This window comes from Pinus tabuliformis, chromosome 9, assembly GCF_031772625.1.
Source record: "Pinus tabuliformis cultivar Carrire ecotype Pingquan chromosome 9, CPIR1, whole genome shotgun sequence".
Lineage (NCBI taxonomy): Eukaryota > Viridiplantae > Streptophyta > Pinopsida > Pinales > Pinaceae > Pinus > Pinus tabuliformis.
Genome location: NC_142307.1, coordinates 1,367,385,784 through 1,367,674,141, shown reverse-complemented (window position 1 = coordinate 1,367,674,141; position 288,358 = coordinate 1,367,385,784). Strand labels below are relative to the sequence as shown.

General features: G+C 38.4%; 1 protein-coding gene across 7 annotated transcripts; it reads left to right on the top strand.

Moving 5' to 3' along the window:
* The first annotated feature begins 77,754 nt into the window (after positions 1-77,754).
* On the top strand, positions 77,755-268,732 carry LOC149153580 (ribosome-recycling factor, chloroplastic-like). 7 transcript variants are annotated; one of them, XM_089438725.1, is made up of 11 exons: positions 77,755-77,993; positions 78,197-78,291; positions 124,330-124,417; positions 141,176-141,359; positions 141,489-141,558; positions 141,722-141,817; positions 158,706-158,803; positions 158,890-159,001; positions 268,250-268,291; positions 268,484-268,540; positions 268,640-268,732. In XM_089438725.1, exons 3-11 carry the CDS (start codon positions 124,336-124,338, stop codon positions 268,715-268,717), a joined length of 819 nt encoding a protein of 272 aa, XP_089294851.1. In that variant the 5' UTR covers positions 77,755-77,993; positions 78,197-78,291; positions 124,330-124,335; the 3' UTR covers positions 268,718-268,732. The 7 variants fall into 7 exon arrangements, with proteins under 7 accessions (XP_089294851.1, XP_089294850.1, XP_089294849.1 ...); XM_089438729.1 differs by having other exon boundaries at positions 77,759-77,993; positions 141,203-141,359; XM_089438726.1 differs by lacking the exon at positions 77,755-77,993 and adding an exon at positions 78,024-78,048.
* Positions 268,733-288,358: the final 19,626 nt, after the last annotated feature.

Genomic DNA, 288,358 nt, shown 5'->3' with positions numbered 1-288,358 from the left:
CCCAATCAATGCCAAGAAGTGTCAGGTATGGATTACTGGCATCCATTATTTCAATCACTTCAAAATCGGCTACGACGCATGGCTCTTCAACATCCACAGTTACTCCATATAGGCACCCCATAGGAATAATATTTTGCTGATTCGAAATTCGCAGCTGGATCAGAGACCATTGTAGTGTTGGTTTTCCCATTCTTTCCCAGGTTTCTTTCGGCAAAACATTTGCATCAAATCCCAAATCAAGGATCACTTGGTCCATTTCAAATTCTCCAATTTGGGCAGTCAATCTCATCTCCCGACTAGTCCTTTTCTTACCTTTGTCCACCTTATGCATTGCGCATTGTTCAGGCAGTGGCTTACCCTTTCCAACACAGTTATCTATCAACTCTTATAGTCCCTCTACTACTTTTTGATCCCTTAGGAGCTTCATGCAGGTCTGTAAGAAAGATGTTAACAATGATGGATCTGTTTCTTGCATAGTATGAACTTCCTCGAGCTTCTATGTGCGTGTACTCAAAGCCTTTGATGTAGAAACTCCAACGTCCACGAAGCTCCTCTTTGCCTCCATAAACATTTCCTTTGCCTTATTCAAATGAAATCCAACATCTTTTTCAGCAGCCTTACGTACCCATACATTTTCCTCTAGTTGTTTCCCTTTATCCTCCCTGGTAGCTATACCACTTTGCGTAAAACAATATTAACACTGGGCCCATCTTCGCACAGTTCTAATCTCATCATCTAGATGTTCTGAGTAGTCTATTGGGTTCGGTTCTTATTTTCTTGTATCTTCACGATGAGCACGGGATAATCTTCTATGACATGATCAAACTGTCGACAATATTGACAAGAGGGGTGCGTTGGATTCTGACAATCTCGCGCAAAGTGACCTAGTTCTCCACAATTGTAACAAATGATCTGGCCACAACCTCTTCCATATCCTCCCCCTCATCCTCTTCCTTGTCCCTAGAATCCTCTTCGTGCTGCAGTTGCGCCTTGATCCTATTGAGGACAGGCCTCTGCCTGTGCTCTATACATTGGTGTTTTGTCCATCATTAATTCATAACTTCAACAATTGTGTTCGTCATGGCCTACAGATTTATAGAAATTGTAAAACAGTTGTTGGGGAGTGTGCACAAACTTCTGTAACAAATAACAATTGTTCGTCGTATGTTTTCCTATGATCTGGAAGATAGCGCACTAGAGTACCACACCTGTACTCATCCTAGTGGTATTTTCTGGCTTCAGGGGGACAGGACCTCCCCTAACTAGATAATTCTGGTACATTGGGCAATGATCCTTGTCATGACCATGGCCTTTGCATTTTAAACACCATACTTCCATGCAGGTCTCATTTTGGACTTATTTTCCCTTTTTGAGGCTCTACAACTCCATATGTAGGCTAGCCAACTGTGACTAAATCTGTTGCACTCCCTTATTCCTATCTAGAATAATTGAGGCTTCCAACTGCATAGCAATCTCTAATGCCTTAGACTGTACTCCAATCTTCTGCTGCGACAATGGAAATCTCAAATGAGGTAATAGTGAAGCAATATACCAATCCCTGTGTTGTTCAGCTGTGATCTGTAGATTATCCTGTTGTAGTAGACATTTCAATATTTGATCAAAGTCCCACACAGACTCATTCACCTTTTGCTGGATCTCTTTGACCTTTGTTACTGACTGGGCTTGCGACTTAGGCTTCTTGAATTCATTATTTAGTGCATCCTTCGTATCCTTCAGCATCACAGCTAGATGAGTCGTATTATACTTAATATACCAGCTTACCGCCCTATCTTGCAATGTTGTGACTAGCTGCACTTTCTTCAGGTCATCATCCGTTATCTGTTGTGACTTCCACACAACATCTACTACAAACCAAAATTGTTCAGGGTATTTTGTCCCCAGACCCTTGAATATGGGCATCTTCATAGTGTTCGCCATATTGAATAGTCGGGGTGGAGGTGGAAGCAGAGGTGTAGGTGTAGATGTGTGAGGTGGAGGTGGAATGGATGGATGTGGTATTCCCGCAATACCCTGATTTACTGTCTGCGTCACAACTTGAGGCATATTCACTATTACTTTCTTCGTCACCATCAAATGCTCCCAAAAAAGGACTTACTCAGCACCTTGATCTAGATTTCTTAGGAATGGTTTTCCACTTCGCGTAGCTCTTGTCAAGTCTCAACTAAACATCAATTCAATGGCATAACCCGTTTCTCACACAATAACATTTTAATCAAAGTTTTTAGGGACTTCAGATACTTACCACTTGGTCCTTTAAAAAATTGGCATTCAACTTTGCTATAGTTGACAGATGTGTTAATCGTGAACTCAGTAATGAATCCACCCAAAATACTATCGATCCAATAATCGACAACCCTCGCAATCTTATTTTCTGAACCTTTCAGGTGCCTCACTGGTTCTAGAGTCCACACAATAGGGTTATCCAACTTCCACATAGCTTGACCATTCGCTAATTTATCCAATCATTCATACAACTCGCATGGAAAAAAAAAATGTGTTCTTATGTATACAGGTATCTATTCAACCACTCTTCCTTTGACAAGCGCGGATTCCTGTTTTCCTGGGCTGCAAACTCATGTAGCTTCTGATCGATCCACTTTTCGATCTCTTTCTTAGTTGGTATCCACTTATGGTTCATCACATATTCCTCATATAGATCCTGGTCCCAGCAATGGAACCATTTGTTGGCTTAAGGGGTCTTGGACCCAGGTTCAGAGTTAGTTGCGTTAACGAACAAAACCCTACACTACCGTCCCTTTTGGCAACAACCCGCGTAGTGTAGGTTGTATTGTCACCCGAGGCAGTATTAGGGGATTCCAGAACCAGGTTTATACATCCAAAGGACTATGTGATGTGTTTTTGTTACTCCTATGGCTTTATTCTGACCTTCGCGAACCCTAACCCTTAAAACCCAAAAATTACAGTAACTAACAGATAACAGATCCAAACTCTTTGCTACTTGTTCTAAACATTCATAACATCATGTAATTAACCAAATCTACCACTTTTGCTCATCCATTAAGTACTTTTCATGATAAATGCAGTAAACAGAGCAAATATACAGTAATTTCAGAAGTAAAGAATAATACAAAGATACACAAATAATGCTCCAAAACAACCTTTATTATGCTCAAATCTTCAATTACAGACTCTTCTACCCTGCACACATAGCTATAGGGGCCCGTGCACTTAGCTGCGGACTTACCAAGGTCTCTACGCACACAGCTGCAAGAGCCTTCCCCTTCGCCCAAGTACAAAATAGGCAATACAGACCCAAAACTTGCCTATCTATGTTCTTCGCTATCTGGACTGACTTTTCTATGACCCTCTATGACTCCTTTTATATCTTCTTCTATTACAATACCATGGTCCGCGAACCATGGGCGGGTCACAAAACAACTTATCAAACTAAGGGGCTTTGACCTTCCTAAAGCCCCTTTGACTCCTATTGACCTTTACACTCCACTCCTCAAAATGTGGAGACTTTACAATAATAACAAGGCCTTTTACAAAATTGACCCCAGGGGACCCTGTCCCAACAATGGTATAAACAAATTGTGCATTGCTTGTTGTTTCTTAGTTGTCCACCAAATTTTGATAGAGAAAAATTTAAATATTTGGGAATGAAAGCTCAAAAAATATGTCATTTCTAATGGTCAGTTCTATTAGAATGATCATTTCTATGTTTAATAGAAGATGGGATTCCTAAAGTTATAAATTAATTTCATGGTTATGCTTGTGGGGGGCATTATAGCTGGAAATTCATAACCCATATAATCTTGAAAGTTGTTTTTTACTAGCCCACTATGTTCTCTAATGTATACATAATGGTGAAGGTTTGTAAAGAGTGTCAAGTTTTTGTTGAAAAGAAGAAGCTAACACATTTACCATTAATTCCAGTGTTTGTAGAAGAACCATTCATATAGCGGGGATTTGATTTCATAGGTGAAATCCACCAACCATGCAGTGGACAACAAAAATGGATTTTGAAAACTACTAACTATTTTATAAAATGGGTGGAATTCATTCTTACCCAGACTGCAACTGATTCGGTGGTTATCAATTTTATTGAAGAAAATATTCTTGCAAGGTTTGGTTGTCCAAAGGAGTTTGTCACTGATAATGCCCAAGTATTTAAATCTACAAAGCTTATTGACTTATGCCATAACTACAATATAACACTCAGCCACTCCACCACCTATTATCCACAAGGAAATGGGCTGGTTCAATCTTCTAATAAGAGTTTGGTAAGAATTCTGAAGAAGATTATTGCATATAATAAGAAGAAATGGGATTCTCAACTAAATTTTTTTCTTTGGGAAAATAGGGTGACAACAAAAAGTTCCATTTGAAAGTATCCTTTTGAATTGGTGTATGGTGTTGCAGCTTTGTTTCCTAATCAATTAGCTATGTCTGTAGCCAAATTAATTCAAGATGTAGAGGAAGAATTGAATCCTTTGACTATGAGGATTAATCAATTGGTGGAATTAAATGAAAACAGAGAAAAAGTAGCTCAAAATTTGATCAAGTATCAGAAGAAAACGAAATTTGAGTTTGCAAAAAGGACGAAGACAAATTATTCTAGCTAGGAGACCTTGTACTCAAATGGGATGTCAGGCAAGAGGAAAAGGGAAAGCATGGAAAATTTGATGCTCTATTTTTTGGACCTTTCAAGATAACTAAAGTCCGAGACAAAAATAATTTCCTTTTGGAAAATTTTGATGGTGAACTACTACAACTGCCTGTAAATGGGCAATATCTCAAACATTATTTCTAGCATTGAAGTCGTCTACACCTTTCACTGTAATTACCAGCAATTCCACTGTAAGTATCTAGTGTGTTTATTTTTCTGCATTGTCTGATCTCAAATACGACTCCATGCCCGAGGTGAAGGCACTAATATGTAGTTCTTAGTGCTTTGTTTTCAAACGATATCCCTAGGTGGAGCCAGTGTTGTATCCATTTTTCATTTTGTCCATCAGAAAAGAATATATATATATATATATATAATATAACATATATGGACTCATATGACTGGTCTAATGTGAAGTCCTTGTATTTGATTGTTTTATCAAATACCTATGTTTGAGCCTAACATGTCAGCACAAAGTTCTATAAAGTCAAACATATTTATTAAACTCTGAAAGGTGGGGCATCCCACACATGTACGTAGTGGAAAAATGATTAAAAAGTGTGCATGTCGGTGAAACATCATCGTATACTTGGACCAAGTTGTGCCCATGTTAAAACTCGACGACAACAATAACTCGACAATTATGTGAGGGGGAGCCACCGAGGATATTTTTTTCGAAACGACCATTGGGGAGATCTACGGCCCAGATCTTCCTCGCCATCACTCAAGACAAAACCACTTACCAACATGGGGGCCCCAGAGGGCAGAAAACAGTTTTGACTAGAACCACTCACAACGTCAAGTGAGCAAGTAATAGGCAAGCCAGCTCACTCCCCTTCCACATCACCCTCCACTTTCATGTCATCATCCACCTCATCCCTTCTGTACTTTTTCACCCATATTCTCATCACTTCATTTTCCCACGTCATTGTCAAATTAAACTTGTATCTGTCTTATTACATATTTATCATTTCATATGCATTTACGCTCACTTTCAGCTTAGAACTGCAATGTCTTCCACCTCAAAGCATCCAGGTAACAATGTCACTCAATCCCCTCTACTTTCAATTAAATAAAAAAGCTAAGATGGCCAAGAGAACCACTTTATCTGTGTCGACCACACATATTCCACTAATGGATATGGAAAGGGATTTTTTTACCCTATCTGCTCCATAAACCTCATGGAAGTCCGACATAACATATTTGCCAGGCAAATCGAGTCAGAGCTCTCCCTTCGAGCAGTTAAATTTGGTCTTAGAGCTGCTATTATTCCCTATACTTATCATTTTCTAGAATTCGTTATTTGGATTACTTCTTCTCTGTATCCTCAATGAAATTTCATGATGAACTTTGTTGGGGGGGGGGGCAATTTATAGGTGCCTTCTTAGTTAATCCACCAAGCTCTAAACTTCCCAGAGTCCACTAACTACACAACATTCACTGATGATTCAATTTTGTCTATCTATCAAACCTTTCTAAGGAAGATAAAAGAGAAACTGTTTTGACTCGTTTTACCTCCCAAATTTTCTCTCCCTCCAGCTCCCACTAAGTTTCCCATAACCTTATTTTCAAAAGTGGTTAAACCAACCCTTTCAGTTATTAAGAGCATATTGGGGAAAGATGATACTAAAACCATCAAATGCTAGGATCTACTGTTTTTCCATTTGATAATACAACCATACATTGTATTAGACATTCCATCTTAGTGGGAGCATTAAATTGACCTCCAATTTCAAAATTTAGCATCACTGATTGTTTTAGATATCCATCTCTACTTGTTTACCCATTCCTATACAATCATGTTGATAAGTTTTTTGATTTGGGGTTAAATATTGTTGATCCTACTAAACAGAATTTGTATGTCATTAATCGGATCGATATTGTTAGAAGGAAGGAAAAAAATGAAAAAAATATTATTGCAGCTAAGTAAAGACATCAAAGTTGGTGGTTGGTTTGTTTTTTAGGATTGTTTAGAAATAAGGCTATATGGTGCAGAAATTCCACCTTACAAGTTGCATGTATTTGCACCTATGAGACTATTTTCTTTAGAATTTATTAGACATAACTTAAATGTAGACCAGATCCATTTTGTTTCAGCTCATAAGGGTTTCTTGTTTAAGCTACCAAGAATAGTGGGTCCATTTATTGTAAATAATTGGCAAGTTGCAAAATAAATTGAAAAAACGATGCAAGAATTGAGTTTTGAACAAGGAGAAAATGGAGCTATGACCCACATCAAGTAATTTACAAAAGAAGGATGGAAATATCTTGTGCTCCATACACCCATGGGGTAAGACCAAAGCTATAAAAATTAACAAATTTTGGTATGGAGGAATCACATCAAAGTATAATGTGGAAACTCCTCTTCCAAAACAAAAGAGTCTGAAAAGAAATGTTGTAGAATTTATGGACATTGATATTGAAAGTTCACAATCCAGTAAGAAAGCCAAAACTCAAGGAGGAGAGGTAGGAGCTTCACAATTGATAGAAATGCCTTCAACTAAAAAGGATTTCAAGTGCAATTGGGAGATATAAGATGTTCATCCTCATCTCCAAATCCTACTAAAGAGGGGTTTTCTTCCCTCAATGCTTTGCAAAAGGACCTTCAGCAAATTGAGGAAAGAGATGTAAAAGTGAAATATAATGTTATAGCATAATTAGACGCCCAGTCAGCCTCTATTTATCAGGCCAGGCTCCTCTCAACAATGGATCTTGAGAAGAATCGATTAAAGTTATCACTTACTCATCTAGTGTCTCAATCCATCTCCTTGGGCATAGATTTCAAAACTATAAATTTATCTGTAAATATTAAAGACATTCCTTTACCTGACAAAATCAATATGCAGAGGCAAATAGGAGAATTAATCTACAATGATCTTAGAAATACTTATTTGGTAGAAAATAAAGAAGAGGAACTATTGGAGAAGGTGACATATCAACTTAAACAAGAGAAGGAAAATTCTAGAGCTCTCCACACCCAAAATGAGGAATCCAAGAAGTCCATCATCAAACTTTGAGTGAATCCTGAAGACAGAGAAACCATTCAAGATTTGATACAGAGCACAAAATCATAGGTTCAAATTTTGATGAAGATATTAAAAACTCTTGCGGCAGAACACGTGCAGACACCTAAACTCGCTCAGGTGGAGAAAGAAAAGGAAATTTTGACGAAGAAACTACTAGATAGAAATCAAGAGATTGAAACTCTCAAGCAAAAAAAAACAGATTTGGAGTAGAAAATAGAGAAGCATGTGTGCATTGTGATAGTGTCAGTTGACTCTAAGGATCCAATAGAAAAGCTAACCAAGGTCATGACTGAATTAAAGATCTAAGAGGATGGGTTGAAGAAGCTACAAAAGGACCTAAGTGATACTAAAGAACAACTGAAACATAAAGAAAGGAAGCTTAATATGTCAAGGGAGAATGAAAATCAATCTAATGCTAAATACCAATCAACATGTGAAGAAATAAAGGAGTTGAAGGAGAAACTCAAAGGGAACATGTCTTTGGTCCAAGCAAGGAAAATTATATGGGACGATATAATTCAACAAAATCGAGAAGTTTGGGAGCATATGAAAGTTATTGTAGAAGAAAATTCTATGATTAGGCCATCTGAGATGATTATTCATACAAATAAAAATCAAGCACAGAAAAGCGCACAGTTATCAAAGAAAATTATTGATCATTTGAATGCTAGATCCTCCTAGCGTTGAGAGTTGTGGATATTTCAGATAGGATAATTGTGGTGGTGGAAATAAGTAAAATGGTTTAGAAAAATATGTACAGAAAATAAGCAGAGAGAAGATTGGAGGAGGTTAAAGAATCAGTTGCATCTTTCAATTCCAATTTTGATAAAAGGATTAGGGCAAGACTCTAACCTGTTGGGATCAATAGGGAAATCTAGTTGCAGGGGAGAAGTATGAAACACTGTTAATAGAGGACAAAATCAAAATAAGTTCAGCACATGAGAAAATTGTAGTTTTGAAGGGCTCAACAATAGTAAATTATCTGTAGGAATATTTCTAGTTGCTTTGGAAAATCAAAACTTTATTTACAGATAAGCCAAACTATACAAAACTAACAAATTTGAGGATGGCTCATGTTAAATTTTCTTAGGGAGACATTGTTCTTTGCTATGATAGTTGCATTTCATCATTAATACATTAAGTTCACCCCATATCATCATTGAACTATTCATATCTACACCATTATACATCAGCATATGCAATTACATAGAAAGAAACAACATCACCAACATCATTAATGCACCAGAACATAAAATGAACAGTAGAAGAAAAACATGCACACATATAGAGACACCAGGATTGGTCCAAGACCAGGGAAAAACCCTTGCAAATCTTCTTCTTCTTAGATCATCATCAAATGATGCATCAAAAGAGAGTAAAATGATCCATAACTTTGTCTATGCAGCAAAACAATAATGATATCTATGAAACAGATATAATCATGTTAGGAATCATAACCCTCATACTAATGGTTGTAATGTACTGTCACAAATTGATGTCAAATGTTGTATACTGTTGTCACTATGTCGAGCACTGTTGAGAATTGTTTTCACTGTCAATGAGCCCAATACATATGTTTGTAGCGGAAACTAACAAGTCAGATCTAAAGATCTACAGATCTGTATAACATAAGAGAGAAACCCAAACCTACCAGATCATCGAATTTGATTGAAGCCAATATGTCAAAACCATATATATTAATTGGGTCGCCCTCAACAACATTGTATGTGAGCGACTAAAACTCCTGGGTCGCTCTCACGAATACAATATGCAAGCGACTGTGATAGCATAGCCACTCCCAGGAGGTCTTTATGCATGCGACTTTGGCACTGAACTACAAAGACCCAATTTTCTCCCTTTTCGAGTTGTGCGAGTGACCGAAAAACCAAAGTTGCACCCTTGCCAAGCTATGTGAGCGACTAAGATGACAAGGTCACTCCCAAGGCTACCTTGTACGAGAAACCAGGGAATGGAACCTTCTGATCTGCCTCTGAACCCAGATTTTCTCCCACTAAATTGTCTTTGAGTGACCAAGGAACCAGAGTCGCTCTCTTGCCTATTTTGTGCCTGTGACCAAGGACAAAAAACGTATGTTCTGTGCCAGCAACCATGATCCGGAAAACCCTAACCTAGAGCGAACCTTTCACTTGTGATTTTGTACCCTTGAGCGAACTCCTTCCGTCGAACCTGTGTGAACCAAGAAAAAAGAGAAGAGGAGATGTGTTCAAATGATCTTGAGGTCTCTTATATTTATAGGATTTCTTGAGAGATCACTTGGGGTTAATACTGGCCCAAGTAGTTACTCATGTGGTTAGGGCCAACCCATTTCATTTTACATGTATAAATAAAATAATTCATAATTCAACTTCTCCTTAACCAAATTGGGTGATCTTTAGGTCAATTTTGGTCCTCGCGAAAAGAGGAATCTAATAAAATAATTATCTTGGTCATTTGAGCTATACAAGGTGGAATTTTACCTCAGTTACAAAAATTAACACTCCCTCTCAACTAGGGAGAATTCCACTTGCCAATATCTATCCATCGAACAATATGTTATTAAGGAATCTTCGAGTGTCATCTTGAATCATCACGGATCATCTCTATCATCTAGTAATCGTGCCATTTCCACTGCAAGTGTCTCATCATCACAAATCATCATTGTACATCTTGATATATCCTTTGCTTATTCCTGCTTATCACTTGATTGTACCTATTTGTATGTTGAACATTCTCGGATCTAGAAGAAGAAGAATTTGTTACCGGAGGGGAGCTTAAGCTACCACCCTTTATCCAATCAGGATGTTATCTGCAACTACCTTGTATGTCATCATCAATCGTCATCAGAGAGCATATCATCAAGGAGCACGTCTCAACCTGGAACCACGTCGGGGATCAATATCTTCTACCCATACCGAGCAATAGGATAACTCATCACACAGGGGAGTACACCCTCGACCCTGGAATTTCATCGGGGATCTTACCCTCAACTTGGAATCATATCGGGTTATCTCAAACCATCCTAGTGCCTATTGATTTTCCCATGGATGACCTAGAATACTCATGTGGTAGAACACCTGCATCATAATCAAATTGGGTTGCACACCCCAAGTACACTCTCAACTCGTTAGCCAAAACGAGGAGTGGTATTTCCTTCAAGCTGGCCTACTTGAGGGTATACTCTGCAAAGACCAAGAGGGGAGCAACATTCTTCGACCCTGTAAAGATAGGGAGCATTATTCTTCAACCCTGGTTAACAGATAAGGTAACGCCCTATTTTCCAGAGTTCCCTCAACCCCAAGAGCCCTCTATCTCAATTCCTCACCCCAGGAGCTCAAACAGGGAGGAAGAGTTGGCTCAGTGTTCTCGATCAATGTTGCTCTCATCATCAACTTGTCTCAATAGCAGTTGTTTCCTATTCATATAGAACATCAAATAAAATATCATGTCAGATCATATATAATCATATGAATCACAAAAGGATACCATAATCATCCTCCCTCTCAAGTAGGTTCCAACCACAAGCTTGAGCTTGTTTTAAATAGCTACATTGTCTCAATATATGAGAGTATCTCGGTCCCAACTATAAATATGGGACTTACTGCCAATTGGATCATCACAATGTATCCATGTCATATCCAGATCATGCTCAAACAGCTCTCTAAGGAGCTTTTGTATCCTGCCTCACAGCTAGCCATGCTAGCAACATCATGATCAACCTCAGTCATGCTATGGACCTCTCATCCAAGATATCATGGCATATCACATACTAAAGCAGCATCAAATGTGAATATCAACAAAAATCTCAAATATTAACAATACATCTATGCAGATACATATCATAGGAGAAATATCTCATTCTCAAAATAGAATACCTCATGCAGATATTTCAAAGCATGCTCGATGGCAACTCTATGTAAGTGAAGCAACTCACTCATGAATTTATTTATATTATATGCACATCATACATATACAGATGAATGTTCAAAAAGGAACACCAATGCTTCAATTGTCGGATGCCATGTCAAGTTCAAAAACATCTTGAACTTCAAATCAGAGTATCAAAGGATTTGAAATTTTCATTATTCAAAAACATTTTCCAATAGCTTTGCAATATGGAATTTCTTTCCCAAATTCTAGAAATCGATTCATCATGCCATGATACATCATTTCAGGCTTCATAAGCCATATCCCTCTAATTTAGATCATCAGAGGATCATCATCTGTCACAAGTAGATCATCATGATATAAAACCAAAACCATAATCAATATCAAAGCCATACCTTGGAACTCATCATCCTGACTTCACTAGATAACTGTCAAATCTAGACATATCTGGATTGTAATGCTCTAATCATAATGCCTTGCTAAACCAACATAATCATCCTTACATAACTCAATGTTGTGCCATCAACAACAAAATCAAATCATCATATTTTAGAAGCCAGATCATGACCATTATCAAAGTCATCATTATCATAGTATTAATACTTTCAACCAGGAGCCAAGTGGAGCTCATATTAAATCATGACTTCATCATGCCAAAAAGTCATGCATTATAAATCCGAACTTGATTAATTCATTCTCATAATCATAATACAAGTCATCATGTCATTGGGTGCAAATGCACACATCAAGGATGATTCATGCAAGTTCCATTTTTCATGCCAAATCACAACTATCATTACTTCAACCATTGTGCTAAGAACAAGGAGGCCAATCTCCAAATACCCACATAAGTCATCATGCCCTCATAGTATTGATATCAGGGAAAATCAACAGTCGTCAAATCAAATCACTAGACATCAGGTCAAGTCCAAATGCTATTATAGTCCAAGCACATCTCAATCATCAATTCAAAGTTATTAACAAGCATCGTGACAAAACATTAGTAATGCTAAATCATGCCAACATAGTGACATATCTATATGTATGCCCCGGTCACCTACAAACACAAGTTCAGTCTGTGTTTTCATGTTATGGCAAGTATTCAACCTTTTTCTGCTCGCATATCTTTCTATTATATGCAATACATCTGTGGTACTGATATATTCTAGGTGACCATCTGATTTCATGCATAATACTTCATTATATGATCAATAATTTAAATCAACAACTTCATAAATCAATTAACAGTGGCAGAGTATGTCAAGTACATCATGATTCAGAGTTTAGACAGCTTTAGAAAGCTTCAAATGATGGTCAACAATAGTCAAACCCATGGTCACTCTCTTCAGGTTAGCATGAGAGCAACTTTAGCTTCCTGGATGTTGTCTAGGCCTTAGCATTCATGCGTCGAGGGCGAAATCTCCTAGATCTGTGACTGCGTCCAGAGTAAAAACCCTAATTTATATACGAGATTTAGATCTGAGACCCTCATGTAGATCAATACTGTCAAATGCACATAAATCATACTTCGGCGGCATATAATACAAATAGTAAAAAGGGTAACAATCTTGAGAAGAGATTCTCCCTCTGACTGGGGATCTGCATCATTAATCTTCATTCATGTAAGAAACGTGTCTCTACTAGGGTCATGCAACAACAGATCTATTAGATCATAATCATATGGCTATAAGCATCATAACATCAATCTTGATCAAAGGTTAGACTCAAAGCAACAGGTATATCTCAAAGATTATGAATACAATAGCACTTTCTATCAAGTCACTTGATCAAGTTAGGACATTCATTTTAACCATATGTCATCAAGACAAGACCACAGTTAGTAAGAGATTTGGAATATCAATCTTACACTTATACCTCTCACGTCAAGGTTACCATTCACTTCATGACCAATGAAATCAGATTAGGTCGTTCAATAAAGCTTTAGCAAAACAACAAGAGTGTTAATTGCTCTTTCCATATGTTTTCATCACGCTTATCGCAATCATTACCAGCAAACTCATGTATAGGAGTCAATGAACTATCCTTCTATATGAAATCCATCATGACAAGTATCAAGAGTATCATTTTCTAGAACCAAAGTGCTAGCCTTATTTATAGGATCAAGACTTCCAACATAGAGATTATAGATGTTAGCCAAACATCAAGTGTATCAATGTATCAACATTAGATAGCCTCATAGTATTCAAGAAAGTCAAAATTTTCAACATAAGTGCATAATTTCATCATAGGAGACATATATCCACGTCACTTTCATATTAATGTATGATCCATTAAAGAAAGATGCATTCTCATCACACCTTAGGGCTTACCGAGCCAAGAGCTGGAACACAACATACCATGCATACCTTGAGGTATTCATATACCTGAGCACCTACTCATTAGACATAAGCCACTTGAAGCACTTTATCGTCTTTTCATTAAGTACCTCTTTGTCTCTCCCCAGATGTGCATCTCAAAATGATCCTCAAGAAAGATCTACACATCACATCTCATCAAGGAGGTTAGCAACAACCATATACTCAAATACATATGCAGGAGGTACAAGCAATAAACGTAATCATCAGATCCATAATTATAATAAGTAATAAGCATCATAACTAAAGAAATACTTATGTTCAATGAGAGGTGATCCTCTCCCTCTTGAACCAATATTCAAGAGACATCAATTTCCATAGTCCATATACTGATGTCACCTTAAAGTATCCAAACATATATGCTAGGGATTATCCCATCTAGGGCTTCATCAAATTTCCCACAAGTGCTTGAGCATATTCTCATTGACGATACTATATCTCATATAGTTTCCATAAACCAAGGCTTTCTCTTCAACCCTAACCTCATAGAATCCATCAAACCCTAATAATCAAGTTGCCTAGGGTTTTCTTCAAACCCAAGAATTCGTTTAGGTCTCCACCATCCTCTTCTTGCTTCCATCAATGGTGTCATCATCGGGATGATCTACATGGCTTTTCTTCAACCCAGCTCCGATACCATGTTAAAATTCCTTAGGGAGACATTGTTCTTTGTTATGATAATTACATTTAATCATTAATACATTAAGTTCACCCCATATCATCATTGCATTATTCATATCTACACCATTATACATCAACATATGCAATTACATAGAAAGAAACAACATCACCAACATCATCAATGCAGCGGAACATAAAAGGAATAATAGAAGAAAAGCATGCACACATATAGAGACACCAGGATTAGTCCAAGACCAGGGTAAAACCCAATATGGGGAAACCCTTACAAATATTATTCTTCTTAGATCATCATCAAATGATGCAACAAAAGAGAGTACAATGATCCATAACTTTGTCTATGCAGCAAAACAATAATGATATCTATGAAACATATATAATCATGCTAGGAATCAGAACCCTCATACTAATGGTTGTAATGTACTGTCAAAAACTGATGTCAACTATTGTATATTGTTATCACTATGTCGAACACTGTTGAGAACTATTCTCACTATCAATGATCCCAATACATATGTTTGCAGCGGAAACTAACAAGTCATATCTACAGATCTATATAACATAAGAGAGAAACCCATATCTACCAAATCACTAAAGTTGACTGAAGCCAAGATGTCAAAACACTAGATCTGAACTAGGTCACCCTCATCAACATTGTTTGCGAGCGACTGAAACTCCTGGGTCGCTCTCACGAATATAGTATGCCAGCGACTGTGATTACAGAGTCACTCCTAGAAGGTCTTTATGCATGTGACTCTAGCATTAAACTGCAAAGACCCAAATCGCTCCTTGCCGAGTTGTGTTAGCAACCGAAAAAACACAAATTTTCATCCTTGCCAAGTTGTGTGAGCAACCGAGATGACAGGGTCACTCCTATGGCTACCATGTGCGAGCGACCGAAACCTCGTAATCTGTCTCTAAACCCAGAGTCGCTCTCACTGAACTATCTCTAAGTGACCAGAGAGCCAGAGTCTCTCTCTTGCCTACTCTATGCCTGCGACTGAGGATGAAAAACTTATGTTCTATGCCACTGACCAAGATCCAAAAAACCATAACCCAGAGTAAAGCGAACTCATTCCATCAAACCTATGCGAACTGAGACAAAAGAGAAGAGAATATGTGTCCAAATGATCTTGAAATCTCTTCTATTTATAGGATTTCTTAAGGGATCACTTGGGGTTAAGACTGGCCCAAGCAATTACTCATGTGGTTAGGGCTGACCCATTCCATAATACATGTATGAATAAATTAATTCATAATTCAACTTCCTCTTAACCAAATTGGGTGATCTTTAGGTTGATTTTGATCCTTATGAAGAGGAATCTAATGAAATCATTATCTCAGTCATTTGAGTTGTCCAAGGTGGAACTTCACCGCAGTTGCAAAAATTAACAACTCATAGCAGAATGCTCTAATGCCCATTTCCGGATTTAGTACTTTGGAAGAAGTGCCAAAGTCTTGTCATTCCATTAAATGTTCAAGTTTTAGAACCAGGGGCTACATCAAGAGAAACAGAAAAATCAAAAGAACAAGAGTCCCGAAAGTCCAAATGACTTTTACTTTGAGAAATGGAAATAATTTCATTTTGTAATTATTGTAATAGTTCTTAGTGTTTTAAAAGAACTCAAATAGTTAAGATTAGTTAAGAAGTAGTTAAAGTAGTTGAAAGTTACTCATAATTGTCTCAGACATAAATTTTATTTAAAAGAAGACATAGGGACTAGAAAAACAGTTCCGAATTTTTCCTTAGAGATCATATGTTTTGTTGTGTAATGTGCTAAAGTTTTTCTTGGAGAATTAATAAAAGTTTTCAAGTGATTCCACATGTGTGTTGGCTATAGCATGTGTTTTCTATCTTTGTAAGTCATTCATTGTGTTTAATTATTCTATTGAAATATGTGTAATGAAGTTGTTGGTCTCTTTTGATAAAGAAATTTATTAATGGTATGATAATAACAAAGAGAATTTGTAAAATTTTATTTATGGAAACCTTAAAAAGTGCTCCACATTTTCATTAAATCAATCTCTTTCATTCCATAGTTTCTGGTAAGATTTTGTGTAAAGGATTATATCTTAACCCTCTACACTGAATCTTTATTCTCGTAATTCTTTCTTGCCATACTACAACCTTTGTAAACTATAGTCATAGACATATTGGCTAGTTGAAGGGTTTGTAATCCTTTCCAAGAGTTGAAATCACATTACACCTCAAGGAAATATCTCTGGGCAATGATGTTTACAGTTTTAAAAGAAAATGTTTTCATTTATTTTGAATAGATGCCCTAGGCACTACCCCCTCTCAACTAGAGGTTGCCCCTAGGATTACAAAAACACCAACCCAATAACTAAAAAAAATATATGTAACCATATTTCTTTCGTGCTTGCATGAGTGGTTGTTATGTATTCAACTTTTGTAGTTGGGATTGTCACTACAGACTATCTTTTGCTCATCCAATTGAATGCCCCTCAAAATAGGTTAAACACATACCCACTTGTAGTTCTTAACTAATCTAGATCTCTAGCCTAGTTTGCATCAACAAAGGCATGTATATCCAACATTTTCCAATCTTATTCTTATTGGGTGGCACAATCCATAGCCAATAGTGCCATGCAAATACCAGAAACCCCTTTTTATTACTGTCCAATGCTCCTTATTTGGTTTTGACATATACTTGTGCAATACTCCCACTGCATGTGCAATGTCTAATATAGTACAAACCATTGCATACATAAAGCTTCCAATCACACTAACATATGGAGCGCAAGACATGTCCTCTTTCTCTTCACATGTCTTAGGACACTGATTTGTATATAACTTTACACCTACATGAATATGCACCTTTACATTCCTGCATATTAAACCTATGTAATATGTCTCAACATACGTCCTCTGACTTAACCAAAGTTTCTTATTTTATTGATCCCTTTTAATTTCCATGCCCAAGATAAAATTTGCAGCACTAAGGTCCTTCATGTTAGATTTAGAGGACAATTGAGTTTTCACTTCCTAGGTTATTTCCCTATCATTTCCAATCAACAATGTACCATCCACATATAAGAACTAATCGCTTTTAATTTCCATGCCCAAGATAAAATTTGCAGCACCAAGGTCCTTCATGTTATATTTAGAGGATAAATGAGTTTTCACTTCCTGAGTGATTTCCGTGACATTTCCAATCAGCAATGTATAATCCACATACAAGACCAAATCCCTTTTAGTTTCCAAGCCCAAGATAAAATTTGCAACACCAAGGTCCTTCATGTTAGATTTAGAGGACAATTGAGTTTTCACTTCCTCGGTGATTTCCCTACCATTTCTAATCAGCAATGTATCATCCACATACAAGACCAAATAAATAACATGATCACCAAATAATTTGAAATATATGCAGTGATCCACTTTTCTCCTAGTGAAGCCAAGTCCCAAAATGTAAGTATCAATTTTTTCATACAACATCCTTAGTGATCAGTTTAACCCATATAGGGATTTTTTTAGCATGCATACCAACTCTTTCTTTACTTTCACAACAAATTATTGTGGTTGCTTCATGTAGATTTCTTCTTCCAAATCCCCATTTAGGAATGTTTTCTTCACTTCCATTTATTATACTTCAACATCAAAATTAGTAGCAATACATAAAATAAATTTAATAGAAGTTAACTTTGCAATGGGAGAAAAAATATCACCAAAGTCAATTCCCTCTACTTGGGAATAACATTTTGCTACTAACCAAGCTTTGTATTTCTCCACTCTTCCTTCTGCATTCAAATTCTTCATAAACACCTATTTTTTTCCAATGGGCTTTCTTCCAGCCAACAACTCCACTAGATCCCAAGCCTAATTCTTGCCCATCTGCCATTTCTTCAACCATGGCCTTTTCCCAGAGTTTTTCACCCTCTAAATCCACTACCTCTGTAGTAGTTCTAGAAACACCATTAGTAATAAACAAGCAAAATTTGAATGCAAATCAAGTGGGGTATACCTTTCTAGCTGCCTTCTTTCCCAAACTGGTCCCCTTAGTTTTGGAGTCTATGGTTCTTCTTCTTTTGATTCATGTTATTCTATAGAGTCTGATCCATCATCCTCCAAATCAAACTCTATCTTTTATGGTTATTTCTCCCTATATGGGACTTCTTGTTTGACAACATCTTTGAATTCTATAAACAACACATATTAACTATAACACTACCTTCTTAGTTTCCAGGTTCCAAAGATTATAACCTTTCAGAGCATATTTATATCTAATAAATACATGCCTTTTAGTTGTCTTGTCTAACTTACTCATATTCTCCTTTGGAACATGTACATAAACATCACAACCAAATACCTTGAGCTGTTTAGGATGAGGTTTCTTACCAGTCCATGCCTCATGTGGAGCCTTATCATCAAACGTTGATGAGGGTGATCTATTTACCAGGTAACACACAATATCCATTACCTTTGCCCATAATTCTTGTCCTAACCCTGCACCACTGAGCATGCTACTTGCTTTCTCCATCAACATTTGTACATCCTTTCTACAACTCTATTTTTTTTTATTTGCGTGAGGAGTAGTATTATGCCTTGCTATACTGCAGTTTTTACAGAATTTTTTGAATTCATTCCTATAGAATTATCCACTAGTATCTATCCTCAACACCTTAATTTTATTCACTGTCTAATTTTCCACGAGAGCCTTAAACTCTTTGAATTTCTCAAAAACTTCATATTTATTCCCAAGGAAATAAATCCATCTATTCCTCTAGAAGTCATCTATAAATGAGACACAGTACACATTTACCCAATGATGGAACCAAAATAGGTCCAACCACATAACTATGCATCAGCTAATATTCCAACTGACCTTGTAGAACCATAGGAGAATCTTACTCAATTTGTTTCCCATATAAACAATATTCACAGAAATAAAAATACAAAGAGTAATTAGACATAATTTCTACCATATAATTACTATGTAATACTCGAATTCCCTTCTCTCCAATATGTCCTAGTTTTTTATGCCATGTCATAGTATTTTCTTCAAAGATTGAGATTTTTTTCCTTCTTTTTCCCCATTCTCACGAACAACAAAACTATTTCAACCATCACCAATATTACTTCTTAACATATTATACAAAGTCCCAATGCAAACTCCTCTTCGCAATACCATTGCTCCTCAAACCATCCTGCAAGTATCCTTTTCAAACATTGTTTTTACACCTACATCGCTAATATTGCTTACTAAAATCAAATTTCTAACCAATCCTAGGATGTGGAGAACACCAGAGAGTGTTCTAATCCTTCCACCCATGGTCTTCAACTTGAATTTTCCTCCTCTTATAATTCTAGCTATCAATTCATCTCCTAAGAAAACATCACAACCATCAAATCATTCGCACTCTCAAAACCACTCCTTGTGACGAGTCATACGAAAGGATGTGCTTGATTCAACTAGCCATGACTCATGGTCTACATGTCTACTTGAATAAGATAATTACACATCTCCTCCTTCATTTTAGGAGGTTCTTGCTTCAGTAGAAGGGGCATCTTTGGATCACTTCACTTTTTCTACAATTTTTTTTATCTATGATCTTTCTTATAATGCCCTTCTTTTCCACATCTACAACATACCTTTACAAACCTTCTTCGAGATTTAAATCTTCCTCTAGATTTAGATCTCCCACTCAAGGACTTATTTTTATTTCTATTCTCAAAGTGTGCTCTTATAAACAAGGCATTTTTTATCTGCCTTTCCATGTTTTTCCGTCTCATCTCCTTCGATAATAAGGATGAGGTTATTTCATTAAACTTTAAATTAGTTGTGTTACTACCTATGGCAACAACTAGACTATCCCACGAGTTTGGTATAGAATATAACAGACTTGATGCACTTATCTTCATCTAGAATCTTGATATCAACAGATAATAGTTGACTTACCATAGTATTGAATGTGTTCAAGTGCTTTGTGACTGATTCTCCATCCTTCATCCTTAAGTTTTACAACTCCTTCTATATGAAAAATTTTGTTCACTCGGGACATATATTGATACAAAGTCCCTAACTTGTCCCATAAAGCCTTTGTTGTAGCTTCCCTAAAACATTGAACAATACTAAATCTAAGGGACATAATTGTATTTCTCTTTACTTTTCGATCCAACTTGGTGCAGCCTTTTGTTGACAACCTTGATGGGGTAGTACCCAGGTCTACAATGATCCAATGATCTTTGTTCACCAACAAATCTTCCATTTTGAGCTTACATAGCTCAAAACACTGCCCATTAAATTTCTCGATGTCTATCTTTGAATTTCTCACCATTTCCTTTTCACCACAAGAATAACTTTATTAGATCTCCCACTATAATACAGTCTTCCACAAGCTTGAGCCAAACCCCTTAGCCACAAAGGTGTTCCCTTGAAGCCAAGAATGCTCTGATACCAAGTGTAGGTTTTTAATGTTATATGGTTAATTTTCCTGCAAACATATTATAAATAAAATAGAAAATAGGCAACGGTAAACACACACATTAGCATATAGATTTTATCTTGGAAACCAAAACCTGGAAAACCAACAAGAGTTTTAGAATATATTTTTTCCTATATAGTATTACAATACAATATATATCTTGCGGCATCCATAAATTGCCAATTCATTTACCTTATATTAGAATACAACAGTAGTTACTTAATCAAAATTACAAAACAATAAGAAATACCACCATGCACTACAAAACCGCGTACTGAAAACCACCAAAACCATATGCAAAAAATTACCCAAAACATAAATATGGAGCATTACCCTCAAACCCATTGAATAAGCAAGGACCCCACTAAGCATTGTTCATTGTATAACATGTGGGGATAGTATTACAAAGAATATAACACATACCCAATAAAAATGGCTTAATAAAGTTCCATATCCCAAATTTCCAAACTAGGAATTGCCACAAAAATGGCCCCTATAAGCCAATTCCTTCATTTTTTCCACCCAGAAAGTACCAAGATAGATGAAAAATTATATAATGATCCATTATGAATCATCCTACAAGAAATATAAACTGCCATTGCTACAAATCCTTCTCAATTTTCATCTTAAGAGCTAGCTAATGTATGATGGTGAATGGAATGGTCATCACTCATACCCTCGATCAATGATTTCATGCATATATCACATCCTTTTTCATCCCATCTAGGGGTGGTTCAATTGCATCACAATTTTTTGTGTGGTATTCTTTACATAAGCAATTGCATGTCGATCGACATTGGTTGAACTATTTTTAATGTTGATCTTAAGGAAATTATCTTAAAGTCTACTTAATTATAAGTTCAACCACTCGATGAATATATCCCCTTAGTTTATTTAAGCTCCCTCATTACTCATTCTATTTTCTAAGGAATTGGCTTTCTTGTCACTTGGGAGGGGAGGATTTGGGAGTCATCTTCTATAATTAGATTGTTCCAACCTTTGAGACTGAAGAAGCACAACCCTTATTCCATAAATATGAGTTTGGCTCAATTGTTTGAGTTATGACCTATATTGTAGCCATATATGTTAAGAACCCTTCTTTCTTTCTAAAAGCTCATCATGTGCCTACATGTCTTGGTTTCCTTTTAAGGCCCCGTCAAAATTTAGTTGTATTATGCCAAGAGGTGGTAAGGACCAACTTTTAAAACTTTGATATGTGGGTCAGGCTTAGATGAGAGGAAATGGTAGGCTCAATAGATCTATCCCCTAGCATGTTATAATATTTTGTTCTCTAGGATCATGTATCTTATCTTATACATTCTAATGAGAGGCTTGAATAGATTATCTGATGTTCTTACTAGGCATCACCATAAGTTTTTGTTAGGCCCCTATACTACTAGTGTAACCCGTTATTGTTTTTTTTTCCTAAGTAAAAGTAATCTATTAATATGTACAGAAAGATACAAAGAGGACAAGGCCTCGACCAAGGTATCATGGAGTATCAACAAAATCTGGACTGCCCCAACATTGGGGAAACTAGCCTAGTGAGAGCAGAAACCTCAAAAATGGTATCACTTCTCAAATCCAGACCCCACAAAAGAAACAGTAAGATGGTTCGTTGACGATTAGTCCAGATAGGAAACCAGAATCCAAGCAACACTAGCAAAAAATAAAAAGACCAGATAGTGAACACCTGGGCAGCCACAGCCGGCCTCGAACTATCATCAAGCAGCCCCTGCCTATCCTCCGTCCCTTGGTTTCCGCCGATGCGATATTGCGATGCGATCTAATCGCAATTGCATATCGCTATATGTAAAGGCCTTGCCCTTTGCTCTCCCCATTTTGTGATCCGCCGTCGGGTCCGCATCATTGCATCGACATATGAAGGTGTAAAGGTTCCGCCCCTTGGTTTCCGTCGATGCAATATTGTGATGTGATCTGATTGTAATCGCATATCGCTATATGTAAAGGCCTTGCCCTTTGGTCTCCCCATTCTGCGATCCACCGTCGGGTCTGCATCATCACATCGCACATTTGAAGGTGTAAAGGCTCCGCCCCTTGGTTTCTGCTGATGCGATAATGCGATGCGATCGAATCGCAATCGCATATCGCTATATGTAAAAGGCCTTGCCCTTGGTCTCCCCATTCTGCGATCCGTCGATCCTCGTTTAATCGCCGATCACCATTGCCATCACAACCTACACCGTCGCCCCGTATCATAGTATTAATTGCATTAATTACCACCCGCATCCGGGGGTGTAACCCGTTATTGTTATTAGTACAACCCCCTTATTATATTGTTGTGCCCATGTATGTAGTCCCCATATTGTTATTATTGTGCCCCATAGAATCCCACTATTGTTATTATTGTGCCCTTACATTATTATTGTTATGTCGGCTTTGATTATATTATGACCCCTTAGACTCCTATATATAGAAAGGAGGTCTTGTCATTTGTATCATCCAAGAATTGTCCATTTGTGTAATGTAAAGGAGGTTGCCCCCTCGAAGAGGCTGAATTATAAGGCGTTTATCTATCTTTTCTATATTTTTGTGAGCTGGTTTCATAACATTTGGTACCAGAGCTTTGGATTCTAGAATTTCGCTGTTCCAAATAGGTCATCGTGGAATTTTCGCTATAATTTTTTTTTCTGTGACGTTTCATAAGCGAAAAAAAACCCGTTTGAGACGAAATCGTACTGAACTTTGCGACCGAATTTCATATCTTGTCTCGCTATATTTTCGGATATATGATATGAGGAATTTATGGTTTTTGCAAGCTCCATAATTTCATCTAAAACAGGTCATTGTGGAATGTTCGCTATAACGCTTTTGCTACGAAGTTGCAGAACCTAAACAAAAGACCCATTTGAGAAGAAATCAGTCTGAACCTCGGGTCTGAATTTCAAATCTTGTTTCTCTATATTTTCAGAGGTACAGTCCAAAACATTTATGTTTTCTGCAAACTCCTGAATTACATCCCAAACAGGTGACCTGGGGAAAATCGTCGTAACTATCTCTCTGAGCATCAGATTGAAATTTCGTAAGATGTTACAGAAATAGGACGGACTGTAGTTTCCTGTGTATATTTTTCAGATCTGAAGGTCAAAACAGGGACACGTGGCACTTCATACAAGTTTGTTCTTTTGAAAAGTTATATAATTAGGTCATCTTGGGAGATTTTGCATAACTCTTTCTTGGAGAATCCAATTTAGGTCAGACTAGTGGCATTGGAAAGAGGACACAGAGGGCTACTACAGGTCACGATTCAGAACTGGAAGATCTAAAATTACAGATTTACAGTCGTTCAAGATCGAGCTCCTAAAATCAAGAAAATGCGATATGAAGAAGTTTGATGGCAAGGATCCAGTAAATTGGATACTACAGATGAAGCAATATTTTGATCTACATGAGGTGCAACTATGAAAAAAGGTACATATTGCATCTTCATATTTAGAACCACATCAATTTTTATGGTATAAATGGCTTTGTTCTCGTAAACCACTTGTTACGTGGTCAATTTTCACAGAGGAAATGATAACACATTATGAGGATACAAAGAGAAACACCTTCTTTAGCCAATTGATAAATCTCAAACAAAAGTGTTCAATTGCAGAGCACATTGAGGACTTTAAAAAATTGAATATAACGGTAAATGATATTCCAGAGAAGCAAAGGATTGATGTCTTCATAGGTACTTTAAAGGATAACATTCAACATGAGGTTCGTCTTTGGGAACCTGATTTATTGGAGAAGGCATTCAAGTGGGCAAGAAAAATTGAAAGCGAAATTATGGAAACAAGGAATCCCACCACTCACGACTATAATTATGGAAGTTTTTTTTCTCCTAGCCTTCTACAACCTACAAGATTTAGACCACAACAATTGGAAGAAAAAAGAGAAAAAGGGCTTTGTTACAATTGTGATAGCAAATGAACTAAAGGTCATAAGTTTGTTGAGAAGAAATTATTTTACATAGATTATGAAGAGAAGGAAGAAAAGGATAAGAAACATCAAAAGAAGAGGGTATACACCAGGAACCAACCCCAGAGAAAGAAGAAATGAATCTAACCATATCTTGTAAAGCATTGGCAAGAATTACCACTCCTCAAACTCTCAAGATAGAAGGACATATCAAGAAGAAAAAGGTTCAAGAAGTGAAAGATCACATCGAGAAAGAAGAAATGAATCCAACCATATCTTGTAATGCATTGGTCAGAATTAACACTCCTCAAACTATAAAGATATAAGGACATATCAAGAATAAAAATGTTCAAGAAGTGAAAGACCACATCGAGTATCAAGAAATGAATCTAACCATATCTTGTAAAGCATTGGAAGAAATTACCATTCCTCAAACTCTCAAGATAAAAGGACATATCAAGAAGATAAAGGTTCAAGCAGTGAAAGATCACATTGAACATCAACAACAAGTTCTCCAACTTTTAAAGGATAACGCCACTTTGGTGCAGAATTGAATGAAACAACAGGTAGATCAACATCGCAGTGAAAGAAGTTTTGATGTAGGTGATTAGGTATTTTCATGGCTACATATCAAGCAAGCTATTTATGAGAAGGAAATGTTGGCAATACTACATGCACTTAAGAAATGGCAACCTTACCTAATGGGAAGACACTTCAAGGTAAAAAGGGATCATGATAGTCTTAAATACTTTTTAGAACAAATATTATCTTTAGAAGAATAGAAAAAATGGGTCACAAATATGTTGGGTTATGACTTTGACATCATCTACAAAAAAGGGAAGAAAACTTTTGTTGCAGATGCACTCTCAAAAAAGGATGAGGATGTGGAAACATTGTTTTGTGCTATTTCTATTATCTAACCAGATTGGATAAACGAAGCAAGGGATGAATGGAAGAAGGACAAAGAAGTGTGGCCACTCATTCAAAAGTTGCAGAAGATCCCAATTGAAACAATATTGCCAGAACTTGAAGAGGAAGGAAAAATCATATCGGAACCTGGAGCAATAACAGGAACAAGAACCCGACAGCTACGAAATCGATCAATTTCAAAGTATCTCATCAAGTGGAAGAACTTACCCGCTGAAGATTCCACATGGGAGGACAAGAATTTTATACAGAAGCATCAAGAACTACTCAAGCGTTGAGGACAACGCTTTTTGAAGGAGAGGGGCATGTTAGGCCCCTATACTACTAGTGTAACCTGTTATTGTTATTAGTACAACCCCCTTATTATATTGTTGTGCCCATGTAGTCCCCATATTGTTATTATTGTGACCCATAGAAGCCCACTATTGTTATTATTGTGCCCTTACATTATTATTGTTATGTCGGCTCTGATTATATTATGACCCCTTAGACTCCTATATATAGGAAGGAGGTCTTGTCATTTGTATCATCCAAGAATTGTTCATTTGTGTAATGTAAAGGAGGTTTCCCCCTCGAAGAGGCTGGATTCTAAGGCGTTGATCTATCTTTTCTATCTTTTTGTGAGTTGGTTTCATAACAGTTTGCCATTTTCTTGTATCTATTTTTGATTATTTTCTATCATGTTCCTTCCATGTGTCCACATTAGAAAGATAATGAATGTCTACCATTTTTGGTTGAGGATTAGGCACATAAAAGGAGTAGGCCTCCAATCTTCTACGATTTCTAGAAGTCATTTCTATTGCAATCTAACTAACTAAAGTTTACTACTCCTTTATAGCACAAACATTTAATGTTTCCACGTGAATTGAATAAGTGTTCTTCCATTTCTTCCTCATACTTGCACATGAGAATATAAAGGGCCCTTCAAAGCCTTACATATTTATTGTAAATGAGAGCCTTCATTTTTCCTACTTTCCAAAGAAAGGAAAAAATATTTATCCATATTGCAAGGTTTTAGATCTTGTTCAATATTATTGATTTTTCCAGCTCATGATGTTTAGCTTATATCTAGTATGCTTCCTTGATTAAGAAGTTTTCCCCCTCTTGGTATCCCCGTTGATGGATGTATCAGCCCTCCTTAATTTTTAGTCGCTTTTTAGTCTTCTCATGTCCAACTCTACCTCTAGGTATTTATTGACTCTTTCATGGGTCCTACTGGCTAGTATGGCTTTGGTTTCCATTTTCTTTAGTCTAGTTGCACTTTGATGGGCTCTTCCACCTAGTATTATGAGATGAACCTCCATTCTATAGTTTGAAAGAGAATTTTGACTTCTCACACATAGTTGAATAAAGAGGATTTGCGCTTTTGTTTCCACGAATCCTCCTAGAAGAGAGCTATCTTCCTCGATCTAGCCTTCCATAAATAATATCTTTACACTAGGTCCCCATGCTTCCATGCATTGTTCCAATTTGTAGACCATATTCTATCAACATCCTCACGATATTTGTAACCCCTGGTTGATTTTCCATGTAAATAAAATAAGACCAAGGTCACATGACTCGTATTCCAAGTTGAATGTTGGGAAAACAATATAGTGGGCATCACTTGTGGTTTATTAATGGATATGGAAATTGGCAAAGGAGTTGACAAAGACAAAGAGGCAATAATTGGCATTTAATTGTGGGAAATAAAGGAAAATAAGATAAAAGGTTGATGAAGAGACACAAATATGCATGCAAGGGAAATGAGAGGAAAAATTAAGGAAAATGAAGGAAAAGAAGACATTGATGATAAAAAGGCATCAAAGAAACAGTTCACAGTGTTTTCCAGTTTATTTTTGGCTCTCTTCTTCCATACTCTTATACTCTTGCACACTTAGAGCATTATTGGAGCATTCTAACTTTCACTTGGATTGGAGAAAGCAAGCAAAGAACAAGGAATTGGAGGACAACGGAAAATAAGGTTGGATCAGTAGGAATACTTTGCAGGTAATAGGTTGTAGGTGTGATTTATTTGTTGGCTTTTGGATGCATGGTACTTTCATGTTTGGTTATTTTGCTATCATTGGCATGATATTTTCCTGGATTGATAGTGGTTTCATCCTTCCCTTGCCATTTATTGGATAACCATGGTGTTGTGGGTGCCTTATGTTGGTTTAAGCTTTGGATTGTCAGTAGACTTTGGATCATGGTGAGGTGGTATCAAAAAATTCCTAAGGGTCAAGGGTGGATATGGGATTCTCCAGGAACTCTAAATGGATGGGTGGAGACAGGAAAATTCCTCTAGATATGGTGAAAAAAGTTGGAGGCATCCAAGTTTGTTTTGGTGTTAGTGATTTCTAGATTAGTTAGGTGAAATCACTATGGTTGAGGGTTGAGGTGGTTTGGCCTCTAGAAGCCCTAGTTGGTTTAATTTTGGTTTAATCCATATGATCCCACATTCATGCTTGGAATATGAAATGGGGGTGATTGGTTGAAAGAGAGATTTGGTTCATCCCAATATATGGTCGGGTGGTACGTGGAAGTCCCTAACTTGTTTGGCTTTTTCATATGTTAATATGAGTTATTTTCATATTGTGATCTATAAGCACTTGCACTGATTATTATGGTGATCTTATGGCTAATTTTTCATAGTTTCTATTCTGGCTTTATGTTGGTTATATGCATGGTTTTAGGATGTGCTCTAGTTATGACTCTTGTTCATGATTTGATAAGTTATTGGATGGTTGATGAATGCATGTGCTAACAAGTGTTATTACATCTAGCTAGAGAAGCCATAGAGCCTTCTTGGTGATTCTTTGATGTAGTTCAAAAGTTTATAATCAAACATGGATTCATGACCTCTAGCTTCTATGTTTATCATATGTTTGATAAAATGTCTATCATGTATTAAGCATGTCTAGGTTAAGATATTGCTCGAGGTTTGATTGTTTTGCATTGTTATTATCATTGTCATGATTTTGGAAAGTTAGAAGCAATTATGGGTAGTGGTCTAGAGGCTAGCCTAAAAAAGTGGCATAGAATAAAGGATTTTGTGTCATAGCCGCATGGAGATAGGCTTATGGGTGTGGGCCGGTTATAGCCTCCCAACTGCATGCATGAAGTGGTATGGGTGCAGTTGGGGAGTAAACCTAGTAAAAAATGTTCCATCTCAGGGATTGATCACCTAGGGTGGTTGGTAGGCCCCTGAGTGATTTGTAGTCTCTAAGGGTTGTCAGTTTATTTTTGATTTGTAGGCTCAACTCTAATAACTTGAACTTGGAGGTTAGGTCACATCCATATCATAGTGACACTCAGCTCGTGTTTACCCTAGAGAGCTTGTCAAAGCAGGTAAATGTGGGAGGAGGCGTTACTGAGTGGTACCAAAGCTGCCGGTTCAAACACTTGGGCTTGATGGGATAAATGTTATTGTTATGCATGCATGTTAGTTGTAAATGTGTTTTTTATGCATGCATTGCTATGGTTATGGTTATGATATTTATGTAAGCATTGATATGCTTGTGATGTTGTATCATGCTAATATTAATTGACTTGCCCAGATGCAATAACCTCCCTTAAGATCCACTAAGGTATGATTTGATTATGTCTTCTATTTGGTTTATCTAACATGGTATGTTTGCGAGAAATAGAAGATCAAAGATGAAGAGTAGAGTGGTAGAATACAATTCACATGACCCCCCTTATAAGCCCGATGTGAAATCAATGGAATAGGAAAGGTCGGTTGCACAACAAGGAGAAGAGTATTCTCCTGATCTAGAAAATACACTAAGAAGTCTAAGGGCAAAGATCAAAAGTTGCAAGGCAGATAATGACAGGTTGATTGAGGCATGGGAAAGTCTTGCATGAGCTCAAGAAAAGCAAGTAGAAGTTAATACAATCATCCTTCAAAGTATTTTGGATTTTCAGAATTAGGGATAGTTATGGAAAAATCATGGAGATAGATAAGAGGAGAAGACAAATGGGGCATATGGTAGTAGGTCTCAAAGGAGATGCATAATGGACAGAGATGATATAATAAGAGGTGGTAGATCTTTGGATACACCTGACAGGTGAGCTATCGCTCATGGACTTTATTCTAGATTCGGTTATGAAAGACATCGTCGTCATTTCTGCCATCATCCTTACAGGAGGAGTGAGAAGGGGTACCTTCCAGATGAGTTCAAGGAAGTTAGGCCTCCTGCTTTTGATGGGGAAGTGAAGAAATAAGAAGATGCAAAAGCATGGTTGCTTGAGATGAAGAAGTTCTTCAGATTGCATGACTATTCAAAGAACATGAAGGCCGAGATAACAATCTTCATTTTCAAGGGAAAAACAAATATCTGGTGGGAAGATGTTAAGTGGGTTAGAGGCATCAGGGAAGAGGAGTTGAGTTGGCATGAGTTTAAAAAACTTTTTAGGAAGAAGTACTTGTTTAAAAGACATTATGACAGGAAAGCCAAGGAGTTGTATGAGTTGAAGATGGGTTCCATGGTAGATGACGAGTATACGACCAAGTTTATGGAGTTGTTGAGGTATGTGCCTTACCTCAAGGATGAAAAGACAAAGGTCCAAAGGTTCATTAGTGGACTGCCATTAGCATTCAAGGATCAGTTTAAGTATGACGAGCCTCGATCATTAGAGGAACTCATTGGGAAGCTGAAGCATTGTTATGAGCAGTCTAAGAACAAGTCTAAGCCTAAGCAGGATTTGAAAGGTAATGAAAAGACTGAAGGGAAGTGGCCTCAGAAGTGAGGAAGACCTTAGGATGTAGATGACGAGGAGAATGTGGGACCCCATAAGAAGTTTAATGCAATTGAGAAAGGACGTGGGTCTCAACCTGAGGAGTAGAACAAGGGTGATGATAGAAATACTTTGTGGTGTTGGACTTGTGGTAGAGAGCATTGCAGGAGAGCTTGTCCATCACATCAGGTTGGCAAGCCTTATATTTACAGTGCTCAGGAGGCACAGACAATTGGATATGTTGGTCAGATTATTCCTCAAATTTATGTAGTGATGGACAACAGGTAGGTAGATCATCGAACAACCATTATTGGGATGGAAGGTATGCTCCATGATCAAGTTGTTTCCACTTTAATTGATCATGGATCTAGTTATAGTTATATCGATCCTGACTAGGTCGATAAGTGTTGCTTGAATAAATAAGTACATGTAGAATCTTGGTTGGTGCAGCTGGCTATAAGGACCAAGAGAAGAGTTCATCATTGGGTGAGATCTTATGCATTTGAGTTGAATGGTATGCATACATCATCGCATTTAAATGTGCTTCCCTTGGGTTCATATAGTATGATTTTGGGCATGGACTAACTATCCATTCACATGACTAAAGTGGATTGTTATGACAAAGCTATTGAGTGCCTAGATGATGGGGAAAGGAGAATTTGCAGGAAAGAAGAAGCATATATCGGTGAGAGTGGTTACATTTATGCAAGCAAAGCGTTGTTGCAAGAAGGGATGTGTCTTGTTTGCAGTTCATAATTCTAGTGACAAAGGTAAGGATGTTGAGGATGATGAAGTCCTGAAGAAGTATCATGCTTTGTAGCAGTTTCAAGATGTGTTTCCTGCGGAGATTCCAAAGTTGTCTCCTCATAGGGAAGTGGATTTTTCTATTGATTTGATACCAGGATCAGCGCCAGCATCTAAGGCGTTGTATAGGATGAGCACTCTGGAGTTGGTGGAGTTGAAGTTGCAGCTTAAGGAGATGCTTGATAAGGGATACATAAGACCAAGTGTGTTGCCTTGGGGTGCACCAATACTATTTGTGAGGAAGAAGGATGGTACTCTCATATTATGCATTAATTACAGGTAGTTAAATAAGGTGACTATCAAGAATAGGTATACATTTTCGTGGATTGGTGACTTGTTTGATCAATTGAAGGGAGCAACAATGTTTTCAAAACTTGTTTTTAGATCATGATATCATCAGGTGCACATTAAAGAAGAAGATATTTACAATACTACATTCCATACAAGGTATGGGCATTATGAGTTTGTGGTGGTTCCTTTTGGTCTTACTAATGTTCCAGCCACCTTCATGTGTTTTATGAATAACGTGTTGCATCCTTATCTGACAAGTTTGTGATAGTCTTTTTTGATGATATATTAGTATATTCAAATAATCATGAAGAGCATGTAGATCACCTGGCAATAGTGTTGAGATTGTTGAGAGAGCATCAATTGTATGCCAATATCCACAAGTGCAGTTTCTTTTAGTCTCATATTCATTAATTGGGACATGTTGTTTCCGAGGAAGGGATATTAGTGGACCAGGAAAGGTTAAAGCTATCATGGAGTGTCCAACTCCTAGGAATGTGGATGTGATGTGGATGAGGTTAGATCATTAATGGGATTAACAAGTTACTACGAGAGGTTCATCGGGAACTTCTTAAGGAATGGATATCTTATTACATCTTTGCATAAAAAAGGGAAGAAGTTTGAATGGACTAAGGAGTGTGCAACTAGTTTTGATCAGCTGAATAATTTGCTTACAAATGCTCCAGTTTTGAAGATTGCAGATCCTAATAAGGAGTTTGTGGTTTGTACATATGCTTGCAAGGAAGGACTAGGTGGGGTCCTAATGCAGGAAGGGAAAGTGGTATGTTATGAATCAAGGAAGATGAATGATTATGAGAAGAACTATGTGACTCGTGATCTTGAGTTGGTAGCTATCATTCATGCATTGAAGATGTGAAGGCATTATCTCCTTGAAAGAAGGTTTGTTTTGATGAGTGATCATAGTGGGCTGAGGTACTTGTTTGACCAACCCAATTTGAATGTCAGGCAAGCTAGATGGTTGGCTACCCTCAGTGAGTTTGACTTTGATATATGGTACATCAAAGGAAAGGAGAACAAGGTTGCAGATTCTCCCAATAAGAGAGTGAAGGTGAACCATAGTTCAGTTGTGAATTCTTATGGGACAGATTTGCAAGAGTAAATTTTGCATGATGAGAGATAACAATAGCTGAAGCAGAGGTTGCAATAAAGTGAAGGTGATAGGGATGAGGAGTATCACCTCACAACAAATGGCATGGTGAAATTCAAGAACAAGATTTATGTGTTAGATGGTAGTGAGCTCAAGAAGCTTATCTTGAGGGAGTTTCATGTCAAGTCTTATTCAAGCCACCCAGGATATCATAAGACTTTGACAATTGTTAAGAAGTTTTACTATTGGCTGAACTTGAAGAAATACATGGCTGAGTTTGTTGTAAGATGCTTGGACTATCAGCAGATGAAAGCTTAATACAAGCATACAACTGGTTTGTTACAGCCTATTCCGATTCTACAATGGAAATGGGAGGTCATTTACATGGACTTCATTACAGGTTTGTCGAGGACATCAAAGCATCATGATTCCATTATGGTTGTGTTTGAAAGGATGAGCAAGGTAGCTCACTTCATTGTAGTGAAGTTTACTAATTTTAATAGTGAGGTAGCTCAGATATTCATCATGGAAATAGTGAGGTTGCATGGTTTTCCCAAGAAGATCATATCAAATAGAGATGCCAAGTTCTCTTCCAAGTTTTGGAAGGAGTTGTTCGTAGGCTTTGGGACAAAGTTAGCCTTTAGCACAACTTATCATCCATGGACAGATGGACAAATAGAGAGGGTCAATAGGATTCTTAAGGACATGTTTAGGATGTATGTCATGCATCAACAAAGGAAGTGGGAGCGGTATCCACTAGTGAAGTTTTCTTATATAATGTGTATCAGGAGTCCCTAGAGATGAGTCCATTTGAGGCTCTCTATGGGTGGAGTTGTAATACTCTTATCAACTAGAGTCATCCAGTGAACATGGTATTAATTGGACAGAATATGTTGGCAGAGATGGAGCGGGAGATACAGGCTATTAAGAGGAATCTAAAGGCAACACATGATAGTTAGAAGAGTTATGCAGATCAAAATAGAGAATTCAAGGAGTTTCAGGTTGGGGAGCATGTATAGGTGTGCATCAAGCCCTAGAGGAGCTCCTTAAGGATTGGGTCATGTGCTAAGCTAGCACCTTGGTATTGTGGGCCTTTTGAGATCCTGGAGAGGATTAGACTAGTGGCCTACCGACTTGCACTACCGCCAACAGTGAAAGTCCATGATGTTTTCCACATTTCATTTCTTAAGAGATATGTGCAGGATTTTGATCATGTGATTGATTGGTTTGTATTGCAGGTGGAACTACAGGGAGTGTTCAAACTAGAGCCACAATGCATATTGTAGTGAAAACAACACATGCTCTACATCTGAGAAACAAAGAAAGTTAAAGTGCAATGGAAACACTTTGGGCCCAATGAAGTTACATGGGAAATGGCTGATCATATGTGAACATTATATCCTTTTTTATTTGTTGATTGAAGAAAATAAGTTTTTGATGTGTGTGTCTCACTGTAAATATTGCATCGAGCTATACTATAAAGCTCCAATAAGCAGTATGTTTGTCATGTTGGTCATGGTTTGCAACACTTGTTTATTGTAAATATTGCATCGAGTTGTGTTATAAATCTCCATAGGCAATATGTTTTGCTAGTCATAAGCATCATCGACCATCGAGGATGATGTTCCCCCAAGGGGGAGGGTTTTGTAACAATCCCTGGTTGATTTTCCTTGTAAATAAAATAAGACCAAGGTCATGGGACACATATTCCAAACTCAATGTTGAGAAACCATTATAGTGGGCACCACTTGTGGTTTATTAATGGCTATAGAAATTGGCAAAGGAAAAGAGGCAATAATTGGAATTTAATTAAGGCAAATAAAGGAAAATAGGAGAAAAGGGAGATGCTGAGACACAAATATGCATGCAAGGGAAATTAGAGGAAAAATGAAGGAAAAGGAGACATCAATGATAAAAAAGCATCAAAGAAACAATTCACAACTTTTGTCAGTTTAATTTTGGCTCTCTTCTTCCATACTCTTACAATCTTGCACACTTACAGCATTCCATAATTCATTTGGATTGGAGAAAGCAAGAAAAGAACAAGCAAGGAATTGGAGGACAACAGAAAAGAAGGTTGGATCAACAACTACAATAAGAATACTTTGCAGGTAACATGTTGCATGTGTGATTTCCTTGCTGGTTTTTGGATGCATGATACTTGCATGTGGTTCTTTGGTTATTTTGTTGTCATTAGCATGATATTTTCCTGGATTGACAATGGTTTCAACCTTGCCTTGCCATTTCCTGGATAGCCATGGTGTTGTGGGTGCCTTATGTTGGTTTAAGCTTTGGATGGCCGATAGAATTTAGATTCTAGTGAGGCGGTCTCAGGAAATTCCCAAGGGTCAAGGTTGGAGATGGGCTTCTCCTATAACTGTTGGCAGATGGGTGGAGATAGGAAAATTCCTCTGGATATGGTAAAGAAAGTTGTTGGCATCCAAGCTTGTTTTGATGTTAGATTTTCTAGATTAGTTGGGTGAAATCATGTGAGGCAGTTTGGCCTCTGGAAGCCCTGGCTGGTTTAGTTTTGGCTTAACCCATATGATCCCACATTCATGCTTGGAATATGGCACAAGGGTGATTGGATGAAAGAGAGATTTGGTTCAGCCCAATTTGTGGTCGGGTGGTACGTGTAATTCCCTGACTTGGTTGGATTTTTCATATGTTAATATGAACTATTTTCCTATTGTGATCTATGAGCACTTAAACTAATTATATGGTGATTTATGGATGATTTGTCATAGTTTATATTATGGTTATATGCATGGTTTTATGATGTGCTATAGTTATGACTCTTGTTCATGGTTTCATAAATTACTGGATGGTTGGTGAATGCATGGGCTAACAAGTGTTGTGTTATATTCTTTCCATGTAGTTAACAGGGGATTTGAAGGGCACCCGTAACCCCACTTTATGGGGTCTGGGGCAGCACCCTGGAAAATTTTGGTTTTGGACCCTATGTTAGGATGGGCAGACCCACCTATGGTTTTGTGCATGATTTTTGCACATGTTTTTTGGACACGATGGTTTTTGGTCCATGGTATTGGATGCTTCGGCATGTATAAATATGTATTGTAACATTGAAAGGAACATAATGAAAAATCAAGCTGGTAGTCCCTGTTTTGGGATCCAGGAGAAAATCTCTGTGTATATGTGTTTTATGTGTTATGATCTCGCATTGTTTATTTTTTGTGTTTTAGAATTCGTATGTAGGTAATTTCTGTACGGGCTTAAAACCTACATTTGGTATCAGAGCCAGGTTTTGGCTTCAAGGGGACGCCTTTGTTACTAAGGGGTTTCACTCGGACTTGTGGTAGACCCCGTTCAGTGGGAGATCTGCGAGATCGATTCTGGTGGTGAAAGAAGATGGCAAGCAGTAGAAAGATAGAGATCGAGAAATTTAATGGTCAAAGTTTTGAGTTGTGGAAACTCAAGATGGAGGATCTGTTGGTGGATAAAGATCAGTGGATCGCGGTAGATCTGGGTACTAAATCAACGGGAGTGTCCGATGAAGAATGGAAGAAGTTGGATCGGAAGGAAAAGAGCACAATACGATTGTGTGTCTCAGATTCAGTATTGTTGAATGTATCAGGGGAAGCTACGATGAAGGCTTTGTGGGACAAGTTAGGCACTTTGTACCAATCCAAGTCTCTGGTGAATAAACTGTTCCTGTGGAAAAAGTTGTATAACCTAAGGATGAAAGATGGAGACTCAGCGACAGAACATCTGAATGTGTTTAATACTGTGGTAAGTCAGTTAGCATCTGTTGATATTGAAATTTCAGATAAAGATAAGTGCATCGGCTTGTTGTGTTCTCTACCATATTCGTGGGATATTCTGGTTATTGCAATAGGTAGCAATGCAACTGCCTTGCATTTTGATGAAATAGTCTCATCCTTGCTGACGGAGGAGATGAGATGGAAAAATATGGAGAGCCAAAATGGTGATGCCTTGTCTGTACGAGGGCGGACCCAGAACAGAAACAAAAATAAGTCATCGAGTGGGAGATCTAAATCTCCAGGAAAACCTGTAAAGGTGATGTGTTGGAAATGTGGAAAGGAAGGGCACTACAAAAGGGACTGTAAATCTAAAGCTCCTAAGAAAGGAAAGGGATCTAATGAGGCTCCTTCTGCAGAGGTGAAAACCACCTCAGATGAAGGTGGGGATGTGTACTTGGCTTCTTCAAGTACACATGTAGATCATGAGGCATGGTTGATTGACTCAAGTGCATCCTTTCACTTCACTCCCCATAGAGAGTGGTTCTACGAGTATGAGAAATATGATGGTGGTAATGTCTTCTTGGGGGATGACAGGAAGGCTAGAATCGTTGGTCGCGGAAAAGTAAAGTTGAAGTTGCAAGGTGGAAGGGTTAGAACGCTTCCAGGTGTTCTACATATTCCTGCATTAGCCAGAAAATTGATTTCTATTAGCAAGCTGGATGATACAGGTGTAAAAACAGTGTTCGAGAAGGATACCTGCAAGATGGTTCAAAGAGCACTGGTATTGATGCGGGGAGTTCGGATTGGAACTCTGTACAAGCTACAAGGTAGCACTGTTATTGATGGGTGCAATAGTTCTGTGGTTCTTCAAAGTGGAGCAGAAAATCTAGTGGTCTCTAGAGAGAAGACCATGCTGTGGCATCAAAGGCTTGGACGTATTAGAGAAAAGGGCCTTCGGATACTTCATGGTAAAGGTATGGTAGAAGGTATGAGTAATAGCTCTCTGGATTTTGATTTCTGTGAAAATTGTGTATATGGGAAGCAGAATCGGGTGAGTTTCCCCTGTGGTAGTAAGAGGGCGAAACAGATACTAAAACTTGTGCACAGTGATGTGTTTGGATCTGTGAAGGTTCCATCACTGGGTAAGTCTGTGTACTATGTATCATTTATAAATGACTTCTCAAGGAATACATGGATATATTTCCTTAAGAAGAAATCTGAAGTCTTTGACAGGTTTAAAGAATTTAAGGCTCTAGTGGAAAACCAAATAGAGAAGAAGATAAAGGTGCCGAGGACAGATAACGGTGGAGAGTTTTGCAGTAAGGAATTTGAAGAATTCTGAAAGAAGTGTGGTATAGCACGGCAAAAGACTACTCTATATACACCTCAGCAAAATGGAGTTGCAAAAAGAATGAATAAGATGTTGATGGAAAGGGCAAGAAGCATGCTTAGTGGTGTCGAGTTAGGATAGGAATTATGGGCAGAGGCGGTGGATACTGCATGTTACCTGGTCAATAGGTCACCTTCATCAGCATTGGAGGATAAGACTCCACAAGAGGTATGTACTGGTAAGAAACCCTCTCTTTCACATCTGAGGGTATTTGGATGTGATGCATATGTACATGTTCTAAAGGAGAAACGAACCAAGTTGGATAGTAAATTTGAAAAGTGCATCTTTATTGGGTATAAGGATGGTTTAAAGGGTTATAGGCTTTGGAACCCAGTCACACGGAAGGTTGTGTACAGCTCAGATGTGGTGTTCAGAGAGGTGAAATATGTTATTAAACATGAAGTCCATCGAAAGGAACCTGAGAAGACAGAGTTTGAACTAAAGGAGAAAGAATCATACTCTACAACAGAGGAGGAATCAGAAGATGAAGAGCCACAAACTCCGACTGTCAGAAGATCAGTTCGAGAAAGAAGGTAGCCTAAAAGGTATAGTCCATCTGCTTTCTGTTGAAATTTTGCTTTATCTATTATTGACAATGATCCCAGAACTGTGAAGGAAGCAGTAGATTCAGAGGATGGAAAACGCTGGAAAGAGGCCATGGTTGATGAAATGGCATCTTTGCACAAAAATGAGGCTTGGGATCTGGTGGAGTTGTCGGCTGGAAGGAAACCCATTGGCAGCAAATGGGTGTTCAAAAAGAAGACAAATGCAGAAGGAAAAGTGGAGAAATACAAAGCTCAGTTGGTAGCAAAAGGTTATTCCCAAGTGTCGGGAATTGATTTTGGTGATATTTTTTCTCTTGTTGCCAAGGTAACTTCTATGAGATTACTTTTATCTGTTGCTACTACTTTTGATTTTGAGGTAGAACAGATGGATGTGAAGACAACATTTCTTCACGGGGTTCTAGAAGAGGAAATCTACATGAAGCAACCTGAAGGCTTTGCAGCGAAGGGTAAGAAAAAACTGGTATGCAAGTTAAAGAAGACTCTGTATGGGTTAAAACAGTCACCAAGGATGTGGTATCAGAAATTTGATACATTTATACAAGGACTTGGCTTCACCAGAAGCAAAGCAGATCACTGTGTGTATTTTAAATTAATTGGTGACCGTGTTATTTATCTGGTCTTATATGTGGATGATATGTTGCTGGTTCGAAATGACAAAGAAATTATCAAGGATTTGAAGACCCAATTGTCCTCCGAATTCGACATGAAAGATCTTGGTGCTGCAAACTATATTTTGGGCAAGGAAATTAAAATAGATCGGGCAAAGAGGAAGCACTGGTTAAACCAGAGGAAGTATGTCGAGACAATACTGTAGAGGTTTAATATGCAGGATAGTAAACTAGTGAAGGTTCCTATCCCTGTAGGTGTGAGGTTATCTGCTGAACAATGTCCCAAGACACAAGAAGAAGAAGAGGGCAAGTCCCATGTTCCATATGTAAGTGCAGTCGGTAGCCTAATGTATGCAATGGTTTGTACTAGACCAGACATTGCACATGCAGTGGGAGTATTGAGCAGGTTTATCTCAAAACCAGGAAAGGAGCATTGCACAGCAATGAAGCGGGTTTTCAGGTATTTGCGTGGCACTAGTGATTATGGTCTGTGCTACCAAGGAAGACCAGGATTGGACAAAGTGATGGATATTTGTGGCTTTGTTGATGCAGACTAGGCTGGAGATCTGGATCAGAGAAGATCTACAAGTGGGTATGTGTTTAACCTATTTGGAGGTGCAGTTAGTTGGATGAGTAAGAAACAATCTATAGTGGCACTATCAACTACAGAGGCAGAATACATGGCAGCCACTCATGCAAGCAAGGAAGTAGTTTGGTTGCAGAGATTGTGTTCAAGTATGGGGTTAGTATAGGAAGCTATAAGCATAGACTGTGACAACCAAAGTGCAATTTTCTCGGCAAAGAACCCTGCATATCATTCCAAGACAAAGCACATTGATGTTCAGTATCACTTTGTGAGGGATATGATAGAAGACAAAAAGTCGTTACTAGTAAAGGTGGACACTTTGAAGAAAACTACAGATGCATTGACAAAATCTGTGAGCTCTGATAAGTTCTCTTGGTGTAGAGAAACAATGGGCATTTCAGGGTTGGGAAAATGACTAAGCTCTCTTGTGGCCCCTTGTGGAAAGAAAACAACAAGTGGGAGAATGTTGGGTTGTGTTATATTCTTTCCACGTAGTTAACAAGGGGTTTGAAGGGCACCCGTAACCCCACTTTATGGGCAGACCCACCTATGGTTTTGTGCATGATTTTTGCACATGTTTTTTGGACGCGATGGTTTTCGGTCCATGGTATTGGATGCTTCGACATGTACAAATATGTATTGTAACATTGAAAGGAACATAATGGAAAATCAAGCTAGTAGGTGTTTTATGTGTTATGATCTTGCATTGTTTATTTTCTGTGTTTTAGAACTCGCATGTAAGTAATTTCTGTACGGGGTTAAAACCTACATGTTGTTGCAACTAGCTAGAGAGGGCATAAGCCTTCTTGGTGATTCTCTGATGTAGTTCAGAAGTTTATAATTAGATATGCATTAATGACCTATAGATTCTATGTTTATCATATGTTTGACTAAATGCCTATCATGTATCAAGCATGTCTAGGTCAAGATCTTGCTCAAGCTTTTATTTTTTTGCATTCTTATCATCGTAGTCATGATTCTGGAAAGTTGCCGACAATTTTGGGTAGTGGTATGGAGACTAGCCTAGAAAAGTGGCATAGATCTTGCGATCTCATGCACAGAATAAGGGATTTTGGGTCATAATTGCATGGAGATAGGATTGTGTGTGTGATTATAGCCTCCCAACAACATGCATGAAGTGTTATGGGTGTGGTTTGGGAGTAAACCTAGTAAAAAAGAGTTCCAACTCAGGGATTGATCACCTGGAGTGGTTGGTAGTCTCCTGAGTGATTTGTAGTCTCTAAGAGATGCCAATTTACTTCCAGTTTGTAGTCCCCACTCCTATAATTGGAACTTGGAGGTTGAGTCATATCATAGTGACACTCAGCTCATGTTTACCCTAGAGAGCTTGTCAAAGGGGGTAAATGTGGGAGGTGGTGTAACAATACTCTCCTCTTCTAAGCTTGTTGTGCACTTATGCCTCCAAAATTCCCCCCAATAGTTTATCATTTCTTTTTATCCATATCCACCATAATTGTCTTGCCAAAGCTTGGCCCATGGCTAGGAGGTCCCTGATGCCCAATTCACTTACTTCTTTAGGTTTGCAATTTTTCTTTTTAGCTAATCTAGTTTAATATTAATATGATATAAAAATTAGTACAATCTTGGTTGCCTGAGGCCTACCAAAATGGAAACCAAAACCTAGCCAATCATGCACACAATTTCCGAAAATAACTTAGTATCTACATATAGTAGGTCGTGGTAGTTCCAACTATAATATATAAAAGCTTAAAATGACAATTGAACTAGTAACTAGAAAACTACTAAGGAATGTGGCTAAAGAGACACAAACGAAAAAATAAAAATAAAAATAGAGACATGAATTACCAAGGAGGGAGATGAGATGGGCATGATTAAGAGGAGACATTTTATTCCTTTCATTTGCTAGACAAGGTCATCCTTGATGATAATTGGATTATAGTCGGTTCCTCTAGGAGTGTGAGTGGTTAGAAGCTCCCCTATGTCGTACTCCTTATGTGAACCTTCATCATAAGCTTTACAGCTAAGACCAAAAGCTACTCTATAGAGAATGGTGAATTTGGCTTCCAACCTTCAAAGCCTGTAGATGAATTCAAGCTCATACACTTTTTGGTTTCAAGGGAAATGTCTACCATAGTTTTAACAAGCCAATAAAATTACACTGCCCTAAAAACCTTAGTATCTCGTCACTAATAAAACCTAGAGTCTTGTACCCACCCTGAATTTGGTGTGCTAAGGTCATTGCTTCACATATTTTACCAAAGTTTTTACTCCAACCGTGTTTATAGGGTAGCACTTTACTGAAATTGCTATTGATGTTTCCTAGTAGACCTCTCACCACCTATGCCCTGTGAACATATAGAGGCATGCCTCCAGCGATGATCACCCTTTGTTTTTTGGAATGGCTCCCATGTTGTTGGATTTAGGTGCATTTGAATTAATCATCATGAACATAAATAAGGTTGTAGGTCGGAAAAAAAGCACACCAATAAAGAGGCCTATATAACCTAACATCACTCCAAATAATCCTTGGTGTCATGAAGACAAGATCACAATATAGGTGCCACAAAGAGTCAAGAATTAGAAGGCAATAACCAACTAGAAGACAATATTTAATAGAGTGAACCCAGTGGAAACTGTATCCACCCAAGTGGAGGAAAATGAGTAGACTAGCCTTTATTTACACACTAACCAACAAATAGAAAATCTAGGATACCTAGAGGGTGAAAAACATTAGTTAACTACAAGCCAGTGGAAGGGGCAAGACCACAGGAATTATGTTGAGGTTGAAATTGCTTAATGTAGTCCCAAGGAAAATGAACCTCCCCACACATATTCATTATCGCCTTAGTACAATCCATTACACTTCTATATGTTCCTACAAACTAATGCGTATTATAATAACCATGGTTAAGGTTGGTTGGTTCTCTAGTACTAGCCTTCTCCCATTCCTGCACTTAGAACATATGTGTAGTCCCTCTCCCACTCAAAGTCATGAGTGTGAATGTCCCATCTTAGATTCAAACAAGCATGTAAAGCCACCATGCATCCTACATTAGCCTATACTTGTCACATGGCTAGCTCAGTTCCCAAAACCCTCACTAACAGTAAATTCAAGGGTAGGTTTTTAGACTTTGTCCCATGAACGAAGGCCCATTTTTTTGTTTCCCTTATTTGAACCTCCCCATGGAAAGGCCCTATGTAACCTATTGACGGCCTTAATAATTTTTGGAGGGGCTGCCAACAATGAGAATAGATACAAGAGAATCAATTGTAGCACCAATTTGATGAGAAGGATCTTCCTTGGTGGGGAGAGATGTATGGAGGTCCAACTATTGAGTTTTTGTTCTATCATGAATAATAGTTCTTTCCGAGAGATGTTTCTATTTAGATTGTCAACTAGTGGACAATCAAGATATTTTGAGGGCATAGAGACTCTTATAAAACCTAGAATAAAAGTTATTTTTCTTTGAATATTTATGGGGATTTTGAAAAAGAAAATAGTGGATTTACCTTGATTGATAAGAGTTCTTGAACCCTTAGGAAAAATATCCAGGACTTATTTGATATTTTTTGTGGAGACCCCAAGAGAATTTTTTCATCCACAAATTAGAGGTGAGATAAAGGACCTACTCCCTAATGGAGACATAAGCTTTTTAGATACCCTTTCGTCACTACCTTGTGAAGGCTTCTTCCAAGGTCCTTTGCTATGAGTATGAATAAGAAGGAAGAAAAAATATCCCTCTAGAATGGATGAAGGGTGGAGACTAGGAACCATCCATTGGGATTGAAGAAAGGCCAAGGAGAGTAGATTAATTACCCAATGGGTCTAATCATTTAAAAAACCAAAGGATCTCAATGTTTCTTCTGTAAGTCTCCAATTTAGGAAATCAAAATATTTATACATATCCAATTTAATCACCATGCCTTGTTTTTCGCTAGATTTTAGTGAGTGAATAATCTCATGGGATACTATGATACCATCTAGGATTTTATACCCTTCCACATAGCCTTCTTGTTCCTACAATGTGATATTGTCTTAGCGTATTAGCTATGTTTTTTATTTTGTCTATTGTGATTTATCATTCTTCTTTTGGGATGAGGGTAAGAAAAGTGGAGTTAAGAGCTCAAAGGATACTTATGGATTGTTTGGAGCCTTCTATAATTTCCCAAACATATCTTACCAAAATTACCTAGCAGGTTTGTAAGAAACCAGTGGTGAATCCATCCAAACTAGAGCCTTTCTGGTTGGAATGTCAAGCAATGTTCATTTAACTTCCTCAAAGGTTAAATTCATCATTAGATTAATATTTTGCTCCCATCCAACTATTGATGGTATGTAGTGGATGGTGATTTTGATAGCTTTTGACATCCACCAATGATTCAAATAAAATGGGCTATAGTGTTTCACATCTCTTCTTTTATTTTTGAATGTTTTTCTAATTTAATACCTTAGGATGAATGTAGGCAGACTATCATGTTGTGATGCCTTCTATTTATCATTGAATAATGGAAGAAGTTTGAGTTCTTGTCCTTGTCTTCAAGCCAATCTATTTTGGAATTTTGACACCACAATATTTCTTGTTGTTGCATTTATGCCTCTCATTGGAGTTGAAGATCTTCCTCCTATTGATTCCTGTTTAGAATCCTCCTTTGTCAAATTATTAATGATTAAATTTCTTCCAACTCCCTTTCTAGTTATATTTTTGCTTGGAATATTTTGCCAAAGACTTTTTTATTCCAAGTATTTATTTTGGTTTTTACCCTTTCAAGTCTTTGTTAAAAAATGTACATTTTCAAGCCTTTAGGTTAACGCTCCTCTTCCCACCAGGCTTTGATATTCGACTGGAAGTTCAGGTGAGATATCTACAATTTTTTGAAATAAAGGTACCTGGGTTTTGAACAACATGCATTAGCCCAAGAAAGACTAATAAGCCAATTATTTGACCCTACATGTGGAAGGATCTCAAAATTCGTGGTTCCTCCATGCTTTAACAACAATATGTCACCAAGAATTTTTCCATCCAAACTAATATTTAATGGTATCGTCATTGTTTATTAGACTAGATGTAGCATCCATTGTTCATTCTCATTCCCACCAACTTGAGCTTTATAATGGCATTTCAGAAGTATTTGTTTATTTATTCCATGTGACAGGACCCTCCATTCTTTTTTCGGAGGAAGGTGAATATGATGAAGCCCCTCTTGCCATGATTGAATGCTTGCCTTCATAAGTTGGACCTAAAGCTTGTAGTAAGTCTGTGGATCTTTCCTTGACTATGAAATTGTTCAGGGAATAAACATTTGTGATGAAGCCTATGTTCAAGGAATTAAATTCTTTATGGTTGGATAATATGAATCTCATAGCCTCCATGATGTCATCTAGAATCACATGGCTTGATTCCCATAGTGTGGCTAAGCCTCTTGAGAAACCTTCTGAGCTTGTTGCTACTAATTCACATCCCCTTTATATCTTTTTTCTTATTAGAATCGTGGCATCCCTATTGCGTTCTAATTCTTGAATCGTCAAATGGTCATATTGTCATCAACAATTTTATTCTTAAGTTTCCTTTGTTTTCTTGAGGTATTGACAACGTTAACAATCCATGAGATGACATTCACATCAACCTTTTAGGTTAGGTGATAAAATACTCATTTGATAACCCTATGGATTGACCTAAGTTGAGTAATTAACCTCTACCCTCTTGAGTTTTTGCTCGCTCCTTTTTCTACCTATTTTTTTTCTTCTCTAAGCCTTTTCAATGCTTTGAATATGGTCATCCTAATTCATAGGTTGATTCTACTTGGCTTTGAGAGGAAGGGATTAACTTCATCTTTCTTTGACCAATTCCTTATGTAGTTTCTGGAGTTTCTCTTTTGATATATATGTTAGTTTCTTCTCTCTGAGATCCGTATGAGGGTCGAGATATTGACTTCTATCATCTTGATATCCACCATGGGTTTTGCTTCATCCTCTATTGATTCTTGGTCTTGCTCTCCCTCCATTTCCATGTTGAGATCCTCCCGATGTTCTTCCTCCTTTTCCATAACGATATTGTTCCTTTGTATTTTTCTCCTATTGATTTCAAATTTGGGGGTTCTATAATTATTGAGGGCCCACCTTATCTGATTTGGAGGCATCATTTGATGCTGCCTCCTCTGCTAATAATTGGAAGTTGATGTTGATGTCTGGAGTAGGTTTTTGAGATTTATTGTTGGGTTTTGTCTTAGTTAGGATTTTGATAAATCTTTCATTGTCCTCAATTTCTTCTTGATTTTCCAATATGGTTATTTTGATTAATGGTTAGTCCCTGAAAAGGTAGTGGGCCATGCTCATGCCATTTGCACATCTAAAGGGGATGTGTTCATAGTCAAAAGTTTGAACCCATTTAGAGTAGAAAAAATAAAGAGATGTGTGCCTGCACAAACAAATGATTTCTATTACATTGAATCACTCAATTACATGGTGTATTTATGGTGTTGTTGAGATCCAACTGTTTCTAAAATGAGGGATTGCAGTTGAGAAAATATCTCAACTATCCAATCCACTCAACAAACCAATCTTACCCAATTTCTAAAGTAAGCGTTATTCCAAGTTCCCCCCTTAATGCTTACATTATTACATAAGTCACAAATTACATATAAATCATATCAAGTCTAATATGGTCTTCATCAACAATTATGTTCATTTTGGGATCTTGTAAACATTTCTCTTTTTCACCACCACACGAGCGACCACTTGATCTTCATTTGAAGCATACCCACCTCTGACCATCATTGAGAAGCTTTGTAGAATTGACATTTCTTAACTACCCGAAGAATAGCTGAGATATTGAATATCTCTATGGACAAGTTTCCATCCTAGTAGTATGCACCAAAATACACACTTCCAGTTATATAGGTAACCTGTCTAAATACAGAGCTTATCCAACAGTCAATTATGCAACTGACCTTTCTTCACACACACATACACACATTAATAAATAATATAATTGATAGCTATTTAGAAAAGCATGAGAGGCTTTGTATTAAATTCATTATCGTTGTCACAATCTGAGAAGTCCTGAAGGTTGGCCTCTTGCAAGTCTTCAATAGTAGCTATGTTGGTTGATTCCTTTAATTTTCCATTTAAAAGATCTCTAGCATGACTTTTGCAATTGAACGTTGTGTGTCCATGTCTTTGACAATAAAAACATTCTACTGAGTTCCTATTTTTATTGACTCTGCCCTTTGAGAATAATGCCATCTCATCATGTGAGTTGTCCTCTGTATTACCTGATTTCATCCTCTTCTCTTCTGCTAAGAGTGCTGCAATCATTTCATCTAATGATCTAGAGAAAAATTAACTTAAGGTAAAAATAGAATTATCATAATTTGAAGGTAAGCTATTTAACAAAATAACCTTAACAACTTCTTCTTCTATTTTCACCTCAATGTCCTTCGGTTGCCTTATGAGTGATTTTAGATAATTTATGTGTGTAGACAATGATACCCCATTATGCATTTTGAATTTGAATACAATTTCAAAGATACGACCTTTTCCCCAAATATCTTGCTTAAGTGTTCCCATATTTGTGAAGAGGACTTTCCTAAGTGTTTCCCATATTTGTGAAGAGGGCTTTCCTAAGTCTATAAGGTGAAGTTGAAGTTGTGAATCTCGCAAAGATAATCCTAAAAAAAAAATATGTGCCCGCACACAAACAAATGATTTCTATTACATTGAATCACTCAATTATATGGTGTACTTATTATGTTAATGAGATCCAACTGCTTCTAAAATGAGGGATTGCAGTTGAAAAAAAAAATATGTGCGCACACACAAAAAAATTATTTCTATTACATCAAATCACTCAATTATATGGTGTCTTTATTATGTTTTTTTTTTTGGACAGTAACGGTTAGATTTAAATGGGCGGTAAACCAGCTACCGCATGCTATTACAATTCTGGAGTTTCCAAGACAGAGAACAGGGGAATTCTTATAGGGCAGAGAATGATCGCTTCTAATCCGGAGATTTGCTGATCAAATCGATGTTCTGAATTAGAGAAGTAATCTACTTCGGCATAGTGTTGACTGTAGATGCAACGACGTACAATGCATAGGACTTCAAGCGGAGCTTGAGCTTACTGTGCCCCAGAACTTCGCTGCAAATGAACTGCCTGCGGATCTTTAAAATGCTGTTCCAAAAGACATCATTGGCATAGGAATCTGAATGACCGCAGAATGAGGAGGAAGCTTCATCAACTAGAATCACCAACGCAAGATTTGGGAGGAGCCGCAAATGCTGCTTTCCGGAGGAGATCGGCTCTGGATTTTCTGAACCAAACCTTTAGAATAGAAAGATTGGAGAAGATCGAAACTGAACTGGGAAGCGCCCTTGATGATCCTTTAAAGTCGCTTGGGAATCAGGAACAAGTCATTAAACAGAGATCAAAAGCGGAGTCTGAAATCAGACATGAATTGTCGAATTACATAAATAGATTTGAACAGAGGTCCCGGGGAGCAGGAGAGAGTGGGGAATAGGAAGCCCTTACTTCAGGGAGGAAAGGAGGATCTAGCTGGAGTTTTAAGGAATGGAACAAGAAGATTCTGTTGTGTTAACCACCAGGGATCTCCGAGAACAGAGGACACCAAGGTTGGCCTCAGTATCAGCTAGGGAATTGAGATTCCTTAAGATGTGGAAGAAGGATATTTTATTGAATTTGGGCAGCAATAGTCTGATTTTCCTGATGATGGTGGCTAACTGAACCTGGTGGGAGGTTTTAGGACGAAGCATGGCCTGGATGATAAGTCTTGAGTCTCCAAAGACTGAGAGAGAAAGGATATTTCTTTTAATCGCCAGTGTCAGCCCTTGCCACAAAGCTAGAGCCTCCGCTCTGTTGTTTGTTTCAGTTCCCAGACCCCAATGAAATCTCAGTTCCGGAAAACCTCCAGGGCTCAATAGAACTCCCCCACTGCCAGCAACCCCAGGGTTTCCTTTAGAGGCCCCATCGAAGAATAAACAGTGATCTTCCAAGGCCGATCTCCACTTGATGAACTCTTGTTCTTCCAGCCTAATCTCCCAATTGGCATGAACGGGAACAGGAAGAAAGGGCCTATCCTTCAGATTTGGAACCAATGCTTTGAACCAATTCTCCTCTTCTATGAGCAGACTCGTTTCGTTCCTTGATGAAGTATTGGCTTCCAGTGCCTCGCCCAGCAAAGCTTTTATTTTAGAGATAACTCTTATTGTAGTGCAACTTTCTTCTCGAAAAATTCTGTTGTTCCTTTCCAACCATAGTTTCCAGCAAATAAATTTAGGGATCCACATCCAGCTGGTTTTAAGAAGACTTTTATTTTTAAGGCAGAAGGGAGATAAGTTGGCCCAAGTTCTGAACAGGGCAGGAATGTTGTCTGGAAGAACAAGGTTAGAAGGCTCTAACAGCAGCACTCCCCTCCAGACTTCTTGAGCAAAGGGGCATAGCAGCAACAGGTGATTGGTAGTTTCTTCATCAGACCTACAGAGTGGACATCTGGAAGGTCCTTCCATCCCTCTTCTTCTCAAGTTATCTCTGGTGAGGATGCTTTGGTGGGCAACGGTCCAACAGAAGAAGTCAATTTTTGGAAGAGCTGGGAAATCCCATATGAATTTCCATTGGTCTGGGTTTGGAGGAGCATAAGGAACAACCATAGTTCTTTTATAACCTTCGGAAACAGTATAATGGCCAGAGATAAACCCCCAGCCTCTTTTGTCTTTGGCAGTGGCCTTTGAAGGAGATTTACCTTGGAGCATATCTAGAAGTAAAGAGGCTTCCCCCTGCAACATTATGGGGACCTCCCCCAGATTCCACCCATCCCAGGTTCTATCAGGAGCTTCCTTCCAGTTCGAGATGTCCCACAATGTATGCAGATTGCAAGACTGAAGCCAATCTTTGATGTTTGCAAGACCATCCACATGCTTCATTGGCTGGTCACCCAAGATCGAATCATCCCAGATTTTGATTTTCCTTCCATTACCAGGGATCCAATATAGGTGTTGGCTGAATTGCTCCCTTGCAGCATTGCAAAGATTGAATATTGGTGAACCTTTTAGTATTCTTGGAGGCTTATCCAGGCATCTCAAACGCTGCCCTTGGAAGTATTTCTTCCAAATGACTCTTTTACTCCAGCTAGTGTTTCCAGAGACTAAATTCCATAGAATCTTGGATCCCAAAGCAAGATTTTGGGCAGCCAAATTGCGCAGATGGAGGCCTCCTTCCAGAAAAGGTCTCTTGAGGGTTTCCCAGCTCACTAACTGAATTCTTTTATCATTGTTATTCCCACCTTCCCACAGAAATCTTCTCAACAGGCTATCTAACTTACTGAGAAAGGTTTTTGGGGCAAGGAGGATTGAATTTTGGAATAGAGGCATACTTATTAGGACCGATTTCATAAGGATGACTTTCCCTGCATTGTTCAGCCATGAGGCACCCCAAGCTTGGATTCTGTTCTTTATTTTATCAAGCAGAGGCAGCCAGTGAGCAACTTTAGGCTTAGATTTGAAGATTGGGATCCCGAGGTATTTAAATGACTCCCAATTTCGGATTCCATCCATTTCTAAAAGTCTTGCTATGTCGGACAGCTCTTTAGTCGAGCAATTCCAGCCATAGATAGAGCATTTTCGATAATTGATTTTGCTGCCTGAGATCAACCTGTTAATGTCCAGTTCCCTCTTGAAGTGTCTGGCAGAGATCATGCTGGCTCCTCCAAGCAGCAGAGTGTCGTCGGCAAATTGGGCATGATTAATGTCTTTCACCTTGTGAGTAGTTCTGAGGCCAGGCAGAGTTTGATTTTGCTGGTTATGATCAAGTTGGAAGCTTAGCACCGAGGCCTGGACAGCATATAGAAGCGGAGACAATGGGCATCCCTGTCTCAGGCCCCTAGAAGCTTGGAAGAAATCAGTGGAACGGCCGTTAACCAAAGGCGCAATCCAAGGCGAGGCAATACAGGCTTTCACCCAGTTGATGAAGTTTGTTGAGAAGCCTAGCTTCTTCATCACAGCAAACAAAAAATCATGTCTCACCCTGTCAAAAGCGTTAGCCAAGTCGAGCTTAATCACCATACCTTTCTCCTTTCTTTGGCAACTAGAGTGAACTGCTTCTTGGACCAGCACAATGTTATCCAAAATCTTTCTGCCTTTTATGAAACCGCCTTGGTTTTCAGGGATGATGTCTGGCAAAATGTTTTTCAGCCTGTTGGCTATTATTTTGGAGACCAACTTATAACTGGAATTGCACAAAGATATTGGCCTAAATCTACTGAAGTCAGAGGCGCCTTTCTCTTTTGGGATCAGAGCTAGAAAGGCTGAGTTGATGCCACCGCCTATCTTTACACAATTCTGGGATTTTCTGACCATCCTCAGTAGATCTTTTTTGATTATAGACCAGCAAGTCAAAAGGAACCTGACAGAGAACCCATCTGGCCCTGGGGCTTTATCAGGCTCCATGTTGTTCAGTACCTCCTCAAGCTCTTCCATACTAATCGGAGCTGTCAGCATGTCGTTGTCCGAATCCTTGACACATTTGGGTATTAAATTGATCGGATAGGAGTGGGGATCAATAGCTGGTTCTTCAGGAGCCGAATAAAGATCTTGGTAGAAGGAGTATGCAGCTCTCTTGATGCCTTCGAAATCCTTAATCACCGTATTTTGGTATTGAATCTCTAAGACAGATTTGAAATTCTTTCAGGCTTCCGCTTGCTTATGAAAGAAGCTGGTGTTCTTATCTCCGGATTTCAGCCAGAGGTTCCTAGACTTCTGTCGCCAAAATTCTTCCTCCTCCCTGCTAGATCTATGAACCTCTTTTTGGAGCTCGACTTCTTTTAGTAGCATACTTTGAGAAACAGGATTATGCTCCATATCTAGTTGATGAGCAGCAAGCCTATTTATATTTTCTTTTCTTTTGGCTGTGGGGGATTCCAGTCTTTTAGCCCAATCTTTAAGATTTCTTTTTAGAACCCTAATTTTCTCTTCCCACACATAGAATGGAGAACCATAGACGGGCCTATTCCAAGAGTCGGAGACCACTTCTTGAAAGCCTTCTTGCTGGATCCACAGAGGGCTGAACCGAAAAGGGATGGGGCCAAGATTGCAATCTAGGGAAAGCTCGAGAAGAATGGGCTTATGATCAGAGGTAAGATTTGGGAGAATTTTAGAGGATGCCATAAGACCGCAGGTTAGGAAAGAAGAGTGGACAAGGAATCTATCCAACCGGGCAGCAATGTGATTGGGGGCTGATCTTTTATTGGACCAAGTGAATTTTCCTGAAGAAGGTTTAATATCCTCCAGATCCCAGCCCAGCATTATGTCTTCAACCAATTCTCTGGCAGGATCCCTGACAATGGAACCTCCCTTTTTCTCATCAATATCAAGGGTGACATTCAGGTCACCTGCAATTATGATGTTCTCGGGGTTTTGCTCTAAAAGAAATGAATGAAGCGAATTCCAGCAGATTTTTTTTTCACTCGGCAAAACAGGAGCATAAACGTTAAACATACTTACTTGCTGACCAGAATCCTTGTGGAGTAGCTGAGTAAAGAGCCAGTGAGGGCTGCTTTTTTCTTGAATAAAGTCATCTATGGCGCTGTTCCAAAAGGTGGCTATTCCACCAGAGGCGCCTCTTGCACTAACCGCTCTTCCATGGCCTTTGTTCCAAAAAACTTTACTAGATTGGAGGAGAGAAAGATCCTCCAGCTTTGTCTCCTGGATGAGGAGGATTTCAGGCGAGTATATTCTCACTATATCTTTCAGGGCTTCCTCTTTCGACCTGCTGCCTAAACCTCTGCAGTTCCAGGAGACGTATTTCATTATTTACTTTTTTGGGGAGATGAGGCTCCTATTGGAGCCTTGTTGCTCTTGCGCCCAGATCTGGTATTCATCATTGATTTGAGAGTTTTTTGGGAACCTTGGAGGACATCTTTGTAAGTTTCTTCCTCTCTCTGTTTCTTCTTGGATTTCCGCCCTCTAGTCGTCTTGATTGGGGTGGCTAACGAGTTGTCAGTTTCAGAGTCTCTCTCTTCTGAATCTCCTTCAGAATCTGAGGCTAGACTAATGTGTTCTTCATTGCCTTCATTTCCCCTCTGACACTCCTCGGGTGTTGGAACTATTGATTCTACTTCATTTAGTTTCCCTTGTTTCTCCGTATTTCCGGTTTCCTCTTGGTTCTCCTTATCATCCATCTTTTCTCCAGAGGGAGATCCGTCTTTAGAAGCAACAACGGCTTTTGGGTTGAAGTGAGGCTTCCCCGTTGGGACGGAGGTGTTCTGTCCGGGAGGCTTTGGAATAGCCTTTCCCTTTCTGATTTCTTTCCATCCTTCTTCTTCAACTGTGTTCCCTGTTGGGGCTTTTGGGCAGTTTCTCTGGAAGTGTCCATGCTCATGACAGGTTCGACATTTGAAAGGCAGCTGCTCGTAGTCCAACTTCTGGTAGTGCTGCCATTCTCCAACTTTGAGTTTAATCGCTTCTGGTAGCCCGGCTTCCAGGTCGACTTCCACGCAGATTCTAGCACATGTATATTGGCCCTTGTGATCAGCTTTGTCAATGAATCGACCCAACCCATTACCAATCTTCTGCAGAGATTGATAGCTCCAACAGTGAAGAGGGAGATTGGGTAAACGAACCCAGACCGGCGCCTCCTTGGGGACATCAACGGATGGGTCAAAATCAGGACTCCATTTATTGAGATACAGTCCCTGATTTCCCATAAAATACGGCCCGTTTCTGAAAACCAGATCGCGGTCTTCCTTGGTGGTAAATTCAAAGATGAAATAGCCTCGCCCTACAGCATAACAAATCACATTATTTTCCAGCTGCGGTCTCCAGTTTCGTTGAATCCAATCGTCCGTGGTTTTAGTGGACGGCCAACGGCCCATAAACTGCCCTACCAGGCCTCTGTCAGACAACGCAAGAGCAATTTTAATCGATTGCTCCTCTGGAAGTGCTATCTCTGGTATTTCATCGAGCTTTTTTATGAATTTCGGCACTTCAACGTGCTGATGCTTCTTCCCTTTCTGCGTTAACAGTCTTCTGAAGGCATCTGCGGTGGATAAAGGAGGGGTGGGAGCGAACTCCCCACCCCCGGGGCTGCTCATGGCAGCGTCCAAGAGCTTTGGCGGCGGCAAACCTACAGTCGGCTCTGCGGTTCAGAACAGCAGTGTTATCACTTAGAACTGCAGTCACATGTATATAAGTCGAGTCCAAAGTTTCATTGTTAAAAATGGATGTCAAATGGTTGTTATCCTATGTTTACCACTTAGGGGTCATGTTTTTCAATGATATTGATGAGAATCATTTTCAAAACCGTTAGTCATCCTCCATCATGATTGATTAAGACATGTCTTATCTCGTATATGTCATTTGTCCTTTTCGCAGTTTCGCAGCGCAGTTTGATTGGTTGATTTTGAAGCGCAATAATGTTTTAGCCTTTTCGTAGCGCCAGCCATTTCGCAGCACATGTCGCTAAGTTATAACTGTCTGCGCTACGAAATCGCGGATTCGGGGATTTTGCAGCGCAGATCCTTAAAATGTCATGTCCGGGGATGAGTCATTGTGTCCGGTCGGTTGTTGTCAGTTAGTGTACCTTCCAAGCACTTACGAGCCATCATTCCACCAATAGGTTCATAGTCATGTGCATTAAGTCCATTCAAATGTTTTTGTCATGCATAGTTGTGTCATGATGTTCTGTTAACATTACATGAAGTGGCCAGCTTATATGTTAAGATATTTGAATTGAAATGAACCCGAGTTTCTTCTTCAAGGGAGCTGCATTTCAAGCGAGCCTGCGTTCTAAAATTTGAACTTGCTTTTTGAGTTGAGGGTGCCGGTGTTTCTCTGTGCAAAAGATTTCAAAGCGTAATGGAGAAGAAGGAGCATCGGTCTGGAAGGTGTCAGAGGGCAGAGCCCGAAGGATTGGACCTGGCATTGAGGGATGAAGGTGTTAAAAAGGCCTTTAAAGACGCTGGTTGCTGGAGTTTCTGTGAAAAGCTGAAGGGAGGTCACACTCAGGTAACAAAAGAGTTTGCCTTGAATTTTACAGGCTTAAGTTCCAAGGTATCTATGTTAGAATTCCCAGTATCTCCAGAGGCTATTGCTAGTGTAACTGAGATTCCCAGAGGGGGGCAGGAGTGGTTTAAAAATTTCAAATTTGATATGAGCCCCTGTAAAGAATTCTTGAAAGAAGTCTATGTGAATGAAGATTTAACCAAGGCTGTGCCTAGAAGTTATGTTAAGGAGAGTTATGCTATGCTTCTTACTTGTATTCAAAAGTATTTAACTTGTGAGGGTAGATATAACAAAGTTTATTCCTATCATTTCAAGTTGTTGCTGCATTTTACGGGTAAAGCATCTATAGACCTCCCATTTTACTTGTTTCGTAGCCTCAGCAAGATGTGTGATAAAATCCAATTGAGGAAGGATGATTGTGAGACATCATTGTTTCACCATGGCCTAGTTAAACTGTTAGTGCTGGATGGTTTGCAGAAGATTGGTAGGGATTGGAATTCTTTCATCTATATGGCCGGTTTCCAGAGTAAGACAGGCCTCACCCCACAGCCACTTAGAGAAAGAGAAGAATCAGTGGAGGAACCTACTATTGCTGAGCTTAGAAAGGAGGCTAGGGAGAAAAAGAAGGTTAAATCTCAGTTGAACAAACCAGTCAAGCCCTTGGTTATTAAAGAGCCACCTCAGCCACCTCAGTCATCATCAAAGGAAAAGGTCAAGCACAAGAAAGAGGTACCTGGATCAGCTGGGTCTGAAAGTGTATCAAGAGTTAAAACAAGAGGTCAATTAAGCAAAGAGAAGGGCAAATCAGTAGCTGTGGAGGAAGGTCCAATTTCAAAGGCCAGCCTAAGTGATTTACTTGAGGCTATTGAATTTGAGCAGGAAGAACCAGTGCATCTTGAACCCATGCATATTGATTTGACCCAATCTTCTCCTGAGAGCACTAAGAAATCAAAAGCTTCAAAGAGATTAAGGTTTGATGAGCCTAGTGAGGAGTTTATGTTCAAGCCAAGAAGGCCAGTTACAAGGAAACAAATTAGAGAAGCTGAGAAAGTGCATAAAGGAGAAGAAGCTGTAAAGGAGAAAGTGCATAAAGGAGAAGAAGCTGTAAAGGAGAAAGTGCATAAAGGAGAGAAAGCTGTAAAGTCACCCAGAACAGAGGTAATTGAAGTATTGACCAAAACAGTGGAGGCAGTCAAACATAAAGACAAGAACAGAAAGGTTATCATCACCCAAGGAGGAAATGTGATTGCCATAAAGAATCAAGTGGGAGCAGCCAAAGAGGAAATTGTCAAAGCAAAGAATGTGATTAAGGAGCGTGCAGTTAGGTATGCCAACTATAGAAAAGCTGTGTTAAAGGGTAGCAGAAGCCTAGTGAGTCATGTAGATTCAGTGGCTGATGTATATACCTGGACGGTTCCAGCCCTCAAACAAGCTAAACATATCAGGAAAATGAACATGACCCTGAGAGCTAAAAACAAAGCTTTGAAGAAGGAGATTGCAAATTTGAAGACACAGCTAGGTCAACTAGCTCACTGATTTGAGGAAAAGGTGATATTCTTAGTTTTGGTCAATTTTGTTTAAGTTCCACTATTTTGAGATTACCTAAGTCTTTGACACCTGTAGAAGAAGTTTGAAAAGTCATAAGTTCAAACAAAAGACGCTTTAGTGCAAATGTACTCTGTTTTAGCAAAAACAGCAGTTTCGTAGCGCGCTACGAAACTGCTGTAGGTGCTGTTTTATAAGAAAAACAAAGAGTTTAATGATGAGGTCAGCAAATTTTTGAAGGAAATGCCTCAAGAACATAAGGGAGACCATAAAAGACTCTCCTAGCTATTCAGAGAATGACAAATGTACATTTTGGGAAAGGTGAAATATTTTGTTTTTAGCTAAAGCTTCGTTAAAGGTACTTTATGACCGAATTGTTAGGGTTCTGGTTAAGGTTACCGGAGATTTTGGTTTGTACACCTGTTCAGTCCACAAGGCTTCCAGCTCATTGGGGAGTATGGTGATATGCGTTGTTTTTGAAGAATTAAAGAGAGGGGAACATGTTCTTTAAGTAGTGAAGAATGATGGGAGACAAGGACCGTGAAAACAGGGCACTTATCTTGATTGATTAATGAGCCATCTACGCAGCCAGTATCCAAAGCCAGCTTGTTCAGTGTATTCTCCTCCAAGATATCTTGACCAAAACAGAAAGAAGACATGTGTCAAAGAGTCAGGAAGGAAGCATGATACGAGGAGGACAGATTTTGAGTTTTGAATAAATTAGGACCCTTTGTAGTTACAGTTCAGCAATTATGTAATTAATGAATTAGTTACACAGTAGATAGGGATAGTTAATAGCAGCCTTTGATGCTCCCCTCATGCTGGAGGAGGAAGCTCGAGGTGGTTAAGCATGTATTCCTATATATGGATCAGACTTGGATGTAATTGGGGTTGGATGTTTTGATAGAGAACTAGTCTATTTTGGTTTATGTAAAGCAGATTTCAGTAATGCAAATGACTGTTGTTTTATTCTCAGGATTCTCAATAGATCTTATTGTTCAAATGTATGGTGGTTTATTCTCTTAGTGTTCTTTTACAGTCTTGTCATTGCATAATCACTCAGAACTCATGTATCATGCTCTGACTTTCTGTATGTTTTGGCAAACTGTGTTTTATGTAAGTTGTGTTTAAACATTAGATGTAAAGAGCCCTGGTTTCTATGAAAAGATGGTGTTTTTGTTTGCTGAGATGTGTGAGACTCCATAAGCCCAATGGGAATTAATTTGATATTTGTCCAGCCAGCATATTTTCTTCATGTGTCTTATAAGAGTTAGTCATCTTTCCTTGTCATTAGTCAATATTCATAGTCTGTGAGAGAGCCCTCTCTGACTAAGGAGGCTAAGCCTTAGTCTAAAGCCTGGTTAGAAACAGTTACACAGAGTCTTGCTGATTGGCAGCCTTCAGTACCTGATTTTGTGATAACAAGCAGCGCGCGCGTTTTTTTAAGTGTTTTTTCTTTATTATGTTACTGAGTTCCAACTGTTTCTAAAATGAGGGAGTGCACTTGAAAAATCTACTCAGCAAACCAATCTTACCCTATTTCTAAAGTAAGCGTTATTCCAAGTTTTAGAGTTTTAAAATCTTATGTAGATCGATTTTGGAATCAATCAAGTAAACATTGATTCTTGTGTAGGAGGTGTACTTATCCACTTTGGTGAATAGAAACCCCCTTCTTTGTTGGGCGAGAGGCTCTCTACAACCTAGTATAGGGTAGATGTGTAGGTGTAATGTAAACAATTTTAAATGTCGGCTCAATTAAAAACTTAAAAAATAGTAAAAAGTTAAAATTATTATAGAGCCCAGTTTTGGGGACGAGTGTAAACATTTAAATGTTGGCTCACTTAATAATAAAAAGTTAAAAGTAATAAAAATAATGAAACTCAAATATGTTATGTTTTGATTTTTTTTCTTAATAAAATTAAAAGAATAGGAAAAAGTTAAAATTATTATAGAGCCTAGTATTGGGGATGAGTCTAAACATTTTTTATTCTTTTTAACTGAAACGGTTATGTTTTATTTATGAGAAAAATCAGGTTGGGCCAAGCCAATCAACCATTTACAGAGAGCATAAAATTCATTACATCATCCTCAAGGGATTAATGCCTTAATCGGGGTCTCAACATTTATGCTTAGCATTCCAGTATCTAGAGTACATCCTATGTTTTCCAAGCTGTTCGATACCTTGTTTGAGCTCCGGAGAATATGGAAAATTTGTGTCGAGGGAATTTCTTGCAAGATTCTCTTCAATCTTATTAGCTGCTTGTTTAGCCTTGGATCCTTTAGATCTTTCTCAGTGTTGAGAGCTTTTATCAGAACTTCCGAATCTCCAAATACTAGGATTTCTCTTATGTCTTTCTCTCTAACCAATTAGCGGACTTTCAATAAGCCAAGGATTTCAGCTTGGTTTTTGGTTTTCTGTCCGAGCCCCTAGCTGAATCTATCTTCTTTGATCCCATTCGGAAAATAGATCACTCCTCCAGCACCTGCTTTTCCTGGGTTACCTTTAGAAGCACCATCGAAGAAAATTATGCACTTACCCATGGTTCTCCACCATTGTTGGAAGCTATCATCTGGATCCCGAATTTGCCATCTTTCCTTTTGAGTTGGACGGGAGAGAATTTGGTTTCTGTCTCTGCAGGAAAAAGCTTCAAGCCACGACCTTTCTTCATTTAGGAGAGTTTTATCCTCTTTAAAGGGGAATTGATTTAAGGTTTTGATTGGGAGGCTCTTTGCTCTTGCAGCCACCTTATCTGGGGTCCACTCAGTGTTGCTAAAAATGAGATCATTCTTGGCGAGCCACAACTTCCAACAAACATACTTTGGAATTGCTATCCACACTCGATACCAGAGATTCTTGCTACTGATTCTATAATGATAGCTGTCCTTCCACGAAGAGAACAAAGAGACTATCGAGGTCTATGGAGGAAAGGGAGGATTTAGGCCTTGAAGAAAGAAAAACCATGCCTTCTTCACGAACTCACACTTGAAAAACAAGAGATCTGTGGTTTCCAAAGCACATTTACATTGAATGCAACGATGGGGACCTGCGATGTTCCTTTTGTTCAAGTTCTCACCAGTCAGAATTTTCATGTGCATTATTGTCCAGAAGAAAAAGTTAATTTTTGGGATGTTGAAGCTATCCCAAACCTGTTTCCAAAAGGAAGTCGGGTGTATTGAATCCTTCCTAGATTTCATTTGGAAGTATCCTTGGGCAGCTGAATAAGCCCCAAGTTTGCCCCATCCCCAGGAGTCATTCTCATCTTTGTGAACCGAAGCAAAATCAGTTATAGCTTCAATAAGAGTTTCAAATTGCAATTTCAAGCAATATGGCATTCTTGGGAACTTCCGGCTCTGCCAATTCCCATTGTTATCCCAGTCCGAGATATCTTCTAACTTCCGAATTCCTTTCTCGATAAACTAGGCTCTTATCTTATCCATTTCTTTAACTTCTGCTAAAGGAGGGTGACCCATTATTCTATCACTCCATAGCTTAGTGTTTCTACCATTTCTAGGTACGTGATAAAGGAAGGTCCTGAAAAAATCAATTCCTCGACTACACAAGGTCCAAGCCAAGGAACCTTTTGGCATTTTCTCTGTGTTGAAATGCTTCAATGATTGGTTATTAAGATATTTAAGTTTAATAATTTGACTAACCGGATGGTTGGGTTCTGTATGAAGCTGCCACAAAATTTTACAACCCATCGCTATGTTTACATGTGTGGGTTCTCTGACTTGCAACCCTCCTTCCACAAGGGGTCTTTTCATCATTTCCCAATTGACGAGGTGAAACCTTTTGTTATTTCCTCTTCCTCCTCCGTTCCACAAAAATTCCCACATTAACCTTTTTATCTGATCTGTAATTGCTTTAGGTGCCAGCATGTGAGAGGCCTGGAATGTGGGCAGCACCGATAGCATTGATTTAATTAGAACTAATTTGCCTAATGTTGTGAGCCAATATCTTCCCCAGACTGGGATATTTTTTTGAATTTGGCTATGATTTCCTCCCACAGGTTATTCCTGTTAGAGACTAGCATTAATGGGAGTCCTAAGTATTTTATTTTCTCCCAGGATGCAAACCCAGCAAAGCCAAGAAGTTTTGCAATTCTGTCTATAGTTTCTTGCTCTGTATTCCAACAATATACAACGCTTTTCCTTTCATTTATCAGAGCACCAGAGATACTGCAAAATTTATTGAGAATGACTTTGAAATAATTTGCCATTCGAAGAGATGCTCCTCCGAGCATTAAGGAATCATCTACGAACAGAGAATGATTCACAGGTTCCACTCCTTTTATTATTCGAATCCCAAGAATGCTGCCAACATATTTTTCGTAAGATAACCTTCTGCTCAGAGTATCTGCCATCAGAATGTAGAGGAAAGGGGACAGTGGGCATCCTTGCTTCAGACCCCTGGTTGCTTGAAAGTAATTGGCTGGCCTTCCATTTACTAGTGGCGCGATCCATACCTTCCCTACGCAAGATTTGATAAGATTATGAACTCCTAGCTGAAACCAAAGGAGTGAAGAACCCTGCACAAGAAAAAACGATTAGCTCTTTCAAAAGCATTAGACGGGTTCAATTTAATCAAAATACCTTGTTCTTTTCGAGAATGGCTGGAGTGCAGAGCCTCTTGGACTTGAATTACATTGTCCAAGATGTGCCTTCCTTTCACAAACCCTCCTCGAGCAGGAGAAATAAGTTTTTGCAGCAGTGGTTTGATTCGATTAGCCAACAGCTTAGCCAGAATCTTATAGGAGGCATTGCAGAGTGAAATCGGTCTATACCTTTCAAAGGACCCAAGATTCACTTCCTTGGGGATCATAGCGAGAAATGTGGAGTTGATTCCTCCTCCAACCTTAGATTTTCTCATAAAGCCTTCAATCATTCTCAGAAGGTCTGTTTTTATTATATCCCAACAAAGTCTGTAGAAATGAATTGAAAAACCATCTGGCCCTGGTGCTTTATCTGGCTCCATGGACCACACTATTTTTGATATTTCCTCTTCCGAGAAAGGTTTCAATAGGGTGTTGTTATCTTTTGTATTAACCAGAATCGGGATGTGTGCGAGAAAATCATTTATATCCTCATCACACTCGTCCCCTTCTGCGCTAAGTAATTTCTGAAAATGACTACTTGCTTCTTCTTTAATCTGCTCAGTCCCTTTACACATTTGCCCGCTAGAAGCAGCAATTTCTGCAATATGATTGCACGAGAGACGGGCTCTGTATTGTCTATGAAAATAGGTTGTGTTTCTATCTCCAGCTTTTAACCACAAGCTGCGAGATTTGATTCGCCAGTATTCTTCTTCTCTCCGAAAGAAGCTATATGATCTCCTTTGAGCAATTTTTTCTTTGTCTAACTCCGAAGAGGAGACTTCTATCTTTTCCATATCAAACTGAAAATCTGCCAGTCGTTGGACAGCTTCCTTTCTCTGGCTGGTTGGAGTTTTTATCGCCTTTTTTATCCAATCTTTCAAGGCATACTTCACATTTTTTAGCTTTTGCTCCCATACAAAGCTTGGGGATCTTGTAACTTCTTTGTACCAGGTTGTTTGGACTATTTCAAGAAACCCATCTCTTTCAGCCTAGAGAGGGCTGAATCTGAAAAGAAGAGGTCCTAAGTCTTCTTCCTCTTTCAAAGCGAGGAGGATTGGCTTATGGTCCGAGGTTAACTTCGGTAGAATTTTGGAAAAGACTATTCTTTTGTCCAAAAAGATTGAGCTGTGAATGAAAAATCTATCTAACCTGGCTGAAATGTGATTCTCCCCTGTTCTATTGTTAGTCCAAGTGAATTCTCCTCTCACGGGTTTAAAATCAACCAGATCCCATTGTTGGGCAAGATTTTCCACAAAAGAGAGCATGGAGTCTCTAGTATAAATTCCACCTCTTTTTTCTTTTGGGTCCATTATGATATTCAGATCTCCTCCTATGACAATATTCTTTGGGTTGTGGAGATCTAAAAACTCCGACAGGGACTTCCAACACTCTCTCTTTTCAGCATAGTTTACTGGGACATACATATTGAATAATGCTAGACTGAGATTACTTGTGGTGTGTCGAAGTTCAGTGAAGATCCAATGTTGTGTTTCATGGGATCTTTCTAGAGAGAAGGTTTTTCCAGACCAAAGGGTTCCTATTCCTCCAACCGTGCCCTTGGCACCAACTGCCTTCCCATTATCAAATTTCCATTTTGAACTGCTTGAATGAAGAAGGGAATCCCCTTATATTTTGGTCTCTTGGAGCATGAGAATATCTGTGGATTCTATTTTCAAAAGATCTTTTATTGCTTCTGCCTTTCCAGGATTCCCCAAACCCCTACAGTTCTAAGAGACTAGTTGCATTATTTACTACTCGTTGGAGCGGGACCACCTCCCTTGGCCAACTTGGTTCTAGTATTCCTCCCCAAAGACATCTCAATGGTGGCTTGACTCCCTAGGGTTTTTAGCCTTTTTGCTTCTTCTTCTCTAGTTTCCTTGAGGGTTTTCCTTCCGGTTCTTTTCGAAGGCCTCTCAAAGGTCTCATCCTCCAATGAGCCTGAATTTTCTGTGGTCTTATTTCTTTTTTTTATGATTTATGCATAAGAAGGAGAGGGATTATTTCCTAGGACCGAACTTGAGGGGATTGTTTCAACATTACCTGATTCCTAAGAGGTGGTGTCATTTGACTGGAGGAACCCTTCCCGATCTTCTTCTGGTGATTCTAGAGGAGTTTTGAGAGGATCAAAGGAATTTTTGCCCGCCTCAGTGTTGTTAGGTTCCTTGCTCCCTGAATCTACAGCATTTCCATTGCTTTGTCCTGATTTTTTCCCAGTCTCTTTGCCTTTTGATTTGTTGTTCTGCCTATTGTTTGTTGGTTTCTTGACTTGATTCCATTGTTCTCCTTTCTCTTTCTTTGTTACTTCCTCGTTATTTTGCTTGCAATACCTTGCAAAGTGCCCGTACTTGTGGCAATGTCAGCATTTGAAGGGAAGCTGCTCGTAGTCAATCTCTTAGATGTGAGTCCAATCAGCAACAGTAAGTTTGATGGCCTCAGGTAAACCAACTTCTAGATCGACTTCTACACATATTCTGGCACAGGAGTATTGATTTTTTCTCGCCGCTTGATCTATGTATTTACCAAGGGTGTTGCCTATGTATTGCAATGACCTCTGATTCCAACAATGGAGGGGGAGATGAGGTAGTCGCACCCACACTGGAACAGCTGTGGGTACATCTTGAGCCGGATCGAAATCTGGAGACCATTTGTTCAAATAGAGGCCCTAAGGGCCCATAAAATATGGCCCATTCATGAAGATCAAACTTCTGTCCCTGACATTTTCAAATATAAACACAAAGAAACCTTTCCCAACAAAATGACTTTTTATTCCTTCCGAAACCAGCAGGATCCAGTTCTGATTTACCCAATCTTCTATCGCTTTCGAGGATGGCCAAAGCCCTGTGAACTGACCAATGAGTCCCCTCTCTGCTAGATTCAGAGCCAATCTGCATGTTTCTTCCGCCGGTAGAACCACCATAGGTATACTGTCCAATTTTTTAACAAATTTCTGTTGGGCTCTAGTAATCGGCCCTTTTCCAGCTGCTGCAACAAGTTTCTTGAAAGCTTCTACTTCAGGAGGCGAGGGAGGAGGGATCTCAGAGCCGCTTCCTGGATCCATTGCGGTTGAGCTCCACTCTTGGCTATATGCTTACGTGGGCTAGGGAAAACCATGCGCTCTCAGACCTATGCTCTCAAGCAAGCGAAAAAAAATGCAGTAAATGGATATTGATTTTTCTACTTTTGAAGGAGAATGTTGATTTAAGGATAAGTCTAAACATTTAAATTTGGCTCAGTTAAAATAAAAAGTTAAAAGTAATAAAAATAATGAAACTCAATTTGTTTTGTTTTGATTTTGTTTTTCTTAATAAAATTAAAATAATAGTAAAAGTTAAAATTATTATAGAGCCCAGTATTGGGGATGAGGGTAAACATTTAAATGTTGGATCAATTAATAATAAAAAGTTAAAAGTAATAAAAATAATGAAACTCAATTTGTTATGTTTTGATTTTGTTTTTATTAATAAAATTAAACATTTTTTAGATAAAAGAAAATCATAATATACATGTCACATTAAAAAATATAACATGTAAGTAGTAGCTATAAATTAAAATCCATTTTACTTTATAAATTAAAATAATGATTCAATAACCATATTTAAATTTAATTAATAAGCACATAAAAGCATAATACTTACAATAAACTTACAATATGAAAAGATTCTTAACCATGGATATTCACCCCACTTTACCATGATATTATTAACTTGTGAATATGTCGTGTTGCAATACCATGGCTTATCAATACCACATGCCCAAAAACCATAACTTATTTTACAATCAAAATATGTTATAATAATATGACAAGATTCTTAACCATGGATACTCACCCCCATTTTACCATAGATATTATTAACTTGTAAATAGACTTTGTTACAATACCATGGGCCAATACCATGACTTAACAATACCACGTGCCTATAAACCATAGCTTATTTCACAAACCAAATATTTTATCAATATTTTATTTTAATTTACTTTTATAACATTTTTAAAATTAAATCTAAAATAAAAAAGGTTATAATTACTTTTGACATTCTTCATCAAGTGGATCAAAATCATGGTTAAGAATCCGCTTTTGACATTCTTTATTACTTTTTAATTAAATGTAAGAGCAAAAAGGTTTTATGACATTCTTCTTTGAAATTAATTAATACTTTCACAAACCATCACAAGAGTTTTGACATAAAACCAATCTAGATTTGTCTTAGCCCAGGAAGTTCAAAACTTGAGGAAAGATTTGCACCTCTAGAGATTTGATGCCCCTAGGTGCTTGATAGATCCAGGGTTAAGATGGATCTAGGCCCTATATAAAATATATATTTGTATATATGTGTCTCATTCTTATTCCCTCTATATCACACCACCATCTATATATATATATCTACCAGTATCTCTTCTTCTTTATCTCTCTATCTCACCTCCCCAAACACACACTCCCTCTATCTATCTTCCCCTCTCCCTCCCTCTATCTATCTTTGTCTTCTTCTCTCTCTCCCCCCTCCAACTATATAACTATATCTCTCCTTCATAGTCTATTTATCTCACCCCCAAAACATACACTCTTTGTCTCCATATCTATCTATCTCTTTCTCCCTCCCTCTTCCTCTCCCTCTCTCCTCTCTCCCTCAGTTATCTCTCCCTTTTCACTCCCCCTCTCTCTCCAACTTTCACCCTCTATTTATTTCTTCTTTCCTCCCTTTCTCCCCTCCTCCAACTCCATCTCTCTCCCTCTCCTTCTTGAATCCTCTGTCTCTTCCTTCATCTCTTTCACTTTCTCTCCCACCTCCCTTTATCTCTCCCCCTCCCATCACTCTCTCTCTCTCTACCCTCCAACTCTGTCACTATCTCCCTCCCTCTCTCCTTCTCTACCCCCATCCATCTTCGTGTCTCCCTCTCTTTCTCTCCCCCTTCTCTCCCTATCTCCCTCCTCTCCTCTTCTCTCTCTTCCCATCTCCTCTCCTCTCTCTCCCTTTTCACTCCCTCTCTCTCTCCACCTCCGTCTCTCTATCTTTGTTCTTTCCTCCCTCTCTCTCCCCCTCCAACTCTCTCTCTCTGCCTTCCACCTCTGTCACTATCTCCCTCCCTCTCCTTGCTCCCTCTCTCCCTCTTAAATTTGATCCCATTGCATTTTGTTTAAGAAAGTATCTAAATTAAAAATACTCAATTGGTTGTAAAATATTAAACCTATATTTTGGATCAATCATGTTGAGGAAAATACAATAATGAAAAACTTAAATAATCTTGCACTATCTTTCCTCAATTATAGTTATTGGCTTTGCTTGTTCTCATCGCTTGGATCCTTAGTTAAGATGGATCTATGCTAGTTCTTAATGATATTATTTATATTATATAAATTCCACATTTTTATATATAAAACTATTCTCATTTTTAATTTGTTTAAACCTTGATTTAATTTCTATGGGAATATTTTTAGTAATTGTGAGGATAGAGGGTTTATATATATTCCAAAAGTAATTATAACATTTTTGCTTTTAGATTTAATTAAAAAAATGTTATAAAATTAAATTAAAATAAAATATTTATTTGTGAAATAAGTTATGGTTTTTAGGCATGTGGTATTGATAAGCCATGGTATTGTAACAAAGTCTGTTTACAAGTTAATAATATACATGGGAAAATGGGGGTGAGTGTAACAACCCTGCTGAAAATTCCATGTAATAAAAGTCAAAAACAATAACCACAGATGAATGGGACACTTATTCCAAGCTGAATGTTGAGCAAGGCACCCTAGGGGGTGTTCATTTGGTTGTTTATGACTAAGGAAATTGGTAAAGGAAATGACTAAGGCTTTGGAAAGGCAAAATGGCATTTTGGCACAATTATTTATTAAAATAATGGAAATTAGGAGAAAAGGGATGTGAAAGGTAACAGGTTGCATGTGAAGAAGAAAATGAAGGAAAATAATGGAAAATGAAAAATAGAGGCCTCATTCATAAAAATGCTTCTCAGGATTAGTTGGTAACCTTTTGTTAGTTTAGCTTTGGAGCTCTTTCACTATTCTCTCTCTCATACTCTTGGATACTTAGAGTTTTCTTGGATCACTTTGGCATTGGAACAAGAAAGGAAAAGAAGGCAAGAGGAAGCAAAGATCAAGTAGGGAAAGGCAGGCCCAAGCAACTACAACGGGCTTCATTGTAGATATCGACTTGCATGTGTATTTTCCTTGCTAGATTTGGCATGCATCATACTGCCTGTGGTTCTTTTATATCATGCCATGGGTTTTGCTAGGTGTAACAATGTTTTTCAGCCTAGCCTTGCCATTTCTGGATAGCCATGGTGTGATGGGGTTCTCATGTTTGGTTGAGCTGGATTGCCGGATGGATTCGAAGCTGAGTGAGGTGGATCTCCGAAATGATAGAACACATGGCCTAGTAACCCCTGAACCGGACTGTGGGTTGCGGTAAAGCCATATTTTGTGTTGCCTCGGATGGCCTAGGAATCCTTGTTGGTGAATGACGTGATATACGGTAAAGCCTAGAGGTGGTTTTCTCTCCGTTGGGCCTAGTAATCTCGGGTTTGGGATATGTAGTAAAGCTTGAAGAGTGGGTCTTAGTTTAGGGCCTAGTGATCCAGGTTTGGATTGCAGTAAAGCCTGAGAGACTAGGAGACAGGAAAATTCCTCATGGTGTAGGTGGAGAAATCTGGTGGCATCCATGCTTGTTTTGCCTAGTGATCGGGTGGAGATCACGGCAAAGATGGTTGTGATGTGTTCATTGTGTTCGCCTAGTGATCCAAGATGGATAACGGTAAAGCCTTGTTTCTATTGATGAGGGTGAGGTGGTTTAGCCTCGGTACCCTGGTTGAGTTCTTTTGGTTTGAGTCCCACATTCATGCTTGGAATATGGCAACGGGTTGAATGGCTGAAGAGAGATTTGGCTCAGCCATTCTATCGTCGAGTGGAGCATGGTAGTCCCATCTCTAGTCGATTCATTGCATTGATTAATGAGAAATTCATTCCCTTGATTTTCATGTGAAAATGTACTAATTTATAAATGGATTTTGATGGCTGATATGTTTATGGTATTTCTTTTCCTATTATGTTGGTTATATGTTCATTTTGTGACAACAACTATGTATGGCTCTCAGTATGTTTTTACTTGTAATTGAATGGATATGGTATTTATGACCTAATAAATGATAAGGCAACAAATGGCATGAGGGAAAAATGGTTCATAGCGATTCTCAAATAAGTATGAGATCCCTACACTTAATTATGTTGTTTACACCTGTACGTTACATGTTGACAATATGTTTGATGGAATGCATGTCATGGCTAGTAGGGGTTTGGTTAAGGTCTTGATCAACTATTTACTTTTGCATCATTGTTTCTATGTACTTTACTTGATTCTAAGCTTTCATTCCATTCTAGGCAGTGGACTGGGCTCTACGCCTCAAAAAGTGGCTTAAATCCCAGGGTCGCTGGCACAAAACTCACAACTTTAGTCCATAGTCGCTGGCAAGCAGGCCTATGAGAGCGACTTTAGGTCTCTGGCTGCTCCCTTGCCCATAGCATGAGAGCGACTATGGCCTAAGAGGTCTAGAACACAGTGGGACCCAGGGATAGGTTGTCTGAGTGGCTGACTTATCTTTTAAGGGTTTTGTTGATGATGTTGGATGATTGTGTGTGATGTTTCGTCAATTCCACTTCCTTAAGGTCACCTAGGAGGTCGAATCTGATCATAGTAGCCTCTCGTCTCATGTTTACCCCGATTGGCATGGTTACTTGGGTGGATGTGGGAGGAGGGTGTTACAGAGTGGTATCAAAGCATGGTTCAACTCTCAGACTGGATGGGTTGAATGTGTTAGCCATGCATGCATGTCAGTTGCATGTGTGTCTCTTACACTTATATACTTGTTGCAATTGCTTGATGTTGGATTAGGGTTGTAGTATGGTTATCATGGAGAATTTGATGTTGATTTTGTGAAGAGTATTTGACATGAGTATGTGACTAACTGTATATGGTTATTTTTCGCTTACATGTTGATTTTATGTCACCTACTTACATCCTTGTATGTTAGGTTACATTTTGAATATTTTGATTACATGTATCAATCTTGTAGGTTGATTGTAAGAACTGTTCAATTATGATCGACTATGTGTGTTTATGTGTATCTGTAGTTGGCTAGGCATTGCTTATGCATATTGTCGGTTACATGTAGCAATGCGTATAATGGAGTAATGATTGTTGCCATGCATGAGGTCATAGCATGCATTGTTGATATGGAATTGCATTGATGACTGGATCCTAGTTAGAGTGATGTTTATGAGTTGATACATTTACTTGTGTATGTCGATATGTTGTTATGATTATGTTATACATGTATCATGCTGATTTGGTGATATTGTAGACAAGGTATCCTCCCTGAGCTATACTAAGGTACATTGGTTTATTGTGATTTGGTTTATCTGACATATTATGCATTGCAGGAAGAGAAAGATCAAATGGATAGCAAGGTGGTAGACTACATAGAATCTCCCTATGTGTCAGATGAGCAGTGTGGTGTGGGGCATACTTCTGATTTGGTCGATACATTGAGAAGCTTGAAGGAAGAGATAAGGAGTTGTAAAGTAGATAATGATCGGATCATATAGGCACAAGAGAAGTAGGCAAAGGTGAATGCTATACTTATTCATATTTTTTCAAACTTGCAGCAACAAGCGCCACTTCGAATCATCCATGCACATGAGGATGGGACTAATGGAGCATATGGCAATAGATTTCCTGGTAGACAAAGGTCGGATACTAGATCTGATATAGTGAGAGATGGTAGGTTGTTGGACACTCCGAACAGGAGGGGTGGTGAACATAGGTATTATTCTAGTTCTGGATCTGATAGACATCATGATCGTCATTAATATCATCCTTATAGGAGGAATGATATGGGAGACTTACCGGATGAATTCAAGAAAGGAAAACCACCTACTTTTGACGAAGACATGAAGAAGGCAGAAGATGCAGAGGCTTGGATACTTGGAATGAATAAATTATTTGAGTTGCATGATTACATGGATAACATGAAGGCCAAAATAAATATATTCAGCTTGAAAGGTAAAGCAGACATCTGGTGGGAAGATGTTAAGCGGGTTAGAGACATTAGGATATATGACTTGAGCTGGCGGGAATTCAAGAGGCTTTTCAGGAAGAAGTACTTGTTAGAAAGGTACAATGACAGTAAGGCAAAAGAATTCTATAAGATAAAGATGGGATCAATGATGGATGGAGAGTATATGACCAAGTTTCAGGAGCTATTGAGGTATGCACCATATATTACTGATGAGAAGGCTAAAGTTTAGAGATTTGTCGGTGGTTTTCCATTAGCATTTAGAGATCGGATTGAGTATGATGAGCCTCGATCAATTGAGGAAGTTATTGGCAAACTCAAGCATTGTTATGAACAATCAAAGTGTAAGAATGAATCTCAACATGGATGGAAAGGAAAGGACAAAGGTAAATGGCAAACTATGCAGAAAAGGCCTCAACATGCGGATGAGAAAGAGAATGTGGCACCGCAAAAGAGATTTAATGCATCTAGATAGGGACATGAGTTGCAAAAACAACATAGAGGTGTTGGTACTGGTCAGTTGGAGTGTTGGAAATGTGGCAAGGAACACCTTCAGAGAGATTGTCCATAGAATTAGGGTGGTCAACCTCAGATATACAGTGCACAGGAGGAGCACTCTGTTGTGTACCTTGGTTAGAGTATTCCATGTATCTATGCAACAATGGACAATGGGAAAGTAGAACACCAGACATCTATCATTGAGATGGACAGTAAGCTTTGTGATCAAGTTATTTCTATTTTGATTGACCCTGGATCTAATTATAGCTATGTTAGTCCTGACTTGGTGGATAAGTGTGGTTTGAATAAGGAGTTTCATGCAAAGTCTTAGTTAGTGCAGTTGGCTACAAGTACAAAGAAGCGAGTTCATCATTGGGTAAGAGCTTTCACATTTTATTTAAATGGTATGCCTACAACAACACATTTGAATGTGTTACTGTTGGGATCATACAATATGTTGTTGGGCATGGATTGGTTGTATCTACATAGAACCAAGGTTGACTGCTATGACAAAGTTATTGAGTGTGTTGATGACAATGGAGAACCAAGAGTCTTGCAAGGTAAGAAGAAAGCCACATCAGTTAGGATGGTGATAACTATGCAAGCAAAGCGTAGCCACAGGAAGGGGTGCAAGATATTTTCAATACACATTTCTAGTGATAAGGGTAAGGAGGTTGAGGATGCAGATGTGTTGAACAGGTACCCAGTGTTGCAGCAGTTTCAGGATGTATTCCCTAAGGACATTACAGAGTTGCCACCTCATAAGGAGGTAGAATTTTCGATTGAGTTAGTGCCAGGGGCAACTCCAACATCGAAAGCACCTTACAGGATGAGCACACTTGAGTTGGTTGAGTTAAAATTGCAATTAAAGGAAATGTTGGACAACGGATACATTAGGCCAAGTGTATCACCTTGGGGTGCACCGGTCTTGTTTATGAGAAAGAAAGATGGTACTCTCAGATTATGCATTGACTACAGGAAGTCGAGCAAAGTTACTATCAAGAACATGTACCCTTTGGCGGGGATTGATGACTTCTTTGATCAGTTGAAGGGAGCAACAATGTTATTGAAGATTGACTTAAGATCTGGATACCATCAGGTACGCATCAAAGAGGAGGACATTTACAAGACTGCATTCAAGACCAGGTATGGGCATTATGAGTTTGTTGTTGTTCCATTTGGCTTAACTAATGCTCCAGCTACATTCATGTGTTTGATGAATAATGTGTTGCGTCCATATTTGGATAAGTTTGTTATTATTTTCATTGATGATATACTGGTATATTCTAAAAATGAGGAAGAGCATGCTGAGCATTTAGTAGTAGTATTGAGATTGTTGAGGGATCATCAGTTGTATGCTGAGCTCAACAAGTGTAGTTTCTTTTAGACTGAGGTGCACTACTTGGGACATGTGGTCTCCAAGGAGGGCATTGCAGTATATCTAGAGAAAATAAGGGCCATCATGGAGTGGGTAGCTCCTAAGAGTGTGGATGAGGTGAGATCTTTCATGGGTTTGGCAGACTATTATAGGAGGTTCATCAAGAACTTCTCGCAGATTGCTTATCCCATTACATCATTGCAGAGGAAAGGTAAGAAGTTTGAATAGATTGAGGAGTATGAGGCTAGATTTGAGAAACTTAAGCAGTTGTTGACACATGCACCAGTACTATAGATTGCAGATCCGGACAAAGAGTTTGTGGTATGCACAAATGCTTGCAAGAGAGGGCTTGATGGAGTCCTTATGCAGGATGGAAAGGTGGTATGTTATGAGTCACAAAAACTAAACGAGCACAAGCATAAATACCCGACACATGATCTTGAGCTAGCAACGATTATACATGCATTGAATATGTGGAGGCACTATCTTCTTGGCAGGAAGTTTATGCTTATGAGTGATCACATTGGGTTGAGGTATTTGTTTGACCAACCAAATCTGAACGCCAAACAAGCTAGATGGTTGGCCATGATCAACAAGTTTGATTTCAAGATTAGGTACATCAAAGGTAAAGAGAACATGGTGGCAGATGCTCTCAGTAGACAAATACAAGTACAAGTACATGTAGTGGTACAAGTGGCAGTACAGGTATAGGTATAGGTGCACGTTCACAGGGCATGGACTATCATCTTACGATAGATGGATTGGTCAAGTTCCAAGATAGGATATATGTACCAGATAACGTGAGCTCAAGAAGGTGATCTTGAGGGAGTTTCATGCGAAACTATATTCATGTCACCCAAGTTATTAGAAGACATTGACAACAGTGAAGAGATATTACTATTGACCAAATTCGAAGAGGGATGTAGCAGAATTTGTGGCGAGATGCTTTGATTGTCAGCAAGTGAAGGCAGAGTATAAACATTCAGGTGGTCTGCTACAACCGATTACGATTCTAGAATGGAAATGGGAGGTCATTTCCATGGATTTCATTATAGGGTTGCCAAAGACAGAGAAGTAGCATGATTCCATCATGGTCATTGTGGACCGGTCAACAAAGGTTGCACACTTCATTCTAGTGAAGTCTATGTTATTAGCTAGTGATGTGGCATAGGTGTTCATCGAAGATGTGGTTAGATTACATGGTGTTCCGAAGAAGATTTTGTTAGACAGGGATGTGAAGTTCACTTCCAAGTTTTGGAAGGAGTTATTTGCAGGTTTGGGCACAGAGTTGGCCTTCAACACAAATTATCATTCGCAGACAAATGAACAGACAGAGAGGGTCAACAGGATATTAGAGGACATGTTGAGGATGTATGTGATGCATCGACAGAGGAAGTGGGAAGAGTATTACCCTTTGGTTGAGTTTGCATACAACAATAGTTATCAAGAGTCATTGAGGATGAGTAATTTTGAGGCATTGTATGGGCGGAGTTGTAACACTCACATTAGTTGCAGTGATTCGGTTAGAAGAGTATAGATTGGACCAGATATGTTGGCAAACATGGAACATGAAATGCAGGTGACCAAGAAAAATCTTAAGGTAACACAAGATAAGCAGAAGAGTTATGAAGATAAGAACAGGTTGTTCAAGGAGTTCCAGGTCAGGGAACATGTGTACTTGCGCATCAAACCGAAGAAGAGCTCCTTGCGGATTGGATCATGTGGCAAGTTGGCCCCACGGTTTTGTGGACCCTTAAGTATCATTGAGAGGATTAGGTGAGTAGCATATTGACTTGCACTGCCTCCGATAGTGAAAGTCCATGATGTTTTCCATGTATCTTTGCTTAAGAAGTATGTTAAGGATGTTGATCATGTGATTGACTAGTTTGTATTGCAAGTGGAACCAGATGGAGAATTCCAGTCGGAGCCTTAGTGTATATTGTAGAAAAAGGTGCTCATGCTCCAGAACCAAGCAATCGAGCAAGTTAAAGTGCAATGGAATCACTTTGGGCTTGATGAAGCTACATTGGAGACGTCGGATCAGATGCGGGCCATGTATCCTTCCTTGTTTGCCGGTCAAGGAAAATCAACTTGATATGGTGGTTTGGTACTTGCTTATGGTGGTTTGGTATTTTCTTATGGTGGTTTGGTATTTTCTTTATGATGGTTTGGTATTTGCTTTATGATGGTTTGATATATGCTATATGATGTTTTGATATATGCTTAGACATGGTGTTTAGTATATGTTATGATATACGTTTTGGTATATGATTCAACATATGTTTTGGTATATGATTTGGATTTGGTATCTATATTTTTGATGATGTTGCTATATGTACACTTGGGTATGGATGTAAATACCGTAACGAGATATGTTATAAAGCTCCATTATGTGGTATGGGTGTGATGCTATTATGCTATCATGTGGTTATGTTATCATGATGTTATATGAGTTGGTACTCAGTAGGATTATCATTGTAAATACCATAATGAGTTGTGTTATAAAGCTTCACTATGCGGTATGTTATCATGTTGTCATGATGTTTTTCTCTTGAGCATAACTTTCATTGTAAATACTGCATCGAGCTGTGTTATAAATCTCCATGAGCAGTATGTCTTCTTTCAGTAGGTTGTTGAGGTATATGTGTGATTGAACACCGAGGACGGTGTCCCCCAAGGGGGAGGGTTCTGTAACAACCCTGGTGAAAATTCCATGTAATAAAAGTTAAAAACAATAACCACGGATGAATGAGACACTTATTCCAAGCTGAATGTTGGGCATGACATCCTAGGGGGTGTTCATTTGGTTGTTTATGGCTAAGGAAATTGGCAAAGGCAATGGCTAAGGGTTTGGAAAGGCAAAATGGCCTTTTTGGCACAATTATTTATTAAAATAATGGAAATTAGGAGAAAAGGAAGGTGAAAGGTCACAAGTTGCATGTGAGGAGGAAAATGAAGGAAAATAATGAAAACTAAAGAAAATAGAGGCCTCATTCATAAAAAGGCTTCCGAGGATCAGTTGGTAACCTTTTGTTAGTGTAGCTTTGGTGTTCTTTCATTATTCTCTCTCTCATACTTTTGGATACTTAGAGTTTTCTTGGAACACTTTGGCATTGGAGCAAGAAAGGCAAAGGAGGCAAGAGGAAGAACAGATCAAGTAGGGAAAGGCAGGATCAAGTAACTACAACAGGTTTCATTGCAGGTATCGACTTGCATGTATATTTTCCTTGCCATATTTGGGGTGCATCGTATTGTAGGTGGTTCTTTTCTATCATGGCAAGGGTTTTGCCATGCATAACCGTGTTTTTCAGCCTAGCCTTGACATTTTCGGATAGCCATGGTGTGATGGGGTTCTCATGTTTGGTTGAGTTGGACTGTCGAATGGATTCGAAGCTGAGTGAGGTGGATCTTCGAAACGATAGAACACATGACCTAGTAACCCCTAAACCGGACTATGGGTTGTGGTAAAGCTAGATTTTGTGTTTCCTCATATGGCCTAGGAATCCTTGCCGGTGAATGGCAGGATATACGGTAAAGCCTAGAGGTGGTTTGCCCTCCATTGGGTCTAGTAATCCCGGGTTTGGGATATGCGGTAAAGCCTGGAGAGTTGGTCTCGGTTTAGAGCCTAGTGATCCCGGTTTGGATTGCAGTAAAGCTTGAGAGATTAGGAGACAAGCAAATTCCTCATGGTGTAAGTGGAGAAATCCAATGACATCCATGCTTGTTTGGCCTAGTGATCGGGTGGAGATCATGGTAAAGTCAGTTATGATGTGTTCATTGTGTTGGCCTAGTGATCCGAGATGGATTATGGTAAAACCTTGTTTCTATTGATGAGGGTGTGGTGGTTTAGCCTCAGTGTGCCTTGGTTAAGTTCTTTTGATTTGAGTCCCACATTCATGCTTGTAATATGGAACGGGGATGAATGGTTGAAGAGAGGTTTGGCTCAACCATTCTATGGTCGGGTGGAACGTGGTAGTTCCATCTCGGGTCGGTTCATTGCATTGATTAATGAGAAATTCATTCCCTTGATTTTCATGTGAAAATTTACTGATGTATATATGGATTTTGATGGCTGATATGTTTATGGTATTTCTGTTCCTATTATGCTAGTTATATGTACATTTTGTGACAGTAGCTATGTATGGCTCTCAACATGTTTTTACTTGTAATTCAATGGATATGGTATCTATGACCTAATAAGTGATTAGGCGACAAATGGCATGAGGGAACAATGGTTCATAGCGATTCTCAGATAAGTATGATATTCCTACACTTAATTATGTTGTTTATACCTATAAGTTACATGTTGACAATATGTTTGATGAAATTCCTGTCATGGGTAGTAGGGGTCTGGTTAAGGTCTTGATCAACTATTTACTTTTGCATCATTGTTTCCTTATACTTTACTTGATTATGAGCTTTCATTCCATTCTAGGCAGTGGCTCGGGCTTTGGGCCTGAAAAAGTGGCTTAAATCCCGGGGTCGCTGGCACAAAACTGACAACTTTAGTCCACAGTAGCTAGAAGACAGGTCTATGAGAGTGACTTTAGGTCTTTGGCCGCTCCCTTGCCCATATCATGAGAGCGACTATAGCCTAAGAGGTCTAGAACAACAGTAGGACCCAGGGACATGCTGTTTGAGTGGCTGACTTGTCTTCTAAGGGTTATGTTGATGATGTTGGATGATTGCGTATGATGTTCCATCATTCCATGTCCTTAGGGTCACCTAGGAGGTCGAATATGATCATAGTAGCCTCTCGGCTCGTGCTTACCCTGGTTGACATGATTACTTGGGTAGATGTGGGAGGAGGGTGTCACACTGAGTATCTATGGTTAAGAATCTTATCGTATTATTATAACATATTTTAATTGTAAAATAAGTTAGGGTTTTTGGGCATGTGGTATTGATAAGCCATGGTATTGGCCCATGGTATTGCAACAACGCCTAGTCACAAGTTAATAATATCCATGGTAAAGTGGGAGTGAATATCCATGATTAAGAATCTTTTCATATTGTAAGTTTATTGTAAGTATTATGTTTTTTGAGTTTATTAATTAAATTTAAATATGGTTATTGAATCATTATTTTAATTTATAAAGTGAAATGGATCTTAATTTATAGCTACTACTTACATGTTATATTTTTTTAATGTGACATGTATATTATGATTTTCTTTTATCTAAAAAAATGTTTAATTTTATCAAGAAAAATAAAATCAAAACATAACAATTTGAATTTCATTCTTTTTATTACGTTTAACTTTTTTTATTATTAACTGAGCCAACATTTAAATGTTTTCTCTCATCCCATACTGGGCTCTATAATAATTTTAACTTTTTACTATTCTTTTAAGTTTTTAATTGAGTCGACATTTAAAATTGTTTACATACTTGTATTACACCTACACATCTAACTATAGAGGGCCTTTGTAATGTGGATTATCGTTTGATTAATTTGATAGTCATGATCAAAATGAATGATGTCTAGAAATAAATATAATTTTTTTTTTTTTTTGAATAGTTTGTTCTACTAAAACTTGGATTCAATTCCCACAAATAACATGTTAACTCATTTTAATAAAGCTAAAAAACTAAATCCTCCCTCATAAATGAGAACTCCACCATAATTATATGGTCAAATATTTTAACTTTTACTAAATCATATGCTTTCTCCTAAACGCTAACTTGCAAGATATTAACACTAACCTAAAAATTATCTTACTAGCTTTGAATCTAAACTTCACCTAAATAATGGCATGACCAAATTACCAATTCTTCAAAAATAAAACAAGACAAAACACTTTAAAATTATCATGATAGGTTTTAATCCAAACTTGACCCAACTAATGCCACGGCCAAATTACCATTTAATAAAAAATAAAAAAATAAAAACTTTGGTTTGGAAGGCTAATATAATAGGTGACAAATTGGAGGAAGGGCCTTTAGATATGGGCTTTGAAATCAAACCCAAAAAAACAACACATCGCATCTAAGACTCCCATTTCTTGTTTGATATTTACCTTCATTTGGTAATATCGAATATGTTCGCAGTATTTAAACATGATTAAATATGCTCATAAAATTTGAATAACTGTTTAAAGCTGATCTGCGGATATATCCGTGCGAGAGTAGTAGCCATAAACTTTAAGGATCAGATAAACCCAACATCATCAGCGGCGGCGGAAAGAGGGAGAGCGCAGCGACCATCCAAACCCAAATTTTCTTTTATTGGAGGTAGAACTCTTTTATACACATATCTGCTTCAACATTGTTATTTCCCGCCCACATGGTATGCTTGCTCTTCTGCTTCCAGTTAATTTGTCAAGGAGGGGATAATCACTCCAATAATTACATGCACAGTAATAAATTTGACAATAATTTCAATGCCTAAAGCAAATATTGAGCGGTGTAAACCCCTCACTATTGTCCTTTTACAGAATTGAACTGACGACCTCCGTAGGTTGGAGACGAACTTCTTCCTGGTCGCAGGGTCATTTCCCTTCTTCAGTAGGTTCCCCAGGAAAAGGAAATTGTAAGCCGATGCTTGCATTCATCTTCGAGCTCATGCTTATTCCATTGTTTTGACGTACACAATCTTCTTAAGGGGTCTTTAAAGTATTTCATCTTCCACCTTTGTATTGTATTGTAGGTTGTGCAAGCTAGTGTTTGCAGTTTCAATTTCCTAATCTATTTCACAAATGTTCATTTTAATTCTCCAGCCGACTGACTACTCTATCCAAGTGAAATTCGAGTGATTGTGTCAAGCATAAGTGATTCGCTCATCATAATACAAGAAGCTGACTTGAACATTTAAGATAAACAAAATATGTACCTAGAGGGCCCCTTTTTAAATTAAAAAATGTGGGTTCCAACTTCCAGATGCTGCCACCGCCAGCTAGTATCCCCGGAGCCTAGACAGGTTGAATAGCTTTGTCATTTAGATAATATGGTTTGGTCTTAGTGGGATGTTGGAAATTCGGAATCCCCTATCTGGTCAGTCATCTCTTGTAAATCATTACCTATCATTCTTGTAGCCTAGTACCACAAAGACTTCTCTCATTTATGTAAAAGTGTCGGTGTCATTTCCTTTCCTATCTGATTTCTGGCCATGCTAAATGATAGGTATTCGTACGATACTTTTGTTTTTGATTCATGTGCAGTTCTTTTTAAAAAAAACTCAAATTTCATTGTTATTTACTTTTCCTTTTTGATATGCTATCATTCTTTAATTGGTTGGTAGTCTTGTAGAAAATTTCAAATCATTCTCTTTATACAAACCTAAATGTTACACATTTACTTTGATTATCAATACTCTGAAATTATGGTTTTGTATACAATCATTCCAGTCTTTTTTGGCTATGAAATCAATTCTAAGATGTTTGAACTTTGTATCAATGTTATCAGAACTAGACCAGAATTGGCAAAACCGCCTGGTTCCTATGCTGTGTAAGTCCAGTTCAGCGAATCAGCCAGTTTTTTATGACATCATATGATGTAATTAGGGACAACCAAAACTCGTAAAAAAAATAAAAATAAAAATAATTAAAGGGAAGGACAAAACCCAGCCTTTATAATTAATCGTAAGATGACATTCTCCTTTATATTTCCTCTTTTACTTATATTTTTAACGTTACCATTAATTGTTTCAAGATGTTTGAGAGTGGTTCCAATGCCTTTGAACTTCATAGGGAGAAAGTAGAATTTTAGGTCCCATTCAAAATTCAGTAATTTAACAGTTTTCAGGATTGGTAGGAGTGCAATGTTTCCATTGGATTCTATCATGTATGAGGGTATGGGATTGGCATTCAATCAAGAGAACCGAGCCCTCTATGTAACTTGATGTTGGTGGCATTGATTATTGAACTCCTCATGACTCTTTCATGACCCTAGTGAAAATGTACCCTTCAATCAAGCAAAATCATTGAATAGGCATGTTAAGCTTTTTTATATCTGATTTTAATGCTTAGAGGGTGATACTAATGATGAGGATCCCTATATAGGTGATGATTTTGATGATATGTAGTTATTTGTTGTAGCATGTCTTTCTTTTTTGGAATCCAGAGGCCATTTAGAGCTTCTTGGTTGATGTATTTTGGTTTATAGATGGATAGCAATTGGTTCTATTTTGGTTTTATGCACCCTTAATTGCTCTATATGTGGGAAACTTTGCACATTTGTGTATAAGGGCTCGAATTCATATGTGTTAGAAATACTGGGGGGGAGGGGGTGAATCAATATTTCTTAGCAATTAGTAACTTATTAATCTTTTCATAGCATTAATTAATCTTCGCCATCAATTCAAAACATAAATAAGCAGTAGATAGTAGACACACAAATTTTTAGGTGGAAACCCCTTCAGGACAAAAACCACCTAACACTTCCCTAATAATTTATGAGTACATTAATGCTTCAACTTTAATTGAAAAAGGGAAGCCCCAACTCTCTAGTACTCTAGAAAAGCGTTCAATTTTCTAGCTCCAACTGGAAAGACGCATCTGCGCCTTGGTTTTATCAGCCAATGCTGAAAGGATGCTCCAACACCCTAGCAAGATCAAACTTGCCCTAGCACCACCCTGCCACCCTGAAGTGTTTTCAGGTTCCAACCTGAAGGTGACTTCAACCACCTGCCTAACACTACCCAACCACCCCAAGAATGATAAAGAATTTGACAACTATTTGTAGGCTCCCGTACTAGGGACAATGGCCCACTTACAATGAATAGACTTCTTCAACTATTGTGGGCTCTTGTACTAGGGAAAATGGCCTACTTATAGTGAGTAACAATGACAACCCTTGTGAAGCATAAACAAATGGTGATATCGAGGGGAGCGCTGCGCTGAGCCGACCCTGCATCGAGCTGAGACTCTCGGCCCTGCGGCCGCCTGAGGGTTCCCGAGTGGTGCAGCCAGAACCTCTGCATTCTCGTTGATCTGGCAGGCTAGATCGATCACCATCTGCAGGCTGATCCAAGCGACTATGCCCGGTGAGATCTGGAGGAGCTCGATCCGTCTGAGCTGAGATCTCCTTCATGGAGTCTTCTTCACCCTCTCCCGCCGAAGCAGAGGCCTTCTCAAATCTGCTGAAATCACTGCCAAAAAAGAAAACTTCAGAGGTTTCGAAATTTGTGAAACGTCTTGATGATATCCCGGAGATCTCACTCCCGCCTGAGAAACCGATCCAGGTTGCCCTTTCTTTGTCTGAACGTGCCTTGGTGGGACAGTTCACTGGTCTCTGGCCCTCGCCCAGATCCACTGAAAGCTGGGTCTCAAGGAACTGGGCGCCTCTGATATCGGGCAAAGTCACTTCTTACTTTCTGGGGAAGGGTTTCTTCCTATTCGAATTCTCAGAAAAGGAAGATAAGGATCTAATCTTCCGAAATGGACCCTATTTCATGGGCCCCCAAGCACTGTATCTCAATAAGTGGACGCCAGACTTTGATCCAGCAGTCGACGTGCCCACTGCCGTGCCTGTGTGGGTTAGATTGCCTAATCTGCCAATGCATTGTTGGAACTGGGAATCCCTCAAGCACATCGGAAATACCTTGGGTAAATTCATTGATCGAGCTAACAACAAAGATCAATATGACTGTGCGAGAATTTGTGTTGAAGTTGATCTTGAGGTGGGTCTGCCTGAGGCAATAAAGATCAGAGTTGGCAGTTGGACGCATCTCCAAAAGCTGAACTATGAACAGTTGCCGTTCAAATGCAGGAAGTGCCAGGTCTATGGTCACTTCGCCAGAGGATGTCCAAAAAACGCTAAAGCAGAGAAAGGCAAAGAGGACGGGTGGATGCAGGTCAAAAGGACAAAAAGCAAAGCCCCAAAAACAGGAAATGCCAATGGGAAAGCTCCTCAAATGGGGTCTCAAAACCCACATAGGGAAGACCAAGGAAACAAATTTATACAACTCAGTTCAGCATCAGAGGAAGTCCATGATCTAGAGACACAAAAGAAGGAATCGGCTCAAAAAGAGCCCCCCCAGGAACCAAAGCAAACAGATAGCAAAACAGACAGAATGGAAGATACACCCTCAGAAGAGGCTGAGGAAGTACAAGGCTCAGAGGATTCAGAAGAAGAAGGTGAGATAGGAGAAACACAAACCTCGGCCAGAAGATCTTTGAGGGGCCGAAATCAGCCCGTGAGAAAAGAGAGCAGGAGACATACAAAGACAAACTGCAAGGAAGCCAACCCACTCTCGAGAAGCTCCTGGCTAAGACTCCGAAGATGAATAGAAACCCGCCCCAGAGCTCTAAAGGAGCTCTCCACTCCAAAAATAAGTAATGAGAATCGTCTCCTGGAATTGTAGGGGTATGGGGAGCAAAATCAAGGAAGAAGCAGTAAAAAGTTTGATAAGATCGGAATATCCTGACATCCTCCTCATCCAGGAGACTAAAATGGAGGACAAGGCCTTCCTCCACATAGGCAAAAATCTCTGGAAAAAAAGTGAAGGGCAAGCAGTCTCAGCTAGAGGTGCCTCAGGAGGCCTGGGTACCCTCTGGAATCCAAGCAAGCTCACAAGGGTGAAAGAGATCGCCAACACCCACTGGCTATTCTCAAAACTAAAGCACGTTGATTCAGATGAGACCCTTTGTCTCTTTAATGTGTATATCCCAGTTAGTGCAGGAGAAAAAAAGAATTGCTGGGAATCTATCAGAGAGCTGGCAGACTCTGAAGATCTAGCAAATATTATCATCCCTGGAGATCTCAATCTCACACTATCTACGGCTGAAAAACGTGGTGGGAGCATAGTAAGGGATCCAGTGCGAGAGTGGGTTGAAGACCTACTCCAGGATTGGGACATGATCGACATCAAACCCTCGTCGGGCAAATATACCTGGTCCAATAAAAGGCTTGGTCCAGGCCACATCGCTGCAAGGTTAGATCGATTCCTTGTTCAAAGCTCTTTTTTACTTCTTGGTCTAGATACTAGAATGCATATTCTTCCATGCAGTGTTTCTGATCATAGGCCCATTAAGCTAGAACTCTCGGCTCACTGGGATAAAGGCCCCACTCCTTTTAAATTCAATCCTCTCTGGACCAAGGAGCAATCCTTCTTGCAATTAGTAAAGGATATGTGGAAGCAACCAGTGAATGGCTCTCCGTTCTTTGTGTGGGAGGAAAAACTCAGGAGAGTGAAGGCAGCTCTTAAAGTTTGGGCAAAATCTCTCCCAAATCCTGCAGTGGAAAGAAAGAAGTTACAAGAGCAGCTAGAGACCCACCAGCTTAACTCAGAAAATGAGGAGATCACAAAAGAAATTCTCGAAAAAGAAGCAGATCTCCAACAAAAGCTGCTTAAAGCAAGCCTGGCCGAGGAAGAATATTGGAGGATCAAATCTCGCAGGCTCTGGCTCAAGGCAGGTGACAGAAATACATCCTTCTTTCATAAACAAGCCCAAGCTCGAAAAAACTCCAACAGCATCATCGAAATCAGGGAAGAGAACACTATTCATAGAGACACTCAAAGCATAAAAAATGTGGCCTTTCAGCATTTTAAAAAGCTGTATAGCGAAAAAGAGGGACAGGCTCAAATTCCATTGACTGTAAATGAGGTTCCCAAGCGGATATCTAACAGAAAGAATCAGTCCTTGGAAGCAGAAGTCACAAATAATGAAATCAAAGCCGCCCTCTTCTCTATGGAGCCGGACAAGGCTCCAGGGCCTGATGGCTTTACAGCCAGATTCTTACAGCACTGTTGGCAGATTATCGAAAAAGATTTGTGTAGGATGGTCCGGAAGTCTCAAAACTGTCAGAAGATAGGGGGAAGCACTAACTCGGCTTTCTTGGCCCTTATCCCCAAGGAAAGAGGTGCAAACTCCTTCTCCAGATTCCGCCCTATCTCACTTTGTAATATAGGCTATAAGCTGATAACAAAAGTGATAGCGAACAGGTTGAAAACAATACTCCCGGACATTATCCCAGAGAATCAGGGGGGCTTCATTCAGGGAAGACAGATAGCAGACAACTATATTCTGGTTCAAGAAGCAATCCACTCAAGTTTGGCCCGGAAGGAGAAAGGAATGGTTATCAAACTTGATCTTGAAAGTGCCTTTGATAGGGTTAGACACAGATTCTTGCTGGAGGTCCTTCATAAATTCGGGTTTGGGCATAAGTTCATCAATTGGATCAAGGCTTGCATTAGTGAGCCATGGATTGCCCCACTGGTGAACGGGAGAGCCACGGACTTCTTCAAAGCCTCAAGAGGGCTGAGGCAAGGGTGTCCCCTCTCCCCCTTGCTCTTTGTCCTCCAAGCATCAGTATTAAGCTTCCTCTTGAACAGAAAACAGTCAGAGCAAGAAATAATGGGAATAAACATTGCAAGAGGAGTAAAAAGTATAAATCATGCGCTGTTTGCAGATGACTCTCTGTTGCTGGGAGCTGCTTCAGTGGTCTTGGCAAACCGATTTAAAGAGGTAGTGGATGACTACTGTGCAGACTCAGGAAGCAAGCTTAACAAAGGCAAATGCCAAGTTTACTGTTGGAACACCTCTGCCAGATTGACCCAAGCCATTTCTATTTGTCTTGGTTTCACAACCTCCTTTACTTGGACTTCATTCAAATACCTGGGGCTCCCTGTCTTTCAAAAAAAGATCCTCAGCAGAGAATGGATGCCGCTGTTGGATAAATTCAAGCTCAAAATCCAGTCTTGGGGATATAATTGGCTCAACCTAGCGGGCAAGACAGTACTGATAAAGTCTGTATTGAATAGTCTGCCCATCTTTCAGGCAACAGTTATGATGGCGCCCATGGGTATAATGAGGAAGATGGAGGAGTATATAATTTTTTTTTTTGGAAAGGGGGCAAAGGCAACGAGAGAAAAATCCCATTACTAAGCTGGAAAACGATCTCTTTGTCCAGATTAGAAGGCGGCTTAAACTTTAAAAATCTCAGCATCCAAAACACAGCGATGGGTGCCAAATTGGTTTGGAGGATCATCGCTCCAAAACCGGGTTGGGCACAACGGGCTTTGTGGAAAAAATATTTCGGAGGGCAGAGAATGCGCTGCCTGAGTAATCCAAAGGGAATAGCAGGTACGTTGATCCACAAACTATGTGAAAATTCCGCAGCTTTGATCAGACAACACGCCCATTGGATCCCAGGGAACGGACAACGAATACGCATTTGGGATGATAACATTATGGGAAGTGATCCGTTGGCAGAAGATCATTCCTTAGCCGCTCCGAGAGAATGGATGAACACAGAAAACATTAAAACTCTATGGGATTTGTCCCTCTGGGATAATGATGATTGGTGGCGGTGGAAGCAACTAGAGGTGCCTGCGAATCTTGCTCATGATTATGCTGTCTTCCTTTCCCATTTGAAAGGCAAAGCTCCGCTGAACAGAAGGATAGCTGACAACAGAGGTTGGGGATTGATTCTTGGCAATTATACTGTGTCGAAGGGATATGCCCAGCTCACCCGAATTCCCAGCGCACCGCCTGATCCGAGGCCATGGCAGGGGGTATGGACTTCAGTAACGTTGCCCAAAGTGGATACCTTCTGCTGGCTTCTATGTCACCACAGAATTCTGACAGAAGACAGGCTCAAGAAAATAGGGTACTCAGGGCCATCCCGCTGCTCTCTGTGTGAGAATCATGAGGAAAACGTGTCTCACATGATGTTATCCTGCAATTTCGCTACAGAATTGTGGAAGGAGGCTTTAGATCCATGGAGCATGAAATTTGGCCCATTCAATCACTGCTCAGAGCTCTTTTCTAATTGGAAACGAATATATCCAGGTGGCGCCGCTCAGAACTCACAAATCAGAGATGCATGGCTCGCCCTGCCCAAGCTAATTTGCTGGCATATCTGGTTAGAAAGAAACCAAAGGATCTTCAAGAATAAGAAGAGCGTTCCTAAGCTAATCTGGGTTAAAATTAAAAGTCATCTTAAAGAATGTATGGGAGATCAGTTAAGCATAAAGGACCTCACTGAACAAGATATAGCCTGGGGTGCCTCCCTGGATCTTCACTTCTCAGATATTGTAAAGAACCCCCCTCCCCCCTTAAAGTCTTGGCAAATCCGTCTAAATGACGCAGAGTTTGCCGAATTCTGCAACAAAAAGGTGAGGAAAGCTCTCTTTTTTGACGGTGCAGCTAAAGGAAATCCTGGCAGTTCTGGAGCTGGTGGGGTTATTAAAAGTGCAGAAGGTATAACGGAAGCTAGATATGCTTGGGGAGTAGGCGTCAACACCAGTATTCAAGCTGAAGCACTAGCTCTCTTCCAGGGACTCAAGGTGATCAAGAATTTGGGAATCAGAGAGGCAGTAGTTTTTGGGGATTCTCAGATTATTATAAACGCCATGGTGGACAAATCCTCTCCCTCTGATTTAAGACTATCTAGATTGCTGAGCAGAATCAACACCCTTACATCCTCCTTCCAGAAGCTGGAATTTCTTCACATAAAGAGGGAAAACAACAAAGAAGCAGACGCTGAAGCCAATATAGCAGTTCTTCTCGCTCTCGGAAAGTATATAAGAGACGGAGAAGAAGGCTGGGATCCCATCCCCTAGCAGCCCAATAAGAATGTATTACTGTGTCCTTCTGAAGCAGTTTGTTTGTATTTTTAAATTAGGACAGATAGAAAACTCTGCTAGAATAACAGAATGTAAAATCAGCAAAATCTTTAAGAGGACAGCTATATGGAGACTGGATGAGGCAAAAGCTGAGCTTCTCCTCCCATTTTGTAATTTGAATTGAGGCATTTCAGTCAAGAAGGAATATATCAGTCTAGTCGTTTCTTCAAAAAAAAAAAAACAATGACAACCCTTGCAAAACCCTTACTACAAGACATGAACCAAGTTACCAATTCTGCTAGACGGCTGTAACAAAATAATGCCAATGAACAAGTGTACCTTTATTTGGAGCAATTCTGAGAATGATGAGACAAATGCAAGATAATGAAGATGATAAAGCTTAGATTGCTGATGATGATATTCTAACTCTTGTACAAAACCTCTGTCCTTATAAGCAACACTAAACAGTGTGAAACCATGAGAAATTCTTACTGTTATCTTGAGTGAAGATGGCAAAATGGAATTCCTTTTCCTGCACAAGATGCCACTGTAGAAACCCTAAGAAAACTTTCAATACTTGAGAAACTTCTTCAGTATATAGGATACATGTGTAACTTGTGAAGAGTTTGTTGCCAACTGTAGATATGGTATTGCAACTACAAAGTTACAAACTCGTTAGATGACATCAAATGCACCAGCTACCATGTGAAGTTCTTAATCATATTATCACTGTTGTGAGTCTAGGTTGGACTACTGCTTGAATGAGAATAAAGTCGGCTTTAGATTGGCTTCACTTCTTTGACAGGCACTGGAACAAGTATATATATCATGTCAAACTCCTCTTCAAATAACTTTGCATTTTTTAGAATTGTGTAATGATTGAGGTCTGCCAAACTTTAGTTTCTTGATGGTCTAGCAATACACTTCTTCATTGGTCTGTACAAGCTTTCAAGAGATGATCACAGAATAGGCCACAAACATAACATAAGGCTTCGGTCTTGCCACAAAAGCTTTGGATAACGGAGTCGTAAGGGAGGAGGGCTTCTTTGTTGATCAAATTGCCTTCACACATTCAAAACATTCATATGTGTCCACTGCAAGCAAGACTTTCCTTCTTCATTGGTATGTTTATGAGTTAGAGCTTGATTGTTTCATCCGACTTCAATTTGGTCCTTCAAATAGATAATGACCTAGCCACAAATGTAGCATTACCTTCTAGACTTCAGATCCCAGAAATGAGGGCTTCAAAATTTGGTTTTGTTTTGCACAGACCATATGTTAAATATCAACAAGGATCTGCAAAAGTCTTAGGTAACCAAGCTGCAGAGATGTAGTTTCTTTACAAAATTTTGATACCCTAATAAGGGTCGAATTTCAGTGAGCAAGCAACAAAACCTTTGGTCTTCTTTGGAGCCTCTTCAACAAAAAATTGCACCTAATATGTTTTGACTCTTGAGTTGGTCCCCCTTAAAGAGGGGCGAAGTCCTTTTCCTGCAGTAGACCACAACAAACCCATGCCAAACACCCAAAACAAGATCGAAATGCCTCAAGCCTCTTGTTTGATTTGATCAATGCTCCACAGGGCCGAATTTTAGATTAGAGCTAATCACAAAAAAATAATCATCAAATGCATACATTGGAGAATAGATTGTGTGCCTTTTATACACTATGGAGGGGCTTCAAGAAGGCACCCGAAATCCCATCTTTTTGGAGGGAGAGTTTTGAATTTAAATTTAAATTGAGAGGGAAAAACCTCTTTTGGGGTTTTTATTTTTTAATTAAATTTGCCAAAACCCTCATGTGCTCTTATTTTAGAAACAAATACTCACAATTAATCTTTGAGACCCTCCACGCAATATTTTAATCATAGACACTTGATAGAACTCTTATTTTCATGATTATAATGTATTGGCCAATGATAGAGTGCCACATCACCATCCTTTGGAGTTTTTACCCACAAATTGGGTCCTTCATCTTTAAATAGTCATAACTGACAAACCATGAAGCCTCTTGTGGCGTGTCACATATCACTGGAAACAACTCAACGAGGAGAATCCAACAAGGATGACCTTGACTTGAAACATCATGAATTGCCATGTCATTTTGGTCAACAAAAAGCGAGACATCGTCTGGAACTGCTTGGGTTGACATCAATGACAACCATATTCCAACAATATGGATACACATGAATATATATCTATATCTATATCTATATATGTGTGTGTGTGTGTGTGTATATATATATATGTATACATACATACATATACATATACATATATATGCTTGTGTTTTTTGTTTATTTTTTCAAAATTTGTTTTTTTTTGTATTTTTTGGTCAACAAGTTTTGTGGTGCGGTTTTTTCTAGTTCTAGTCAGGTCTAGGTTTTCGGGGTTGACCAGTTCGATGATCATTCAATTTTGATAACATTGATTTGTTTGCTTGTTCTTTTCAAGTTGCATCCATCACGTGGGAATCAACATATATATTTTAAGCATTTTTATTTGATGATTATATTGTAGGTTTTCTTAATGTTCACAAATAGCCACGATCATACTAAGATTATAGAGAATTTACTTGTTTGTTCATGACCTCTATATTACAAAGTAGTATGAAAGTATCATTCACATAAAAGAGAAGTATGATCATTGGGCTTGCCAATGAAATTATTTTCCTGTGGAATGCAAATCATCCCACATGTTATCACCAAAATAGGACCCTGATAGGCTGCTGATCAGACTATCTCAGTGTAACTATTTCAAACCAATATTTTAGCTAAGGCTTAGCCTCCTCAGCCTGAGAGGGCTCTCTCAAAGGATTAATGATATTGATTGATGATAATATAGATGGCTAACTCTATCTTGGTTTTGTGTGTTTGTAGGTTGAAAAGATGAAGGCTTGCTACCATTGGGCTATGGAGTCAACAAGTCAATAAATTCAGTGGCAAGGTTTCTTGACATGAAAGCTGAGGCAAATGGGGTTTTCAAACAAAGATAATTCACTCAAGGAAATAGGTCATCACAATAATTCCATTACTAAAGGAAGTCAGAGCATAGGGTTATGAATTCTGAGTAATAGTAACGAAACTTACTGCTTGTAGTTCAAAGATACTTTACTAACAAAATGTAGAAGATACAGTCATCTCATTTCTAAAGGAAGTTAGAGCACATGGTTGTGAATTCTGAGTTATAGGAATGAGATCTACTGCATAAACACAACAATTCCATTACTAAAGGAAGTCAGAGAATAGGGTTATGAAATCTGAGTAATGGTAATGAAACTTGCTGCTAGTAGTTCAAAGATTGTTTACTCACAAACTGCAAAAAGACACAGTCATCTCATTTCTAAAAGAAGTCAGAGCACATAGTTGTGAATTCTAAGTAATAGCAATGAGATCTACTGTAAATGATTCAAAGTAACGTATAAATCAAGACAACATTAACCCCATGAGAACTCAGGTCTGTTAAGAAAAACCTCTCTGCATTATTGATCATAGTTCATAGCATAAAGCAGCAGCTAGGCCAAAAAGTCTTCAACCCTTGTCTAATTCGACCTCTTGCTCTATATAAAGCATTTACAATTAGGATTCCATCATCCCTCATCAAGAGAATTCGAATTTGCCATCAGTGACACCTATTCTAACCATAAAAAAAACTATTAAATGCAAATGATAGCTAACTAGCAATCCTAGAGACCTAAAACAATTAGGAGTGTAACTCCTCATTATGATCAAAACAACGCTATCTAAGAATTAAACACTCCTTTTGACACATAAAACTCCATGAAGTCGAATTTGATGAAGCCCATAACCTTCCAGCTGGCCCTTGATGACTCATCCTTTTGTTGTTCCTAGAAACTAGGAAACTGTCCCTTGCTCTGTTCTGGCTGAAAAATAGGTCTTGGGACAGAGCTCATAACTTCTCATAAAAAATGTATTTGGAAAAACTGAAGGAGGCTTTTGTGAACCAATCCATGCTTAACAAAAACCTCTCTTGGTTTTTTGAAACACCTTTCCTATCGCCCAAAATATGTCTTTGAAAAACAGGTGTCAAACAGAGAAATAGGCTTGTGAAAAACTGCACTTACAACAGTTTCGTAGCGCAAGTTTGGTCCTTCATTTCTCCCAGATCATAATGGATTTGAAGAAAGTGGAAGAGGTTTTTGTATTTCAGTATCTTAGGAATAAAAACCTCTTTCACTTTTCAGAGATGAGTTTTCCATTGCTTGGTAATCCTCTTGGAAGTCGACTGCTCTTTTCGTAACATAAAACTTTGGAGTTCATAAATGTCTTTCCTTTCCTTGTTTTGCCTTTGTTAGACACTTATACTTAGTGAATGCTCCCTTTCAGACCTTCCTATTCAAAGAAGATTTCCCTTTGTCTCACAAAAAAGGTCCATCAAATCACAATATGCAGCTACAACAGTTTCGTAGCGCGCTACGAAACTGCTGTGTAATCACAAAACACAGTTTATAATGCCAAAATTTGATTGTCTTAAGCTTCATTATCTTGAAATGTCTCTTTTCACGTGCCCTCTCTTCAATTGCTCCCTCCTCATGTTTGTATATCAATAAAGAGATTGCTTTCATCAAATCACCAACTACAATAAAATCTCCACGAGATTGAACATATAGTGAAAGAATATGACCATGATGGCCACATTCAGACTGTAACTCTCTTGAACCATCATCACGGAGCCCCCATTTGTATAACTGAATCTTTTGATTGATGCCAGCAAGCAACTTTTCATTAAATGCATTTAGATTGTAAACAGAAACCTTTGTCTACTTCTCAATAACAAGTTGCAGTTTACCATCTTCTACTGAGAATACTAAAATTCGACCTTTGTTAGGTTTGTTCTCATCGGGCAATACATATGTTGTCCCAACACAATAATAAGCATTGTTGTTATCTGTAAATGAACAACTGAGGATGGAACATCCATTTTCATAAGTATCAAGTTGATATGATGAAAGAACTTCAAATGTCTGATTATCTATCAGGCGCACAAAGTGTGTTTCAATCTCCTCAATATTTGTCTGAGAATACTTCACATTGCAAATGGCAAAGGTGTGAAATTTCTCCTGGTGGCAAATACGACGAGCATGCTCTCCAAGAGGAATTGCATGGATATGAAGTTTCTGAATGTCATCAATTTACCCAATAGTAAGCAGGTTCTCTTTTGCAATTGCAAGGCTGTCTAGAAAGGAAACTGAATTGAAAAGGCACATGTGATTGACTTCCTTAAGATTCACATTGCTATATAGCAACTTCTGATTGCTACTGTAAATAACTGTCGGCCTGTCTAATGCTGCAAAAACATGTGTTGTGTTCTTAGAGCGAAAAGTCCTCAAGGTGATAGCTTTTGTACCCAACAAAATCTTCTTCCGGTCAGACAACTCTCCAGTGCTCATATTCAATATGAAGTTGAATAGATGCCCATCCCCAAGACCACATAATAAGTATGCAATCCCTTCAAATCTTGTTTGGGCCTTCAAAGAACTCTGATGTATGCTGACCCTGAGTTTGCCAAGTGCTTCTTATGCATGAAAGGCGCATGAGAATGACCAAGACCAATTCTTCCTTACCTTACCCTTTTCTTTTGAAATCTTTTTAGTGATAACAGTGGCTCCACTTGGGATAGTGTGCCCTTGTGGTTCGCTAAGAACCTGCAGTTCCAGTGCCTTATCCTCTTATGATAAACAAAAAATTATTTGACAAGCATCTCCTTTAAGCTTCTTGGGCCTTCACCTCGGGCTTAAGCTTGATGATCACTGTATGAGAAAGAAGTCTATATCTACTGAAAAAAAATGCTCAGTCAACCTTGAGCTTATTTGCATTTTCCTACCTACCTACCCTATCAATTTCAAACTTCTTTCAGCTCAATCAATGTGAAATTTCCAATGTAGCCAATCATTTGTCTTATCTGATATTTGAGTTTTTTGACTACATCGGAGTTCAGAGCCACTATGATATTGTGATGACCACTGCCACTGAAATTGCCTCTGATCTTCATAGAAAAACTGAAACACTGGAGAGTAAAACTCTTCCATGTAGTCAGCTATAGGATCCCAGAATACATGATCAGCTTGATGGTTCTCGTAACTTTCTGGTTGTGCAAACTGATCTTCAATAACAGTGTACTCTTCCTCAATCACGAAAGAGAAAGGAAGCAACACCCTCTCCTTATGTGCTGCCATAGAAATCTTTTGAAAAGAATGATCATAACCATGAAGACTATATGATTGAATTTGACCTTGTAAACGTTCAATATCTTTCTCAATGTCTTTAGCAAATTCATCCAAAAATTTCATCTTATCTTCTGTCTTGCACTCAAATGATTTTAAAAATGAAGACAAGGACAGAAAAATTTTCATCTATTTCTTCATTAATATGATCATCATTCCATTGTTTGAAACTTTGAATTGAAGGAGAGTTTGCCACCATAAACCAAAAGTCTTCAAATGACTTAATAGATTTAGCAGGAAAGCTTTCAATCGACTGTTTACATTTCCCTTGAAATGAATCATAGAACAACATAATGCAAACATCCTCATGTTTAACTCTAAGAAGCTCGGTAAAATCACAGAAATCTGATATATGCTTTAAAGTTAAACTCAAATCTTCTCCGTTGAATTTTGGACCATTCCTTAGAAAATATGCATCCTTGGGAAAATGATTTGGGAAACCATGAATTCCTGAAAAATTTATGCATGCATACCTTGAAATAAGAATGGTAGCATCTGAGTCCTTCATAACTCTAGTGGAATCACCATGAATCTATGAATTTTGAATTCTTCAACAATGGAGTCGCCAAGGTAGTTTTGCAACCTCGAAAGATTTCTGAGCTCCTGCTACCTTCAGAAGTTCAACTTCTTGATTTCGGGAATGATTAATCTTCAGACTCCCGGTAGACGCACCAAAATGTTATCACCAAAATAGGACCCTGATAGGCTGTTGATCAGACTATCTCAGTGTAACTATTTCAAACCAATATTTTAGCTAAGGCTTAGCCTCCTCAGCCTGAGAGGGCTCTCTCAAAGGATTAATGATATTGATTGATGATAATATAGATGACTAACTCTATCTTGGTTTTGTGTGTTTGTAGGTTGAAAAGATGAAGGCTTGCTACCATTGGGCTATGGAGTCAACAAGTCAATAAATTCAGTGGCAAGGTTTCTTGACATGAAAGTTGAGGCAAATGGGGTTTTCAAACAAAGATAATTCACTCTAGGAAATAGGTCATCACAATAATTCCATTACTAAAGGAAGTTAGAGCATAGGGTTATGAATTCTGAGTAATAGTAACGAAACTTACTGCTAGTAGTTCAAAGATACTTTACTAACAAAATGTAGAAGATACAATCATCTCATTTCTAAAGGAAGTCAGAGCACATGGTTGTGAATTCTGAGTAATAGGAATGAGATCTACTGCATAAACACAACAATTCCATTACTAAAGGAAGTCAGAGAATAGGGTTATGAAATCTGAGTAATGGTAATGAAACTTGCTGCTAGTAGTTCAAAGATTGTTTACTCACAAACTGCAAAAAGACACAGTCATCTCATTTCTAAAAGAAGTCAGAGCACATAGTTGTGAATTATAAGTAATAGCAATGAGATCTATTGTAAATGATTCAAAGTAACATATAAATCAAGACAACATTAACCCCATGAGAACTCAGATCTGTTAAGAAAAACCTCTCTGCATTATTGATCATAGTTCATAGCATAAAGCAGCAGCTAGGCCAAAAAGTCTTCAACCCTTGTCTAATTCGACCTCTTGCTCTATATAAAGCATTTACAATTAGGATTCCATCATCCCTCATCAAGAGAATTCGAATTTGCCATCAGTGACACCTATTCTAACCATAAAACAAACTATTAAATGCAAATGACAGCTAACTAGCAATCCTAGAGACCTAAAACAATTAGGAGTGTAACTCCTCATTATGATCAAAACAACCTTATCTAAGAATTAAACACTCCTTTTGACACATAAAACTCCATGAAGTCGAATTTGATGAAGCCCATAACCTTCCAGCTGGCCCTTGATGACTCATCCTTTTGTTGTTCCTAGAAACTAGGAAACTGTCCCTTGCCCTGTTGTGGCTGAAAAATAGGTCTTGGGACAGAGCTCATAACTTCTCATAAAAAATGTATTTGGAAAAACTGAAGGAGGCTTTTGTGAACCAATCCATGCTTAACAAAAACCTCTCTTGGTTTTTTGAAACACCTTTCCTACCGCCCAAAATATGTCTTTGAAAAACAGGTGTCAAATAGAGAAATAGGCTTGTGAAAAACTGCACTTACAGCAGTTTCGTAGCGCAAGTTTGGTCCTTCATTTCTCCCAGATCATAATGGATTTGAAGAAAGTGGAAGAGGTTTTTGTATTTCAGTATCTTAGGAATAAAAACCTCTTTCACTTTTCAGAGATGAGTTTTCCATTGCTTGGTAATCCTCTTGGAAGTTGACTGCTCTTTTTGTAACATAAAACTTTTGAGTTCGTAAATGTCTTTCCTTTCCTTATTTTGCCTTTGTTAGACACTTATACTTCGTGAATGCTCCCTTTTAGACCTTCCTATTCAAAGAAGATTTCCCTTTGTCTCACAAAAGTTGTCCATCAAATCACAATATGCAGCGACAGCAGTTTCTTAGCGCGCTATGAAACTGCTGTGTATTAGGCATCATCTTCAGCAGTTTCGTAGCGCGCTACGAAACTGCTGTGTAATCACAAAACACAGTTTCTAATGCCAAAATTTGACTGTCTTGAGCTTCATTATCTTGAAATGTCTCTTTTCATGTGCCCTCTCTTCAATTGGTCCCTCCTCATGTTTGTATATCAATAAAGAGATTGCTTTCATCAAATCACCAACTACAATAAAATCTCCACGAGATTGAACATATAGTGCAAGAATATGACCATGATGGCCACATTCAGACTGTAACTCTCTTGAACCATCATCACGAAGCCCCCATTTGTATAACTGAATCTTTTGATTGATGCCAGCAAGCAACTTTTCATTAATTGCATTCAGATTGTAAACAGAAACCTTTGTCTACTTCTCAATAACAAGTTGCAGTTTACCATCTTCTACTGAGAATACTAAAATTCAGCCTTTGTTAGGTTTGTTCTCCTCGGGCAATACATATGCTGTCCCAGCACAATAATAAGCATTGTTGTCATCTGTAAATGAACAACTGAGGATGGAACATCCATTTTCATAAGTATCAAGTTGATATGATGAAAGAACTTCAAATGTCTGATTATCTATCAGGCGCACAAAGTGTGTTTCAATCTCCTCAATATTTGTCTGAGAATACTTCACACTGCAAATGGCAAAGGTGTGAAATTTCTCCTGGTGGCAAATACGACGAGCATGCTCTCCAAGAGGAATTGCATGGATATGAAGTTTCTGAATGTCATCAATTTACCCAATAGTAAGCAGGTTCTCTTTTGCAATTGCAAGGCTGTCTGGAAAGGAAACTGAATTGAAAAGGCACATGTGATTGACTTCCTTAAGATTCACATTGCTATACAGCAACTTCTGATTGCTACTGTAAATAACTGTCGGCCTGTCTGATGCTGCAAAAACATGTGTTGTGTTCTTAGAGCGAAAAGTCCTTAAGGTGATAGCTTTTGTACCCAACAAAATCTTCTTCCGGTCAGACAACTCTCCAGTGCTCATATTCAATATGAAGTTGAATAGATGCCCATCCCCAAGACCACATAATAAGTATGCAATCCCTTCAAATCTTGTTTGGGCCTTCAAAGAACTTTGATGTATGCTGACCCTGAGTTTGCCAAGTGCTTCTTATGCATGAAAGGCGTATGAGAATGACCAAGACCAATTCTTCCTTACCTTACCCTTTTCTTTTGAAATATTTTTAGTGATAACACCACACTCAAGCTCGTAAGTGAGAATGAGATTGTTGTTAACTTGCTAGCCCCCATCAATAATCGACTTTGAAGAGTCCAATCAACAATTGACTCATGAAGAGCAAACATGTCGCAACTAGGATTTGAACCTGAATGGAGAAGGTAACAACTCTCCTCTCAGCCACTCTTGCTAGACCCAATTTGCAATTTATGAAATTAGTGAGCAACTTTCTTCTTTTAAGCATCATCCTAATTTGTTCATATATGTTCCAATAAGGTTTGTGGTTAATGAGCATCTTGACTTTTTGTCCATTTCTTGTGTTTATCTTCCTCTTTGCATCCTTCCATCTCTCTCTTCTTTTAAAGACACTAAAAGGCTATCTTTGTTGTAAAATAGGATTTATACGAAGACCCTAGTCTAAAAGCTTCTAAGATTGAAGCTATAAGGCAATCTACATAAGTGTGTGTTAAAATTGGCAACTAGGGCCAAACTCCATGTGGGTCATCTTATTTATGCCAACTAATATTTTTCTTGGATTCCTCTCGTCGAGAGGTGTAGGATTGATCTAAAGATCATCCGATTCCGACAAGTATCCATGGAGACATGAATTTATTTGTGTTATGGGACAATTCGTCAAGGTCGGCCAGCAACCAAATTGCCCCCACTTGTGCTCAACCTTTTAGTATAAAAAGAGGTGCCTTGCTAGTCATTTGAGACACATTCATTTCTCTTGTGATCTATTCCTCTCCACTCGTTTGGGTCTTAGTGGAAGGAAGAGTCACAAAGAGTATATGCTGCCCTAATATAAATATCCTAACGCAATCTATGGAAGATCATGGAGAAGCATCTACGCTGCCCTAATAGAGAAGCCTAACGCAGCCATGGAAGAAGCCTAAGAGCTCTATATTGCAGTCTAGAAGAAGCCCTAGACGTGGAGGAGAAACAGTACTCTTGAAGATCCTACAACAGCCCTAATAGCAGTCATGATGGAGAACCTTCAACGCTGTTCTAAAGACTTTAATGTAGGCTTGGAATCACAGTAAGGAAAGGCATAATGTAGACACTAAGACGCTGTCTTTATATGCCCTAACCTTGTCCTAAAAGAGACCTCTATTTGCAGGAAGGAGAAGCCCTAGTCATGAAGGAGACACAACTCTAATGCTGCCCTAAATATGATCATTGAAACACAACGAGGAGTAGGTAAAAACGCAGGTCTATAACAAACATCTAGACGCTGATTTAGGAGGGTCATATCATGCCCTAGCCACAAAGAATAAGAGGCTAATGACTGTATAAAGCCCCCCTAGAAAGATAGGTTCTAAATGCTGTCAAGAGAGCTCCATATACGCTGTCCTCAGGTGACCCTAATCTGCAGCTACAGAGCTGCCCTAGCTGCTGTCTATGTATCCCTTAAGAAGGGTCCTGTAGTATTTGACAGCATAGTGATAGGGTGCAACAATATGATATGATGGGACAACATAGTAATAGGGTACAACAACATGAATGTATTGAAGTGCAACATGAAGGATGCAACAGTGAATAGGTGCAACATAGTGCACAGTGATGGGTACAACAGTCATTGGTGCAGCATAGTGCACAGTGATGGGTACAACAGTGAATAGGTGCGACATAGTGCACAGTGATGGCTACAGCAATCATTGGTGCAGCATAGTGCACAGTGATGGGTACAACAGTGAATAGGTGCAACATAGTGCACAGTGATGGGTACAACAGTCATTGGTGCAGCATAGTGCACAGTGATGGGTACAACAGTCATTGGTGCAGCATAGTGCACAGTGATGGGTATAGCAGTGAATAGGTGCAGCGTAGTGCACAATGATGGGTACAACAGTGAATAGATTCAGCATAGTGCACAGTGACAGTGGTGCAGCACAATGATGCATAGTGCAGCATGATGCATAGTGCAGCATGATGAATAGTGCAGCATGATGATGAAGAGCAGCATGTTGGGTACAACATGATGAGGTACAGCTCAGTGATGGTGCAGCATGGTGTAGCACAGTGATGATGGACATGGTATGATGGTGCAGCATGGTGCAACACAGTGATGATGGACATGGTATGATGGTGCAGCATGTTGCAACACAGTGATAGGTACAGCAAGGTGATGGAATCACCTGTGTTGAGATCAGCTGCCTCATGTGCCATATTCTTAGAGAAGATATCTGCGTTTATTTAGATAAGTCAAAATGTTGACTTCTGATGTATATGTACTATCTCTCTCTATGCTGAACTATTGAAGAACATATAAGAAGAATTGATCAAGGGTTTCCCCACATTGGGGTTTGTCCCTGGCTGGCGCCACATCTTGTGTCCTCTTGTTTTGGCTTGCCTTTTGCGATTTATGTTTATGTTCTATCTGCATTTTATTATCATGCTAAATCTGATTGCTAATATGGAATTGATATTGAGCTAATATGGAAAATTGAAGTAAATTTGCTATCAGCATAGAACATACCTAAAATTAACATGGTATTAGAGCTGAGGCGAAGACAAAGCCCAAGCAAGAGTGAAAGAGCAATCACCGAAGACAGTTGGAAAGGACAAAAGGCTTAATGGGTTCCTCATCCCACTTCAAATTCACCAAGGGTGAAGTCGAAGCAGAGAATATTATCAAAGTGGCGCAGCGGAAGCATCTGGTGGCCTACCTACAGGTCACTTCAATGGGAAGTCTGGATCTGAGAATGGAAGGAAAGGCAAATTCCTTTCTTGCAATAAGTTTGGCCATTATGTAAGGAAGTGTCCGAATAGAAGGAACACATCACTTGATGATGATAACAATCATTCCAGGGGCATCTTCAATGATCAAAGGAATGATAGGTACAATGGCAAAGGAAAAAGGAATGCAGGTCATCAAGGAAATGGCCGACTCTTCAAAGAAAGCAAGGAACTCTAGACTCTTTGGGAATCTGGCTTATTGATAGTAGTGCTTCAAGGCACTCCATCAGATACAAGGAAGCTCTCTCTAATTTGATAGAGAAGGAGACAATCGTGGAGATTATTCTTGGAGTCGATGCCACCTATCCCGGAAAGGGTGTAGGGAATGTTGCCCCTCAATTGAATGAAAGTAGCACGATTCATTTACATGAAGTTCTTTATGTACTTGATCTCAAGAACAGTGTTACTTGGGAGCAGGAGCGAAAGTGGGGAGTGGGAGCGAAAACGGGAGCGGGAGCGACATTTTCAAAAGCTCCTGGTTTGGGAGCGAATCCTGGAGCGATTTTTATATAATATATATATATATATATATATATATTTATATTTTGATACATATATGTCAACAAAAACATGTAGAATGATGAATTAGATATAAAAAACATAAAAATACATAGATTGATCATTGAACCATATAACATCAATCATCTAGAAGTTATAATCTTCATCAACCACGTCCACAATTGAGTCTCGTGAATCATGATTCATCAATCTTAAAGTTTCAACTTCAAGCTTTCAAAATTGAAAATTCAATATATAACATTTATCATCATTGATCACCAAAGTTGTACTTGTAAGCTAAGTTTAACCATTACAAGAAATAATATCTAACTGTTAACAACTTAACATGAAATGAAATGTTATAAAATGAATTATGAAATGAAATGAAACAACTTTCACGAAGCATCATATTCATAATTCAGAATCATTACCAATGAGTTATAATTTCCAACTTCAAACTTCAAACTTTCATTGTCACAGTCGTATATTGTTTACAAAAAATATCATTATGATATGAAAGAGTCAAGAGTCAAGACTCAACAGTTATGAGCAGGTCGTGGTGGTCTTCTAGGAGTCTCCCGCACAGACCAATGACCAGAACTAGAAGGCATATGCCCTCCACGTGAGGGTGTAGATGGAGGTGGTGACAACAAAGGAACAAGACTCGGAACTCGAGCATTGCTACTGGATGGTGGAGGTAGCATGGCTGCTGCTTCATCTTCCTCCCTTATAAGTTCCTCTTCCAGTTCTTCAAGATGTATGGTGCCATCCTCCAAATTGTCATCCTCTGGGTGGTTGTCCCAAATTTTATATGTTGGATCCTCATAAGCCCGATCACAGTAATGACTCAACAACCTCAAGTTGTAGTGCACATAAACCAAGCTTTCTGCCCGGTTTTCATTGAGTCTGTTTCTTTTCACATTATGTATGAAGCTGTAGGTGCTCCAACACCTCTCTGCAGAAGAAGTATTTACAACCTGTGATAGAATTTTTTTTGCCAATTTTGGCAAATGTCCATGGACGCCATATGTTTCCCACCATGTGAGAGCATCAAATTTGTCTCTGTCTTCCATTACATGGAAGGTACCAAACAAACTAGTGTTACTGAAGTATCTGCCTATTTCAAGGCACACACTAGCACATTCCTCCCTGTTAGGTATCAACTTTTCTAATGCTTCCAAATATCCTTTAGATACCTCTTCATCTATATGGGGTTTGGTCCTAACCCCACCCCCTGGTGCAGGTTGGTCCAACCAAGATGTAGAGTAGTATTTTGGTGTAAGGATATACGCCAAGCAATGTAGTGGAAGATTAAGTTTATTCCACTGTACACACACAAAATCGTGAATCAGTTTGTACAAGTCAGGATCATTGTTATGAACAATATCTTTTATTTGCCCCAACATGGTATCCATCTGCTCATACACCTCGCCAATCACTGGTTTATCTGTATCTGCAAACCGAATCATATGATAAATGGGCCTGGTGAAATCCAATACTTGCCTCACACGTGCCCAAAACATACCTTCAAGAGCGGCCTCCTCCACCAGTTTAAAACCTCGCCTGTCAGCTGCATTTGTAGCCCTTTCTTTTAATACCTGCCAGTGTGGACTTGATACCATGCTAGCCAATGACTCTCTTACCTTCAAAAGGTGCCTGAAGGTGAGGTAATAGCTACCAAATCTAGACCTCACAATCTTCAACAACTCCAATCTTGAGTGACTGCGGAAAAGGCCATGGGTATTGCTATGATTTGTAATAAATTTTATCATTTGTTTGCCTTTCTTGTACAAATTGCCAATCCATTTGTATTGTTCATTTTTGTTCTTAACAACATCATGCATCAAAAGGTTCAATGTGTGAACCAAACACCCAGACCAAAATATGTTGGGGTATTTATCCTTAATAATTGCTCTCGCTGCCTTACAATTAGGAGCATTATCAGTGATGACTTGGATGACATTGTATGGCCCAACACGGTCAATTGTTTCAAGTAATGCTTCTACAATGTTGATGTCGGTCTTGAACTTCTTTGAGTAATCATATGCATTTAGAAAGATGGCACCACTAACAGACACAGCAAGAACACTTATCAATGGCTTGCCTTTTACATTTGTCCATCCATCAGATACAATGGACACCCCATGGTTAGTCCAAGAACTTGTCATTCTATTCAAAGAATGTGATATTTTTGCTTTTTCATGATCAAGTCCAACGGTTCTTGTCTTGTCATACGCAGGGCTCTTGTATCCTTTAGGGGCATCATTTATGGCAAAAACCATTTCGTGCCAATAAGGTGAGCGAAGAACATTGAATGGTATCCCACATGCATAGAGAAACTTGTAAACTTTTGAATCCACATCATTCCTACACCCTTCATCAAGGAAATCTGATATGGTTCTATGCCTTAAAGCTGATGACCCCGTGCCTCCATATCCACTGCCTTGGGAGGATGCTGAAGGAGTTCTTTGTGCTTGTGATTGTGAGCTTGGTTTAAAGAAACCCCTTGATTTTTTAGATTTATATTGGGTTTCCTCCTCTTCCCTTATGTATTTGGCTCTATCTGCTGCTGACACACTTGCACAAGTTTTGATTCCTACTTGCTTATCTCCATCCCATGGCATTTTCCCGTAGAGGTGTTTTCTGGCACGGGTGTATGAACCTGTGTAATTATTGTTGCAATGGGGGCAATGAAATTTAGTGGTTCCATCCCCTTTCCTTGCTTCAGGCCTGTTAACATATTTCCATAATGGGGTTTGGTCTTGTTTAGTTTTTTCAGCTGCTGAATCATGTTCACCCTCCTCCAACTCCTCCTCATCGGGGTTTTCATCAAATCCATTTTATCCCCCTTCTTCATCCCCTTCTTCATTTTGAACAATTTGAACCCTCCTTTTCCTACTCTCCAGCACCATAATAACCAGAAAAGGAACCAAGAAGAAGAAAATGCCAAGAAATATAACCATGATGTTTGAAATTTGTAGTTTTGAATCTGCAAAATTTAATAAAATGGAATGGGAATGGGAATGGCCCAATGGGAAACTGAAATAGAGAAAAATCTATTTATTTATTTAGAAATTAAGAGTAAATTAATAAACACTAAAAAAAAATTGCTAACCTACCTCAAATCCGTCCAAGACTACTGGCTCCTTGCTCTCTTGGTCTCATCAAGTCACAATGATTCATAAAAGCCCTCCTTCCCTCATTATATTAGAAAAAATTGATTTTTTGAACCGCGCATTTTGTTTGTTTGTTTATAATTTATTTATTTTTTTAATTTGTTTCGCCGCATTTGCTCCTGGCCTCTGCGCGTGTCGCTCCAGGAGCGACAATCCCGAAGTCGCTCCAGGAGCGACAATCCCGAAGTCGCTCCTGGATTTGGCAAGGAGCGCAATTTTTTTTATCGGGAGCGTGCTCTCGACTCGCTCCTGAGTCGATCCCGCCCGGAGCCCGGATTGGGAGCGGGATCGAGGGGGGGGGCCCTCCCCCGCAACAATGCTCAAGAAGAACCTGGTGTCCATTTCGACAATGGAAGTCAAAGGTTACAAGGTGGCATTCATCGATGGAAAGGTACATGTTTGAAAATGGAATTTTCAAGATGCTTTTACTCATGGGTTCAAGGTTGGCAATTTGTATGAAGTTGCAGGAAGTCCATTGGGGACCATGTCGTGTGACACATCTCTTCAATGGTACCAGAGGTTTGCCCATCTTCATTGTAAAGCCCTACCCGATGTGAGACAAATAGTGACAGGGATGCCTGAATTCAAAGAAGAGCATGAAGGTACATGTCTAAGATGTACGGAAGGAAAACTAACAAGGGAACCATTCCCCTCATGTAACAACAAGACCATGGATGTGGAACAACCCGAAGGGTTTGAGATTCATGATCGGGAATCTCATGTATGCAGGTGAAGGAAAGCTCTCTATGATATAAAGCAAGCAACCTGGGCTTGGTATGAAAGGATAGACAACTGTCTCATGAAGCTGAGATTCACTAGGAGTAAAGCCGATCCAAACCGTTGCTAGAAGGTTGTGGATGATAGACCTCTCATACTGGCACCTTATGAGGACGACCTCTTTCTGACAGGTGCAGACCCTCTCATCTGCAAAAGTAAGAGGGAGATGGATTCCGGATTTGGAATGGTGAGTTTCAAGCTCGTGTCTACCTCGATGAAGCTTAACTTCAAGAAGTTATGCGGTAGTGATGCAGAACTGCAAGCCCGTGTCTACCTCGATGAAGCCTAACTTCAAGAAGTTATGCGGTAGTGATGCCGAACCTGATTATTGAAATGCCTCTGAGTTTCATAAACTCATACTAGCATTGATGTTCTTGGTGAACTCCTGTCCGGATATATGTTTTGCAGTTAGCATGTTGAGCTCATATATGGTTGAGCCTCACTGGATTGGTGCCAAGAATCATTTGAGATATCTTCAGGGCACAATCTCTCATGGATTGAGATACACTGCCGGAAATGTGAAGCTGCATGATTATTCTGATGCTGATTAGGCAGGCAGTGTGGAGGATCGCAAGAGCACTTCTAGGTGCTGGTTCTCTTTGGGTTCTGCTTTGATATCCTGGATGAGCAGGAAGTAGAAGTCGGTTGCTTTGAGCACCACTGAAACTGAATACATAGCTACGAGTACAACTTCGTGTGAAGCTGCCTGGTTGAGGAAGCTCGTCAGTGAGCTATTTGGACACGTGCTGGATAATGTCGTGATCTTCTATGACAACTAGAGGGGGATTCGATTGTTGAGGAATCCCGTGTTCTATGATCGCTCCAAGCATATAGACATCAGGTACCACTTTATCTGGGATATGGTACATCGAGGAGCAAGAAGGCTCCATCGCATTGGGATTGATGTGCAGATCGCCGATATTTTGTTGAAGCCCCCGAGAAAGGTCAAATTCTTGACTTTCTGAGAACGACTAGGAGTCGTGGAGAGACTCTCTCCTAAGGGTCCTATATGATATGGACATTGAGCTTTGGGAGCTCCGAGGGGCTTGGGGGTACATCATGGAGTGATGATCAACCATAGGGTGAGTGGTTCAACCTTCCCCTAGTGGCTTGCTATGTAGGCAGGATGAGTGGTTCATCCTTCTCTTGGTGAGACACAATCATAGGGTGAGTGGTTCAACCTTCCCCTAGTGATTTGTTGTGTACAAGGTGAGTGGTTCAACCTTCCCCTGGGATACCCGTGGCAACATATAGGTCGGATGAGTGGTTCATCCTTCTCCTGCTGAAACATCCTACCCATGCAGTGTGGGACTCATGGGAAGTACCTCTCATCTGGCCAATGAGTAGGGAAATGAGGATAGGGTCCTTATGCTAGGATGATATTGATCTCGGATCAATTGGAACTGACTTCGGGTTAGTAAGAGTGATATAACTCACTCTCTTTTGGAATTGATTTCGGATCAAGACGAGTGGTATGAGACACTCTCTGCTATATGGGATTGACTTTGGGTCAGTAGAGGATGGTATGATACATTCTCGATCACTTCTTCTTCTTCATAGTTCAGCAGAGCAGAGCAGAGCAGTGCAAGGCACTGATGGCAAAGATAGTACAGTCTGGTAGATGGATTAGCAGATGAAGTTCTCCCTAGTTGAGAGGGAGTGTTAAAATTGGCAACAGGGCCAAACTCCATGTGGGTCATCTTATTTATGGCCGCTGATATTTTTCTTGGATTCCTCTTGTTGAGAGGTGTAGGATTGATCTAAAGATCATCCGATTCCGACAAGTATTCATGGAGATATGAATTTATTTGTGTTATGGGACAATTCGTCAAGGTCAGCGAGCAACCAAATTGCCCCCACTTGTGCTCAGCATTTTAGTATAAAAGGAGGTGGCTTGCAAGTCATTTAAGACACACATTCATTTCTCTTGTGATCTCTTCCTCTCCACTCATTTGGGTCTTAGTGGAAGGAAGAGTCACTAAGAGTATATGATGCCCTAATATGAATGTCCTAATGCAGTCCATGGAAGATCATGGAGAAGAATCTACACTGCCCTAATAGAGAAGCCTAACGCAGCCATGGAAGAAGCCTAGGAGATCTATATTACAGTCTAGAAGAAGCCCTAGACGTGGAGGAGAAACAATCCTCTTGAAGATCCTACATCAGCCCTAATAGCAGTGATGATGGAGTACCTTCAATGCTGTTCTAAAGACTTTAATGTAGGCTTGGAATCACAGTAAGGAAAGGCATAACATAGACACTAAGACGCTATCCTTATATGCCCTAACACTGTCCTAAAAGCGACCTCTATTCGCAACATGGAGAAGCTCTAGTCATGAAGGAGACACAGCTCTAACGCTGCCCTAAATACGATCATGGAAACACAACAAGGATTAGGTAAAAACGCAGGTCTATAACAACCATCTAGATGTTGATTTAGGAGGGTCATATCATGCCCTAGCTGTAGAGAATAAGAGGGCTAATGACTGTATAAAGGAGGCCTAAAAAGACAAGTTCTAAATGCTGTCAAGATATCTCCATATACACTGTCCTAAGGTGGCCCTAATCCGTAGCTACAGAGCTGCCCTAGTTGCTGTCTATCTAGCCCTTAAGAATGGTTCTGTAGTATTGATAGCATAGTGTTATGGTGCAGCAATATGATATGATGGGACAACATAGTAATAGGGTACAACAACATGAATGTATTGAAGTGTAGCATGAAGGATGCAGTAATGAATACGCGCAACATAGTGCACAGTGATGGGTACAATAGTCATTGGCGCAGCATAGTGCATAGTGATGGGTACAATAGTGAATAGGTGCAGCATAGTGCATAGTGATGGGTACAACAATCTTCGGTGCAACATATTGCACAGTGATTGGTACAACAGTGAATTGGTGCAACATAGTGCACAATGATGGGTACAACAGTCATTGGTGCAGCAACAATCTTTGGTGCAACATAGTGCACAGTGATTGGTACAACAGTGAATTGGTGCAGCATAGTGCACAGTGATGGGTATAGCAGTGAATAGGTGCAGCATAGTGCACAGTGATGGGTATAGCAGTGAATAGGTGCAGCATAGTGCACAGTGATGGGTACAACAGTGAATAGGTGTAGCATAGTGCATAGTGACAGTGGTGCAGCACATTGATGCATAATGTAGCATGATGCATAGTGCATCATGATGAATAGTGCAACATGATGATGAAGAGCAGCATGTTGGGTACAACATGATGAGGTACAACTCAGTGATGGTGCAACATGGTGCAACACAATGATGATGGACATGGTATGATGGTGTAGCATGGTGCAACACAGTGATAGGTACAGCAAGGTGATGGAATCACCTGTGTTCAGATCAACTGCCTCAAGTGCCATCTTCTTAGAGAAGATCTCTGCTCTTATTTAGATAAGTCAAAATGTTGACTTCTGATGTATATGTACTATCTCTCTCCGTGTTGAAATATTGAAGAACATATAAGAAGAATTGATCAAGGGTTTCCCCACATTGGGGTTTGTCCCTGGCTGGCGCCACATCTTGTGTCCTCTTGTCTTGGCTTGTCTTCTGCGATTTATGTTTATGTTCTATCTGCATTTTACTATCATGCTAAATGTGATTGCTAATTTGGAATTGATATTGAGCTAATATGGAAAATTGAAGTAAATTTGCTATCAACATAGAACATACCTAAAATTAACATGGTATCAGAGTTGAGGCGAAGACAAAGCCCAAGCAAGAGTGAAAGAGCAATCACTGAAGACAGTTGGAAAGGACAAAAGGCTCAATGGGTTCCTCATCCCACTTCAAATTCACCAAGGGTGAAGTCGAAGCAGAGAATATTATCAAAGTGGCGCAACGGAAGCATCTGGTGGCCTACCTACAGGTCACTTCAATAGGAAGTCCGGATCTGAGAATGGAAGGAAAGGCAGATGCCTTGTGTTGACCTCTACTGGTCAACTACCCATGCAGTACCCCCCCCCTTTTTCTTGGCAAAAAGGGGCAGCACCTGATCAGCATATCCGTGCCATCCTGCCATCATCAACAACTTGATCATTTTGATTGTAAAACCCAGTCTGCATGTATGAATTGTAAATAATCTTAGCAGACATGAGTCATGTATGTAAATTGCCTAGGTGGACCTAACTTTCTAGTGGTAATCTACGTCCCAGAAGGTTTTTCGTCTCACCGATCCATGGATCGGCAGAGTTTTCCTTCAAACCTGACTCCAAAGCCGGGATGGATTTTGTCATTAGAACTTTAGGAGAATCCTAGTGTGTTGATTTGCTAGATTATAGTTGTGTCGCAGAACTGGGTGATTTGTGAGGGTCTATGTTAAGTGGGTTTGTCCCCTTAAGATGTAAATTGTAAAGGTCATCATGAAATGTGTCTTGAGGGTTGAAAATGTTTTAAATCCCCTCATGTGTCCTAAGTCCTAGGTCCTAGGTGATGTTTCCGAAGGCTTAGTTCGATGATCCATTTTAAAATGAATAAAAAAATAAAAAAATAATAATAATAAAATAATAAAACAAATAAAAAATTTAAAAAATGAAAAAATAATAAAAAAATTAAAAAATAGAGCAAAAACCCTAACTAATAAAATAATAATATTTTAAGTGAATGCATGCAAAATATTATTTTTTAATAAATCGATGGATGAGATCAAGAGATGTTTTGATCCTCATCAACGGTCGAGATCATTTTAGCATGGATCACTCGAACTAGCCGTTGGAGTAATTTCCTTTAAGTAGGGTGCTAGGGGTCAGTTCAGATCATGGGAAGATCTGTGAGTCTAAGACTGAAGAAGCTCTCTTGTAAATTGGTTTCTGGTTAATAAAAGAAGACTTTGGAGTCCATATCTTGATGGTGAGCAGAACTTTTCCAAAATACATCTAAACATTAAGCCAAGAATTAGTGGAATTATTGGAGATATGGAAGAGAGAAAATTAAAGCATTTTTTTCGAGACATTTGTGTAGAGTTTGAAATTTTTTAACAATTTTAAAATCAAGGAAGCCATTGAGATTGAAAGAAGGCCAAGCAATCTTAATAGAGATGACGCAGTTGCTAGATTCGGCCCTGGCTTCGTAGTCGTTTCCTCCCTTTCCTCCCCTCCCTCTATTAATAGCTTGTTCTAGATTTCCTATAAAAATAAATAAAATTTCCCCCTTGTTATCCTTTAACCTGCTTTCTTCAGCCATACTTGAAATGCTGTGAGATTGTTTAATTTTCTGCATATGTTATTTTCAGCCGTTAATAATAGCTTTTTGTAGAGTATTGTGAGCACAGGTATCTTGTTCACTTGCTAGGGTTTGAGTGTTGTTAGGGTTTCTGAAGTAATGGCAGGTATCTCCATTACTTCCTGAGATCTAGCAGCGTTTTTGCCCTCGTTACTGATGGTTGTTTTGAGCTGTGCAGAAAACCCTTTCTGAAGGAAATTTGTGGGCGTTCGGGGAAGTTCTCGGCTGAACCAGCCAACTCCCGCAAGCATTTTTTTGCTGAGCCCAGTTGGATTTGATCCTGGGTCTATCATTCGGTTTATTTTTCTAATTTGCATGAGAGATTTTCTGAAGTTCTTCACAGTGAAAATCTGAAATCTTTGTTTCTTCAAAATATTTCTGTGTTTATTGTTGAATCTGGCTGTTAAGGGGCCAAATCTGTAAATTAATTAAGCTGTTCTAGGGTTTCAAATTTTTGTTCAATCTTCATTAGGGTTTTGTCTCCTTGCAATTGCAGGACCGCCGTCAGAAGGTATTTAATCAGCAGACAGAGAGTCATTTATCGCTGAGAAAAGTGTTCAAGTTTCATTTTTGGGTCTGGTTATATGATCCTTCAGCATTTTGAACGTTGTGAACATCTTTGATTTCTAGCCTTTGCTGGAAACCTTAAACCCTCAAACGATTATCATTAAAAAGGATCCTGCCATCCGGTTGATACCAAGAAAGCCGAAGAGGGGTCGTTGCTTAGTTCTCAGCCCAAAATCGAAACGATTGTGGCAAGCATTCAGCGTTCAAGACGAATGGTCGGATTTCAACGTGGGCTCCAAAACAGAATACGCTGATCAGTCTGCCATCTGCAATTGATTCAAAGCCGCCATATCAGCATTCTGAGTATTATCCATCACGCAGAGCAAAATCAAACCGCCAGAGTCACGTTTTCAGTTAGAGCAGGCATTGTTTTTTCGGATTTCGCTGAAGGATAACGCGTGGTTCATCCAGCTTCTGGCGTGAATCATTCCGTTCCAAACCTCCATCACGCAGGTCATCCTCGGGCGGTAGCAGGTAATTGGTCTTGTGTTTCAGGTAAAGCTTCCCCGCATTTTCCATTACGCCGTCAATATTTGAAATGCGCAAGTGTTTTTCTCACTGTTTCGGCTTTTAGCATTAGCTAGGGTATAATACGTCTCACCGATAGATTTTTTTTATGCGTAGTTATTATTCATAGTTTTGATTTTTTTTGGTTTCGTTTTTCTTTATAAAAATTCAAAAAAAAAAGAAATTTCAATATAGTTTAATCTTTTTTTTATATATTAGTTAGTTTAAGTTTTATTTTCTTAGAGTTTTTGACTTAGATTAATTTTATTGTAGTTTTTTTTAATGTGTTAGATTTATGTTCCGATTTATATTTTTTAAATCTTAGATTTTTTAATTCTCATTTTTAAAAAATAAAAAATAAAAAAGATTTATTTTAACTTTGGTTTAATTTTATTTTAAATTTTTATAATTGTTAGAGTTTAGATTTAGAATTTTCATTTAAAAAAAATAAAAATAAATAAATAAATAAAAAAAATCAAAAATTTGTTTTGATTTTTTAAATTTAGGGTTTTGAAATAGTTTGTATTTAAAAAAAAAAAATTTGAAAAATATTTTTTTTTTTGTGGAAAATTATTTTTGCGAGTTTCAGTGGTTTTTCATGTTATATCTTTCATGCTGAGATCTAAATTTTCAAGCCGAGATACGAAATTGATATCTGGTTAATGATTTACGATTTTCGTGGTGTTTTAAGGCATTTATCTCTTCAAAATTTTCAGTTGCCGGATGTCGTTTTGGTCATGTGATTTAGCTGATACCTTTCGATGACAAATGATTGCTGTTCACGATTTACGTTTCTAACAAGTAATCATCTTAACCACAATCTCTTAAGGCACTGGTCTGCTAAATTAATCAAATCCATCTAGTGTTTTTCATATCGTGTCTCGTGTCTCCCAACCAACTGTTCGGCAGTTGGTCTTCATCATCTCACAGGGTCTACCCCCCTTAGCCGCGGGAGACAGGCTTAAACGGAGGGATCGGGGATCAGAGTGACAGCCCCCGGTCTGAGCGTTGTCGTGTCAATCTGCGCGACAACATTTTTTGGCGCCGTTGCCGGGGATAGAGTTTTTCTGTCCTTGGTGTTTCAACATCTTTTCATCATTCATCGTTCATCTGTCTATCATTCGTTTGAGCCGGCAACGCCAACATTTTTTGGCGCCGTTGCCGGGGACATTGTTTTCTCGGCGTTTCAACGACAATCATCCTTCTCATTCTTATCTTTTCATCTGGCCCGGCAACGCCAACATTTTTTGGCGCCGTTGCCGGGGACACTTTGTTCTCGGTGTTTCATCGACATTCACCTTCTCATCTTTCTCATCTCTCATTTTGAGCTGGCAAATTCAACCTTTTGGGTTATCATTTGGATCTTTTATTGCCTTATTTTTCGCCATATCAGTAGCATCTCTTCGGTTTGTTTCTTGTTTGGGTGGCGACTCCACTTTCTCATTCTTCCCAGACAAGAAGCTTTCCTCATATCTGCTTGTGGTTACTTTTTGGATCCTAGAATCAGATTCATTGTTCAAGTGGCGACTCCACTTCTTTCATCTCTTAATTTTCTTGAGGAGAAATCTCTTTCTATCATCCATTTGATCCCTTATTGTTCATCATGGATTATTCATTTAAACCATGTCATTTTACTGATAATCTCCATGATCTTCTGAAAGAGGCCATTTCTAAATTATTTAAGTTCTCGGGTGGTGATTCGGTCGCTGTTAGAAAGCATTTAAACATGTTTACTTGTGTAATGATCAAATATTGTAGACTTCCTCAGTATAATCATGAAGATTTCAAGATGCGTTTATTTGTCCATTCTTTAGAGGGTGATGCCTTGAATTGGTTTAATAATTTTCCTAATGATTTTTTCACTTCTTTACAAGACATTCTCAATGCTTTTAAAGATAGATATGATAGTCCAAACAGCTTGCCTTCTACCTCAAAAATTGTGCAAAAGAAAGAAAGTAATCTTATAAAAAATCTAGCTGTTGAAGAAAGTTTTCAAGATCAGAATGTGTCATCCACCGGAAATATCGCAGACTAAGTTCATGATAGTGAAAAATCAGGGACAAATGATAGTGAAAGGGAAGAACAAAAGCAAATTATACAAGATCTAATGATGCTGGTAAGAAATATGGAAAGCAATCAAACTAGTCTTATAAATGATGTTAAAACTTTATGCACCCACTTGAAAGAACGTAATAGGGAGTTGGAGGTCACACAAAATCAGCATGCTAAGGAAATTGAGGCCATGAAAACTAAATATGAAACATAAATTAGAAGCATGCAAAGCAAGATGTCAGTCTTAGAAGAAAATATGGTGACCATGAAAGCTGATCATGATAGGGAAATTGATTCTATGCAAAACAAGTTATTAATTATGGATCATCAGTTGGCTGACATGCAAGCGAATCATAAAGAAGAAATAAATTTCATGCAACATTGCTTGATGGACATAAAGGAAAAGAATGATAAAGTAATAAAACACATGCAAGAACACCATGCCATACAAATCAGTGCTATAAGGGATGAATGCTCTAGTCAGATGGATGCCATTAGAATACAAGTTCAAAAGATTCAACAATGGTCAGATGATAAGAGAAACCAGGAGCCTTCTCATTTGCCGCAACAAGTTCCATCTTATTATGAGGAGGTCATTAGGTGGTTAATTGAAGGTGATCCAGATAGACATAAAGATCAGATGCAAGATAAAGAAAGACATGTCACGCATATCTTACATACTTCATCTGATAGTTTTGAAACAGAAAGTTCCATATCATTAGTAATTCAACCTGCCAGAAAGAAAAAGCGCAAGAGAAAGAGAATGAGAAGAAGATTTCATGCATCAGACGGCCGTGAGCAGCTTGATTTTCGGATAGGAAAGAGTCCTACCATATGCAAAATCGGACATGGCACATCCAACAAGCAGCCCACAGATTTGCCTGAAAGCAGGCAAATGCTCAGTATGCACTATATTGAACACATCTGATGCCGTAGGGCATCCTTTCTATCATATTTCTAACCCTACTCCTTGTTTTTTCCGCATTTTTATTTCTGCTTTAGATAGTTAATAAATGAAGAGCTTTTATCTTTCCTGTGCTTAACGTATATGATGATTTTTTGGATGGACGCTACTTATTTTTGTGTTGTATGGATGCAGATTCTGGATTCTCACATTCCTGCAAGCAGCAACGTGTCCCCAAGTAGAGCCAGATGTTGACCTCTACTGGTCAACTACCCATGCAGTACCCCCCCCTTTTCTTGGCAAAAAGGGGCAGCACCTGATCAGCATATCCGTGCCATCCTGCCATCATCAGCAACTTGATCATTTTGATTGTAAAACCCAGTCTGCATGTATGAATTGTAAATAATCTTAGCAGACATGAGTCATGTATGTAAATTGCCTAGGTGGACCTAACTTTCTAGTGGTAATCTACGTCCCGGAAGGTTTTTCGTCTCACCGATCCATGGATCGGCAGAGTTTTCCTTCAAACCTGACCCCAAAGCCGGGATGGATTTTGTCATTAGAACTTTAGGAGAATCCTAGTGTGTTGATCTGCTAGATTATAGTTGTGTCGCAGAACTGGGTGATTTGTGAGGGTCTATGTTAAGTGGGTTTGTCCCCTTAAGATGTAAATTGTAAAGGTCATCATGAAATGTGTCTTGAGGGTTGAAAATGTTTTAAATCCCCTCATGTGTCCTAAGTCCTAGGTCCTAGGTGATGTTTCCGAAGGCTTAGTTCGACGATCCATTTTAAAATGAATAAAAAAAAATAAAAAATAATAATAATAAAATAATAAAACAAATAAAAAATTTAAAAAATGAAAAAATAATAAAAAAATTAAAAAATAGAGCTAAAACCCTAACTAATAAAATAATAATATTTTAAGTGAATGCATGCAAAATATTATTTTTTAATAAATCGACGGATGAGATCAAGAGATGTTTTGATCCTCATCAACGGTCGAGATCATTTCAGCATGGATCACTCGAACTAGCCGTTGGAGTCATTTCCTTTAAGTAGGGTGCTAGGGGTCAGTTCAGATCATGGGAAGATCTGTGAGTCTAAGACTGAAGAAACTCTCTTGTAAATTGGTTTCTGGTTAATAAAAGAAGACTTTGGAGTCCATATCTTGCTGGTGTTACTCTCTTGAAATGCTGTGAGATTGTTTAATTTTCTGCATATGTTATTTTCAGCCGTTAATAATAGCTTTTTGTAGAGTATTGTGAACACAGGTATCTTGTTCACTTGCTAGGGTTTGAGTGTTGTTAGGGTTTCTGAAGTAATGGCAGGTATCTCCATTACTTCCTGAGATCTAGCAGCATTTTTGCCCTCGTTACTGATGGTTGTTTTGAGCTGTGCAGAAAACCCTTTCTGAAGGAAATTTGTGGGCGTTCGGGGAAGTTCTCGGCTGAACCAGCCAACTCCCGCAAGCATTTTTTTGCTGAGCCCAGTTGGATTTGATCCTGGGTCTATCATTCGGTTTATTTTTCTAATTTGCATGAGAGATTTTCTGAAGTTCTTCACAGTGAAAATCTGAAATCTTTGTTTCTTCAAAATATTTCTGTGTTTATTGTTGAATCTGGCTGTTAAGGGGCCAAATCTGTAAATTAATTAAGCTGTTCTAGGGTTTCAAATTTTTGTTCAATCTTCATTAGGGTTTTGTCTCCTTGCAATTGCAGGACCGCCGTCAGAAGGTATTTAATCAGCAGACAGAGAGTCATTTATCGCTGAGAAAAGTGTTCAAGTTTCATTTTTGGATCCTTCAGCATTTTGAACGTTGTGAACATCTTTGATTTCTAGCCTCTGTTGGAAACCTTAAACCCTCAAACGATTATCATTAAAAAGGATCCTGCCATCCGGTTGATACCAAGAAAGCCGAAGAGGGGTCGTTGCTTAGTTCTCAGCCCAAAATCGAAACGATTGTGGCAAGCATTCAGCGTTCAAGACGAATGGTCGGATTTCAACGTGGGCTCCAAAACAGAATACGCTGATCAGTCTGCCATCTGCAATCGATTCAAAGCCGCCATATCAGCATTCTGAGTATTATCCCTCACGCAGAGCAAAATCAAACGCCAGAGTCACGTTTTCAGTCAGAGCAGGCATTGTTTTTTCGGATTTCGCTAAAGGATAACGCGTGGTTCATCCAGCTTCTGGCGTGAATCATTCCGTTCCAAACCTCCATCACGCAGGTCATCCTCGGGCGGTAGCAGGTAATTGGTCTCGTGTTTCAGGTAAAGCTTCCCCGCATTTTCCATTACGCCGTCAATATTCGAAATGCGCAGGTGTTTTTCTCACTGTTTCGGCTTTTAGCATTAGCTAGGGTATAATACGTCTCACCGATAGATTTTTTTTTTATGCGTAGTTATTATTCATAGTTTTGATTTTTTTTGGTTTCGTTTTTCTTTATAAAAATTTAAAAAAAAAGAAATTTCAATATAGTTTAATCTTTTTTTTATATATTAGTTAGTTTAAGTTTTATTTTCTTAGAATTTTTGACTTAGATTAATTTTATTGTAGTTTTTTTTAATGTGTTAGATTTATGTTCCGATTTATATTTTTTAAATCTTAGATTTTTTAATTCTCATTTTTAAAAAATAAAAAATAAAAAAGATTTATTTTAACTTTGGTTTAATTTTATTTTAAATTTTTATAATTGTTAGAGTTTAGATTTAGAATTTTCATTTTTAAAAAAAATAAAAAAAATAAAAAAATAAAAAAAATCAAAAATTTGTTTTGATTTTTTAAATTTAGGGTTTTGAAATAGTTTGTATTTGAAAAAAAAATAAATTTGAAAAATAATTTTTTTTTTGTGGAAATTTATTTTTGCGAGTTTCAGTGGTTTTTCATGTTATATCTTTCATGCTGAGATCTAAATTTTCAAGCCGATGATGATAGACCTCAAACTGTTGCTTGAAGGTTGTAGATGATAGACCTCTCATACTGGCACCTTATGAGGACGATCTCTTTTTGGCAAGCACAGACCCTCTCATTTGCAAAAGTAAGAGGGAGATGGATTCCGGATTTGCAATGGTGAACTGCAAGCCTGTGTCTACCTCGATGAAGCCTAACTTCAAGAAGTTATGCAATAGTGATGCGAAACCTGATTTGTGAAATGCCTCTGAGTTTCATAAACTCGTACTGGCATTGATGTTCTTGGTGTACTCCCGTCCGGATATATGTTTTGCAATTAGCATGTTGAGCTCAAATATGGTTGAGCCTAATTGGATTGTTGACAAGATTCATTTGAGATATCTTTAAGGCACAATCTCTCATGGATTGAGATACACTGCCGGAAATGTGAAGCTGCATGATTATTCTGATGCTGATTAGGCAGCTAGTGTGGAGGATCGCAAGAGCACTTCTGTGTGCTGGTTCTCTTTGGGTTCTGCTTTGATATCCTGGATGAGTAGGAAGCAGAAGTCGGTTGGTTTGAGCACTGCTGAGACTGAATACATTGCTACGAGTATGACGTCGTGTGAAGCTGCTTGGTTGAGGAAGCTCTTTAGTGAGCTGTTTGGACATGTGCTGGATAATGTCGTGATCTTCTGTGACAACGAGAGGGGGCTTCAACTGTTGAGGAATCCTGTGTTTTATGATCGCTCCAAGCATATAGACATCAGGTACCACTTTATCTGGTATATGGTACATGGAGGAGAAAGAAGGCTCCATCGCTTTGGGACTGATGTGCAGGTCGCCGATATTCTGTCGAAGCCCCTGGGAAAGGTCAAATTCTTGACTTTCCGAGAATGACTAGGAGTCGTGGAGAGACTCTCTCCTAAGGGTCTTGTATGATATGGACATTGAGCTATGGGAGCTCCGAGGGGCTTGGGGGTACATCGTGGAGCGATGAGCAACCATAGGGTGAGTGGTTCAACCTTCCCCTAGTGGTTTGCTATGTAGGAAGGATGAGTGGTTCATCCTTCTCCTGCCAAGACACAATCATAGGGTGAGTGGTTCAGCCTTCCCCTGGCATACCCTTGGCGACATGTAGGCAGGATGAGTGGTTCATCCTTCTCTTGTTGAGACATCCTACCCATGCAGTCTGGGACTCATGGGAAGTACCTCTCATCTGGCCAATGAGTAGGGAAATGAGGATAGGGACCATAGTAGTACCGATGGATGCATCATGTTACTACCGTACTCCCTATGCTAGGATGATATTGATCTTGGATCAATTGGAATTGACTTCGGGTTTGTAAGAGTGATATAACTCACTCTCTGTTGGTACTGATTTCGGACCAGTAAGAGTGGTATGAGACACTCTCTGTTATATGGGACTGACTTCGGGTCAGTAGAGGATGGTATGATACATTCTCGATCACTTCTTCTTCTTCATAGTTCAGCAGAGCAGTGTAGGGCATTGATGGCAGAGATAGTACATCTTGGCAGATGGATTAGCAGATGGAGTTCTCCCTAGTTGAGAGGGAGTGTTAAAATTGGCAACTAGGGCCAAACTCCACGTGGGTCATCTTATTTATGGCAACTGATAATTTTCTTTGATTCCTCTCGTCAAGAGGTGTAGGATTGATCTAAAGATCATCCTATTCCGACAAGTATTCATGGATATATGAATTTATTTGTGTTATGGGACAATTCGTCAAGGTCGGCTAGCAACCAAATTGCCCCAACTTGTGCTCAACGTTTTAGTATAAAAAGAGGTGGCTTGCTATTCATTTGAGACACACCTTCATTTCTCTTGTGATCTCTTCCTCTCCACTCGTTTGGGTCTTAGTGGAAGGAAGAGTCACTAAGAGTATACGTTGCCCTAATATGAATGTCCTAACGCAGTCTATGGAAGATCACGGAGAAGCATCTACGCTACCCTAATAGAGAAGCGTAACACAACCATGGAAGAAGCCTAAGAGCTTTATATTACAGTCTAGAAGAAGCCCTAGATGTGGAGGAGAAACAGTCCTCTTGAAGATCCTACAACAACCCTAATAGTAGTCATGATGGAGAACCTTCAACGATGTTCCAAAGACTTTAATGTAGGCTTGGAATCACAGTAAGGAAAGGCATAACGCAGACACTAAGACGATGTCCTCATATGCCCTAACATTGTCCTAAAAGAGACCTCTATTCGCAGCAAGGAGAAGCCCTAGTCATGAAGGAGACACAGCTCTAACGCTGCCCTAAATACGATCATGGAAACACAACAAGGAGTAGGTAAAATCGCAGCTCGATAACAAACATCTAGACATTGATTTAGGAGGGTCATATCATGCTATAGTTGTAGAGAATAAGAGGGCTAATGACTGTATAAAGGAGGCCTAAAAAGACAGGTTCTAAATGCTGTCAAGAGAGCTCCATATATGCTGTCCTAAGGTGGCCCTAATCCACAGCTACAGAGCTGCTGTCTATCTAGACCTTAAGAAGGGTCCTGTTGTATTGACAGCATAGTGATAGGGTGTATCAATACGATATGATGGGACATCATAGTAATAGGGTACAACAACATGAATGTATTGAAGTGCAACATGAAGGATGCAACAGTGAATAGGTGCAACATAGTGCACAGTGATGGGTACAATAGTCATTGGTGCAACATAGTGCACAGTGATGGGTACAACAGTCATTGGTACAACATAGTGTACAGTTGTGGGTACACTAGTAAATAGGTGTAGCATAGTGCACAGTGATGGGTACAACAATCATTGGTGCATCGTAGTGCACAGTGATGGGTACAACAGTGAATAGGTGCAACATAGTGCACAATGATGGGTACAACAGTCATTGGTGCAGCATAGTGCATAGTGATGGGTACAACAATCATTGGTGCATCATAGTGCACAATGATGGGTATAACAGTGAATAGGTGCAGCATAGTGCACAGTGATGGGGACATCAGTGAATAGGTGCAACATAATGCACAGTGACAGTGGCGCAGCATAGTGATGCGTAGTGCAGCATGATGATGAAGAGCTGTATGTTGGGTACAACATCATGAGGTACAACTCAGTGATAGTGCAACATGGTACATCACAACGATGATGGACATGGTATGATGGTGCAACATGGTGCAACACAGTGATAGGTACAACAAGGTGATGGAATCACTTGTGTTCAGATCAACTGCCTTATGTGTCATCTTCTTAGAGAAGATCTTTGCTCTTATTTAGATAAGTCAAAATGTTGACTTCTGATGTATATGTACTATCTCTCTCTGTGCTGAAATATTGAGGAACATATAAGAAGAATTGATCAAGGGTTTCCCCACATTGGGGTTTGTCCCTGGCTGGTGCCACATCTTGTGTCCTCTTGTCTTGGCTTGTCTTCTGCGATTTATGTTTATGTTCTATCTGCATTTTACTATCATGCTAAATGTGATTGCTAATCTGGAATTGATATTGAGCTAATATGGAAAATTGAAGTAAATTTTCTATCAGCATAGAACATACCTAAAATTAACATGGTATCAGAGTTGAGGCGAAGACAAAGCCCAAGCAAGAGTGAAAGAGCAATCACCAAAGACAGTTGGAAAGGACAAAAGGCTCAATGGGTTCCTCATCCCACTTCAAATTCACCAAGGGTGAAGTCGAAGTAGAGAATATTATCAAAGTGGCGCAGTGGAAGCATCTGATGGCCTACCTATAGGTCACTTCAATGGCAATTCCGGATCTGAGAATGGAAGGAAAGTCAGATGCCTTGCTTGCAATAAGTTTGGCCATTATGTGAAGAAGTGTCCAAATAGAAGGGACACATCACTTGATGATGATAACAATCATTCCAGGGGCATCTTCAATGATCAAAGGAATGACAGGTACAATGGCAAAGGAAAAAGGAATGCAGGTCATCAAGGAAATGGCCGACTCTTCAAAGAAAGCAAGGAACTCTAGACTCTTTGGGAATCTGGCTTATTGATAGTAGTGCTTCAAGGCACTCCATCAAATACAAGGAAGCTCTCTCTAATTTGATAGAGAAGTAGACAATCGTGGTGATTATTCTTGGAGTCGATGCCACCTATCCCAGAAAGGGTGTAGGGAATGCTACCCCTCAATTGAATGAGAGTAGCACAATTCATTTACAAGAAGTTCTTTATGTACCTAATCTCAAGAAGAACCTGGTGTCCATTTCGACAATGGAAGTCAAAGGTTACAAGGTGGCATTCATCGATGGAAAGGTACATGTTTGAAAATGGAATTTTCAAGATGCTTTTACTCATGGGTTTAGGGTTGGCAATTTGTATGAAGTTGCAGGACGTCCATTAGGGACCATGTCGTGTGACACATCTCTTCAATGGCACTGGAGGTTTGCCCATCTTCATTGTAAGGCCCTACCTCATATGAGACAGATGGTGACAAGGATGTTTGAATTCAAAGAAGAGCATGAAGGTACATGTCCAAGATGTACCGAAGGAAAACTTATAAGGGAACCATTCCCCTCATGTAATAGCAAGACCATGGATGTGGAACAACCCGAGGGGTTTGAGATTCATGATCGGGAATCTCATGTATGCAGGTGAAGGAAAGCTCTCTATGATTTAAAGCTAGCAACCCCGGCTTGGTATGAAAGGATAGACAACTATCTGACGAAGCTGAGATTCACTAGGAGTAAAGCCGATCCAAACCGTTGCTTGAAGGTTGTGGGTGATAGACCTCTCATACTGGCATCTTATGAGGATGACCTCTTTTTGGCAGGCGCAGGCCCTCTCATTTGCAAAAGTAAGAGGGAGATGGATTCCGGATTTGGAATGGCGAACTGCAAGCCCGTGTCTACCTCGATGAAGCCTAACTTGAAGAAGTTATGCGGTAGTGATGCCGGACCTGATTTGTGAAATGCTTCTGAGTTTCATAAACTCGTACTAGCATTGATGTTCTTAGTGAACTCCCGTCGGGATACATGGTTTGCAGTTAGCATGTTGAGCTCATATATGGTTGAGCCTCATTGGATTGGTGCCAAGAATCATTTGAGATATCTTTAGGGAACAATCTCTCATGGATTGAGATACACTGCCGGAAATGTGAAGCTGCATGATTATTCTGATGCTGATTAGGCAGGCAGTGTGGAGGATCGCAAGAGCACTTCTGGGTGCTGGTTCTCTTTGGGTTCTGCTTTGATATCCTGGATGAGCAGGAAGCAGAAGTCGGTTGCTTTGAGCACCGCTGAGACCGAATACATAGCTACGAGTATGACCTCGTGTGAAGCTGCCTGGTTGAGGAAGCTCTTTAGTGAGCTGTTTGGACACATGCTGGATAACGTCGTGATCTTCTGTGACAACCAGAGGGGGATTCGATTGTTGAGGAATCCTGTTCTATGATCGCTCCAAGCATATAGACATCAGGTACCACTTTATCTGGGATATGGTACATCGAGGAGCAAGAAGGCTCCATCGCATTGGGACTGATGTGCAGGTTGTCGATATTTTGTCGAAGCCCCTGGGAAAGGTCAAATTCTTGACTTTCTGAGAACGACTAGGAGTCGTGGAGAGACTCTCTCCTAAGGGTCTTGTATGATATGGACATTGAGCTATGGGAGCTCCTAGGAGCCTTGGGGTATATCGTGGAGCGATGAGCAACCATAGGTTGACTGGTTCAACCTTCATCTAGTGGTTTGCTATGTAGGCAGGATGAGTGGTTCATCCTTCTCCTGTTGAGACACAATAATAGGGTGAGTGGTTCAGTCTTCCCCTAGTGATTTGTTGTGTGCAGGGTGAGTGGTTTAGCCTTCCCCTGGGATACCCCTGGCGACATGTAGGCAGGATGAGTGGTTCATCCTTCTCCCGCTGAGATATCCTACCCATGTAGTGTGGGACTCATGGGAAGTACTTCTCATTTGGCCAATGAGTAGGGAAATGAGGATAAGGACCAAGGTAGTACTGATGGATGCATCGTGTTACTACCGTACTCCCTATGCTAGGATGATGTTGATTTGGGATTAGTTGGAACTGACTTCGGGTCAGTAAGAGTGATATAACTCACTCTCTTTTGGAATTGAATTCCGATCAGTAAGAGTGGTATGAGACACTCTTTGTTATATGGGACTGACTTCGGGGCAGTAGAGGATGGTATGATACATTCTTGATCACTTCTTCTTCTTCATAGTTCAGCAGAGCAGTGCAGGGCACTGATGGCAAAGATAGTACAGTCTGGCAGATGGATTAGTAGATGGAGTTCTACCTAGTTGAGAAGGAGTGTTGAAATTGGGAACTAGGGCCAAATTCCATGCGGGTCATCTCATTTATGGCAGCTGATATTTTTCTTGGATTCCTCTCGTTGAGAGGTGTAGGATTGATCTAAAGATCATCCGATTCCGACAAGTATTCCTGGAGATATGAATTTATTTGTGTTATGGGACAATTCGTCAAGGTCGGCCAGCAACCAAATTGCCCCCACTTGTGCTCAACATTTTAGTATAAAAAGAGGTGGCTTGCTAGTCATTTGAGACATACATTCACTTCTCTTGTGATCTCTTCCTCTCTACTCGTTTGGGTCTTTGTGGAAGGAAGAGTCAGAGTCACTAAGAGTATACGTTGCCCTAATATGAATGTCCTAACGCAGTCTTTGGAAGATCATGGAGAAGCATCTACGCTGCCCTAATAGAGAAGCCTAACGCAGCCATGGAAGAAGCCTAAGAGCTCTATATTACATTCTAGAAGAAGCCCTAGACGTGGAGGAGAAACAATCCTCTTGAAGATCCTATAGCAACCCTAATAGCGGTCATGATGGAGAACCTTCAACGATGTTCTAAAGACTTTAATGTAGCCTTGGAATCACAGTAAGGAAAGGCATAACATAGACACTAAGATGCCGTCCTTATATGCCCTAACGCTGTCCTAAAAGTGACCTCTATTCGCAGCAAGGTGAAGCCTTAGTCATGAAGGAGACACAACTCTAACGCTGCCCTAAATATGGTGATGGAAACACAACAAGGAGTAGGTAAAAACGCAGGTCTATAATAAACATCTAGACTCTGATTTAGGAGGGTCATATCATGCCCTAGCTGCAAAGAATAAGAGGGCTAATGATTGTATAAAGGAGGCCTAAAAACACAGGTTCTAAATGTTGTCAAGCGAGCACCATATACGCTGTCCTAAGGTGGCCCTAATCCCCAGCTACAGAGCTACGCTAGCTGCTGTCTATCTAGCCCTTAAGAAGGGTCCTGTAGTATTGACAACATAGTGATAGGGTGCAACAGTATGATATGATGGGACAACATAGTAATAGGGTACGACAACATGAATGTATTGAAGTGCAGCATGAAGGATGCAACAATGAATAGGTGCAACATAGTGTACAATGAGGGGTATAATAGTCATTGGTGCAACATAGTGCATAGTGATGGGTACAACAATCATTGGTGTAGCATAATGCACAGTGATGGGTACATTAGTCATTGGTGCTTCATAGTGCACAGTGATGGGTACAATAGTGAATAGGTACAACATAGTGCATAGTGATGGGTACAACAGTGAATAGGTGCAGCATAGTGCACAATGATGGGTACAACAGTGAATATGTGCAACATAGTGCATAATGATGGTTACAACAGTCATTGGTGCAACATAGTGCACAGTGATGGGTACATCAGTCATGGTGCAGCATAGTGCACAATGATGGGTACAACAATGAATAGGTGCAGCATAGTGCACAATGATGGGTACAACAATGAATAGGTGCATCATAGTGCACAATGATGCATAGCGCAGCATGATGATGAAGAGCAACATGTTGGGTACAACATGATGAGGTACAACTCAGTGATGTTGCAGCATGGTGCAGCACAATGATGATGGACATGGTATGGTGGTGCAACATGGTGTAGCACAGTGATAGGTACAACAAGGTGATGGAATCACGTGTGTTCAGATCAGCTACCTCATGTGCCATCTTCTTAGAGAAGATCTCTGCTCTTATTTATATAGGTCAAAATGTTGACTTCTGATGTATATGTACTATCTCTCTGTGTGCTGAACTATTGAAGAATATATAAGAAGAATTGATCAAGGGTTTCCCCACATGTCCCTGGCTGGCGCCACATCTTGTGTCCCCTTGTCTTGGCTTGTCTTCTGCGATTTATGTTTATGTTCTATCTGCATTATACTATCATGCTAAATGTGATTGCTAATCTGGAATTGATATTGAGCTAATATGGAAAACTGAAGTAAATTTGCTATTAGCATAGAACATACCTAAAATTAACAGAGTAACATATATCTAATAAATGCTTTTGCAAAAAAAGTTGATTTCATGTAGAATTGCCACTCACACGGGAAGATCATTGAATCAGAAATAAAAAATATAGCTTGTTATGATTAGAGATTGTATAATCAAATAAAAGGATAAGATTAGGGGATATAAAGAATATACCTACTACCAACCATACTTTAACTTTCTAATGAGGAAACTCTAGAAATTATTTTTTTCAAGTAACCTTGCACAATTTTCCTATCTTAACATTTCTTATTGTGCTTTTGATGTATCAGTGCCTGCATTTGTTTTAAAGTAATAGCCAAAGCATTGTTGAACATTTTCACTTTCTCATATTTTGTTAGAACTCGTTGGGAATGTTCTCATTCATCCTTGGATTCCATTATATGATGGTTATGATGTTAGTAGGTCTGTCATATTTAATTCTAACAAAAGTAAATTGAATTGTAATATCTCTATGCTTTGCTAGTATTTCATTGAAATAAGATCATGTTAAACACACTAAATGGTTGCAATCATCTTTTTGGCTATAATGACAGGTTATAATGACAACCACATTTTCATGTGCTTTAAGTGGCTCCACGATTGCATCAGTAAGGAGAGGCACTGAAGCTTCCTTTGGAAAAGGTATGGAAGTGGTTAAGACTCTAAGTACTTGATTGTTTTAAAGGCTCTTGTAAGATCTTTCCGAAAGAAAATTGAAGTTACATTTGTCATGTTCTTGTACTTACTTGGATCTTTGCCATGTTAGAAACTATTATTTTACACTTACTTATTTAGGTGCATTAAACTCCTTAGCACCTAGTGGAAGAGAAAAAACAATTCTTGTAGTAATTATGATTGAAACAAGAGCATCCTAAACGTTGAGATCACAAATAAAAAAATGGGATTGAATGAAACCAAAATGCCAAACAAAAAATTTGCACTAAGAAGAGAAAAACAACACTAAAGAAGTGTACTAGTGCTGCACTGTGGAAATTTCTATGAGTTTAAGATCAATTATGTTAACTCCCAATTTGTACTTGATGATAAAAACCTTAATCCACAAAGGACACCCGGAGAGGGAACTACTAGAAAGCTCAACATTGTCATCTAAGTAAGCTATCCTCTACATTATGGGTTTGCTCTCCTTCGGCTCAAGGGGGGTTTCCCTAGTAGGATTACTAAAGCTAAGCAATGAGGCACAAGGGTGATATGGGAGTAGCTTTATTAAAATGATATTTTTTAGGTTTAAAAAAGAATAGGGAAGTGTTACCTCGAAATCCTGCAGCTCTTGTAAGGGGGTAACCCACAAGGAAAAAACTAGAACAAGGAACAACAATGGAGTGTGGCCCACTATCACCACAACTACTACCTCCTATTTTTTTGTGGACTTTCACCACTAGGGAGGCTTCCCTTTAGATAGGTCACCTAAGGATATATTAAGTACAAGGATCAAGGTGATAATAAAGGCTTATAGAGGACAACTCTTTCTAAGGACAAGGCCTAGAAAGTGTAATAGGGAAATTCACATCCTCTAATAAGGCCAATTTAGGGCACAAAAAATTTGGTGCTTGAGAGATAGCAAGCCAAATGGATTAACCTAGAATCAAGAGGCCAAGAAAAAGCTTCGAAACAATGAATATCAACGACCATTGGAATAAGAAGCCTTCAACAAGCTGCAAGTTGAAGCCTAGGGAAAACTAGGGTTTATCTAGAGCAAGATTAACCTAGGGCAAAAAGATTTTGCTTTGAAATAGATGGATTAACCACTAAAAGGGGTTGATTTTGGGGCAACCAACACTCCTCTCAATGTTGAATCCTCCCATTAGCAAACAACTTCAACTGTGGCTATTTTCGTGCCCTAGCCCTAGCTAGCGGCCTGACCTTAAGGAGTCGAAAATGAGATTAGGAGAGAAATCAGATTTATGGTTGATTTTGAAGGTGATCAACAAAGTGACAAAGCCAGTGCCTATTCTCTGGTGCAACAAGCCCTCCCTAGTCTCTCATGGTGAGACCATCCTCATCTGGGCTCTGAATCAACTGCTTGCCCATCAAATGGTGTCAAGGCCAAATTGGGGGTATGCTGGGTCCAACTGTGTCATCCTAAAGAGTCCTCAAATTTGGGACCAAGTCAACCAATATCTCGGGTGCTGGAGGTGCTTTGGGACATGTGTCATCCAATGATGCTGCTAGGAGGCCCAAGAGTCTCAACACTTCACCTATTTGTGCCAATATGCTTCTCTGGAAGGCTTAGGTACTTATGGAGTAGGTTCCCAAACCTGGGCTGTTGAACAACCTGACAAGAGCACATGGATTCTAGTGAAAGCAACTAGTCATTAGAGACCAAGATGAATAATGCATCTAAGTGAACCAAACTTGAACGTTAAGGGCAATTTAGTACTTCAAACAAGGATCCCCTTCCAAAATCAAGACCCTGATCTCATAAAGATGTTTTCTCCCTAGGTAGGGGTGCCTAAGGTTAACCCTATTAGATGCTTCCAACACCTAAGGGGAAGTAACATTTCCCTGGACCACCCTTCAATTGATAGGTGTTAGTAAGTAATAATGATGGAAACGGAGGGGAGAAGACTTCATGGTCAAGTGCCATGGCCAATAAGACCAACTGATGGGGGTGTCCACATCCTGAGTGTATATATGTGAGGAGGAAGCATTCACGGATGCATGACTTACCAGCTTGGCCTGGGTTTTTCCACCCCTCTTTTGCGCCTTTTAGTTCTTTGTTATTTTTCCTTGTATTATTGCTTATAGCTCGAGGGTTAGAGCTTGCTTTGTATGATGTAGCAGTTTTATTACCGCTTTAAGATGAGTCAGTTTATCGCTCATCAGGGTTGGGACATGCAGAGGCTCCTTCCTTTGATGTAATGGAGCATCATGTGCTCAGGAACCATATGAGTGAGGTAGAGCTCATGCTAGGTTTTTGCCCACGTGCTAATCTTTATGTCCTTGGCCATCTTTTGCATTTTGGTTTTTCTTTTGATGATGGTCATATGAGTGAGGTAGAGCTCATGCTAAGCTTTTGCACACGTGCTAATCTTTATGTCCTTGGCCATCTTTTGCATTTTGGTTTTTCTTTCTTTTATTTCTTTGTGCCATGATTTGCTCTTTTTGTTTCTGTTAACTGCACCAACCTCCTAGGGAAAAGTTTCTGGGCTTTACCCAGGTATGTGGACATATGAGTGCCAAATCCCAAAGGACCAATGACAAGTTGTACCCAAAGAATGGAGGTTAGATACGGGCTTGTAATGTAAGATGCAGTGTGCTAATTATGACATATGGGAAGATGGAATTATGCTATCTCAGTCGGGGCATCCCAATAGTACCCCTCTATCCAAAGGGCCTTAAGAGAGGTTGTTCATTTTAGATAACAATGGTATGTTCTATGCTTTAGCAGAATTTACTTCAATGTTCTTTATTAGCCCAATGTCAATTTCCAGTTATATTAAGTAGCAATCACATTAACTTAAACACATTGAGTAAATGCAGATAGAACATAAAAACATGTGCAGAAGACAAGCCAAGACAAGAGGACACAAGATGTGGCAGATGCCAGGGAAAAACCCCAATGTGGGGAAACCCTTTGATGAAATCGTATTATTATTCTTCAATAGTTTGACAGAGAGAGAGAGAGTACAAATATCAAATTAACTTGCCCAAAATAGTCCTGTCAAAATCAACAGTCAACTACAGCCCTAACCAAAAAGTCAACGCTGGTCAAAGCAGCCCTAAAATGTCCCCAAGCAGCTCGGTCAACAGTAGATCAATTCGGCCTTCCAAGAGAGTCAAAGTCAGCCCAAAACAATTCGGTCAAACCAGTCAAAGGAGAGAGAAAACACAACTATAAATTCTGCAGTCAAATTTGAAGTCAACGCTGAAGTCAACCTTGGTCAAACTGTCCCAAACTCCTCGAAATCTGTGCCAATAAATGTGGCCTTCAAAAATCAGATTTTTTCCTCAAAAATGAAGTCAACGCTGGTCAAAGGAGCCTTGGTCAACACTGGTCAATGTTGGTCTGTTTTCCAAAAATTCGGCCAGCATTTAAACCCAAAAATTCGTCCTCCTTTCACACGTGCGAAGTAGAGAAGGTTGCCTCCAAGCTGTACGAACCAATCAAGAGAGGAGAGAGAGAGATATGTGATGAAATGAGTGATGTCCAAATGAGGAGAGAGGTCACTCCTATTTATACACTTCGTTGAGGGTGAGGAGACACATCTATTGGGCTTTTGAACCTACATTTGACTGACGCCAACCTTGACAATTTGTGCATGAGAGAGAATAAATTCAAAATTCCATTTCTGCTGGTTGAATGGGATGATCTTTATATCAAAATTGGACCTCTCGAAAAGAGGAATCCAATGCAATAATCATCTCCATCATATGAGCTGTCCTAAGGTGGAATTTGGCCCTAGTTGCCAATTTTAACACTCCCTCTCAACTAGGGAGAATTCCACCTGCCAATCCATCTGTCATCATGCCATCCTGTACCATCCCTGTCATCACTGCCCTACTCTGCTCTGCTGAACCATGAAGTAATAATGAAGAAGAAGTGATCGAGAGTGAGTCATAAGATCATACCACTCTCCACTGACAAAAGTCAGTCCTTGATCCCAGATCAAGTTGTTGAACACCATGCATCCTAGTCATAGGGAGTATGGCAGTACACGATGCGTCCATCGGTAGTGCTATGGTCCCTAACCATCTTTTCCCAACTCATTGGCCAGATGAGAGGTACTTCCCATGAATCCCGGACTCTATGGGTAGGATGTGTGCTGGGGCATCGATAGGAGAAGGTGAACCACTCATCTTGCTCATATGCCATAGGAGAAGGTGAACCACTCATCTTATGCATATGTCAATCATAGGGGAAGGTGAGCCACTCATCCTATGCATATGTCAATCGTAGGGGAAGGTGAACCACTCACCCTACATACATGTGTCTGGGTAGGGGAAGGTGAACCACTCACCCTACACACATGTCAACCATAATGGGGTATCACAGGGGAAGGTGAACCACTCACCCTGTATCTAGCGCACCACTAGGGGAAGGTGAACCACTCACCCTATGGTTGCTCATAGCTCCAAGAAGTACCCCAATCCCCCAGGAGCTCCTAGAGCTCAGTGTCCAACTCATATGAGACCCTCATAGGAGGGTCGTTCCATGACTCCAAGTCTCTCTTAGAAGGTTAAGAGACCTTCCCCAAAGGCTTCGTGAGAATGTTTGTGACCTGCTCGTCCGTCCAAATGTGTTGGAGCCTTATAGCTCCTCGTTGTACCATATCCCGGATAAAGTGGTACCTGATATCAATGTGCTTGGAGCGGTCGTGGAACATGGGATTCTTTGATAGGCGAATCCTACTCTAGTTGTCGTAGAAGATCACGATGGTATCCAGCACGTGCTCAAATAGCTCAATGAAGAGCTTCCTCAACCAAACAACTTCACAACAGGCCATACTTGCAGCAATGTATTCGGCCTCGGCGGTGCTTAGTGCAACCGATTTTTGCTTCCTGCTCATCCAAGATATTGAAGTAGACCCCAAAGAGAAGCAACACCCAGACGTGCTCTTACGATCCACCACACTGCCAACCCAGTTAGCATTTGAATATCCATGCAGCCTCAAGTTCTCGACAGTGTATCTCAGTCCATAGTGGATTGTGCCTCGGAGATATCTCAAGAGATTCTTAGCAGCAATCCAATGAATGTGATGAGGCTCGACCATAAATTGACTCAACATGTTCACAGCGAAGCATATGTCAGGACGAGAGTTGACCAAGAACATCAGGGCCCCCACAAGTTGGTGATACTCGAAAGGGTTCGCTAGTTCCATTGGAGTAGTCACAGACTTGCAATCCACCATCCCACATCTCTCAAGTAGCTTCACAATGTATTTTCCTTGAGAAAGGAAAATCTGTCCTGGCTTTTGCCAGATCTCCAGCGCTAGGAAGTAGTGCATCAGACCTAGGTCCTTCATCTCGAACTTGGAAGCTAACTCCCTCTTGCATTGATGAATGAGAGGGTCATCACTTGTCAGAAAGAGATCATCCAGATAAAGGACCAGAATGAGGGGCTTGTCCTTTTCAACCTTGAAGTATAGGTTCGGGTTAGCATCGCTCTTTGTAAATCCCAACTTCATAAGATCGCTATCAATCCTCTCATACCAAACCCTAGGGGCTTGCTTCAACCCATAGAGGGCTTTCTTCAATCTGCATACATGTGTCTCATGATCTTGAACTTCGAATCCCTCGGGTTGTTCCACGTAGACTTCCTCTTTAAATGAGCCATGCAAGAAGGCAGTTTTGACATACATCTAGTGTAGGCTCCATCCTTGCGAAGCGACAAGGGCTATGATCAAATGGATGATGGTATATCGGGCTACCAGTGCAAATATCTCATCATAGTCTACTCCTTCCTTTTGAGAGAAGCTTCAAGCAACAAATTGGGCCTTGAACTTTTCAACACTCCCATAAGCTCCATGTTTGATCTTGTAGAGCCATTTTGAAGTGACCACTGACTTGTCCTTGGGTCTAGGAACCACATCCCAGACATCATTCTTCATGATTGACTCATATTCCTCATTCATCGCATCCTTCCAAACTTGGTGTTTCACGACTTCTTCAAATGTGCAAGGCTCAGATTGTACAATGGTACTCATGGCAGCTAAGTACCCTTGGTACCTGTTTGGCTTTTTGCTTTCATGAAATGTTCCCCTCGGTGTAATGTGTTTCTCAGCATCTTCAAGAGTATCTTTGAACCACAAAGGGCTTTTTCTTGAAGTAGTGGGCTTACTAGGAGGTGGATCAATGGGATCCATCGGACCTTCAACATTGGGCATCGGTTCATCTGGAGGTTCATCCTGCTTTTCTACATTAGCATCATCATTTTCCTTCCTAGGGATAGTAAGCTCTCGGACCTTCCTAAGAGCAGAATCTTCATCGAAAGTGACACTATGACTTAATTCCACTTCCCTTTGACCAGGCACATAGATTCTATATGCCTACGAAGTTTCACTGTAGCCCACAAATGTTCCTTTCTTCCTAGATGCATCTAGTTTGTTTCTTTTCTCTTTCGACACATGAAAGTATACGAGACAACAAAAAATTCTAAAATGGGAAACATCAGGTTTCTTACCAGTGAAAACTTCTTCGGGTGTCTTGAAGTCCAAAGCTTGATGTGGGCATCTGTTTTGAACATACACAGCGGTGTTGGCAACTTCTCCCCATAAGAACTTCAGAAGACCTTGATCATGAAGCATGGCACGGGTGGATTTTATGATAGTACGATTCTTACTTTCGACAACAACATTTTGTTCAGGAGTATATGCAGTAGTGGTCTCCCTTTTAATGCCAGCTTCTCTACAATAGTCTTTGAATTCATTTGACTCATATTCAGTCCCATTATTGGTCCTCAATACTTTGATATTCTTTCTTATTTGATTCTCGACCAAAGCTTTGAAAGAGCGGAACCATTTGAACACTTCATCCTTCTTCTTTAAGAAATAGATCCATGTTTTGCAAGAGAAGTCATCCACAAAAATAACATAGTACAAATATCCACCCAAAGATGTCACAGGCAACATACCTATGACCATCTTCCTTACATCTCAACGCTCACTCTACAAGTGCCAATGTGGCCCTCTGGAGGGCTAAAATCCCGTATAGGGAGACGAAGACCTAAATGACGACCCACCTGCAATCTTGCATAAGATCCAATGCGTCCCATTGCCCTCCAATATAACAAATCATTAGAATAATCAAGTAATACTGCTTACAAATCATGGGATCAGTGGGGCACTTCATGGTGGCATGCCTTTCCATAGTGGGATTTGGCATGTACAAGTGTCTCCAAGCTCAATAAGGGGGTAACGAAGGACCCTATTAGGTGGTTTCAACCTCTAAAGGGGGTGGCATGTCCGTAGTACATCCTTTAAGAGGTAGGTGGCAAATGAAATAATAATGGAATGGCTTGGGGATCAGGGGAATCATCCAGACCACATGTAAAGGTGCAAGGGTAGCTATAATAAGGGAAGCCCACACTTGGGTATATGAGTGTAGGAGGGAGAAAATTGTGGTACATGAGTTACCTTGACCTTTTTTTTTCCACCCTTCTTCATATGCCTTTTACCTTTGATTGATTTTTCTTCATAACTGCTCGGGGCTCCAAGGGATGGAGAGTATGATGTGTAATATATAGCAGTGGATACCCCCTTAAGGTGAGGTAGTTCATCGCCCACCAGGGGTTGGGACAATCATGGGTTCCTTAATGATGGAGGGGGTTCATCTAGGGCCCATAGGAACTAGGGTGATGGCCATAGATAAGGGGTAGAGCTCATGTTTGGCCTTTGCCCACGTGCTAAATTTGTATGTCTCGACCATCTTTTGCATTTGGTGGTACATTTCCTGTTGAGAGTGGTCAAATTATGCTTTCTATTTTCTTTCTAGTTGCATCAACCTCAGGGGCATCGTTCCAGGTCTGATCCAAGGTGTGGACAAGGGGAGGGGGAGGAGGAGGCTAACCATTTGTGGACTGAGTGGACACATGTGGACCCGGATGGGAAAAGAGATGAATGGGGCTCAAATGAGTGGAAAGGGAGTAATGTAGGTGGTGTCGGGAAGCGAGACCACGCAACCAAAATCGAGATTTCCCATGTAGTGCCAACCCTAGAGCTAATGGCCAGTAAAGGAGATCCCACGAGACTAGGATACAAGGGTAACCACGAAATCAGGCAATGGAGACAAGAATACAAACCTAACCCACTCTTTCTGCCGAATCCCCCCACCAATTCATGCCCAAAAGTGCCCATGATAAGTAAGGAAAACTACTCAACTATACCAATGAAAAGCCATACCTTTGGGGTCGGGAGGCCCACCTTCAAACATACATTCATAACAGATGGGTAAGGAACCACACAGCTAGCTCAGGTGGCGAAGAAAATGACACATTGAGCTATCTGGGGGCTGCAAGGGGCTGCTGGCTGCCGACTGAGGATCATCTAGGAGATTTTTTTTCCCATATACACTACCCATAGGTAGTGGGTAACAATCCCCATTTCTGCTTTCTATGTAGTTACATTCCCTTATTAGTTATGAATGGCATATTTTCGTTTGTTCTCTATAAAATCATTTGCTATTGTCCATATTTGAGGATATGGTAGCCTTATGATATGCTTGCATGAATGTCTAGAAGACTGGAGTGCTTATAACACTAAGATTCAATAGCACTGAGGGAGACTGGGAAATTGGTAAATTTGGTGGTAGAGGATTAGTTGTTCTCATCTCTTTGTGCATTATCCATGGATACTTTTTCATCCTTTGTGTGTTTCCCTCTACAGTGGTAGTTCCATACTTAAGGTGCTTGCATCTTCTGCTAATTGGTTTATCCTATCTTCATTCTATCTTATGCAATTATGTTACACTGCTTCCTTTGGAGCAGTAAGGAAAGGATTGTATTGAAAAGGCATCACCTTACCAATTAAACCAAAGAATTTTCTGTTGAGAAATCTATAGGGCAATGATTAGAGTGATTTCTCTTTACTTGTTAATTGCTTGTGATGTCTTTTTACTTATTATTATGTGTGTATCATCAAATAACTACCAAAACAAGAAGAACAAGAACATAGAATATAGACTGCAAGCCAGGGCCAAAACCTCTCCACTTGAGACGCAAATCTCTTCTCTTCCTTATAGATTCTTCAATTGAAAAATTCGAAGACCTTAAGACTAAACCCAATGCCCTCCAAGACCAAGACCAACCTCTTCGGATGATGTGCTAACCTTGATCCATTCAAATCCAGTCAAATCTCTTCCAGTAGCACTTCTTCGACCTCCAGCTGCAGAATTTCGGCCTCCACTACAGATCTGAAATTTTCGGCCCCCAACAGTTGCTGCTGCCACACGTGTGAACCTCGATTTGCCTTCTGAGCCTTCCTTTGACCTTCGCTTTCCTTTCTCTGACTGCTGGAGCTTAAGGATGACCCTTGGTGACCTTCACTTGACCTTCTTGCCTGCTTTTCTCCAAGATCGAACTTGTAGATAGAAACCCTAGAAGTAGATTTTTGCATGAGTTGATTGCTAAGATCTAGCAATCTAGTGGAGTTATAGTTAATGAAACTCAGTTATCTGAGATGTAGTCATGAATAGAGTCAATAGGAGTTCAGTTGAGTACTTGTAACTATTTTTAATTCACTGATCTCTCAATTAACTAGTCAATTTACTATAAATAGCCAGTCATGCATGCAATTCGAATTGCCTAGTTGAATTGGAGGAAAAGGCACATTGTAATTATCAATTGTATACTATTGAGTGTATAGGTTTTGCATTGGTGCAAATGAGCAATTCCTCAAGGATTTGCACAAGGAAATAAGAGATTTCCCTATATTTTAGGAGCTATTTTCCTCAGGAATTATACAAGGAAATAAGAGGAAGGTCAAGGCGTATTTTGGGTAAATGTTGGTCAGAGTAGGAGATCAGTGTTGCGGTGCAGGTTGAGCTTCAAGGATTAAAGTTGTCATTGTAATAGATCCATATTCTCATCTAATTTATTACAAATAGAGGAGGGGTTTTTCTCAATTGGTTTACCCAGTAAAAATATTGTGTTCATTGTGATTGAATGATTGCATGTGATTCTATTATATGTTTTCCTTTCCACAGGTTAAGTAGAAGAAATTTGTGTCTATTTTTTTCATTCTGAATTCATTAGCAACTGCAAATTTCTAGCTATTTCTACATGGTATTAGGGTTATTGAGGACTACATAGAAACTAGGTTCCATATCTTCTCCCAGAATGTTTTTGAATTGCAAAGTTCTTGGAGCAGATTTTCTTCAGCGCAACAACAATGTCTTTCAAACCCAACTCCTTAGCACATGTAGGCTAGAAGTAGAATCGCAAACAATGTCTTTCAAACTTGAATCGAACTTGTAGCAGAGACCCTACTCCTTAGCACATGTGAGAGAGAAATAACCCAAACAAAAGTCTCCTTCGTCCTCTTCCTTATTTGCTTCCTTCTTCTTCCTCCTTCACTAGAATGAGTGATGGATGAATGAATCTCAAGGAGGTCGAGTTTCATCCTATATATAGGCTCTGCAAGGTGGACATGGCTCTTTCTTTTAGGCTAACTTGCCAGCTGCTAGGCCAACTTGGTCTTGGAGGGTATTTTGACTCTTTAAATGACAAAAATAATTTTCTTTACAAGTTACAATGTGCCTGAAGGGGTCTTCAACTTATGACAATGATTCTTTTGACTTCTTGACCTAGGACAAACCCTAGAAGCACTCAATGGGTGCTTGACTTATAAAATAAAAGACCTTGAGCATGAAGCCCATGCTCCAAAAACATTAATAATAATTTTCTTTCATTTTACAATTTACAAGAATCAAAAGTACATTTCATATTTATGAAGATCGAACCTAGTTACACATTTTTCAACACTCCCACTTAACTAGGGAGGTATTCATAAATGGTACATGGACATTCTCAATCTGAAAATATCTCATAAGAAGAGTCGAATTGGTAACCCATTTGTTTAGCATCATACCAACCAACTGTGAAAATTCCTCCACCAGAATCCCTACTACAGCAACTGATGATATTACTCCTATTCCTTTAAACAAATTACTTACAGTTTTCTACGACAAATATCGTAATACATACATTGCAACTTTCACTTAATCAAATTATATGCAGAAACAAGAGACTGAGCAAGAAAGAAAATACAACACAATTGACATCGTTATTTTTGGACAAATGTCCCCGGAAAAACCCAATGTGGGAAAATCGGTGTAGCAGATTTGAGGGTTTTATTATTATGTAGGAGAAAATATGAGCATTCTTGGATGCTCAACTAACAATCCGATACAGAGAGAAACTGGACAAAATTAATGGTGAAATGATCTCACCCTGTCACTGGGAGAATCTGAGTCTGATCACGCTGAACTGGAGCTTCTGCATACCCTCTACGTAGAACTATGTCACTCTTACGCTGCACGCAGTTCTTGCATCACCCCTGTTGGGTATCACGCTGCTCCTTCTCTGGACCCTTTGCTGTCTGGAAAATCCAAATCTCTGCCTCTCGGCCTCACACCTCGGCTCCCGGCTACTAAAACTCAATTTCCTCAGCAGGAATTCGATCTCCAGGCCTGCGCTGCCAGTGCGTTAGTTCTGCGTGGCCAGTGTCTGCCTCTCTCTGGACATCGTTCTGCCCTCTTTTTGCCTTGTACTCTTCGGCCTAGGAAAACTTCCTTCTTCCAGATACTCACTGCCCCTCTCTGCAAGAAATCTTCTCGATCAAACTTTCGTCCTGAGAACTTCTCACTTCAGAAATTCGATCTCTTGATCTCTCAGTGTGTTTTCCAAATGACCTTCAAGCTCCCTTAAATAATCTTCTCGTTGACATTCAACGACCCAGATTAAAAGCTAATCAATGGCTAAAATCATTTTAGTTTGACCCTTGTCTTCTTCTAGAAGTTACACCCACAATTAGATTAATACCCATTAATATTTTTAATTTCCTAAGTTTAGACTTAGGTTCCCATTAAAAAATATTAATTATTTTAAAAAAATTGTCTCTGGGTGGAATTTCCCAAAATGCTTTCTAGGTTCTTTGGAATACATGTGCCCAATCCTCCTTGCAAAATTTGAGGCTTAGAGCACATCTGATGCTACCCCAAATCAACACCAACATTGTCAGATAGCAAGGCCTTGACCAACAACTCTATCTCTCCACAAGATCAGAGCACAATGCTGCCGAGACCAACGATTTATAGACAGCATCATCATTGTCTCTCAAGGTACATACTCCACCCGAGTGTTCACAGAGTATGACCTTCTTTGGACCATTCTTATCTTGGATAGCCAGTGCTTAAAGAATATCGGTCCACGACTACTCTCATCTTGGATGCCCTACCTCATCCTCAGAGAGTATTGGATTCCAGATGCTTACCGAATCCTCCATTCTGTCTTTCCAAGTGAAGACAAGAATGTTGTGCCTATCTCTCTCTATCAACTAGGGAGGATACATCAACAAAACCAAGCTTGTCTCTCAAATACACAAGCTTCTTATTAGGAGAGATTTTGTCAATATGTCAGCTACTTGCTTATGGGTGGAGATATACTGTAGCTGCAAGACACCATCTTGTACTAGATTCCAAATGTAGTGATACTTGTTGTTAATATGCTTTGTCTTTCCATGAAACACTGGGTCTTCAGATAATCGTATACAACTGGTGTTATCGCAATGTATCACTGTAGGGTCCATTGGTCTTTCGAATAGGTCAGATAGCAGCTTCATCAACCAGAACACTTGTCTGCTTACTTCACAGGGTATAATATACTCTGCCTCAACACTACTTAAAGCAACTGTATCTTGCTTTCGGATCATCCATGAGATCATGGAGGATCCCAAACTGAAACATCCTCCTATAGTGCTCCTTCCATCTTTTTCACTGCCTCCCTAGTCGGAATCTGTATATCCAATTAGGTGGACATCATTCCTCATATCGTACTTCAGGTAGTAGTGGATGGTTCCTCGCAGATATCTCAAAATATGTTTTGCTGTTGTCCAATGATCATGCTTTGGCTCCACTTGGAATTGATTGAGAACATTTACTGCAAAGCATATGTCGAGTCGAGTATTCACCAAGTACATAAGTGAGCCAATCAATTGTATACACTTAGAAGGATCCACAGGGCCCGATTTAGAACTCCTTAGTCTTTTCAATTTTGTGATCATCGGGGTTGTCATTAGTTTGCAATCCATCATGTCAAACCTCTTCAATATCTTGATCACATAATTTCCTTGACCTAGATAGATTTCATCAGGTCCTTGCCAAACTTCTAGTCCCAAATAGTAATGCATCAACCCTATATCCTTCAATTCAACCTTCTACACCTGTCAAGAGAGGATCATCCACATACAGAAGAATGATTACCGGTTCACCCTTCACAACCTTAATATAAAGGTTCGGATCAACATAACTCTTTGTGAAGCCTAATCTTTGAAGGTATGCATCCATCCTAGCATACCATGCCCTTGGTGCTTACTTGAGGCCATATAATGCCTTCTTCAATCTGCAAACATATGCCTTTCTGTCTTTAACTTCAAATCCCAAGGGTTGTTCTATATAGACTTCCTCATCAATTGTGCCATTCAAAAATGCAGTCTTGACATCCATTTGATGGATGTTCCATCCCATCGATGCTGCCAAAGAGACCAATGAATGTATAGTTGTATACCTTGCTGTCGGAGCAAATGTCTCTTCATAGTCGATGCCTTCTAGTTGAGAGAAACCCCTAGCCACAAATCTTGTCTTATACTTGTCAATACTTCCATCTACTGCATGTTTGATCTTATAGATCCATTTGGAAGTTACCACAGATTTGTCTTTGGGCCTAGGCACGATCTCCCAAACTCCATTGTTCATTATAGATTGATATTCTTCATTCATGGCATCCTTCCATTCTTGATGATTGTCAACTTCTTCAAAAGTGGATGACTCTTCTTCTATTAGTTTTGTCATGTAGGCTGCATGCCTAGAATATCGTTTGGGCTTCTTGTTTTCCTTGAATATGCCTTGAGTTGCTCCATGACCCTCTGCATCAAGTAGTGTAGAATTCAACCAGTTAGGTCTCTTTCTTGATTCGGGGATGACCACAGGTTGAATAGGTTCATTGGGACCTTCATCTTCATGATTATATTCTTCTTCTTCCCTGGTGACTTCTTCTTCAAATACTGGAAGTTCTTCATCATCAGAGTCCATAGGAAGTTCCTTAGATTTCTTTAATGCGATGTTTTCGTCAAATATAACATCTCGACTTACTTCTATATGGTGTCCTTCCTTTACGTAGATCCTATAGGCCTTAGAGGAGTTACTGAAGCCAACAAATGTTCCTCTCATGCCTAAAGGGTCCAACTTCTTTTTTTTGTCCTTCGGTGTATGAATAAATACAGGACAACCAAAGATTCAGAGATGATCCATAGTTGGTTTCTTTTTAGTGAATATTTCTTCGAGAGTTTTGTTATCTAGTGACTTGTGTGGACTTCAATTTTGAATATATACAACTGTCTTAGTTGCTTCTCCCCACAAAAATTTCCGTAGATCTTGATCATGCAACATTGCTTTGACACTTTCTTCAATGGATCGGTTCTCTCTCTGCAACTCCATTTTGTTCTTAATTATATGGGGCTATCAGCACCATCTTAATCCCAAACTCCTTACAGAAGGCTACTTTCCTTGGATGTATACTCTCCTCCATTATCGGACCTTAGTATCTTGATTCTCCTTTTTGTAAGGTTCTCTACTTCAACTTTGAATTCTTGAAATTTGGTAAATACTTCATCCTTGGATTTCATTAAGTAAACCCAAGTTTTTCTTGAATGATCATCTATAAATGTGACATAATATAGATGACCTCCAAGTGATTTTGGAGTCATAGGACCACAAACATTGGAATGAATAAGATCCAATATTTCTTTGGACCGTGAAGCACTGCTTCCAAATGGTCTCTTGGTGTTCTTACCCATTGCACGTCCTTTGCATACTCTGTGATCTTTCAATTCAGGGATTCCATCTACTATAGAACTTAGAGTTGGAAGGGTTTTGAAATCGAGATGTCCAAATCTTCTATGCCAGAGTTCACATGGGTTGATTTCAGTGTGAACCAAAGCTTGTGCAAGAGGAGATATCAACCTATAAAGTCTTCCTTCACGAATACCAATTACTCTAACATTCTCTATGCTTGAGTTCTTACTCCATACTACAACTTTTCCATCAATGAAAGCTACTCTATCACCCTTATCTTCTAGACTTGAAATAGAAAGTAAGTTCTTATGCAAACCTGGAACAAATATGATGTTGTTGAGATGAATGTTGCTTCCATTTTCCAGCTCTATAGAGGTTGATCCAATTCCTCTTATAGGATAGCTCTTATTATCTCCAAGTTCCACTGAGTAAGAAGATTTTCCCTTTGATAATGTCTTCAGTTGTTTGTGATGACCAGTCATGTGTCTAGATGCACCACTATCGATTACCCAAATGCTCTTGTCTTGGAATGTGCCAGTGAGTGCTGAGAAGAGACCTTCATCCTTTGTCTTGATTACTTCCTTCTTTGTAGTAAATAGAAGATTCCATGCTTCCTTGATGCCTTTCTTGAAATGACTTGCTACCTTTGAACACTTCTTGAGGAACTTCTTCAATGTAGTGGAGATTTTCATAATGCCCTTAGCCAACCTTAGCTTTGATCCCATGTTGAGAAATCTATAGGGCAATGATTAGAGTGATTTCTATTTACCTGATAATTGCTTGTGATGTCTTTTTACTTATTAGCTTTGTTACTTATCATTATGTGTGTGTATCATCAAACAACTACCAAAACAAGAAGAACAAGAACACAAAATATACGCTGCAAGCCAGGGCCAAAACCTCTCCACTTGAGAGGAAAACTTGCAAATCTCTTCTCTTCCTTATAGATTCTTCAATTGACGAATTCCAAGACCTTAAGACTGAACCCAATACCCTCCAAGACCAAGACCAAGACCAACCTCTCTGGATGATGTGCTAACCTTGATCCAGTCAAGCGCAGTCAAATCTCTTCTAGTAGCACTTCTTCGACCTCTAGTTGCAGAATTTCGGCCTCCACTGCAGATTTGAATTTTTCGGCCCCCCCAACAGTTGCTGCTACCACACATGTGAGCCTCGATTTGCCTTCTGAGCCTTCCTTTGACCTTCGCTTGCCTTTCTCTGACTTTTGGAGCTTGAGGATGACCCTTGGTGACCTTTGCTTGACTTCTTGCCCTCTTTTCTCCAAGATCGAACTTGTAGATAGAAACCCTAGATCTGTTGTAGAAACCCTAGTCCTCCTTAGCACGTGTGAGAGAGAAATAGCCCAAACAAAAGTCTCCTTCATCCTCTTTCTTCTTCTCTGCCTTCTTCTTCCTCCTTCACTAGAATGAGCGATGGATGAATGACTCTCAAGGAGTTCGAGTTTCCTCCTATGTGTTGGCTCTTCAAGGTGGACGTGGCTCTTTCTTTTAGGCCAACTTGCCAGCTGCCAGGCCGACTTGGTCTTGGAGGGAGTTTTGACTCTTTAAATGACAAAAATAATTTTCCTTACAAGTTACAATGTGCCCGAAGGGGTCTTCAACTTATGAACCCCATGCTCCAAAAACAGTAATAATAATTTTCTTTCATTTTGCAATTTACAAGAATCAAAAGCACATTTCATATTTATGAAGACTGAAACTAGTTACACATTTTTCAACATTTTCAATATGGTTAAGACTCTAGAGTTATATAGACTTTTAGCTTTGAGGTTGTTGGATAATCATTAATGTGTGTTCATTCTCCAAGAAATGTAATTTTTATATGCTTTTTCATGCCATGAAAAATTTTCCTCAGTAATTTGCAGCTTCTTTTCAAATGTAGCATATGAGAGAAAAGTGTTTAGGAGACGTCATTGTCTGCAAGCAAACATTTTTGGAGGAAGGAAGGTCCCACATGTCATAAGATCCCTGACATCCAGGGATAATTTCTTTGGAAAATCTCTGAGTGTCACATTTTCCCACAAAGAAAAGAATGTGAGGTATGGGTCTTTCTGCAATTTTAATTCTGTGAAGGCTGTTTGTTTAATCCATGGGTAACATTTGCTCTTTCATGAGTTCAAGTATAGGAGGCTGCAATCACTGATCTAAGTAGAATTTATCTACTTCAGAGCAGGTGTTTGCAGATGTGCTACCATTGAAGAAATAGAAGCTGAAAAACAATTGATTGAAGAAGATGCTGTGAGTATTCCTAGATGGAATTTCACATGGATTCACAATTTATGAAGTGGTCAATTAAAAGTTTTCAGGTCAGATATAATAGTATATCTGATCGTATGTCATCCTAAACTTTAATGTCGGAATGAACTCTCTAATTAATTCTTGCAAATATGTTGGGATTCAGATTGAGAGGATGGAGAAAACTTTGGAGACGATCAAGACAAACTTTAATTCAATAAGGACAGGAAGAGCAAGTCCAGCATTGCTAGATCGTGTTGAGGTATGTTCTAAGACTTTTTCCAGTGATCCAATGTGACCAAAGTCAGACTATCACTCAAATGTCTTTTTCTGGTAAAAAATCTTTTCTGTATGAATTGTTCTGGTAATAGAAAAATAGCGTGCTGGAAATTTTTAGACCTGAAGAAATGAAAATCTGATTATACACATCTAAAAATTGGACCAATGCCATTTTCTGGTTTGTTAACAGTGTAGTCTAGCAATGTAGGTCCCACGAGAAGCTGTGTGTAAGCCACCTGCTGTCATGTACTTACTTGAGGATTTGTTAGTCATATTTATCTGTAATCGCATATCCCAGCTTAAATAATGAGAAAATATTGTTTTACAAATTACAATTAACTGAAGCATTGCAAAGGAATTCCTCTTCTTGCCTACATTATGAGTAGCAATACATTTTCAAGAGGTTGAAGAATTTGGAGTATGTTACTTGGAGCTCAAATAATATGTATATATTTCAGACCACTAGGATAAATCTTTGCAAACGAAATGAAATGAACTGATATAAATGTCCACGAATGACCAAAGTAGGTTAATGACACTCTAAAGTACAAGTACTAATAGCAATGAAAGAGACAAAGAAAGATCAAAATAAAAAGTCTAATACAGTGTGAATCCAAATGGGTAAACCCTAGACCATGTAGTAAAGAGCAAGACAATCTCTATAAGGAGAAATATCTTTGTAGCAAAAGAACCCGATGTAAATGTATATCCTTGAAATGTGCATATAGACGGGGAATCCAAACGGGTAAACCCTTAGACCATGTAAGAAAGAGTAAGACAAACACTATAAGCAGAAACATCCTTGTTGCAAAAGAAGCTGATGTAATTGTGTATCCTTGAAATTTGAATCTATAATCTTCTAAATAGTACACATGTGAATAAACAAGATAATCAGAGTACATAGATGCTGTAGCTTTGTTGATGCCTAATGGTACGAACCCTCTTCCTCGACACATCAACGTTTATAATCTTGGATGAATTTTTCCATTTGGTTATTATCAAAACAAGATTGGCAGTTAAGGTGTGTTGACTAAGAGAATTTTGAAGCATATTTTGTTATTTGGTGGCTGTTAGTGTGGGTAAGAATGAAGGACTATTTGCCCAAATTTTTTGGGAGAGTTATGCAAGCACAAATCATATAAGGTCAGTTATTGCGTTTTGTATGGGGATTTATTTAGGGTATTAAATAAGGGATTTTGATTAAGTTAGGTATAAGTCTAGGTTGGCAGGATATTTGGGTTGGGGGATGGGGATGTGGATGCCAGTTTTTTAAAAACAAGGATTCCCAGGCTTACACTATATACATAGATTATATAAATTTTATAATATATATGAAAATTTGCTGAAATTTTAAAAAATTATAAACATGCAGTTTGCATAATGCCATAAATGATAATACCATTTTTAGCGAGTAACAAAAAAAATATGGAGATTGCTATTGAAGTTTTCAACAATCAACAAAAATACATTGATTATAAAAAAACTGAACATTCATTTTGAGGCTTCAAAGAATCATTTCTCTCATTGGCAAAGTGATTTAAGTAGTTTTGCTCTAAGTGGTTGGACTAATCATTGTGGAAATAGGATTGTTGTCTTGCTGGTCACTCTTTTCATTTTTCATTTTGCATTACATCATTGGCATAATTTTGCATTGCATCATTGGCATAATTTTGCTTTTGTCTCCATTTGCATTGCATATAAACATCTAAAGCAATATTAAAGAAGTTGTGCCCTAAGGAAAGTAATCTCATTGTCATCTAATTGAGCATCTTGTTGTAAGAAGCTTGAATGATTGCTAATGCTCTAAAGTTCTATTGATATTGCATAAGTGTATCTTACCCTTTCTTTTGTTGTTTTTTGAGCATCTTGCTTATTGAAGAACATTGTGTCTAATTGCTAAAGTGATATAATATTGTTCTTGCTCTTTATTGTTATTGCTTAAATAATGTTGAGATTGCAAATTGATAAGATCACTTGATATATCTTTTGGGCATTCCTCATTGTCTCATTTGGATTGATAAGTCACTGAATAAATCTTGTGATTAGATAATCTATCGGAAGTTGCTAGTCTCATAGATTCATTGGATAAATTGGTTTTGAAGCACTTTAATTAGCAAATCAAGTGGTTCATTGGCACCTTTGCTTTAGTGAGATTTGTTCTTATAATTGCCCTTCAAGTACTTCTTTTATGCTCTTGTGTTGAACATCATTAATCTAACTTGAAGTATTTAAAAGTCATTCAGTTATATCACTTAAAGCTATCACTCATATCTTGCATATCATTCTAGGATTAGAAGTGCATCTGTAAAATAAACCTCCTAGCATAAGCTTGGTTGTAAGAAGATAAGAAACTTTTTTCGCCCAACTTGTGAATTTTAGACCCTTATTTGTGGTTAACACGGTGACCTTGTAGTTCTCTTGTGGGCAATCACTTGTAGGAACGAAGGCACTCGGGTGGTTAGAATTCCATAGGAGGTATCGTTAATGAGGCCATAGCCTCCTTCCTGTGGACTTCTCTCTACAACCTGTTGCACTCATATTTGTCAAAATTCCAAGGAAGCGGAAGTACAATTTTTTTCAACAGGATTAGATCCTCTATCCACTGCTATGTTACTTGGGAGCGAGAGTGGGAGCGGGAGCGGAAGCGGGGAGCGGGAGCAGAAATGGGAGCGGGAGCGGAAGCGAGGAGCGGGAGCAGAAACGGGAGCGGGAGTGACCCTTTTCAGAAGCTCCTGGTTTGGGAGCGAATCCCAGAGCGATTTTTTAAAAATATATATATATTTTTATATTTTTTAATTTTTGATACATATATGTCAACAAAAACATGTAGAATGATGAATTAGACATAAAAAATATAAAAAAACATAGATTGATCATTGAACCATATCACATCAATGATCAATCATCTAGAAATTATAATCTTCATCAACCATGTCCACAAGTTAGTAAAATATATATTACAACTGCAACATATTGAGTCTCGTGAATCATGATTCATCAAATTCAATCTTAAAGTTTCAACTTCAAGCTTTCAAAAATGAAAATTCAATATATAACATTTATCATCATTGATCACCAAAGTTGTACTTGCAAGCTAAGTTTAACCATTACAAGAAGTAATATCTTAGATATTTCTAAGTCCTAACTTCTAACTGTTAACATGAAATGAAATGTTATAAAATGAAACATGAATAATGAAATGAAATGAAACAACTTTAGTCTTTCACGAAGCATCATATTCATAATTCACAATCATTACCAGTGAGTTATAATTGCCAACTTCAAACTTCAAATTCTCATTGTCACAGTCATATTGTTTACAACAAATATCATTATGATATGAAAGAGTCAAGAGTCAAGAGTCAAGGACTCAAAACTCAACAGTTATGAAAACTAAAGTCTAATAGAAACTAGAAAAGACAAGTAAACTGTAAATCTACATGTGGCCCTTGCCACGAGAGTCTCCAGGAGTATAAGCAGGTCGTGGTGGTCTTCTAGGAGTCTCTCGCATAGACTGACGACCAGAACTAGAAGGCACATGCCCTCCACTTGAGGGTGTAGATGGAGGTGGCGACAACAAAGGAACAAGACTCGGACCTCGAGCACTGCTACTGGATGGTGGAGGTGGAGGTGGCATGGCTGCTGCAGCTGCTTCATCTTCATCCCTTATAAGTTCCTCTTCCAGTGCTTCAAGATGTACAATGCCATCCTCCAAATTGTCATCCTCTGGGTGATTGTCCCAAATTTTATATGTGGGATCTTCATACCCGATCACAGTAATGATTCAACAACCTCAAGTTGTAGTGCACATAAACCAAGCTTTCTGCTCGGTTTTCATTGAGTCTGTTTCTTTTCACATTATGTATGTAGCTGTAGGTGCTCCAGCACCTCTCTGCAGAAGAAGTATTTACAACCTCTGAAAGAAATTTTTTTGCCAATTTTGGCAAAAGTCCCCGGCCGCCATATGTTTCCCACCATGTGAGAGAATCAAATCTGTCTCTGTCGTCCATTGCATGGAAGTTACCAAACAAACCAGTGCCACTGAAGTATTTGCCTATTTCAAGGCGCACAACTGCACATTCCTCCCTGTCAGGTATCAACTTTTCTAATGCTTGCAAATATCCACTAGTTACCTCTGGATCTAAATGGGGTTTGGTCCTAATCCAACCCCCTGGTGCAGGTTGGCCCAACCAAGATGTAGAGTAGTATTTTGGCGTAAGGATACACGCCAAGCAATGTAGTGGAAGATTAAGTCTATTCCACCGTTCACACACACAATCATGAATCAGTTTGTACAAGTTGGGATCTCTGTTATGAATAATATCTTTTATTTGCCCAAACATGGTATCCATCTGCTCATACACCTCGCCAATCACTGATTTGTCTGTATCTGCAAACTGAATCATGTGATAAATGGGCTTGGTGAAATCCCATACATGCCTCACACTTGTCCAAAACTGACCATCAAGAGCGGCCTCCTCCACCAGTTCAAAACCTCGCCTATCAGCTGCATTTGTAGCCCTTTCCTTTAACACCTGCCAATGTGGACTTGATACCATGCTAGCCAATGAATCTCTTACCTTCAAAAGGCGCCTAAAGGTGAGGTAATAGCTACCAAATCTGGTCTTTGCAATCTTCAACAACTCCAATCTCGAGTGACTGCAGAAAAGGCCATGGGTATTGCTATGATTTGACAATAAATTTCATCATTTGTTTGCCTTTCTTGTACAAATCACCAATCCATTTGTATTGTGCATTTTTGTTCTTGACAATATCATGCATCAAAAGGTTCAATGTGTGAACCAAACATCCAGACCAAAATATGTTGGGGTATTTATCCTCAATAATTGCTCCCGCTGCCTTACAATTAGCAGCATTATCAGTGATGACTTGGATGACATTGTATGGCCCAATACGGTCATTTGTTTCAAGTAATGCTTCTGCAATGTTGATGGCGGTCCTGAACTTGTCTGAGTAATCATGTGCAGTTAGAAGATGGCACCACTAACAGACACAACAAGAACACTTATCAATGGCTTGCTTTTTACATTTGTCCATCCATCAGATACAATGGACACCCCATGGTCAGTCCAAGAACTTGTCATTCTATTCAAAGAATGTGATATTTTTGCTTTTTCATGATCAAGTCCAACGGTTCTTGCCTTGTCATACCCAGGGCTCTTGTATCCTTTAGGCGCATCATTTATGGCAGAAACCATTTCGTGCCAATAAGGTGAGCGAAGAACATTGAATGGTATCCCACATGCATAGAGAAACTTGTAAACCTTTGAATCGACATCATTCCTACACCCCTCATCAAGGAAATCTGATATGGTTCTACGCCTTAAAGATGATGACCCTGTGCCTCCATATCCACTGCCTTGGGAGGATGCTGAAGTTCTTTGTGCTTGTGGTTGTGAACTTGGTTCAAAGAAACCCCTTGATTTTTTTGATTTGTATTGGGCTTCCTCCTCTTCCCTCATGTATTTGGCTCTATCCGTTGCTGACACCGCTGGACAAGTTTTGATTCCTATTTGTTTGTCTCCATCCCATGGCCTTCTCCCACAGAGGTGTTTTCTGGCACGGGTGTATGAACCTGTGTAATCATTGTTGCAATGGGGGCAATGAAATTTAGTGGTTCCACCCCCTCTCCCTGTTTCAGCCCTGTTAACATATTTCCACAATGGGGTTTGGTCTTGTTTAGTTTTTTGAGAGCCATGTTCACCCTCCTCCAGCTCCTCCTCACCGGGGTTTTCATCAATTCGACTTTCTCCAGCTTCTTCGTCCCCCTCTTCATTTTGGCCCCTCCGTTTCCTACTCTCTAGCACCATAATAACCATAAAAGGGACCAAGAAGAGGAAAATGCCAAGAAATATAGCCAGGTCCATGGTGTTTGATATTTGTAGGCTTTTGAATCTGCAAATTAATTTAATTTATTTAGATTAATTAATTTAATTTAGATTCATGATTTTTAAACTAAATAAAATTAATAAACTAAATAAACTAGATTAAACTAACTAAATTACTACCTAACTAAATTAAACTAACTAAACTAACTAAATTACTAAGTTACTTACCTCTTTGCAGGCTTGCTCCTTGCTCCTCGCTCTCCTCGCTCCTTTGCTCTTGCTCTCCAGCTCTAACTCAACTCATTCAAGTGATAATGAAATATTTTTAGCCCCATTGGGCTTTTAAAACAATTTTTTTTTTTTTTTTTTTTATCGATAAAGACTAAATCTATTAAGTAAAATATAGTACAAACAGGAGAAGTAAGAGACCGACAGACCGGAAATGATGGATTCATCAACCTCGGTCCCGGAGGAAGGATACAAACTCAGAGCTACATCAAAAAATTTGAGAGCAAGGACTGACTAACAGGCTTTTACCCCAGAGGGTCAGTAACTACAACACAATGTTTTTTCCCTTTCTTTTTGTTGACTTTTGTCCAGCCATCATGGGGAGAATGAGCTAGAACAACTTGAAGATTGGAATTCTCTATCTTCGGGAACTCCTTCTCTGATTCAGAGGAGGAAGTCTCATGGGCGCGTTTCTGGGAGATTGCTGTGACATGGGTGTGCCCCATAGTGTCCGTGGGCGGAACCATCGGCTGAGGCGCCTGGTCCGGTTCTGAATCGCTTTCCTCATTCTCCATACTTGGGGAGCTAGAGCTCCCAGCTGGCGGCGGTGGATAGGGAGCCCAACGCTTGGGCTTGGATTTTGCGAAGATGCCCTTTTTCGTTCTTGCTGTCAGCAAAGGGCAGGAGTTATGCAGGTGCCCTGTTAGGTGACAATGGCGGCATCGGAAGGCAGTGTTTTCGTAATCTAGAAACTGGGTCCAGACAGAGTCATTGATCTTGAGATTGATTTGCTCTGGCAATCCCTTGCTTAAATCTAGCTCCACACATACTCTAGCATATGTATAGAGACCTTGCTGTTCCCTCTTGTAATCTCCCATTAAAAAGCAACCCAAGGTATTGCCTATTTGCCTGTATACTTCTGTGCGCCACAGGTGTATTGGGAGATTTGGAAGTCTGATCCATACAGGGGCTTTAGTGATGACTGCAGAAGCTGGGTCAAAGTCTGGAAACCATGGAGTTAAGAAGAGGCCTGCTGAACCCATGAACCAAGGGCCTTCTTCTAAGGCGTTTTCGTAGTGCTCGAGGTTATCGAACAGCACTATAAAATACCCCTTTGCACAGAAATAAACCTTGCAACGGTCAGTCCAGTTGTCCTTGATCCAGTCATAAAGATCCTTTGAGCGTGGCCAGAGCCCATTGAATCTGCAGATGATGGCCCTTTCAGCAAATTTTTGGGTGTCGTCTGCAAGATCAGGGTAGGAGATCTCAACAGAGGGAACCTCCTCCAATTTATCAACCAAAAAAGGCTTGGGTTTGGGAGGTTCCGGGGTTGCGGGTATCTCAGAGCGGACTGCGGCTTTGAAGGAGTATGGAGGAGTAGAAGAGGATTGCCCTACAGCTCCACCTCTCAAGCGAAAGGAAAACACTAAAGAACTGTTGCTTTTTATGCTGTAAAAAGAGAGAGGAAGAGGATCTTTGAGCTGTTTACCTTGGAAAATAAGTCTCTGTAGAGCTGAGGGGATCCCAAGTCTGTGCTCTAGATTTGCTTTGAGGTTCTGCACCAGATCTGTAGGGTTTACCCATTGCAGAATGGTCTTGCCAGAGATCTGTGCTATTTGAATTTGAAAGGGGGCAGAGGTATTTTCAAAAGATTTCTGGAGCAGCACGGGGCCAGAGTCTTTTGAGTCTTCCATCTCTTGACGCAAAGGAGGCCGCAGGAGAGAAGAAATCTTCTACCTGAGGTATTTTTTGCTCCAACTCGGATCTGCTGCAAAGGGATCTGTGAGTCCTCTGTTAAAACGCTGCGTCAGGGTGATAAAAGCCCAGATCTGCGCAGCCGAGAGCAGAGAAAACTCAAAACATCGCGGATCCAGGTCCATAGTCCCACACCATACTTGATCTTCGACCCTGCCATTTAAAATCAACCCTAGCTCGGCAGATCGGATCCACGTCTTACCAAAATGGGGCATGGAAACCATACGCCTCTGTTTTCCATAGACGCAAATGGATCTGCCAGGCCTGTGCATTGCGGTCGCGGAGGGGAGCGCATCAAGACAGGACTGGGTGAGGATCGGTTGATTTAGAGTAAAAACCTCTGGATGAAAGGCTAGTGCCGCCCTGAGGTAATCGACCTGCGCCCAGAAGTAAGGGTAACACGCCGGACTCTTTTTGCTGTAGTTTGAATCATTTAAATCCTTCCCATCAGAGAATCCGACCCAGGGCGAGAGGGAAGCCTCAAGCTTTGAGTATCCAGCGGACAGGCTTCTGGCCGCTCGAGAGCAGAGCAAACCTTCAGGGGCCGCGGCGGCGCAGTCTTCTGAAACCCTAAAACCATGAAACGCCTCCATCGCACTCTCTTCCAACCGTGAGGGGTAACAATTTATTTATTTATTATTATTATTATTATTATTATTTTTTTATTTTTCAGGTTCGCGGATTTTTTTATTTTTTATTTATTTTTTTCGCCGGATCGCTCCCGGCGCCACTCGATTTGCTCCCGAAGCGAAAATTTATAGTTCGGGAGCGATTGCTCCCCGATCGCTCCCGGGCTGTAATTTTCGCCCCGGGAGCGACGCTCCCGACAACACTTCCTAAATTGGCAGGGAGCGGTTTTTTTTTTTTTCGGGAGCGCGCTCCCGAGTCGCTCCCGCCCGAAGCGCGGATTGGGAGCGCGTTCGAAGGGGGGGGGCTCCCCCGCAACATAGATCCACTGTCTTATGTGTCATTATAACCCATTCTGCAAGTTATGTAATGTAAATGATCCTAGTAAGACCTTGAGTGTATGGAACAATCCAATGTTTTTAAAACCGGAACCGGTGATCGGACCGGTCCACCTAATGAACGGTTTATCGATCGGAACTGGTTTGGTCTAAATGAACCGGTTTTAGAAAATACATTTAATAATTAATTTTTAATGAAACAAAACTATTTTTAAGATTTAAAACCATGATTCCAAGCCAATAGAGACAAAATATGCAAAGTTTGCTCATTTATATACCATGTAAAGGTGAATATATCGAAATGGCACCGAGTGCAATACATATCATCGACAAAAGAGCAAAATATATAAGCAATGAAGCTCTAAATGGCCTATAAAGTCCATAAACAATGCTGCAAGCTATGAGGCCATTGGCCTACTACAAGTCTACAGTGTACACATGATCAATCATCAAGTTCATCACCACTACTAGCCACAGGATCATCATCAGGAGCTACATAGAAATCATCTGGTTCAGAGTTTGAAGATGCTTAGGCCTGATCTGCAACCTCAGTAGCAATGCCACCAATAATGACAGAAGTGGACCTAATGGAAGCACGAGTTTGTCGACCTGCACGACTAGTGCCTTCCATTGGTTCTTTGCCTTTCCTTGATGCCGCTACTGATCCTGGTTCTGATGCCGCCACAAAATCTGCTTCATGCCCCGCTAAAGCCATGTCGATACAAAATCAGCCTCAAACGCAGGATCTTCAGTCTCCTCCACCCATTCTGATGTTGGATCAATATCGTCCAACACAATGGGATCTAGATCAGGTGCTTTGTTCATCATTTGGTTCCTCCTTTGTCGAAGGTTGTATTGCATAGAAACAAGATCATTTAACCGTTTTTGTTCCTTAAAGGCTTGGAGAGGGTGTTTTTGGAGGGAAAGCACCCGTAATTTCCCTCTAAAACCCCTAAACTACCTTGGAAAAGCCACACTGTGGGTCCTCGGTGGGCATGGCAGGTAACCGGCCGGTTTAGGACAAAATCGCCCGGTTAGGACCGATTAGGGTAAAATTCTCGCCACAACGCCTCCTTAATCGGGTTTTTCAGCCGGTTCCAACCGATGGCCTTGCTGACCGGCCGGTTAGACCGGTAACCAGTTAGCTAGGCCGGTTTTAAAAACTATGGAACAATCTAAGTAAGCCTATTATTTTGGTGAAAAGTTTTATCCTAGGAGGTTTTTCGTCTCATTGACTCATGTGTGTTTCTAAACATAGATGGTTGGCAGAATTTTTCCCTCTAGCCTCACCCCAAAGCTAGGGTGGAATTCTTCGTCAAAGTCTTAGGTGAGTCCTAGTGTTCTAGTAGAGTCTTATGTCAAAGTGATTTTGGGATAATTTAAGCTAGTTGGCTAAATTATTTTATTACAAATCACTTGGTCTACTAGATCATGTTGTGTTGCAGAATTGGGTATATGTCTTGAAGGTCTAAGCCAAATGTGTATTCCTCCTTTGAGGGTGGTAAATGTAAAATCTTATGTATTAGAGGGTTGGAAAAATATTAAATCTTATGTGTAAATTAATTAATTTTTCTAGCAAAATAAAATTAAATCCTAAGCCGAAAAATTAATTAATTAGAGTCAAATTAAGTTGTTTTAGGAAAATTATTTTTTCAAGTGGAAAAATTCGTGGGTCTTAAAGGAATCAATTTTTAAAGGTCTTCCATTAAGGAAATATTTCAAGAAAATTTGGATTCTTGGAAATTTCAAAGTCAAATTTTTTTTGAGCTAATAAAAATGGAATTAAATAATAAATTCGAAAATTCCTCAAAAATAAAAAATCAAGGGCCAAGATTAAAAGATAATCAAATATTTTTCAATGGCCAAGATTATTTTGACAAGGATCAAAGAAACTAGCCATTATTTTTTCACTTGGAGGATTGATCTATAAATTAGAGTCATTTGAGGCTCTAGCAAGATGATCTCTGACTAGAAAATTGTTGTTGAAGCTTTCATGTAAAGTATTGTCCCACTGGGAACTATTTTTCTATCATAATAAAGACTTTGGGGTGCAATTTCAAGGTGTTCCATGTTCATGATTTGTGGTATGTACTGACTACGGGCTTTCCTATGTTGTGTTGAATATTGGTAAGATCTGTTTTCATTAGATGGAGATAAAATCATGCTATTGATAGTTTTGGGCTAATCTTAGGTGGTTTGATTCCCCATATGATTAACATAAATACATAGTGTTTGCAAGTACTTCAGTCCTTGGTCTCCAAGTTCACAAACTTGGGCAAGAATTATTTTGCTTGGATCCCAAATATTTGTATGGTGGATTTAATCTTCGCTAAGGCTATAGTGTGCATTGGGTTTCTAAAGTATTTTTAGCCATTCATCAAAGAAAAAACTCCATAAAAAAATTATTTCTCAAAATTTTTATTTCAAAACCCTTGTACATTTGTAAATTTTGTGAATAGATTTGTAAATTATTTTTGCTAATTGGGGTTTTGGGTTTTTTGAGATTTTGTATATATTTGGAGTTTTGAAATTATTTTTTTTTATTTTTTATTTTTTGTTCTTTTTTCTGTATTGGGTATTTGGGTTTCTATTATAAATTTGTTTAAGGATTGAGGAAGAAATTAACATTGGAGACCTTAGAAACCCTAGGAGTTTAGGGTTTTCAGGCTATTTTTGCTGGTTGCCTATTTTCAAATCGGGGAAGAAACCCATTTTCTGAAGGCCTTAACCTTTACCCAACCTAAAAGGCCAGTGTTTGGGACCTATTTTGCAAGCATTAAGAAGACCATAAGTCCTACAAGGGCTATATCTCATTGCAAACAAGGGTTTCTTCAAGGGATTGACATTTTTCTCTAACAATTTGTTTTGCAGTGATTTTGGGGTTAACATGTTTTCAGGTGGTCATCTTCATTGGAAGTCTTCCTAGCCATTTACCAGGACCCAAGGCCTCTTGGTTTGCTATATGAACCCTAGCTTCTCGCTATTTTACCACTGTTGTAATTTTTATTTTTAACAGTGATATATAAGCCCTAAAAAAATCACATTTAATTTGGTCAAAAATTAAAATAACTCAAAATTGCAAAATTTGAATTTTCCTAAATTTTGGCCATTTGGGCTTTGGTTATCTAGCCTAGATCTAATTATCATTAATCAGGCCTTTGCCTACTTCCCATTGGCTTCCATCCCACAACCTACTCTGTAGACTGTTTCTCAAAACAATTAAAGGAGAGGTTCAAATTAGAATAGGCACTTAATTTAAAATTTACCAACATTCTTGCATCACATCTAGCTATGACTTGTATCCCATATAAGTTAGTCTATCATATCAAGCAGCGAGTGTCCATCTGATTACTTGACATTAATTTACATTAAGCAAGAATTGTGACTCCATGAGGCACTAGTCTCATACTTAAAATCTAATGTAATCATTAATCTTGCTAAATTTAACCAAGTAGCTAGGCCATCCATCCGTGTCTCCCAAACAAGTTGGTTCCCAACTTGTTTACCCTCACCTCATTTCCATAGGGACTACCCCCCATAGTCTGCTGTTGGGAGACAACTAGAACGGAGTGGGCGGGGATCAGAGTGACAACCCTCGCCCTGAGCGATTGTCGTGATGCCTGTACAATCTGAGTGACAACACAACCTACATTCGAGACTAACTTCAAAATAGTTGAGAGAAAGGATTTACCTATAATAGGCATTCTAACTAAAATTAACCAAGATCCTGCATCTCACTTAGTTCTAGGTATTGCATCTCATATAGGATATTTTTCATCCTAGAAGCAACTGTTCATTTGGTGACTTGGAGTTTAATCTTTATTATGCAAGTAAATAATTCATAAAGGCATTGGTCTCACACTTAAAAGTCTTTAAATCTAATCAAATTGTGCTAAATAATTAAACTTGCCAATTATTTTTGACCAAGTTGCTAGGCCATTCAATTGTGTCTCTCGAATTCATCATTTCATGCATAGGGACTACCCCCCTTAGCCTGCTATAGGGAGACAACTTAAACAGAGAGGGCCGAGATCAAAGTGACAACCCCTGTCTTGAGTCGTTGTCGCTTGTAGGTAAACAATTTGAGCGAGAATAGGTCTGACCCAAAACAAGGCCGAGGACACCTAATATAGGGCTTCACATGGCTGTTTAAAAGCTTGACTTGTGACTTTGGGCTTACAATGGTGGTGAAAAGTTGTTGGAAAAATCTGTATGTACCCTTGCCGACTTGAGGGGTAATAGGTACATTATGAGATGGACTGGTTAGTTAGTCCATTGATGTGGGATCATCAATGTGTGGAGTGCCTTTCAGGCTTGGCATATGGTTGCATGCTTTTGTTATTTAGGGGTTGATGCTAGGATGGGTTCTTGAACAGGTAGCTCATATACGTTGATATTTAGAGGACACATCACAGGTAGCAATTGGATAGGTTTTTGGTGACATTCAAATTTTGGGTTGAAGCATGAGAGATGATAAATGTGAGATGGCCATTTAGATTCTTGTTTTTGACTATTTTTAACAATGTGGTATTTTTTAGTAGTTGATGACATTTTTGGGCACCCATTATCAAGTTCTTGAAAATGGTATTCTCAATCTTGGAGCACTCCAACTAGATTAGGGTCTTTGACTCTGCTATTATTACCACTTAAGTCTCCTACTATTTTTAATACCTTAAGCACCTTTGTAATTATATAAATGCATATGTTATTTAATGCCTTTACACCTATAGTGTGAAAATTCCTACTGTGAAGGAACCTCTACTTCAGCGAATCTGAATCTACTTCACCTACTTGATTTTAAATTACATTCATCAAGTTATTCTTTTGAATACTGAAACAAATTACTTTTGCAGCTTACACTAATTAAATATTTGATCTCATGAAACAAAAAACAGAGCAAAGAACAAGATACATAGGACACACTTATTTTTGGACACAATAGTCCCCAGAAAAACCCAATGCAGGAAAATCGGTGCAACAACTCTGAGGTTTTTATTATTATGCAGGAGAAATGTTTGAATACAAATCTAGGATGCTCATGTAGCAATCCTTTACAGAGAAAATACTGGCGGAAAATCTGAGTGAGTTTTACCTCACTTTACCTGGCAAAATTCCGGTTGATCCGACACAAGACTGGCTAACATCGGCTCTTTTTGCGCTGGCTCTGGGTCTGCCCTGCGTCACCTTCTCTGCCCTCTGCATCAGCTCTCCCGGCTGTTTCGGCAGTTCTCCGCAGTTCCGGCAGTTTCCAGCAGTTCCGACAGTTCTGACAGTTTTGACAGTTCTTGGCAGTTCCGGCTGTTCCGACAATTTTGGATTCTGCGTGACAGGCAACTTTTCTGCATCAGCTCTCCCGGCTGTTGCGCTGCCTCTCCGCAAGCTCTCTCCGCCTCTCTGTTCTGTGTTTTCTGGAAAGTCCTTCTCCCAGATTCTCTTTGCCCCTCAGCTGCAAGATCTCCCCAATCGATTTTCCTCTTGAGAACTTCTCACCTCAGAAAATCGATTTCCTCAATCTCTCTATGTGTGTTTCCAAATGAACCCCAAGCCTCTATTTTATATTTTTCCTGTTGAGTCTTCAACGACTGAAATTAAGTCTCTAATCAATGGCTAAGATTAAAACATGACTTGATCCGCCTTTTAGATCATTCTCACTCATATTTTGATTAATACCCATTAATATTTTAATTTCCCTAAGTTTAGACTTAGGAACTCCATTAAAAATATTTTTTAATTTTAATAAAATACAATCCGGGTGAAATTTCACCAAACGGTTTCTGGATTCTTTAGAACTCATGTTCCTTAGCCTCTCCACCAATTTTTAAGGCTAGAGCACTTCTGATGATACCAAAAACTAACATAAAGCATGTATGTAAAGTGTATTTTTGGAAGATCTCCTTTTAAAAAGTACACCCTGCCTACCTTGGCTGTTTTTGGATACATATGAAGACCAAACTTACTTTTTTGAAGAGTCCATTGAGTCTGTCTTCAGCATGCGTGATTTACTAAAAGTGAACGTGATTTATTACAAGGGAAAATCATTTTTCAGTAAAAGGGAAAATAAACTATGTTAAGAAAAGGGTGTGATCTACGTAAAGGCCTTTCTTGTCTCATTAATATCTGAGCATCAATGGATGTATGCTTGGAGACAGGGTGAGTTGGATGCAGATTTAACAGGTTTATTACAGCGGTTTGGTAGCAGATTTGAGGGCTCCTATATGAACAATTTGAGCAGATTGTGGCACTTTATCTAGAGCAGGTTTCTAATGAGGAGTGCTCTATTTAGAGAATTTGGGCTATTTTTACCGCACACCTTGTCCTATTGTTATCTATCACTTCTATTCTCATTTTCTCTCTTTCCTTCATCTATATGTTGTACAAGCAATATGAGGGCTAGTGACTTTTCATGAGTGATTGACAGCAAGAGTTTATTGCTATGACCTTGTACCTTTCATTGCTTCCATTATTCTTTCTTGAGACACTATAGTTGAGCGCTAGCATCAAGTGCTTGTGATAGTTGGATTCTGCCTTTGTAGCATCGTGATTGTAGAGAAGGAATTGTACATCTTTGCTTCTCCAAGATCTGAAGGATTATTTGTGTGTCTGGACCTGCCAAGGACTTTGTTTGTCATACAACCCTTGGTAATAGTGACATTCTAATCATTTTCTTGGTGACTCTTCCATGTGTTTCATATGTAAGAATTTCTTTCATACTTAAGAATATTGTTTTTGATTACATTTTTCATAAAATTTAAGTGATGGGACTTGGATACTATCATTCACTTGATGCGCTTTTCTTTCCTTCATTTTTATTTTATTTTATTTTGTTGTTTTTTCTCCCAGTGGTTCACAGGTACCCTTGGTCATTGGGTAGCCACTACTACGTCCACAGTAATTCTGGGCAGATCGACCCGAAGGGGGATCACATCCCCTCGGCCTATGTACTGACCTGACCCCAAGGGCTTTCAGATAGGATCGAACCTGTGACCTCCCGTATAGCGAGGCACTGCTTTGACCGGTCGAGCTAACCCTTGGGGCTCTTTTATTTCCTTCATATTTCAACTCCATAAGGCATTTATTAATTCAGTCAAGCTATTAAATTACTTGTAAAAAAGCCAAAACTATCAATATACCTCAAATTTAGTGCATCTAATAGGCATATTTAATTCATTTTTTTTTCAAATTTCTATCAAATTACGGCAAGATTGGCTTCTTGTTTTTTCAAATTTTTAGCAGAAAGAGAACAGAACTATACTTCTTTTTTGATTTGAGTGCACATGAAAACATAAAAGCCCTGGAAAATACTAAAAACGAAATTTAACTTGCATTTATAGTCATAACACGGTATAAGCACCAGTTGTACCTGCTGTTTTTTCAATTTTGTTCAGAAAGAAAACAAAATTATACTTTTTTTTTGTTGAGTGACTAGAAAGCATATAAACCACAGAAAATACTATTTTTTTTTTAATTGCATTTACAGTCATAAAAATAATATAAACAGCCTGTTGTACCTGCTGTTTTTTGCATTTAATTCAGCATTTTTACTTAAGATTTGCATTGGGTTGCATGGCCAACATAATATCAATTTTCTACATTGTTCTCTGTGCATTTATGATAGTTTTAGAAAACTGTTAGCATGCTGTTTTTAATCACAGATTACAGGCAGAACACCAATCTTTTATTGGTTTAAAGGTACTTACAATCATTTATTGGCCCAGAGTTAATACCTTGGATTGATATACCACCCTGAAATTATCAAGCACTAACTTAAGTCTTATAAGTGAGAGAGGTCAAGTGAGATGATAGTGGCTTGATTTTTAATGTTATCCAGATTCCCTTAGGTTTAGAGGAAGTGGAATTTTCTGGGTGATAACAAGAGGAATACTTGATGTTTTTTGACTTTTTAAATTCACTGATATTTTCAAACTTCAGAATATTATAGTGCGGTTTACATTGTACAATGCCTTTTCTTGATATTGCTGATGATGCTGTCACAAATCCAGATAATTGCGGTTAAGAGAGAAATCTTGTTTATATTAAGTTTATGTGATCCCTTTAATAGTTCTATTCTTTGTAGGTTGAGTACTATGGAAGCCCTGTCAACTTGAAGAGTCTCGCACAAGTCAGTGTGCCAGATGGAAGTACTCTTCTTGTTCAGCCTTACGATAAATCAAGGTAAAGAGAGATACATATTTGTCATCAATTAATTTCAGCAATGGTGACCTCTTCCTATCTGGCTTAACACACTTGGCTTTTTACAGCTTGAAATCAATTGAGAAAGCTATTAGCAAGTCTAATCTTGGTTTGACTCCAAGCAATGATGGAAATGTTATACGATTGAGTATACCACAGCTAACATCTGAAAGAAGGAAGGTAGAGATTTCATTCTATTTTGCTTCTAAAGAAATCAGTAAGGTTTTATTCCTTTCCTTGGTCACTACCATTCTCTGTCTAGCTCTGAGATTATTTGAATATTGTTAGAATGAAAGTTAATTTCACATTATACAAACATTGACGCATTACTGATTCCTGTGGTTACTATTTGAAAGCAGTCTTATACTGAATTTTACTGAAAGATGAGTTTTATTATTCTCCTTTCTGCTTTCCATTCTTTTCCTCTCTTCTATGGGTTGCATATATAGCATGGTGGCAGCCTAGCTTTGATCCAGCAAGTGGTAAACCACTTGAACAAGAAAGCATATACATATTGGCATATGCCATGGTTGGAACCTTGTGAATGTTATAGAAAATGTCTAGGATGCTAGATATGGTTGTGTTATTTTATGAATATGGCACTCAACAGGTACAAGCAATTCTAGCAAAAATGAGAAACACAACAAAACAAGAAACAGGTTTAGAATGGGAAACGAAAGTTCATAGGTTTCATGATAAGAAGTGTTTTAGTTTTTTTTTTGAATACATATGCAAAGAATATATATGTTATTTTTTACCTTTTTTTTAATAATTTTATCTTTTTCCCTTTCCAACGAAAACCTCATAAGGAAACTTGATAGATGCTTCCTCACATTTGTGGGTAGCATCTCTAGTAAATCTGTTGGCATATACTAGTGCACCTCTCTAAGGGGATTTGAACTGGTACCTGCTAGCTGTGAAACTCCTTGAATGCAACAACTGGAGTTTAATCTTCTAACTGTTAGCAGTTTATTTGTCTTTTGAATTATTATTTGACAAATAACGATTAAATCCCTGATGCATTCTTCACAATAAAAAACATTACGGAAATATAAAATACGGAATTGAGAAATAGATGTGCACACACAAGAATAACACCGTTGTTTTTGGACTATTGTCCATGGAAAAACCCCAAAGGGAAAACCAGTTTAGCAGATGAGGGTTTTATTTTTATGCAACAATTTGAGAGAAATGTTACAACTAGTTTCCCAACTGGCAAACTTCCGGAAATCTATTGGCAAAATATCTGGAAGACAATCTTGTCTCCCTCTGCAATCAACTCGGCCTCTCCTAGCCTGCTCGCACCTCCTCCTTGCCACTCACACTGCTTCCCAATGCGCACTGCCTGGCTGAATAAAATTTTACAGACCCAGCACTACCTCTGGGTGAGACATCTAGCCTGCCTTTGCCACTAGAACCAACTCGCTATGCCTCTAGGGTTTTGGTTTGACTATTGGCAACTTAAACAAGTCTCTTATGCAACTCGTACTGGGGTTTCTGGCTATTTGCACTACTTTGTACGACCTCCTTTACAAAAAACTTGGCCTCCTCTTTCTTGTCTCTCAAACATTGGAAATATTGAGGAAATATTCCTTTGGAATCTCTGTTGCTCCCTTGCTTTGATCCTTTCCCTAGCTTCAACAACGCCTTTGCTGAATACCTGCAGCTGGGTAGTCGAACTGCTCAATTCTGTAACTGTGTCTATCCCCAAACCCTTCTACTTAGTCTTATAATCTCTCGTTGGAGTCTCAACGACCACAATTAATTCTCAACGGATGGCTAAGATCAATTCGACTTCATCAATAGAAGGCTCTAGATAAAAATCGGTCTACCTTAATTAATTCACTTTAATTTACTACTTTTCCTAAGTTAGACTTAGGAAATATTATGCAAAATTAATTTAATTAAGGTGTTTTTGAGTCTTATCTCATGAAACCTTTTTTGGGTTTCAGAGATCTCGTGTTCCTTAGCCTCTTAGACACCATAGAGACTAGAACACTTGTCCGCTGCTACCATAAACTAACACTCCCTCTTAATGAGGAAGGTGTTCTCCACTATACCCATCTGTTCTCTGAAATAGATGAACTTGGCTCTCCCTAGAGCCTTCGTGAGTATATCAGCCACCTGCTGGTCTGTGGGAACATGTTGTAGCCGAACTGATCCACGCTGTTGGTGTTTAACATCTGTAATACCTCCTTCCTTCACATCTTCAAGCTGATCTGACTCCCTGTCACTGGAAATCACTGTGAAGAAAATACTCTGGCACTGTCCACCATGCTACTATGCATACTCTGATCTCCCATTGCTGATGTCTTTGCGCTGAAGTATTTATTAAAATTGGCAACTAGGGCCAAATTCCACCTTGGGACAACTCATTTGATGGAGATGATGATTGCATTAAATTCCTCTTTTCGAGAGGACCAAAATTGATATAAAGATCATCCAATTTGGACAAGCAAAAGTGTGTTTTTGAATTTATGCCCACACGTGCAAATTGTTCAGGTTGGCCACATCATCATGTAGGCTCATGAAGCCCAATGGACATGACTCTTCACCCTCAACGACTTGTATAAATACAAGTGCCCTCTCACCTCATTTGGCATCATCATCACACACATTTCTTCTCTCTCCTTCTCTCATTGGTTCATACAACTATTGGGCAAATCTTCTCTCTCTCACACGTGTGGCAAAAGGACGAATTTTCTGGGCAAATTGCAAGGCCAAATTTCAGGACTGTTGCAGGAGTTTGACCAACATTGATTGAGCACTTTGACTCATCCTTTGACTACGATTTTTGTGGGAAAATTTTGTTTTTGGCAGGCCGTACAGTTTGGCATAAGAATCAAGAATTTATGGGCACTTTGACTGTAGGGTTGACTGCAGATCTGACCGCAGAGTTGACCAAGTTTGACTGCAATTTTTAGGACTATTTTGGGCTGACTTTGACCACCTTATCAAGCCGAGTTTCACTGAGCTCCAAAAAGGAAGATTTGTTGTTGCGTTGACCATCTTTGACTTTTTGGTTAGGGTTGAATTTGACTGCAGTGAACAACAGACTGTGATTTGGCAAGTCAAATTTTCACTTTTGTACTCTCTCTGTTTGGTGAACATTTGATATAATAATAAGAAGAATTAATCAAAGGGTTTTCCCCACATTGGGGTTTTTCCTTGGCATCTGCCAAATTTGGTGTCCTCTTGTCTTGGCTTGTCTTCTGCATTTTGTTTCATGTTCTATCTACTTTTACTGTCAATGTGATTAATGTGTTTTCTATTGAAAACTAAATTGGAAATTGTCATTGGGCTGCTAAAGGAACATTGAAGTAATTGTGCTAAGCATAGAACATACCATTGTTAACTAAAATTAACATGGTATCAGAGCTCAGGTGAAGACAAAGCCCAAGCAAGAGAGAGAAAAGCAATCACTAAGGGAGAGTTGTTAGACAAGATTATTGGACTAGCTTCAATGGCTACTACATCTTACTTCAAATCTGAGGATAAGCTCAAGGACAATCTGACTATCATGCATGGAAGATGACTTTGGATTTGACTTTAGAAGAGCATGATGCCATGGACTATGTGCAGGGAAGAGTGGTAGAGCCTCCTTCAAATGCACTTGTTGCTGCAAAGACGAAGTACAAGAAAGGTGAGGTCAAAGCTAAAAGAATTATCATAGACTCCATTCAAAAGCATTTGGTTGCCTATATTTCTGATTTGGGAACATCTAAGGAGATGTATGATAAGTTGATTGGGATGTTCAAAGTAAACAATGCAAATCAAATCCTCTTTCTCAAGAACAAGTTGAAGAACATCAAGATGGATATAGGGGAGTCTATTCAGTCCTACTTCATGAGGATTACACAAATCAAGAATGACCTTCTATCCATTGGAGAAGTTATTGTTGACAGGGAGCTCACTCTCATTGCACTTGGAGGTCTTTCAAGAGCATGGGATGTGTTTAACACAACCATTCTCAACAATGACAAGATTCCTAGTTTCGATGAATTATTGGTTAGATGCACTCAAGAAGAGATGAGGATGATGGAGAGAGACAAGCCCTCAAATGGAAATGAACCTACTTCCTTCTCCGCTCATGCTAAGTGGAAGAATAATGCTGGTCCAAGGAGACAGGGTCAAGGGTTCAATCATGCATTCAAAGAAGGAAGGAAATGAAGGTGCTACACAATTGTAATAGGTTTGGTCACTATGCTAGAGAATGCCCTCACAAGAAGAATTCTCTAAGGGATGATGACAATAACAACCACAACAATTTCAAAGGCAATGACAATCAAAGGAACAACAGGTTCAATAATAAATAAAAGAGGAATGCTCTCGCTTCCCGATATGGAAATGGTTGACCTCCCAAAAGGACAAGAAATTCCAGGTATGAGGAAAGTAATTTTGTAGAAAAACAAAAGGAATTTTATCTTATTTCTGCTCTATCTACTACCTCTCCTCCAGATACTTTGGATCATTGGTTGATTGATAGTGGAGCCTCAAGGCACTTCACTGAGTACAAGGAGGCCCTCTCAAATTTGGTTGAAAAGAAGACTAATTTGGAGATCATACTTGGAGATAATGCCACCTATCCCGTGAAAGGAATAGGTACTATCACTCTTCACTTAAATCAAGGTCAAACCATTCATCTACAAGAAGTATTATATGTACCCGATTTGAAGAACCTAGTGTTTATTTCTGCAACGGAAGATAAAGGCTTCAAGGTAGCATTCATTGATGGACATGTACATTTTTGGCAAAGAAACCCTAAAGATGCATTTACACTTGGATTTAGGGTTGAAGGTCTCTATCAAGTTAGAGGAAGTCTTTTGGGAACCTTGACTTGCAATACTTCTCTTCAATCTGAATTATGTCACCGAAGATTTGCTCACCTTCATTACAAAGCCTTACCTGGGGTAAGGAAGATGGTCACAAGTATGCCCGAGTTCAACATGAATCATGAAGGAGTTTGTCAGGGTTGTGCAACTGGGAAACTTACAAGGGGACCATTCCCTTCAAGTGAAATCCAAACTACTAATATTCTTCAATTGGTCCATTCTGACCTATCTGGAATGTTTCCCGTAACATCATTGGGAGGATACTTATACTATGCAATTTTTGTGGATGACTTCTCTCACAAAACATGGATCTATTTCTTGAAGAAGAAGGATGAAGTGTTCAAATGGTTCCGTTCTTTCAAAGCCTTGGTGGAAAATCAAACAAGGAAGAAGATCAAAATATTGAGGATTGACAATGGAACCGAATATGAATCAAATGAATTCAATGACTTTTGCAGAGAGGCTGGCATTAAGAGGGAGACAACCGTTCCATACACTCCTAAGCAAAATGGAGTTGCTGAAAGAAAGAATCGAACAATCATGGAAGCCACCTGTGCCATGCTCCATGATCAAGGTTTATCGAAGTTTTTATGGGGAGAAGCTGCAAACACTTATCGAAGTTCTTATGGGGAGAAGCTGCAAACACTGTCATATATGATCAAAATAGGAACCTGCATCAAGCACTAGATTTCAATACACCCAAATAAATCTTCACTGGTAAGAAGCCTGATGTTTCTCATTTTAGAATTTTTGGTTGCCCTGTGTATTTTCATGTGCCTAAAGAGAAAATAAACAAGTTGGAAGCATCTAGGAAGAAAGGTATATTTGTGGGCTATAGTGAAAATTCAAAGGCATATAGAATCTATGTGCCTAGTCAAAGGGACGTGGAAATAAGCCATGATGTCACCTTCGATGAAGACATTGCCCTTGGGAAAGCTAGAGATCTCCCCATTCCAAGGAAGGATAATGATGCTATTGCAGAAAAACAGGATGAACCTCCGACAGATGAGCCTATGCCCGATGTTGAAGGCCTGATGGATCCCATTGATCCACCTCCTGGTGATCCCTCTACCTCAAGGAAAAGACCTTTGTGGCTCAAAGATACTCTCGAAGATGCTGAAAGACATATTGCTCCAAGAGGGACATTTTGTGAAAGTAAGAAGCCGAACAGGTATCAAGGGTACTTAGCTGCTATGAGTACTATTGTTCAAACTGAGCCATGTACGTTCGAAGAAGCCATAAAGCACCAAGTCTGGAAGGATGCGATGAATGAGGAATATGAATCTATCATGAAAAATGATGTCTGGGATGTGGTGCCTAGACTGAAGGATAAGTCTGTAGTCACTTCAAAATGGCTATACAAAATCAAACATGGAGCAGATGGGAGTGCCGAGAAATACAAGGCCAGGTTCGTTGCTCGAGGTTTCTCTCAAAATGAAGGAGTGGACTATGACGAGATATTTGCACCAGTTGCCCGATATACCACTATCCGATTTATTATTGCTCTTGCTGCCACTCAAGGATGGAGCTTACATCAAATTCTTGTTAAGACTGCTTTCTTGCATGGCTCGCTTAAGGAGGAAGTCTATTTGGAACAACCTCAGGGGTTCGAAGTACAAGATTGAAGGACACACATATGCAGGTTGAAGAAAGCCCTCTATGGGTTGAAGCAAGCCCCTAGGGCTTGGTATGAGAGGATTGATAGCTATCTTATGAAGCTGGGATTTACAAGGAGCGATGTTGATCCTAACCTATACTTCAAGGTTCAAAAGGACATGCCTCTCATTTTGGTCCTTTATGTAGATGATCTCTTTCTGACAGGTGCAAACCCTCTCATTTATCAATGCAAGAGGGAGTTGGCTTCTGAGTTCGAAATGAAGGACCTAGGACTGATGCACTACTTCCTAGGCCTGGAGGTCTGGCAAAAGCCAGGTGAGATTTTCTTTTTCAAGGAAAATACATTGTGAAGTTGCTCGAGAGATGTGGGATGGTGGATTGCAAGTCTGTGTCTACTCCAATGGAACTCAACTTCAAGAAGATATGTGGAAGTGTTGTTGGAATCGAATTAGCAAACCCTTCTGAATAAAGACAACCTGTGGGGGCCCTGATGTTCTTGGTAAACTCCCGTTCGGACATATGCTTCGCTATGAATACGTTGAGTCAATTTATGGTCGAGCCTCATCACATACATTGGATTGCTGCTAAGAATCTCTTGAGATATCTTCGTGGCACAATCAATTATGGATTGAAATACACTGCCGGGAATTTGAGGCTACATGGATATATTGATGCTGACTAGGCTGGAAGTGTGGTGGATCGAAAGAGCACATCAGGATGTTGCTTCTCATTGGGGTCTGCTTCGATTTCATGGATGAGCAGGAAGCAGAAATCGGTTGCTTTAAGCACTGCCGGGGCTGAATACATTGCAGCTAGTATGGCGTGTTGAAATCGGTTGCTTTAAGCATCGCCAAGGCCGAATACATTGCAGCTAGTATGGCCTGTTGTGAAGCTGTTTGGTTGAGGAAGCTCTTCAGTGAGCTATTTGAGCATGTGCTGGATACCACCATGATCTTTTGCGACAACCAGAGTGGGATTCGCCTTTCAGAGAATCCTGTGTTCCACAACTGCTCCAAGCACATTGATATCAGGTACCATTTTATCCGGGATATGGTACAACGGGGAGCAATAAGGCTCCAACACATCAGGATTGATGAGTAGGTCGCAGACATCCTCACGAAGCCCTTAGGGAAGGTCAAATTCTTAACCTTCTGAGAGAGACTTGGAGTCGTGGAAAGACACTCTCATGAGGGTCTTGCTTGAGTTGAACATTGAGCTCTGGGAGCTCCTGGGGGCTTGGGGTACTTCTTGGAGCTCGATATTAGGGTGAGTGGTTCACCTTCCCCTATTCGTGCATTGTGTACAAGGTGAGTGGATCTCCTTCCCCCGTCATACCCCATGATGGTTGACATGTGTGTAGGGTGAGTGGGTCACCTTCCCCTACGATTGACATGCATAAGATGAGTGGTTCACCTTCTCCTATGGAATATGAGTAGGATGAGTGGTTCACCTTCTCTTGTTGATGCCCCAACATACATCCTACCCATGTAGTTCGAGACTCATGGGAAGTACCTCTCATCTGGCCAATGAGTTGGGAAAAGTGGATAGGGACCATAGCACTACTGATGGATGCATCGTGTACTGTCGTACTCCCTATGTCTAGGATGCATGGTGTTCAACAACTTGATCTGGGATCAAGTCTACCTCTGGACTGGCTTTTGTCAGTGGAGAGTGGTAAGGCCTTGTGACTCACTCTCGATCAATTCTTCTTTATTATTCATATCACTGTTCAACAGAGCAGATATGAGATGAGATACATAGATGGTACATGATGACAGGATGGCATGATGATCAATATAATGGATGGATTGACAGGTGGAATTCTCCATAGTTGAGAGGGAGTGTTAAAATTGGCAACTAGGGCCAAATTCCACCTTGGGACAACTCATTTGATGGAGATGATGCTTGTATTAAATTCCTCTTTTCAAGAGGACCAAAATTCATATAAATATCATCCAATGCAGTGGATGTTGTAGCAGTGCGAGAGGCACAAAGCAGATTGCAGTAGCGCAGTGGATGTTGTAGTAGTGCGAGAGGCACATAGTAGACTGCAACAACGCAGTAGCAGCAGAGGGTCAACACAGACTAGCAGCAAAGGTAGCTTCAGCGTCACGAGGCATCCATACTGACTAGCATGTCAGTTTTTGGGTGAAGTTTCAGTTACTTACTTCTCAGTAACTGAGTTGCAGTGCCACTGCTATGGGCAACATGATGCAACATTTTGAGAGGGAGCTACAGTACAGATGTAGCAGTGACAGTGATAGTGTCATGGGCAACAATATAGGATGCAGTAGTGTAGTGGATGAAGGGTAGCAGGCCAAGCATCAGAAGCACAAAGGACCGATGCAGTGGATCAGTGTAATATTTCTATTGAGAAGTATTGCTAGAGCACATTCCTCGCTAAGAGGGAGTGTCGATTTTGGGTAGCATCGGATGTGCTCTAGGTCCGAAATTTTGTGGAGGGGCGAGAACACATGAGATCTCCAAGACCCTAAAATCGTTTGGAGAAATTCCACCCGGATAAGGAGTTATTAAAATAATTAATATTTTTAATGGGTTCCTTAGTCTAAACTTAGGAAAATAAATTTTTTAAGGGGTATTAATAAGAATATGGGTGAGAAACTTCTAAGTGACGAGGATTAAGTCTGTTTTAATCTTAGCCATTGATTAGGGACTTAATCTTGACCGTTGATTCATCAACAGGAAAAGTATGAGAGGAGGCTTGAGGGTCAGTTGCAGATCCGAGATACATCAAGTTGATCAAAGAAGTTCGATTTTCTGGGGCGTGGTTTGCTGAGAAAATCGAACTGGTGATCTGAGTTGCAGCAGAGGGGTAGGGATAATTGGGGTTGGAGATCTTCTCTGGGACCCCGAATACATAACAGAGAGGCGAAGATAAGCCAGAGGAGGCAGCATAGACCAAGGGAGGCTGACGTTGGGATAGGAGGGCCCACACATTGCTTCACGCAGTGCCAGTGTAGGGGAAGAGATGCCCTCCTGTAGAAGGTCGGATTCAGCCGGGGAACAACAGGATCAGTCGAGAAGGCTGACGTTAGAGCTGTAGGAGGTAGAGGAGGCAGCGCAGCACTGACACAGAGTCTCAGAGTGCTCCACGCAGGTCCAAGTAGCTAATGTGAAGGGGCAGTGCAGTTGTAGCCAGGGACAGTCAGTCCAATTGTTGGTGTTGACCACTACGTGTCAACGACCCATAGCAGTACACCCCATTTTTTCGTAAAAGAGATATTGCCTAATCGATGTGTCTGTGCCGTTCAGCTATCATCATCAGCCTGATCATCATGTTATAATGTAAACCCATTCTGCATGTATATGATGTAAATAATCTTAGCAGATTCATGTCATGTATGTAATTGCCTAGCTAAACCTACTTTTCTAGTGACGATTTACATTTTGGGAGGTTTTTTGTCTCACCAATCCATTCTTGGATGGTCAACAGAGTTTTCCTTCAGTCTCACCCCATAGCCGGAACGTATTTTGTCACTGAGATCTTAAGCGGGTCGTAGTGTTATAGATCGAGTCTATGTAAAAGTGATTTGGGAATAATCCTGACTATTTGGTTAGGTTATTTTATTACAGATTGCTTGGTTTGTTGGATTATATTTGTGTTGCAGAAATGGGAAGTCTGTGAGGGTCTTTTACAAATGGGTTTTCCCCCTTGAGATGTAAAAAATGTGAAAATCATGATGTATAGTGTCTTGAGGGTTGGAAAAATAATTTATCCCCTCATAGGTTAATTAATTCAATTTGCTGGCAAAAAATTAATTAAAATCCTAAGCCAAAAATTTAATTAATTCTAGGGCCTAGGTAAATTTAAATTCTCCAAAGGCAAAATTCATCGATCCTTAAAAATTAAATTTTAAGAGGTCTTGGGACTAAGGTTATTTTGATAAATTTTGAACTTTTGATCCCTGGGGTTAAGTCAAAGCCAAAATTTTGGGGAAATTTGAGTTAATTAAAATGCATTTAGTTGAAAATTTCGAATTTCCCCAAATATTTAAATATTTTGATGGATGAGATTAAAAGAAATTGTAATCTTCATCAACGGTCGAGATTGTTTTGACAAGGATCACTCGAACTAGCCTTTGGAGGATTTATCTTTAAATAGGAAGTCATTTGTCAGTCGAATTATCCGACCTTTGAATTGTGTGCCAAGCTAAAAGCTTTTGTGTAATCTATTTCTAAATAATAAAGAAAGACGTTGGAGTTAATTTTCGCTGGTGTTACTCTTCATGGAAATACTGTAAGATGTGTCGTTTTCATGCGTAAATTTTTGTAGCCATAGATGATAGCTTCTGAAGAGTGATTTGAGTATAGGTATTTTGCTCAGTCGCCGGGGTTTAAGTGATAATTTAAATTTTGAATGTAATAGCAGGTATCTCTATTTATCTGAATTTTATTATCATTTTCTCCCTCTTTTGATTGTTGGATTGAGTTTTGTAGGAAAATCTTGATTTTTTAGATCATCGGGTGTTCGGGGAAGTTTTCAGTTGGACCAGCCAACTTCCGATCCGTGTTTTCTGAAGAGCCCAGCTAAATTTAATCCCGGGCTTATCATAAGATTTTTATTGGTGATGCATGAAGGGTTTTGAGCTAAGCACTTCCTTTAAAATTTAAAAAATTAAAATTCTTATTTGCGAAATTGATGAATTTGGCTGTTGAGAGCCTTAGATTATCAAATTTGGGAGTGGAGTTGGACTCACACTCCTCAGATCTGATAGATCTGCCATTCCTGTGCATAGATCTGTAAATTTTTTTGGTTTTCTGACTTGGGTTTCTTGGGTTTTATTTATTTTTTGTATATCTAGGTTCTGGGTGTTTTTATTTTTAGGTACAGGTTGCAGATCTGAAGGAGGAGTTTGATTAGAAGCTAGATCTAGGCCTTGGAGGGTAAGATCTGGCCTCAAAATCATTTTTGCAAGAATATTATTCAGCCTTTTGCAATCCAAGGGTTTTATTTTTTTTTAATTTGGAAACGATTTAATGAGGGTTTCATTGATAAATCTGAAGCATACAAATACATTGGTGTGAAATTTGTTTTTCTGGGTTTGTCTTCAGTTTTGGGCTACAGTTTCTCTGCTGCCTGGGGTTTTCCAACAAAAGGTTTCGGATTTGTTTGTTGCCTGCTCGCTGTCTTCCCTCCATCAACCTGCATCTTACCCTTGCTTCCTGCCTTTTGCTCCTCCTTTATCATCTGTCTGCAACCCTCCTCTTGCTACCACCTTCGACCTGCAAAATAAACCTCCGCCCTAACCTGCAACAGAAAAGCCCTTTCCTTAAAACTTGTGATTGCCCGCATCCTTCTTTGCTGCTGTCATCCACCGTCCCTGCAGCAAATCCACAGCCTCTCCTCTCTTCCTGCGTTTATCTCCTCTCGCTGCCACCTGCGTGCTGCCTTCTACATCTACGTAAAGCTCTTCTCCCCACAACTGCAACCTTTCATCCATCCGCTGTTCGTATTACCTTTGCTCCTACTGCCGTCATTCTCTTTCCATTGCCTTCTTGCCGACTGTCCAAACTGCAAAACCTGTTCGCTACCCTCTTCTTTCCGATGTCTTGTGCTCCCTGCTCCCTCTCAACTTTGCCCACTGCATCTCCCTTCCACCGTCAAGCAAACCTCGAACCCTTCCGTCGTCGAGCCCTGCAAAAATAAACACATTTGATTTTTTTTATTTTCAAGTTTCATTTGTTTATATTTTTTCACGATTAGGTTTGTAGGTTTTCCTTATATTTAGAATTCGATTTCATTTTATTTGATTTTTTTGTTTTATTTGTTTTGGTTTTATTTGTTTTATTTTAATGTATGCGTTAGGGTTTATTTGACGTCTCTTTTTTTATTTTGTTTTTTTTTTGATTCTCCATTCTTTTGGTTAAATTTTTATTTCATAAAAAATAAAAATCTAAAACATTTAGAATTAAAAAAAGCCCTCTCTAAATCTTTGTGACATTTGATTTTTTTATTTTTACAAAATTAAAAAATCATAAAAATTTCTAAAATTTAAAAAACTAAAAAATATCTAAAAATTGAAAATGAAATAAATTAAAGGGATTTGCGCTTTCACGTTAAATTTTTTAATGTGGCCTATGGCCAATTAAAATTTTAATTTTTAACCCTTTGTTTCATTTTAATTCCGTCACATTAAAAGATTTTGATTTCTTCATTTGGCTAATTGCCTAAGAAATAATTAAAATACTAATTTAAAGTTCCTTGGTGTTATTTGGTAATTAAATGCATTTTTTGTGATTTCTCTATTGTTAAGGTGCGATAAATGTTTAAAAAATCATATTGATTATTGGAGAAAGATTATTTTGCTAGATCATCTTGTAGGCTAAAGTTTTGGGCATTTACATTGATCGTTCATAATCATCACTATTTGTCACATTTATAAATTGCGCTGGGTGACTTGTTATTTTGTCTATGGTTAATTCAAATTAAAGGCACTGGTCTGTAGTCATTTTTATCTTGTGATTGTCTTATTTTAATCTATCTATCTCAATTGACTGAGACTCGCTTTAAATTCATCAAGTTGTTCATCCTTGAAATCTTCTAGAGCCTGTGTTCCACATGCTATTCTCACTCATTCACCTTAGGGACTATCCCCCTTGACTTGTCTTGGAGAGAGTCTAAACGGAGTGAGTAAGGATTAGAGTGACAACCCTTACTCTGAGCGTTGTCACGGTGCCTAGACACTTTGTGCGACAACAGCCGGATTGGAGGGATTTCGCTGGGTGAAGTGAGGTAATCTCACTTAGGTTTCTACCAGTATATTTTATCTCTATAACTGGATAGCCGAGAGGGCATTCGGAGTTGTATTCAGGACTACTGCTTAATAATAGAAAACCCTCAGAGCTGCTGCACCGGTTTTCCCGCATTGGGTTTTTCCGGGGACGTTTGTTAAAAAATAACGACGTCCCTTGTGTGTTTGTCTCATATCTATTTCAGTTTATGATCTGTATGTCAGTGGAGTCTGCAGTAGTGTTTTTCATCAGTGTTTAAATAATTAAATAATTTGTTGAATGTAAAAAAAGTAGGAGATGATAAACCAATGATTGCAATAGGATTTCTGATGTGTAGATTTAGAAATTTTCATAGAGTTGACTAAGTTTGGCTGCAGTTTTCAGGACTATTTTGGGCTGACTTTGACCACCTTATTAGGGCGAGTTTGAATGGGTATGACCGAGCTCCAAAAAGGAAGATTTGTTGCTGTGTTGACTATCTTTGACTTTTTGGTTAGGGTTGAATTTGACTGCAGTTGACAACAGATTTGATAGGGTTGTTTTGACTGTGATTTGGCAAGTCAAATTTTCACTTTTATACTCTCTTTGCTAAAAATTTGATATAATAATAAGAAGAATGAGTCAAAGGGTTTTCCCCACATTGGGGTTTTTCCCTGGCATTCGCCAAATCTAGTGTCCTCTTGTCTTGGCTTGTCTTCTGCATTTTGTTTCATGTTTTATCTACTTTTACTGTCAATGTGATTAATGTGTTTTCTATTGAAAACTGAATTGGAAATTGTCATTGGCTAAAGCACATCTGATGCTACCACAAGTCAACATTTCGACCATCAAATAAGCTGACTTGAGTTGTGGATGAGCCGACATGTCCTTTTGGAGATTATCTTGAGGCCAACTTCTTGGAGGAGCTTGAGCTTGGTCTTGGAGGGCCTTTTTACTCTTTCATTGACTCATATACAAATTTAACATGCCCAAGAAGGGTCTTCCATTGATGCAGGATAAACCTGCAAACACAGAATCTACAAACACTACCATGCATATAAGAAATGCATCTCAAATCTCTGTACAAATAAAACTCAAGGCTTGGCAATTTCAACAGTACATACGGAAGTTCTTCAACTTATCCATACATGGGCAATACCAATTTCAATTCAACTTGACATTGCTTCAAACAAAACTTTCACGCAAACATTCCCAATAGCATTTGTCTGCACTCAATTACGTGTCTTCGATTTTCCATTTCAATCGAACCAAGGTACCAAATCTGTTTTATGCGTCTTTTCCCTTTCAGCATACCAAGCTGGATTAACACTGCTCATGCCGACAATTTGCCATGCCTTAATTCACCTTCTCCACCGATTTATACTCTGGAAAATAATGATCGAACAGAATTTTAATTGCCCCAAATCACCCGATCCAATGATTCGGATCGATTTCCCTTTCACTGTTCAAAAACGCTCCAAACTCTGGTCATACACTGATATATATATCAATCGGCGATCCCAATCTATGTCCAACTCTGATTCAAAACAAAATCCGCTGCTCCGATCCGATTCACTCAGAGATCGGAGATCGGAGATCACCGTTCTGACGCAAACCAATTGGAACTCCGATGTGATTGTAATCGGAAATCGGAAGTCGAGCTGTTTTAATATCAAACTTGTTTTATTATTTCACAGTCCCGATGCGATTTGACCAGAATTGCTGTGGTTCAATTGGAAATCAACCATCGTATTTGCAATGTGCTTCCACCTTTAGGTTTCCAATCCAATTGCTTATACTGGATCCGATCCATATCAAACAATTTAAATACACTTCGCTTCCAGATCCATCGTTATATGGAACGATGTGGATCCCTCTCCATGCTCCGATGTGTTATTAATCAGTGAATTCCAATTGCATTTTTTCAAAACGCAACATTATGGATTGACACCCAGAGCTGATTGACCCAATATCGAATTAATTTGCCACGTTGAATTCGATATGCCACAAGAGGTTGACACTTACTACGCTCCGATGCGAAACTGCCGGATCCGACTCAATTTCCAAAATCCTTACGATATCTTGAGAACCGATTTATTTCAAAATGGAGAGGTAGTTTAACTTAAGTCCGCTTACTGATTCCAACCGCAATTTAAATCAATTCTCTGTGTTAACAGCTTGTATACTCACAGATTTAAACAACGCCAGATTTGACTTCAACACGGAATCTTGCAATTAAAATTAAAATAACACAGTCCACAACTATTTAAATCGAATACACAGCAAAACAACGCTCTGACTTGCACAACAAAACAACGCTCTGAAAAGGGTTTAGTCCATAGTTTTCTGGGTAATGAAATTTCACACGCACGGGCTCACTACTTCAGATTTTCTCCACAAAAATCTTTACAACTAAATTAAAACGCTGATCACCACCACTTCTATCATCACTAAGAGAAATCGACACATAGTCTTCCCGAATACACAGCAAAACAACGCTCTGACTTGCACAACAAAACAACGCTCTGAAAAGGGTTTATTCCATAGTTTTCTGGGTAATGAAATTTCACACGCACGGGCTCACTACTTCAGATTTTCTCCACAGAAATCTTTACAACTAAATTAAAACGCTGATCACCACCACTTCTATCATCACTAAGAGAAATCGACACATAGTCTTCCCGAATTCTCATACATTGACTCACACAATATGAAATTTATTCATAAACAAAATCTCTGCTTTTTAACCAATTACATAAAAGAATCGACTTCCATTACACATAACACACAGTCTACATATTTTCTGAGCTCTCGCTCCATCCAAAAACCCACACACACATCCCTCTCCTCCCCTCCTCTAATTTCACTATTAATTCTTCTAATAATAACAAACAGAAACCTCCTATTTCTTCGAAAGATCTTAACAACAAAATCTCCTAATCTTATCACTCTCGATTACATCAATATTAATAAGTCTTATCTCTAATTCTAAATAAAACAATCACATTTATTTCCATAGCAAACTATTCATGAAGTCTACTCCTTTCGATAAACCTGAATTAAACCAAACAATTAATGAATTTTACTGTGATTAGCGACAACATGTGGACAATCCTCCACATTGCTTGCTAATGCCGATGCTCCTGCATAAGACTCCCGAAGTTTAAATTAACCACGATCTCCTGATCATGCAATTCTGTTCTGTGTCCTCCTGGATCCCATATTTGGTTTGATAGTCTGTCCTTAGTTACTGCTGTTGTTGTTTGTCCTTCAAGTCTCCATCCTTTATACTGTAATGTCTTACTACCTGTTGCTGTCCTTTTCACATATTTCGCTGCTGCTTTGCTCACTCTAATTTGCAATTTTCCATTTCCTTCGCCTGTGCCATTTCTTCCAGCCAATCTTCCTTTCTTCTTTTGTCCTGTATTTGTTTTACTAGAATGCTGTAGTATGAGTTTCCATAACTCATTCAATTCTTTGTCTATTTCACTTCTCATGTGCTGAATACTATTTCGCTACAACTGATTGTGTTCTTGGATTATAACATCATAATCTTTGTGCCAAAAATCTTCCATATACATTTCTGAAATGTACAAATGCCTTTTCCCAGGTTCTTCTTCTGGTTTCTCATTCATGACTTCATCGTTCCTTTCAAATTCCAGCATACCTTCCATTAATCCAATCTGTTCTTCTTGGTTTAGATCGACTTCACACTGCCCTTTTCCTGCATATAAATCTTCATCAAAATTAATCAACTCAATAAACACAAATGCTTTACCTGGCTTCCTCATCAAAAGATTCAACTTATACAAATCTGCCATCTCATCTGGAAGTTCTCAAAAGTTCTGCACCATCTTTACTAACTGCATTGTCCGCAATATCTGTCTTTAATCCTCCTTCACTCTGGCTTTCTTCAACATCAAGGATCTTCAATGACTCAGTGTATCCTTTGAATTCAAAAATTCTTTTAGCATCCTCCTTGTTCTGCATGTGACTATGAGTAGTCATTTCTTCAACAGTCTTCAATAACTGTTTATCTTTCCTCAAGTCAATGTGACCTGCAAACACACAACAACCTTCAGTTTCCAAAATACAATACCTTCCATTTTCTTTTGATGCTTCAAGCACCAATCCTCCATCATAGATCTTTTGGATTTCAGTGGATCCTTCTTGCGGCGACTTAAAATCAATATGAATTTGTTCTAGTTTCCTGAACTCGTTCATCAGTTTGCCATTCAACCTCCGTTGCAATAGCTTCCATTTCACCCTTTTTTTCAGTCTCCATCTGTATCTTCGGTCTTCACTTATCTTTCTTTGTACTGCCAGACCAATTTCTGGTTCTTCATTCTGCTGCCAGCTTCTATACTTCTACAATTTAATGCTTCCCTCAAATTCATTCTCATGTAGCTGATCATTCTTTCCAAATTTCTGGTTACTTCCATATTCATCTTGCTGAGTTAATATTTCTGTCTCCTTCATGCATCTGAGGACATAACTCCTTTGTTGCTCCTGATCTTTCATCTCACCTTCAAATAATCGCTGCTCGATTTCTCTGATTTCAGCATCATATTTATTAATGTTATCTTCGACACCTTTTCCTCCATCAGGTTCTATAAGCTTCGTTTCTCCTTTGGGTTCCTTGAGTAATCTTTCCAAGAATTTTATTTCCTTGTGAAATCTCTCCAGTAGTTCATCACAATTTCCATTCTTAGCTTCATTCTTTTCCTGACAATCCTCTTGAGTTGACCTGTTTTCCACATCATCATATTGCAAGCATCTTTCATCAATTCCATTAAACAAATTCATTGGTTTACCTTTTTGTAGTCCCACTATGGAATTGTCATTAGACTTCTGGCCTATATCAACCTCATCTGACTGTTTTACACCAAACAGGATTTCATCTATGAACTCCTTCTGTTTCAATAGATCAACGCCTTCTTCCTCTAAAAGGGATTCACCATCATACTTTACCTCAAGATCTTCATTCCTGGTTGTGACAACTTCATCAGGTTGTCCATCATCCTCTGCATATCCTGCAAACATACACAAACTATAAGAATCAAAATCACAAGGCTTCATTGCCTCATCTGCTTCCTTTGTCAACATATCTTCGAATTGTTCTGAATTCTGCCAGTAATCCAGAAGATCTTCAGCTGACCTCTCATTATCTTCTTCCCCCAACATTTCACCTTGTTCTGGTTTGCAAATGGAGACTTCCAATTCTACCTTTGCTTCTCTGAGTTTCTCTGATTCCTCTTGAGCACTCAATATCTGCTCAATCTTTCTCCATTCTTTTACTATCTCTAACTTAACTTGCTGATTTCTCCTTTCCCATAGTCTTTGCCATTTTACTCTTTTCCTCATGGTCCAAACACTTTTCTGCAGCATCTTCATCAATATTCTCAATTTGGAAATCTATCTCAGCTTTCTCTCGGTCAAACTCTTCTTGACTCATCCTCATGCCATTTGCTTTGGCATCTTCCCTTCTGCTGTGGCTTCTTTGTGAACTTCCGCTATGACTATCTGTAGTCATTTTCTGTGCCTCTCTTTCCATGAGCTCCTCGCACCTCTGCAACAAACCTCTGCAACAGTAAGTCCTCCTTACTGCAAGCTTACCTCACTAAGCTCTCCTCACTCAGTCTTTTGGTAAGCACGATCCCCTATCTGGAATCTTCTCTTGAGCAACACCTTTGCTCCCTCTAGGCTTCTGCAATCTCTCACTTTCTCTTTCGAGAACACTTCAATTGTCCTCTGTCCAATCTCTTGTTGAATTCTATAGGTTCACTGCCACTTCTAAGGACTTCCCTTATTCTGCGTTTAAGAACACATCTGGTTCTTCTCTCACAACTTCGCTTAGTCTAGATTGCTGCAGTCTTCATTCTTTCTTAAGCTGTCACCTGTATTTTGAACGAATTTCCTCTCTGCTGTAATTTGGTACTAAACTTCATTCAGAAAACAAACATATTCAATTTCAACAGAGCCAAGCTCTGATACCAAAAATGATGCAGGATAAACCTGAAAACACAGAATCTACAAACACTACCATGCATATAAGAAATGCATCTTAAATCTCTGTACAAATAAAACTCAAGGCTAGGCAATTTCAACAGTACATACAGAAGTTCTTCAACTTATCCATACATGGGCAATACCAATTTCAATTCAACTTGACATTGCTTCAAACAAACCTTTCACGCAAACATTCCCAATAGCATTTGTCTGCACTCAATTACGTGTCTTCGGTTTTCCATTTCAATCGAACCAAGGTACCAAATCTGTTTATGCGTCTTTTCCCTTTCAGCATACCAAGCTGGATTAACACTGCTCATGCTGACAATTTGCCACGCCTTAATTCACCTTCTCCACCGATTTATACTCTGGAAAATAATGATCGAACAGAATTTTAATTGCCCCAAATCACCCGATCCAATGATTCAGATCGATTTCCCTTTCACTGTTAAAAAACGCTCCAAACTCTGGTCATACACCGATATATATATATCAATCGGCGATCCCACTCTATGTCCAACTTTGATTCAAAACAAAATCTGCTGCTCCGATCCGATTCACTCAGAGATCGGAGATCAGAGATCACCGTTCTGACGCAAACCAATTGGAACTCCGATGTGATTGTAATCGGAAATCGGAAGTCGAGCTGTTTTAATATCAAACCTGTTTTATTATTTCACAGTCCCAATGCGATTTGACTGGAATCGCTGTGGTTCAATTAGAAATCAACCATCAATTTTGCAATGTGCTTCCACCTTTAGGTTTCTGATCCGATTGCTTATACTGGATCCGATCCATATCAAACAATTTAAATACACTTTGCCTCCAGATCCATCGTTATATGGAACGATGTGGATCCCTCTCCATGCTCCGATGTATTATTAATCAGTGAATTCCAATTGCATTTTTTCAAAACGCAACATTATGGATTGACACCTGGCGCTGATTGACCCAATATCGAATTAATTTGCCACGTTGAATTCGATATGCCACAAGAGGTTGACACTTACTACGCTCCGATGCGAAACTGCCGGATCCGACTCAATTTCCAAAATCCTTACGATATCTTCAGAACCGATTTATTTCAAAATGGAGAGGTAGTTTAACTTAAGTCCGCTTACTGATTCCAACCGCAATTTAAATCAATTCTCTGTGTTAACAGCTTGTATACTCACAGATTTAAACAACGCCAGATTTGACTTCAACACGGAATCTTGCAATTAAAATTAAAATAACACAGTCCACAACTATTTAAATCGAATACACAGCAAAACAACGCTCTGACTTGCACAACAAAACAACGCTCTGACTTGCACAGCAAAACAACGCTCTGAAAAGGGTTTATTCCATAGTTTTCTGGGTAATGAAATTTCACACGCACGGGCTCACTACTTCAGATTTTCTCCACAGAAATCTTTACAACTAAATTAAAACGCTGATCACCACCACTTCTATCATCACTAAGAGAAATCGACACATAGTCTTCCCGAATTCTCATACATTGACTCACACAATATGAAATTTATTCATAAACAAAATCTCTGCTTTTTAACCAATGACATAAAAGAATCGACTTCCATTACACATAACACGCAGTCTACATATTTTCTGAGCTCTTGCTCCATCCAAAAACCCACACACACATCCCTCTCCTCCCCTCCTCTAATTTCACTATTAATTCTTCTAATAATAACAAACAAAAACCTCCTATTTCTTCGAAAGATCTTAACAACAAAATCTCCTAATCTTATCACTCTCGATTACATCAATATTAATAAGTCTTATCTCTAATTCTAAATAAAACAATCACATTTATTTCCATAACAAACTATTCATGAAGTCTACTCCTTTCGATAAACCTGAATTGAACCAAACAGTCAATGAATTTTACTGTGATTAGCCACAACATGTGGACAATCCTCCACATTACTGGCTAATGCCGATGCTCCTGCATCATCCATACATGACATAGACTATTATGACTTGATGACAAAATCCTAAAGGCTCCCAATGGGAACCTTAACTAAAATAAAATTCCTTGATCATGAAACTCATGATTCAAGCATTACAAAAATAAATTTTCTTCTTTATATCAATTACATAAAATCACAATTACACGTCATTATGAAGACTGAACCTAGTTACACTTTTCAACACCGAGCATCTGATTGCGCCTAACTAGCTCTGCAATGTCTCTCGAGAATCTGACTGCTCCTTACTGACACTTCAATCCTCCTGCTACTCTACCACTGTGGGCTCTTGTAGCAAAGGTACTGATCCATGTGAAGAATACACAACAACTGGATTTGATCTATTGATTAAGCTCTCCATGGCTAGATCTAGTGTCTAGACCTCGTGCTGCTCTTTCCACAGATCCTGCTCGATTTGGCATACTGATGTATCATACTCCTCCATCTGAGTATAATGCAACAAACGTAGCGAACTCATCCTCTAATCTGGCAGGCAACTCATCAATCTCTGTCAATGTTGCTGTCTGCTTCCCCTTCTTATCCTTCTTCATCTTTGGACATAGGGTGACGTAGTGACCGAACTCAACATAATCAAAGCACTCGACCTTCGACAGGTCCTTCTCCTTTTCTCCTTTAGAGTTTTGTCTTTGATTGAGACCTTTCTTCGCTTTTCCTTTCCCTGCAAGAGCTATGTTATCCTCCTCCTCCTCTACCTTCGGCCCCTTACCACCGCTGGTGGTGGTACCATCTATGAGACTGAGCCTTAGCTCCTCTTGAGTGAAGTCACTCCATATCCGCTCCCAATTAGGAAGTGTGTCTTGTCCACATTTTACTTGGATGGATGTATGCCACTCCTTGGAGAACCCATTGAGTGTCGTGCACACTAACTCACTATTTGATGGTTTCTCTCTGACAGCTGCAAGTTCATCTCTGACACCTTGAATCCTGGTGAGATAGGATGTAACGTTCTCGCCCTTTTGCATTTTGACTATCCTCAACTTCCCCTTGAAAATAATTTTTCGATTCTCTGATGGATCCTGGTACAGTTTCACGACCAATGTTGCACGAAGCGGGAGCGAAGCGGAAGCGCGAAGCGGAAGCGCGGAGCGCGGAAGCGTCATTTTCCAAAAATCTAGGGAGCGAAGCGTCCGCGGAAGCGTCTGCTATATATATATATTTTTATATATTTTTTTGCATTTATACTCAAAACAAACATCCCAAATACCAAATTAATTGTAGAAGACATGAAAACATGCATATTTTTGCATAAATCAAGATAGATATGGCATCCATGATTCCATTGTAGTTACTAGTATGTACAACAATCATCTATATTCTAGCTATTACAAACATACATCAAATTTTTAAGCATATTATAAAACATAAAACTATAAAAAGTATTAACCCGCGTATATGAAGACCTAGACCTTGCTGTAGCAAAACCGTGAATTGTAGGAGGCTTGAGGAGGAACCTTAAGGCTTAAGCCCCACCAGCAGTACATTGAATACCTAGTAGATCAGCATAGGTGGAAGCATAGTTGGACATAAGATCACAGTGATTTGAAGCAAGGTAAGGGCAACAAACTACATTAGCAAGAATTGCAGACTTTACAAGGAAGTCTCTCAGATCTACTCTCACAGTGTATTGATAATTTGATACTGCACCTCTGGAATAATTGGACGTTCGTTATATGGCTATGCTCTTGCTCCTGGTATGATTTACCAATAGTGTCATATGATCATTGGCATATGCTTCAGTATGATTCTTTGCATTATGACATTTGTTCATGACATCAATTCAATATGGACATGTCACTTGCTTCAGTCATATATATGTTATCGTTTCTCATATAGATCAATATTGGTATGGCTTCCCAATATTGGCAATGATGGGTATAAACCTATAAGCAGAGACTTCTTCATTCTTATATGCACTTAGCATTATGTATGGATATCACTGCTCAAATAGCTTGAGTATGGTATTGCTATGTTCTAATTACAGCAGTATATGAATATATAGAAGTGCATCCATCAGTTCAGTAGATGACTGCGCTTCCGGTTGCGCCACGCAATCCGCCCTTTTTCAATGTATATTCATTGAGTTGACATTGTATTCAGAGCAGTAAGACCGTATATTCAGGCTACAATGCTCAAGTTATATGGTATTATGAATCCTATATGAGAATGATGTCATATTGGTGGGTTGCGTCCAGGTTGCGTCCAGGTTGCGTCCAGGTTGCGTGCAGGTTGCGTCCAGGTTGCGTCCAGGTTGCGTCCAGGTTGCGCGATTCCGGGGGGCCGCAACCTCAAATGGCAGGAATCGTTTTTTTAACCCGGAATCGCGCCACCTCAAAAACGGAATCGCGCTTCCAGTGTGGATTCCGGGACGCTTCGCTCCGATCCGCGATTCTGGGTTTGGATCCGGCGGGGGGGGGGCGATTCCTGCAACACTGTTCACGACGACATCCCACATGCCCTTTGCTATAGTCTTCTCTGCAATATGCGAGATGATATGATCCCAAATTCCATCTAAGACCATCCTCTTGGCTTTGGCGATATCCTTCCTATTTTCATGTAATTGGATAGGATTTGCTGGTTTAGCTACAACTGTTGTCACAAACTCCTTCAGACCATGCTCATCCAATAGGAATTGCATCCTGGCCTTATAGACACCAAAGTTGGAGGTTTCGTCCAACCTATCCTGATCCCTAGGTCCAGTTGTGGCCATCCCTGTGAAACTAAAAACTGGAGAAATAACTAGGAAATCTCCTCCTTGCAAACTATCTTGGCTTTTATCCCTCCTAGTCGCACTCCTCCTGGAATGCGTAGATCTGCTCCTGGATATTTCGCACTTGCCTCTGGTGTCCTTCCTGGAACTCGCACTGCTTGGTACTTCACTCTTGGGTAACTCGCTCTACCTCTGGATGTCCTTCTCGAACACTAGCACACACACTGTTAACCTTGAAATACTCACTGACTAGACTGGCAAGCTCACATTGGTAAACCGCTTTGCCTGCTATGGCCTTCTTCTGCTGGAAATTACAACCTCCTTCCCTCCTACTCAAAAACTAGAAACCGTCTGAGAATTTTACTTGAAATTTCCTTTGTGCGCTTTTCTCTTCCTGCCTTGCGCTGATCTGCTGTTGCAAAAACCCTTGCTGCAAAATCACTACGCTACATCTGCTCTGCGAATCGCTGATTTGCTCACCGGAAACTCTCTTCGACAATCCTACTATGCATGCTGCTACTGCTCCTGAGGTGAATCGAACTTTTCCTCCACCCTGGATTGGAAATTGATTTTTCGCCTTCTGCAATTCGCACTGCCTAACTGGCCTGTGCAGATTTGGAATTTGTGCTTCAGATCTCCCTCTGAATCTGCACAAATCTCACTTCCTTTCGCCTAGAGCCTCTCTGATCTGATACCATGTAAAAATTCCTTGAATGCAACAACTAGAGTTTAATCTTCTAACTGTTCGCAGTTTATTTGTCTTGTAAATTATTATTCAGCATAACAATTAAATCATTGATGCATTCTTCACAATAAAAGCATTGCATAAATATAAAATACAAAATTGAGAAATAGATGCACACACACAAAAATAACAATGTTGTTTTCAGACAATTTTCCTTGGTAAAACCACGAAGGGAAAATCGATGCAGTAGATGAGGGTTTTATTATTTTTGACCATTACGTGTCAACGACCCATACCAGTACACTCCATTCTTTTGCAAAAGGGATAGCACTTGATCGATGTGTTTGTGCCATTAAACTATCATCATTAGCCTGATCATCATGTTATAATGTAAATCCACTCTGCATGTATATGATGTAAATAATCTCAGCAGATCCGTGTCATGTATGTAATTGCCTAGGTAAACCTACTTTTTTGGTGACGATCTACATTTTGGGAGGTCTTTTATCTCATCGATCCATTTTCGAATGGTCGGCAGAGTTCTCCTTTAGTCTTACCCCAAAGCCAGAATGAATTTTCTCATTGGGATCTTAGGCGAGTTCTAGTGTCTAGATCGAGTCTATGTAAAAGTGATTTGGGAATAATCTTAACTATTTGGTTAGGTTATTTTATTACAAATTGCTTGGTCTACTGGATTATATTTGTGTCGCAGAAATGGGTAGTCTGTGAGGGTTTATTACAAATGAGTTTTCCCTTTGTGATGTAAAAAAATATGAAAATCATGATGTAAAGTGTCTTGAGGGTTGGAAAAATAGTTTATACCCTCATAGGTTAATTAATTAATTTTTTCTGGCAAAAAATTAATTAAAATCCTAAGCCAAAAATTTAATTAATTCTAGGTCCTAGGTAAATTTAAATTCTCCAAAGGCAAAATTCGTCAGTCCTTAAAAATTTGATTTTAAGAGGCCCAGGGTTAAGGTAGATGAATTATTGTGATAAATTTTAAACCTTTGATCCCTGAGGTTAAGTCAAAGTCAAAATTTTGGGGAAATTAACTCAAAAATTTAATTTTTGAGTTAATTAAAATACATTTAATTGATAAATTCGAATTTCCTCGAGATTTAAATATTTCGATAGATGAGATTCAAAGAAATTTTAATCTTCATCAATGGTCGAGATTGCTTTGACGAGGATCACTCGAACTAGTCGTTGGAGGATTTATCTTTAAATAGAAAGTCATTTGTCATTGGATTTATTCGATCTCTAAGTTGTGTGCTATAAGCAAAAACACTTTCGTATAATTTTTCCTAGATAATAAAGAAAGACTTTGGGGTTAAATTTCGCTGGTGTTACTTTTCATGGAAATACTGTAAGATGTGTTGTTTTCATGCGTAATTTTTTTTAAGCCATTGATGATAGCTTCTGAAGAGTGATTTGAGTACAGGTATCTTGTTCAGTCGTCGGGGTTTAAATGATAATTTGAATTTTCACTGTAATAACATGTATCTCTATTTCTCTGAATTTTATCATCATTTTCTCGCTCTACTTTAATGGCTGGATTGAGTTTTGCAGGAAAATCTTGATTTTTAGATCCATGGGCGTTAGGGGAAGTTCTCAGTTGGATCAACCAACTCCCGTTCTTTGTTTTCTGAAGAATCCAACGAAATTAGCTCCAAGCTTATCATAAGATTTTATGTGTGATAGACGAAGAGTTTTGAGCTTAAGCACCTCCTTTAAAATTTAAAAAAATTTGCATGGGAAATTGATAGATCTGGCTGTTGAGAACCTTAGATTATCAGATCTGGGAGCGGAGTTGGACTCATACTCCTCAGATCTGATAGATCTACCATTCTTGTACATAGATCTGTAATTTTTGTATTTTTTTTTTTGTTTTTCCAATTTGGGTTTCTGAGGTTTTATTTGTCTGAATTTTATCATCAATTTTTCGCTCTATTTTAATGGCTGGATTGAGTTTTGTAGGAAAATCTTGATTTTTAGATCCTCGGCGTTAGGGGAAGTTTTCAGTTGGATCAACCAACTCCCATTCTGTGTTTTTTGAAGAGCCCAACGAAATTAGCTCTAGGCTTATCATAAGATTTTATGTGTGATATACGAAGAGTTTTGAGCTTAAGCACTTCCTTTAAAATTTAAAAAATTTAATTTTTGTATGGGAAATTGATAGATCTGGCTGTTGAGAGCCTTAGATTATCAGATCTAGGAGCGGAGTTGGATTCATACTCCTCAGATCTAATAGATCTACCATTCTTGTACATAGATCTGTAATTTTTGTATTTTGTTTTTTTCCGACTTGGGTTTCTGGGGTTTTATTTTTTATTTTTTGTATACCTGGGTTCTGGGAGTTCTTGTTTTTAGGTACATGTTGTAGATTTGAAAGAGAAGTTTGATTTGAAGCTAGATCTAGGTCCTGGAGGGTAAGATCTCGCATCAATACCATTTTGTAGGGGCATTTTTTTGCAGTCCAAGGGTTTGGATTTTTTTTTTTTGGTTTTTTGAAATCTGGAAAATTTTCATAAGGATTTCACTGATAAATCTGAAGCATAAAAAATGTATTGATGTAATATTCGCTTTTTTGGGTTTATTTTGGGTTTTTTAAAAGCTACCATTCGTTGCCTGGAGCTGCTGTCTGGGTTTTTTCTCCTTGCTGTAAAAAAATTCTCGAATTTTCTCTGTTGCTTGAGGTCTTCATTCTGTTTGTTTGTTTGTATTGTTGTTGTTTGCTTGCATTTTTCTTTTGGCTGCATCTCCCTTCCACGCAGTTCTTCCCTCTTCTCTATGCCAGCCCGCTGCCTTTTCGAAAATCCTCCATTCCCCTTGCTGCATTAAACCTCTCCCTCACCCGCAACTACAACCCTTGTGCGGCTTGAGCTCCCTTTTCCTTGCGTTTTCTGCAAACCCTCTGCTCAGTCCTTCTCCCTTCCACGCTTCTGCTACGTCATTCCACAAACCTACAACTATAGCTCCCTTATCCCATCTGCAACCTCCTCTTGCTGCCATCTGCGTATGCATTTGCCCCTCCATCCAAACCTGCAAGCTCGCAGCTCCTCATCCTTCCCTTGTGCTGCAAGCGTCAGTCTCCTATCCATCAAACGAGCTCAAATTTCTTGTTGCCGTCAAAACCTGCATAAACCACAAAACAAACACACTTCGACTTTTTACTTCACTTGTATGCGTGAGTTACGGTTAGGCCTTTTATCTTTTCCTTTTTTTATTCAATTCAATTTCATTTTTTTTAACTAAACTTTGGTCAAATTCATTATAGTTTAGATTTCGATTTTGTTTTTCGTTTTGGTTATTGTTTTTTTTTTTTTTTTTTAATTCATTTTGATTTGATTTTAATTTTGTTTTACATTTTACATTTTTTATTTTATTTATGATTTTGATTTTTGATTTTTTCATTTGAAGAACATTAAAAAACATATTTTTTTTTTTTAAATTTAAAAGTTATTTGGTGACTTTAGAATGAAATAAATTAAAGAGTGATTTGCGCTTTCACATTAAATATTTTTAATGTGGCCTATGGCCCATTAAAAATTTAATTTATTAACCCTTTGATTTAGTTTGATTTCTTCATTTACCACATTAAAATTAATTGCCTAAGGAATAATAAAATTGTTAAACTAAAGCTCCTTGGTGTTAAGTATCTTAATTTTTGTGATTTCTCTATTGTCAAGAGCGATAAATGTTTTAAAAAATCATATTTTGGAGAAAGATAAATTTTGCTAGATTACCTGCATGCTAAAGTCTTGAGCATTTTTATTCATGATTGTCGCAATGCCACATTATAAATTGCTTTGGGTAACTTGTTTTTGTTTAGTCTATGGTTAATTCAATACAAAGGCACTCGTCTATAATCATTTTTTTGTGGTTGTGTTTTATTTTAATATATCTATCTTAGTTAACCAAGACTTGTTCTAAATTCATCAAGTCGTTCATCCTTAAAATCTCCTAGAGCTTGTGTTCCATAGACTATCTTCATCCATTCACCTTAGGGACTACCCCCCTTGACTTGTCTAGGAGAGAGCCTAAACGGAGTGAGTAAGGATTAGAGTGACAACCCTTACTCTGAGCGTTGTCGTGGTGCCTAGACACTTTGTGCGACAACAATTATTATGCAACAATTTGACAGAACTATTACAACTAATTTCCCAACTGGGAATCCTCCGTAAATCTACTGGGAAAATATCTGGAAGACAATCTTGTCTTCCTCTGTAATCAACTCGATCTCTCCTAGCCTGTTCACACCTCCTCCTGGCAACTCGTATTGCAACCCAAAAATGCACACTGCTTGGTTGAATAAAATAGTACAACCCCAGAATTGCCTCCATGTGAGATGTCTTATCTACGAGATCCTAAAGACACATAAATGTTAGCTCCATTAGAACAACGTATTTACCTTCTTAAGGAAGAAATGTCAATGATTGAAGCTTGACTAAAAAACATACACCATGATTTTACGTTGCTGAAGATGGATTCGCGGGAACTAGATCAACTTAATTCTAAAAACCAACATAATGTGTAGAATTTACCATAGTCTCCTTATTTGATGCTTGAGAGTTCCCTCCAGAGTCCATATTCAGGCAATTGTATGACAAATCTAGGGACCAATTCGGACAATATCACTGATTCACCCTCTCTCCTCAATTTCGTTAACAGTAATTCGATACCTAGGGAGATAAATCAAGTGCTCCCTCTCTGACCTCTGCGCCGCTGCAACAACTCCCTGCATCATGCACCGTTGCACCCCTCTCTGTGCCATCCTGCACTGGTGCAACACTCCTGTGCCTCTCGCATTGCTGCAGCTTGCTAGCCTCACGCTGTCTCGGGACTCCTGCACTGTAGCTCTCTCTGCTGCTCCATCCGCATCTGTCTCTACCCACATCAGCCAATCCTGCTACTCCTCTTCGGGGCTCCCATAGCAAGGTCTAATCCAAGAGGCTGGGTACCTCGAGGATCTTGCCCTTCATCGCCTATAGTCCGCCTGACTACAGCTCGATGTCTCCCCACTTCTGCTCAAGTGGTGCGTGTGCACTCATGGCACAGTCATCGTCTGTCTCCACTTCTTTCTTTGCCCTCGTTGGCGTTGCCTTAGTCTCAGAAGACTCCCTTACTCTTCTTCTTTGGACATTTGGTCGCATAATGATCCAGCTCCCCACAGTGGAAGCATTTGATCTTGGAGAGATTCTTCTTCTTTTGCTTTTCTTGCTTTCCCTTAGATGCTAGGGCAACATATTCCTCCTCTTCCTTTTTGACTTTGATCCCCTTAATGTTGCTTCCCACCTTTGATTGTCGTCTGATCTCTTCTTGGCGAAGAGAGCCGCCCACATCTCATCCCAAGGTTGAAGTGTCCCTTTGCCCAATATACTCTGGACAAATACCTCCAGTCTTCTGAGACTACATTCAGGGCTGTCCTCACCATCAATTCCTGATCCTGCGTGGCTTCTATGGCAGTCAACTGATCTCGGATCTCATTCAGTCCTCCGAGGAAGGTGTCAATCGGTTCTCCCTTCATCTGATATGACCTCAACTGATTTTCTAGTAGCATTCTTCTTTGCACTGAAGTATGTTGGTACAATTTCTTTAGGGCCTCCCACATATCATTTGCCGTTTCCTTCTTGGCAACGTGTGGTACTACATGGTCCTTGACCCCGTCAAGGATGATGATCTTGGCCTCCTCGTACTTGTCGTTCTCAACTGGGTCGACTGGGATAGATATTGTCTTCAAGGCGAAGTGCTGGACACGATTTCTGTCAAGTACGAATAAGATTCTGGCCTTTCAGACTGCGAAGTTTGACGCACCGTCCAGCCTATCCTGGTCTCTTACTCCGTGTAGTGCCATGATGCTCTTCTACTTCCCTCCTGGAAGTTCTTGATGTGACTCCCTCTGAGTCTTGATTTCCCTCCTGGAAATCCTTTTGCCGATGTCGAGATGCCCCCTACTCTGATTGTCTGTGTAACCGCACCACTGATCCGGATTTCTCGGCTAGAAACCCTCGGTAGTAACTCCCTCCTCTTGGCCTTGCCCTATCAGGTACTGTTCTGACTACAATACCTCACCAGCTCCACTCTTTAACTTTCCCACACCAGCAACCCAGCCTCCTTAGCCAACTGCTTCAACCCTCCTAGCTTCTGTGTGGTTCTGCGTGAGTCTTCCTTTGCCTACCTTAGCCTTTGCGATGCCTCTTCCTGGCTCACCCTTGATGACGCAGGCACTACGTCACCCTTCCCCTGCTGCTACTCTGCTAGAAACAACTTCTATCACTCGGGACAGCTATTTTCTGCTGCTATTGCTCCGCTCGGCTGATGTCCTCAATTCCCCTGGGATCTGCAACCACGCTCTGATACCATGTTGAAGTTTCTAAGTCTACCAGTTAGAAACCCTCCATGCACTTTACTGATTTATTTCTACCTACTTGTTCCGTTACTTAACAAGTTATTTACAATGTAAATACTGAAAATAAACACTAGTGCATGCTCAACATATTATAGATCATCAACTGAAGGAAACAAAAACAAGCACACAAAATGACACTGTTATTTTTGGACCAATGTCCCCGGAAAAACCCAATGCGGGAAAACGGTGCAACTATCTGAGGGTTTTCTTATTAAGCAATTTCAGAGTACAATCTGGGTGCCAAATCCGGTTACCCAACAGAGAATTTCCTTGGCTGTAGTACCTCTCAGTCTGAGACAAATGTCCCGGCTGAAACCTCGGATAAACCTTCTGGCAGCTCCTCAGCTCCAATCTGCCCCAGAAACCCCAACGTCTGCCTTTCTGGACTGCGTCAGCCTCTCTCTGCCCAGCGCTGGCCCTGCGTCACCCTGAATGGGCCTGCGTCAGCCTCAAGAGGCCCTGTGTTAGCCTTCTGGCCCTCTGCGTTAGCAACGCTGACCTCTCTGAAGCACTGCGCAACTCCTGGCTGCCTCTGCATGGCCCTGCGTGAGCCCTAGCTGCTTCTGCGTCACTCCCTCTGGCTCCTGCGCTGATCTCTCGACACTATCTCTGCCTCTCTGCCTCTCTGTACTGAATGCCCCCCAGCTGCAACTCCGATCACTGATTCTATCTCTCTTAGCAAACCCCACTCTAGAGAATAGAATGATTGATCATCTGGTGTGCTCTCCAAGTGATCCTCAATCCTCATCTTATAATTTTCTTGTTGACATATCAACGATCGAGATTAAGTCCCTAATCAACAGCTAAGATTAGATCTGGCTTGATCCATGTCTTTTGGACCATTCTAACACAGTTTTATATTAATCCACATTAATATTTTAATTTCCCTAAGTTTAGACTTAGGGACTCCATTAAAAATATTAATTATTTTAATATTTCCTGAACTGTTTAGAATTTGCCCAAACCCTTTCTAGGTATTGGAGATCTCATGTGCCCCAACCCCTCCACCAAATTTCGTGGTTAGAGCACATTCGATGCTACCACAAATCAACACAGTTCTTTGTCTAGAACAATCTCATCGATGGCCAAAAGATCATCCCTGAGTCTAGCTATCTTCACAAAGAAGGTTGCCACAATATCTTCTTTAGTCATTGTCATAGTTCTCAGCTCATTATTCAAACTTGCTACTTGACCAATGTTCTTAATAGTGAACAACTTCGACAAGGCTTCATACATCTCCTGAGCATGATCGATGTTAGCTATGAATGGGTCAAGATTGTCTTTTATCCGTTTTACCATTAGAGTCATAGCCACCAATTCTAGATCCTTGAATTTCGCTTTGTCGGCATCACTGACTTCTTCTGTAGGCTTCTTTACATTTCCTTTTACCAAATCCAACACCTTGTTCTTCTCGAGGATTAGGTCAATCATTTTCTTCTAGGATTTGAAGTTAGATGATCCTTCAAGCTTGTTCTCACCCTTGATAGAGTTAGACATCTTCCTTGAATATGATAGACTCCTTTCCTGAGATAGTGCCTATGAATGGATCTTCCTTTTTCTTCATTCTTCACCAAAGCTTTGATACCATGTTGGAAAATCAGAAAGGCAGTAAAGATTTTTTTGATCTTGATAATTACTTGTGATGTTTCTTGTTATTACGATTCTTTATATCTTCTTTCTTCAGTTCATCAAGCAATTACCAAAAGCAACAATACATAAAACAATGGACACAATATGTAGCCACATGCTAGGGCAAAACCCCCCTCGAGGGTAAAACCCAGTCAAAGTAATTCTTCCTTTCAATTGTATTCTTTGAGACTCTTCACCCTAGACCCGTTGAAGAATCTAGGGCAAATAGAATTAAGATGATTCTTCTTTACATTTCTTTTTACCAAATCCAACACCTTGTTCTTCTCGAGGATTAGGTCAATCCTCTTCTTCCAGGATTTGAAGTTAGATGCTCCTTCAAGCTTGTTCTCACCCTTGATAGAGTTAGACATCTTCCTTGAATATGATAGACTCCTTTTCTGAGATTGCCTATGAATGGATCTTCCTTTTTCTTCTTTCTTCACCAAAGCTCTGATACCATGTTGGAAAATCAGAAAGGCAGTAAAGATTTTCTCGATCTTGATAATTACTTGTGATGTTTCTTAGTATTACGATTCTTTATATCTTCTTTCTTTAGTTTATTAAGCAATTACCAAAAGCAGCAATACATAAAACAATGGACACAAGATGTAGGCACATGCCAGGGTCAGACCCCCCTTGAAGGTAAAACCCAGTCAAAGTAATTCTTCCTTTCAATAGTATTCTTTGAGACTCTTCACCCTAGACCTGTTGAAGAATCTAGGGCAAATAGAATTAAGATGATTCTTCTTACCATGATAACAATTTGTGAAGTATTTAAGCAATATATATTAGCTTGATCTTTCATTCATTATTAGTGTGTGTTTTCACTTCATCAAACTGCTACCAAAAAACAAAAGAGACAAGAACACAAGTATTTGGCTTTCTGCCAGGGCCAAAACCTTTCCTTCTTGGAGAGGAAAACCCACGCAAAATTCTTCTTATAGAGATTCCATTGACGAATACCAAGACCATGACTGTTGACACATTTTGCCTCTCCAAGACCAAGAAATCAATCCTCTTCCTTTAACATTGCTGAGATCATCATGATTGTTGCACCATTGAAGCTGTCACTGAGATCTTCTAAAATCTGCTCCATGACTGATCTTTGATATTGCCACCGATGTGATCTCTGCACCATTCTTCAAGATTATGATCTTTCATAACTAGATCATGACAACATCTAGAATTGATGTGTTACATCGTGAGATCATGAGACTGTTTATCCTTGTCATCATTATCACAACTCCCTTCTTTATGACAAGGCTGTAACTATCATGGTTTCTTACTACTCCCTTTGAGTATACCGAGACTGCAGCTCTTGTATTGATTGTCACTGCTTAGATTGTAGTAGACATAGTCATCACTGAAATTCTCTTTAATGTGATTATATGCCGAGACTGAGATAATACCTTCAGGATCACTATGATTTCTATTAGGCCGTGACAGTAAGGACAACAAGGATTCTGAAGTTTACATTGATTGCTCATGAAGTAGATCCACCGAGATCTACTTTCCATCTAGGCCGAGAATACATGTATATCAGATATATATATGACGAGGCAGATTCATTCACATGTATGTCGTAAGGGAGATCTCTGCTCCATCTTCCATGTGAGATTCATCTTCAGGTATGCCGAGATAAGATATAGCCCAGATCTTAAGTCAATGCGAAGTCTGCCAAGACTGCTCCTTGTCATGCGAGGTTAGTCTATCTTTGATGCCGAGATTGTCATCATGAAGATCAGGTCTATGCCGAGAATGTGTTGAGCCGAGACTTTAACTCATTGCTGCATCCTCATCCGAAGTTATTTCTGCTCCATACAACCGAGATCATGACTGCACCTAAACCCCAAACGAGGTGCAATCAAACCCTACTGTGGCTCTGCTCCTATATGTGAAATTTTAGAGGCATATGAAATTTTCCTTGTGCCATTTGCGCTGACCCTTAGTGGGTATTTATATTAGTGTGTGCTCTTAATTTGAGCTGACTTGAACTTATGAACCGACATGTCTTTATGCCAGGCCGACATGACTTCCATTTATACATTTAATTCATTTTTGGAGCCGACATTAGGATTCCTTTGATGCTTTGCTTGTAGACTTCAGTAGGCTTGCTTTTGAGGTATTGATCTTGGTCTTGGAGCGTTGTTACACAACTTTGAGGACATGAATACATTTACATAAACTCATGAAGAGTTTCTATACACATGACATGATTCTTTACCATATAAATAAGTCCTAAAGACATCAAGAAGAAGTCTTTCACCTAGTGAGACTTCTTGCTCATGAAACCCATGTAGCAAGGCATAAAAATAATTTATTTCCATTTATTGCATCGTTTACAAATATCATGTCATTATGAAGATCGAATCTAGTTATACTTTCTTTAACACTCACTCTTAACTAGGGAGGTATTCATAATGGTACTTGGTCATTCTCAATCTGAAGAATTTCTCATAAGAAGAATCGGATTTGCAATCCATCTGTTATAGCATCATTTCAACCAACATTGTTTCCATATAGCAAGGCCTTGACTAACAACTCTATCTCTCAAATAGATCAAAGCACACAATGTTGGTGAGACCAATGACTGATAGACACACATCATCATTGTCTCTCTTAGGTTCATACCCACCCGGGTGTTCTTAGTGTATGCCCTACTAGGACTATTCTCATCTTGGGTTCCCAGCCCTCAAGAATATCAGTCCTCTTGCCCACTCTTGTCTTGGATGCCTTACCACATCCTCAAAGAGTGTCAGATGCTAGATGATTACACAATCCTCCATTCTTTCTTCCAAACTGAAGACAAGAATGTTGTGTCTAACTCTCCCTTTTAACCAGGGATGAGTTCCCAGTTTCTCTTCACTTAGAAACTTGCTCTAGTTCCTTTTACTTATAGGAACCTCCCAGAGCTCCCTCTTACCCAAGGATTCTATCAGTACTTTATAGGGTCTTTTAGTTGACTGACGATCCAAGACTTCGATGTCATCAATTTCTTCACGTGTAGGGTTCAGCCATCCATCACTTTCCTCCATCATGTCATTCCTTCTTTCCCGGAAAGTATCCTCCTTGGCTTTGCATCTGGGGCTTCCTTCATAAGGCCATCTATCTTCGCCCTTTTCTTCAATGCTGATTTACAAGGTACATAGTTGTGACATCCTTCACAACTCTCCTTACCTTGGCCCTGCACACATACCTAGTCTTTTCCAAGAGGTCAGACATAAAAAACAAATCACATGTTACCTTTTGGTGATTGCCTTCTATTAATGACATCTTCTTGTAGGCATCAACATCCTGCAAACATCTCCCAACGATATTTGTTGTCAAGGGTTTTCATCTTTTAAGACTTCTATCAGAGTCTTCACATCTTTCCGGGAGATTTCATGGTCTTCTGCCTGATCTTCTGTATGTTGATTGCCTTCATCAAGGTTGCATTCTTCACGATCTCTTTCATCCTCACATCTTTCATTCCCAGGAGCTCTCAGAGTTCTTCAATTGTAGTCAACTACCTCATACTTCATATGAGGACATATTATGTTGATTTCATCTAGTTAGACTTATGTCTTTCTGCATCCTTTTAGAGGAGGAGATCCTTTCCCTTTTGATCATTCTCGATCCATTTTACCTGCAACCATATATCATGACATTACAACATCAAATACAAATACAAGCATACATACCTCATTTTCCCTTCAGGCTACTTTCAACAGCTTTCTTGATTGAATGGATCTTCAATCTCTTGGTTTGCTTCATCATGTCATCAATCCTTCATCTCATGATTTCCATAAGTTGGAAATCCTGATGAAACATTTGTTGCCTTCCCGGACTAGGAGATCCTCCACAGAAATTTTCATCAGAGATCCTTTAGGATCTAGTATGCCCCCATCTGGCAAATGTTTCCTTTGTCCAGGATGACTTCTTCCTTTCCTTTGATATTCAATGAGATTCTCAAGTGCTATGTTCTTTTTGATTCTCATACAAGCTCTTGTTTCCATGATGCCGCGATGCATCTTCTTACCATGATCATATCTACAAAGACTTCTGATAGGATCCTTTTGAGAGGGACACCATCTTACTCATAGTGGAGATCTACTATTCCCTCTTTCCTTGATCCCTTTCTTCAGCTTCCTCCATCCTTCCAGTGATATGAGCTTTCTTCCATAGTACTATTCTGTTTTGTCAACTTTCCTTTACTTATCAACACTTATTTGAGTCCTATCAGCTTGTCTTTCTCTATCTGACATAGATACCACAAATTGTTGATCGAGATAACCTCCTTGTCCATGGATATTTGTTACCTTGTGTAACGAATAAAATATATAAATAATATAAATATAATGTAAAAGATAATAATCATAAATAATAGTTAGTTAAGCTAGTAATTAGGTTGAAGAGGCATGTCTAATAGGACATGACTCTTCATGAAGAGACACTTGCTTGGTATATAAGCAAGCCTCTCGTTCTCATTTGTAATTCATACTCATTCTTATTCATTTTATTTAATATAATATTTATATCCTAAATGGATATCTTGACATTCCAAGTCTTTCTGGAGTAATTAATTCTTAGAAGGAACTTTGTTCGCTTCATTTGGTATCAGAGCAGTTCAGTCCTCTAGGTTGTTTGACCTGTGCACAAAGCTCGTTCTCCGATCCAAGTCTTTGACTATCGAAATTACTTTGTAGGTTGTTTGCCCTGTGCACAAAGCTCGTTCTCCGATCCAAGTCTTTGACTATCGAAATTACTTTGTCGCTGTAATAATTGAAGCATTTTGCTCAATATTTGGGAGTTTCTCCTTTTCTCCGTTTTTCTAGGCCTTTGGCCATATAAAAAAAAATTAACCAAAAAGAGGAAAAAAAATATAAGTAAAAAAAATAAAAAAAAGAAAAGAAAAAACAAAACGGATATAAAATCTCATACCAAGTATATTTAAAACTTTTATGTGGAGAAGCCCGTGGTTTTAAAAAAACAATCCATGGTAATTGCCCATGGTATTTTAAAAAAAGGAAAAAAAAAGAAAAGCAAAAAACAAAAGGAATACGTTTGACTTTTTACTAATGGAGGTTTAAAAACAACCCATGGTAATAGCCCATGGTATTTTAAAAGTTAAAGAAAAAGCAAGGATACAAAATCTCTTACGTGAAAGGTAAATATTACTTTTTACAGGGGGTTTTAGAAACAACCCATGGTATTTTAAAAGTAAAAGATATTTTAATAACATTGGAGAAAAAAGGTGTGATCTAAATAATTTTAATCGTTCAAATCTAAAGATTGTGACCGTACAAAGAGTCACGTCTCATCCAAATTTTATGAGAAAAAAATATATTATAATTATAAAAAAGGATACTATATAAGCCTTATTTAGTTACATATAAAAGGAAAAGTGGGTCTCATAAAAGTATATATAAATTTTATATAATTATAATTTTATAATATATATAAATTAAAATTATATAATATATATAATTTATAATTATATATAAAAAAATATTATTATATAACTTTTTTTATTAAAAGAATATGTGCAAAAAAAAAGAAAAAATATGGAATCCTTGAGTTGGGAACAAAAACAATCAATCACAAGAGATATAGAACAATTAATTACAAGAATGGAGCGACGGGTTTAGGAGAGAAAGAGAATGAATTCCTTCTTCGATTCTCTATATCCATCATCACTTCCACAAAATGATGTTATCTAGTGTACCGAGAAAGTGCAACGAAAAGATCAAGAGAATGACAAAATAGCCAAGATTCAACAAAGCAAGGAAGTGTTAGAATGCGAACATAAAAATCTTGTGGATATACATTACAAAGAAATAATGGAAAAGGACGAAGAAATTTCTCGTCTCAAGGACCACGTCGAAAAATTACTGGCACAAGTAAAGAAGGCTAAAGTCTCAAAGAAAGAACTCAAGCGGCATTTATCAAAACAAGAAGAAGAAAATTTGCGTTTAAAGAACATTAATAAAAATTTATTAGAACAAATAAGAGATCTAAAAGATGAAAAACTTAAAATTCAAAATACTGAAAATAAGGTTGATGAATCAAAAACCAAATAACTTTTACGTTTGAGAAACCATAATCAAAGTCTGCTCAATCAAACTAAGAAACTTAAGGAGGATAAGAAAACATTAAAAGATAAGTTGGAACAAGTCACTCAAGTAGAAGTATCAGAATCTCCAATCGCAACCGTTCAAGTTGAAAATAAGGGAGCGAATACCGACCCCGTGAATATGACAACTCAAGAAAACAAGTTAGTTGAAGAAACGACACACGTAGATGTTGCAGTTCAGATAATAGACATCCCAAGTGAATGTTCCATAACCAATTCAACAACATCTTCGCCAGAAGAAAATCTAAAAACTTTATATCGACATCCAAATCATGAGAGTAGACAACTCAACCATGCTACGTATCGGGACCATTTAGACCAGAAACAACAAATTGATGTTTCAGAGAATAATGACGTAAAATCAATCCAGTCTTATGCTAACAAGTCGTTACAAAATTCCAGTGATCAGAGTACTATACAAAAGATTAATCTGGGATGGTCTAATCCCTTCTCAGTGCGACAATTTTGTTTGTCACTAAGAAGATCATATCAACTTGTATCAACAAGGATGACTATTCCAAGAGAGAAAGACGTTCAAAGTCAAAAAAGAGATCAAGCCTTTTGTAATCGACAAGCTTTGAGGACAAAGCTTTTTGAGGAAGGAGGCAATGTAACGAATAAAATATATAAATAATATAAATATAATGTAAAAAATAATAATCATAAATAATAGTTAGTTAAGCTAGTAATTAGGTTGAAGAGGCATGTCTAATAGGACATGACTCTTCATGAAGAGACACTTGCTTGGTATATAAGCAAGCCTCTCGTTCTCATTTGTAATTCATACTCATTCTTATTCATTTTATTTATTATAATATTTATATCCTAAATGGATATCTTGACATTCCAAGTTTCTGGAGTAATTAATTCTTAGAAGGAACTTTGTTCGCTTCACCTTGTTTATTAATATCAATATCAATGATGTTTATTTCATCATTATTACTAGATCTCGTAACTGAGATCTCATGAAGATGTTTCTTCATTCTTGTTTACTGTATTTCAGATAGTATATCCTCTAGCATTTCATGTATCCTTCTTATGTCTCCTTTCTTACTTTATAGAACCTTAAGAGCTCTCCTGACTTCAAGGGAGACCTTAATGTACTAATTTCACTTTTTTTTTTAATAAGGATTCTGTCAATCCTACTGCAAGAACTTTTGATGACCCAACTAACCCATAGATCTTCTTGCAATGATGAAGTCAATGAACCAAACTTGATTATAGAATGAAAAGATACTTACTTGATATATGAAGATGAGATCTTCACCTTGATCATTTGATGCTTCCTCCGGATAGGATCCTTGTTGAGGCTTATCTTCAAGTCTTCAAATTAACTGACTTGAATATCTGATCCTTGCAGCATTGAATTGAGGTTGCTTGCCATGGTGTAGAGATCCATCAATCAGTGTTATTATGACTGTGGCAACGAACACCTTCATTCTACATTGAATATTGTCCATACAATTCATGCTGTAGATGATCTGCTTCTTTGAGTAGGAATCCGAGTTGTTCTCTATTGAAAGGATCAATCATTGTAATGTTGAGGTCATGCCATGATGTGGATTGTGGGAGTCATCAAGGCTGCTGCTATGCATCTTGAGATCTGACTATTTCATCCTCTGATTAATGTCTCTCAAGACCCTTTGCTGTAGACTTGATGATGTAGACTGCCCCTTAGATCTAGGTCTTGTTCCTTTAGCTAATTTGCTGCCTTGACCTCTGAATGTCTCTTTTCTGCCCCTTTCCTTGGCTGCTAAACCATCCCTCTGATACCATGTTGAAGAATCTAGGGCAAACAAAATTAAGATGATTCTTCTTATCATGATAACAATTTGTGAAGTATTTAAGCAATTTATATTAGCTTGATCTTTCATTCATTATTAGTGTGTGTTTTCACTTCATCAAACTGCTACCAAAAAACAAAAGAGACAAGAACACAAATATTTGGCTTTCTGCCAGGGCCAAAACCTCTCCCTCTTGGAGAGGAAAACCCACGCAAAATTCTTCTTATAGAGATTCCATTGACGAATACCAAGACCATGACCCTTGACACATTCTGCCTCTCCAAGACCAAGAAATCAATCCTCTTCCTTTAACACTACTGAGATCATCATGATTGCTGCAGCATGAAGCTGTCACTGAGATCTTCTAATATCTGCTCCATGACTGATCTTTGATATTGCCACTGAGGTGATCTCTGCACCATTCATCAAGATTATGATCTTTCATAACAAGATCATGACAACATCTAGAGTTGATGTGTTACATCATGAGATCATGAGACTGTTTATCCTTGTCATCATTATCACAGCTCCCTTCTTTATGACAAGGCTGTAACTATCATGGTTTCTTACTACTCCCTTTGAGTATACCGAGACTGCAGCTCTTGACTTGATTGTCACTGCTTAGATTGCAGTAGACACAGTCATCACTGAAATTCTCTTCAATGTGATTATATGCCGAGACTGAGATAATACCTTCAGGATCACTATGATTTCTATTAGGCCGTGACAGTAAGGACAACAAGGATTCTGAAGTTTACATTGATTGCTCATGAAGTAGATCCACCGAGATCTACTTTCCATCTAGGCCGAGAATATATATATATATATATATATATGACGAGGCAGATTCATTCACATGTATGTCGTAAGGGAGATCTTTGCTCCATCTTCGATGCGAGATTCATCTTCAGGTATATCGAGATAAGATATAGCCCAGATCTTAAGTCAATGCGAAGTCTGCCAAGACTGCTTGTCATGTGAGGTCAGTCTATCTTTGATGCTGAGATTGTCATCATGAAGATCATGTCTATGCCGAGAATGTGTTGAGCCCAGACTTCAACTCACTGCTGCGTCCTCATCTGAAGTTATTTCTGCTCCATACAACCGAGATCATGACTGCACCTAAACCCCAAACGAGGTGCAGTCAAACCCTACTGCGACTCTGCTCCTATATGCGAAATTTCAGAGGCATACGAAATTTTCCTTGTGTCATTTGCGCTAACCCTTCGTGGGTATTTAATATTTATAGTAGTGTGTGCTCTTAATTTGAGCCGACTTGAACTTATGAACCGACATATCTTTATGCCAAGCTGACATGACTTCCATTTATACATTTAATTTATTTTTGGAGCCGACATTAGGATTCCTTTTGTTGTTTTGATTGCAGACTTTGGTCGGCTTGCTTTTGAGCCTTGAGTTATTGATCTTGGTCTTGGAGGGCTGTTACACAACTTTGAAGACATGAATACATTTACATAAACTCATGAAGAGTTTCTATACACATGATATGATTCTTTGACATATAAATAAATCCTAAAGACTTCAAGAAGAAGTCTTTCACCTAGTGACACTTTTTGCTCATGAAACCCATGTAGCAAGGCATAAAAATAATTTATTTCCTTTTATTACATCGTTTACAAAGATCATGTCATTATGAAGACCGAACCTAGTTATACTTTCTTCAACAAGACCAAGACTAGACCTTCCCTCCACACCAAGTCAACCTCCAGAAGGTTGACCTCTTCCTAAGAATTTCGACTATGCAGCAACTTGCAGCAGCTAACAGCGTCCGACAACAGTCCAACTTGGAAGACTTCAATCTCCCAATCTAGAGCACGAAACAGAGAGAGACAGCCACCAAAATTTCGATTTTCCTTGACTCGTTAGACTCACCCAAACTCGCATTCACTTCGGCTTCCCAGCAACAAACTTTCCCAGCTACCCACTTCGCACTTCTGCCCAACAATAGGATTTTTCGCACTTCTGCACAGTAGAGAGAATTCGAACTTGATGAGAAGTAATGCTCCAAATGAATTCGATGTCCTTCCTTTTATAAGCTTCTTGTGGGGTCGAATAGGGTCCTAGGCCGACTTGATCTTCCCTTGGGCCGACATGGTGTGGAGGTTACATAATTCATATTTGACTGAATACTTAACCTTTTTACATGATTCAAAAGCCCAAGAAGGGTGTCTTTAAATGTACAATAATTCTATAGACTCGGAATAAATTCTGGAAGTCCTCGATGGGGACTTTGACATAAAACATGGTGACCCAAGCATGAAACCTGTTGACCCCTACTGGTCAACTACCCATGCAGTGCACCCTGTCTTTTCTTGACAAAAAGAAGCAGCACGTGATCAGCATGTCCGTGCCATCCTGCCATCATCAGCAGCTTGATCTTTTTGATTGCAAACCCAGTCTGCATGTGTTAATTGTAAATAATCTTAGCAGACATGAGTCATGTATGTAATTTGCCTAGGTGGACCTAACTTTCTGATGATAATCTACGTCCCGAAAGTTTTTTTGTCTCACCGATCCACGGATCGGCAGAGTTTTCCTTCAAACCTGACCCCAAAGCCGGGATTGATTTTGTCATTAGAACTTTAGGAGAATCCTAGTGTGTTGATCTGCTAGATTATCGTTGTGTCGCAGAGCTGGGTGTTTTGTGAGGGTCTGTATTAAGTGGGTTCATCCCTTTGAGATGTAAATTGTAAAAATCATGATGAAATGTGTCTTGAGGGTTGAAAATGTTGTAAATCCCCTCACGAGTCTTAGGTCCTAGGTCCTAGGTGATGTTCCCAATGGCTTAGTTTGATGATCCATCTTAAAATGAATTAAAAATTAAAAAAATGAATAAAAATAATAAAATAATAAAAAATAATAAAAAATTAAAAAATGAAGCAAAAATCCTAACTAATAAAATAATAATATTTTAAGTTAATAAATCGACGGATGAGATCAAGAGATGTCTTGATCCTCATCAACGGTCGAGATCAGTTCTACATGGATCACCCAAAACTAGCCGTTGGGATCATTTCCTTTATATAGGGTCTTAGGGGGTCATTTTAGATATCTGATCTGTGAGTCTGTACTGAAAGCTCTCTTGTAAACTGATTTCTGATTAATAAAAAGACTTTGGGGTTCAAACTGGCTGGTGTTACTCTCCGGAATTGCTGTAAGGTGTTTGCTTTTCTGCATATTTCAGTTTTCAACAGTTAAAATAGCTGATTTTTTTTCAGAGCATTGTGAGTACAGGTATCTTGCTCACGTGCTAGGGTCTGAATGTTGTAGGGTTTCTGGAAAATGGCAGGTATCTCCATTTTCTCTTGAAATCTAGCGGCATTTCTTGCCCTTTTTTGCTGATGTTTGCTTGAGGTGTGCAGGAAACCATTGAGGTGAAGGGTATTTGTGGGCGTTTGGGGAAGTTCTGGGCTGAACCAGCCGACTCCCACAGGCTGTTCTGTGCAGAGCCCAGCTGATTGTGCCCTGGGTTAAATTTTTGAAGTTCATTTCATGTTTTACATTGAGAAATTTTCTTTCTGATTTACAGTGAAGTTCACAGTGAATTTTGCTTCTGATATTTCAAGAACATTGCTGTCATTATTGTCAAATCTGGCTGTGTAGGGGCCGAAATCTGTACATTAATCAGCTGTCTAGGGTTTTATTTTAATTTTTTTTTAGGGTTTTGTTTACTGTTTCCAGGATCTGGTAGTGTGTTCCATTACAGGTTGCAGGCATATGCTGTCCAGTTTTCTGAGCCATCACTCCACACATCAATACGTTAGCAGTGCATAGACAAACACGTTTGCTCCATCAGCGTTAAGCAGCATTGGGGATTTTTGACGTGAGGCATCGGTTTTTTTTCAAAATTATTATTTTATTTTCGTGGGTACGACTGCATGAGATATCAGTTCGCTGGAAAAGCCTTCTGGCATAAACCTTTCCGCTCCAGATTTGGGTTTGAACATTTGAAAGGGTTCCCTGCCCGTCCAGGACGTTGGCCTCCAACCTGCATTGCAAAACAAGTAAACTCGCCCTCAGATTTCAGGCATTTTACACGGATCAGTGGCGTAAAACGTTGAGACCGTAGCTGAGATTTTCGTGGGCCTGCAGTCATCATCGAAATGCCTTTGGTTAACAAACGAAAAAGTGCTCAGTCTCCCTTCACCTAAACGAGCAGCGGTTTCCAGCATCAAATCCATCAATTCGCACACGCAAGTGACTCGGTTTCCCTTTCGGCGGCTGAGGTAGTGTCGTTTTCCCTTCAGGTACGCAGTTATGCTAACCCGTAGACTGCCGGTGCTTTGAAATCAATTTCTCTGTCATGTAAATCGTTTGTTTTCGACCTGCGTCTTTTCCATGTCGGGTTGCCCTGTCTGGTTGCATTTATCAGCTTTCAAATGATTTCGATTTACGTAGGTTCCGCCTTTTTTTTTTCATGTGCATATCGTTTAGCTGTAGCGTAGGCTACCATAGTCGTAGTTTCTTTTCATTAATTATGAAAAAATCAAAAAAATACGATTATGTTTGGGTTGGGTTAGCATTTGTATTTTCGTTAGATTAGATGTTATTTAATGGTTTCTTTTGTTTTAATTTAGGTATGTTATGTTTAGGGTTTTGTTAGTTTAGTTAAATTTTAATTCTTTTGTTTTACATACAATTTCATTTTTTAGATTAGATTTTTATAATTTAGTTTCTTTTAGATTAGATTTCTTTTTATTTATAAAAAAAAAAGAAATAACAATAAAAAAAAAAGAGAGATTAGATTTTAGATTTTGTTTTAAATTTGCATAGTTTAGATTTTTTAGGTTTTAATATAAAAAAAAAAAAAAATATTTTTTTTGAGTTCTTTTTAGGGTTTTAGGTTTAGATTTAAAATTTTGTTTCAATTTGATTTTAACTTATTGTTTTAGATTAAAAAAAAAAAAAAAAAAAAAAAAAAAATTATAAAAAAAAATAAAATATGAAAAGGTTCATTTTATTTTTAGGTTAGATTTAATTTAGAATAAACTTTTAATTTTAGATTTTGATAGTGCTGTTTTAGTCTAGGAATTAAATTTTTAATTTTAGGCTTAGTTTTATAGTTTAGTTTTAATAATTTCTAGATTTTATTTAAAAAAAAAAAAAAAAAAAAATGTTTTGTTAGATTTTTTAATCTTAATTTAATTTTTTGTTTAGTTTGTTTTAAATTAGATTAGTTTTAAAATTTTAAATTTTTTAGATTTATTTTTAATTTCCATAAAATTGAAAAAATAAAAATTTTGTGGAAAAGCAAGATGTCAGTCTCAGTGTTTTTTATGTATATCTTTCATGCTGGGATCTAAGTTTTCAAGCCGAGATGTGAAATTGATATCTGGTTAATGGTTTATAATTCTCGTGGTATTTTAAGGCATTTATCTGTTAAAATTTTCAGTTGCTGGATATCGTTTTGGTCATTTTAAGAGCATTGTAATTTCGCTGATGATAGATGATTGCTGTTCATGGTCCATATCTTTTTTATATCATTTAACAAGTAATCGTTTTAACCACAATCTCTTAAGGCACTGGTCTGCTAAATTAAACAAATCAATCAAGTGCTTTTTCATATCGTATCTCGTGTCTCCCAACCAACTGGTCGACAGTTGGTCTCATCATCTCACAGGGTCTACCCCCCTTAGCCGCGGGAGACAGGCTTAAACGGAGGGATCGGGGATCAGAGTGACAGCCCCCGGTCTGAGCGTTGTCGTGCCAATCCGCGCGACAACATTTTTGGCGCCGTTGCCGGGGACAGAGTTTTTCTGTTCTTGGGGTTTCATCGACATTAATCTTCTCATCTCTCATCTCTCAGTTGCGCTGGCAGATTCAATATTTTGGCATTCTTTTCATCATATATCAGCATCTCTTCGGTTTTGTTTCTTGTTTGGGTGGCGACTCCACTTTTCTCATTTTTCCCAGACAAGAAGCCTACCGCATATCTGTTTGTTGATTGCTTCTCGGATCTTAGAATCAGATTTGTTGTTCAAGTGGCGACTCCCCTTCTTTCATCTTTTGATTTTCTTGAGCAAAGATCTAGTTCTATCATCCCTTATTGTTCATCATGGATTATTCGTTTAAACCATGTCGTTTTACTCACCGTCTCCATGATTTTCCGGAGGAGGCCCTTCCTGAATTGCCTATTTTTTCAGATGGTGATCCAATCGCTGCTAAAAGGCATATTGACTTGTTTATCCGCTTCATGATCATATATTGCAGACCCCCTCAGTTTCATCATGGTGATATCAAAATGCGTCTATTTGTCCTTTCTTTAGAAGATAATGCTTTGAATTGGTTTAACAATTTTCCTAAGGATTCTTTCTCTTCTTTGGCTGATATTATCAATGCTTTTGAAGATAGATATGGTTATCCAAACAGCTTGCCTTCTTCCTCCAAAATTGTACAACAGAATGTAAGTAATTTGATAGGAGGTCCAGCTGAAAGATCCCAGGACGATTCTTCATGTCAAAATGTGTCATCCACCGAAAATATTGCAGATCAAGTTCATGATAGTGAAAAATCAGGGACAAATGACAATGAAAAAGAAGAGCAAAACCAAATTATACGAGATCTAATGATGCTGGTAAGAAATATGGAAATCAATCAAACTAATTATGTCAATGATGTGAAAACTTTATGCACTCACCTGGAGAAACGTAATAGAGAGATTGAGGTCACGCAAAACCAGCATGCTAAGGAAATTGAGGCCATAAAAACTAATTATGAAACAGAAATTAGAATCATGCAAAGCAGGTTGTCTATCTTAGAGGAAAATATGGTGGCCATGAAAGCTGATCATGATAGGGAAATTGACTCTATGCAAAACAAGCTATTAACCATGGATGAGGAAATGACCATCATGACGTTCAACCATAATAATCAAGTGGCTGACATGCAAGCGAACCATAAAGAAGAAATAAATTTTATACAGCATTGCTTGATGGACATAAAGGAAAAGAATGTTAAAGTAATAAAAGACATGCAAGAGCACCATGCCAGACAAATCAGTAATATAAAGGTTCAACATTCTAGTCAGATTGATGCCATTAGAATACAAGTTCAAAGGTTTCAGCAATTGGAAGATGAGAGAAACCAGCAAACATCAACAGATCAGGAGCCTTCTCATTCATCTTATTATTGGGGGGTTGTTGATTCGATTGAAAGACGGTTGATTGAGGGTGATCCAGACAGACTTAAGAATGATAGAGATCAGATGCAAGATGAAGAAAGACATAGCATGCATATCTTACATACTTCATCTGATAGCTTTGAAACAGAAAGTACCAGGTCATCAGTAATTCAACCTGCCAGAAAGAAAAAGCGTAAGAGAAAGAAGATGAGACGAAGATTTGATACATCAGACGGCCGTGAGCAGCTTGATTTTCGGATAGGAAAAAGTCCTACCATATGCAAAATTGGACATGGCACATCCGACAAGCAACCCACAGATTTGCCTGAAAGCAGGCAAATGCTCAGTATGCACTATATTGAACACATCTGATGCTGTAGGGCATCCTTTGTATCGTATTTCTAACCCTACTCCTTGTTTTTTTCCGCATTTTCGTTTCTGTTTTAGATAGTTAATAAATGAAGAGCTTTTATCTTTATTGTGCTTAACGTATATGCTGATTTTTGGATGGACGCTACTTATTTTGTGTTGTATGGATGCAGATTCTGGATTCTCACATTCCTGCGAGCAGCAACGTGTCCCCAAGTAGAGCCAGATGTTGACCCCTACTGGTCAACTACCCATGCAGTGCACCCTGTCTTTTCTTGACAAAAAGAAGCAGCACGTGATCAGCATGTCCGTGCCATCCTGCCATCATCAGCAGCTTGATCTTTTTGATTGCAAACCCAGTCTGCATGTGTTAATTGTAAATAATCTTAGCAGACATGAGTCATGTATGTAATTTGCCTAGGTGGACCTAACTTTCTGATGATAATCTACGTCCCGAAAGTTTTTTTGTCTCACCGATCCACGGATCGGCAGAGTTTTCCTTCAAACCTGACCCCAAAGCCGGGATTGATTTTGTCATTAGAACTTTAGGAGAATCCTAGTGTGTTGATCTGCTAGATTATCGTTGTGTCGCAGAGCTGGGTGTTTTGTGAGGGTCTGTATTAAGTGGGTTCATCCCTTTGAGATGTAAATTGTAAAAATCATGATGAAATGTGTCTTGAGGGTTGAAAATGTTGTAAATCCCCTCACGAGTCTTAGGTCCTAGGTCCTAGGTGACGTTCCCAATGGCTTAGTTTGATGATCCATCTTAAAATGAATTAAAAATTAAAAAAATGAATAAAAATAATAAAATAATAAAAAATAATAAAAAATTAAAAAATGAAGCAAAAATCCTAACTAATAAAATAATAATATTTTAAGTTAATAAATCGACGGATGAGATCAAGAGATGTCTTGATCCTCATCAACGGTCGAGATCAGTTCTACATGGATCACCCAAAACTAGCCGTTGGGATCATTTCCTTTATATAGGGTCTTAGGGGGTCATTTTAGATATCTGATCTGTGAGTCTGTACTGAAAGCTCTCTTGTAAACTGATTTCTGATTAATAAAAAGACTTTGGGGTTCAAACTGGCTGGTGTTACTCTCCGGAATTGCTGTAAGGTGTTTGCTTTTCTGCATATTTCAGTTTTCAACAGTTAAAATAGCTGATTTTTTTTCAGAGCATTGTGAGTACAGGTATCTTGCTCACGTGCTAGGGTCTGAATGTTGTAGGGTTTCTGGAAAATGGCAGGTATCTCCATTTTCTCTTGAAATCTAGCGGCATTTCTTGCCCTTTTTTGCTGATGTTTGCTTGAGGTGTGCAGGAAACCATTGAGGTGAAGGGTATTTGTGGGCGTTTGGGGAAGTTCTGGGCTGAACCAGCCGACTCCCACAGGCTGTTCTGTGCAGAGCCCAGCTGATTGTGCCCTGGGTTAAATTTTTGAAGTTCATGTCATGTTTTACATTGAGAAATTTTCTTTCTGATTTACAGTGAAGTTCACAGTGAATTTTGCTTCTGATATTTCAAGAACATTGCTGTCATTATTGTCAAATCTGGCTGTGTAGGGGCCGAAATCTGTACATTAATCAGCTGTCTAGGGTTTTATTTTAATTTTTTTTTAGGGTTTTGTTTACTGTTTCCAGGATCTGGTAGTGTGTTCCATTACAGGTTGCAGGCATATGCTGTCCAGTTTTCTGAGCCATCACTCCACACATCAATACGTTAGCAGTGCATAGACAAACACGTTTGCTCCATCAGCGTTAAGCAGCATTGGGGATTTTTGACGTGAGGCATCGGTTTTTTTTCAAAATTATTATTTTATTTTCGTGGGTACGACTGCATGAGATATCAGTTCGCTGGAAAAGCCTTCTGGCATAAACCTTTCCGCTCCAGATTTGGGTTTGAACATTTGAAAGGGTTCCCTGCCCGTCCAGGACGTTGGCCTCCAACCTGCATTGCAAAACAAGTAAACTCGCCCTCAGATTTCAGGCATTTTACACGGATCAGTGGCGTAAAACGTTGAGACCGTAGCTGAGATTTTCGTGGGCCTGCAGTCATCATCGAAATGCCTTTGGTTAACAAACGAAAAAGTGCTCAGTCTCCCTTCACCTAAACGAGCAGCGGTTTCCAGCATCAAATCCATCAATTCGCACACGCTAGTGACTCGGTTTCCCTTTCGGCGGCTGAGGTAGTGTCGTTTTCCCTTCAGGTACGCAGTTATGCTAACCCGTAGACTGCCGGTGCTTTGAAATCAATTTCTCTGTCATGTAAATCGTTTGTTTTCGACCTGCGTCTTTTCCATGTCGGGTTGCCCTGTCTGGTTGCATTTATCAGCTTTCAAATGATTTCGATTTACGTAGGTTCCGCCTTTTTTTTTTCATGTGCATATCGTTTAGCTGTAGCGTAGGCTACCATAGTCGTAGTTTCTTTTCATTAATTATGAAAAAATAAAAAAAAAATACGATTATGTTTGGGTTGGGTTAGCATTTGTATTTTCGTTAGATTAGATGTTATTTAATGGTTTCTTTTGTTTTAATTTAGGTATGTTATGTTTAGGGTTTTGTTAGTTTAGTTAAATTTTAATTCTTTTGTTTTACATACAATTTCATTTTTTAGATTAGATTTTTATAATTTAGTTTCTTTTAGATTAGATTTCTTTTTATTTATAAAAAAAAAAGAAATAACAATAAAAAAAAAAGAGAGATTAGATTTTAGATTTTGTTTTAAATTTGCATAGTTTAGATTTTTTAGGTTTTAATATAAAAAAAAAAAAAAATATATTTTTTGAGTTCTTTTTAGGGTTTTAGGTTTAGATTTAAAATTTTGTTTCAATTTGATTTTAACTTATTGTTTTAGATTAAAAAAAAAAAAAAAAAAAAAAAAAAAATTATAAAAAAAAAAAAAATATGAAAAGGTTCATTTTATTTTTAGGTTAGATTTAATTTAGAATAAACTTTTAATTTTAGATTTTGATAGTGCTGTTTTAGTCTAGGAATTAAATTTTTAATTTTAGGCTTAGTTTTATAGTTTAGTTTTAATAATTTCTAGATTTTATTTAAAAAAAAAAAAAAAAATGTTTTGTTAGATTTTTTAATCTTAATTTAATTTTTTGTTTAGTTTGTTTTAAATTAGATTAGTTTTAAAATTTTAAATTTTTTAGATTTATTTTTAATTTCCATAAAATTGAAAAAATAAAAATTTTGTGGAAAAGCAAGATGTCAGTCTCAGTGTTTTTTATGTATATCTTTCATGCTGGGATCTAAGTTTTCAAGCCGAGATGTGAAATTGATATCTGGTTAATGGTTTATAATTCTCGTGGTATTTTAAGGCATTTATCTGTTAAAATTTTCAGTTGCTGGATATCGTTTTGGTCATTTTAAGAGCATTGTAATTTCGCTGATGATAGATGATTGCTGTTCATAGTCCATATCTTTTTTATATCATTTAACAAGTAATCGTTTTAACCACAATCTCTTAAGGCACTGGTCTGCTAAATTAAACAAATCAATCAAGTGCTTTTTTCATATCGTATCTCGTGTCTCCCAACCAACTGGTCGACAGTTGGTCTCATCATCTCACAGGGTCTACCCCCCTTAGCCGCGGGAGACAGGCTTAAACGGAGGGATCGGGGATCAGAGTGACAGCCCCCGGTCTGAGCGTTGTCGTGCCAATCCGCGCGACAACAAAACCCATGCTTTAATAAGTCACAATAATAATAATTCTTTTCTTTATTCTTTTGACAAGTACATTACATAATGACTCAAGTACATTATTGAAGACCGAACATAGTTACTTTTTCCAACAAAAATAAACTACCTTAAATCTTCAACTTGCAAATGCAACCAAAGACAAGAACAATTCCAAATGCAATAGATCATATAGTCAATGAATGAAACTAAAGAGATCAAATCTAAACTATGAAAAAATGAAACTAGCAATGCAAGACAAACAAGTTAGTAAGTTAGATCGAAGAGAAAAGGAAAGAGAAAGAGATGGCCTCCCTTAAATAAGGAGGCGGGGTACTATGGGATAGAGATCCCAAGCTCCCTCAAGAACAAGATTTTATTATTATATTACAAGAGAAGAAGTCCTTTTGACAAGGGGAAAGGACTCTTCAATCTCTAGGAGGATTACAGTGATAGAAGAATTTGACAACCCAATCTCCTCATGATACAAAGATGAACTAGATCCACTACCAATAATGATTCCAAACACTTCAAACAAGGTTGATCTTGTTGATTTCTAGTAGCATCGGATGTGCCCTAAGTCTCAAATTTTGCAGGCACATGTATTCCAAAAAACCTAGAAAGCGATTTGGGAAATTCCACCCGGAGACAATTTTATTAAAATAATTAATTATTTTTAATAGGTCCCTAAGTCTAAACTTAGGAAATTAAAATGATTATTAATCTAACTGTGGGTGTAACTTCTAAAAGAAGACGAGGATCAAGTAGAAATGATCTTAGCCATTGATTAGCTTCTAATCTAGGCCGTTGAATGTCAATGAGAAAATTATTTAAGGAGGCTTGAGGGTCATTTGGAGGAAACACAGAGAGTTGCTCAGTCAAATCGAATTGCTGAAGCTAGAGCAGCGCAGTGATTTTGTAGTGATCACGCAGAGAGGGGTCGAGAGAGTTTTCGCTGGAGTATCTTCTCTGGAGCCAAGACTACTTAGCAGAGAGGCAGAGAGACACACAGAGGAGGCAACGCAGTGCACAAAGAGGGTGACGCAGAGCCAGGAAGGGCTCATGCAGAGCAGCGTAGAGCCTTCCATGCGGAGGTCCGAAATTTGTTGGAGGGCTGGAGTTAGCTCCTGAGAGAAAATCGATTCAACAAAGAGGTGACGCAGTGCCTTAGAGGCTGTGACGCAGGCCCACGCAGTGACTACGTAGGGGCAGCGCAGAGGTAGCCGGGGACTCGTTGGTTCAGCTGTCAGATCAGCCGGGACTTGCAGTGTAGAGTGAGGTAATCTCACTAATTTCTTCTGCCAAGTGATATTCTCTATACTGGATTGCCAACAAGGCATCCAGAGGTTGTATTCAGAAATAACTTCTGCTTAATAATAAAAACCCTCATATTTGCTGCACCGGTTTTCCCGCATTGGGTTTTTTCGGGGACATTTGTCCAAAAAACAACTGTCATTTGTGTTGTGTCTTTCTCTTGTTTGGTTTCTTGTTTCGGCATATTATTTTAAATGGTGAAGGATGCAGTGTATGTATTTCAATGTTTGTTGTAGAAAACTGCAAATAACTTGTTCATGTAAATTAACAAGTAGGAGAAATATCATCAGTTGCTGCAGTAGGGATTCCGGGTTTGAGGAATTTTCACATGGTATCAGAGCAGTGTAGGTGAGACAAGAAGAGCAGTGCTAGAGAACCTAGCGCTGAGAAGAGAATGAGATCGAATAGCTGCAGGAGGCAGTGGTTCGAATCCCCAGAGGGATTGCACAGTCCAGGCCAGGAGGGCTGAACTTTTGAGGAAAGTCTCTCTTCGAGTGAGTCGACAGAGAGGAAGGGCTTCCAGATTGAAATCTTTCCATGCTAGAGGGAGCAACGCAACAACCTCAGCATGAGGAAAGCGCTGGTGGGACGCAATTTCTCTGCAGGCAGTTTGCTGGGCAGAAAATCATCAGAAGAGAGAGGAGAAGCACAATGAGGGAATTTTTTCCTCAGTAGACTCCCTGCCAAGAAGTCCGTTTTCTTATTCGCTGAACAACAACAGTAAGAAACAGGGAGGAGCAGTTCGACATTTTCGTCGCAGAGATGGCAACTAGTGGACTGAGAGATCAAGACAAGTTGGATGGGGCATCCAACTATGTGATCTGGAAGGCAAGGATGTTGTGCCTTCTGGATGAACATTTTCTCAAGGTCTATGTCGACAGCGTGGTGGCTGAGCCCACGGATCCAAATCAGCTGAAGAAGTACAAGGGAGAAATAGCGAAGGCCAAGAGGATGATCCTTGATGGAGTAAAGGATCACGTGGTATGTCACATTGCTAGCAGAGGGACTGCTAAGGAGATGTGGGATGCCTTGGCAACGTTGTATCAAGGATCTTCCAAGCAGTGGAAGATGTACTTAGAGCAGAAACTGAGATTTGCACATATGCAAAAGGGGGAGCACATAGATCTGTTCCTCACGAAGCTTCAGGAGACCCGGGACGAGTTAGCAGCTGTGGGGTCTACACCTCAAGGTTCCGAGATGGTGAGACTGGCCCTAAACTCAGTCTCAGAAGAGTGGCAAGTCTTTGTCTAGAGCATCCTGGGCAGGGCAGCTTTGCCAGACTGGGATAGTATGTGGGCAGCTCTCAAGCAGGAAGAGCTAAGGAGAGATCTAGTCAAGTGTAAGCTTGACGGAAGTAGCAGTAGTGGGTCGAAGCCCAAGGAGGAGGAAGAGAATGTAGCCCTTGCATCCAAGGGGCAGCAGGAGCAACGAAGGCAGAAGAAGGACGTTTCGAAGATCAAATGCTTCAGGTGTGGTGAAATGGGTCACTTCGCAACACAGTGTTCTCTTAGGAAGAAAGAAAAAGATGAGAAGCATGATTCGAAGGCTGCACCCACGAAGATCGACGAGGAGGAGTTTGTCATGACAATCGAGATACCTCCATGAGGGAGGTGGGCTGATTTAGAGCTGTAGTTCGAAAGCGCTGCAGATGGGCAGGATCCTTGAGGAGCCCACCTCTCGGATCAATTCATTGCTACGGGAGCCCAGATCAAAAGTAGCAGGATGGACTAGTGTCAATTGGTGCAGAGGAGTGTTGGAGCGACAGATGCAGTGGCTAGAATGCCAAGTCTGAGCAACGTAGTGTAGAGTTGCAGCAGTGCAGGGAGGCACAATGCAGTAGCAGCAGCAATGTAGTGGCTTCAAAAGGATAGCGTGGGACTAGCAGCAGTCAGAGGTGGGCTTCAATAATTTGGGATGTTTTTCCATTGCTGATGCAGTAGCAGCAACAATTTGTAGTGTAGGGGCAGTTGGCAGTGGCGGTGGCAGTGCCAACGGCAGCACGGATGCAAAAATTAGAGGGAGCTGTAGTACGGATGTAGTGTTGACAGTGGCAATGTCAGCGAAAAGAAAGAATGAGAGATCCCGTACATCGGCCCTTGCGGAACACTCGTCCAAAACCAAACATCATGTGTGTCTGGAGGACGCTAAAGTGATTGCAAGAGAGGATAATTATCACAAAAGAAAAATCAGAGAGGCCATCCAAATTATGAAATTTCCTCAAAACCTCAACAGGGACAATGGGAGTGAAATTAGTGGAAACTGGCTTCCCCTGATCAGAGAAATAAACCCCTCCAGGCCTTTGGAAGCATAGTATCAGGGTCTCTTAATAAAATTTAATTAGATAAATTTAATTAAATATAATTAGATTAATTAAATCAAAATTAATTAATTTAATTTAATTTAATTATTTAATTAATTATATTAATTAAATAAAAATTGTAATTAATTCTAAATAAGAATTAAATAGAATTTCTCAAATAATTAATATTAATAAAATAAAAGAAAAATAAAAATAAAATAAATAAATAAATAAATTAATCAATTAATTAATTAGGCAATTAAGGCTTAATAGGGTAAAATGGTAAATATCAATAATTAATTAAAAAGAATTATGGTTATAATTAAATTAAATAGAATTAATTAATCAATAAATTTAATTTAATTAATTAATTAAATAAAAATAAAATTAATTAATCAATAAGATTAATTAATCAATAAATTTAATTTAATTAATTAATCAAAAATAATAATAATAATAATAATAATAATAATAATAGGAAGGATTATAAATCAATTATTTAATTAATTTAGTTATTCTATTGTAAATTAAAATAAAAATTAAATAAAATTAGTCAATTAATTAAAAGAATTAATAATAACCAAGGATTAACATTGGATTAATAAATAAATAAGTAAAATTAAGATTATAAATTAATTTAATTAATTAATTAATTAATTAAAAATTAGGGCTAAACAATGAAGAATGGTAAATAACAATAAATTAAATTAATTAATGAATTAAATTCAAATTAATTAATTAAATGAAAATAAAAACAATAAGTAAGAATTAAATTAATTAATTAATAAAATAAAATTAAAATTTGTTAATTAAATTAATAAAAACAATTGGAAGAAATGAAAAAATAAACTTATTCATGAATCAGATATATCAATTAAAATATTTTAGGTTCTAGGTAAATTAATAGGAATAATTAAAGCTAAATAAATAATTAATTAAAACTTTTATAATTTTTTTTTGAAAATAATAATAATAATCATATAAATAAATAAAAATAAATGAAAAATTATTTATATAAGTGTCGGCTTCTTAAAAATTAGGGATCTAGGTTTATTTATGCCCAGGTCATTATAGCTCTTCTCTCAATAAGTTTTCATTCATATTCTTTCTGATTTAGTCCTGATGATGGACCCCCTTTGGGGTTTGAAACATCGACAGAATGAACACGAAACTGTGGATAATCCGGATCATACCATTGCAGAAAATACATTCGTAGTAGCAACGCAGTAGTTGGTGGACAACATGTCAGACATCAACAGCGCAGAGGGCGATGTTATGAAGTCAAGGTGATGCTTAAGTGAGAGGCATTACTAGAGCACATTCCTCACTAAGAGGGAGTGTTGATTTCTGGTAGCATCGAATGTGCTCTAAGTCTCAAATTTTGCAGGGAGGCTTGGGCACATCTATTCCAAAGAACCTAGAAAGCGTTTTGGGAAATTCCTCCTAGAGACAGTTTTATTAAAATAATTAATTATTTTTAATAGGTCCCTAAGTCTAAACTTAGGAAATTAAAATAAGTAATGGGTATTAATCTAACAGTGGATGTAACTTCTAGAAAAAGACGAGGATCAAACAGAAATGATCTTAGCCATTGATTAGCTTCTAATCTGGGCTGTTGAATGTCAACGAGAAGATTATTTAAGGAGGCTTGAGGGTCATTTGGAGGAAACACAGAGAGTTGATCAGTCAGATCGAATTGCTAAAGCTAGAGTAGCATAATGATTTCGTAGTGATCACGCAGAGAGGGGCAAAGAGAGTTTTGGCTGGAGTATCTTCTCCAGAGCCAAGAATACTCAGCAGAGAGGCAGAGAGACACACAGAGGAGGCAACACAGTGCTTAGAGAGGGTGACACAGAGCTAGGAAAGGCTCACACAGAGTAGTGTAGATCCTTCCACGCAGAGGTCCGAAATTTGTTGGAGGGCTGGACGTTCTAAGCCGGGAGGGCTAGAGTCGGCTCTTGAGAGCAAATCGATAAAGCAAAGAGGTGACGCAGTGCCTTAGAGGTTGTGATGCAGGCCCATGCAGTGACTGCGTAGGGGCAGCGCAAAAGTAGCCGGGGACTCGTTGGTTCAGTTGCCAGATCAACCGGGACTTGTAGTGTAGAGTGAGGTAATCTCACTAATTTCTTCTGCCAAGTGATATTCTCTATATTGGATTGCCAGCAAGGCATCTAGAGGTTGTATTCAAAAATAACTTCTGCTTAATAATAAAATCCCTCAGATCTACTGCATCGGTTTTCCTACATTGGGTTTTTCCGGGGAAATTTGTCCAAAAAACAACTGTGTCATTTGTGCTGTATTTTTATCTTGTTGAGTTTCTTGTTTCAGCATATTATTTTAAATGGTGTAGGCTGCAATGTATGTATTTCAATGTTTGCCGTAGAAAATTGCAAATAACTTGTTCATGTAAATTAACAAGTAGGAGAAATATCATCAGTTGCTGCAGTAGGGAATCTGGGTTTGAGGAATTTTCACAAATCTAACCCTCAAGGGCACTTGACCTTCGACAAGAAATTATAAAGAGCTCAAGGATATGAGGAGGAAAACCTCCAAGACCTTAGGGTCAGCCCAGAAATGTAATGAAAATTTTATTCAGATTCTATCAAAAAATTTTGTGGTGATTTTCTTAAGATCAAGGCTCAAAAATTTCAGATCTCCAATATTATCAAACCCTTTGCTTTAGTCAAGGAAGAGGCTCCTCTAGGAGCTCTCGACTTTGAGAAAAAAATGGCCTAAAAATATATGTGGTTTCCTTGAAAAGTATTACAAGTGATAAGAGCCTTTGAAAATGATTTTTTTATTCCAAAAATTTATGATAAAACCTTCCAAAAATTCATTGAAACACCTCCAAGAGACAAGGGTAAGCAAAAAAAGTTGATGGCAAGAGATTAAAGCCCTAGAGGCCGTGTGACCTAGAAAAAGAGGGCTAGAAAAGCTTGTAGCCTCAAGGAAATGCCTCAAAAATTTATACGAGCCACAAATTGATGAATCAAACCCTCAAGGTGCCAAAAACAAGCCCTCAAGGCTAGACGACTGCCCAAAAGATGAGATTTGAAGAGAAGAATGGCCAAAACCCCAAGTGAAAACCCCTAAAAGATTTGCAAAAAATTATATGGAGGAAACCCTTGGAAAGATTCGATCTAGAAGGCAAAATAGGCCTCCAAACCATAGCGGCCACTAGAAAGGCTAGATGACTCCTTAAAATTTTTTCACTGCCCTCATGGCTAGGAGGCTGATCCAAGCTTCAAAAAGTGATCTTCTTCAAAATTTAAATGCGATCAAGCCTGCAAAAAATTTACACAAATAGATCCAAGCCCAAAATCGATGCCCTTATCCAGATTTGAAAAGAAAAACCAAGAAAACCAAACAAATATATAAGACAAATAGAAATTATATACAAGGTTAGAAGAGAGCAAATATATACAAGATCTATTCACAAATTTACAATGAAAGCTCTTTAATATCAGATCTATTCATTAAAGCTCTTAAATAAATTTGAAAGATTTTCAAGATAATTAAATTTAGATCTAGAGCAAATGGTAAGGAAAACCCCTTTTCTTATTCGAATGATAAGTCTTCAAGTGACCCACTATGGGTTCTTCAACTTTTATGCTTGACTAGTTGGTTAATTCAACCGAGAATGTCCCCATGTATCCAAGATTTGATCAACAAAAATATTTGTACACACTTGAAAGATAATTGTTAGATCCGTAGAGATTTGGATAACACAGTGATAGAGGAGTCTAAGGGTTTAACCGAAAACCAATAGATCTGCTCCACCTAGTGTGTTTCTCCAAATCTAAACAATGATGCAAGGTAATTGTACACCAATGAATCTTCAAGAGCTAATGGAAATAACAATATAAAACACTAGTAGAACATTAAGCACAAGAGATTAGAAAAATTATAGCATATAATTGAAGAATAACACCATAGCTTTGCCCCATAGACTTTTATTATATTGCTCAGAAAAAATATTACAAGAGTAGCAGAGCTTCACTGACCAAGAGCTCAAGATTACATGATGTTACAATGAGGAGCTTAGAGCTTCCTTATATAGAAAAATGAGAGCATGAGAGCCTCCAAGTGGAAAAGACGGCTAGTTGACTTGATCCATGGTTTGATCCTGGTCAAAAATTTCAAACCCTTCATTATTGTTGCACAAATCTCCAAGAAAATTCAACCTCCTTGATTGATGTGCTGGATGGACCAATCTTTGACCTTTGGTGGTTTTGGACCATTGGAAAATCTTCAAAAATATTTTTCTTGAAATTCCCTCATTCAAAATAACCACCTCGACCTCTTGCACACAGTTTGTCAAAGTTCCGAGGAAGCAATTTTACCATATATTTCAAAGAATCAAGATCATCAACCATCGACTTTTTGAGTCATTGTAAACCCATTCTACAAAATTTGTAATGTAAATGATGCTAGTAAGACTGTGTATTTATGTAACAACCTAGGCGAGCCTATTATTTTGGCGACGAATCTCATCCTATGAGGTTTTTTATCTCACTGATTTGTCTATGTTTCTAAACATGGATGATCGACAAAGTTTTTCCTTCCGACCTTACCCCAAAGCTAGGGTGGAATTTATCGTCAAAGTCTTAGGTGAGTCTTAGTGTTTTAGACGCGTCTTTTGAAAAAGTGATCTGGGAATAATTTAAGCTAATTAGGTAAACTATTTTATTACAAGTCACTTGGTCTACTAGATCATATTGTGTTGCAAAATTGGACGTGTATTTTGAGGGTCTATAACGAACGGGTATTCCACCTTTGAGGGTTGAATTTTGTAAATTCTTATTTAAAAAATATTTTAGTGCATGGTCCCTCATACTTAGACACCATGGCTAAAATATTTGAGGGTGGAAAAATAATTAATCCCCTCCAAGTGTCAATTAATTAAATTTTCTGGCAAAATTAAAATTAATCCTAAGCCAGAAAATTAAATAATTAGAGTCAAAAAATTAAAATGTTAAAATTAAATTCTTCAAGTGGAAAAATTCGTGGTTCCTAAAGAAATTAATTTTTGGAGGGCCTAACCAAGGGAATATTGGAAATTTCAAGAAAAAATGGACCCTTGGGCCTTGGTGGTTGAGTCAAAGTCAATTTTTTGAGGAAATTAACTGAAAATAATTATTTTTGAGTTAATAAAAAATGGATTTAATGAGAAATTCGAAAATTCCTAAAAAATAAGTATTTTCGATGACAAAGATTAAAAGTTGATCAAAGATTTATCGACCGTCTAGATTATTTTGACAAGGATCAAACAAACTAGCCGTTATTTTCCACTTGGAGGATTTATCTATAAATTAGAGGTCATTTGTGTCTCAAACCAACTGATCTTTGGCTAATGTAACTTTGTAAAAGTTGATGTAAAGCTACTGTCCCGCTGGGAACGTTTTGATAATCATAATAAAAGACTTTGGGGTGCAGTTCATGATGTCTTTGTCTCACTGATTTGTGGTATGTGCTGGGTACGAGCATTCCTATATTGTGCTTTAAAATTTAATTGAATCATTATTTCATTGTAGATGATAGGAACATTCTATTGGTAAGTTTTGGGTTTATCTTAGGTGATCCGATTCATTGTATGTTTTAACTGTTTTTTCTTGAGGAAAATATATAGTGTTTGCAGGTTCCCCAGCCCTTGGGCTCCAAGTTCACAAACTGTGGGCACAGGTTGACTATGTTTGGATTCTGAATATTTTATATGATTGTCTAACTTTGCTAAAGTTGTGGTTTGACATTTATTTTTCCAAATACATTTAGCAATTGTCAAAATTTACAAAAAAATTATTTTCAACAATTCTTTTGAGCATTGTACATTTGTATATTTTTGTAAATATAATTTGTATAATTATTTTATTTTTCTAACCCTTGTTTTGCAGCCGGGTTTTTTTGAGGTTTTGAATTTTTTGTATATATTGGGGTTTTGGGCTATTGTAAATTTATTTGTGCATGTGAGATCATAGGAAAATGCTGGATTAGATTTAGATCTAGGCCCTTGAGGGTAAGATCTAACCTCTATTTTTTTTTTGTAGGGCCACCACCTGAAGAATTTTGCAGAAATTGAAGATCTGAAGCAAAATAATTTTTTTGGGCAAGGGTTTCAATTTTTTTAGTGCCTTGGGGCCTAGTGTCTTCCTCCTAGCTTCAGTGTCAGCCCTCTAGCCCTTGCGTCAGCCTTTTTGGGTCCTATTAAGCTTGGCCTTGAGGCCTAAAGGTCTCAACCTCCCTCCTTATTTCCCTGCTTGGCCTTCTCCCTCCTCCGTCCCCTCTTTTTTCTCCTTATTCCTCCTTTGCTCTCCCTCTCTTCTCCTTCGTACCCTTTCCCTTAGCCTCTCCTCCCTTCGACCTCCTCCTTTTGGCCTAGCAGCTTAGCTGCAGGTCTTGTGTTAATTTTAGGTTAACATGTTCTTTGCTTAGGTCAATTACTTCAATAATCCATATTAGCCCAATTTACATTTTCATTATATTGACAGTAGTTGACGAAAGAACAAAAACCATAAGCCAAGACAAGAGAACACAAAATTGGCACAAGCCAGGGAAAAACCCCAAGATGGGGAAAACCCTTGATCAATTCTTCTTATTATCAATATCAAATATTCAGAGAGAGAGAGAGAGAGATTACAATATAACTACCCTTAGATAAGTAGATGGCCCAAACAATAATGCAATTTTGGCATTATGTCAATATCAAACAAAAGTGTGCCCTGGACAATGTTGGCAGAGGCAAAGTAGTCTCTAATGTGCTAGGGCTTCTTCAACAACAGATAGAATGCGGGTAAGGGTTTATTGACTGATAGCTACATTGCTTTTCTTACTTCTAGACCAACAACTACATTCTGTCCATAGACAGAGGTTGACGTGGGCTTATTTTAGCCCTTAAACAAGCCACAAAACCCTTATGCAAAGACTGCGGCCTTCCGGAGTAGACTGTTGCCCTTTTAACCTTGGTCCAAATTGATTTAGGTCTGCGGCCTGCTAGAGATAATCTCCCAGGGCTGCGGTCCATCTTCTCAAGAGACACCTTCCACAAAACAGTCCATGATCTTCCTCCAAATAGCTCTCAAGCCTGCGACTTCTTTTCTATATTGCCTCAGCCTGCAAAAGAAGAAAGATGCAAGTTGAATTGTGTTTAAACTAGCCCAAACAGGTGCCTAACAATCTCGGCCTTCTGCCTTAAGATCTCGGCCTCTCTAATAACCCTGCAACAGTGACAAGCAAACCCTTCCTCCTTCGCTGGTGCAACCCTTCCTTCTGTGGCCATTTTAGAGAGAAAGACATGTGATCAAGGTGTGTCGAAAGAGGTTGAAGGCACCTCTATATATACTAGTCGTTGGGGTTGAAGGGACGTGAATATTGGGCTTGATGAGTCGACATATATGAGAGGCTGACCTTGATAATTTATATGTAAGAGAACATAAATCCAAAAATCCATTTCTCCTTATCCAAATTTGATGATCTTCAGGTCGATTTTGGTCCTCTTGAAAAGAGGAATTCAATGCCACAATTATCTTCCGCAAAGGAGCTGTCGAAAGTGGAATTTGGCCCTAGTTTCCAATTTTAACAGCTTGTTTAGGCCTCGTCCTCCCGTCAACTCTTAGCCGCAGGCCTCCCTGAGGACTTCGGCCTTGGCTACAACCCTTGTGGGGCCTACGACAACCCTAAGGGGCCTCTTTCTCCCCAACACAGGCTTCATTAGGCCTTGCCTAGCCTAGCTAGGCCTTGCAACCCTCCTCCTCCTCAATGCTAGCCCTCTAGGGCCTAAGCGTTGCCCTTCCTTAGCCATCATTTTCCCTTTCGCCATCCTTGATTGGTCATTTTCTTTTTTGGACTGAATATTGGTGGGTTTTACAGGAGAAATTGGCCCAAAGTTTGATGTTTGAAGGTGCTCCAGGCATTGATTTGTTTCTGGCAAATTGGGCAAGTGCTCTTCAAGGCCTAGGGCCTAAGAGTTTGGTTTCTAACCCTCATAATTCTCACTGTTTTGCTACAGCTCTCTGAATACATTCATAACAATGATTAAATTCAAAGTTAAATGCTCAAAAAAATCACATATAAGTTGCCTAAATACACTAAGAAAGTCATGGTATAAGTTTACTAGTCATTTTGTGAATTGGGCGTTGTTTCTTGGGCATAAATCTAACTGATTTGTTGACTGAATATCTCTGCATAACAAGTGTTATCAGATCTGATAAGTACATCGTAAAGGGCTAAAGAATCTAAATTTTCTGTTTGACAATCTTGTATTGGCATTTCAAAATTGTTTGGCACACATTCTCACATTGGTGGCTCACTATTTTCACAACTTTCTTACCGCTGTCACAAGTGCATTGAAATCTGATCCTAATACTAAAAAATACATCATAAGAAGGTTGGTTAGGTTATGTTTTCATTTGGCGAGTCATTGGGTGTCTCATTGCTCATATTGGGCTCATACATGATTGTCATCTTGGAGCAAAAGTGATTTTATTTACTGCTGTCCTAAATCTATCTTAACATTGGACTACAAGTTACATAAGTGGTTTTCATTGTTTCATGCTCTAATAAGTTCATTGTGGAGAAGATTTATTTCATTGTGCTATTGTGAAGAGGATTATTGGCAGGGATAAGAGCACTAACTAACTTGTTTGTTGTGAGTTGCCTAAAGTTTCAAGTTTTGCACATAAAATCACTCTCTAAAAGCACTTGACACACTTGATATCATAATCCAATAATCTTGTTAAGTTATCGCTCAAGAATTAATCTAAGGATCTAAGATATTGGTTCATTAAACATCTAAGTGAAGATTGGCATTAAGCAAATATTGTTGAATGGTCACTTTGGAATCTAATTTACTAATTAAGGTTGAATCATTGCTTAGTAAGTGCTCCAATTGTTTATGGTTGATGGTTGATTTCGTACTTGTTGTCCCCGGATTGTACAGGCACCACGACAACGCTCAGGACGGGGGCTGTCACTCTGATCCCCGCCCACTCCGTTCTAGCTGTCTCCCAACAACAAGCTATGGGGGGTAGTCCCTATGGAATGAAGTGAAGGAAAGCAAGTTGAGAATCAACTTACTTGGGAGACACGGATGAGTGGCCTAGCCACTTGGTTGAAATTAAGCAAGATTATTGATTAAATTAGATTTTCTATTATGAGACCAGTGCCTTAATGGAGTCACAAATTCTTGCTTCTTATGAATTGGAACCAAATGACCGGATGGACACCCATTGCTTGAATGATTGACTAACCTATATGATATGCAAGTCCTAGGACCTATGTGAGATGCAATGATCTTGGTAAATTTTAGTTAAATGCCTAGTCTAAGTGTAACCTTCCTTTAACTATTTTGAAGCTGGGCTCCAAGGTAGGTTGTGGGAAGGAGGCTAATAGGAAGCAGGCTAGGGCCTGATTAACGATACTTTCTGTTAGGCTTCTATCACCCAATGCCTTTGGCGCTGCAGAGACTGTGGCTCTGACGACTGCAAGGTCACCGTGTTAACCACCGAAGAGTTGCCGAGGCCCCTCAAGCTAGATAAGAAGGGTTGTCCTATATCTCTATCAACCTAGCTTATGCTAGGAGGTAAATTATTAATGCAAATCTAGATCTAGTATGCTTATGCAAGAGATTATGAGTGAGATTTATCTTGAGTTAAGATTTTCTTAAGTTGTTTAAGTACTTAATTATAATCTCTTTAAGAGTACTTAACAATAATGAATTACAATCTTAGACAAGATAAAATGCTTAGAGATACAAGTGTAAATTTCAACAATATTCCACAAGATACCAAGTAACCCAAGATGCCAAATGCTTAAAATAGTCAATCAAGATGCTGATCACAGATTTATACTAGCAATACTACTTCAGAAAATTCAGATCTTATCAATGTTGTAACAACAGTGCATAAACCACTTCAAATGATGAAACTTGCCCAACACATAAAACACTGAAATTCTAATGACCAACAAATGTACTTCAGCCTGCTTAGATCACTTTAAGATGATGTATTCAGTCAAATTTCAGATCTGATTTCTTGATTTACAGTAGTAAGTAAAGACAGATCAGCAAGATAAAACTACCAAAAATAGATGGCCTATATGCCCAAAAATAGTAAAATGCACCAAAACTTGAAAATTTCAATTTTAGGGCTTTTAGAGAGTTTGAATCAGAAATTTTTAGAACTGTGTTGATGCCTCGAAAATCGCTGCAACAACATTGGGGGATAACCACCCGGTCCGGACCTTAAAAGCAGCTCCTTTTCCGTTTGGTGTGGTGGCTCCGACTGTTCATCTAGGTCCAGTTACCTTCTCCCTATTGCTATTGGTTTATAATGTATCTTTAACTACCAATAGACAGGGACATCAGATCACTTCTCCTTGCTGATCAGGCAAGAGAATGACCCTTAAGCTGATTTGGGTTCAGCCAAGCCACAACTAAAATTTTGCCTCTTTGAGGAGAGGACTTAAAAGAATGTAGAATTTACTCTAAATGCAAGTTTATTCTATGATGCAAGCAAAAGAAACTAATCTAAATCCTATCTTAATTAGGCAGATATAGATCTAACCCAACTAAGAGCAAGATAATTAAAATATTGGGATTTAGATATGTCTTGTTTATAATGAATATCAAGTTAATGAAGTAGTTCAATTAACTGATATTATGGACATCAAAACACATCCTATTGAGACATTTTAACTGAAATAATAAACCAACAACACTCAGGAAGTAGTTCACATAAATGATATTGATTATCAAATCAGCAAATCTAATAACTAAACAATAATATGTGGAAATAGTTCACAACATATTACCATTCAATAAATTAGTTTTAACAAGGCAGATTTCTGAATAAATAGTTACTCAAGAATCAGAAATTAATCCATAAGAACAGAGATACATGATAACAATATTGAGACAAACCACCCATATTGACAATAGTGCACAAACATGAATAAAATGACACATTACTGTTACCATAAAAATGAAACTGATATTCAAAACAGTAGTATTAAAAATACCAATTTATTGCATCCATTTCTCTGATCTTGGTCTCCAACAGCCCTTTACATTGCTTGAACTTCTGCCTTCAAAACTAGAGCCACAATAGTGCAAGCTTTGTTCTTCATGCATAATTCAATATACAAAGGGAAAATCCTCAATAATCCCCAGATCTGAGATTTTTCACTCCTCTCTCCTACAACTCTAAATTCCAATTACAATAGTGCTTTTAGAAGCTCTAAAATTGCAGAGGAGAGCAGCCTCTATTCCATTCTGCAATCTGTTATTTATAATATTTGTGAAAGAATTTTGGAGAGGAGAGTTTGTTGAAGAGAAATCTGCCAAATATAATTTTAATTGCTCCTAATTCTGATCTTCAATTGCTGGAGCATTCTCATTGCTTGAAATCCTTTTCTCCATATCTTTTCCACTGTTTTCCTGCAAAAGAAATCAAAATAAATTAAAATGCAATCAAAATATCATTTCTGGCAATTAAATCCAATCCAATCAAATTCTATTTAAATAAATAATTAAAAACAAAATATAAGCTCTGTATTGATGCTTGGAATGGTTCGATTGGTAAATGATATCATTGACCAATGGATCTGCAATTAGAAGAGGCTTTGGACAAATGAAATTCAAAACAATAACTTAGAAAATTGATTTTGTTTTCAAAATTCGGAGCCTGATCTTCTGCCTGATTTTTGGCCCAATAAATGATCAAATCTGTTGGTGAAACCTCCTTCAAAATGTTCTCCTTGATTTTCTCTTTCCAATGAGCCGTCCTGGGCCTCATTTGGCCAAGTAGAACTCAATTTATGAGCTTCCAAAGTTGATGGGTCAAATCTGATGTAAATCTGGAAATTCTGTTGCTAGGCTAAAAACATGAGAATTTAAATTAAAAATTAAATCCTAAATTAGTCCCTAATTAATTCTAATTTAATTCCCAATTATAAACTAAACTATTTATTAATTTAACTAACTAATGATTTATAAACAAATCCATTCTTAATTAAAAACTAATCAATATTAATCTAATTAAAAACTAATTAATATTAATCTAACTGATATTTAAATTAATTAAATATTACATATAATTAATTAATTTAATTAATATAATATATTACAGATTATAATATATTACATATTAATTAATTTAATTAATATAATATAATATTACATATTATTAATTTAATTACTATAATATAATATTACATATTATTTAAACTAATGTATATTACATTATTCTACTCTACTCCTAATACATATATTAAAAGTAACATATCACGATAATGTTAAATAGCTAACCTACTCATAATATATAAGAACTTTAAAACATAACTATATTACCCTTCCTCACTTCACTCATACGTGAGTGATTTCAAAAACAAATAAAACGTGAGTGATTTCAAAAACAAATAAAACGTATGATAAAAACAAATATCAACCCTTTTGATGAGACTTAGGGTTAAATCATCATGCTCCATCGCATCGGGGAATCGGAGGATGGAGGGGCTTATTAACATATGTCAAGTGAACTTCCCCGATGCGATATCGCATCGGGGGTTATGAGTGTTATGGTGTGCATCGGGGGTTATGAGTGTTATGGTGTGTGTCGGGGGCTTGAAAGAATGCATTGCGAACAAGACTTCCAACCCATATCGCATCGGGAGTTTTCAAAATTTCGGCAATCGGGAGAATGGAAGGGTTCATAAAAATGTGCTAATGAAAAAGCTCCGATGCGATATAATTTTTGATTTTTCATATTTCTTTTTTTTTTTTTTTTTGTTTTAAATTTTAATTTAATTAAATTAATTATATAATATATTAATTAATTTAATTAATTTAAAATTTAATTTTAAAACTTAAATTTTCATTTTTTTTTGTTTTGTTGTTATGAACATAAGTTTTTAAACTATAGCTAAAAAAATAAAACTACAGCTACTTAGAAAATAAATGAAAAATAATAAAAATAAACTACAACCACTTGAATGTTTGGTTTTTCGAGATTAAGATTTGATTGGAAAATTGGAGTGAATTTCTTAAGTCCCGATGCTTAATTATTTGGCTGCATAATGAAAAATGTTAGTAAAACCCTCTACGAGTTAATATTTAAACTGAATGCGTTATTGGACTAATTTATTTACAAAATGCAATATGTACATTTTATGCATTTTTAACCCAGGCTAGATAAATGATGAGATTTCAAAGGAGTGTCATTTTCAAACCATTTGACCAAATGAGGCGAAACAAGCGTCGATGTGAAGCTTATAAAAAATCGATTCTAACAAAGCAATCAAAACAAGAATCCAAAGAAAACTAATAATTAATGAAAGCGTAGGGTAATCAATTAAAATAAAAATCAAAAAGGTGCTTAGCCAAAATTTTTATAGAAAGGGTCCCCATTATTTGAAGCGGATGCATCAATAATGGGGGGTGTTGTGTTTTTACCACAACAATTGGCGACACACGGGAGAAGAACCAGTTATCTCTTTTTTTGACATGAATAAGATTTTCCAAAAATTAAAGTATAATAACTTAAAGAAGAGAGAATTATGCTTGAAATGCTTGACATAGGTTCATTAGTCTGAATAAAAACCAGAATCATCTAACTGTAATTTTTCTTAAAATTCCTCATAAATTAAAATATTTCAAAACTCTATATCAGTCATTAATTAGCTGAAGGGATAAAGCAGGGGTCACTTTACAGCTTAGCTTTCAAAATATACTCGTTTGTCACAGGTAGAGCCACTGCTACCAGCAAACATCTATAGTTTCGACAGGGTTACCTTTTAATCATAAATGATTCAGAATCCCATCTGTTTAAGAATTATTGATCTAGAGATAAATCCATCTATATATGTATTACTTTTTTATTTTTATTTTTTTTATTTTTTATTTTTTATTTTTATTTTTTATTAAATCTTAAAAGCCATTGTCCTGGTTTGGTGGCCAGATAGTTGACAATGCCATTCACTGGTTAAAATTGGGCTGAACAAGCTGGCTCGTGATGAGACCCCTTGTCTTATAATTGTTTGCAATCATAAGCCATTACCCTGGTTTGTTTAGCAGTGGTGGTAATGTCAGTCTATTTTTTCCCTATGATCATGGTAAGCAGGCTCACGATGAGACCTCTTATCTTTTAAGTTTAAATATATTTCTGGATTATTCTCTAGAAAAATAAGACTCTTTGGGACAGGGAGAATCATTGACTCCTTAAGAGTTAAGAATGACAATTTCAGAGTTAAAGGTGCTTTGCTGTAAAGTGTCCTTACTTGGTTAAAAATAACTTTTCTTGACTGATAATAGAATTCTGAAAGATCTTAATAAAATTTTGAAATCTCAAAATGATTACAACTTGATGAAAAAGAAATTTTCTAGATTTTATGATACTTTGCCAACTTCTCATGATTGGTAATCTCTTCATTAAGTATGTCTACTTTTATAATAAGAAAATCAAACTTTACTAAGAGATTTAAGAAAAAGCTAATAGGTGACTATTAACAATTTTTCTCCATGTATGCTGACCATTGTTAGGTAACCAATAGGCCTTCCATATAAATAATGGCAAAGTCGCCAAAATCAAAACTGAAAATCAAAGAAAAAAAAAAAAAATTCTTATGCTAAAGTGAAAAAAGAAATCAGCAAACAAAAATCAAAACCAAGAAATCTCTAAAAATGGAAAGGAAAATCCAATTCTCGCAAGATAAGCTCAAACCAGAATGTTTGTACCAATGCCTCAACGATATGAAGAAAAAAAAAAATAAGCATGTAATCATTCCTTCTTATGTTGAGAGTTAGAAAAACATACCTTGCAGAGTTGTGAATGCTTTAGGCTTTTAGATAACAGTGATCATAAAATTCAGCCGCAATGAACAATTTCTGTTTGATATGAATTTTCTTGTTTCCAAGCATTATCTTAATCATTTTAAAAAAAGGAATGCTTAGAGAAACAAACTAAAGGTTCAGAAACTTCCTGGTGTGGCTGTTTCAATGAGGATTATTGCTGCTTCTTGAAATAAAGCCAGGAGAAGAGTATGGACTTTCGAAAATATGATCTGGCAGAGGATTGAAAGCTTTAAATGGAGAGCTGCAAAACAGAGTTTTATATCAGCATAATTTAAAAACAAAAATGAAACTAGAGTGACGAAATGGAAATTAATGAAAGTGGGTACATGAATCTTACCATTGGATCCTTGCTTTTGATCTTACCTGAAAGGTATCAATTTCTCCAAACTAGCTGACTCCTTATTTTAATTATCATTAAAAACATGAAGAAGTCACACTAACCAAAATCTTGTAACCCAAAATCATTATTTATTTTATTTACACTAAAGCAAGCAGTAAAACGTAAAAATGAAATGCCTAGTGTTCAAGGGAGTTGAAATTAAAGCAAATGCATCAAAAATGAGAATGAGAATTTGCAGCAATGACTGTTTCTCAAAATATCACAAGTTTCATATAAATTCCAATGATTTTATAAATAGTTCGGAATCAAGACCAAATCTACGATAATAAAATTTAAATATGAAGATAGAGAGGTCTTGAATTCCATTTTTAATTATGGAATTATATATTTAAACTAAAATGTATGAGAAATTGAAATAATTTGGATATGCTGCAAATTGGTCATTAACTGCTTTCTTACCATAGTTGTTACCCAAGCTCGCTTTTAAAATAACACATTGCCGTATCGGATGATTCACATAACATGTTTCTTCACCATACTTCAAATTCAATCTGCAGAACTTCACTTTTATTGCTATGCCATATATTGATTAAATGCTAACGGCTTAGAGGCATGCATTGGAAGTTGTTGCATTGGAGATTGCAATGGCAAATTGCCGATAAGAACATGTGCAATGAAATGAAGCGATCGCATCATTAAAGAAATATTATATCGGGGATCAGAGAATAAATTGCATCGTGCTTCCCATATTGCAAAATACACATTGTAGATTCAGAGAGGTGATGTGAGCGTAAGAATGTGATGAAATGATTGCAATATCGGTGATGCGATTGATGTCATAGCTTAATCGGCAATCGGCAAATTTTGGGTACCCGATGTAACACAATATATTTTTTGCGATGCCGATATGCGATGAAGAGCGGACCCGATAACTTTTTATGATGAGATTTTAATAACATATCGGATCCGAGATATCGGTCATAAATAAAACTGCAAGGAAGCGATTGCAATATCGGCGATGCGATGGATGACGTAAATCGGCGATCGGCAATCTTAAGCACCCGATGTAACACAATATGATTGCTGCGATGCCGATATGCGATGAATGACGTGGCTAATCGGCGATCGCGATCGGCAATGTTATGTGCACGATTTAACAATTCTCAATATGCCGATATGTGGTGAAGAGTGGACCCGATAATTTTATGTTGAAAATTTGATAACATATCGGATCCGAAACATCGGCCTCCTTTAAAGTTATACTCCTACCATTATTGCGATTGAACGGACGCGATATTTTATGAATTTGATTTGAATTTCATATCGGGTCCGGAATTATGTGTTTATCGCAATATCGGTAAAGTCGATTATCGGAGATAGGCGATTCATGTTCATGTAAGTATACTTCACTCGGAAAGCTCCGATAAGCGAAATGCAATATGACATATGAGTAAGATAATACATCGGAGGTCTTTAATGAACAATTTGTGATCAAAAGGAATGCTAAGAGCTACTTCCGATGCAATGTCGTGATGCGAATGGTCTTATGATATTTCTTGAAATTTCAATTGGGTTTTCTAATGAATGAAAGCAAAGCTAAAAAAATGCTTAAACTCTAATGAATCAGAATTGAATTTCCCTGAACCTGTTTGCAAGTTTAAAATGAGTTTGCTGCTTACTTCAGATTTTGAAAAGAAATAAAAACCTGCAAATAAAACAGAACATAAATCAAAAATAAACTAAGGAAAAGAGAAACTAATAAGAGATGAGAACGAACTTGCAAATGCGTACCTGGAAGGAAATTGTTTGCGAATTTTACCTTATGAATCTTCAAATTCTTCCTTTGATTTATCAAAATTTTGACTTTGTTCAAAATCATCTCATTATTTATTCTAAATCTAAGTGTGCAATCAGCCTAAACAAAATCTGTTTATTCAAGTTCAGGAAATATAAAATTTATCAGAAATAAATATTAAACTATGCTTCCCTTTCAAATTGAAACAACAATTTATTACCTCTGCTCATTCCGAATTAATCTTGAGAAAAATCTGAATTGTTATAGTGACTTTTTAATAATGCCTTTAGTAAATAAACATGATGCATTTTACAACATCAGATAATGAACCAAAGATTAGAATGAGATTAAGTCACTTAATTGTAGAAAAATATCAAAACAGATTTAAATGTGTGCACTTGGCAAAATGGGCATCCTTAAGATCAGCTTTTGCCAAATTCGGAGGAATATAATATGAACTTCATATGACTGCCGTGACAGGTTAGATTGACTGATAATGATTGAATTAGAATTAGGCTTATCATAGTCAATCATACATCTCATAGGATAATGGGATCATGAAGCTTTTATATCCTCAAATCCTTACCATATAAATTTCAAAAGAAAATCTTAGAAGGAAATCCCGAAATGAAGAAAAGTGGATTTGAGGCAATCGATGCCAAGTGCAACTTTAATTGACTTTGATCAAGACATTATTCAAAATAGGCAGAGTAGAGAAATCGCTATAAGAAATTTCAAAAAGGAAAGCAAGAATTAAAATTTTCTGATAAGGAAAAATGTTTCCACTGAACATGTATGAGAAGGCTGATTGCTTTGTTTTATTTTTTAATCTACAGAACTATTGCAAATAAATTAACTACATAAAACAAACTAACTAAATTAATTCTACTCCTATTCTAACCATGTACATGAAAATGACTAGGTATAGTCATATTTCCAGTGTAACCATTCTCTCATTTTTATTCCCGCGTTTATGTACAGTTCAAATGTTAACAATAAGAATAAAAATCTAACTAAACTAAGGAAAATAAATCTGAAATAAGAATGTACAGTTATTGTTAGCAAGTTTATTAAAATCTCCTTCTCTTGAAATTTGCTTTCCAATTCAATACCAATTGGATCATAGAAATCTGGATGGACCTCTATTAAGGATTGAGAAATGTTCAAAGGAAGAGATAACAGGCCAGATTGTGAAGATGAGCTTTTAGATTCTTTGACCTGAAAAAATTTGTTAGTGTTATGTACAAATGTTAAATCATTGACAATTTTCCTTGAAGGAAAAACTTCCAAATAATCTTCAAATGAGTCAATGAAAAATGAATGGAAGTTTATCAAATGACATGGAAAATTATTAATTAAATTGATTAGCTGGCCAGATTGCAAAAATACACTCTCTTGTTGATATTGCCTTTGAAAAAATAGAAGCTTCTGATAAAACATTAGCATTGATTTAAATTGGAATATTAATATCTTTTGATGCTGATGATTATAATATGAAACTTGAATTTCCCAATTGGGCAATGCATCAATTGAGTGTTTGATAGTAGGGTGTTCAATATGCCAGCGAAAAGTGTGAAAATTTTGCAAAATAAAATCAGAAAATAAATCTAAGTTTAAACAAAATAGCTGTGAAAGAAAAACTAAAATGAAGTCACTATTTGTACAACTAATGTTACAGCACATTTGGGATCGTTTTGAAATGATTTCATTTTCACAAGGAATGGCCAGAATTATGGAATTTAAAAAATTTTGAATTCCAACTTGTGAATTAGAAAACGAATTATGATTATGAATGGGAATGGGATTTTGATCCTCATGATATGAATCATAAATTGGAATGTTCTCTTGAATAATGAAATCATGAAAATAATTTGCTACTCTAAAATGAGGATTAGTTGGGATAATTCCAAAATTGAAGCGTTCCTCATTTTCAGATGTTATTTGAATTTTCTCATGAGGATTCTCTTGAGAGGAATAGAAATCAACATCCTCAATGTCAGAGTAATTATCATAAATGACTTCACAAGATTTTCTACAATTCCCTTCTATCTCATCCAATATATCAAAACAAGGAGGGACAAGAATTTCATGTTCATTAATGGCAAAAGAATGATCATTAATTGCTTCTCTATCTTGATAAAAACTTAATGGTAATTCATTTAGATCAGCCTCTGTATTTTCTGAAATATCATTAATACCAAGAGGGGAAAAATTATCATCATTAAAAATATCAGGATAAAGGGAAAAATGTGAACCTGAAACAATGCATTTAAAACTGTCTCTGTTTGAGAGCTCTTGTGCATTATGCTCATTGTAAATTTCAGATTGCAGATCATTTCTTAGCGTGCATATGCTTTCTTGAAGAATGTTGCTTTGCTGCTCTGATTTCGGCATTTGTTCATCATGGAGAAATTCAGAAATTTGTACAGCAGTTTGCATTTTATTTGCTTTGATTGCTGCTTGTACTTGCTGATTTGCGATTTTATTTTCCGAATTTACTTCAAAGTAGCTTTCAGATTTCAAGGCGACTTTTTCTCCAAAATTGTTGTTGTTGTCTTCTTGCATTTGAATGGAAATATTTTCCAAGCTTTGTGAAACCACTTCATCACAATTTATTTGCACATCCATATTGAGATTCTCATTTATATTAGAAGGGGATGGAACAAAGCTTGGATTAATTTCATATGGATTGGGAATGGTTGGGAGAGAACAAATATATTCAAACCAATCTAATGATTCTTCTTCCATAGGCTTATCTTTATCTTTAAATCTTAAGCAATTCAAGTGAAATCGAATATTAAAATCATTAACAGACTCATTTTTAAACCTTCGTAGATATTCAATTTCTTGACATACCTGTTCATAATCGTAGCCGTCAAATTTACAAATGAAAATTGTAACAAATTGATCCCAGCTATGGATTGAGGCAACTGGAAGAGTTTTGCACCAGTTTCTGGCTTTTGCCGCAAATGTGAGAGTAAAAATTCTGCATAAAATGCCTTCATCAATTCCTTGAAAATCATAATTTGAAACATTTTGAATAAATTGAAAGACATGGTTAAAAGCAGAAGAATTTCTCTTACCATTGAACTTTGCCTGAGACAAGAGTCTTACCACTTCGGGTGGAGTATTGGAAGATGCACGTCCATGGATACAACTCCAAATTGGAAGTTTAAGAGGAGCCATCACAATAAATAAAATATTAAAATTGAAAAGACTCCAATAGACAAATAATCTCAGGCCCTCCTTCTAGCGCCAAAAATGTTGATGCCTCGAAAATCGCTGCAACAACATTGGGGGATAACCACCCGGTCCGGACCTTAAAAGCAGCTCCTTTTCCGTTTGGTGTGGTGGCTCCGACTGTTCATCTAGGTCCAGTTACCTTCTCCCTATTGCTATTGGTTTATAATGTATCTTTAACTACCAATAGACAGGGACATCAGATCACTTCTCCTTGCTGATCAGGCAAGAGAATGACCCTTAAGCTGATTTGGGTTCAGCCAAGCCACAACTAAAATTTTGCCTCTTTGAGGAGAGGACTTAAAAGAATGTAGAATTTACTCTAAATGCAAGTTTATTCTATGATGCAAGCAAAAGAAACTAATCTAAATCCTATCTTAATTAGGCAGATATAGATCTAACCCAACTAAGAGCAAGATAATTAAAATATTGGGATTTAGATATGTCTTGTTTATAATGAATATCAAGTTAATGAAGTAGTTCAATTAACTGATATTATGGACATCAAAACACATCCTATTGAGACCTTTTAACTGAAATAATAAACCAACAACACTCAGGAAGTAGTTCACATAAATGATATTGATTATCAAATCAGCAAATCTAATAACTAAACAATAATATGTGGAAATAGTTCACAACATATTACCATTCAATAAATTAGTTTTAACAAGGCAGATTTCTGAATAAATAGTTACTCAAGAATCAGAAATTAATCCATAAGAACAGAGATACATGATAACAATATTGAGACAAACCACCCATATTGACAATAGTGCACAAACATGAATAAAATGACACATTACTGTTACCATAAAAATGAAACTGATATTCAAAACAGTAGTATTAAAAATACCAATTTATTGCATCCATTTCTCTGATCTTGGTCTCCAACAGCCCTTTACATTGCTTGAACTTCTGCCTTCAAAACTAGAGCCACAATAGTGCAAGCTTTGTTCTTCATGCATAATTCAATATACAAAGGGAAAATCCTCAATAATCCCCAGATCTGAGATTTTTCACTCCTCTCTCCTACAACTCTAAATTCCAATTACAATAGTGCTTTTAGAAGCTCTAAAATTGCAGAGGAGAGCAGCCTCTATTCCATTCTGCAATCTGTTATTTATAATATTTGTGAAAGAATTTTGGAGAGGAGAGTTTGTTGAAGAGAAATCTGCCAAATATAATTTTAATTGCTCCTAATTCTGATCTTCAATTGCTGGAGCATTCTCATTGCTTGAAATCCTTTTCTCCATATCTTTTCCACTGTTTTCCTGCAAAAGAAATCAAAATAAATTAAAATGCAATCAAAATATCATTTCTGGCAATTAAATCCAATCCAATCAAATTCTATTTAAATAAATAATTAAAAACAAAATATAAGCTCTGTATTGATGCTTGGAATGGTTCGATTGGTAAATGATATCATTGACCAATGGATCTGCAATTAGAAGAGGCTTTGGACAAATGAAATTCAAAACAATAACTTAGAAAATTGATTTTGTTTTCAAAATTCGGAGCCTGATCTTCTGCCTGATTTTTGGCCCAATAAATGATCAAATCTGTTGGTGAAACCTCCTTCAAAATGTTCTCCTTGATTTTCTCTTTCCAATGAGCCGTCCTGGGCCTCATTTGGCCAAGTAGAACTCAATTTATGAGCTTCCAAAGTTGATGGGTCAAATCTGATGTAAATCTGGAAATTCTGTTGCTAGGCTAAAAACATGAGAATTTAAATTAAAAATTAAATCCTAAATTAGTCCCTAATTAATTCTAATTTAATTCCCAATTATAAACTAAACTATTTATTAATTTAACTAACTAATGATTTATAAACAAATCCATTCTTAATTAAAAACTAATCAATATTAATCTAATTAAAAACTAATTAATATTAATCTAACTGATATTTAAATTAATTAAATATTACATATAATTAATTAATTTAATTAATATAATATATTACAGATTATAATATATTACATATTAATTAATTTAATTAATATAATATAATATTACATATTATTAATTTAATTACTATAATATAATATTACATATTATTTAAACTAATGTATATTACATTATTCTACTCTACTCCTAATACATATATTAAAAGTAACATATCACGATAATGTTAAATAGCTAACCTACTCATAATATATAAGAACTTTAAAACATAACTATATTACCCTTCCTCACTTCACTCATACGTGAGTGATTTCAAAAACAAATAAAACGTGAGTGATTTCAAAAACAAATAAAACGTATGATAAAAACAAATATCAACCCTTTTGATGAGACTTAGGGTTAAATCATCATGCTCCATCGCATCGGGGAATCGGAGGATGGAGGGGCTTATTAACATATGTCAAGTGAACTTCCCCGATGCGATATCGCATCGGGGGTTATGAGTGTTATGGTGTGTGTCGGGGGCTTGAAAGAATGCATTGCGAACAAGACTTCCAACCCATATCGCATCGGGGGTTTTCAAAATTTCGGCAATCGGGAGAATGGAAGGGTTCATAAAAATGTGCTAATGAAAAAGCTCCGATGCGATATAATTTTTGATTTTTCATATTTCTTTTTTTTTTTTTTTTTGTTTTAAATTTTAATTTAATTAAATTAATTATATAATATATTAATTAATTTAATTAATTTAAAATTTAATTTTAAAACTTAAATTTTCATTTTTTTTTGTTTTGTTGTTATGAACATAAGTTTTTAAACTATAGCTAAAAAAATAAAACTACAGCTACTTAGAAAATAAATGAAAAATAATAAAAATAAACTACAACCACTTGAATGTTTGGTTTTTCGAGATTAAGATTTGATTGGAAAATTGGAGTGAATTTCTTAAGTCCCGATGCTTAATTATTTGGCTGCATAATGAAAAATGTTAGTAAAACCCTCTACGAGTTAATATTTAAACTGAATGCGTTATTGGACTAATTTATTTACAAAATGCAATATGTACATTTTATGCATTTTTAACCCAGGCTAGATAAATGATGAGATTTCAAAGGAGTGTCATTTTCAAACCATTTGACCAAATGAGGCGAAACAAGCGTCGATGTGAAGCTTATAAAAAATCGATTCTAACAAAGCAATCAAAACAAGAATCCAAAGAAAACTAATAATTAATGAAAGCGTAGGGTAATCAATTAAAATAAAAATCAAAAAGGTGCTTAGCCAAAATTTTTATAGAAAGGGTCCCCATTATTTGAAGCGGATGCATCAATAATGGGGGGTGTTGTGTTTTTACCACAACAATTGGCGACACACGGGAGAAGAACCAGTTATCTCTTTTTTTGACATGAATAAGATTTTCCAAAAATTAAAGTATAATAACTTAAAGAAGAGAGAATTATGCTTGAAATGCTTGACATAGGTTCATTAGTCTGAATAAAAACCAGAATCATCTAACTGTAATTTTTCTTAAAATTCCTCATAAATTAAAATATTTCAAAACTCTATATCAGTCATTAATTAGCTGAAGGGATAAAGCAGGGGTCACTTTACAGCTTAGCTTTCAAAATATACTCGTTTGTCACAGGTAGAGCCACTGCTACCAGCAAACATCTATAGTTTCGACAGGGTTACCTTTTAATCATAAATGATTCAGAATCCCATCTGTTTAAGAATTATTGATCTAGAGATAAATCCATCTATATATGTATTACTTTTTTATTTTTATTTTTTTTATTTTTTATTTTTTATTTTTATTTTTTATTAAATCTTAAAAGCCATTGTCCTGGTTTGGTGGCCAGATAGTTGACAATGCCATTCACTGGTTAAAATTGGGCTGAACAAGCTGGCTCGTGATGAGACCCCTTGTCTTATAATTGTTTGCAATCATAAGCCATTACCCTGGTTTGTTTAGCAGTGGTGGTAATGTCAGTCTATTTTTTCCCTATGATCATGGTAAGCAGGCTCACGATGAGACCTCTTATCTTTTAAGTTTAAATATATTTCTGGATTATTCTCTAGAAAAATAAGACTCTTTGGGACAGGGAGAATCATTGACTCCTTAAGAGTTAAGAATGACAATTTCAGAGTTAAAGGTGCTTTGCTGTAAAGTGTCCTTACTTGGTTAAAAATAACTTTTCTTGACTGATAATAGAATTCTGAAAGATCTTAATAAAATTTTGAAATCTCAAAATGATTACAACTTGATGAAAAAGAAATTTTCTAGATTTTATGATACTTTGCCAACTTCTCATGATTGGTAATCTCTTCCTTAAGTATGTCTACTTTTATAATAAGAAAATCAAACTTTACTAAGAGATTTAAGAAAAAGCTAATAGGTGACTATTAACAATTTTTCTCCATGTATGCTGACCATTGTTAGGTAACCAATAGGCCTTCCATATAAATAATGGCAAAGTCGCCAAAATCAAAACTGAAAATCAAAGAAAAAAAAAAAAAATTCTTATGCTAAAGTGAAAAAAGAAATCAGCAAACAAAAATCAAAACCAAGAAATCTCTAAAAATGGAAAGGAAAATCCAATTCTCGCAAGATAAGCTCAAACCAGAATGTTTGTACCAATGCCTCAACGATATGAAGAAAAAAAAAAATAAGCATGTAATCATTCCTTCTTATGTTGAGAGTTAGAAAAACATACCTTGCAGAGTTGTGAATGCTTTAGGCTTTTAGATAACAGTGATCATAAAATTCAGCCGCAATGAACAATTTCTGTTTGATATGAATTTTCTTGTTTCCAAGCATTATCTTAATCATTTTAAAAAAAGGAATGCTTAGAGAAACAAACTAAAGGTTCAGAAACTTCCTGGTGTGGCTGTTTCAATGAGGATTATTGCTGCTTCTTGAAATAAAGCCAGGAGAAGAGTATGGACTTTCGAAAATATGATCTGGCAGAGGATTGAAAGCTTTAAATGGAGAGCTGCAAAACAGAGTTTTATATCAGCATAATTTAAAAACAAAAATGAAACTAGAGTGACGAAATGGAAATTAATGAAAGTGGGTACATGAATCTTACCATTGGATCCTTGCTTTTGATCTTACCTGAAAGGTATCAATTTCTCCAAACTAGCTGACTCCTTATTTTAATTATCATTAAAAACATGAAGAAGTCACACTAACCAAAATCTTGTAACCCAAAATCATTATTTATTTTATTTACACTAAAGCAAGCAGTAAAACGTAAAAATGAAATGCCTAGTGTTCAAGGGAGTTGAAATTAAAGCAAATGCATCAAAAATGAGAATGAGAATTTGCAGCAATGACTGTTTCTCAAAATATCACAAGTTTCATATAAATTCCAATGATTTTATAAATAGTTCGGAATCAAGACCAAATCTACGATAATAAAATTTAAATATGAAGATAGAGAGGTCTTGAATTCCATTTTTAATTATGGAATTATATATTTAAACTAAAATGTATGAGAAATTGAAATAATTTGGATATGCTGCAAATTGGTCATTAACTGCTTTCTTACCATAGTTGTTACCCAAGCTCGCTTTTAAAATAACACATTGCCGTATCGGATGATTCACATAACATGTTTCTTCACCATACTTCAAATTCAATCTGCAGAACTTCACTTTTATTGCTATGCCATATATTGATTAAATGCTAACGGCTTAGAGGCATGCATTGGAAGTTGTTGCATTGGAGATTGCAATGGCAAATTGCCGATAAGAACATGTGCAATGAAATGAAGCGATCGCATCATTAAAGAAATATTATATCGGGGATCAGAGAATAAATTGCATCGTGCTTCCCATATTGCAAAATACACATTGTAGATTCAGAGAGGTGATGTGAGCGTAAGAATGTGATGAAATGATTGCAATATCGGTGATGCGATTGATGTCATAGCTTAATCGGCAATCGGCAAATTTTGGGTACCCGATGTAACACAATATATTTTTTGCGATGCCGATATGCGATGAAGAGCGGACCCGATAACTTTTTATGATGAGATTTTAATAACATATCGGATCCGAGATATCGGTCATAAATAAAACTGCAAGGAAGCGATTGCAATATCGGCGATGCGATGGATGACGTAAATCGGCGATCGGCAATCTTAAGCACCCGATGTAACACAATATGATTGCTGCGATGCCGATATGCGATGAATGACGTGGCTAATCGGCGATCGCGATCGGCAATGTTATGTGCACGATTTAACAATTCTCAATATGCCGATATGTGGTGAAGAGTGGACCCGATAATTTTATGTTGAAAATTTGATAACATATCGGATCCGAAACATCGGCCTCCTTTAAAGTTATACTCCTACCATTATTGCGATTGAACGGACGCGATATTTTATGAATTTGATTTGAATTTCATATCGGGTCCGGAATTATGTGTTTATCGCAATATCGGTAAAGTCGATTATCGGAGATAGGCGATTCATGTTCATGTAAGTATACTTCACTCGGAAAGCTCCGATAAGCGAAATGCAATATGACATATGAGTAAGATAATACATCGGAGGTCTTTAATGAACAATTTGTGATCAAAAGGAATGCTAAGAGCTACTTCCGATGCAATGTCGTGATGCGAATGGTCTTATGATATTTCTTGAAATTTCAATTGGGTTTTCTAATGAATGAAAGCAAAGCTAAAAAAATGCTTAAACTCTAATGAATCAGAATTGAATTTCCCTGAACCTGTTTGCAAGTTTAAAATGAGTTTGCTGCTTACTTCAGATTTTGAAAAGAAATAAAAACCTGCAAATAAAACAGAACATAAATCAAAAATAAACTAAGGAAAAGAGAAACTAATAAGAGATGAGAACGAACTTGCAAATGCGTACCTGGAAGGAAATTGTTTGCGAATTTTACCTTATGAATCTTCAAATTCTTCCTTTGATTTATCAAAATTTTGACTTTGTTCAAAATCATCTCATTATTTATTCTAAATCTAAGTGTGCAATCAGCCTAAACAAAATCTGTTTATTCAAGTTCAGGAAATATAAAATTTATCAGAAATAAATATTAAACTATGCTTCCCTTTCAAATTGAAACAACAATTTATTACCTCTGCTCATTCCGAATTAATCTTGAGAAAAATCTGAATTGTTATAGTGACTTTTTAATAATGCCTTTAGTAAATAAACATGATGCATTTTACAACATCAGATAATGAACCAAAGATTAGAATGAGATTAAGTCACTTAATTGTAGAAAAATATCAAAACAGATTTAAATGTGTGCACTTGGCAAAATGGGCATCCTTAAGATCAGCTTTTGCCAAATTCGGAGGAATATAATATGAACTTCATATGACTGCCGTGACAGGTTAGATTGACTGATAATGATTGAATTAGAATTAGGCTTATCATAGTCAATCATACATCTCATAGGATAATGGGATCATGAAGCTTTTATATCCTCAAATCCTTACCATATAAATTTCAAAAGAAAATCTTAGAAGGAAATCCCGAAATGAAGAAAAGTGGATTTGAGGCAATCGATGCCAAGTGCAACTTTAATTGACTTTGATCAAGACATTATTCAAAATAGGCAGAGTAGAGAAATCGCTATAAGAAATTTCAAAAAGGAAAGCAAGAATTAAAATTTTCTGATAAGGAAAAATGTTTCCACTGAACATGTATGAGAAGGCTGATTGCTTTGTTTTATTTTTTAATCTACAGAACTATTGCAAATAAATTAACTACATAAAACAAACTAACTAAATTAATTCTACTCCTATTCTAACCATGTACATGAAAATGACTAGGTATAGTCATATTTCCAGTGTAACCATTCTCTCATTTTTATTCCCGCGTTTATGTACAGTTCAAATGTTAACAATAAGAATAAAAATCTAACTAAACTAAGGAAAATAAATCTGAAATAAGAATGTACAGTTATTGTTAGCAAGTTTATTAAAATCTCCTTCTCTTGAAATTTGCTTTCCAATTCAATACCAATTGGATCATAGAAATCTGGATGGACCTCTATTAAGGATTGAGAAATGTTCAAAGGAAGAGATAACAGGCCAGATTGTGAAGATGAGCTTTTAGATTCTTTGACCTGAAAAAATTTGTTAGTGTTATGTACAAATGTTAAATCATTGACAATTTTCCTTGAAGGAAAAACTTCCAAATAATCTTCAAATGAGTCAATGAAAAATGAATGGAAGTTTATCAAATGACATGGAAAATTATTAATTAAATTGATTAGCTGGCCAGATTGCAAAAATACACTCTCTTGTTGATATTGCCTTTGAAAAAATAGAAGCTTCTGATAAAACATTAGCATTGATTTAAATTGGAATATTAATATCTTTTGATGCTGATGATTATAATATGAAACTTGAATTTCCCAATTGGGCAATGCATCAATTGAGTGTTTGATAGTAGGGTGTTCAATATGCCAGCGAAAAGTGTGAAAATTTTGCAAAATAAAATCAGAAAATAAATCTAAGTTTAAACAAAATAGCTGTGAAAGAAAAACTGAAATGAAGTCACTATTTGTACAACTAATGTTACAGCACATTTGGGATCGTTTTGAAATGATTTCATTTTCACAAGGAATGGCCAGAATTATGGAATTTAAAAAATTTTGAATTCCAACTTGTGAATTAGAAAACGAATTATGATTATGAATGGGAATGGGATTTTGATCCTCATGATATGAATCATAAATTGGAATGTTCTCTTGAATAATGAAATCATGAAAATAATTTGCTACTCTAAAATGAGGATTAGTTGGGATAATTCCAAAATTGAAGCGTTCCTCATTTTCAGATGTTATTTGAATTTTCTCATGAGGATTCTCTTGAGAGGAATAGAAATCAACATCCTCAATGTCAGAGTAATTATCATAAATGACTTCACAAGATTTTCTACAATTCCCTTCTATCTCATCCAATATATCAAAACAAGGAGGGACAAGAATTTCATGTTCATTAATGGCAAAAGAATGATCATTAATTGCTTCTCTATCTTGATAAAAACTTAATGGTAATTCATTTAGATCAGCCTCTGTATTTTCTGAAATATCATTAATACCAAGAGGGGAAAAATTATCATCATTAAAAATATCAGGATAAAGGGAAAAATGTGAACCTGAAACAATGCATTTAAAACTGTCTCTGTTTGAGAGCTCTTGTGCATTATGCTCATTGTAAATTTCAGATTGCAGATCATTTCTTAGCGTGCATATGCTTTCTTGAAGAATGTTGCTTTGCTGCTCTGATTTCGGCATTTGTTCATCATGGAGAAATTCAGAAATTTGTACAGCAGTTTGCATTTTATTTGCTTTGATTGCTGCTTGTACTTGCTGATTTGCGATTTTATTTTCCGAATTTACTTCAAAGTAGCTTTCAGATTTCAAGGCGACTTTTTCTCCAAAATTGTTGTTGTTGTCTTCTTGCATTTGAATGGAAATATTTTCCAAGCTTTGTGAAACCACTTCATCACAATTTATTTGCACATCCATATTGAGATTCTCATTTATATTAGAAGGGGATGGAACAAAGCTTGGATTAATTTCATATGGATTGGGAATGGTTGGGAGAGAACAAATATATTCAAACCAATCTAATGATTCTTCTTCCATAGGCTTATCTTTATCTTTAAATCTTAAGCAATTCAAGTGAAATCGAATATTAAAATCATTAACAGACTCATTTTTAAACCTTCGTAGATATTCAATTTCTTGACATACCTGTTCATAATCGTAGCCGTCAAATTTACAAATGAAAATTGTAACAAATTGATCCCAGCTATGGATTGAGGCAACTGGAAGAGTTTTGCACCAGTTTCTGGCTTTTGCCGCAAATGTGAGAGTAAAAATTCTGCATAAAATGCCTTCATCAATTCCTTGAAAATCATAATTTGAAACATTTTGAATAAATTGAAAGACATGGTTAAAAGCAGAAGAATTTCTCTTACCATTGAACTTTGCCTGAGACAAGAGTCTTACCACTTCGGGTGGAGTATTGGAAGATGCACGTCCATGGATACAACTCCAAATTGGAAGTTTAAGAGGAGCCATCACAATAAATAAAATATTAAAATTGAAAAGACTCCAATAGACAAATAATCTCAGGCCCTCCTTCTAGCGCCAAAAATGTTGATGCCTCGAAAATCGCTGCAACAACATTGGGGGATAACCACCCGGTCCGGACCTTAAAAGCAGCTCCTTTTCCGTTTGGTGTGGTGGCTCCGACTGTTCATCTAGGTCCAGTTACCTTCTCCCTATTGCTATTGGTTTATAATGTATCTTTAACTACCAATAGACAGGGACATCAGATCACTTCTCCTTGCTGATCAGGCAAGAGAATGACCCTTAAGCTGATTTGGGTTCAGCCAAGCCACAACTAAAATTTTGCCTCTTTGAGGAGAGGACTTAAAAGAATGTAGAATTTACTCTAAATGCAAGTTTATTCTATGATGCAAGCAAAAGAAACTAATCTAAATCCTATCTTAATTAGGCAGATATAGATCTAACCCAACTAAGAGCAAGATAATTAAAATATTGGGATTTAGATATGTCTTGTTTATAATGAATATCAAGTTAATGAAGTAGTTCAATTAACTGATATTATGGACATCAAAACACATCCTATTGAGACCTTTTAACTGAAATAATAAACCAACAACACTCAGGAAGTAGTTCACATAAATGATATTGATTATCAAATCAGCAAATCTAATAACTAAACAATAATATGTGGAAATAGTTCACAACATATTACCATTCAATAAATTAGTTTTAACAAGGCAGATTTCTGAGTAAATAGTTACTCAAGAATCAGAAATTAATCCATAAGAACAGAGATACATGATAACAATATTGAGACAAACCACCCATATTGACAATAGTGCACAAACATGAATAAAATGACACATTACTGTTACCATAAAAATGAAACTGATATTCAAAACAGTAGTATTAAAAATACCAATTTATTGCATCCATTTCTCTGATCTTGGTCTCCAACAGCCCTTTACATTGCTTGAACTTCTGCCTTCAAAACTAGAGCCACAATAGTGCAAGCTTTGTTCTTCATGCATAATTCAATATACAAAGGGAAAATCCTCAATAATCCCCAGATCTGAGATTTTTCACTCCTCTCTCCTACAACTCTAAATTCCAATTACAATAGTGCTTTTAGAAGCTCTAAAATTGCAGAGGAGAGCAGCCTCTATTCCATTCTGCAATCTGTTATTTATAATATTTGTGAAAGAATTTTGGAGAGGAGAGTTTGTTGAAGAGAAATCTGCCAAATATAATTTTAATTGCTCCTAATTCTGATCTTCAATTGCTGGAGCATTCTCATTGCTTGAAATCCTTTTCTCCATATCTTTTCCACTGTTTTCCTGCAAAAGAAATCAAAATAAATTAAAATGCAATCAAAATATCATTTCTGGCAATTAAATCCAATCCAATCAAATTCTATTTAAATAAATAATTAAAAACAAAATATAAGCTCTGTATTGATGCTTGGAATGGTTCGATTGGTAAATGATATCATTGACCAATGGATCTGCAATTAGAAGAGGCTTTGGACAAATGAAATTCAAAACAATAACTTAGAAAATTGATTTTGTTTTCAAAATTCGGAGCCTGATCTTCTGCCTGATTTTTGGCCCAATAAATGATCAAATCTGTTGGTGAAACCTCCTTCAAAATGTTCTCCTTGATTTTCTCTTTCCAATGAGCCGTCCTGGGCCTCATTTGGCCAAGTAGAACTCAATTTATGAGCTTCCAAAGTTGATGGGTCAAATCTGATGTAAATCTGGAAATTCTGTTGCTAGGCTAAAAACATGAGAATTTAAATTAAAAATTAAATCCTAAATTAGTCCCTAATTAATTCTAATTTAATTCCCAATTATAAACTAAACTATTTATTAATTTAACTAACTAATGATTTATAAACAAATCCATTCTTAATTAAAAACTAATCAATATTAATCTAATTAAAAACTAATTAATATTAATCTAACTGATATTTAAATTAATTAAATGTTACATATAATTAATTAATTTAATTAATATAATATATTACAGATTATAATATATTACATATTAATTAATTTAATTAATATAATATAATATTACATATTATTAATTTAATTACTATAATATAATATTACATATTATTTAAACTAATGTATATTACATTATTCTACTCTACTCCTAATACATATATTAAAAGTAACATATCACGATAATGTTAAATAGCTAACCTACTCATAATATATAAGAACTTTAAAACATAACTATATTACCCTTCCTCACTTCACTCATACGTGAGTGATTTCAAAAACAAATAAAACGTATGATAAAAACAAATATCAACCCTTTTGATGAGACTTAGGGTTAAATCATCATGCTCCATCGCATCGGGGAATCGGAGGATGGAGGGGCTTATTAACATATGTCAAGTGAACTTCCCCGATGCGATATCGCATCGGGGGTTATGAGTGTTATGGTGTGCATCGGGGGTTATGAGTGTTATGGTGTGTGTCGGGGGCTTGAAAGAATGCATTGCGAACAAGACTTCCAACCCATATCGCATCGGGGGTTTTCAAAATTTCGGCAATCGGGAGAATGGAAGGGTTCATAAAAATGTGCTAATGAAAAAGCTCCGATGCGATATAATTTTTGATTTTTCATATTTCTTTTTTTTTGTTTGTTTTAAATTTTAATTTAATTAAATTAATTATATAATATATTAATTAATTTAATTAATTTAAAATTTAATTTTAAAACTTAAATTTTCATTTTTTTTTGTTTTGTTGTTATGAACATAAGTTTTTAAACTATAGCTAAAAAAATAAAACTACAGCTACTTAGAAAATAAATGAAAAATAATAAAAATAAACTACAGCCACTTGAATGTTTGGTTTTTCGAGATTAAGATTTGATTGGAAAATTGGAGTGAATTTCTTAAGTCCCGATGCTTAATTATTTGGCTGCATAATGAAAAATGTTAGTAAAACCCTCTACGAGTTAATATTTAAACTGAATGCGTTATTGGACTAATTTATTTACAAAATGCAATATGTACATTTTATGCATTTTTAACCCAGGCTAGATAAATGATGAGATTTCAAAGGAGTGTCATTTTCAAACCATTTGACCAAATGAGGCGAAACAAGCGTCGATGTGAAGCTTATAAAAAATCGATTCTAACAAAGCAATCAAAACAAGAATCCAAAGAAAACTAATAATTAATGAAAGCGTAGGGTAATCAATTAAAATAAAAATCAAAAAGGTGCTTAGCCAAATTTTTTATAGAAAGGGTCCCCATTATTTGAAGCGGATGCATCAATAATGGGGGGTGTTGTGTTTTTACCACAACAAACTGATATGCTTGTTACAACAGTGAGTTAACCACAGATCAACAAACTAATCAAGCCAAAAATAGATGCCCAATATTTCTAAAAATAGAAAAATTTCGCCAAACTTGAAAAAAATAATTTTTTGAGTTATTTAGAGGATGTGATTCAAAAATTTCAGAACTGATATGTTATTACAACAGCGATAGATCAACAGCCGAGCAATGCTTAATACAAGCCCTAATATTTCCAAAAATAGTAAAATTTTCTGGAAATTGAAAATTTTAGTTTTTGGTCCTTATTAAGTATTTGATTCAGAAATTTCAAAACTGCAGAAAATTTCAGTTATGCAGAAAAATCCAGCGAGCTTAAATGTTAGATCTAGGCCAAAACTCAAATACCCAAGCGGCCAAAATTTTTGAAAATAAAGATTTTGCAAATTTAAATGATTTTGATCATTTAGTTTGTGATTTTAAGGCCTAACTATTAGTAATTTTCTTGCTGTAATAAAACTACAGAAAGCAAGGGTTTAGAGGTCAAACCCTAGGCCCAAGGTCCTGAAGATCTCACTATTGAAAATCGATAAAACTTTGGGATCACTTTTCTGCTTGAAAAATAAGAATTTTGAGACCTTAAGTTTGCAAAACTGCCAAATATTTAGCCTTAAAACTTTAGATTAGGGTTTCAGGTCAATTTATGGCAAAAGAGGCCAAGAAAATGAAGAACAAGGCCTAGGGAGGCAAATTTGTGCGGATAAAAGGGCTAGGATGATAGATCAGGGGCTGAAATGGCAAGAGGATGCCAAAAACTAAAAACCCGTTTCTTGAAAAAGTTTTTTTTTTTTTTTGGCTGGATTTGAATTTTGCTGTCAAATCTTCAGTAAATGTCCTTGCAAAATTGTCTAGATATTAGATCTTACCTTCAAGGGCCTAGATCTAGCTCTTCTCTTATTTGATTCCTTGATCCAACCTGTAAAAATGAAAATAAAAACACTCGAACCCCAAATATATACAAAATACTAAAAATGCCCAAAATCCAAGTTAGAAAAAATAATTTACAAGTTAGATATACAAAATTATTCACAAGATCTACAAATATACAAGGGTTTTAAAAATTTTAAAACTTTGAAAAAAAATATTTTTATGGAGTTTTTTTCCTTTGAAGAATGACTAAAAATACTTTAGAAGCCCCAATGTATACTATAGCCTTAGTGAAGATTTAATCCACCATATAAATATTTGGAATCCAAGCAACAGTGGTTCTTGACCAAGTTTGTGAACTTGGAGGCCAAGGACTGAAGTACTTGCAAGCATTGTGAATTTATTTCAAAATAATTTGTTAGATCACATGGGGAATCAAACCACCTATGATTAGCCCAAACTATCAATAGTATGGTTCTATCTCCATCTAATGAAAAAGCAAATCTTACTAATATTCAACACAACATAGAGATGTCCGTAGTTAGCACATACCACAAATCAATAAGCAAGAACACCTTGAATTGCACACCATAGTCTTTATTATGATTGAAAAAATAGTTCCTAGTGGGACAATGGTTACAAAGTTGCTTCAACAGAAATTTTCTAGCCAGAGATCAAGATGATTATAGACTCAAATGACTCTCCAATTTATAGATAAATATTCCAAATGGAAAAATAACGACTAGTTTTTTTGATCCCTATCAAAATAATCTTGATCGTTGATAAACACTTAAAGATCTTTTATTCTTGGCCCTTGATTTTTTATTTTTGAGGAATTTTCGAATTTATCATTTAATTCCATTTTAATTAATTCAAAATTAATTATTTTGAGCTAATTTCCTCAAAAATTTGACTTTGACTTAACCACCAAGGTCTAAGGGTCCAAATTTTCTTGAAATATACAATATTTCCTTGGTGGAACGTTTAAAAATTGATTCTTTCAAGACCCACGAAGTTTTCCATTTGGAGAATTTATTTTCCTAAGAGAATTTAATTTGACTAATTAAACAATTTTCTGACTTAAGATTTAATTTAATTTTGCCAGAAAAATTAATTAATTTACACGAGGGGATTTAATTATTTTTCTAACCCTCTAATACATATGATTTTTCATTTACAAGATTCAAAGAGGGAATACACATTTGTCTTAGACCCTCAAGACACATAACACATCTGCGACACAATATGATCTAGTAAACCAAGTGATTTGTAATAAAATGATTTAGCGAACTAGCTTAAATTATTCCTAAACCACTTTTACATCAGACTCGACTAAAACACCAGGACTTACCTAATAATGTTGGAAATAATACTGAGAGGGGGGGGGTGAATCAGTATTATCTGATCAGATAAACTTTTCAATTTCATACTTAGAAACATATACGCTACTTCAGTTAAGAGAACCCGCGTGTACATGCTACTGTGTCTAATGCAACTAGCGTATATCTATAGATCTTATAATTCAGTTAGCTTAATCTTCAGTAAGTGCATCAGAACATTATTAAGCATATTAACAGTAAACAGGTGCAGTATAACAGAACAGAACATCACACAAGAGCCACACACATGAACACCATGATATAAGGTGGAAACCCAATGTGGGTGAAAACCACCTGCTGCAATTCGTCTCTTTCTTCTTTAATAAGAAAATTCTTTTACAATGTACTGGTGCAGTCCTTTACCAGTACGCAGGCTGCAACCTGCAGAGGGCTACAACCAGTGTTACTTGGGAGCGGGAGCGGGAGCGGGGAGCGGGAGCGGAAGCGGGAGCGGGAGCGACCATTTTCAGAAGCTCCCGGTTTGGGAGCGAATCGGGGAGCGATTTTTTAAAAATATATATATTTTTGATATTTTTTAATTTTTGATACATATATGTCAACAAAAACATGTAGAATGATGAAATAGACATAAAAAACATAAAAAAACATAAATTGATCATTGAACCATATCACATCAATCATCTAGAAATTATAATCGTCATCAACCTTAGTAAAATAATAAATTAAAATAACATTCAATTCAATAACATTTATCATCATTGATCACCAAAGTAACAAGTTGTACTTGTAAGCCAAGTTTAACCATTACAAGAAGTAATATCGAAGATATTTCTAAGTCCTAACTTCTAACTGTTAACATGATATGAAATGTTAAAAATTTATAAAATGAAACATGAATAATGAGATGAAATGAAACAACTTTAGTCTTTCACAAAGCATCATATTCATAATTCACAATCATTACCAATGAGTTATAATTGCCAAGGCCCAACTTCAAACTTCAAATTTTCATTGTCACAGTCACCAGTGATATAATGTTTACAAAAAATATCATAATGTCATAATGATATGAAAGAGTCAAGAGTCAAGAGTCAAGGACTCAAAACTCAACACTGAACAGTTATGAAAACTAAAGTGACAAGTCACAAGTCTAATAGAAACTAAAAAAGACAAGTAAACTGTAAATCTACAAGTGGCCCTTGCCACGAGAGTCTCCAGGAGTATAAGTAGGTCTTGGCGGTCTTCTAGGAGTCTCCCGCCCAGACCGACGACCAGAACTAGAGCCTCCACGCGAGGGTGTCGATGGAGGTGGCGACAGCAATGGAACAAGACTCGGGCCCCGAGAACTGGATGGTGGAGGTGGAGGTGGCATGGCTGCTGCAGCTGCTTCAGCTTCATCCCGTACAAGCTCATCTTCTAGTTCTTCCATATGTACAATGCCATCTTCCAAATTGTCGTCCTCAGGGTGATTGTCCCAAATTTTATATGTGGGATCTTCATTAGCCCGATCACAGTAATGGCTCAACAACCTCAAATTGTAGTGCACATAAACCAAGCTTTCTGCTCGGTTTTCGTTGAGCCTGTTTCTTTTCACATTATGTATATAACTGTAGGTGCTCCAACACCTCTCTGCAGAAGAAGAATTTACAACCTGTGCAAGAACTTTCAATGCCAATTTTCGCAAAAGTCCGTCGCCGCCATATGTTTCCCACCATGTGAGAGAATCAAATTTATCTTTGTCGTCCATTGCATGGAAGTTACCATACAAACCACTGCCAGTGAAGTATCTGCCTATTTCAAGGCGCACAGCTGCACATTCCTCCCTGTCAGGCACCAACTTTTCTAATGCATCCAGATATCCTTTAGTTACCTCTCGATCTAAATGGGGTTTGGTCCTAACACCACCCCCTGCTGCAGGTTTGCCCAACCAAGAATCTGAGTAGTATTTTGGCGTAAGGATATACGCCAAGCAATGTAGTGGAAGGTTAAGCCTTTTCCACCGTTGACACACACAATCGTGAATCTGATTGTACAAGTCGGGATCTCTGTTATTAACAATGTCTTTTATTTCCCCCAACATGGTATCCATTTGCTCATACACCTCACCAATCACTGGTTTGTCTGTATCTGCAAACCGAATCATGTTATAAATTGGCTTGGTGAAATCCAATACCTGTCTCACAGTTGTCCAAAACTGCCCATCAAGAGCGGCCTCCTCCACCGTTTCAAAACCTGCAATGTCAGCTACATTTGTAGCCCTTTCCTTTAACACCTGCCAATTTGGACTTGATACCATGCTAGCTAAACCCTCTCTTACCTTCAAAAGGCGCCTGAAGGTGAGGTAATAGCTACCAAATCTAGTCCTCGCAATCTTCAGCAACTCCAATCTCGAGTGACTGCGGAAAAGGCCATGGGTATTGCTATGATTTGTAATAAATTTTATCATTTTTTTTCCTTTCTTGTACAAATCACCAATCCATTGGTATTGTTCATTTTTGTTTTTGACAATATCATGCAACAGAAGGTTCAATGTGTGAACCAAACATCCAGACCAAAATATGTTCGGGTATCTATCCTCAATAATTGCTCCCGCTGCCTTACAATTACGAGCATTATCAGTGATGACTTGGATGACATTGTATGGGCCAATACGCTCAATTGTTTCAAGCAATGCTTCTGCAATGTTGATAGCGGTCTTGAACTTGTCTGAGTAATCATGTGCAGCTAGAAAAATGGGACCACTTCGGGACACAGCGAGAACACTTATCAATGGCTTGCCTTTTACATTTGTCCATCCATCAGATACAATGGACACCCCATTGTCAGTCCAAGAACTTGTCATTTTATTCAAAGAATGTGATATTTTTGCTTTTTCATGATCAAGGCCAACTGTTCTTGCCTTGTCATACCCAGGGCTCTTGTATCCTTTAGGGGCATCATTTATGGCAGAAACCATTTCGTGCCAATAAGGTGAGCGTAGAACATTGAATGATATCCCATTTGCATAGAGGAACCTGTAAATTTTTGAATCCACATCATTCCTACACCCCTCATCAAGGAAATCTGATATGGTTCTACGGCGTAAAGATGATGACCCTGAGCCTCCATGTCCATATCCACTGCCTTGGGAGGATGCTGAAGGAGTTCTTTGTGAGCTTTCAAAGAAACCCCTTGATCTTTTTGCTTTGTATTGGGCGTCCTCCTCTTCCTTTATGTATTTGGCTCTATCTTCTGTTGACACCTTGTCAAAAGTTCTGATTCCTATTTGTTTCTCTCCATCCCATGCCCTTTTCCCGCAAAGGTGTCTTCTCAAACGGGTGTATGAGCCTGTGAAATCAGAATTGCAATGGGGGCAATGAAATTTAGTGGTTCCACCCCCTCTCCCTGCTTCAGGCCTCTGAACATATTTCCACAATGGAGTTTGGTCTTGTTTAGTTTTTTGACCCTCATGTTCACCCTCCTCCACATCCTCCTCACTGGGGTTTTCACCTATTTGACTTCCTCCGGCTTCTTCATCCACCTCTTCAGTTTCAGGCCCCCTCCGTTTCCTACTCTCCACCACCATAATAACCAGAAAAGGGACCAGGAAGAGGAAAATGCCAATAAAAATCCCCAGGTCCATCGTGTTTGATGTTTGTAGGGTTTGAGTCTTGAATCTGCAAATTAATTTAGTTTATTGGGATTAATTCATTTAATTTATTAATTTAATTTAAATTAATGATCTTTAAACTCAAACAGGTAAATTAAACTAACCAAACTAACCACCTAACCAGCTAAACTAACTAAATGATTAAGTTACTTACCTCTGCAAGCTTGCTCCTCGCTCCTTGGCACTTGCTCCTCGCTCCTCAGCTCTGGCTCCTTGCTCCTCAGCTCTTGCTCCTTGCTCCTTTGCTCTCAAACTCAAGCTCAATCTCATTGAAATGATTTTGTTTTGGCCCATTGGGCTTATAAATCCAAAAAAATAAGTTAAATTTTTTGTTTTTTTCGGGTCCGCGGAATTTTTTTCCGCCGAATCGCTCCCGAATTTTTAAAATTCGCTCCCGGAGCGTTTTTTAATGCCCGGGAGCGATCAGGGAGCGATCGCTCCCCGATCGCTCCCGGGCATTAAAAAGCGCTCCGGGAGCGCGGGAGCGATCGCTCCCTGAAGCGCTCCCTCACAGACCAGGGAGCGCAAATTTTTTTACGGGAGCGCGCTCCCGAAAATCGCTCCCGTCCGGGAGCGATTTGGGGAGCGCGCTCCCGACCCGCTCCCGAGCCGCTCCCGCCCGGAGCGCGCTTCGGGAGCGGGTTCGAAGGGGGGGGGGGCGCTCCCCCGCATCACTGGCTACAACCATCTCTCGTTTTCCAACTACTTCTGGAAGGGAGCTACAACCCCCTTAGCTCTTGTACTAGCCGATCCATTTACTAGTACGTAGGTGCTGACCCTACAACTTTCTTTCCTTCAGGGACCACGTTTCATCAATTTTCAGACTGGATCCAAGAGTACAAAACAAACGTTACTGCAATACAATCATCAACTTATACTTGCATCATAATTCATTAAACAACCCAATACTGAATCACTGAAACCCTGTCATCAAGAACACATAACCCAAACCAGAGCCCAGAACTCTGCAACAACCACCAGAATCAACAACAACCTGACATATCAAATCTTATTATGCATACGCTACTTCACTGTACCAAAACCGCGTGTATACGCGCTTTCTCCAAAGGCAACCCGCGTGCAGATCTAGAAATAATTACTTATGCCTTCGCTATCAGATCCGACCCTTGCCAAGCGTCCCGAACAGATAAACAGTGATACCAGATCTTCTCACTTCGTCAGACACACCATGCTTGCTCCCACTTGCCTAATGATCTTCTCCTTATATAGCCTTAGGCCCTTTACAATACCACGGTCCAAAACCATAGTAACCCAATACCATCAGCTTCAAAACTAGGGATTAACACGTTCGTCGAGACATCATGGTCCAAAACTATAGGCACAACTTCCAAGAAATAACCGTCACGGACCAAAGATAAGTTTTCCACATACACGCTCTTTTACTGAAGCCAACCTGCGTGTACACGCGACTTGATATATAGTGAACCTGCGTATACGCGACTTGGTATATAGTGAACCTGCTTGTATACGCGACTTGGGCTTAACGATCCTGCGTGAATGAACTTTCTTGGCATGCTGTACTAAGATCTGTCCTCTGATTAAGTTGCCATCACCTGTACCAACCTCTGAGCACCTGTACCAACCTTTGAGTGAGTTGCCATCAAGGACAACACTTGAATCATAATGCCAACAATCTCCCCCTTTGGACTTGATGGCAACCACCACACCAAGTCACTCTCCCCCTTTGACATCAAGGGCAAAGGGCGGACCAAGATATTCTCTTCTTTGGTATACCTTTTACTGTCCATACTTCTGTCCATACCCCCGCTGAGTACATGCTGAAGTTTCTGATTTGGCTCTCCCTTTGTATATTCCAAGTTGTATCAATCCATCCATGCTCCCCCTGAGCAGATGCAGGTTCTAAGACCAGCCATTCAGATCTGTACCATAAGCATCAGCCTGCAATACTATTCCTTTGATCAAACAACAAGATGTATCATTCAACTTCTAACCATAATGCCAACAATGAATGATTTGAAGTATATGCTCCCCCTGAGTGTGAGCCAACCATGACTGAACCATTTCCTGAGTCTGTTCTGCTCCCCCTGAGCCTGAGCCAACCATGACTGAACCTGGGTCTGTTCTGCTGCCCTTTCTTCATATACGCGACTTTGCAGCCTGTAACTCGCGTATATACGCGACTTGTCTTCGTTATATCAGCGTATGCAAGATGGAATACTGAATTTCATCACTTTCAGATTCCCCTGTGTCTGTTATGTCCGCTGTCTGAATTATGCCACACCTTTCTGTCTCTGTCTTCTTCAGTTCCTGGAACTGTGATGATGTATGGTCCTCTTGTTTTGAATTTTGAAATCTACTCCTGCATTCCCTTGCTTTATGCCCATAGTTGTTGCATGTATAACACCTTACATTTTTCATGTTCCTTCTATCACAATCAATTGCTTTGTGTCCATATGCATTGCAGGCAAAGCAATATCCTCTGAAATACCTGGGATGCGATGATATTTCTTGAACCATTCTACTTCTACATCTGGCTGCAACATGTCCAAGATTATGACATACATAACATTCAACATTATTCAGTGGAGGAAATAATCGTCTATCACGTCCATAGTTAGGAGTAAAGGATCTTCCTTGAGGAATTTCTTTCCTTGGTTGTTCCTTGTTGAGCATTTCAGATTTCTCATTAGAGTTTCTTGCCTCACCTTGTGAACTAGATTCACCTTCAACATATTCATGAAAACCAAGACCAGTTTTGATAGCAGGAGACCTTTGGCTATTAAGAATATCATCCAAGACTTTAGCACTATCTTGAAATCGTAAAAGCTTATCCTTTTCTTCTAGTTTACCTTTCAAGATATTTACCTCAACCTGATGTTGTTCTTCATTTTTCAGATACTGATTCCTTAGGTCTTCTTCAGCTTTTCTTCCTTCTTCCACTTGTCGCTTTAGTTTGATCACTTCATGTTCTTGATCTTCAAGAGCTTCTCTGTTCTGTTCTCTTGATTTTTTAAGATCTTCTTTTAGAGAGAGGATCTTTGATTCAAGCCTTTGAATAGTTATGCTCTGATCCTTTACTACATCTTGCAATTGCTCCCTTACCCTGGTTACCGTCTCCAATTGTTCATTTAATTTGGTAACTTCTTCAGTTTCTGCATTCTTCTTTTCATGTGCCATGAGACTTTTAATATCTTTGCTATTATTGGATGAAGCATTCTTCTTTTCATGTGCCATGAGACTTCTAATATCTTCACTATCATTGAATGAACTTGTAATATGGGTATAATAGCTTCTACCATCTTCTTCAGATATCTTTCCTTTGTTATGAGGGCATCTAGCAGCATAGTGACCAATTCTACCACATAGAAAACATTTGAAAGGTAGCTTACCTTTGAACCGTCCAGTTCCCCGTTCAAGATTCTTGACAAAATTTACCTCATCTTCTTCCTCTGACACTTCGAATGCGGCTTCTGGTGGTACCTCTTGTCGCATTTCAAAAGTAGTTAAGATCCCGTGAAGCTGTGACATGGTGATTTTCTGCACATTCTCCTTTTCTTCTATGGCAGATACTTTAGAATCAAATTTAGCAGACAGAGATCTCAAAACCTTTTCAACTAAGACAACTTCCTCAAATTCTTCACCCAGATCCCTCATACAATTCACAATCTCATCCATACACAGGAAATAATTAGCTATGCTTTCATTACTATGCATCTTAAGAGTTTCATACCGGATTCTTAGAGTTTGAAGCTTTGCTTTTTACCTGATCATCTCCTTCGTAGCTTGTGACGATTTTGTCCCATATTTCCTTAGCTGATTTGAAATGCATGATCTTCATAAATTCTGATTGTGTCAAACTGCTCAATAGGACAGTAACAGCTTTGGCATTGAGCTCATATTGCTTTTTCTCTGCTGGATCTGTAGGAGTTGCTGATGGGAATTTGTATCCTCCTTCTACGATTCCCCAAATTTCTGCTCCAAGTGATTGTAGATATGCAGTGGTTCTTATCTTCCAGTGAGTAAAATTGTTCCCGTCAAAGACTGGTGGCCTGATGTGTGCCTCTCTTTTTGGATTAGCCATTCTGATGGATCTTTTCCTTCAAGCGATCAAGCTTCCTCTGAAGGACCTGCTCTGATACCAATTGTTGGAAATAATACTGAGAGGGGGGGGGGGGGTGAATCAGTATTATCTGATCAGATAAAACTTTTCAATTTCATACTTAGAAACATATACGCTACTTCAGTTAAGAGAACCCGCGTGTACACGCTACTGTGTCTAATGCAACTAGCGTATATCTATAGATCTTATAATTCAGTTAGCTTAATCTTCAGTAAGTGCATCAGAACATTATTAAGCATATTAACAGTAAACAGGTGCAGTATAACAGAACAGAACATCACACAAGAGCCACACACATGAACACCATGATATAAGGTGGAAACCCAATGTGGGTGAAAACCACATGCTGCAATTCGTCTCTTTCTTCTTTAATAAGAAAATTCTTTTACAATGTACTGGTGCAGTCCTTTACCAGTACGCAGACTGCAACTTGCAGAGGGCTACAACCCTCTCTCGTTTTCCAACTACTTCTGGAAGGGAGCTACAACCCCCTTAGCTCTTGTACTAGCCGATCCATGTACTAGTACGTAGGTGCTGACCCTACAACCTTCTTTCCTTCAGGGACCACGTTTCATCAATTTTCAGACTGGATCCAAGAGTACAAAACAAACATTACTGCAATACAATCATCAACTTATACTTGCATCATAATTCATTAAACAACCCAATACTGAATCACTGAAACCCTGTCATCAAGAACACAGAACCCAAACCAGAGCCCAGAACTCTGCAACAACCACCAGAATCAACAACAACCTGAAATATCAAATCTTATTATGCATACGCTACTTCACTGTACCAAAACCGCGTGTATACGCGCTTTCTCCAAAGGCAACCCGCGTGCAGATCTAGAAATAATTACTTATGCCTTCGCTGTCAGATCCGACCCTTGCCAAGCGTCCCGAACAGATAAACAGTGATACCAGATCTTCTCACTTCGTCAGACACACCATGCTTGCTCCCACTTGCCTAATGATCTTCTCCTTATATAGCCTTAGGCCCTTTACAATACCATGGTCCAAAACCATAGTAACCCAATACCATCAGCTTCAAAACTAGGGATTAACACGTTCGTCGAGACATCATGGTCCAAAACTATAGGCACAACTTCCAAGAAATAACCGTCACGGACCAAAGATAAGTTTTCCACATACACGCTCTTTTACTGAAGCCAACCTGCGTGTACACGCGACTTGATATATAGTGAACCTGCGTATACGCGACTTGGTATATAGTGAACCTGCTTGTATACGCGACTTGGGCTTAACGATCCTGCGTGAATGAACTTTCTTGGCATGCTGTACTAAGATCTGTCCTCTGATTAAGTTGCCATCACCTATACCAACCTCTGAGCACTTGTACCAACCTCTGAGTGAGTTGCCATCAAGGACAACACTTGAATCATAATGCCAACAAATAATTCGACAATAAATTTCACCCTAGCTTTGGGGGTTTAAGTTGGAGGGAAAAACTCTTTTGATTAGTTGTGTCGAAAAACACAGGTAATCAGTGAGGTTAAAAAACCTCCTAGGATGGAATTCATCATCAAATTATAGGTTTACCTAGGTTGTAACATAGACTCGAGGTTTTACTAAGATCATTTACAATATATAACTTGCAGAATGGGATGACCATGACACACAGACTGCTGATATGTGATCTGATCCTTGTTGAAAAAGTTGGCACTTCTGTTTCCATGGAACTTTGACAATTTGAGTGCAACAATACTTATTTGTGGCACTTAAGCGATTGTCTTGTTTCATTGATAATCTTGTTCTCTATCTTGAGTAATTAACATCTTGTGTTGGCTAATTGGATTGACATTGGATTTATAGATCATATTTCAAGTAGGTATCTATTGTGAAGAGCATCTATTTCATTCTTGAGCAATTGTATCTTTGAATATCTCTTGTTTCTTGTTGGCACTTTTAAAATTGGCATTTTATCTTGCTTAAGATTGCCTTTTAAATTCCTTAATAAATACTTGTTATCATAACTGAAGATTGAATCTTAATTAAGTACTTAAATTAGCAAACAATCTTAATTCAAGAACCACTCATACACCTTGCACAAGCATCCTAAGTCTAGTTGCATTAATAACATACCTCCAAGCATAAGCCTAGTTGATAGACATTTAGGGTCACCCTTTCTCAATTTAGCTTAAGGGATTCAACACCTTTCTAGTGGTTAACGCGGTGACCTTGCAGTTGTAAGAGCCATAGTCTCTGCAGTGCCGAAGGCATTGGGTGGTTGGAACACAGGGAGAGGTGTCGTTAATCAAGCCTTTGCTTGCTTGCCGTTGGCTTCCATCCCACAACCTACTCTAAAGACTGGTTCCAAAGCAGTTAAGAGGAAGGTCTTACTTAGAATAAGCATATAACTAAAAGTAACCAAGATTCTTGCATCACATCTAATTCTTAGGATCTGCATAGCATTTAAGTTGGTGAAGCATCCAAGTAGCGATTGTCCATCCAGTTACTTGACATATAATTGGTAATAAGCAAGAAGTTTACTCCATAAGGCACTGGTCTCACATTCAAATCAAATCTAATCCTTAAGTATTTTTAAAATTAACCAAGTAGCTAGGCCACTCAATCGTGTCTCCCGGACTCGTTGGTTGCCAACTTGTTCTCCATCTTCACATTTCCATAGGGACTACCCCCCATAGCCTGCTATTGGGTGACAACTAGAACAGAGACGTCGGGGATCAGAGTGAAAACCCTCGACTTGAGTCGTTGTCGCAGTGCCTGTACAATCTGAGCGACAACAAAATCAAAATATTCGATTTCCTTGAGAAAATATTTTCTTTTTGGCCCCACAAATTTTTTTGTGGGTCTTTTCTTCCTTGGAAATGATACTTTTTTCATATTTCAGTTTGATCCCTTTTTTAGAAAGTGCACATTCCCTTTTTCATTATTTTTCCACTTGGAGAAAATTTTATTTTCTCTCATTTTAATTTTTTTTGACTAATTTCTAGCTAATTATTTTGCCATTTTTTGCTAGAAAATAATAATAATAATGACTCTAGAGGGGTTTAGACATATTTTTCCACCCTCAAAGTGTGTCTAGATAGAAATTTTAGGAGTTGAGGTGTAAAATTAAGTACTCATACCCCCTAGAATTCCTATAGACACCACTTTTACATTTATTTTAGATATTACATGGAAAATCCCATACTGAAGGGGAATTTTGACAAATAAAAACATAACCTCTAGACTCAACCAAATTGTTCGACACTTTCTAGATGATCTAGTATGACAAATTACATAGATTCGATACATTAGGACTCACCTAAGACCTTACCATCGAGCCCCACTCTAGCTTTAGGGCATGCTTGGGAGAAAAACTCTACCAATTATAAATGTTAAAAACACAAATAATTGGCAGAAGGAAAAAAACTCTCGAGAGTGAAACTCTTTGGTAAAAATCATATGCTTACCTAGATGTTTTACATGGTTTTATAAACATACTAGGATCATTTTTACATCAAGGCCCACAGGGCAACAGAATTTGGATTACATATGAAGACTAGAAACTGCAATGATGATGATGAAATTTGAAAAAAAATTTGACTACTCTACACTATACTCTCGCGTAGGTTTCTTTCTAGGTCTCTCTAGTGGAGTGGAAGCCCTATTTTGAAGAAGAATCATCTTGCAAAACTCCTAGAGAGGTCTTGCCTCATCGTGGAAGTCTTGATCCTAGTCATACTCATCATCAATTGAATATTCATAACCCTAGGTGTTGACTCTCCTCTTAGGTATTTCTTAGAGAGCCTTTCTTTTATCATGCCATAGTTGAGCCTCTCTTTTGAAGGGGTCTTTGAAATCACTTTATAACTTATCATTGATTCCATCTTTATAAGTGATTGCCCATATCAGGACTCCTACCATCAGTGAAAGTCCGTAAAGAGCAGGGGACACTAATTGAGGTGACATTGGGTCTTTGTCCCATTGTTGTCACTTGGTCTAGTAGTTGTCCCTTAGGTATCCCTCCTTGGACCCCTGCTAGATTGTGTGGCAACAGTTCCTAAATGGAACTTGCTAGATATATATACAACACCACTTTATGTAACTTATGCACATTGATGTAATACATATCTCTCATTTATTCTCTTGCTTGTCACTTGCATATTCTACATTTTATTTTAATAGTTGTGGGGCAATTTGGGTTCCCAAATTGGTAGTAGTTGAGTTGACCAAGGTGATGTTGGACCGCACTATTATTATTGTGATAGTCAGAGTTGCATTAAACTCCTCAATGATATAACTTTCCACGATAGATTTAAGCACATTGAGATTAAATATCATTTTGTATGGACATGATACAAAAGATAATAATGATCTTGATGTATGTTTTTTGAGATACATAGGTGGAAAATGTTTACACAAAGCCCGTAGCGAAGGGCAAGTTTGAATTGCCAAGAGATAAGATTGATGTGTGAAGAACACTTTCCTTGCAAAGACAAAGTGTTAGCTTGTTGCTCTTAGCATGCTATTTGAATAATTTCTGTGATTCTGCTTCAACTTGTATTTATTAGCAATTTCCTAAATTTCGGGAGTTTCTATTTTTATATTGTGGTTAGACCAATAATTAGTCATTATCTTTGTATGCATGAATACAAGTAATGGTGCCTCACATGGAGAGATCACCTCTATTACTTCTTGAGATTCCTTTATGCATGTGTGAGTGATAGTGCACCTTACAAGGTGAATTTCTCAAATATACTCAAAATCACAATATGCATGTTAGTTAATTTTAGTATGTGAATCTAGGTGGGTGACCCCACTAGGATGTTTCCTTTTTCAATTTAGAAGAGTTAACAATGAGTTTTAGTTTATGTTTTATCTGCTTATTTGTGTCTCTTCTACACTTAGAGTTTGGGTCAGCATACAAGTTTAGTGAAGCCACTGAAGAAGGTTGGCCCTTTTAGCCCAACGTTATCGACTTTTGATATTCATTCATTATGATTATTTTCTTCAGCTAATTGATTTGATGGGTGTTGGGTCTGCAATTCAATGCATTGTTATTTTATGTTTTCAACAAATATAAAACTCATGTTGAAATTTCCACGCACCCTAGATCAGATCTATGCCCTAGCTAGAAACATAAACATACTAGAGATTCACAACTTTAAACAACTTTGTACAATCAGATCTATAAACAAACATATCAATAATACACAATATTTTTGGCCCAAATCACATTCCTTATTAGTCCATCAATAAGAAAACCTTAGGGATTTTGTACCAGCGATGATGGCCCTTTACAAACCTACAATGCTATAATATACATAGTCAGTCCTTTGACAAATACAACCAGGGATAAGGTCTAGTCCATTAGGCTCTCATCTGCCCACATACAAATAAAATCAGCTATCCTTTGCTTGCAAGAAAATACAACCAACAAGATAGTTACCCACCTGGTCTGGTTCCTTTAGCCCACGGTACACTACAACTGACCAACTATCCTTTGCAACCAACTATTAACCTCCAATACCCTTGCTTTCCTTACTGTAGCCCTATGTCACATGGTTCAAGTTCGAATTCGAGTTCGACAACAATTAAGTTCGATTCGAATTCGAATTTTCTGATCAGGTTCGAATGAGGTTCGGCATTAGGTTCGACTATACATATTTTTCAATATATATATATATATATATATATATATATATTTATATGTATATCTATATATGACCTCGGTCTAATGGAGCAGGAATAACCTTGTATAATTGACGTTGCAAAGATTGAAGGATTAGACATTCTCGGCATATCTGTTTTAGCATACAAATATACCTAGACATATCACAATTGCACAACTAGTGATCTCGACATACCTGTGAGGATCTCAGCTGAATGGAGTAGCAAAGATTTAGGACAAAGGCACAGTGTCAATGGATCTCGCATAGCAGTCTTGGCATCAAGGCCTTGGTGATACTCCTGTAGAAGTCTAGACTCTAGACAAAGAAGAGCAGTGATAGAACCTCTCTCTCGGCCTAATAAGATTGATGTTAGATGTTGTCTCAATCACACACACACACACACACACATATATATATACTACAATTGTGGCACAATAACAAAGCCGCAAAAATGATCATTCTCGGAGGATACAATCCCTGCATAACAAAGAGCCACAGTAACCATTACAGTCTCGGAATAAATGAGACAGTAAGGACCTCAGTATAGTGAGGAATAGTATCTCATCTCGGTGGATCTATTTCTTAACAGTCAATGTATATATATATGTAATGGAAAGATCTTCGGATCCCTCACTATCTTTACATGATCTCACTGTCTCGATGTAAGAAAGATCACAACGATCCTGCAGTCATGGAATACACTCTCGCACGATCACAGTCAACATGATGGTCTAGAGTACAGTGATGAAGGTAGGATAAAACAGCTATCATGGCTGTCATAATGAAGTTCTCAGTGCATCATTAAAAAAATCGAACCTTAAAAAATTCGCTAAAATTCGCCTTCAGGTTCGTTGAAGTTCATTTAGGTTCGAGTTCGTTCAAGTTCGACTTGAGGTTCGAATTTCAGGTTCAGCGAACTTGAACGAATTTCAAATTTCTTTTTTCAGGTTCGCCGAATTTCGAACCTGAACCTTCAGGTTCGCCGAACCCTGTGACATAGCTGTAGCCCTCTTCCTTTTCTGCTATAGTTTTCTTTTTGCATAGGGTCTTCTCCTTCCTCACCAACATAGTACTCCCTTTAGCCCACTGTATTGTTGTTCAACCTTTCTTAGCAACCCTTATACCACTTAACCGACCTTGTAGCAGCCCTTTAACTACAGTGTTCAACTTGAGGCTCACTCAATCCACTTCTTCTATGCTTCGGTCTCCTTTACTAGCCATCGACTAGCTGACAACAACCTTGAGGCCCTCGACCTTGTCTGTTTAAACCTCGGCCTGGGCTTAGATTACCCTAACAGTTCTCTTGTTAGGTTTGTTAGTTGCTCAACCTTTTCTTATTTCAGTCTGCAGCCCTTGTGGCCCTACCCATGGCCCTTGTGGCCTTGCCTGCGGCCCTTGTGGCCCTGCCTGTGGCCCTCTATTGCCTGCTTGCGGCCAACACCTGTGGCCACCACTTGCGGCTAGGTCTCCAACTTGCGACCAAAACAAAAAACACATAACAAACCCTCCTTCCAGCCATAGACTCGGCCTGCTCCTCAGATCTGCAACTCCTTTGCTTGCCTTTCCCAAAAGTGTGTGTCCTTCCACCTCTTGTGTTCTAGCCTTTCCTTTGGCCTATTTATAGTTGTCTAAGGGTTGTGAAACCCCAAGGGTCATGTCCCTTGGCCTTGCTAGTTGACCTGAGCGTACATCATCCATAATCAAATTAAATTCATTTTCTTGGGTTTCAAGCCCATTCCTTTGGGTCAAAACACCAATCCTTGGATACTTTGCCCATAAAGCTTCCTTTTTGCGGGTTTTCTCCACTTGGAAATACCTTTCGAGCTACTCAAATTTCAACACTCCCTCTTAGTGAGGAAGGTATTTCCACCACTACTTGGAAGTGGCCCTGCATCCTAATTTGATCTGCAACCATGTCCTTCGGGAAGACCTTGATCTTCGAAGATACCTTGCTCCTTGGAATCTCTAACTCCATGACTTTCCTTGCATGGCCATAACTCTCCTTGCATGTGCCATGTCTTCTTTGTGCATGATCATGACTTTTCTTGCATGGTTCATGACTATCCTTGCATGTACCATTACTATCCTTGCATGTACCAAGACTTTCCTTTCGTGCACCACAACTGTCCAGGCATGTTCTGTGACTATCCTTGAATGGCTTGGACGGCTCCACTCTATTGGTTGAACCCTGAATATTAGACTTCCACTATGCAGTTGACTCTCCTTCACAGTCTCCCTCTGAAGCTAGACTCCCTTTGAGCCTACACAACCTCCCCTTAGCTCACTCTGCTTTCCCTCTTGGACAGTGCTGTAATGAACTTGTGTCCTTTCAAGGTCAATCCTGAGTTGCAATTGAACACTAGGCCTAGTCCACTCTAGACCACTGCAACTCAACTCTGCAAGTGCCTTCATCCTCCTGGGTCAAACACCTCATGTGCACATGCCTTCATTTTTGGATGTGAAACTCTGCAACCCAATGAAGAGACTATCTCATGATCAACTTGCCATCCACATAGAGCTACCTCGTCCATGCCAAAGCACTCCCTGCGAAGGCACCTAAGCTGTCCCAATATACATTGACAAGTCAATGGAAGTCCATCATCAACAACCTTCCACACAACATACTGTTGTGCACAGAGTTCTCCACCAATCCACCAGAACTCCCATTCTATCTTGTCACCAAACTAGTCAAGGATGCATCTCCATGTTTTCTGGTGAACCTTTTGCTCCATGTCTACGCAACTGTGATTTGGCACTACTGTTGTTTCTTACAACAGTCTCACAACTCCCTCCTAGAGCTGACAGCAGTGCACACTCTAATCTAGCTACCCTTCAAAGTAGCTCGGTGCCATGTTGAAATTTCCATGCACGCTTGGTCAGGTCTATGCCCTAGCTAGGAACATAAACACACTAGAGATGCCCAACTTTAAACAACTTTGAACAACATAATATAACAACAAATAGATCAATAACAGTACATGGTATTTTCGGCCCAAATCACGTACCTTATTAGTCCATCAATAAGAAAACGTTAGGGCTCCTGTACTAGGGATGATGGCCCTTTACAAACCCCGGTACAATGCTATAATATACACAATCAGTCTTTTGACAAATACAACTAGGGCTGAGGCCTTGTCCATCAGGATCTTATCTGCACACATACAAATACAATCAGCTGTCCTTTACCTACAAGAAAATACAACCAGCAAGATACTTAATCACCTGAGCTGGTTCCTTTAGCCCATGGTACACTATAGCTGATGAATTGTCCTTTGCTGCCAACTGTTAACCTCCAGTACCGTTGCTGTCCTCGCTGTAGCGCCCTTCCTTTGCTGCTATAGTCTTCTTTTTGCATAGGGTCTGCTACTTTAGACCGCTGTCCAACTTTTCTGTAGCCCTGGCTAGCTCCTTTAGGCCTATGGCTACCTTCCTCACCAGCAGACTGCTCCCTTTAGCCCACTGTACTGTTATTTGGCCTTCCGTAGCAGCCCTTACACCACTTAAGCAGCCTTGTAGCAGCCCTTTAACTACACTGTTCAGCCTGAGGCTTGCTCAGCCTACTTTTTCTAGGCTTTGGTCTCCTAAACTAGCCCTCGACTAGCGTACAGCAACCTTGGGCCCACGGCCTCCTTTGTTTTGACCTCAACCTGGGATCACATTACCTTAACAGCCCTATGTTAGGTCTGTTAGTCCCTGGGCCTTTTCTTATTTTAGTCTGTGACACTCTGTGGCCTGCTTGTTTTCCTCTGCGGCGTGCCTGCAGCCACCACCTGCGGCTAGGTCTCCAACCTACAGCCAATACAAAAAGCACACAACAGACCCTCCTTCCAGCCATAGATTCCGCCTTCTTCTCCAAGGGGTGTAAAACCCCATGGGTCATGTCCCTTGGCCTTGCTGACTGACCTAAGCCTCCATGACTCATAATCAAATTAAATTCATTTTCTTGGGTTTCAATCCCATTCCTTTGGGTCAAAACCCCAAACCTTGGGTACTTTGCCCATAATGCCTCCTTTTTGTGGGTTTTCTCCACTTGGAAATACCTTCCGAGCTACCCTAGTTTTTGTTTTATCTGCTTATTTGTGTCTCTTCTCCACTTAGAGTTTGAGTCAGAATAGAAGTTTAGTGAAACCATTGAAGGAGGTTGGCCCCTTTAGCCCAGCGTTATCCACCTTTGATATTCATTCATTGTGATTAATCTCTTCTGCTATTTGATTTGATTTGTGTTGGGTCTGCAATTCTATGCGCTGTTTTTTTTATGTTTTCAGCAAATATAAAACTCAGACCTATCACTCAATATTTGTTGTATCGATATTGCATTTAAATGTCATCTCTTTCCCTGATCTATCATTCTATGGTTTTTTTGTCTTTGCGAAAAGAAACAATTTTCATTTCTATTTCAAGAACTTTTCTGTTTTAAATTTAATTTTAGATCTTAGGAATCAGAGCTACATATCGTGAATTGCATTTCACTCATCAATTATCAATCATTTATTCAGACGTATCTCTTGTGAAAGTGTAAGTCCTTTTGCAGGTTGTTAAAACTTTATTATATGAAACTAAAGTAAAATTTAGCTTTATTAAATACCTAACACAAAAGTAGCTTTATGATAAACCAACTCTAACGATTGAGGATTAAGACATGCTCCCGTACTTTGGGGAGTTATGTTGTCATGTCCAAAGCAGTGTACATAAAGTCATCTTCCACAATGTAATAATATTATCATATCTCAGGGCGTGTGCAATTCTTCTCTCTCTAAATCCTTTGTTCAACATTTGACAAATCGTTTGTCACTGCAAATTTGGAATACTTGTGAACATTGTAATCACTTATTTCTCTGAGATTTCTCGTGAGGTGTTATGAAGAGAGCATTGTTGTTTTGCTGCTTGACTATATGCACAAAATTTTCTGAAATTTTGAGTATATTCTTTAATCAATGTGGTCTTTATTAATCTTTCTTCTGATGTAAACAGGAACTATTAAAAGTAGTAGCAAAGAGTGCAGAAGAGGGCAAGGTAAGTAGATTTTATGTCTGGTAGAGCAAATAAGATGTTTTTAGTCAGTAATATGTAAGAAGTGGACTTGGAGTTGTCTCTTGAAAGTACTAGAAATCATTTTCAATATCTCCCATATCTTTAAAATTATGTAGGAGTAATATGCAATGTCCTATTCTTTTGCATGAACTAGTTTAAATTGAATCATTGCAGGTTGCTATTAGGAACATAAGGAGGGATGCAATCAAAGCTTATGAGAAGCTTGAAAAGGTTTGCGCTTTACATTTAGTCATGATTTGCAATTCTAGTATGCTTTATTTGTCTCATAATTTAATTGTCCTTTCTTATGTTTTTTCCTTGGTATTTTAGGAGAAAAAACTTTCCGAAGACAATGTCAAAGACTTATCAGGCGATTTGCAGGTAACCCTGATAGAAGATATGCTTTGATTAGGTTGACAATGGTACCCAAAGTCATGTTTTGCGTACTTTGTTTCCCCTTGCTGATTAAACAAGGTTGCTAAACTGTCCATGAACATCCCAGTAAGCATCTTTTGATACCAAAATTTTACAGCTTCAAGCTTTATGTTGGCATTTGTATGCTAAATTATCCATTCAATACAGTTTTCTTACATGGTGTTTATGATGGTGAGGTGCACCACTTGGATTCAATCCTAACCTCTGTTTGCAGTCCACCTGACAATTTATTGTCCAGAAAGTAGACAACATTGATGTTTATTGTGTGCATAATTATTATGACTGTTATGGCATCATTGATGTTGCCGAGAAAGGGTTCCGGTGAAGCAGATCAATCAGTTTGCAGAGTAGATTTGGGCGCAGAGATTTGCAGCAAGGGTTTGTAGCAATGTTGCATTAATCGTTATCGGGATACTGTCGGCACGAGGAAAAAATCGGAAAAAATCGTAATTATCGGGAAAAAATCGTTTGGTACAAAAATATTCATTTTTTTTCATTTTTTTTAATATCTAAACCATCTACAACATAAAATAAATACATTGACACATAAATATGATAAAAGAACTAATATCTAAGATGTTTAATATCATTTCTAGTGCTAAAATCACACATAACATTGAATCATGTCCTGAATAGTAAGCCCTGACTCCTGAGTCCCAACTCAGCCTCAAAATATCAACAAAAAATATAATAATGTATCTCATCATGTCATAATGTCATATACAATAAAATGAAGAAAATAACTAAAGTCTAATCCTATTGATTTCCTCTGTCCCTCTTGCGAGAAAATGTCACAGCTTTCCCTTTCCCTCTAGATTTAGATGCTGGTGCTGGTGGAGTTGGCAGTGGAGTCTGCTATGCTCTAGAAGCTGAAGAACTAGAAGTAGGAGCTATCAGAGGTAGACCACGTCCTCTACTAGTCGCAGGGGTAGCCTGGGCAGGTGGTGTCACCTAGAAACATTACAATCTCCCAATCCTGAAATCCTGAAAAACTGATAAGTTTGCTGGATTTTGAATGAAATCTAAAATTCTACTTTCTCCATATGAAATCCAATGAGGCCGGAACCACTCTCAAACATCCTGAGTCATTTCATGGTAATGTTAAAAATTTAAGTAAAAGGATGAAAATGAAGATTAAGGAGAATGTCACTTTTACTTTAAGAATTTAACATTGCCATGAATAACATATCAATTCTAGGGCCTAGACTTGATCATTAAGCTGCCCCACTCAAAAATTATTTGTTTCTTTAAAAAAAAATTGCATTTCAAACATTTAGCATCCTTTAAAAAACAAAAAAAAAACATTATAAAACCTCGCTGCCAGAGACCCCCATGATAATTTCGATTGTTATCGAGATAAATTTGAATTTATCACGATAATTTCATAAAAATCGGTTAAAAAAAATTTCCGACGATAATTTCCTATAATAATTGCGATAAAATCGGCATATCGAAAAAATTGCGATAATTTCAATTTATTGCGATTTTCACAACACTGGTTTGTAGTTGCAGATCTGCATAGGGCAGGAAGAGAAAAGCACAAGAAAAATATACCTAGGACTTATGCAGTAAAATTCTCAGATTCTCTAGTATGGCTGCAGAGAGATTCAACATTCAGGAGGTTACGGATTTGTCCTCTAGACTGGAAGATGAATTTGCTCAGATAGCTTGCCTCTCTAGCTCAACTTCACAAGGTGTTTGGTATATAGACAGTGGAGCGTCAGCTCACATGACAAGAGTTAGAAACTACTTCTCTAGCTACAGGAAGGAGGAGATGGATTTCTAGATCCAGATGGGAAACAAGAGTAAATGTACTCTAGTTGAGAGAGGTATCATCGAGATTTAGAGGGATTCGGGAGAAAGCACTAATGTTACAGTGGTGCGGCATGTGCCTAGCTTGGGTATGAACCTAATTTTAGTATCAAAACTACTACAAGATAACAAATATGATGTCTAGTTTGTAAGGAAGAAGGTGTTCATCAAACACCAGGACTGGAAGAAGGTGAAGCAGATTGGAGTTCGTAGCAACAGGTTGTATAAGTTGTAGCTTGACTCTGCAAAGGCACTAGTTAGCAGCAACAATAGTGATAGCAATAGTAGTGGGAGAGAGCTGAATGAATTATGGCATAGGAGAATGGGATATTTACACCATGGAGCACTTAAGATGCTCAAGGAGACAGTGATAGGTGTTCTAGAATTGAGCACGTAATGTGATGATGTGTGCACGGGTTGGGTACTTGGGAAGTATGCTAAGTCAACATTCCCAAGAAGTGACAATAGATCATATGATGTGTTGCAGCTTATACACTTATATATTTGCGGTCCTATGTCCACTAGAACTCTCAGACGATATGAGTACTTCATCAACTTCATTGATGACTACTCCAAGAAAATCGGGATCTATTTGTTGAAGACAAAGGATGAGGTTTTCAGTCGCTTCCAAGAGTTCAAGGCTCTAGTGGAGAATGTGATAGGGAAGAGCATCAATGTGCTTCTCGCAGATTACAGAAGAGAGTACACAGACAATGACTTCACGGGCTTCTGTGCGAAGGAGGGTGTCAGGAGGTAGTGTATAGCTCCATACAATCCATTGCAAAAAGGAGTAGCAAAGCAAAAAAAATAGGTCTACAGTTGGGGTGACAAAAGCTATGTTATATGACCAGGACATGCCCAAGTTTTTATGGGCTGAGGTATGTAACACAACTGTGTAGATACAAAATAGGGTTCCTCACAGGGCGTTGGGGAAGCTAACACCAGAATAGGTATTCTCAGGGAAGAAGCTAGAAGTTAGTTACTTCAGGATCTTTGGCAGTGTAGCCTACTGCCATATACTAGATGAGAAGTGTACTAAGATCAGACTGCAGAGAAAGGGTTCTTTGTTGGGTATAGCGAAACCTCAAAGACATACAGGATCTATATTCCTAGCAGCAAGAAGATTATCATGAGACGGAACGTGAAGTTCGCGAGGACAGAGCCTTCAAGAGATCTCGCGAGATGCCAACATGTGATCAGAGTGAGCCAACAAAAGCTCCATTGCTTCAGATGATCCTTTTAAGAAGGTTCTTACTTCGACGAGGGAAGATTGCCTTCTTTAGGATGATCTTCTTCCAAATGAGGTCCTTGCTTCAATAAAGAGAAGATATTCTTTCGATCTAGCCTTCCTTAGTTTTGAAGAGCTTCCACTCCTTTGATGATGTATGAGTGATGATCTCAGAAGTGCTTCTCGGGTTTCGGTCTTTCTTTCTGCTTCCTTCTTGAAGATAATTTCAAGACTCTTGTTAGAGTATATTTCTTCGATCTAGGGTTTTGGTATGAAGAAGATCTTGATTTCTTGCTTGGTGTTCTTTGACTTGCTTTGATCCTTCTTTGAAGCTCGATTCTCATGTGTCTACTTGCTTGAATGCCCCTTCTTGACTTCAACACCTTAGCTCTGATTCCATGTTGAGAAATCTAGGGCATGAATAGTTAAAAGATTTCTCTACTTGATAATTGCTTGTGATATACTTTTACTTCTTAGCTTATAGTCTTCTCTTTGTTATATTATTATTATGTTCTTTTCATCAAGACAATTATCAATATGCACAATAGAAGACAAGTGACACAGTATGTAGGCTTGTCAGCCAGGGCCAAAACCTCTCACCTCTTGAGAGGAAAACCCGATCAAAATTCTTCTTATAGATCTTCAATTGATGAATACCAAGACCATGACAAAGACCCTTGACTCTAGTATCCTCCCAAGAACCTTGTCACTAGCCTTGGTGCTCTGCGTCTTCCCTTCCTTGACTTTGTTCTTGACCTCGAACTGCTCTCCTCAGCTTCCTCTAGAGAAACTTGGTGTCTATCTTTCACACTGTTTCTTCTCGGCTTCTCCTAGAGAATCTCGGTCTCTAGTCTCTAACTCGGTCACCCAGAACAAGTACCTTAGAAGAACCCTTTCTTCGCTATATCTAGAAGCAATTTCTCCTTTGCTGACCCCTGAAGAAACTCTCCTTCGCTAACCTAGAAGAATCTCTCCTTCGCTTGACCCATAAGAAACTCTCCTTCGTTATGCCCTAAGTCACCAGGTTCGTGTTCGAGTTCGAGTTCGGTGACCATGAAATTCGAATAAAGTTCGGCAACTAAAATTTTGTCGATAAAATTCAACATATAGAAATTCGAAAAAAAATGTATATATATATATAATCAATTTAAAGTCAAATTCAAATAAATTTTTGGCCTAGCAAGAGAACAGAGGCTAGACTATTTGATTGAGGTTGCAAATTGCAATGTGTCTGCTACGTGGTATTTATTAGTTACTAAATTTGGTGCAAGCATGAGCTGACAAGCTAAAACAAGATGATCACTGCTGTTGGTGGTGCTAATACACCTTCCACCTCTAGTCTAGGTGAGGAATCCTTGCTAGAAGCAATTTCATCACAGTTTATCCTCGATACAAAATTATAAAAATGTTTTGATTGGAACAGTCCACAGTCTACATATTGATACAACTTTTAACAGCCAAAAGTTTAATAGGTTTGACAGCCAAGTGTTCACTACTAAAGTGTTTAACAGCCAAGGTGCACCTTACAAGTTACAGTTACAATCAGGCGTTTAACAGCCAAGGATATAGCTACAACGATTTATCAGTGATATCTTTTATCTAGCAGTGTGGAAGTAGGGTCGAATCACTGCTGTTTTTAAATTTTTTAACAGATATTTTCGGTTAATTTCATCATTATCACTTCCATCCTTTACACTCAGTCACTGGGTAATTCATCAACCATGAAAATTCAAAATAAATGCAGCCAGTAAATTTTAAATAAAAACTCTTGCAGCACATTGCTAAAAAGTTAGAACTCTGCACATAAAACTTCAAACTGAGCAACGAGTCACTCCACCACTAGCAGTGGCAGCCACTAACAACCAGTTACAGGCTTACAGCGTTGAAAACTTGCGAGTCTTACCTGAATGCTGAACCCTGGTCCCTAAGCAGTGAGAGTGAGAGAGCCTGACGGCTGCGCAGCAAGAGTCCTCGCCGCTCGGAGAGTCGGACCTCGGTCAAGAGACGCGTCGGCAGCTGTAGTCTGTAGACTGGTCACTGAAGAGTGAAGACGTCTTCTGAAATGAAAGTTATGAAACCCTCCGGCAGGCTGCAGCTGTAGACTGGACTGTTTGCAACAGAGTTTGGAGTCTGGACCACAATGAAATGAAACCCTTCGACGTTCGAACAAGCAAACAATGTAACAATGTTGAATGAACAATGAAACCCGGCGAACAATAAAACCCGCGAAAAAACGAACTGAAACGAATTTCATCGAACATCAAACGAATTTCATCGAACTTCAAACGAATTTGTTCGGAAAAAATTCGAATTCGCCTTGAAATTCGAGTTCGCCATAAAATTCGGCGAACTTGAACGAATATATTCGTTTTTGCTTAAAATTCGCCGAATTTCGAATTTAATCGTTGAAATTCGCCGAATCTGGTGACTTAGGTTATGCCCAGAAGAATCCTTCGTTTGTTATCCCTTATTCGCACTTTTACTTGGAGCCTCTTCTTTGCACTTCTACTTGACCTCTTCTTCGCACTTCTGCTTGACCGAATGCTTGTTGAGTTGCTTGCCTCTAAGTGAGACGGAATGTGGCTATGTATACACTTCATTACATGTCCTTTAGGCTGACATGATCACAAGTGGTTAGGCCGACTTCTTCTAGCAAGTTCTTCCATTGTTGTAGGCTGACTTGAAGAGGATAAGTGACAAGGTATTGGAGGATACTTTACATAGACAAGTTTGACCTTTTACAAAGTGTAAAATGACTTCATTACATGAAAATGACTAGATGACAAGTAATTCCTTAAGGCTCTCAATGGGAGTCTTGACTCGAAAACAAAATCTCTTGCTCATGAAACCCATGAAGCAAGTCAATACAATAATTTTATTTTTCTTCTTTACATCTCATTACATAAAATCATAATTACATGTCATTATGAAGACCGAACCTAGTTACACTTTTCAACAACTACAAAACGGGTTGTCCTAAGAACCCTAAGAACAATAAAAAGAAGGAAAGGTTTGAAGCATTAACCACTGAGGATGAAGGAACTTCAAAGAATCAGGAAGATCCTAGAGATCTTTACTATTAAGAGATCTTGAAAATGATGACTGGTGTATCATGCACCAGGTTTGTAGCATAAAACTTAGAAGATAGTCAAGCGTGTGTAAATAAAATTTGAAGACATGTTTAGAAGAGTAGTTAACTCCCTCAACAGAATTAGTGGAAAGAGGGAAGAGTAGATAGCCTAGATTACAATCACCATTGCATTTCTTATCAAGCAAAGCAACAACTGACTTCAGAAGCTGATCTAGAAAGGAGGAGGACATTCTCGTCGTCTCATGTTCTAAGCTCAGGTTAAGAGGAAGAATGCTGGCCGAAAATATGACTATGGTTCTGTATTTGGCATACTGATCTGTGGGTGAAAAATATGCGTTTTGGGTAGAGAATTACTTGAAGGGAAGTGAAGGACGGGGTCCTAATTTCTGTGAATAAGAAAGGCCATAAGGTCTGACAACACAGTAGAAACAAGGGCCAAGTTCCTTGTCCTTTAAGCACAGAAGAAAACTATTCTACTCTGAGACTGCTTGAGCAACCATAATTCTATGTTTATAGGCTGAACTGAGGGAGCCACAGAAAGATCAGATTGGAACTTGTAGTGGGAGTAGAAGGATAGTACAGGGTCGAGAATTTAAGAGGTTGTATAGTACTAAACTGAGTTTCCTCAGAGCTGAACGAGGTATGTTGAAGGTTTGTCTTATGTTTGATAAAATGCAGTGTGTGGCAGGGTTGTTTCATAAGAATTTGGACAACAGTATGTGTGTTCCTTAGTGACTATATTTTGATGTGAATATAAGGGTTGCCATGTGTGCCCTAGTTGACATAATTTTGTGTGAGAAGTCACAGTCAAGTGGGATGTCCTAATAAGCCCTAGAACAATCATCTTGGAAGACTGTACAGGTTTGTGATAGTGGAAAATTGTTGCTAAGTTGAGGTCTATTACAAGAGTTTTGGACAACTATATTGTATGCCTGTGTACAGTGAATTGAAGGAACAAAATTACTGCATGTTGCCTGAGTTGACAGTAATTTTGTGAGATAACTCAGTGTGTTGTAATATACATGGATGTGCCCTTGTTCAGAGGTTTGGAAAAGTCAAATATGTGATAAGAGGGCTGTTTGGTATGTGTCCTAAATATGCTATTTTAAATGTCAAATCTATGTTGTGTATAACCCTATGTTCAACAAACTTATGTGACAAATTGTTGATGTAAGGCTTGCTATTTGTGTGATGCCCTAAGTACATAAATGCATGTGGTCATTTATAGTTGTGTGGGTTGTTTGCATGAGAGCCTAAGAGTAGTGATCTTTCGTGTAGCATGGCCCATCGAAAATATGCAACATGGGTACTCCTTGGATGAGGAATTAAATTCTGCATCCAACAAGTGCTCCCACTCGAAATTTGAGTAAAACCATAGGGAGATAAGTTTTTATTTTTTATTTTTCAATCTTTGTACCTTTTTACTCCAAAAATGGTGAATCATCCTCCATGGTTGACATCATCCTCTTGAATAATATTGGTTCTTATAAAGTTGGTTTTGGTTGTACATTTTTGTTTTGAGGCCCATTTTAGACCTCAAAACTTCTCTAATGAGTCTTGAGGGTATGACTGAGAAGTAGGGATACATCTAATAAATGGATCCTCCTCAATATCACACCTAGGAGGGGGAAAGGGTTTATTAATACAAGAGATGGTATGAGAAAGGGTGAGGCAAGGGCTTATGGATAATGTAGCTAGGTCATTGGGATCTTGGAGAAGGTAAGGGGAAGTAAGGCTCTCGTTAATGTCATCATCGATATCATAAATGGGGCCAACTACTTCCAATAGACCTTCTTCATACATGGGAAAACAATGATTGTCCCTTTCAATGGTGCAAGTAGGTGTATTATCGTGAGCAATGTCCCGAAGAAAGGGAAAACCAACCTCAACCTCATTTTCCATGTTAGTATCATAAATAGGGTTATTGGGAAAATGAAGGTTAATATCCCATTTCCCTTCATTTATGTGGAAGAATTCAGAAATGTCAACGGGGGCAACAATATCCACATCCTTCAACCTCCTTTCTTGAATGAAAAAACCCATTTCATGATGTTCATCCTTATGGGCTTGAGTGGGGTTTTCATCTATGCCATGTTCGTTCCTGATTCCCAAGCCCACATCCCAAAGGTCCTCCATGGATTCATCATTTTCTTGGTCATCACGATTTTCCCTAGAATCATTCCATTCTTCTACATATCCCTTATTTTCATGAAGGTCTTCTATTCTTGAGTTTTCTTTTGGATCATCCTGATCAATTAATTCATTGGCTTCTATGGGACGACTTTGCTATGAGTTGTAATATCTTTCATTGACTAGCTTAGTCAGGATATTGAAAACACAAGTATGGTGAGCAAACTCAAGGAGACGATTACGATCTTTCTCATAGGCACATTTTACTAAGTAAAGCTCCTTGCTCTGTCTACTATAATATTTGAATATTCATAAAACTCAACACATTGGTCCACAACCTTTTGCAGGTCTTGAAAGTCTTGATCATTGAGTTCTGTGAATGGAGAACCCAGGGTAATCACTTCTTGACAATAAGCCATTTTTCATAATTTTGCATATAATACCAAAATGGAGTTGCGAGGGTGAATTTGAATGCCTTGGTAGATGCTTGCTTCACCCTATAAGAACTAACTTTGAGGTTCAACAAAGAACTAGGGCTTCGTTCTTCCAATGGACTTGCCAATAATGATATGTCTATATTGTCGTAAGGGAAACAAGACACACATCTCACATTCCCCAACAACGACGCCAAAAATGTCACCGCTCAATCTAGTAGGGGTCCTAGGAGGGGTTTGAAAAGGGAAACTACTAGACCAAGTGGCATCAATGGGACAAAGACACACTGTCACCTCAGTCAATGTCCCCTGCTTTTTGTGGACTTTCACTGATGGGAGGAGTCCCAGTATAAGGGAAATCACTATGAATGATATATCAATGATGGAGGGATAGTGATTTCACGAGCCCATTCATAGGAGAGACTCAGATGATAGGACTTGCTCAAGAAGCAAGGTATAGGGCTCTCCAAGAAAGGCTTAAGAGGAAGCCTACACCTAGGGATTAGAGATATTCCTTGATAAGGGATGCCCCATACCTAATATTCTTAAGGGAAAAAAGGGGTTCTAAAGTGGTCTTGTGAAATAGGAATGATGAAGCTATGGGACCACAAAGAAGCCCAAGTGGACCAAAGTAAGATCTAGGGTTTCAGGTGAAACTTCAAACAAAAGATATAGACCAAACAAGGGAGACGAATGTTAGAAAATCAAAAAGGTAGAAAGATTTTCTTTATATAAATATTTACTTGTGATATTCTTATGTTCCTCTTTTATCTTTTAGTTCATCCAGTAATTGCTAAAACAATAACACAAAGATCACAGACACCAGATGTAGGCGGACAACCAAGGAAAAACCCCTATCTAGGGGAAAACCCTGTCAACAACTCTTCCTTAATAATTTCATGAGATGATCCAAGACTCTTGACCTAGACACATACTTCCTCCACACCAAGTCAACCCTTTCTTCCTTCTGTAGATGATAACCCTTTCAACAACAACTTCGACCTTGCAGCAACAACTTGTAGCAACAACAAAACTTCGATCTAGTAGAACTTCGACCCAGTTGTAGCCCAACAAAAAATTCGACCCAGTAGTTAGCCCAACAACAACTTCGACCCAACAATTAGCCCAACAACAACTTTGATCCAACAGTTAGCCCAACATCAACTTTGACCCAACAGTTAGCCCAGCAACAACTGTGACCCTCTAGTAGTAAACCATAAAATCCACACGTGTGAGAGAGACATGACCTGAAAACTTGTATCTTGTCCTTTCTAGCAATTCTCCTTCTCTTGAAATTTCACACTTTTTCTGCTCTTCTTCTTGGATATCGAACTTGTGTGAGTGAGTGTTCCAAATGAATTCAAATTGCTTGTATATATACCCTTTTGGTGAGGTCGAATTACCTTGTTTCAGGCCAATTGATCTCCTTGAGGCCGACTTGGTGTGAAGGTGACAAATGACTTATTTAACTCAATAATAAATCTTTTTACATGATTCAAAAGCCAAAGAAGGGTCTCTTTTAATGGGCAATGGCTCTAATGGCTCAGGATATATCCTAGAAGTCCTCAATGGGGACTTTGACCTAAAACATGATGAACCAAGCATGAAACCCATGCTTTAATAATAATAATAATAATTTCTTTTTCATTCTTTTGATAAATATATCTCATTGTGACTCAAATACAATTTATGAAGATCAAACCTAGTTACGTTTTTCAACAAAGAAAAGGGTCAATGAAATTGAAATTGACTTGGGTTTTTAGTGCAATGACCCTTAAGGAAGCCACTAACCAAGGAAACCTAGGGACAAGAACAAAGTTGGAGTTAGGGCTTGGGATAACCAAATCTAGCTGTGGAAAATCCTTCAAACTTTGTGAGGGCCTAGGGAAAATCCCAACACAGTTGTAGTCCAACTCGCTCTCCAAATGGATAGCTCAAAAAGATTTCGCTTGATGCCCTAGGAGACCTCTAGGGTTAGGGCTTAGAAAAAAGAAGACGAGGTGAGGAAAGATATTGTTTAAGGTGATTACCAAGGATAAGATCAGTGCCTAGCCTATTGGGAGAATGTGGTCAATGTGCTTTCAATTTTTGGAGTGCCTTTACCCAATCAAGGTGTCCTATGGCAACTTTATATGACCCTAGAGGCAACTACTAGGTTACGAAAGAATTTATGCTTCTTATTGCAACGATTTGATGACTTTTCAAGTTAGTTATGGAGATAATTTACCCCTATGAACATTCATTCACCATACCAAAACATGTAACATATGCAATACCTCACAAAATCAAATTTACACAATTTCACATTCAATTAGGCAGAATTTCAAATTTGATGAGCGAAAATTCCATACATTAATCATGTATACAAGAGAGAGATCATGTATACAAGAGTGAGAAATAAACCATGAAAGAGCGCTTACAAGTATAACGAATATATCCAATCATCAAAGAGAGACAAAAGTCAAAGCTCCAAGACCGAGAAAAGATATCCAAACATCGAAATTCATCAATATTTCTCCAATTCATCCATCAATAGCTATAGCGAAATTCTAAAAAAGAGAGAGATATAAATCCAAGTGATGATGAGGAATGAATCAATCCTCTCATCAATAAATATGATCTTCTAAGGGTTCAATTTGCCTAATTAGGCCTAATGATGCCCCTAATAATAAAATAATGTGCAAAATAACATTCCTTTGTGACAAGCCCACCAAGATAGCTCCATAACATGAAAAGTAAACCTCTCAAGAGGGCCAAAATGATAGATAAATAGCAAGGAGGGCCATTGGGAGACCTAGTGGAGTCCAATGTGTGCCAAAATGAGTGGAATGGCTCCACAAATAGTGATAAAAGGGGTGGCCCCTTGATCTCCATGCAAATGACTTGTGGTGCTCCCAAGTGGCTGTGGGGGCACAAAAACATCCTCATGGGTCTCCAAGTAGATCGATCAACACATATTCCATCTGAAAGGGCTTAAACAATGATGCAAGCCCTCTCTTTGTCTCCCATGGTGAGACACAACCCCATCTAAGCCTTGGATCAACTGCCAAGTGTGTAGTCAGTTGGGCAAGGTGGTCCAGGTGCATCATCATCATCTAATAGGTGGAACAAGAGCGAGCAATGGATGGTACTGAAGGATCCCATGGCGTGACCGTCTGCTCTCTACTATAGTGGACGCCCATGGCTCTCAACATACACCCTACAAATGCCAATATGACCCTCTGAAGGGCTTGGACCCCATATAGGGAGATGAAACCCCAAGATGAAGACCCACTTGTAATCTTGTATAAGATCCAATGTGTCTACTCACCTTCCAGTACAACAAATTATCAGTGTATTGAGTAAATGAACTTACAAACCATGGAACCAAGTAGACACTTCATAGTGGCATGCCCTTCCATAATGGGCTTTAGAGTGTACAGGTATCTCGAAGTACAAGAAGGAGGTTAACCAAAGACCCTCTTAGGTGGTTTCAACCTCTAAGGAAGTGACATGTCCATGGTACATCCATCAAGTGGCAGGTGTCATGTGATATGATGATGGAATAGAGTGGGGCATCAAGGGAAGGCTCCAAGCCACATGCCATAGTAAAAGGGTAACTAAGATAAGGGTAGCCTACACTTGGGTGTATGAATGTAGGGGGAGCAATCATGGTACATGAGTTACCTTGACCTTTGTTTTTCCACCGTTCTTCATATGCCTTTTGCCTTCTATTGATTTTTCTTTTAAAACTGCTCAGGGCTGTAGGGGATGAGAGCATGGTGTGAATGATATAGTAGTGAATACCCCCATAAGGTTGGGCAATTCATCGCCCACTAGGGGTTGGGACAATCATGGGTTCCTTAATGATGCAGGGGGCCAATATAGGGGGTCCTAGGAACCAGGGTGATGGCCATATTGATGGGGATAGAGCTCATGTTTGGCTTTTGCCCATGTGCTAAATTTGTATGTCCTGACCATCTTTTTCATTTTATGGTACATTTCCTGTTGAGAGTGGCCACATTATGCTTTTTATTTTCTCTTTAGATGCATCAACATCTTGGGCATAGTTCCAGGCCCGACCTAAAGTGTGGTGGATAAGGGGAGGGGGATGCCAACTCCTTGTGGACCCAATGGTCAAATGTGGACCCTGATGAGAGATATGTGAAAAGGGGTCATAATGAACAAAGGGGAGTGATGTGTGTGGTGTCTGGAAGCAGGACCATGCAACCAAAATTGAGATTTCCCATGTAGTGGCACTCCTAAAGCTAGTAGCTAATAAAGGAGATCCCACGGGACTAGGATACAAGGTTGACAACCAAATTGGATAAGGGGACAAGAGTACGAACCAAGCCATTTCTTTTCGCCGAATATCCCCACTAATCCATGATTAAAAGTGTCCATGATAAGCAAGCAGATATACCCAACTACACAATGAAAGCCATACCTTCGGGGTTTGAAGGCCCACCTTCTGTTATCACTCAGAAATTTCCCTAGTTGTAGGAGGAAATAACTAAGGTAACCTCAAACCAATCTTGTAGGTTGAAGCTGGCCCGTCAACTCGGGGGGGGGGGGGGGGGGGGGGGGCATCTCGCCGTAAAACTCAACTACTCTATTGTCACTGTAGTAGGTTTTCGCAATTGAGTTTAGGTGGCCAGATTTTGGTTTAGGTATAAGATGGTTGGATGATCCTCAAAAGTTACCATTGGGCATGGAGTCAAACTATCAACCAAATGAGATCACAGCTCCAATGAGAAGGTTGTACAAAGCATGAAAAGTCACAAGTCCTTTGACTCTTTGGGAAATTTAGAAGAAAGAGAGATTGAAGGAAACATAGTTTATAGAAGGCTGAAACAACAAATATTAATGATTGATAATTTCAGGGAGAAGCATCAATGAAATCCTATCTCATAAACTAACATTATCAGGCATGGAAGAAAACAATTATATAACAGAGAAAATACTGCCAAGGAGAAGCAACACATGAATTTCCTACTAACTGCTCATAAAACCCTATGAATACATTCAAGATTGCTCAAATATATCTGGATTACAAGTGTTTATTCAATAATTCTCAACCCTTCTTCATTTTTACAAAAAACTGTCTTTATAGACATTACAAATTGCTAACAATAAAAGAGATCAAGCATATCTCTCAAATACATGCATATAAATCTTTCCAAACCTATTTGCATCTAAAGATAATGTTGTTGCTGGAGTTATTGTTAGAGATAAGGAAAATCAAGTCGAATTTGATGAGGTGGCATCCAAGTCACCAACTGTCCATGAGCTTTTCCTTCACGAATTCTTGAAAAATAGGGTCAAATGATCCCTACGAAACTCCAAATTCATGACACCTGTTAGAAAACCGAGAGAGGTTTTTCTAAATGGATCCATGATGGAGAAAAAACTCTTTCAGTTTTGTAAAATTCGTTCTCATTTGTCCGAGATATTATTTTGAAAACAATTACTAAAACAAGACTGTAAAATTATGAAAAATAACCTTTCAAATATCCCTTCGAGGCTTCGAATATTCCAAACCTAACACCTGTTAGAAAACCGAGAGAGGTTTTTCTAAATGGGTCCATTGTGAAAAAAACCTCCTTCGTATTTGGAAAATCCATTTCCATCTATTCGGAAACCTCTCCCAAATTCACTGACTTTTAGAGGAAAAATAGTTTAAAAACAAAGTTTTTTAACTGTCCATTTTTACAGAAAAACGCTGATAAGTTTGTTGTCATCTAGTCACCTGTTTAGCTGGAAAATAGAACAGGTCCCTCTGTAGATTATCATCGTTGTTTCAACAAAAGAGGTCCCTCTGTAGATTATCAACACTGCTCTTGGATGTCTTCTGTTGCTCTGTGATTTTTCTGGAAAAATCACTGACAGGCCTGCTGGCGACATTTTCCTGTAGGTTTCGTTTACTAATCAGTATGCATAGTTTGTTCAAAATAGCTGACAGACACACTATCAAGTTTTTCAAAAACCCGGACAAGGGCATTGTCAGCTTCTCCTGACTTTCATACTATATACAAAATTGGCAGGCCGACTGTCAACGAAATGAAAAAACTAAGTTTTTGATTTGAACAAGTGGACAAAAATGGTTCTAATACCCTGGAATATTAGCTGAGGGTATTGGCAGCTTCGAGTAACACATCAAACTTATTTAATCTCTGCTTCTTGTTCTTTCTAGTCTCCATTGGCTTTGCTTTGGCAACCTGTTTATTACAATTAAAATGCTCACACTGCAACTATCAACATTTTCTAAAAAAATTTAAAAACAAAGTTTATTGTGATAGCACCTTCAAACATACGATCATGATAGATGGGAGAGGGTGCATAATGGCTAGCTCAGGTGGCGGAGACGGTGGCACATTGAGCTATTTGGTGGTTGCAAGGGGCTGTTGGATGTCGGTTGAGGACTGTTACCGCTCAAACTAGTAGGGGACCTAAGGGGGTCCCTAAAGGGAAAATGCTAGGCCAAGAGCAACAAATGGAGACTTAGCCCACTGTCACCTTAGTTAAGGCTCCCTTCTATCTATGGACTTTCACTGATGGGAGGAGACCTGATATGTATGGAGCACTAATGAATGATAAGTCAATGGATATGAGTGACCCAAAGCCTTTCCTAGAAAAGTTTGCAAGATGGAGCTTGCTTGCATTCTAAGCAAGGTACTATGTGTTTCTGGCGAAAGGAAGAGAGGATTTTGAGGGTTAGGTTTATGGGAATATGCTCGTGAGGGAGTTCCCCAATCCCTAAAATCCTTGTTAGAATTGGTATCCTAGATGGTTCTTGAAGAATGGTCTTTTGAAGAAGTGGGACCACACGGGACTAAGTGGACCCAGTTTAGGATATTAGGAAGGTATGAAGCAACCAATGATATTCTTACCCTAGACAAGGTGGGGAAAGGGTCAAAGAAAATATTTTCACTCAAAGATGTTTTTTTGACCGTACGAGGCACTAGCCTTAAGGATGGCAAGGCAGCTTTTGATCCCAAAGCTAGGGCTTGGCTTTTTTTCCAACATGGCTTCAAAATTGGAGGGCTAGAGGAAAGGCTAGCGCAAGAGACCCTAGGAGATCGAATTTTTTAATGGCTAGCTTGCCGGGAAATTGATGCCCTAGTCACCCCAATGTGGCTAGTCCGAGAAGGATGTAAGAAAATGTGGATTTTAGTGACCACCCTTGGTAGATCAGTGCCTTAATTGTTGGGAGAATGGAGTCTATGTTGAGTAAGAGTAGGATTTCTTGGTTCCCAGTCAAGGATGCCTCAAGATCACTGTGTTTTCCTTCTAGGTCAAGAAGAAGTAACTTTGCTGCTTTTATACTTCGATGTGCAAGAGAAATGGCTTGTTAAGGTCAAATTTTACCCCTAGGAGTTTTCGATCGTATTACATGGCCCATACATTGAATGAAATGCTATAATAGAGACAAATTCTACAATATTAAATGCATACAAGAATTATCCCTAGAATAGCAAAAATCACTGTCCAACATATATGACAAAAGTAAACAAGAATAACATCAAAAAAACGTACATACATGTAATAGAGTATATCTAGCCATTCACAATTGAATATAAAGCTCTAAGAGAAGATAGACCAATATCCAGACATCAAAACTCATCCATAAAGCTCCAATTCATCCTTAGAAAAAGTGCGAAAATCTCAAGAGAGATAAGAATCCAAACCAAAGTGATGATGAGAAATTAACTCATCTCACTCCTATTTATACACAACTTATGAGTTCGAATTAGCCTCCTTGGCCTACATAAGCCTAAAAAATAAAATAATTTGCTAATAATACAACTTTTAGTGACAAGCCCACCAAACTAGCCTGTAAATGAAAGGTAAGCCTCTCAAGAGGTCAAATAATAATCTATGCATGTCGTAGGGCCCTCGAAGAGGCCAAATGAGGTCCATGGGTGCCATAATGAAGAATAGGACCCTCAAAAGAAATGGGCAAGGGGTTGGTCCCTTGTAATAACCTGTGGTGCTCCAAATGACATGTGGCGACACACAAGTATCCTCATGGGTCTCCAAATAAATCGAAGATGCTTGTAGGCCACCTGTAAGGGCTAGGATGATGGTGTAGGTGATGCCACACCATTGTGCAAGTCCTGGATCATTTATCAAGTGTATGGTGTAGATCTGGGGCAAGCTAGGCATGATGGATCAAGTGCATCCTACTCGTCCAATAAGTGATTCATGAGCAATCTTTGAATGGATGTGGGAATCTATGAAGTGCAATGTACCGCTGTGGAGGCCCATGGTTCTCAACATTCACCTTGAGAGACCAAACCCTAAATGAAAACCATCTGCAGTCCTATATAAGATCTAATGTGTCCCCTAACTTTCCAATACAACAAGTCATTAGAGAAATCGAGTAAATGAGCTTACGTAATCATGGACCACAGGTGGGGATTTCATAATGGCCTACCCTTCCATAATGGGCTTTGGGATGTGCCAATGTCTCCCAAACTCCAAATTGGGTTAACCAAGTGCGCTATTAGGTGGTTTCTACGTCTAAATGGGATAAGATGGTCAAGGTACATTTGTCAAAAGGTGGTGGCATGTGGCAGATAGGTGAATGAAGTAGGGAATGAGAAGGGGCAACCCTAGGTCATATGCTGGGGTACAAGGGTAGCTAACAAGAGGGAAGCCCACACTTGGGTTTCTAATGTGTAGGAGGGAGAAATCGTGGTACATGAGGTTCCCTGTTCTTGATTTTACCACCCTTGTTTTATGCCTTTTGCCTTTTTATGATTTTCTTTGATTAACTACTCGAGCTCAAGGGGTTAGAACATGATGTATAAGATATAACAGTGAATTTCTCCTTTTAAGGTGGGGTGGTTCGTCGCCCACTAGGGGTTGGGACAATCATGGGTTCCTATATGCTGAAGAAGGCCCATATAACCTGTAGGAACCAGGGTGATGGCCATGATGATAGGGTAGAGCTCATGTATTGGCTTTTACCCACGTGCTAAATGTTTTTGTCCTGGCCATCTTTTTCATTATTTGGTACTTTTTCTGTTGAATGTGGCCATATATGCTTTTAACTTTCTTTTTAGTTGCATCAACCTCCAGGCTTCATTCTAGGCCATGAACCAAGGTGTGGGCAAGGGGAAGGGGCGAGCTAACCCTATGTGGACTCGATTGAGGAATGTGGACCCAGGTGGGAGAAATGATGGATGGGGTAATAGTAAATTGAAAGAGGGTTTCCCGTGAAATACCATCCCCGGAACCAAATGGTCAGTAAAAGAGATCCCACGGGACTAGAATCCAAGGTTAATTCCTAAAAGGGGTCAATGGGATAGAAGGACAGACTTAGTCCATTCTTTCTGCTGAATCCACCCAGTAATCCATGGCCAAAAGTGTCCATGATAAGCAAACTATGATACTCAATTTCCAAGTGACAAGGCATACCTTTAGATTCAGGAGGCCCGCCTTCAAACATACGGTCATGACAGAGAGGCGAGGCCCCACATCGCTGCTTAGGTGGCGGAGAAACTGACACAATGAGCTAGATGGTGGCTGGAAGGGGCTGCTGGTTGTCGGCTGAGAACCATCTTGGAGAAAAAAGTCTCCTAGGGATATTACCCACAAAATGGTGGGTAACATCTAACTCCAATTGAGACGTGATCTCTCAAAGAATTGGGCGAAGCTACTTGAACGAGAGGTCATGGGAACTCTAATAATCTCTTGGTTACCGTAGACCTGTAACTTGCACATACAATAGATGGAAAAACATGGGGCAGCATGCTTTCGCGACGTCTCATCATCGCACATGCTAATATATTAGGCCATAAAACCAACAGAAAAATAAAATATGCAGATATGCACCTATTTACTATGAGAAATCTCATATGATGTTATTTCTAATGCAAAAATGGCCATGCAATACATCCTACCCTAACATGCATATGACGAAGCTACTATTAAGTGTAATCATAAAGCCAATGCAACTAACATATCATCAAGTCAATATAAATATGCCTGCCTATATGATTACTCATGCAACAAATCTCAAAGAGAATGCAAACCCAAACACATGGAGGATGTTGCGGGTGGGAGGTGGGAAAATATGATGCCCACACATGGATGATTATGCGAGAAGAGGTAACAAGAGGATGTAATATAGTCCATGAGATCTTCTCTTGCAACCAAAATATAGAGATGTCAACAACCAAGCTTGTAAACTTTTGATGGATGGAAACAACGTATGGCATATCACTTCTATCATTGTCCTTATTATTTACATCATGGCTTATGGCCTTCATTGGGTTATGACTAGTAGGAAAGGGAGGCCGACGAGATGGAGAAACACAAGTAGGTTGCACATGATGATTGCATTGGAGAGGGGAGACTATGGAGTGATCAAAACCCTGAGGGTGCATCCAAGGAGGAACAATATAATCAATGAAAGGCTTCTCCTTGACACTATACCGGGGTAGGGGAAAGGGCTCATAGTTACTTGACATCGTATGAACAGGGGTGAGGGAATCACTTGACGAAGGCTCAAGATGATGACCAATAAGAGAAAGGGAGAAAAGAATATTGCATTCAACGGGTTGCACCTTCCCAAAATCATAATCTCAAGGTTCAAGTGATTTGAACCTAAAATCATACACAGGAGAAGTGGGAGCCTTCTCAATTTCCTTAGTATCAAAGATTTTTCTCCTAAAAGGAAAATTGATCATTTCCAACTACCCGTCTTTATGCAAATGAAAATGAGGTTTTTCCTTCCCAGGGGAATCAACGGGTATGTCATTATAAATAGTGCCCAAGGGGAAGGGAAGACCAATCTCATCCTCATCCTCCTTGTCGGTGTCATAAATAGGAGCACAATCAAACTGAGCACTGACAATTTCCCGTTTCTCCTTTTCAATGTGGAAATAATCTGAAATTTCATCTTTCAAGGGGCTAATGGGGTCATCTCTCTC

Coding starts and splice junctions, on each gene's coding strand:
- LOC149153580 (XM_089438723.1), top strand. Junction 124,418..141,175: donor TGAAGCTTCCTTTGGAAAAG/GTATGGAAGTGG, acceptor AATTTTCCTCAG/TAATTTGCAGCTTCTTTTCA. Junction 141,818..158,705: donor CATTGCTAGATCGTGTTGAG/GTATGTTCTAAG, acceptor TATTCTTTGTAG/GTTGAGTACTATGGAAGCCC.